This window comes from Esox lucius, chromosome 6 (assembly GCF_011004845.1).
Source record: "Esox lucius isolate fEsoLuc1 chromosome 6, fEsoLuc1.pri, whole genome shotgun sequence".
Classification (NCBI taxonomy): Eukaryota; Metazoa; Chordata; class Actinopteri; order Esociformes; family Esocidae; genus Esox; species Esox lucius.
This window is the reverse complement of record NC_047574.1, coordinates 7834816-8092278: the sequence shown is the minus strand read 5'-3', so window position 1 is coordinate 8092278 and position 257463 is coordinate 7834816. Positions and strand designations below refer to the sequence as shown.

Below are 257463 nucleotides of genomic sequence, written 5' to 3'. Positions count from 1 at the left end.
CTCTTTATAGGAGCCCCTGGGAGTTTCAGAGCGGCACTGGAACAGAGATCTCTTTCTCCGATATCATCTCTTTTTCCATCAGAAGACATCGCCATGAGTTTTGTTGCTCCTCTTGCGGTCCTGCTCCTCTCTCTGTCTGGTGAGAATTATTTTGCATTGACTAAAATGTGGTAACATCACTGACTGAAGATCAATTACTGTCACCACTGTTATTCACTGCACTCACTGGGATGCATACAGGCTTGTGTTGTGGGGGATGAAGATGATGATGATGATGATGTTGATAAGGATGATGATGGTGATGATGATGTACTTTTCTACAGGTCTGGAGGCTCTGATTCTGACCCAGGAAAAATCCCTCTCAGTGAACCTAGAAGATAATATAAAAATCCCATGTGTAGTCACTGATTCATCTACGACATGGGTTATTTCATGGTATCAACAAAAGGCTGGAGGTGGCCCAAGTTTTTTGCTTGCCGACTCATCTAGAGCAACTGGGCTTCCAACAAGATTCACTTATTCAGAATCTGGTTCTGGGTATACTGAGAATCTGCACATTAATGGAATCACGGCTGAAGATGAGGCTGTGTACATCTGTGCTTGTCATGGATGTGGTGATCTTCACAGTGATGCAGTTCAGTTGAGTGCTTGGACAAAATCCCACTGGGGCTTCTCACTGGATAATAACGCTGAATAAATGTGTCCATGTCATGGAATGCCACATTGTTTAACAGGGATTGCATTGGGGAACATGCTATGGCCTTTGAAGAAATGTTCACGGATTTCTACATGTTGAGAAATGGAGGCTTGACAGTGGGAAAAGCATAAAGAGAAGCAATCTTATATACAGAGGTTTTTGTATGGAGATGTATCACTGTGAGGTGTTCAACTATTTGGACAAGGAACTGAAGTCATCATTGGTGAGTAAAATCTATATAATCATGTGGTTTAAAAAACTATAAATATTTATATATATATGTATGTATATATATATATATATATATATAGCTACATTCTTACATAAAATGTGTTACCTCTATGATAATATATAGTTGCCTTATTTTCAAATCTACAGTGTGCTGATCAAAATGTACATAACCAAATATATATAAATGATAAATATTAATTAATGAATATTTAAAAAATTTGGGACCACTGCACCTTTTTCTTTCCTTTCCAAAATAAGTTGAAAGGGAAGGTTTTGAGTGAGGAACAGAAGGGTTAAAATTAAGAGACCACTGCAAATTGAACGCTTCAGTTCCTCACTCAAAACATTCCTTTTTAACTTTTTTGGAAAGGAAAGAAAAATGTGCAGTTGTCTGTAAATTCTTTCCGTAGCTGTGTAGTCAAGCTTTTAAATCTGGGACATTTCCAGATATGATCTGTGTAGTACATAAAAAAATTAAATGTGTACACTCATGTGAGAAAGAGGAACACAACTTGCTATTCAGGTCAGAAAAAAACTGCTAGAAGCTTTTCTTTGCATAATATTGATAATAATAATGACAAAATAAAACAATTCTGAATGTACGCTTTTTGCTGATTAATCACAAGTATTTAATATTACTTTATACATTTCTTTTTAACTGAAATGCAGTAAATGTATCTTGGTCCATCTCAAGCATTCTGTCTCTCCTGTTTTGTGTCCACTCAGCCAGGCCTCCAGTACCTCCTTCTCTGGTCCTGATGGCTCCAGCGCAGGCCCCTCTCCCCGGAGACAAGACCACCCTGGCGTGCCTGGCGCAAGGCTTCCGCCCTGACGGTGCCACCCTGTCTTGGTCTGACGACAGTGGCTCTCTGACTGGTGCAGAGATCCAGAAGGGCGAGTCTCGGCGCCAGTCTGACGGCACGTACGTCCTTACCAGCCTCCTACACCTGCCTTCCACACGCTGGAGATCTGGACAGGCCTTCACCTGTCACCTGAGCCATGCAGCACTGCCCAAACCACTGAGCAGGAGTGTGAGCAGCGAACAGTGTTCAGCATAGGGTGTAGACTTAGTGCCTAGACACTAATCCTCACAAAGGAAGAGAGAACCATTGTTGCTGTGTTTCACATGTGGTATTTTGGTAGATTGGCAGATCGCTTTAGAAGTTATTGTTATTGAAGTGTAACTTTTTTCACCAGGTCTTTTTGTTATTGCTTGTAACAAGGTTTGATCAAATGTTGCATATTAATGTTTTGAATAAAGCATGTCAATTTATAATGATCTCAATTTTTTTTTTATTATTTTAAAAACAAGTGCCCTAGTATTATAGCAGACATTTGCACTAACCATTAAATATTTGGAGCATAGTTATCCTTTATTATTATCATCTATCTTACAATTACATTTTTTATTACCGTTTTAAATTGTCTGCTATACTCCAACATTTTGGGGTGTTTATCAGTTCCTACTTCATACTAAACTCTTGCATGATTAACTCAGACACCACCCCTACTGATGCAAAAGAAGTGTCAAAAACGTTAGCCTTACAACTTTAAGAATAATGCTTGACTTAAAGAGTGTCTTTCCCATCACATTCTGCATTGGCATTTAAGTTATTTTTCCATTCTAAACAACAGTATCTCATTCTAATCTGGACATTGCAGATGGGACACCATTGCAGCTTAGACACTGCAGATGGGACACCATGCATGGTGATTTGACTGTTGTTGAAACAAGCTTGTTGGTAAAACCATATGTAACATTAGCTGTCATCTCAGTTATCCCATTTGGGATGTTTGCTTATTGTTTCATGTTTTAAAACATGCCAGCGACCATAAACGGGTTTCCTGTTTTACTCTTCATATGACAACACTTCATATAACTGGCATCTTTGAATGCAACATCAAGCGTGGTCGCACTCATTATAACCGTACACGCTACAGCTCGTCCGTTGCACCAGTTCAACCACCGCGGTTTAGTTTTGAGACCTGCTGGCTGGGAAGCCCCATGTGGGATGCAAATTGGCAGGATCGCCTGTAGAACGCAAAGCAGGTTTATTATACTGCTGCATGTCCTCCTCGCACCTACGGATTGTAGTTTGGAGTTGTGGAGCTGTAGCTGATAGTCTTACAATCATCATTACGTGAATCAATCTTCTTGTCGTTTTCCCCCCAACGAACTCAGATGATTTATGTCTAGATATATCTCTTCCGAAGTACATGCAATGCTTTTCTGGTTCTTGTCACGCTGACAATATTTTTTCAGTCAAAAACATTGAACCTCTAGTCAGATGCACTGCGGTACTCCCAACTCCACCAAATGTGTTGTGTTAAAGAACACAGTTTAATGTGTTAGGAGGATTATTGGAAACGGTCAGAAAATCTTTCATAACTCCAGCTTTTTTGGAACTATCAGTTACATGGTAGTATAGTGTTGCAAGATCCTCTGGGTTTAGATACATAAGAGGGTTGGACCAGAAATGTGCCCAGTATTGCAAAGTTCTCTGGATTTCCTTAAAAAAAGAGTTGTGGATCAGGAAATGGAATGCGGCAACATTCTTTTGTCTCTGAAACAGTGGGGCCCAGGGAAATTATTGTACGAGGCGTTTATCTTGGAATTCTCCTGAAAAGACTTTGACAATTTAGGTGAGTTGATGTATTGTCTTTCTATTTTCTGAGCTAAATACCAACATTTCTCTTTATTGAATACATCGACTAAAATAATTTGGTAACACTTCCTTTTGAGAGTCCCTAAACATTTTCTATCGTTACTCTACAGATGGTCTAATAACTACCAGTAACATTTTAACTATCTACTAATCCTAATCCTAACCTTAACCAATATTCTGACCCCACCCTTAACCCTTTCCCTAAATCTTATTCTAAACCTTATCCTAAGTTGCTTATCAGCAGATAGTTTGTTGAAAGTTTGTTGATAGAATTACTATCTATAGAACATCTACAGATGGAAATTGGGATCCCCAAAATATAGTGTTACCAATCATTTAAAATACAACAATATGGAACAGAGGTTATGTTTGTCCCTCCTTTCCAATTTTGCACAATATCCCAGAAATGCACCTTCTAATGACTAAAACTGTTTAAAAAATGATTATATACTACAATTCTAGTTCTACAATTGAGAGAATCTAGTTTGTCTTTTGGCTCAACTTATGTGATACTATGAGGCTACCGTGCTTCTTGCTTACTCCACATAGCCTACTCGATGTTAACTCTAGACGGTTTTTGAGGCGCAGCTACCCTGGGAGTTTGGAATTAATCATCTCCCCAGCCATGCTGCACAGACGATCCCATGCAAGAATAATGCAATGCAACATGTAATGTTGAAACGGTCTGCAAGACGACATCAATTCGGAGTAGAACACATTTACCAATCAGTTCAGTCAAAATAAATCTGATTATATAATGAGAGTTCTGTTTGTTTACTTGTTTACAGAGTATAAAGTGAATATGATATTGACTGTTGATTATTAGTATTAATTCATCAGCAGCTGGTGAATGTTTTTAAATGTTTTCCTTTCAGTATACAGAGTACAAGTTATCAGAAGATTCATTGGAAGGCAAACAGAATGATGGTATGTATTAAACCAAGTCATTAAGAAAATGCAAAGTATTTATACTGATGGGACATTTCCACACTTTTTTGTGTTACAAAATGAAATCCTAATTGATTTGATTAGGTGTTTTTGGCACAGATCAACACAAAAAAAAATCCATAATGTCAAAATGAAACTCTGTAACTAATGTGAATAAGTGACATTTTAACTAATGAACAGAGACTATACTGGATTTACATATCAACTGCTAACAGATCCATCTACCCTGTGGTGCAGTTCAGGTTGCTGCTGGTTCTACTGGTCCCCATGGTGGTACAGTCCTCCCTGAATCCAGTGGACTGCAATGACATCTACAAGACAGGTTTTGGACAGAACGGGGTCTACACCATCTACCCTGCTGGACCCACCTCACCTGTCCAGGTGTTCTGTGACATGTCCATGGAGGGTGGCGCATATCTGGGAAAGTGGACGGTCAGTATCCAACATCTGTACCAGTCTTTAAGAATACAAGCATTTTCTCTGGATTTCAGTACTAGTTATTCCTGGACCAAGATACATTGCTGTAGAAATGTTTTGTTACTATTGTTTATTAACACAATTTACAATTCAAACCAGTCAGTCAATGAAACACTCTGCCTCTAAAACAGGTGATTCAGAAAAGACAGGATGGATCAGTAAACTTCTACAGGAAGTGGGATGAGTACAAGAGGGGTTTTGGAAGTGCTGCTGGAGAGTACTGGCTGGGTAAGAACTGGTTTAAATAGTAACCTACAGAATGTTCTCTTCTTAGAACCTTGTTTCTCAAATGACTTTAACTTGTTTGTCTGGGTTCCTTTAAGGCCAATTCTCATTGTATTCAGACAATACAGAGTCTTTCTATGTTGGTAATGTTCTCCAGGACTGGAGACGATGCATCTCCTGACCAAGACTAGTAAGTATGAGTTGAGAGTGGACATGGAGGACTTTGAGGGGAAGAAGGTCTTTGCCCAGTACTCCACCTTCTCTGTTGGACCAGAGGCTGAAGGGTACAAACTAACATTAGGAGATTTCAAAGATGGAGGAGCAGGTGGGTGACAGCTGTTATTGTGCAAGACGTTGCTATTAGGTTACATGGAGTTCACGGAAATAATCCAAGTGTTGTCTACAAGGGTCAACACTTTCCAATTAACATGGTGCTTTTACTTTCTTCTCAGGAGATTCTCTAACTTATCAAAACGGTCAGAAATTTACAACGTTGGATAAAGACCAGGATGTTAACAGCGGCAACTGTGCCCAAATCTACTGGGGAGCCTTTTGGTACAAAGACTGCCATTACACTAACCCCAATGGGATATATGCATGGGGTGAATCCACCTTTGGTATTGGGATCAACTGGCAGACATGGAAAGGCCATACATATTCTCTGAAAACCATTACAATGAAAATCAGGCCAGTCACTGAACAGAAGTGAATCAGCTTAACTGCAAACAATCTCTATTTCAAACAGAGTTGTAACATCTGATTTTACAACATGATTATACAAACGTCCACAACAGGCAAACCATAATGTAGGACCGCTTTTTTGCTCTCTTTTTAAGTGGGGTTTGTATTTGTGGCTGTTCTGTCTCTCTTTCTGTCTGTCTGGCTGTCCCTCCACCCAACCAACCTGCTTTTTTTTAATGATAAACAACACTTTGAATAAAGATGTCTGCCATCAATGATGAATGCTCTCAGTTTATTATGCAATGTTTGTACCGAAAGAATAGTGCTATTTACTTTAAGCAGAAGGTGAAATAACATCATTTTGTTAAGTATGTAATTTTATGAAGGTCTCAGAGGACTGCCCACCCTGGTTTCTAAAACAATTTCTCAAGATGCTATCCACACCACTAGTGGTATTTATTGGTGTTCCTCAAGGTTTGATTCTTGGGTCGTCACTTTTCCTTGTATGAAGTGGGTATAGAAAATCACCACCTGCTTTCCAGATTTTCACCTTTTGTTACTTTAAATGATAACACATAAAATCAGACTTTTTTTGGCTTTATTTACACACAGTAATCCAATTTTTTTTTAAATATATTAACATTTGAACAGTAAAATACCCTTTTGGGTGAGGGTCAATGCAAAAGCTAAATTATGGATCAGCTTTTTTTTTTATATGAATCTCTTTCCTTATGTATTACTTTTTAATGTCTGTCAGAACTAAAGGGAGACAGGTGAGTAAAAGATATAGGGGTGTAGAGACGGTTATTGAACCCAAGTTTCCATCATGTGAGCCACATATGTCCAAGGAACCAGGAGTGTTCCCATTGGACCACAGCTCCATATAAACCAGGAGTGTTCCCATTGGACCACAGCTCCATATAAACCAGGAGTGTTCCCATTGGACCACAGCTCCATATAAACCAGGAGTGTTCCCATTGGACCTCAGCTTCATATAAACCAGGAGTGTCACCATTGGACCACAGCTCCATATAAACCAGGAGTGTCACCATTGGATCACAGCTCCATATAAACCAGGAGTGTTCCCATTGGACCACAGCTCCATATAAACCAGGAGGTCTGTGGTGGAAGTCTTGCATGCCAGAGGGAACTCGTTCTCCGGTCTTCATGCTTGATTCAGCTCACAGACACCGCAAGCTGCCACAAGACGTTGCTAGAGTGCAATCTCCCGAAATGGCTAACTGCAGATAACTTCTGCTGCTTCATTCAGGGCTCCCTAATTAAAGTAAGTAATGACAAGTAAAGCCAAAAAATATGTTATATATCCTAATATAAATTTACTTGCTGGTCAGATGTCTTGCCTACTTAGCAGCTGAATATCAATAAAAAGTAAGAAATAATAATAATTCTGGATATGCACAATGGTATTTTAATAGTAATATATAATGGTTATAATAATATTAATATATTTTTTTACAGTGTGAACCTCACCAAATCAGTGTGATCTAGTTGATGGTGTAGTTGTCATAACACTATGCTGTTGATTACATTACAGTGCTGTCAGTACTTCTGACCCACTAGAGGGCGATAAGGGTCCAATTGTCAGCACAATGAGCACATTCAAACTATGGATTGTTTCTCTAAACATCTGCATTCATGGATATGTTGTTGTTATTTCTGAAGTTCTGATATAAGTTCTAGTGTTAGCTTTTAATTTGTAAATATTTTTTAACTGAAATGCACTAAATGTATCTTGGTCCATCTCAAGTGTGAGCAGCGAACAGTGTTCAGCATAGGGTGTAGACTTAGTGCCTAGACACTGATCCTCACAAAGGAAGAGAGAACCATTGTTGCTGTGTTTCACATGTGGTATTTTGGTAGATTGGCAGATCGCTTTAGAAGTTATTGTTATTGAAGTGTAACTTTTTTCCCCAGGTCTTTTTGTTATTGCTTGTAACAAGATTTGATCAAATGTTGCATATTAATGTTTTGAATAAAGCATGTCAATTTATAATGATCTCTATATTTTATTATTTTAAAAACAAGTGCCCTAGTATTAAAGAAGACATTTGCACTAACCATTAGATATTTGGAGCATAGTTATCCTTCATTATTATCATCTATCTTACAATTACATTTTTTATTACCGTTTTAAATTGTCTGCTATACTCCAACATTTTGGGGTGTTAATCAATTCCTACTTTATACTAAACTCTTGCATGATTAACTCAGACACCACCCCTACTGATGCAAAAGAAGTGTCAAAAACGTTAGCCTTACAACTTTATAATGCTTGACTTAAAGAGTGTCTTTCCCATCACATTCTGCATTGGCATTTAAGTTATTTTCCCATTCTTACAGTATCTCATTCTAATCTGGACATTGGCTTAAACACTGCAGATGGGAAACCATGCATGGTGATTTGAATCCTGTTGTTGAAACAAGCTTGTTGGTAAAACCATATGTAACATTAACAGTCATCTCAGTTATCCCATTTGGGATGTTTGCTTATTGTTTCATGTTTTAAAACATGCCAGCGACCATAAACGGGATTCCTGTTTTACTCTTCATATGACAACACTTCATATAACTGGCATCTTTGAATGCAACATCAAGCGTCGTCGTACTCATTATAACCGTACACGCTACAGCTCGTCCGTTGCACCAGCTCAACCACCACGGTTTAGTTTTGAGACCTGCTGGCTGGGAAGCCCCATGTGGGATGCAAATTAGCAGGATCGCCTGTAGAACGCAATGTGTTGACAGCAGGGGTTTACTGGCCTCATCTCTAGTGGCTAAGGCACCTTGCTTTAACTCTTAAATCCGACTGCGGTTGTCGTTACGAGACAGAGTAGTCTTGAGTACAATTGGATATTACAAAATAAAAATAAAAACCAGGTAAGCCTAGTTCAGAAAGGTTTTTTTCCATCCTGAACAAATGCTAAGACATTATTCGAAAATACACCTGAAATAGTTACAATATAACAGTGAACATTTTAATTTTAGGCTTCCTATAACATAGCTACTGAAGTTTGTAGGCAGGTAAGGTTTTTGTCTATCCTGAACAAATCCCCCTTTGCCACTGCCCGTTTTAACAGCCAATTAGCCATTCCTGAATCACATTGATACAGTATCTATCAATACAGGTGACGCAAAAAAAAGACAAGAGAATCGCGTAGCCAGCGAAGTTTTTGTAGGTCCTGAACAAATCCTCAGGCATAATGTGTTGTGATTGTGACGGGAGTTAAACACAGGACCTGTTTTTCCATAGCCCGCGTCTCTAAACACTACACTATTTAACAGGGGTTAGTCAGTCAGACATTCAGTAACAAACATTCGCTCTTCTAGGCTGGCTCAGCTTACGCTGTCCGGCAAAAAGGACGGCGGCACCAAATGGAGCAGCAGCGCACTCATGTGGAGAAGAGTAAAAGTGTGGAGGCCTCAGCTTTGGCTGCCCATTGAGGGTGTTATGTGAGTGTACTTCTGAAAGACCTTAACATATTTTTTGGGGCCATCCAACCCCATCATGCAGGCCCGCTCTTTGGCCTCTCCATACTCCAACCCTACCCTACCCTGTGACCTGCTACTCTGCCTAGCAGCTCAGAATGTCATTACCTCTCCTCTTCCTGGGGTTTATCCCAGCAGCGCCCTGCTGTAACACCTCTCACCCTGCCAAGCCTGGGACTTGGTGCGATCCTCAGTTGACACACAAATACAGCATCACGTATCCAGTCAGTGGCATCGCACTATGCACTGTGCCCCACTCCAGCACCACTCTTCTTATGTAATGGGATTATTCTCTTGTCACAAACAGGACTGACTGACCGTGTGGATGTGCTGAGCAAAGAGCAATGGGGCCAGCGACGTTCTAGAATGCTGACAACATTCTAGAATGCCATTAGAAGTTTCGTAATGTTAATGACTTATTGAAATGGCATACGATCAAGAATGTTCAATTAACATAAATTATCATGAAAACAGCTGTTAAAATAAGCCAAAAGGGTAATAAAGGACATAGTACTACCTACATTAGTAGACTTTCATAAGACCATATATACTGACTTCATGACTTTCATAACACAGCATATACTTAGATCATGACTTAAGCTGTCCATGCTCCACACATAAACTAACCCCATGTCTGAACAGTACAACAGAATGTGTTATTTTACTGATTAAGGATTCAGCATTCAATGGCTATTTGTCAGAGCTAGTCTAGATCCAGTGGAGTAGAAGGGACCTAGTCTGGACAGAGACTCTGTCTTCTGTGTTAATATATACTCTGTCTTCTGTGGTAACGTAGACTCTGTCTTCTGTGTTAATACATATTGTCTTCTGTGGTAATATCCAGAAATGATAGCAATTTCATTGTGATTTTATAGCGACATTCAATCATCGAAAGCATACACTATTTCACAATTGCAAAAAGACAAGCTACCTGGTGAGCTCCCGAATCTATGTAAGAATGCCGCCCTCATTTTGAAAAGCCTCCCTTCGAGGATGGGAAGAGGAAACCCAGCAAAACATAGAGGCCAACATGATGGCAGCAGTTTTAGATCAGACAACAGGTTCAATCAACCAGTGAAAGCATCAGGTGAACTGTTCCTGCACGAAATAAAAAAATTACTGCGATGGGACATAATTGCATGAAACACCATCAATCACTCAAAACAATGTAGGGAGGTGAAAGAAATACCCCAAATGTTTTTTACCGCGTGTTTTCTCTTCAATATAGAGCCTGTCCTGTGTTCCTTAAGGCTATGCCCTGCGTATTAATTTAGATTCTGTCTTTTGTGTTAATATAGACTTTGCCTGTACTCTATGCTGGAAATGTTTGCGCCCAATCCCTTGTAGATACTGACAGAGTTACAGTGATAGCCAAAAATATAGGACATCTCTCAACAGTACTTCTTTAAATAGCCCCTGGTGATGTCTAGCATCCCAGATTAGAATGGACATTTTGGCACAGGTCTACAGCAGGAGTCCCATTTCTAACAGGGCTACTCTGTTAAAACTCTCTTGCCAATATAAATGTTACGCCAAACGCAGCAGCAGAAACTGTAGAGAGCAACTCAGGCTCTTTATATTCAGGGGCACTGAGAAGAATCCTGCCTCCAACGAGACTAAGTTAACAAGATTCTAATGTAAACGATGAAACAACTTGTGTCCTCCTCTCCTTCCTTACTGATTCAGACCAGAATCTTATTACCTAGTCCACATGGAAAATAAGCGGATTTAGGATGGGTGAAATAGTACTGCGAGTGTCTAAAGCAAGTATAAAGAGACAACCAGTCAGTGCAAATTGATAGACGGACCGGTGAGATTTCAATGGGGAATATCTCAGCTACTTTAAACAATTTAGTGGAAAACAATATTTGAAACAAACTTTCCCTGAAGATGTCTTCTGGTTATTCATCCTAGTGGTACAATATAAATCTTACAAAGGGCTCCTAAGAACAGAGGACTGGCAGCATCAATTAGATCGATAACTCAGACTTTAGTAAATATTACAAGCACAAAGCAAAAAAAACAAGCACAAAGCAAGTAAGTAAAATCCATCATTTATTCAACAATATTCCCTTTAAAAAATAAATAACTTAATAAAATAATAAACTTAATAAATAAAGAACATTAAGGATTATGACCGGCAAGATCAAAGGCCTTTGACAGCAGGCACCAAATGAACCAGCCACTTGGTTTACAGCAGCTAACCAGTTTAGCATATATCACCCAAGAATAAACAATCAAATGATAGATATATATATATATATATATATATATATATATATATATATATATATATATATATATATATACACACACATACATACATACATATATATATACACACACACACTATATATATATATACAGATACAGTATTTTACAAAAGTGAGTACACCCCTCACATTTTTGTAAATATTTGAGTGTATCTTTTCATGTGACAACACTGAAGAAATTACACTTTGCTACAAAGTAAAGTAGTGAGTGTACAGCTTGTATAACAGTGAACATTTGCTGTCCCTTCAAAATAACACAACAAACAGCCATTAAATTTCTAAACCGCTGGCAACAAAAGTGAATACACCCCTAAGTGAAAATGTCCAAATTGGGCCCAATTAGCCATTTTCCCTCCCTCGTTAGTGTTACAAGGTCTCAGGTGTGAATGGGGAGCAGGTGAGTTAAATTTGGTGTCATCGCTCTCACACTCCCTCATACAAAGAAGTTGAGTGCACATGCTCAGCGTCATATCCAGAGGTTGTCTATGGGAAATAAACGTATGAGTGCTGCCAGCATTGCTGCAGAGGTTGAATGGGTGGGGGGTCAGCCTGTCAGTGCTCAGACAATACGCCGCACACTGCCTCAAATTGGACTGCATGGCTGTCATCCCAGAAGGAAGCCTGTTCTGAAGATGAAGCACAAGAAAGCCTGCAAACGGTTTGCTGAAGACAAGCAGATTAAGGATATGGATTACTGGAACATGTCCTCTGGTCTGATGAGACCAAGATAAACTTATTTGGTTCAGGTGGTGTCAAGCGTGTGTGGCGGCAACCAGGTGAGGAGTACAAAGACAAGTGTGTCTTGCCTACAGTCAAGCATGGTGGTGGGAGTGTCATGGTCTGGGGCTGCATGAGTGCTGCCGGCACTGGGGAGCTACAGTTCATTGAGGGAAACATGAATGCCAACATGCACTGTGACATACTGAAGCAGAGCATGATCCCCTCCCTTCGTAGACTGGGCCGCAGGGCAGTATTCCAACATGATAACGACCCCAAACACACCTCCAAGACGACCACTGCCTTGATAAAGAAGCTGAGGATAAAGGTGATGGACTGGCAAGGCAGGTGCTCCAGACCTAAACCCTACTGAGCAACTATGGGGCATCCTCAAATGGAAGGTGGAGGAGCGCAAGGTCTCTAACATCCACCAGCTCTGTGATGTCGTCATGGAGGAGTGGATAGGGACTCCAGTGGCAAACTGTGAAGCTCTGGTGAACTCCATGCCCAAGAGAGCTAAGGGAGTGCTGGAAAATTATGGTGGCCACACAACATATTGACACATTTTCACTTAGGGGTGTACTCACTTTTGTTGCCAGCGGTTTAGACATTATTGGCTGTGTGTTGTGTTATTTTGAGGGGACAGCAAATTTACACTGTTATACAAGTTGTACACTCACTACTTTACATTGTAGCAAAATGTCATTTCTTCAGTGTTGTCACATGAAAAGATATACTGAAATATTGACAAAAATGTGAGGGGTTTACTCACTTTTGTGAGAGACTGTATATATATAGTGTGATAAACTAACTAGTTATTTATCGCTTTGGTTAACTAAAGAAACTCTAGTGTACTTCTGATTAATAAAAACACATTGATTTCAAGTATAGAGTTTCCCCTTTACCATCACTAGGTGGGTTAAAGGAACAATCAGGTGTTTAATACAGTAAACCATTACCAGTTAAACATACTGACACAAGGCTCCATTCAGTCAGGACTGCAGAGGTTCAGAGCCATCATGCAACTACAATTTAAAGAACTTCCCTCCGTCTGCGGAGACCGTGTTAAACGTAACGTCGGCTCAACCGGAATATAACTTTAAACGTTAACTGCGCTATACCTCTGAACTTCCGTCATTCGGATTTAAAATAAGACCTCAGTTTCTCCAGAAAATCACAATGTGTTCTCAAATTCTCTCTCTCTATCCCCTTCTCTATCTACCCTTCTCACATACAGCACGCCGTTCTCCTCATCGCACTCCTGCCCTACGCCCCAATCACACCTACAGCGTTGTACCACAAACCGCGTAAGCATCGTTATCTCGGATATGTGTGCAATAATATTCACCCAACTGGGTGTCTTGCATCTGCCTCTGCAAAACAATGGTGCCAGGCAAACACTGCGTCACTTTGTAGAAGGACGGCAGCTTAGTTGAATGCAATGACGCTGTAGGCGTGTCTGAAGCGTTATTTCACCGCGACTGAAAACCAAGTAATTTTTATTACCGTCACCAGTGTCATATTCACAGTGGAACGCTGTAGCACATCGTTCCAGGTTTCGTGACAATCTTGTGAGCACTGAACAAAGTTACAATCTATAGTATGTATTTAACCGCTACCACGACAACGGTTGTTATAGTAATATATGACAGTATAATAAGATGTGGTGGTTGTTGTTATTAGGTCCATGTCTAGGAAACCCTGAACTACTCCATAGTGCTGAAGCCCTTCAAGTTAGAATTAGAGACCTGTTAGAACCAGTACACAGTGATCAATACTGTGCTACAATAACGGAAAACCGTTAATAGAAAATTAATAAGAGTTAGTTAGTTAACACAGACAAGCTCTGTTTATCCCTGGAACTAGATTGGTATACCAGTGAGCACTAGATGTTAACCGTGTCTTTTCAACATCCTTTGCTCATAGGGTATTTTGCTTATAATTCCATGAAGGCCCATCTATGTTTCAGCAGATTAAGAATTATTATTGCATCGTTACAAATTCAAACCTAGATCATGGGATGGTGTTGTAGTGACTGCAGAACACATCAACAATCACAGTAAACTGTACATGCACAATGTTACATGACTAACAGCACACACTACGTTGACAGGTTCAACAGCGCTTGTCTTCACGGTCTACAATCTTATATGATAGCAGTATAGCTGATCGTGTTAGTTTAGCATTAAGTTAAGCACTGTGATGACTTATTTAAAACAGAGAAAGAGGGCAGAATCTGGACTGAATCCAAGAAACTTGACTCCCCATAGGCTCTAAGCCTGTTAGCTGAAGCTCCTAAACTCTGAACTATAATCCTCGGCTGTGAGGAGGACATACAAACAGAATAATAAACCTCACAAACAACAACTAATTGACCTCCAGACAGCCACTACAGAAAACAGCAGTTAAAGTAACCAGCCTAATCTCATGGCCCTGAATGTTCTGACACTGGTGTTGTGCTTCAAACCACGTGAAGGTTGATCATGTGGACCCAAACAAAAGGAGGACATTACGGTGCAACATCAAATGGATCCTCTGAGCCGTGGCATAGAATATAAATAACCTTGTGAAACGTCGACGCAGCATGTGGGGAGGCCTCTGTGGGGTGGGCGGGGGGATGGGGGGTGGGGCACAAGGCGGGAGACAGAGGCAAATCCCCGGGGAGGGTTCGGGGAAGGGCACGGCGACGCGTACAGCCACTCGGACCCTCGCCTCAGGCCACAGCGGGCGAGGTGCTCCAGAAGCACCAGCGTCGTCTGCTGTGGTGTTTGTTGAGAACCACGTCCTCCTTCTCCCTCTCCTTCCTCACGCGCTGGTAGTGGTCCTCCTCCTTCAGGTACCAAACCGGCGGCCAGCGGTGCTTCTCGAAATACTCATGGTTCTCTAGGAGGGGAGCACGACAAGAACAGATGCCTTAGACGGCGCGCGGGGCGATGTGGTATGGAACAGGGTCCAGCCTGGGGCCCTGGTCGGTGCAATGCGCTGTAACAGACTGGCTGGATGATTCCCCGACGTCTGAGGGACGACGGTTTCTAAGTTTGACAGGAGAGGGATTTAAAGGGGAATAACGAAAACTTGTTGATGATTTGTCTAAGTTCATAAATCAGTCAAAGTGATTTTTGGACTTTCCCTCCAGACTACGCACGAAACTCTCTCCCTCAGGGCGAGCACGGTCGAGCTAGCACGAGCACAGCATCTGTGCGTGATATCACTCCCCCGCACTAAAGACAGAAGTTTGTGACACAATAATTATCTATGTTAACAAGAAACCAGGCAAGCCTAGTTCAGCCGGACCGCAATAGAAAGTACTACCCTCTTGAGACTCGAACCCGGGTCGCCCATGTGAAAGCCTGCGTTGCTAACCACTACAACACAGAGCTTTACGTTTGTCAGTGTAGCCTTTTGCGTCCATGAACAAATCCTCTTTTTCCACTGGCCATTTTAACAGCTAATTGGCTATTCGTGAATTATATTGATACAGTTAAACTGACTAACGTTTCTTACTAAGTTTACCTCCATCACAAATAGCGCCTATGAACTGTTAGCTTTTGCCACTGGTCGTTTAAAAATTAATAATGCGCTTCGCCTGCGAGGAGATACGAACTCCGGACATAAGGGTTAGTCAGTCAGTAAGAGACATTCGCTCTTCTTAGTTGGCTTCGCAAATGCGGTCTGGCCCAAAAAAAATTTTTTGTTACAGTGAAAGCACAAAATGTATTAAGACCCATTAGTTGTGCTGCACACAATACATTTTACGTCATCAGTGGCAGCTGCCAGTTTTAAAGTTCCCTTTTCCAAACATGTTCCCCAAAGGCGTCCCGTTGGCTTGTGCGGTAAGCCCATGAAGGTAACTGCAAGGAGTTGGTGTTCAGCAGAGTCAAGGAGTGAGGCAACCGTTGTGAGTAAGTGTCCAGTAGAGTTTTGCAGGCAGACAAGTAATTGTTAGGAGTTGGTGTTCAGTAGAATAATGGAGGAGGAACTAAGGATTGTTTGCGTTGTTTGTTTTTTCTCGCTCTGGCCAACAATCCGTGTCACCTATGTTTTTCCTATTGACAAGTTCTGACGGGTATGTGCACGGACCAGAAGTAGCGGATGAGTAACTCACCTACAGATTTGGACTTGATCTCTTTGCGGTAGTTGGAACAGACAGTGTTGTAATGAGTGCATATGTGATGTAAGCACCAAGCTGCTAACTGGTTAGCATTGTGGAACTGGAGGCAAAACAAGAACAAAAAACAAAACACATTTAATCTGTAGAACAACCGTTCAATATATGTATTTCCAAATGAAGACACAAAACAGCAGCTGAACTGTCGTTGCTGTCTAGCTTAAGAAAACCGACCTGAGCCAGCTCCAGATAGGTGAGCACCTCTCCATCTATATCCTGTCCTTCTTTGGAAGCTCTAATCAGCTCGCTCACAGCGTATTGCTCTGTGGGCCAGACAGACAGAGGAGACAACTTCAGACCTCCTTCATGAATTAAGCACACAGAGTTTCATAATCTGACTGGAAAGCAATATCCCAGAAGTGGTACAAAACGCTAAGAAAGCACCCAAGATAAAACTGTTTTTTTTCTGTGTGATTGGTTTGCTTGTCATGTAGCAATGTGTATATTGATGATGACATTAAGACATTAGTACTGTAATACTGATGCATCAATACCATATATATAATGTAGTACGGTAATACTATTGTAGCAATATCATAAATGCAGTAAGTTAGTAGTACTGTAATAGCACTGTACCAACACCATAAGTCAATGATACATTAGTACTGTAATACTAGTGCCAATTGTACAATAATAACAGTGTACCAATATTGTAAATTCAATGAGACTGTAGTACTGTAATACTAGATCACTAATACCATGCAGTGCTATATTAGTAGTGTACAAATACCATAACTCTGTGCTCTATATAAACAGTGGAAACACTCATGTACAGACAGTACTAAATGTCCTAGCTGGTGCAAGAGCAAGGAGACAAAGGCCTACAGAGACAAAGATGTTTCTATATTAAGGCCTGTGTGCTTTGGCCAGTTACGCCCTGAAGGCCGACCTGTCCTCCACACTGAACCAAACGCAGCAAACAGCACAGGCGGAGGGTGCGTCCCCAAACGGACCCCTGTTCCCTTCAGAGTGCACTACCGGCTGCACTATTGTTGCCAGGACCAGCCGCGGGCTGAGCTGTTACACTGCAATTCTGCACATTTTGTCATGATGCAGACACTGTTATTGCTGCGACTTGGCAAAATGTTCAACATATTTTGTTGCGCGGAGTGTCGAGTATTATTACAGGGCCTGACAACAGACGCCACACTGTCCCCTCTGGAGCGGGGACTGAAAACGACAGGGCAGGAAGTGGCCAGCCTAGTCTCAGACGTCACGGACCGCCTTCTCCTCTGTCTGACCTGGGGTCCAACCAGCGCCCCCCTCTCTGCACTGCTGTCCTATGCAATGCCCAAACGGGCTGAGTCACACAAAAGGTGCCTCTCGAATGGCCCACATACGCAGCATTTCAAGCTAACTACAGAGTGAGCTCACTGAGCGCTCTAGAGACAGCCTGGTGCCCAGGAGGAGCAGACCTGTGAGGGCTGTGAGTCGAGGGAGACACAGCCGGTTGGCCAGGGCTGCCAGCTCCATCGGGTCCAGCTCTGCCATGGGACACAACTGATTGGTGTATAGATACTCCACCACTGCCTGCATACACACCCTGCTTGTGCCTGGGAACGAGACCTAAACACACACACAAACAGAGATAAACAACATCAACAACATCCAATGCATTTGCACAGTGTATGAACGTTTGTGTGTGTCACAGTGTGTTTCAGTGTGTGTTTGTGTCAGAGAGTTTGTGTCTCAGTGTGTTTCCTGTTGGACAGTTGGCGGTAAAATACAGTGAGCACAGATAATCAGATAATTATAGAGAAAGCATCCCTGATATTATGTGAGTATGGAGGCAGTGAGTATGGAGGCAGTGAGTATGGAGGCAGTGAGTATGGAGGCAGTGCTTGAGAGGTGAGGTCAATTTGGAATCAGCCAATTTAACTGACATCGTTATTTGGCAATCAGCCAAAGAAGTTTGAAGACCCACCCAGTTGACAACAGTAAAATGATGGAAGTCTTCAATTGCACTACCTATGATCAAATTGTCTTTTGACCATGATAGACCTTGATATCTGGCTTAGTCCGACTCTCAATGTCAAACTACTGAGTTGAAAATGACGGCCAAAGCTAGTAGATATTTCGGTTCAGAACAATACCATTCAGTGTTTAATTGCTTCCACAAATGACCTCAGATGTACTAAAATAAAGATAACTAAAACAAACCACTACAATACAGACTACTAAAACACAGAATACTAAGAAACAGATCAGCCCAACACCCAAGCTGTTTGTCTATCTACTGTACATGTTTGTGTAGTCTGAAGAAAATCCCCAGCTTTATCCCTCATCATTTCATCCAACTCTGATCAGTTTGTCTTTATAAAATCTCCTCTCTCTCATTGCTTCTTTCTGGTGTTAATCTCCCCATGGCTCTGTGGTGCTCTTAAGGGCCTTCTGCAAACAGGGCACTCAATAGGGAATATGTGGCCATTTGAGACTCAACTGTCTTATTGATCCTTCTAGTGCCAACCTACTAATGTCTCCAGCCCTCTCTCCAGCAGGAGTCCATCTAACATTGAATGTGACCTCCCAGGGCGGCCCCCCTTTGCTCTTCTCCTCTTACCCCCTTTTACACTCACTCTTATCCTCTTCTCTGACCTTGGACTCCACATCTGCATTGTAGTCGTTCTGTAGCAGGAGAGCAGCAGCTTTGGTGTCGTCTTTCCGGGCTGCGATGTGTAGTGCTGGGAGGCGGACCTTGCCCTTGGTGTCGTTCTCCAACAGCAGAGACACCACCTGGTCGTGGCCCTGCTGCAGGGCCACTGCCAGGGGGGTGAAGCCATCCTGAAACAGACATACCGTCACCGTATCACAATGCTGTCCCGTAGCGGCGCGGGCTTCCCAGACACTACCGCTGATGAGCGAGGCCCGTCGTCTTCAGACCTGGTGCTGTGCGCTGTCATAATCATATAACGTTACTGGTTTTGATTGGACGACACATCCCCAGATGTCAACCCAAATGAACGATGGGAAATTAGACTGCGCTCTCGACCACCATCATCATCAGGACACCGAATTGTGAAATATCTTTGGGTAAAATGGAAAATGGTTTTCCATCCCTCCAGTAGAGTTCCGGAGACCCCCAGAACTCATGCTAAGACACACTGAAGATGTTCTGGCTGCTCGTGGTGGCCCAAAACCTTACTGACACTTGTTATGTTGGTTTTTCCTCTAATTTGTCACCTATCTGTATATTTTATAACCGTTACTGACCTCAGTGGCGATGCTCTGTGTGGAGCCATTGTCCAGCAGGTATCTGACCACCTCCAGATGATTCTCCTGTGCTGCCATGTAGAGAGGAGTGAAGCCATTCTGGAGAAGTAATAACAAGAGACAACATCAGCCTAGTAGTTATTTTACACTCCAGTAATAATAACCAGAGACAACGTCAGCCTAGTCGTACAAACACAATCAATCTGGTGCACTTGTGGTGGTCTACACAACACAGTGACTTGGAGTTCAAAAGTAAAAGACAGTTCTAAGACACATCTACAGTAAGATATGTTAAAACAATAATCACACTTTTCAGCAAATATCTATGAAAGGTTTTGAACTATAAGCGTGTGTCTGTACATTACCATCAGTTTGGGGTGACTTAGAATCTTCCTAGTTTTTGAAAAAAAAAATTGATATCCATTGATACTAGTTCAGTATCTTCAGTATCAGCAATTGTGTATTCGATTACATGCTCAAATCGCCAGAAACAAAGAACTTTATTCTGAAACGCGTCAGTCTTTTATTGTTGTGAGAAATGAAGGCTATTCCTTGCGAAAAATGTCCAAGACATTGAATCAATGGACCTCGTACATCAGTGTGTACTACTCCCTTCACAAAACAGAGCAAACTGACTCTAACCAGAAAAGAAAGAGGAGTGGGAGGCCCCGGTGCACAACTGAGCAAGTGGACCAATACATTAGATTGTCTAGTTTGAGAAACAGACGCCTCACAGGTCCTCAACGGGAAGCTTCATTAAATAGTACCCGCAAAACACCAGCCTCAACGTCAACAGCGAAGAGGCGACTCAGGGACGCTGGCCTTCTTTCAAAAAACAAGGACATTTCTAACCGACCCCAAACCTTTGAATGGTTGTGTACATGTGTCTGTCTGCATGTGTTTGTGTGTGTCTGATAGAGCATACAGGGGACCCAACAACAGTGCGTGTGAAATAATGTGGGAGCAAAGGAACCGTTACTAGTGTTGGGGCACTTACCGAAAGGTTGCTAATTCAAAACCCCACAAAAACAGTGCGTGTGAAATAATGTGGGAGCAAAGGAACCGTTACTAGTGTTGGGGCACTTACCGAAAGGTTGCTAGCTCAAAACCCCACAACAACATGTGCGTGGGAAATAATGTCGGAGCACAGGTTACCATTACTAGTGTTGAGGCACTTACCAAAAGGTTGCTAGTTCAAAACCCCACAACAACAGTGCGCATGAAACATGATTATGTTGAGCGCACCGCCTAACTCTGTGATAAACTATCCGCCAAAAAGTGTAGTTCTAGACAAACCGATATAGGAATGGCAACAGAGAGAGTGAGACACAGAAACACACAGAGAGTTACGACTGAATACAGATTAATCGGTGTGCTACTGATTACCTTCAAACTATTTTATATTTAACACATAAGCATTTCTTTTGGAAGCCCTGGAGTGTCGAGACAGAAATCGGCCAGATAACAACAGTTTTAATGATTAGGGTGAACTGTGTTCTCCAGCTGCCCTAGAAGGAAAATAAGGCCACAGGAGTTATGATTAGGGGCTGACCTGGTTGCAGATGTTGATTTCGACCCCGGTTTTTAGGTAGTCCAGAGCCTTCTCCAGATTGCCGGCACGGGCTGCTCTCAGGTAACTGGCCTTGCTGTCAGACTGCAACCAAACAGGAACACATCACAGTTAGGTCAACAGTTATTTGGATATGGCCAGCATGTTGTGGGTCATAGGTCATTCAAAAACCTCCTCCAATGGGCTCGGTTATTGGCAACTTTCTCAGCCTCTTCAAAGGACAATCGTCATGTGTAGTGCATCTAAATACAAAGCAGTAACAACATCATCAGCGAAGAACAATGTGATTATTTGAAGAAAAACATGAAACCTAAGGACAGCATCTGAGAGTTAATGTCTCTTCACCAACAGAAAGCAGCGCTTTCTGAAGATATCCAACATGACAACTTTACAACTGACCAAATGATAGTGTGACAAAACGACATCTGACAGCTTCAAAACATGACAATATGACAACACGGCAACTAAAAAACCTTAAAACCTAACAACTTCACAATGTAACAATATGAAAACCTTACATGATTGCCTCACAACCAACTATCAACTTAACAACCCTCTGGCTTTGGGGGAAGACAATCCTATGGCCACGCAACGTGGAGCTGTAAGTGCCATGCTCTACCAACCAAACAGGCCAACTATTCCATTACGTAAACAAAACCCAGAACCTCTATTGAGGCTAGATTTGTAATAACACAAAGTAGTGGAAGAGAAACAGATCCTGTTTGGATAGAATAGAAATAGATAAAGAAAGACAATATGATGTGTATAAGATGATTCCTTAGGGTTATATACATACAGGAAAACAATAATGTATACAGTAAGACTCACTGTGGCTGTAGAGAAACAGGTAGACATAATAATGTATACAGAAGGACTCACTGTGGTTGTAGAGAAACAGCTAGACATAATAATGTATACAGTAAGACTCACTGTGGCTGTAGAGAAACAGCTAGTCATAATAATGTATAAAGTAAGACTCACTGTGGCTGTAGAGAAACAGGTAGACATAATAATGTATACAGAAGGACTTGTGGTTATAGAAGTACATGACGACATAGTGATGTATTCAGGAAGACTCCCTGTAGTCAGACTAGATTTCAGATGAGAACACTACACAGTCCGTATGTGAATGTGCTGGTGGTAGTGGAGACAGGGATGAGACAGGGATGAGACAGGTGAATACTGTGAGGTGGATAATGAGGTGGATAATGTGAGGTGAATACTGTGAGACGGATAATGAGGAGGATAATGTGAGGTGGATACTGTGAAGCGGATAATAAGGTGGATAATGTGAGGTGGCAAATGTTATGAGGAAATTGCAGAAGAATAATATTAAAGGTTGTTTGTGTTTTGTTATGTGGTTATGGCTCCTAGGAGGGGAGGATAACAAGGGGATGAGGTTGGATTGTTGTTTGTAGCTAATTGGGATTGTAATAGCTGTTGTACAAGCTGCTACTTCTTCAGTTAAAGTGTTGCTGTAATCACAATAAATTAACAGATTTATGACTGTAGACAACTTATTGAGATTGTACTGTGAGACCACTGTTGTAAAAATCAATACTAACTCAGTAGAAATGTGCTAAGTGCTAGTTTCATTTGTATGATGACGGCAGTTATAAATGCGTGTGCATCTACACTCAAAAAAGGTATTTGAAGAGCTGCAGTCTGCATTTACTATTGTCCAGGCTCATGGGTTTCTAAACCTTGCAAAGAAGGTCTTGCTGGGGTTTACATTTTTCTTTTTAATTGTGAGAGCAGCATTTTTGTGCATGTTTCATGCTTGTACTTATTATGGGAACATAGAACTACAACTAATACAGTATTATGGGCAATAATGGATGAAGAAGAAAAAAAGAAATACAGTACACAGTGTGGCTGGCCTGGGAACGCCTCGGTGTCCCCCCGGAAGAGCTAGAGGAAGTGTCTGGGGAGAGGGAAGTCTGGGCATCCCTGCTTAGACTGCTGCCCCCGCGACCCGGCCCCGGATAAGCGGAAGAAGATGATGACAGTACACAGTGTACAGTATACCCTCCAGAATTATTGGCACCCTATGTAAATATGAAATGTAATTGTTGCTTATCAGCTTGATCTTACACTAAAAAAAATTATATTAATGTAATTAAAAAAATCTATAAATACTGAGTTTACAACAAACGTATCCCACAATTATAAAAAGGCAAGAGAACAACCAAATTAAATGAATTGCAGACATTTTTTTCTCCAAATCTAGGTTTGTTTGCCACCACCATCCCATGAGTAATTTCTAAGCATTACCAATAGAAAGCCTCTGTTGTCTCCTAGTGTTTGCTGAATATCATTGGTACTTCAATTGGAACCAGGTGGTATAGTCTAATGAGACTAAAATGTACACTTCTGGCAACAAACACCAGGCGGTTTGAAGTAAAAAGTGCCATGATATGACACAGAAGCCTCTCTCCCCAGTCCAAGAACATTACGCTGATGTAACATCACTGTTTCCATGTCTGACTGTGGTATGACATCAGGGTTAAACCTGATGAGTAGCGGATACACAGATTAGAGGTTTTAGCTGTGAGCTGAGGTCAGATCCTGGTGGCTTGTTGTTTGGGGGGTGAACAGGGCTCAACTAACGTCCTGCTGGATGAATGGGGCTGAGATTATTATCTAGCTCCAACACCAGGCCACCAGTCACTCTGTCTCCCAGAACAGCGCCAGGGACACATTCCTTACTGGCCAGAATAATTAGCACCCAACGGCATCCTCACACAGCTACATTTGAAAGAATAATCAAATGAGCCACAGCAAACTGTGCTACCGGGTGAAAAAGCAATTCCCGACTGTTCCTAAAAGTATGATGTTTTAATGTTACATGATGCTTTACTGTTACATGATGTTTTACTGTGGACTCCTCAACAACAGGTGCTGTGGTGAATAGAGCTGAATGGATTGACATCCTGCTAGTTTGGCATTAGGTGTATAGAGCTGCCCTAACATCCTACAGGTTTAGCCTAGCGTAAAAAGAGCTGATCTAATGTCCTGCTGGTTTGGCTTTAGAATATATCTGATCTTATGTCCTTCTGGTTTGGCCTAAAGAGAAAACAGCTGAACTAACATCTTGATGGTTTGGTCTAAGGAGAATAGAGCTGACCTAATTAAATCCTGGTTCGGCCTAAGGTGAATGCAGCTAATCTAACATCCTACTGGATTGGCTCCAGGAGGATAGAGTTGATCTGACATCCTCCTGGTTTGGCCTAGTGTGAAAATCCCCTACTATGCGTTGTTTTTAATTGTTTCTGGTTTTTGGTAATGTGTGTTTACCTCTGGCATGTCTGATGGGGTATGTCTGTCAGAGCTAAGTGTGAGTAGATTGTATATGCCTCCGGGGATTTTCAATCCATAACCCTAACCTAATCCTAACTTTAACTACTACAACCACATCATACCCTAACCTAACTCCAAGCCTAAAAAAGCTATTTATATAAATGAGGACTGGCAAAATGTCCTCACAAAACAAGATTTCCCTTTAGTTTCTGTGTAACAGTTTCACATGACTGGTCATATTTATGGCATGGCAAAATCACAGGGGAAATTACACAATGGAATAGTTACTTTCAGGTTAATAGAAGATAACGCTAGCAAAATTTAAGTGATCACTAAGAAAGCTAATAAATAATCTAAAACTGAATCAAACAAGAAGTGATGGTGTCAGCGCCTTCTCCTCTTTCTACCAGGATATGCAGGTTATTTACACTGGCTCTAATTACGCATCAGTGGAGCTAAACCAACATCCTGTTGGTTTACCCTAGCGTGAACAGAGCTGAACATGTTGACCTCCTGTTTGTTTGGCCAATGTCCTGGATTGGCATAGGGTCAATAGTTAGCCTATGTCAAAAATCATTAATCATATCTTTACCTAACATGAAGTCCATAATAGCAAGTGGATGCATTTTTAATGGCACCTATGGTTTCCTTTGAGCAAATGACGTTGAAAAGACATATTTCGGGTTTCAGTTATTTTACTCAATGTGATAGAGTTCAGAAGAGCTTTGGCCAAAGCTATTTCTGAAGGAAAACCAAAGCTCTTTCTGAAGGACCCTCTTTTCTGAAGAGGGTCCAGAGGGTTAGAGTTAGAGGGTCCAGAGGGTTAGAGTTAGACGGTCCAGAGGGTTACAGTTAGAAGGTCCAGAGGGTTAGAGTTAGAGGGTGCAGAAGGTTTGAATTAGAGGGTCCAGAGGGTTAGAGTTAGAGGGTCCAGAGGGTTACAGTTAGAAGGTCCAAACGGTTAGAGTTAGAGGGTCCAGAGGGTTAGAGTTAGAGGGTCCAGAAGTTTTGAGTAAGAAGGTACATGGGAATAGAGTTTCTATTCTTTTTTGGGATCACAATTGATTTCGATAAAACATTCTATCCTTTCTAACCCATAACCCTAATGTTAACCCCATGACTAATAAGGCAATACAAACGTAACAGAGTACAGGCAAAATGTCCTCACAAGTCATGATTTGCCTTTAGTTTCTGTTTAACAGTTTCTTGTTGTAATGGTCATATGCATTGTGAGGCAAACAACATGAGGAAAACTACCCAACGAAATTCTTACTTGCAGCCTGCCATACACTATAATGCCAGCAATTATTAATAAATGTTTGGACAACATCATCCCACAGTGACCATATGCCTAGCGTAGCTTAATCAAATTCTCGATATCTCTACAATGTTTATATATCATCCAACATGCCAGCTGTACTGTACCTTGTTTATTTCTGGCATTCATATTGTCCTATGTTAATATTTTACAGACTTTACAATTGTCTTCACAGTATTCGACTGTCCCCAAGTTTCCCACTAACCACACATAACTTTCAGTCCTGAAGTCCCTACATAACCGCGTCCCTGTTGTCCACATTCCATACTGTCCAAAATTTGAAGTTCAATTTACAGTGGTCTCTTAATTTTAACCCTTCGGTTCCTCACGCAAAACCTTCCTTTTTTACTTTTTTGGAAAGGAAGGTAAAAGGTGCAGTGGTCTCATAATTTTTTCCAGAGCTCTATGTGCCCATAGTGTGCCAATGCACACTGTCCCCAGATTACCTACATGTCTCCACATTCCCTGCCGTACATATATTACATACATGATCCAACGTCCACGTCCCTACATGTCCCCACGTCTCCACATCCCCCATTGCTTCACTATGCCCAAATGTCTCGCATTTCCTCATAGTCTCAGTTTCTCTCTGTCACCACATGACAGCAGCAATGACAGCAGCAACAGTGGCCAAGGTCAAGTGCCTCCAATAAACACCCCTGTTATTGATCATGCCTACTAACTGTAAGTCACCCTGAAAGGAATGTCTACTAAACGACTAAAAGGTACTCTTGTCATCTTTAGTAAAACATCCTTTTCCCCTAATGAACCCACTAAGCTACAAAGAAAATTTCACTCAGATATGCAACAAAAAATTATATATGCACAGTATTTATGGTATTTATTATGTGTCAATTAGCACCACACACCTCTATTCAATTTAGCAGCTGTTTTTAGGAGAACAAACAAACTGCTAGTTCTTCACATGACACAGGGCAGGCAATAAGTCTCCACATACTTTTTCTAAATTACTTTTACTTTAAGGTTTATTTAGCACGAGAATCATAATACATTTTCTACATCCTTTAGCCACCTTCAAACATTCTGCATTAACAATTCAGAACTGTGCTGTTGGTGAGCACCACTGCAGAAAACCAGTTACATTTCTAAGCAGAAGATAAACAATCAAAATGTATGCATGATAGGTTTTCAGATCTCTGTTATTGTCCATAACTGTTGTGATTAAGTTTACCTCAGCAATTTAATTGTGCTACTAAATTTATTCCTGTGCACCTAAAATTTTCAACATAGGAGTGAATGCATATCACTAACATACAGCACCTTTTCCCTTTACACACTGAAACACATCACCCTTCTCCCTTCTTAACACATTAACATACAGCACACCCTTATCAACAAACTACCATACACCAGCCTTTCCCTTCATCTCTGAGAGTTGTCTGCATGTCAGTGGAGGTCTAAGCTCCAGTCAAACAATGCGTCAAAGTGCTGCAGAATGCTTCTCCTCTGTCCTGTCCCACGAACAACGAGACATCCATTATGCTGCGACTGGCCTGTCTTAGCAGGATCCACATTCCCACCACAACACCAGCCACTGACCCACCTCACAGGCCCTCGTAAAAAAAAATAGCAAGCAGCAATGCGGACAACTATGAGGTCTAAAGTAATTATAAATGAACACTTATTGGCTCTAGGAACTCTGCTCCCTCCTCCACTGCCATTTTTCCAGAAGTCGAGAGAAAAACCCAGGTTGACAATTAGCAGCATAGAGATTGGGCCAGACAGAGAGCCATCGTGTCAGTGCCAAGAAACACGGCAAAACAAGCAGAGTTCGGTGCCAAGTTATTCCTCTGACATGGCAGAGGAAATAGCTAGCGTGCTAAAGCTGGTCCTAGTCTGACACAACCTAGCCTCACGGCTCCTGACCAAAATCACTGGCGCCCTGGCCCCTAGCCTTCAACCAGCTGTCTCTGTAGACCGAGCCTGCACATCGCTGAGCGGAGGATCTCTGCCTCACTTACCATACTTGTCAGCACTAGTCACCCTGGGCAGTGTGTAATCATGATACGCATGGAGACCAAAATAGCAACGTAGTATCGGTGCGCTTTAGACAGTCCCTGCCGTGGCCTCCCTTTCTGTCACTGTAACCCTGTCTGGAATCTGTCCTGCGCAAGTTTTAATGTGACACTGCTTATCAGATATTTTCTCTACGGCTCAGCAACCAGCCAGTACAGTAAGTCAGCCATGTCAGGGAGTTGAACCCAGCTTAGGGGGGATTTGGGTGTATTTCCCCATGTATTAGTCGCGTGGTCTGGCCGCTTGGCTTGGTCTTCGCTACACTCCCCTGCAGGGCAGGGCTGTGTGGTGCTGGACTGGGCTGGACGGTTCTGATCTGGACCGAACATTAATCCCACTGACAGACACCATGAGACAGCATTCTCCTACCCGAACCGCTGACTGATAAAAAAGTGTCAAAAACGTAACATTACTAACACAAGAGTCACATTAATAACACAACAATCTAATGGCTTAAACCTGAAGGCCTAAACCTGACTGTATTCATTAGTTCCAAAAAAGTCTTCTCTACATTATCATAAATTATCTTTACAAAAGAGGTGTGGACCAGGATGTATTAAGTCTGGCAACAACTTATTGCTTTCTATAAAAAAGAGGTGGGGACTGGGGAAATATATAAAATACATGCTCATCTGAGTCAGGACAAACATCTGCTGAAGACATCTCTCATTCAGGTAAGTTCATGCATGTCTCTCACTATTCTAAAGAACCTGCTTTTCTCTTTCATGAATACATTGACACCAAATAATTTAAAACAAAACAATATGGAGGGGAGATTATGTGCATTCTTTACAGTGTTGCACACAATGCCGAGTTTAGCAGGTATACTGTATATATGTCTTCCAGGGTATTTGGATAAGTTCTCTGTTCAGGAGCCACTGATTGTGATACCAATGTACTTTTGTCTCTATCTACCATCTGATTGTGCTGCTCTTCTCTGCTCGCTCAATACAGTCAGTGCACAGTAAGCTACATGCTGCTGTTCCTTATGTTATTTTTAATGTCTTTCACTCAAATGTCTTTTTCATTCTTTCGCTTGTAACAGCTGGAAGCTAAACTACCTTTATTGTTTTAACATTCTGAGCTAAATTGCCTGTTTTTGCAGTTACCTTAATTTTGTTCGCATTTGCTACAGTTATTAGTCAACATTGTCAAATCTAAATATATTCTGTAGTTTTACTAAGTTAGCATTCCGGTGGTAAACACTTAACAGGATATTTTGCAGGTTTGTTTTGTGTGCATTCCTGTAATACTGTAAATCTCACCCAATACTAAGGTAATACTGTATATCTAACCCAATACTAAGGTAATACTGTATATCTCACCCAATACTAAGGTAATACTGTATATCTCACCTAATACTAAGGTATTACTGTATATCTCACCCAATACTAAGGTAATACTGTATATCTCACCTAATACTAAGGTATTACTGTATATCTCACCCAATACTAAGGTAATACTGTATATCTCACCTAATACTAAGGTATTACTGTATATCTCACCCAATACTAAGGTAATACTGTATATCTCACCTAATACTAAGGTATTACTGTATATCTCACCCAATACTAAGGTAATACATTATATCTCACCCAATACTAAGGTAATACATTATATCTCACTCAATACTAAAGTAATTCATTACATCTCACCCAATACTAAGGTAATACTGTATATCTCACCGAATACTAAGGTAATACATTGTATCCCTCCCAATCCTATGGTAATACTGTATATCTCACCCAATACTAAGGTAATACATTATATCTCACCCAATACTAAGGTAATACATTATATCTCACCCAATACTAAGGTAATATATTATATCCCTTCCAATCCTGTGGTAATACTATACATTCCGTCCAATCCTTCGGAGCACCAAACTTCTTTACCTTTTTAGTGCTAGAATATGAAAGATAATTTGGATGTAAAATTACACTGAATGAGAGGATCAAGTCTGATCCTCTCAATCTCATCAGCTCAGCTAATGTCCTTCTTACATTTTAAGTCTTTTAAGTTGCTAGCTTCAGTCAGTCTACTCATTGCTTAGAGCTTGCTCCAGCCTGTTCTGAGAAACCACTAGGTTGCACTGCATAATCTTGTCTCCCCACTCATGCTGCTCAGAAGTTGATCAGTACAAAAAAATAAGTCCTGCATAATACTCCATGAAATCAGCCAAAACAAGCTAATTAAATTAATGCATTTACACATTACTACTGTATGTCATCTGTATTGTAAATAGATCAATTTAGTTCATTTTGTTCAATTTAGTTCAACGATATTCAATTGAATGATTTGTATTAAATAAAATGTGTCACGTGCAAAATACATCAGGCGTAGAACTTGACATGCTTACCAGCCCAAACTCAATAATAAAGCATTTAAGTTAAACATGATGTTGTTTTGTAGTTATATTAGAATGAGGTCACAAGAGTAAATTAAACACAACGTTGTTTTGTAGTTATAATAGAACGAGGTCATAAGAGTAAATTAAACATGATGTTGTTTTGTAGTTATAATAGAACGAGGTCATAAGAGTAAATTAAACATGATGTTGTTTTGCAGTTATGTTAGAATGAGGTCACAAGAGTAAATTAAACACGACGTTGTTTTGTAGTTATAATAGAACGAGGTCATAAGAGTAAATTAAACATGATGTTGTTTTGTAGTTATAATAGAACGAGGTCATAAGAGTAAATTAAACATGACGTCGTTTTTTAGTTATGATAGAACAAGGTCATAAGTGTAAATTAAACATGATGTTGTTTTGTAGTTATATTAGAACAAGGTCATAAGAGTAAATTAAACATGATGTTGTTTTGTAGTTATAATAGAACAAGGTCATAAGAGTAAATTAAATATGACATCGTTTTTTAGTTATAATAAAACAAGGTCATAAGAGTAAATTAAACATGATGTTGTTTTGTAGTTATATTAGAGCATGGGAGTATCCTGTATTGAGATGGTATTACACATGATGATACTAATGGTATGCCCATTGTAACATTCACCAATCAGTTGTCATTTAACAAGTCTTGCTTGTTTACAGATTAAAATGGGAAATCGACAAAGTGCGGCTGAATTTGTGACTATAAGAATTGAACCATCAGCTTCTAGTGATATCAGTAAATTGTTAATTGTTAAATATATATTAAATTGTTCAATATATTCTCATTTTCTTACAGGAAATCAATTCAAATGTAAAAAAAAAAATTATTTAGAAGTTCCCTTGAAAGGCCAACAGAGATATATTCCCATAACGATGGTACGTATTAAATCACATCTTTAAGAGAATGTTCAGCAACCAACAATGAGAGATGCTATTGTGAATAAGTGACTTGTCTCTCTAACGAACAGACACTATACAGGATTTACATATCAACTGCTAACAGATCCATCTACCCTGTGGTGCAGTTCAGGTTGCTGCTGGTTCTACTGGTCCCCATGGTGGTACAGTCCTCCCTGAATCCAGTGGACTGTAATGACATCTACAAGTCAGGTTTTGGACAGAACGGGGTCTACACCATCTACCCTGCTGGACCCACCTCACCTGTCCAGGTGTTCTGTGACATGTCCATTTATAGCAATGCAAAGTGGACGGTCAGTATATATAATATATTTGCCAGTCTTTTAGAACATAGAAGCAATTACTGTGGTTTACTGTGGTTTTCAATACTAATTTATGGACCCTGATACCCAAAGGTACACATGGTTTATTTTGTTCTGATGTTTTTTTTTTACACATAAGCATTTTGCATGTAAAATGTACCATTAAAATAATTTCATCAATTTAATAATGTCCCTGTCTCTAAACCAGGTGATTCAGAAAAGACAGGATGGATCAGTAAACTTCTACAGGAAGTGGGATGAGTACAAGAGGGGTTTTGGAAGTGCAGCTGGAGAGTACTGGCTGGGTAAGAACCGGTTTAAATACTAACCTACAGAATGTTCTCTTCTTAAAACCTTGTTTCACAAATGACTTTAACCCGTTGGTCCAGGTTCATTGAAGGCAGTGTCTCATTATATTCAGACAATACAGAGTCTTTCTATGGTGGTACTATTCTCTAGGACTGGAGACGATGCATCTCCTGACCAAGACTAGGAAGTATGAGTTGAGAGTGAACATGGAGGACTTTGAGGGGAAGAAGGTCTTTGCCCAATATTCCACCTTCTCTGTTGGACCAGAGGCTGAAGGGTACAAACTAACATTAGGTGATTTCAAAGATGGAGGAGCAGGTGGGTGACAGCTGTTATTGTGCAAGAATATTTGCTCAACACGTTACTATTAGGTTACATGGAGTTCACGGAAATAATCCAAGTGTTGTCTACAAGGGTCAACACGTTCCCATTAACATGGTGCTTTTACTTTCTTCTCAGGAGATTCTCTAACTAATCAAAACGGTCAGAAATTTACAACGTTGGATAAAGACCAGGATTCTCACAGCGACAACTGTGCCCAAATCTTCTGGGGAGCATTTTGGTACAACCAGTGCCATTACACTAACCCCAATGGGATATATGCATGGGGTGAATCCACCTATGGTATTGGGATCAACTGGCTGACATGGAAAGGCTATACATATTCTCTGAAAACCATTACCATGAAAATCAGACCAGTCACTGAACAGAAGTGATTCAGCTTAACTGCAAAAAAACTCAATACTTACATCTCATCAATTCCAATGCTAAACGTGGCCAACTTATGCACACAAGTAGAAAAAAGCTTTATTTTTCTGTGTAACTTTTTTGCCATTTCAATCTGTCTATTTTTTGCCTTTTCAATCTGTCTATCAATTCAATAAAATGTCTACAGAATAGAATTCATTGCCATAAGAAGCATTTGTTAACATTACCAACATATTGGAAAGGATGACAAAGCTGTTCAGCAACAATGGAATTACATTAGTGGAATCTGAGCATTAATAATTACAATATGATTGTACGTTTCATTGGAAGTGAATGTGCCTAGATAATGAGAACAACAGAAACATCTCTGTTTAGATTATCTCTGTAAGTAGTAAATGTAGGGTATATTGTGTCCCTTTGGTGATTTATGACCCTTATGGGCGGGACATCAATCAATCAATCAATCAAATGTATTTATTAAGCCCTTTTTACATCAGCAGATGTCACAAAGTGCTTTTACAAAACACCTAGCCTTAAACCCCAAGGAGCAAACAACAGTAGTGTTAAATTTCAAATGCTAGGAAAAACTCCCTAAGAATGCCCTAAAATAGGAAGAAACCTAGAGGGGACCCAGGCTCAGAGAGGTGACCAGTCCTCTTCTGGCTGTGCCAGGTGACCATATTAAGATTACAATTAAATAATGAATAAATAGGTGTGGGCTGAGTCTAGAGTCTATTGTAACCTAGCCTAGGTCAGAAGCATGACCTGATGGACAAGGACAAGGACAACACAGGGGAGGGGGAGGTGTCAGCACAGTGACAGATGAAATTGTCAGGCATCGTCTCGATCTGCAACACAACCAGGAGGACTCTGGACAGGGACAGCAATGGGTCCACCAAGCCAGGTACTCCACAGATTTGGGCCAGGATCTCATGCCCTCCTAAGTTCAAAACGGGAAGAGACTGGGACAATTCATAAAATGCATTCCTCATATCAACAAGGATTTATAGTGGAGAAGGAGAACTTAGTGGAGAAGGAGAACTGACCCTACTCAGCCAGCACAATACAGGTGCTTGTCATAAAATTTGAATATCATCAAAAAGTTGATTTATTTCAGTAATTCCATTCAAAAAGTGAAACTTGTATATTATAGTCATTCTTTACACACAGACTGATATATTTCAAATGTTTATTTATTTTAATTGTGATGATTATAACCGACAACTAATGAAAATCCCAAATTCAGTATCTAAGGAAAATTAGAACATTACTTAAGACCAATACAAAACAATATATTTTTTGAAATGTTGGCCAACTGAAAAGTATGAACATGAAAAGTATGAGCATGTACAGCACTCAATACTTAGCTGGGGCTTCTTTTGCCTGAATTACTGCAGCAATGCGGCGTGGCATGGAGTCGATCAGTCTGTGGCACTGCTCAGGTGTAATGAGAGCCCAGGTTGCTCTGATAGTGGCCTTCAGCTCTTCTGCATTGTTGGGTCTGGCGTATCGCATCTTCCTCTTCACAGTATCCCATAGATTTTCTATAGGGTTAAGGTCAGGTGAGTTTGCTGGCCAATTAAGAAAACAGGGATACCATGGTCCTTAAACCAGGTACTGGTAGCTTTGGCACTGTGTGCAGGTGCCAAGTCCTGTTGGAAAATGAAATCTGCATCTCCATAAAGTTGGTCAGCAGCAGGAAGCATGAAGTGCTCTAAAACTTCCTGGTAGACTGCTACATTGACCTTGGACCTCAGAAAACACAGTGGACCAACACCAGCAGATGACATGGCACCCCAAACCATCACTGACTGTGGAAACTTTACACTAGACTTCAAGCAACGTGGATTCTGTGCCTCTCTGCTCTTCCTCCAGACTCTGGGACCTTGATTTCCAAAGGAAATGCTAAATTTACTTTCATCAGAGAACATAACTCAGCAGCAGTCCAGTCCTTTTGGTCTTTAGCCCAGGCGAGACACTTCTGACGCTGTGTCTTGTTCAAGAGTGGCTTGACACAAGGAATTCAACAGCTGAAATCCATGTCTTGCATACGTCCGTGCGTGGTGGTTCTTGAAGCACTGACTCCAGCTGCAATCCACTCTTTGTGAATCTCCCCCACATCTTTGAATGGGTTTTGTTTCACAATCCTCTCCAGGGTGTGGTTATCCCTATTGCTTGTACACTTTTTTCCACCACATCTTTTCCTTCCCTTTGCCTCTCTATTAATGTGCTTGGACACAGAGCTCTGTGAACAGCCAGCCTCTTTAACTATGACCTTTTGTGTCTTGTCCTCCTTGTGCAAGGTGTCAATGGTCGTCTTTTGGACAGCTGTCAAGTCAGCAGTCTTCCCCATGATTGTGTTGCCTACAGAACTAGACTGAGAAGACCATTTAAGGCCTTTGCAGGTGTTTTGGGTTAATTAGCTGATTAGAGTGTGGCACTAGGTGTCTTCAATATTGAACCTTTTCACAATATTCTAATTTTCTGAGATACTGAATTTGGGTTTTACATTAGTTGTCAGTTATTATCATCAACATTGAAAGAAATAAACACTTGAAATACTGTAACGAGGACGCGCGTGGAGGACGCGCGCCATCCCCCCCGACGTGGTATTCGGCGCGCGTCGTCGCCGGTCCTCTAGCCACGCCGCTCCTCCTCCCACGGCACTGTCCTGTCTTGTTATTGCACACACCTGGTGTCCATTCCCTCATTAGGTTGCCTATATTAGTTCCTGTGTTTCTGGGTGTCTTTGTGTGGTATTGTTCTATGTCTTTATATTGTGGAGAGAGGCACGTTCGTTTGAGCGTTTTATCGCCGTGTATAGCGTGCCTTTGTTGTATTATTATATTTTTGAGAATACAGTTTTGTTTATCGCCTCCCTGCGTTTGGCTCCAAGTTCTTGACACACTCCACTACACCCAGCCGTGACAGAATACCACACCACCATGGAGTCAGCGGGGAGTGACCTGCTCCACCACCATGGCAGCATGATTGCGTCCCTGGGGGAGGCCATGACCGAGATGGTCCAGGCTATGCGGCGGTTGGAGGCGAGGCTGCCACCTGAGCAGCAACCACCACCAACACTCAACCCGGCCGAAGTGCCCCTGCCATCGTCTCCACCGTCGCAGAGAAGGACCATTCAGCTGAGCCTTCCTCAGGGATTCAGCGGAGACGCAGCCCCGTGCTCTGGGTTTTTGCTCCAGTTGGAGCTATATTTCGCCTCCCTCAGCCCTCACCCGGGGGATAGGGAGAAGGTCTCGGCCCTTGTCTCCTGCCTGAGGGGCAAGGCGTTAGACTGGGCCAACTCCGTTTGGTCCACTAACGGGCCGGAGTTGGCCCATTACGGGGCGTTCGTCGGCCTCTTCCGGGCCGTGTTCGATCACCCGCCCGACGGCAGGGAGGTCGGCGAGCGTCTCGTGCACCTCAGGCAGGGGACAAGGAGCGTACAGGCCTTCGCCCTGGAGTTCAGGACCCTGGCGGCGGGGTCGGGCTGGAACGACAGGGCACTTATTGATCATTTCCGGTGCCACTTACAGTCCGACGTCCGTAGGGAGCTGGCTTGCCGGGACGCCATGTTGACCTTCGACCAGCTCGTCGACATGGCGATCCGGCTGGACAATCTGCTAGCCACCCGCGGACGCACCGGGAATGATCAGCCCCCTCCGGTACACCCCGTCGCCGGACCTGAACCCATGGAAGTGGGAGGCGCCGCACGAAGGGAGACGGTGCGGTCTAGGGAGTGTTCCTTTTGTGGGAGGAAGGGACACTCTGCCTCCCACTGTTTCCAGCGAGAGAGGGTCGAGCGGAGGAAGCCTGACACCACTACACCGAGTCAGGTGAGTAGACCACACACACTGTCAGGGCTCTCTGCGAAGCACATGACACTTTTGGTGGCCTTCCCTGATTTCCCTACTAACTCTCAGTGTAAGGCGCTCGTAGACTCAGGCGCAGCTGGGAATTTTATGGACAGCGGTTACGCACGGAAACTGCGCATTCCGCTGGTGCCATTGTCTCAACCTAGGTCCATTACGGGCTTAGACAGCAAACCACTAGGCACTGGTCTCGTTGAGCACGTCACAGTCCCTATCACGATGACCGTACAGCACGCCCATACCGAACAGATTGAGTTTCATGTTATTCACTCTCCTGCTTTCCCTGTGGTGCTGGGTCTTCCATGGTTGTCGGGACACAACCCAACTATTTCCTGGTCGCAGAGAGTGTTGACAGGGTGGTCTCAGGGGTGTCAGGAGAGGTGTCTAGGTGTTTCCGTTGGTGCGACCTCGGTGGAAAGTCCAGACAGTGTCTCCGCCGTGCACATTCCCCCGGAATATGCCGATTTAGCGCTGGTCTTTTCGAAGACCATGGCTAGTCGTTTGCCACCACATCGGTCCGGGGATTGTGCTATAGACCTAAAGGGAGATGCTGTGCCGCCTTATTGTCATGTGTATCCCCTGTCGCAGGCAGAAACCGCAGCGATGGAGACCTATGTGGCCGAATCCCTGCGGCAGGGGCAGATCCGCCGTTCCACCTCGCCCGCCTCCTCGAGTTTCTTTTTTGTGAGGAAGAAGGATGGGGGTTTGCGTCCGTGCATTGACTACAGGGCGTTAAACAAACTGACGATCCGGTACTCATATCCTATCCCCCTGATTTCCCAATATATTGAGTCAATGCATGGGGCGCGCTTCTTCACGAAACTGGACCTCCGGAGTGCGTACAATTTGGTGAGAATCCGAGAGGGAGACGAGTGGAAAACCGCCTTCAGCACCACCACGGGTCACTACGAATACCTGGTGATGCCGTATGGGTTGATGAATGCCCCGGCAGTGTTTCAGTCCTTTGTGAACGACGTGTTTAGGGACATGCTGGGGCGCGGAGTTGTGGTTTACATTGACGACATCCTCGTGTATTCCACTACGCGTGCTGAGCATGTGTCTCTCGTTCGCAGGGTGCTGAAGCGGCTGTTGGAGCATGGCCTGTACACTAAAGCAGAGAAGTGCGCGTTCTTCCAGCGAGCCGTCTCCTTCCTCGGGTTTCGGATTTCCGCCGGTGGGGTGGAAATGGAGGTCGATCGCGTGTCAGCCGTGCGTAATTGGCCCGTTCCCACCACGGTTAAGGCGGTGCAGCGATTTATTGGGTTTGCCAATTTCTACCGTAGGTTTATACGGGGCTTCGGCAAGGTGGCAGCTCCTATTACTTCCTTGTTGAAGGGTGGGCCGAGCCGGATCACCTGGACGACCGAGGCAGACGTCGCATTTCGCACCCTTAAGAGAATGTTCACCTCTGCCCCGGTTCTGGCTCACCCCGATCCGTCACTGCCGTTCATAGTGGAGGTGGATGCCTCTGAGGTTGGGATAGGTGCTGTGTTGTCCCAACTATCAGGTACCCCTCCTAAGCGTCGCCCCTGTGCTTTTTACTCGCGAAAGCTCAGTGAGGCAGAGCGCAACTATGGCGTCGGTGACAGGGAGCTGTTGGCTGTGTTTAACGCCTTGACTGTTTGGAGACATTGGCTCGAGGGAGCGAGACACCCGTTTGTAGTCTGGACCGACCACCGTAACCTGGAGTACATCCGGGCGGCGAGGAGACTGAACCCTCGCCAGGCCAGGTGGGCGTTGTTTTTTGCCCGGTTCGATTTCACTCTTTCATACGTTCCGGGTACAAAAAACGCCAAGGCAGACGCGCTGTCTCGGTTGTGCGACGCGGGTGAAAGGCGGGTACATGATACACCGATTCTGCCCGCCTCGTGCATTGTGGCGCCGGTTGTGTGGGACGTGGACGCGGACATTCAGCGAGCGTTGCGTGGCGATCCTGGGCCTCCTGGGTGTCCTGCGGGTCGTCAGTACGTCCCGCTGGACGTCCGTGACCGTCTCATTTACTGGGCCCACACGTCCCCTTCCACGGGTCACCCAGGCATAGACCGTACTGTGCGCTGCCTTACCGATAAGTACTGGTGGCCCGGTCTGGCTAAGGATGTGAGGGCGTACGTGTCCTCCTGTTCGGTGTGCGCTCAGTGTAAGGCACCTAGACACCTTCCGGCGGGTAAGTTACATCCTTTGCCCGTTCCACAACGACCATGGTCTCACTTGTCCATTGATTTTCTGACCGATCTTCCCCTCCCTGGTCTCCCTACGGCTCTGCAGACCGCAGAGGCTCTATTCACCCATGTCTTCCGGCACTACGGGGTGCCGGAGGACATTGTTTCTGACCGGGGCCCTCAGTTCACGTCCCGGGTCTGGAAGGCCTTTATGGGCCGGTTGGGGGTCTCGGTCAGCCTCACCTCCGGGTTCCACCCCGAAGCTAATGGGCAGGTGGAGCGTGTGAACCAAGACCTGGGGAGGTTCCTGCGGTCCTATTGCCAGGACCGGCCGGGGGAGTGGGCGGAGTTCCTGCCCTGGGCAGAGTATGCTCAGAATTCACTCCGCCACTCCTCCACGTCCTTGACTCCCTTTCAGTGTGTCCTGGGGTACCAGCCGGTCTTGGTACCCTGGCAGAGCCAGCCCGAGTCTGGGGTTCCGGCGGTGGATGACTGGTTCCGGCGCGCCGAGGACACCTGGTCCGTGGCACATTGACACATCCGGCGCGCCGGGGTTCGCCAGAAGTCCGCTGCTGACCGCCGGCGTAACGACACCCCGGTCTACGCTGTGGGCGACCGGGTCTGGCTCTCGACCCGGAACCTCCCTCTCCGCCTGCCCTGCCGGAAGCTGGGCCCGCGGTTTGTAGGGCCGTTCAAAGTCCTGGGGAGAGTGAACGAGGTAACTTATAAATTACAACTTCCCCCTGATTACAGGATTAATGCCTCGTTCCATGTGTCTCTCCTCAGGCCGGTGGTGGCTGGTCCCCTCCAGCAGTCTGAGGTGCGGGAGGTCCCTCCGCCCCCTCTGGACATCGAGGGGGGCCCGGCGTACTCTGTCCGTTCCATCATCGACTCGAGGCGCCGGGGGAGGGGCCTGCAGTACCTGGTGGAGTGGGAGGGGTACGGCCCGGAGGAGCGTTGCTGGGTGCCGGCGGTGGACATTCTTGATCCTGAGCTCCTCACTGACTTCCATCGTCGGCGCCCTGATCGTCCTGCGCGGCGTCCTCCGGGTCGGCCTCGGGGCCGGCGGGGGCGCGCTGCGGGAGCCGCGCGTCGAGGGGGGGGTACTGTAACGAGGACGCGCGTGGAGGACGCGCGCCATCCCCCCCGACGTGGTATTCGGCGCGCGTCGTCGCCGGTCCTCTAGCCACGCCGCTCCTCCTCCCACGGCACTGTCCTGTCTTGTTATTGCACACACCTGGTGTCCATTCCCTCATTAGGTTGCCTATATTAGTTCCTGTGTTTCTGGGTGTCTTTGTGTGGTATTGTTCTATGTCTTTATATTGTGGAGAGAGGCACGTTCGTTTGAGCGTTTTATCGCCGTGTATAGCATGCCTTTGTTGTATTATTATATTTTTGAGAATACAGTTTTGTTTATCGCCTCCCTGCGTTTGGCTCCAAGTTCTTGACACACTCCACTACACCCAGCCGTGACAAATACACTCACCTAAAGAATTATTAGGAACACCATACTAATACTGTGTTTGACCCCCTTTCGCCTTCAGAACTGCCTTAATTCTATGTGGCATTGATTCAACAAGGTGCTGAAAGCATTCTTTAGAAATGTTGGCCCATATTGATAGGATAGCATCTTGCAGTTGATGGAGATTTGTGGGATGCACATCCAGGGCACGAAGCTCCCGTTCCACCACATCCCAAAGATGCTCTATTGGGTTGAGATCTGGTGACTGTGGGGGCCATTTCAGTACAGTGAACTCATTGTCATGTTCAAGAAACCAATTTGAAATTATTCGAGCTTTGTGACATGGTGCATTATCCTGCTGGAAGTAACCATCAGAGGATGGGTACATGGTGGTCATAAAGGGATGGACATGGTCAGAAACAATGCTCAGGTAGGCCGTGGCATTTAAACGATGCCCAATTGGCACTAAGGGGCCTAAAGTGTACCAAGAAAACATCCCCCACACCATTAGACCACCACCACCAGCCTGCACAGTGGTAACAAAGCATGATGGATCCATGTTCTCATTCTGTTTACACCAAATTCTGACTCTACCATCTGAATGTCTCAACAGAAATCGAGACTCATCAGACCAGGCAACATTCTTCCAGTCTTCAACTGTCCAATTTTGGTGAGTTCGTGCAAATTGTAGCCTCTTTTTCCTATTTGTAGTGGAGATGAGTGGTACCCAGTGGGGTCTTCTGCTGTTGTAGCCCATCCGCCTCAAGGTTGTGCGTGTTGTGGCTTCACAAATGCTTTGCTGCATACCTCGGTTGTAACGAGTGGTTATTTCAGTCAAAGTTGTTCTTCTATCAGCTTGAATCAGTCGGCCCATTCTCCTCTGACCTCTAGCATCAACAAGGCATTTTCGCCCACAGGACTGCCGCATACTGGATGTTTTTCCCTTTTCACACCATTCTTTGTAAACCCTAGAAATGGTTGTGCGTGAAAATCCCAGTAACTGAGCAGATTGTGAAATACTCAGACCGGCCCATCTGGCACCAACAACCATGCCACGCTCAAAATTGCTTAAATCACCTTTCTTTCCCATTCTGACATTCAGTTTGGAGTTCAGGAGATTGTCTTGACCAGGACCACACCCTTAAATGCATTGAAGCAACTGCCATGTGATTGGTTGATTAGATAATTGCATTAATGAGAAATGTAACAATTGTTCCTAATAATCCTTTAGGTGAGTGTATGATAGTGCGGCTGTAATGAGTGGAAACTTCTGAGGGGTACAGACGCTAATGAAAGAGACATACCCACATGCCCAGGTTGTTCACTGCTATGCTCACCAGGTGAACCTGACCTTGCAGCAACTTTGTTCAGCAAGGATGAGCATCCTGAAGCAGTTTTTTGCAGATTTAACTGCTTTTGCCACCTTTTTCTCTGGCGCTCAAAAACATGTTGCGGCACTTGCTGAGGCAACACAGAGACGCATTCCAAGGCCACCGCGCTGCACTGCTCCTGTGTATGGAGGACATAGGCACACAACCAGGATGGGATGAGGCCACCATAAGTGAGGCATACGGCCTGTCAAAAAACTCTGGGACCAAGCCTTTCTGCGGCTGCTGGATTTTTTTTTCTTCCTTATGCCAGAAGTTTATGTTTTATACCACACTCTGCTTAAACGGAGCATCGATGCATCTGTGATTAGCAGTGCACTCACCCGTTTCAAGGAGAATTTCCAGAATATGCAAAAGCAAAATGGTGAATGGGCTGCAACCGTTCATGATGGAACAGACGAGCCAGGCCGACGAGTAACCTACACAGCGCCAGTGATGAAGGAGTCATGCGACACAGTCATCTCCCAGGTGGAGCAGAGGTTTTCACAGTGACCACCTGATTGCTGCCAAGCTGGTTGACAGCTCGCTCTTCCCACAATTTGTCCTGTCATTCCCTACATCTGAGCTTGACTGTGCGGTGAAACTATGGCCTCTAGGAAACTAGGAAAAGTTTAAGTCTGAGCTGACCACTCTGTACCGCCACACAGAGCTTCACACATGTAAGACGGCCCAGTCTCTGTTAAGATCCATCCATGATAACAGGCTTTTGCTGAGACCGTCACTCTGCTGAAAATTATCGTAACAACACCTATGACGAAATCCGAGTCAGAGAGGAACTTTTCCACCTTGAAAACGGTAAAAACCTACACTCACAATACCATGGGACAGCCGCGACTCAACGCATTGGCCATGTTGTCCATCATAAGCCAGTTGATTCAGCAGCTACATGACCTCATTCCCAAAGTCATTGAAAAGTTTGCCCAGAGGAAGAACCGCCGTGCTCCCTTTACCCCTCTACCCATACCCCTACCCCTCCAACCCTACCACTCCACCCATAACACCACCTCCACCCATACCCCTACCCCTCCAGCCCTACCACTCCACCCATAACACCACCTCCACCCATACCCCTACCCCTCCAACCCTACCACTCCACCCATAACACCACCTCCACCCATACCCCTACCCCTCCAGCCCTACCACTCCACCCATAACACCACCTCCACCCATACCCCTACCCCTCCAACCCTACCACTCCACCCATAACACCACCTCCACCCATACCCCTACCCCTCCAGCCCTACCACTCCACCCCTAACACCACCTCCACCCATACCCCTACCCCTCCAACCCTACCACTCCACCCATAACACCACCTCCACCCATACCCCTACCCCTCCAGCCCTACCACTCCACCCATAACACCACCTCCACCCATACCCCTACCCCTCCAACCCTACCACTCCACCCATACCCCTACCCCTCCAGCCCTACCACTCCACCCATAACACCACCTCCACCCATACCCCTACCCCTCCAACCCTACCACTCCACCCATAACACCACCTCCACCCATACCCCTACCCCTCCAGCCCTACCACTCCACCCCTAACACCACCTCCACCCATACCCCTACCCCTCCAACCCTACCACTCCACCCATAACACCACCTCCACCCATACCCCTACCCCTCCAGCCCTACCACTCCACCCATAACACCACCTCCACCCATACCCCTACCCCTCCAACCCTACCACTCCACCCATACCCCTACCCCTCCAGCCCTACCACTCCACCCATAACAACACCTCCACCCATACCCCTACCCCTCCACCCCTACCACTCCACCCATTACACCACCTCTACCCCTCCACCCCTACCCCTCCACCCACACCCCTCCACCCATACCCATACCCCTACCCCTCCACCCCTAACACCACCCATACCCATACCCCTACCACTCCACCCATAACACCACCTCCAACCATACCCCTACCCCTCCAGCCCTACCACTCCACCCATAACACCACCTCCAACCATACCCCTACCCCTCCAGCCCTACCACTCCACCCATAACACCACCTCCACCCATACCCCTACCCCTCCACCCATACCCCTACCCCTCCACTCCTACCCCTCCACCCCTAACACCACCTCTACCCCTCCACTCCTACTCCTCCGTCCCTGGTGAATAGTTTACGGTCGTTCTCAGTATTTTTCTTGTTCTGAAAGATGTCTAATAGTGATTGTGTTCTCGTCCAGGTGTCTGAGAATGCTGGCCTATTTTCAGTGCCAGAAGTGCGGGGGGATCTCCCCAGGACAGAGAAACTGAGACAAGATCTTAGCAATGATACGGAAGGAGAGGAACTGAAGCGTGTCTTCAAATCTCACATCGGCGCACAGACACATGCTTTGACACACATACGAGGTCAAACGTCTGGACACACATATAGTAGGAGGTCAAACATCTGGACACACATATAGTACGAGGTCAAACGTCTGGACACACATATAGTACGAGGTCAAACATCTGGACACACTGACCCATCCACTTGAATTTCCCCACATGCTTTACAAACGTTTTCACAAAGTTCTTTATCTTTTATCTCACAGCGCAGAGGATCTATTTATTGCACTGTAAGATCCTCCTTTTTCCTGGTTCCATGTGATCAACCTTCACCCAGTTTGAAGCAAAATATCTGTGTTAAAACAGTGGCATCAGATTATACTGGTTACATTAACTGCTGTTTCCAGTAGTGGCTGACTGGAGATTAATTTGCACTTTTATGTAAAGTTTATTCAGTTTTATGCGCTCCTCACTGCCGTGGATTGTAGCTTGGAGTTAAGGAGCTGTAGCTGACAGTCTTAGACTCATCATTAGGGGAATCCATTTTCTTGTAGTTTTTCTTCCCGACGAAATTGGATGATTTATGTTGAGATATATGTCTTCTGAAGGTTATGTATGTCCCTCCTTTCCAATTTTGCACAATATCCCAGAAATGCACCTTCTAATGACTAAAACTGTTTAAAAAATGATTTAATACTACAATTCTAGTTCTACAATTGAGAGAATCTAGTTTGTCTATCAGCTCAACTAACGTGATACTGTGAGGCTACCGTGCTTCTTGCTTACTCCACATAGCCTACCCGATGTTTGACGTTAACTCTAGACGGTTTTGAGGCGCAGCTACCCTGGGAGTTTGGAATGAATCATCTCCCCAGCCATGCTGCACAGACGATCCCATGCAAGAATAATGCAACATGTAATGTTGAAACTGTCTGCAAGACGACATCTATTCAGAGTAGAACACATTTACCAATCAGTTCAGTCAAAATAAATTGGATTATATAATGAGAGTTATGAATATGATATTGACTGTTGATTATTAGTATTAATCTGATAGGAAATGGGCATGAGAAACTTAACACAATACAGATGTGCTGACTAACTCTGAAAGAAGGACCATGGATAGGACATGATGCTTGTTACTGATGGGCCCCACACATCCTGTTCATACATTCTGTCCATACCTCTTGCTAGGAGTTGCCCATGTGACTGACATAGGCTATGTGGATAGGTCCATTGACCATAGGTTGGAACATACCATACAAGGGTCTGTTGTAGGATAAACCTTTCTTATTGGAGGATATTGGACTGTGTAATGGTTGGTTATGACCACTGGCCACCTCCTATGTATCCTGCCATAAAAGACTGTGTTGCCTCTGTAATTATGGAAGAGATAGAAATGAGAAATGGTCAACATCATAGACTCATGCTGAATTAAGATGGCTCTCCCCTGACTTCTGGTTGCATTTATTTTGTTCATGAATCAAACTTGGAAAGAATCTAACAAATTCATCAGCAGCTGGTGAATGTTTTTATGTTTTCCTTTCCTTACAGTATTCAGAGTACAAGTTATCAGAAGTTTCCTTGGAAGGCAAACAGACATCTATTTAATCAATGATGGTATGTATTAAACCAAGTCATTATGAGAATGCAAAGTATTTACACTGCTTGGACATTTCCACACTTCATTGTGTTACAATATAAAATCTAAATGGATTTAATTAGGTGTTTTTAGCACAGAACAACACAAAAAAAGTCCATAATGTCAAAATGAAACTCTGTAACTAATGTGAATAAGTGACATTTTAACTAATGAACAGAGACTATACTGGATTTACATATCAACTGCTAACAGATCCATCTACCCTGTGGTGCAGTTCAGGTTGCTGGTGGTTCTACTGGTCCCCATGGTGGTACAGTCCTCCCTGAATCCAGTGGACTGCAATGACATCTACAAGTCAGGTTTTGGACAGAACGGGGTCTACACCATCTACCCTGCTGGACCCACCTCACCTGTCCAGGTGTTCTGTGACATGTCCACAGAGGGTGGCGCATATCTGGGAAAGTGGACGGTCAGTATCCAACATCTGTTTTGTACCAGTCCTTAAGAACACAAGCGTTTACTCTGGATTTCAGTACTAGATACAATGCTGTAGATGCTTTCTGTTACTATTATTTGATAACACAATTTACCCTCTGAACCAGTCAATAAATAGAGGTTCAATGTTTCTAAACCAGGTGATTCAGAAAAGACAGGATGGGTCAGTAAACTTCTACAGGAAGTGGGATGAGTACAAGAGGGGTTTTGGAAGTGCAGCTGGAGAGTACTGGCTGGGTAAGAACCGGTTTAAATATTAACCTACAGAATGTTCTCTTCTTAGAACCTTGTATCTCAAATTACTTTAACCCATTGGTCCGGGTTCATTGAAGGCAGTGTCTCATTATATTCAGACAATACAGAGTTTTTCTATGTTGGTAATGTTATCCAGGACTGGAGACGATGCATCTCTTGACAAAGACTAGGAAGTATGAGTTGAGAGTGGACATGGAGGACTTTGAGGGGAAGAAGGTCTTTGCCCAGTACTCCTCATTCTCTGTTGGACCAGAGGCTGAAGGGTACAAACTAACATTAGGAGATTTCAAAGATGGAGGAGCAGGTGGGTGACAGCTGTTATTGTGCAAGAATATTTGCTCAACACGTTACTATTAGGTTACATGGAGTTCACGGAAATAATCCAAGTGTTGTCTACAAGGGTCAACACGTTCCCATTAACATGGTGCTTTTACTTTCTTCTCAGGAGATTCTCTAACTCATCAAAATGGTCAGAAATTTACAACGTTGGATAAAGACCAGGATGTTAACAGCGGCAACTGTGCCCAAATCTACTGGGGAGCATTTTGGTACAAAGACTGCCATTACACTAACCCCAATGGGATATATGCATGGGGTGAATCCACCTTTGGTATTGGGATCAACTGGCACACATGGAAAGGCTTTACATATTCTCTGAAAACCATTACAATGAAAATCAGACCAGTCACTGAACAGAAGTGAATCAGCTTAACTGCAAACAATCTCTATTTCAAACAGAGTTGTAACATCTGATTTTACAACATGATTATACAAACGTCCACAACAGGCAAACCATAAAGTAGGACCGCTTTTTCGCTCTCTTTTTAAGTGGGGTTTGTATTTGTGGCTGTTCTGTCTCTCTTTCTGTCTGTCTGGCTGTCCCTCCACCCAACCAACCTGCTCTTTTTATGATAAACAACACTTTGAATAAAGATGTCTGCCTTCAGTGATGAATGCTCTCTCAGTTTATCATGCAATGTTTGGACTGAAAAAATAGTGCTATTTACTTTAAGCAGAAGGTGAAATAACATAATTTTGTTAAGTATGTAATTTTATGAAGGTCTCAGAGGACTGCCCACCCTGGTTTCTAAAACAATTTCTCAAGATGCCATCCACACCACTAATGGTATTTATTGGTGTTCCTCAAGGTTTGATTCTTGGGTCATCACTTTTCCCTGTATAAAGTGGGTATAGAAAATCACCACCTGCTTTCCAGATTTTCACCTTTTGTTACTTTAAATGATAACACATAAAATCAGATGTTTTTCTGGCTTTATTTACACACAGTAATCCACAATATCCAGGTGAAAAAAATTAAAATATATTAACATTTGAACAGAAAAATACCCTTTTGGGTGAGGGCCAATGCAAAAGCTAAATTATAGTTCAACTTTTTTTTGAAAATCATTCCCTTTCCTCATGTATTACATTTTAATGTCAGTCAGAACCAAAGAGAGACAGGTGAGTAAAAGATATAGGGGTGTAGAGACGGTTATTGAACCCAAGTTTCCGTCATGTGAGCCACATATGTTCAAGGAACCAGGAGTGTTCCCATCGGACCACAGCTCCATATAAACCAGGAGTGTTCCCATTGGACCACAGCTCCATATAAACCAGGAGTGTTCCCATTGGAACTTCTGCTGCTTCATTAAAGGCTCCCTAATTAAAGTAAGTAATGAGAAGAAAAGCCAAAAAATATGTTATATATCCTAATATAAATTTACTTGCTGGTCAGATGTCTTGCCTACTTAGCAGCAGAATATCAAACAAAAGTAAAAAAAATAAATAATTTTGGATATGCACAATGGTATTTTAATAGTAATATATAATGGTTATAATAATATGAATATCTTTTTTTACTGTGTGAACCTCACCAAATCAGTGTGATCTAGTTTATGGTGTAGTTGTCATAACACTATGCCGTAGATTACATTACAGTGCTGTAAGTACTTCTGACCCACTAGAGGGCGATAAGGAAAAACACAATCTAATACAGACCAATTGTCAGCACAATGAGCACATTCAAACTATGGATTGTTTCTCTAAACATCTGCATTCATGGATATGTTGTTGTTATTTCTGAAGTTCTGATATAAGTTCTAGTGTTAGCTTTTAATTTGTAAATGTTTTTTAACTGAAATGCACTAAATGTATCTTGGTCCATCTCAAGCATTCTGTCTCTCCTGTTTTGTGCCCATTCAGCCAGGCCTCCAGTACCTCCTTCTCTGGTCCTGATGGTTCCAGCGCAGGCCCCTCTCCCCGGAGACAAGACCACCCTGACGGTGCCACCCTGTCTTGGTCTGACGACAGTGGCTCTCTGACTGGTGCAGAGATCCAGAAGGGCGAGTCTCGGCGCCAGTCTGACGGCACGTACGTCCTTACCATCCTCCTACACCTGCCTTCCACACGCTGGAGATCTGGACAGGCCTTCACCTGTCACCTGAGCCATGCAGGACTGCCCAAACCACTGAGCAGGAGTGTGAGCAGCGAACAGTGTTCAGCATAGGGTGTAGACTTAGTGCCTAGACACTGATCCTCACAAAGGAAGAGAGAACCATTGTTGCTGTGTTTCACATGTGGTATTTTGGTAGATTGGCAGATCGCTTTAGAAGTTATTGTTATTGAAGTGTAACTTTTGTCACCAGGTCTTTTTGTTATTGCTTGTAACAAGATTTGATCAAATGTTGCATATTAATGTTTTGAATAAAGCATGTCAATTTATAATGATCTCTATATTTTATTATTTGAAAAACAAGTGCCCTAGTATTATAGCAGACATTTGCACTAACCATTAAATATTTTTCGAGCATAGTTATCCTTTATTATTATCATCTATCTTACAATTAAATTTTTTATTACCGTTTTAAATTGTCTGCTATACTCCAACATTTTGGGGTGTTTATCAGTTCCTACTTCATACTAAACTCTTGCATGATTAACTCAGACACCACCCCTACTGATGCAAAAGAAGTGTCAAAAACGTTAGCCTTACAACTTTATAATGCTTGACTTAAAGAGTGTATTTCCCATCACATTCTGCATTGGCATTTAAGTTATTTTTCCATTATAAACAACAGTATATCATTCTAATCTGGACATTGGCTTAAACACTGCAGATGGGACACCATGCATGGTGATTTGAATCCTGTTGTTGAAACAAGCTTGTTGGTAAAACCATATGTAACATTAACAGTCATCTCAGTTATCCCATTTGGGATGTTTGCTTATTGTTTCATGTTTTAAAACATGCCAGCGACCATAAACGGGATTCCTGTTTTACTTGTCAAATGACAACACTTCATATAACTGGCATCTTTGAATGCAACATCAAGCGTGGTCGTACTCATTATAACCGTACACGCTACAGCTCGTTCGTTGCACCAGCTCAACCACCACGGTTTAGGTTTGAGCCCTGCTGGCTGGGAAGCCCCATGTGGGATGCAAATTAGCAGGATCGCCTGTAGAACGCAATGTGTTGACAGCAGGGGTTTACTGGCCTCATCTCTAGTGGCGGTTGTCGTGACGAGACAGAGTAGTCTTGATGTGACAAAATAAAAATAAAAACCAGGCAAGCTCAGGAAGGTTTTTGTCTATCCTGAACAAATCCCCTTTTGCCACTGCCCATTTTAACAGCTAATTAGCAGTTCGTGAATCACATTGATACAGTATATCAATACAGGTGACGCAAAAAAAACTGTCACGTGAAAAGGCAAGAGAATCGCGTAGCCAGCGAAGTTTTTGTAGGTCCTGAACAAATCCTCAGGCATAATGTGTTGTAATTGTGACGGGAGTCACAATTTTTCCATAGCCCGCGTCTCTAAACACTACACTATTTAACAGCGGGTAGTCAGTCAGACAGTCAGTAACAGACATTCGCTCTTCTAGGCTGGCTCAGCTTACGCTGTCCGGGAAAAAGGACGGCGGCACCAAATGGAGCAGCAGCGCACTCATGTGGAGAAGAGTAAAAGTGTGGAGGCCTCAGCTTTGGCTGCCCATTGAGGGTGTTATGTGCAGGGGCGTTGGACTGGGGGGAAAAGGGGTACTAAGTATATAGGGCCCTAATGTGTAGAGGGGCCCTCAAAAAATGTTTGAATCTTGAATAAAGTGGGGAGGGGCCCTCAGAGACCACCTATGTACAGGGCCCAGAATTTTGTGCTACATCCATGGTTATGTGAGTGTACTTCTGAAAGACCTTAACATATTTTTTGGGGCCATCCAACCCCATCATGCAGGCCCGCCCTTTGGCCTCTCCATACTCCAACCCTACCCTACCCTGTGACCTGCTCCTCTGCCCAGCAGCTCAGAATGTCATTACCTCTCCTCTTCCTGGGGTTTATCCCAGCAGCGTCCTGCTGTAACGCCTCTCACCCTGCCAAGCCTGGGACTTGGTGCGATCCTCAGTTGACACACAAATACAGCATCACGTATCCAGTCAGTGGCATCGCACTATGCACTGTGCCCCACTCCAGCACCACTCTTCTTATGTAATGGGATTATTCTCTTGTCACAAACAGGACTGACTGACAGCGTGGATGTGCTGAGCAAAGAGCAATGGGGCCAGCGACGTTCTAGAATGCTGACAACATTCTAGAATACCATTAGAAGTTTCGTAATGTTAATGACTTATTGAAATGGCATACGATCAAGAATGTTCAATTAACATAAATTATCATGAAAACAGCTGTTAAAATAAGCCAAAAGGGTAATAAAGGATCTTCTGTGTTAATATATACTCTGTCTTCTGTGTTAATGTAGACTCTGTCTTCTGTGTAAATACAGATTGTCTTCTGTGGTAATAGAACATCCAGAAATGATAGCTATTTCATTATGATTTCATAGCGACATTCAATCATCGAAAGCTTACACTATTTCACAATCGCAAAAAGACAAGCTACCTGGTGAGCTCCCGAATCTATGTAAGAGTGCCGCCCTCATTTTGAAAAGCCTCCCTTCGAGGATGGGAAGAGGAAAACCAGCAAAACATAGAGGCCAACATGATGGCAGCAGTTTTAGATCAGACAACAGGTTCAATCAACCAGTGAAAGCATCAGGTGAACTTTTCCTGCACAAACTAAAAAAATTACTGCGATGGGACATAATTGCATGAAACACCATCAATTACTCAAAACAATGTAGGGAGGTGAAAGAAATACCCCAAATGTTTTTTAAGGCGTATTTTCTCTTCAATATAGAGCCTGTCCTGTGTTCCTTAAGGCTATGCCCTGTGTATTAATTTAGATTCTGTCTTTTGTGTTAATATAGACGTTGCCTGTACTCTATACTGGAAATGTTTGCGCCAAATCCCTTGTAGATACTGACAGAGTTACAGTGATAGCCAAAAATATAGGACATCTCTCAACAGTACTTCTTTAAATAGCCCCTGGTGATGTCTAGCATCCCAGATTAGAATGGACATTTTGGCACAGGTCTACAGCAGGAGTCCCATTTCTAACAGGGCTACTCTGTTAAAACTCTCTTGGCAATATAAATGTTACGCCAAACGCAGCAGCATAAACTGTAGAGAGCAACTCAGGCTCTTTATATTCAGGGGCACAGAGAAGAATCCTGCCTCCAACGAGACTAAGTTAACAAGATTCTAATGTAAATGATGAAACAACTTGTGTCCTCCTCTACTTCCTTACTGATTCAGACCAGAATCTTATTACCTAGTCCACATGGAAAATAAGCGGATTTAGGATGGGTGAAATAGTACTGCGAGTGTCTAAAGCAAGTATAAAGAGACAACCAGTCAGTGCAAATTGATAGACGGACCGGTGAGATTTCAATGGGGAATATCTCAGCTACTTTAAACAATTTAGTGGAAAACAATATTTGAAACAAACTTTCCCTGAAGATGTCTTCTGGTTATTCATCCTAGTAGTACAATATACATCTTACAAAGGGCTCCTAAGAACAGAGGACTGGCAGCATCAATTAGATCAATAACTCAGACTTTAGTAAATATTACAAGCACAAAGCAAAAAAAACAAGCACAAAGCAAGTAAGTAAAATCCATCATTTATTCAACAATATTCCCTTTAAAAAATAAATAACTTAATAAAATAATAAACTTAATAAATAAAGAACATTAAGGATTATGACCGGCAAGATCAAAGGCCTTTGACAGCAGGCACCAAATGAACCAGCCACTTGGTTTACAGCAGCTAACCAGTTTAGCATATATCACCCAAGAATAAACAATCAAATGATAGAGAGATATATATATATATATATATATACACACACATACATACATACATATATATATATATATACACACACACACACACACACACTATATATATATATATATACAGATACAGTATTTTACAAAAGTGAGTACACCCCTCACATTTTTGTAAATATTTGAGTGTATCTTTTCATGTGACAACACTGAAGAAATTACACTTTGCTACAAAGTAAAGTAGTGAGTGTACAGCTTGTATAACAGTGAACATTTGCTGTCCCTTCAAAATAACACAACAAACAGCCATTAATTTCTAAACCGCTGGCAACAAAAGTGAATACACCCCTAAGTGAAAATGTCCAAATTGGGCCCAATTAGCCATTTTCCCTCCCTCGTTAGTATTACAAGGTCTCAGGTGTGAATGGGGAGCAGGTGAGTTAAATCCCTCATACAAAGAAGTTTAGTGCACATGCTCAGCGTCATATCCAGAGGTTGTCTTTGGGAAATAGACGTATGAGTGCTGCCAGCATTGCTGCAGAGGTTGAATGGGTGGGGGGTCAGCCTGTCAGTGCTCAGACAATACGACGCACACTGCATCAAATTGGACTGCATGGCTGTCATCCCAGAAGGAAGCCTGTTCTGAAGATGAAGCACAAGAAAGCCTGCAAACGGTTTGCTGAAGACAAGCAGATTAAGGACATGGATTACTGGAACATGTCCTCTGGTCTGATGAGACCAAGATAAACTTATTTGGTTCCGGTGGTGTCAAGCGTGTGTGGCGGCAACCAGGTGAGGAGTACAAAGACAAGTGTGTCTTGCCTACAGTCAAGCATGGTGGTGGGAGTGTCATGGTCTGGGGCTGCATGAGTGCTGCCGGCACTGGGGAGCTACAGTTCATTGAGGGAACCATGAATGCCAACATGCACTGTGACATACTGAAGCAGAGCATGATCCCCTCCCTTCGTAGACTGGGCCGCAGGGCAGTATTCCAACATGATAACGACCCCAAACACACCTCCAAGACGACCACTGCCTTGATAAAGAAGCTGAGGATAAAGGTGATGGACTGGCAAGCCATGTGCTCCAGACCTAAACCCTACTGAGCAACTATGGGGCATCCTCAAATGGAAGGTGGAGGAGCGCAAGGTCTCTAACATCCACCAGCTCTGTGATGTCGTCATGGAGGAGTGGATAGGGACTCCAGTGGCAAACTGTGAAGCTCTGGTGAACTCCATGCCCAAGAGAGCTAAGGGAGTGCTGGAAAATTATGGTGGCCACACAACATATTGACACATTTTCACTTAGGGGTGTACTCACTTTTGTTGCCAGCGGTTTAGACATTATTGGCTGTGTGTTGTGTTATTTTGAGGGGACAGCAAATTTACACTGTTATACAAGTTGTACACTCACTACTTTACATTGTAGCAAAATGTCATTTCTTCAGTGTTGTCACATGAAAAGATATACTGAAATATTGACAAAAATGTGAGGGGTTTACTCACTTTTGTGAGAGACTGTATATATATAGTGTGATAAACTAACTAGTTATTTATCGCTTTGGTTAACTAAAGAAACTCTAGTGTACTTCTGATTAATAAAAACACATTGATTTCAAGTATAGAGTTTCCCCTTTACCATCACTAGGTGGGTTAAAGGAACAATCAGGTGTTTAATACAGTAAACCATTACCAGTTAAACATACTGACACAAGGCTCCATTCAGTCAGGACTGCAGAGGTTCAGAGCCATCATGCAACTACAATTTAAAGAACTTCCCTCCGTCTGCGGAGACCGTGTTAAACGTAACGTCGGCTCAACCGGAATATAACTTTAAACGTTAACTGCGCTATACCTCTGAACTTCCGTCATTCGGATTTAAAATAAGACCTCAGTTTCTCCAGAAAATCACAATGTGTTCTCAAATTCTCTCTCTCTATCCCCTTCTCTATCTACCCTTCTCACATACAGCACGCCGTTCTCCTCATCGCACTCCTGCCCTACGCCCCAATCACACCTACAGCGTTGTACCACAAACCGCGTAAGCATCGTTATCTCGGATATGTGTGCAATAATATTCACCCAACTGGGTGTCTTGCATCTGCCTCTGCAAAACAATGGTGCCAGGCAAACACTGCGTTACTTTGTAGAAGGACGGCAGCTTAGTTGAATGCAATGACGCTGTAGGCGTGTCTGAAGCGTTATTTCACCGCGACTGAAAACCAAGTAATTTTTATTACCGTCACCAGTGTCATATTCACAGTGGAACGCTGTAGCACATCGTTCCAGGTTTCGTGACAATCTTGTGAGCACTGAACAAAGTTACAATCTATAGTATGTATTTAACCGCTACCACGACAACGGTTGTTATAGTAATATATGACAGTTTAATAAGATGTGATGGTTGTTGTTATTAGGTCCATGTCTAGGAAACCCTGAACTACTCCATAGTGCTGAAGCCCTTCAAGTTAGAATTAGAGACCTGTTAGAACCAGTACACAGTGATCAATACTGTGCTACAATAACGGAAAACCGTTAATAGAAAATTAATAAGAGTTAGTTAGTTAACACAGACAAGCTCTGTTTATCCCTGGAACTAGATTGGTATACCAGTGAGCACAAGATGTTAACCGTGTCTTTTCAACATCCTTTGCTCATAGGGTATTTTGCTTATAATTCCATGAAGGCCCACCTATGTTTCAGCAGATTAAGAATTATTATTGCATCGTTACAAATTCAAACCTAGATCATGGGATGGTGTTGTAGTGACTGCAGAACACATCAACAATCACAGTAAACTGTACATGCACAATGTTACATGACTAACAGCACACACTACGTTGACAGGTTCAACAGCGCTTGTCTTCACGGTCTACAATCTTATATGATAGCAGTATAGCTGATCGTGTTAGTTTAGCATTAAGTTAAGCACTGTGATGACTTATTTAAAACAGAGAAAGAGGGCAGAATCTGGACTGAATCCAAGAAACTTGACTCCCCATAGGCTCTAAGCCTGTTAGCTGAAGCTCCTAAACTCTGAACTATAATCCTCGGCTGTGAGGAGGACATACAAACAGAATAATAAACCTCACAAACAACAACTAATTGACCTCCAGACAGCCACTACAGAAAACAGCAGTTAAAGTAACCAGCCTAATCTCATGGCCCTGAATGTTCTGACACTGGTGTTGTGCTTCAAACCACGTGAAGGTTGATCATGTGGACCCAAGCAAAAGGAGGACATTACGGTGCAACATCAAATGGATCCTCTGAGCCGTGGCATAGAATATAAATAACCTTGTGAAACGTCGACGCAGCATGTGGGGGGGCCTCTGTGGGGCGGGCGGGGGGATGGGGGGTGGGGCACGAGGCGGGAGGCAGAGGCAAATCCCCGGGGAGGGTTCGGGGAAGGGCACGGCGACGCGTACAGCCACTCGGACCCTCGCCTCAGGCCACAGCGGGCGAGGTGCTCCAGAAGCACCAGCGTCGTCTGCTGTGGTGTTTGTTGAGAACCACGTCCTCCTTCTCCCTCTCCTTCCTCACGCGCTGGTAGTGGTCCTCCTCCTTCAGGTACCAAACCGGCGGCCAGCGGTGCTTCTCGAAATACTCCTGGTTCTCTAGGAGGGGAGTACGACAAGAACAGATGCCTTAGACGGCGTGCGGGGCGATGTGGTATGGAACAGGGTCCAGCCTGGGGCCCTGGTCGGTGCAATGCGCTGTAACAGACTGGCTGGATGATTCCCCGACGTCTGAGGGACGACGGTTTCTAAGTTTGACAGGAGAGGGATTTAAAGGGGAATAACGAAAACTTGTTGACGATTTGTCTAAGTTCATAAATCAGTCAAAGTGATTTTTGGACTTTCCCTCCCGACTACGCACGAAACTCTCTCGCTCAGGGCGAGCACGGTCGAGCTAGCACGAGCACAGCATCTGTGCGTGATATCACTCCCCCGCACTAAAGACAGAAGTTTGTGACACAATAATTATCTATGTTAACAAGAAACCAGGCAAGCCTAGTTCAGCCGGACCGCAATAGAAAGTATTACCCTCTTGAGACTCGAACCCGGGTCGCCCATGTGAAAGCCTGCGTTGCTAACCACTACAACACAGAGCTATACGTTTGTCAGTGTAGCCTTTTGTGTCCATGAACAAATCCTCTTTTTCCACTGGCCATTTTAACAGCTAATTGGCCATTCGTGAATTATATTGATACAGTTAAACTGACTAACGTTTCTTACTAAGTTTACCTCCATCACAAATAGCGCCTATGAACTGTTAGCTTTTGCCACTGGTCGTTTGAAAATTAATAATGCGCTTCGCTTCGCCTGCGAGGAGATACGAACTCCGGACATAAGGGTTAGTCAGTCAGTAAGAGACATTCGCTCTTCTTAGTTGGCTTCGCAAATGCGGTCTGGCCCAAAAAAAATTTTTTGTTACAGTGAAAGCACAAAATGTATTAAGACCCATTAGTTGTGCTGCACACAATACATTTTACGTCATCAGTGGCAGCTGCCAGTTTTAAAGTTCCCTTTTCCAAACATGTTCCCCAAAGGCGACCCGTTGGCTTGTGCGGTAAGCCCATGAAGGTAACTGCAAGGAGTTGGTGTTCAGCAGAGTCAAGGAGTGAGGCAACCGTTGTGAGTAAGTGTCCAGTAGAGTTTTGCAGGCAGACAAGTAATTGTTAGGAGTTGGTGTTCAGTAGAATAATGGAGGAGGAACTAAGGATTGTTTGCGTTGTTTGTTTTTTCTCGCTCTGGCCAACAATCCGTGTCACCAATGTTTTTCCTATTGACAAGTTCTGACGGGTATGTGCACGGACCAGAAGTAGCGGATGAGTAACTCACCTACAGATTTGGACTTGATCTCTTTGCGGTAGTTGGAACAGACAGTGTTGTAATGAGTGCATATGTGATGTAAGCACCAAGCTGCTAACTGGTTAGCATTGTGGAACTGGAGGCAAAACAAGAACAAAAAACAAAACACATTTAATCTGTAGAACAACCGTTCAATATATGTATTTCCAAATGAAGACACAAAACAGCAGCTAAACTGTTGTTGCTGTCTAGCTTAGAAAAACCGACCTGAGCCAGCTCCAGATAGGTGAGCACCTCTCCATCTATATCCTGTCCTTCTTTGGAAGCTCTAATCAGCTCGCTCACAGCGTATTGCTCTGTGGGCCAGACAGACAGAGGAGACAACTTCAGACCTCCTTCATGAATTAAGCACACAGAGTTTCATAATCTGACTGGAAAGCAATATCCCAGAAGTGGTACAAAACACTCAGAAAGCACCCAAGATAAAACTGTTTTTTTCTGTATGATTGGTTTGCTTGTCATGTAGCAATGTGTATATTGATGATGACATTAAGACATTAGTACTGTAATACTGATGCATCAATACCATATATACAGTATAATGTAGTATGGTAATACTATTGTAGCAATATCATAAATGCAATAAGATAGTAGTACTGTAATAGCACTGTACCAACACCATAAGTCAATGATACATTAGTGCTGTAATACTAGTGCCAATTGTACAATAATAACAGTGTACCAATATTGTAAATTCAATGAGACTGTAGTACTGTAATACTAGATCACTAATACCATGCAGTGCTATATTAGTAGTGTACAAATACCATAACTCTGTGCTCTATATGAACAGTGGAAACACTCATGTACAGACAGTACTAAATGTCCTAGCTGGTGCAAGAGCAAGGAGACAAAGGCCTACAGAGACAAAGATGTTTCTATATTAAGGCCTGTGTGCTTTGGCCAGTTACGCCCTGAAGGCCGACCTGTCCTCCACACTGAACCAAACGCAGCAAACAGCACAGGCGGAGGGTGTGTCCCCAAACGGACCCCTGTTCCCTTCAGAGTGCACTACCGGCTGCACTATTGCTGCCAGGACCAGCCGCGGGCTGAGCTGTTACACTGCAATTCTGCACATTTTGTCATGATGCAGACACTGTTATTGCTGCGACTTGGCAAAATGTTCAACATATTTTGTTGCGCGGAGTGTCGAGTATTATTACAGGGCCTGACAACAGACGCCACACTGTCCCCTCTGGAGCGGGGACTGAAAACGACAGGGCAGGAAGTGGCCAGCCTAGTCTCAGACGTCACGGACCGCCTTCTCCTCTGTCTGACCTGGGTTCCAACCAGCGCCCCCCTCTCTGCACTGCTGTCCTACGCAATGCCCAAACGGGCTGAGTCACACAAAAGGTGCCTCTCGAATGGCCCACATACGCAGCATTTCAAGCTAACTACAGAGTGAGCTCACTGAGCGCTCTAGAGACAGCCTGGTGCCCAGGAGGAGCAGACCTGTGAGGGCTGTGAGTCGAGGGAGACACAGCCGGTTGGCCAGGGCTGCCAGCTCCATCGGGTCCAGCTCTGCCATGGGACACAACTGATTGGTGTATAGATACTCCACCACTGCCTGCATACACACCCTGCTTGTGCCTGGGAACGAGACCTAAACACACACACAAACAGAGATAAACAACATCAACAACATCCAATGCATTTGCACAATGTATGAACGTTTGTGTGTGTCTCAGTGTGTTTCAGTGTGTGTTTGTGTCAGAGAGTTTGTGTCTCAGTGTGTTTCCTGTTGGACAGTTGGCGGTAAAATACAGTGAGCACAGATAATCAGATAATTATAGAGAAAGCATCCCTGATATTATGGAACCAGTGAGTATGGAGGCAGTGAGTATGGAGGCAGTGCTTGAGAGGTGAGGTCCATTTGGAATCAGCCAATTTAACTGACATCGTCATTTGGCAATCAGCCAAAGAAGTTTGAAGACCCACCCAGTTGACTACAGTAAAATGATGGAAGTCTTCAATTGCACTACCTACGATCAAATTGTCTTTTGACCATGATAGACCTTGATATCTGGCTTAGTCCGACTCTCAATGTCAAACTACTGAGTTGAAAATGACGGCCAAAGCTAGTAGATATTTCGGTTCAGATCAATACCATTCAGTGTTTAATTGCTTCCACAAATGACCTCAGATGTACTAAAATAAAGATAACTAAAACAAACCACTACAATACAGACTACTAAAACACAGAATACTAAGAAACAGATCAGCCCAACACCCAAGCTGTTTGTATATCTACTGTACATGTTTGTGTAATCTGAAGATAATCCCCAGCTTTATCCCTCATCATTTCATCCAACTCTGATCAGTTTGTCATTATAAAATCTCCTCTCTTTCATTGCTTCTTTCTGGTGTTAATCTCCCCATGGCTCTGTGGTGCTCTTAAGGGCCTTCTGCAAACAGGGCACTCAATAGGGAATATGTGGCCATTTGAGACTCAACTGTCTTATTGATCCTTCTAGTGCCAACCTACTAATGTCTCCAGCCCTCTCTCCAGCAGGAGTCCATCTAACATTGAATGTGACCTCCCAGGGCGGCCCCCCTTTGCTCTTCTCCTCTTACCCCCCTTTTACACTCACTCTTATCCTCTTCTCTGACCGCTGTACTCCTCTTCCTCTCTGAGCCCTGCCTCCTTTTCCTCCTCTCTGACCCACCTGCCTGTCAACAGTTTTTTCCCCTCAGGACATAAGGCTCCTCAAAAAGCAACACCGATCTATGACAATATTGATCACACATGAACATTCCAAATGCTCGGATGTCTTTTCATGTACATTGGATTCATAGGCATTTTACACTCATTATATTTATAATGTTTTTTGTTTATATTCCCCATTCTACACTCTTTAAAATTGCTACTAGTTTACATTGTTCTGTATATTATTGCTATATTTTTGCTTTATGTATATTTCTTAATTCTTACTATGTAGATGTCATGTGCCATGTCACAAAAATGTCATTGTTCTGAATGACGCTGTGTTAGTCGGCGCATTTAATAAATGCAACTTTGAACTATCTGTCGACCCATCCATTAATCTGTTAGTTGGTCTGAAAGTAAAACAGGACATGATTCTGTTTTATCTGTTATCAGATGGTGGTGGCCTCATTATTTCTCTGAATGACGTCTATTTTAATTCCTAATTAATCTGACAAAGCTGTCCTGCCCTCGTTCCCTTAATGCTACCTGGGCTTTAATCAAAGGAGACAAGATTACAGTCACTTACTCCAAAATATCACTCTATTCCCTGTGTGGTACCCTAGAAGGGAACGGAGTGCCATTCAGGACGCAACCCAGGTCACAATATCTTCTTTTGATCATGATCAGTTTCATCACTGAATAAACAGAGGAGTATCTGCCTGATTCTTATCCTGAATGCTTTAACTGAACGAACACAGAAGTAAAAAGAGGCTAGGTTGTTATTTCATGAAGTTATTTAGGTGTATTGCAGTGCGTGTCTGTGTTGTGTATGCTTCTCAAGTGCCTGTCTGTTTCAGCATGGTTGAACTTACACCATCTGGTCCAGCCTGGCAGCATTTCAACATGAACACGTCAAAGAGAGGTAATAACTCAAATCTGGCCAATGCTACTATTAAACCTGATATCCCCAAATGTTATTACACAACATGTTCTGTTATTAATTATACTAACTGAATGATAATAATTGATACTAATTTAATTATATTTGAAATTCAAATTAGATTATATTGATCTAATCATTTCAATAGGTAATTCTATCAATTGATAGCAACAGTCACACATTATTTCAAATGACTCAAGCAAAGACCCCTTCAAGGTATTCGGCTGTCAATAAAGTCATTATCGATGACATAGAATAGCTTGTTTCCATCTTAAATGATTGCATATTTATGTGACCATATAAAATTGCATTTTGTAACACAATTTATGTAAATATTACAATCTCTCAGGCTTTCGACATACACCACCCTAACCGAGACAGTGTGAAGACAGACCTCGTTGTTAGCACTCTCCATGAAGGAGCCTCCGAACACTGCAGCCATCCAGTCACAGGAGGCAATGAGAAGAGGTCTGTGGGCATTGAAGGTTCCATCCTCCAACCGGAACGTCACATCTGAGACACACAGAGAGACAACATTATAATAACCTGCCTAAAAACACCACAGACCGACGTCAAATAGTTCAAATGAAAGAGCTTCCTTGTCAATACAAAATAACTTATTTTATGAGGACCCTTCACATTGCACCAGCTTTACCTGTGAAGGTGTTCTTGTTCAGACACTCCTTGATGCGGTTGGCTTTCCTGACATGGAACGCCTTAGTGATCTCCTGGTTCATGAAGCCCTCGTGGTTCATAATATTCTCCACCATCATCCTCAGGTCAAACACCTCCAGGACCTCCGCGATCTGGGCTATTTTCATTAGATCCTTCAAATAAAAACATTCATCAGTGTTTATGTACAATACAATGACATGTCTGCTTGCAGATCAACACCTAACAATGCATGTTATCTTTTAGTCATTCAGCACACTCTCTCATTCAGAGCCACCTAGTCCTAGTTGCCTAGACATTTGCCATAAACACCAGAAAATGTGTTTGCGGCAATGTGGGGAAAAAAATATTGAATTAGAAAAGAAATAGGATAAAATTAAGCAGGACAATAAACACAAGGAAAGGCCTCAAACCTTCTCGTCTTCATCCAGTTCGCCAGTATAGAGAAACCTCAGCACGGCGCTGAATGGGCCCAGCTGGATGGAATAGTCCATTTTCACCACTGTCATGTGGGCTGGTGATCCAGTCACGGGATTGTTCACGCTCTCCTTGTGGATGCTGTAGAAAGCCTTGCTCCAGGAGGCCAGGGACAGCTTGGTGCGCCGGTGTTTCCCAGAAAAGCTCATCGTCTTCAGGGTGCCGTCGCTCTTTGAGGCCCTGAGGGAGCAGGGGGAGAGGTTGGGGAGCACCGTCACATCATCGTCAGTATCCAGACTCAGGGTCCTGAGGAGGGAGTCCCGGGTGTGGCGCTCCGTCACCACCAGGCACTGGGACTCATCGCTGAAGTCCATCTGGAAGTAAGTAATCTATCAGCTGTCACAAAGTGCTTTACCGACACCCAGCTCGACACCCCAAAGAGCCAGCAACGTAGACAAAAAAAAAAGCTAAGGTCAGAGCATAGGAAGAAACACGGGGGGGGAAATAACGAGGCTACCAAAAAGTACCTGGAAAAGGTCATAGAACTTGGAGGAGGACGTGGAGAGGTAGATCTTGTGGGCGAAGATGTGGATGCGGTCTTGGAGGATGAACATGACGTCAGCACACAGAGGACTGTCCAGCAGAAGACCAGGCCCCTCCCTGTTGTTGATGGCACCCTCTGGGATCTTGATGAGAGGGGGGGGGGCTTTAGGAGGCAGGAAGGGCGCCTGAAGGAGAGGCTTCTGCACCTTCCGGAGGTGGGACTTCCAGAACTGCAGGTGGCGCCTGGATATGAGAGCAGCTCGAATGGCGTTGTCAAAGACGTCCTTGATGCCAAACTGGTCGAACACGCTGGTCTCATAGTAGGGAATTCCCAGTTCCTTGGCCACCTCCCGGCCACTCTCTGGAGGAAGGATGTCACTAGGCTTTATAGGCCTGGTGGGGAGGAAATAAGAACTATTCTCAACACGTAAGAATACACAATCCCTCATTCACATGAAAAGAAAAAAAAGCATTATAAGTTGCATGAGCCGTGAGTGACGCTTAAACCAGTCGCAACAAATGTATAGTCATATACATACATTCAATCAACAATGCTGTTTATACTGCATACCTTGCTAGAGGCCTTCTGGCCCTGTTGACGGCCTCCAGGTCGGCGTAGCGCAGGTCCAGCTGGCAGCCCACCAGGATGACAGGGGTCCGGGGACAGAAGTGCTTGATCTCCATGTGCCACATGGTCTTGACGTGGTGCAGTGAGTTGGGGTTTGCGATGGAAAAACACAGCACAACCACATCTGACCTGGAAACGACCCGAGACACACATCAGACAGCGCTGGGTTACAGGACCAGTGCCCAAATGGTACTCTATTCCACACAGACCATTTGGGGAGAGTACAGAGAGCCCAAACCAACACCAAACACTAGGTTCGTCTACACCCGGAAACACTAGGGTAGTCTACACCAGGTAACATCAGCACCAGGGTAGTCTACAACAGGCAACATCAGCACCAGGGTAGTCTACAACAGGCAACATCAGCACCAGGGTAGTCTACAACAGGTAACATCAGCACCAGGGTAGTCTACACCAGGTAACATCAGCACCAGGGTAGTCAACACCAGGTAACATCAGCACCAGGGTAGTCAACACCAGGTAACATCAGCACCAGGGTAGTCTACAACAGCCACCGCCCAGACAACCCTAGTGTCTCACTGTGAGGTGTCAGTCCTAGTAGAATCAAGATGACCACAATGTCCAAGATCGAGCTTTGACCGTGCTGCTAACAATTCAGTGATCCCATTGCACATTTCCTGGTCGCACTGTGCTTGACACCTTGGCTTGGTCGATTGTTAGGCTGAGGTCGTCAGGTGAATGACACCATTATTCTTTTCATATACATTGAAAGCAGTAATCATTCACCATGTAGATAAAACGTTTCATGGCGGCTCTAGTGCCAAGAATATTTATTCAAATTAACGTCTGACGTTTTAGCATCTAATTCTATGTAGTGGACAGACATTACCTTTAAAAGGTTTCCTGAAAGGTGTTTTGGAGATAATAGGTTTAGCTCAGACAGCTATGATAAATACTCCATATTTGATAATGAATTGTCCCAACATTGAAGATATAAATATGCTGACCCATGTGGAGCCTGTTAGGTTTCCATTGACTGAGATGCACACTGAGGTTTGTACCGGAAACCTCTGTGCAGCAACAGACTATGACTGAAGTCTACACCAACGAGAGAACTTTTACCTGTTTCACACCCAATGTAGAGAGCAGAAGGGAAGTGAACAACGAGAACGAATACAGGTCGCCCCATTAAAACACGACATGCTTGTGTCTTGAAGTGCAGTATGCTAAGTCTTAAGACACAGCTAAGGTAATTAAGTGCTGACCTAGTCCCTTTCCTACTCTGACTGGGGCTCATCTACCAAAGAAGGGCTCATCGGTCACTCCCCTCCTGCGCGAGCTACATTAGCATCTGGTAGAAGCTCTCATTCCGCTACCAGACCATGGTGCTTGGCTATGATGCAGCAAAGGGAACTGCACCCCTATATCTGCCGGCTGTGCTTAAACCCTACAACCTCTACCCGTGCAGTCCGATCCGCCACTTCATGTCTTTTGGCCACCCAACTCTCACAGGGAGGCAGCTCCCGCTCAGCCAAGGCGAAACTCTTCTATGTCTTGGCACCTCAATTGTGGAACAAACTTCCCCTTGAAGCCAGGACAGCATAGTCCCCGCCAATCTTCCGAAATCCGACCTCTTATTATGAGTATCTTAATTAACTTGTGTATCCCCCCCCAGCCAGGAAAAAAAAGCACTTAACTTTGATTTCTCTGGCACTGACTTTGTCAACTAATGGCATTTGAAGGAAAATGTACTTTTTATGATTGTCAGATGTTGGTTTTCCAAGACGCCTTAAGAGGAATGTGCTTATTGTAAGTCACTCTGGATAAGAGCATCTGCTAAATGACTAAAATGTAAAATAATGTAGAATAATGATCAGACTATTACCAACAGACTTTGATTATACAGTGAGTAACCAATGTCGGGTATTGAGCAGTGGCTGTTTACCTGAGCTGAAATGGCAGCAGAACGTGGGTCTGAACTGGCCACTGAGTAAACAACACAGACACAGGCACCGGCCTGCAGTCTAGCCAACATCGATCCAAAATTACAGTTAAAAATGACATGCTAGTGGACAGTGATGGTGGCTTCACATTGATCAAACAAACAGTCAATAAAACCTCAGCCTGAGGTTCCAGTAATAGAGGCATCCTTTAAGGATCACAGGGTCAGATAACGAGAGAGAAAGCTCACTTATACTTGATCAAGTATTCTTGTGCTCAGATGATTATTTAATATGAATAAGTAATGTAGCTACTGTCAGCATTTCCCCAGCAAGCAGAAACGTATCGCTACAGTCAGCATTACACTAATAACCGGAAACATGAAGCTACTGTCAGCATTAACCTAACAACCAGAAACATGTAGCTACTGTCAGTATTACCCTAACAACCAGAAACATGAAGCTACTGTCAGCATTAACCTAACAACCAGAAACATGTAGCTACTGTCAGTATTACCCTAACAACCAGAAACATGTAGCTACTGTCAGTGTCACAGAGAACTGAATCATACAGTATATATTATTTTTTGGTTTTTTGGGGGGGAGTATATTGACACTTTATTGTGACAGTTATGAAATGACAGAAGGGATACAGATACTGCAGGCACATACAAGGGTTGAAGTGGGAATTGAATAGTATCTCTGGTGGAGATACTATTAGCCAGGTAGTGTACACTACATTACTATCCTACCAACCAGGGAGTTTACACTACATGACTGTTCTAATACCCAGGAAGTGTACACTATATCGCTATCCTACTAGCAAGGCAGAGTACACTATATCCTTATTCAGTTCATAAAAAGCAACACAATAATAACAGATATCATATTTTACATAACTAATCAAGGACAGTGAGCACAGCCTGTCTGAGTAGCTGCAGTTTAATAAGGCTCAAGTTGTATCTTGTTGACGCTTCTGTATGCTGACCAAAGCACTAAATCCGGTCAGGAGGAAATCTTACTGATTACATACTGAAACAAAGACATAGGAGAAGCTGACAGACCAACAGAGTCTTGCTACACAGCTCTCGGCAGTCTTCTTTTTTCACAAACTGCCCATCTAGATGTTCAGTCCTAAACTGCACTCTCCTTTAAACAGGCAGTCCCAAAGAGCAGTCTCTTTTAGATAGTCGGTCCCAAACTGCAGCCTCTTTTAGCCTGTGATTCTCAAGTACTGCTGGTTTTTATTGCAGCTCTCTTGTCAGGGACGGATTTAGAACTGGGACACCAGGTGCAATTAACTAGCAGGTAGAATCGAAAACTACTCCGGGGTCCCCAGACTCCCAGAGTAAAACCACTGCATTAGATCTGTCCGTCTCAATCTGCGGTCTCTTTCACCACATATTTTTGTGTTTGTTTACAAGAACAAAGCAAGGAGCACAGGCGTTTGCATCTGTGGTCTTTTGACTGGAAAACAGTGATCCGATACAGTATTGTCGAGCACTGTGACGGGCCAGGCCAGACATCATGTAGCATGAGATGAGATCACTCTGAATCTACATGGGATGAAGGGACTGAGGAGAACTGATTTATTCATGAAAAGAGGTATTCTCTGCTAAGAGTGCAGCTGTAGTGAATGACACAAACTGAAATGGAAGGACTCTGCATTAACATTTAGACATCCTGCAAATGCCTGATCAGAATAACAAGTGTCTTTTTTTTTCGCTGAGTGCATTTAATATCACACACACACACACACACACACACACACATAAATGTTACTTTATCATGACACAAATAAGGATTTCATGATAGAGAAGCTATCCACAAGCAGTATGAATCCCCTGTCCCTGAACCAGACACTTTACAAACCAGTCACATGTGTTAAAAATGAATTCCAGACTTTTTTGCCATTGCTGGTAAATGTTGGCGCTTTAAATCAAAAACTGGAAATTGTGCACCATGTCACTTGCCATGCCAATGTGTCTCATTGTCAAAACCACAAGCTTTTCAACCTGAATTTCATGACAAAAACCCAGGTATGATAGTTATTTCACTATCAACATTCAAAAATGTCTGGTTAGATGCTAACTGCATTTCGTTGTACGGTACTTGTTCAATGACAATAAAGTTGAATCGAAACCAATTTCATAAACCTGCCTTGGTCGCCGTTCTAGAACCGGCCCTTGCCTTAGTCCTAGTCCTTTCCCCTAGTCCTAGTCCTTTCCCCAGCCCCAGTTTCCGGCCCTATCCTATCCATTCCCACCCACCCCATAGAAGCCTCGTCTCAGCGTTAGGTCTTACCTTCCATAAGCAAAGCGTCTGTCTTTGTGGTGATCTCCAAAGGTGTCCCAGAGCCTGAGAGACACACTGACCTCATCGACCACATCTCTGGAGCGTTCTAGTACCTACAAAAGAACCCACACAGCAAAGCAAAGATATTAGAAAGCATCCAGTAGGTTAAAAGGCAGAGGTAGCTTACTACACGGCGGTACATGCCAACACACCTCTTGACAGACTCTGTACTGGTCAATGGCCCAAACCGTTGGCACGTGTGTGGCTAGAAGCTGGTACTGGTTCAGGGTGGTGTTACATGCCCGGGCACAGATCAGTCGTGTCTTCCCTACGGCATTGTCTCCCACCACGACACACTTAATAGTCTCTACGTTGGGCCTCTCGTAGTCCATACTACAGTTCAGATACCTGCTTGAGAAACAAACAAAGAAATGTATGTAACCTAAACAATGCATATGCAGTTGCATATGTTTAAGTGTGACGTTGTGTTTGCGTAAGCTTTTAGCGATGCTGGCAACTACAGATTCATCCCTCAGGCTACCAAGAAATTTGGTCCATTGACCTACGCTCACCTGAAGGATTATTAGGAACACCATACTAATACTGTGTTTGACCCCCTTTCGCCTTCAGAACTGCTTTAATTCTACGTGGCATTGATTCAACAAGGTGCTGAAAGCATTCTTTAGAAATGTTGGCCCATATTGATAGGATAGCATCTTGCAGTTGATGGAGATTTGTGGGATGCGCATCCAGGGCACGAAGCTCCCGTTCCACCACATCCCAAAGATGCTCTATTGGGTTGAGATCTGGCGACTGTGGGGGCCATTTCAGTACAGTGAACTCATTGTCATGTTCAAGAAACCAATTTGAAATGATTCGAGCTTTGTGACATGGTGCATTATCCTGCTGGAAGTAGCAATCAGAGGATGGGTACATGGTGGTCATAAAGGGATGGACATGGTCAGAAACAATGCTCAGGTAGGCTGTGGCATTTAAACCATGCCCAATTGGCACTAAGGGGCCTAAAGTGTGCCAAGAAAACATCCCCCACACCATTACACCACCACCACCAGCCTGCACAGTGGTAACAAGGCATGATGGATCCATGTTCTCATTCTGTTTACGCCAAATTCTGACTCTACCATCTGAATGTCTCAACAGAAATCGAGACTCATCAGACCAGGCAACATTCTTCCAGTCTTCAACTGGTGAGCAAAATTGTACAAATTGTAGTCTCTTTTTCCTATTTGTAGTGGAGATGAGTGGTACCCGGTGGGGTCTTCTGCTGTTGTAGCCCATCCGCCTCAAGGTTGTGCGTATTGTGGCTTCACAAATGCTTTGCTGCATACCTCGGTTGTAACGAGTGGTTATTTCAGTCAAAGTTGCTCTTCTATCAGCTTGAATAAGTCGGCCCATTCTCCTCTGACCTCTAGCATCAACAAGGCATTTTCGCCCACAGGACTGCCGCATACTGGATGTTTGTCACTTTTCACACCATTCTTTGTAAACCCTAGAAATGGTTGCGCGTGAAAATCCCAGTAACTGAGCAGATTGTGAAATACTCAGACCGGCCCATCTGGCACCAACAACCATGCCACGCTCAAAATTGCTTAAATCATCTTTCTTTCCCATTCTGACATTCAGTTTGGAGTTCAGGAGATTGTCTTGACCAGGACCACACCCCTAAATGCATTGAAGCAACTGCCATGTGATTGGTTGATTAGATAATTGCATTAATGAGAGATTGAACAGGTGTTCCTAATAATCCTTTAGGTGAGTGTCTATCGATGGACCACTAACTACTGGTAATGACTCTAAGTAAACAATTGAAATCACAGGCTGCTCCATCTTTACATGAATTTCATCAAGGCAACTCATAATGACTCAGTAGTGTGCCTGTATGGCATGTGCCTGTATGGCCCATGGGGGCCATACATGCCCGACAATGTTTGGGCATGCTCCTGATGAGACATTGGATGGTATCCTGGGGAATCTCCTCCCAGACCTGGATCAGGGTATCAGTGAGCTCCTGGACAGTCTATGGCGCTACTTTGCGGGGGTCAGAGGCACCAGTGCATAATGTCCTAGAGGTTCTCAATTGGATTGGAGACACAGCAAAACCTCTAGTGACGGCACGTCTGGATGTGCCATCCTGGAGGAGCTGGTCTACCTGTGCAACCTGAATGTGCTGCAGGTACCGCCTCATGCTACCAGTAGTGATAAGGACACTAGCAAAATGCAGTACTAAACAAGAATCAGTCAAGGAAGGATAAAGAGAAAGCAGTTGTCAGCAGACACAACATGCAAAACCATTCCCTTTTCGGGGGTTGTCTTGCTGTTGCCTCTCCAGTGCACCTGTGGTCACTTTCATTTGCACCAAAACAGGTGACATTGATTCACATTCGCTTATGCTTCCTAATTGTACAGACTGAGATCCCTGAAGTTTAATTGACTTGGTGTTAGGCTGAAGATGACGTGTTCCCTTAATTTTTTTGAGCATTGTATATGCTTTCCAGATATCTTAACTACTTTAACAACACAAATTAGATATTTTGTTTAATCTATTATAATATTATTAGTAGTAGCACTATTGCAACCCCTTAATAGTCATCATAATAATCATAATTATTACTATAATAATAAGGAAGAAGGTCACCCTTTCCCTTCAGAACATGTCTAATCCTTATTGGAATGCTGACATTCCAGGACTGTGTGTAATGGGATATTGCACACTTCACCAAGAAAAAAAGCCCCCAGTTCTTTGGGGAATAAAGGAGGTGGAAATCTACTTTGCAAACTGCGCTCCAGAACTTCAATGATCCTTTACCAGATCTGGTGGATGGGGAGAACATGGAAGGCCTTTGACATCTTTCTGGTGTTTATAAAAGCACTCTTGAATTTATTTGGCGTGTGTCTAGGGGAAATATAATCCTGGAATAAGGAAAAACTGTTTGCACCATAGGGTGCACATGGTCCTAGAAAACTGCCTCATATTCCTCGCCGGTTATGCAATTATGTAAAGTAATCATCTGACCCAATGACTCCCACGAGAAAGATGCCCATACCATTATGGATAGCAAAGTAATTACTGTCAGACCACTTTTACAGCTGACACACATGTACTGCTAATTGGCCATTGACAATGTGACCTCTGCAGCGGCGTTTGTAATTGTGACCACGTCGAGTTTTGATTATACAGTCCACCCCCTGTAGCACAAACAAACGGATTCCAGATTTCGGAAAAACCTTCACGGCAATGCATACTGCGTTGTGACAGAGAGAACCCAGTTCAATTTAGGTCCCACAGCAAAACCAATTAGGAGCCACCTCTCTAGAACTAAACTGCGCTCGAAACACACAAAGGTCAGAGATGAGAGGAGTGGAGGATGAATGGGAGGAGGATGACGGCTGAGAGGGAGGAGAGGAGTGGAGGATGAATGGGAGGAGGATGATGGCTGAGAGGGAGGAGAGGAGAGAGGGATGAAGGGAGGGAAAATAAAACATAAAACCTGCTCTAAGCTGCAGCCCTGCATCCAAAAGAAATCCTTTTAGTGCTTCAGCTGTGTAGACAGACACCCTGGCTGCCACGATTTGTTGGTGTCAGCATGACTCTACAGTGGAAGTCACACTTGTTGTGCAGTAGCCTATTGTCTGAGTTCAGCACGGGGGCCAACTTAAAAAGGGCACAATGTCACACAGGCTTGGGTATGACATTATTGTCTCAGTGCGTGACAAGGACGTTAACCCAGAAAAGAACATTTCAGTTAGAGGAGGGCACTGGCTTAGGCTACAAATGTCATGCAATTGCAATTAATTTACTGTCGTCATCATTTATTTGATGCCACATATATAAACGTCCTTCACAACCGTACAGTTCCTGAGAGCAGGCCTATCCCCAGGTTACCTTATCACAGGTGCAGCATGAGATTAATATGATGATGTCCTTTGTGACTAACACCAGCTGCCATGTTTTTTCTTTTTTTATATTTAGTGCTGTTGTTATGTTAGATGGCATGGTGGCTGGGCCAGCAACTGAACGGTAGCTTGTTTGAGACCTCAAACCAAAAGGGTGAAAAACACTCTGAAGATGCAGCCTTTAGCAAATTATTCAACCCTAAATGTTCTAAAGCTGAGTAAGCCTGGACATGCAACAACAACAAAAACATTTAAAAATCAGTATTCAGTAAAATAAGTATTAAAAAAAATAACAATATTTAACTATCATGAGTAATATAATAATGTCAAAAAATGTATATGACGACATCACAGTCATAGTGTGGATTGGAGAGTGCTTATCCAAATCACTATGTGATGTCATTCTGATTAAAAAACACTCCACCTGAACAACCTAGTTTTCTCCAAACTGACATCAACTTGGGACTTCAGAGGGGGAAACAATTGTTATGCAGCAATTATATATTTGTAATCCATGATTTAATTGCATGAAGTAATTGTATGCGCATTAAATTTGGTTCATTATCTCGACTCAACTAACGTTAAAATGTTAGTTGAGTCGAGATAGCTTTGTATAAACCACAGAGGGGAAAGACACCACCCGTCTTTGTTCTAGTTGGCCAAGACGCCAGGATGTCATAACAGAGGCACCTACCGTTCTACCCAGCGATTGAGTGTGATCTGGTCAAACAAAACTAGCCAGGAGTTCAGAGGGCGATTCAATGACTGAAGGTTGCTCGGTAGCTACCGTACAAAAAAAATATTGCTCGCCGCTAGCTAGGCAAATGCTGCGTGATCATTTCATAACCGGTATTACGTCCCAGCGTTTGCAAAGTTAATCCTTTTCCCCCTATTAATATAACAATAACCGCTACTATGTATCTAGCTTGGCCGTCCAGGGTGCCTTCAGAAGTACTCTGTTCTTCCCGATCTGAAAGCTCTTTGAGAAAATCATCTGCAGCCACACCGAAAGTAACGACGTGGATGCAGCTACCATTGTGACGTCAAGGCCCTGTCCATTCTATTTATAGCGCTAGCTACGGTTTCATTCAGGAAAAAAAGGTGGTGTAGTGAGAGAGCGAGCGAGCGAGAGAGAGAGAGAGAGAGAGAAGGAAAGAGACGGACTGACCAGCGTTAGTTGTCAGACATATCTGTGAATAGAGACGTATGATAGACATATAATAGACATCGAAAACGTAATATTTCCCTTGGATTAAGTTATACGGAAGTACTTTACCAATCAAATTGATTGATAAAATTCTCATTTACAGCAACGACCTGGGGCATATTTAAAGCGAGAGGAGAGGGGATAAAACTGCCACGCTGGGGATTATTAGAGGTAGCCAAGCCGGTATGAGAGCCAGATTGGAAATGTTGCCAATAGATGGAATTTTTAGTGTTCTCAGAGTTAGGACTCCAGGGCAAAGATTCAAAGTTCAATATTCCCACATAAATTTACCAGCTCCGATGTGCTGAGAATTCATTTTTGACGATTGAGGAATGCGGGCCAAGGTTAACGGACTATTTAGGGACCGTGGTAGAAGTACAATACTATTAGCTGCGAAATTTTATGACAATGTTTTTTGTCTATACTTTTTTTAAGCGCTAATGTACAGTATATTCTACATGACACAATATAACAGCCTCAATCATTATCATCACAGTTTCAGCTCAGATCCCTTCAGTGGTGTATCTAACGGCCCAACCGTTTTTGTCAAATAATTAATTTGTGAATTTTATTTTCTTCAAATCATGAGATAATTAATCTCAAATCTCTTCATTATATTCTACATAACACTCTACATGCATTGACTTTTGTTTTTCAACAAATATCATGAATTGAAATTAATGTAAATAAAACCCTTAGAATTTAGGCATATTACGAAGTCAAATTACAAGGATTTATGAGTAGAAGCAAGCAAAGGTGGAATAGCCCAACCTGTGTGAATTTGGACCCCACCCAATGCAAAACATTGGCAAAATAGGCTTAATCGTTTGTGCTTCGTTTGTGCTAGTTCGTGGTGTACATTTTTTTTTCTGCTGCTATCCTTTTGTAGAAAGATATATAAAAAAAGAAAATTACACATTCAGCAACACATTCACCCAAAATAATATTGTTTGTTTGTGCTCCATTTATGCCTGTTTGTGTCAATAAAACTTTCGTTTGTGCTGCTGTTTTGTATATATAAAAATATATATAAAAATTTTTTTTAGGCCATGACATCACCAGCCCTCAATATGCTCCAAAATGACTGAAAATAGGCTCAATCGTTTGTGGTCCATTTGTGCTGGTTTTGCTGAAATCTTCTTTTGTGCTGACTGCAATTATTATTTTAAAATATTAACTTCATGTTAGGTTCTCATTGTAATTACAAAAAATGTACAGTAATTCTGTCAAACACAGGGAATGACTATGCCCACCTATTAATGGAATTTTCCAAAAATAACAAACTGAAAACGGCGAAGGTGGGATTCAAACCAACAACTGATGGCACACAGCATTTTTTGAATTTTTTTTTTATTAAAAGGATACTTCATTTACAATATATACAGTTTAGTCATTGTTTTGATCAAACTCAATACAACCACAATGGTGATCAGATACATAATTAATCTTCTGTAATTGAACTGCACACATTCTCCTTAATCCAACATTCCATCCTTACACTATTCAAACATTTCTATAATTGTGTACCCCGCTTCACCAAAATTAGAAGGAAAAATTCATCCAAAAATTATAATGAAAAATTATAAGTGATTCCTCCACCTGCCAATCTCAATATTAATCCAATCCCTTCAACAAAAGCCTCATCAAAATTCCCCATTACAATTTTGCTCAATATATGTGTTTTTGAAACAATGACAAAAATTCTCAATACATCCACACACTTCCATTCAAAAAAAGCATAATTCCACCCAACCTGTCTGGAAATCGTGTACATAATTTTCCTTCTAGGAAAAGCAAGGGCATTCGTTTTTGGGTGCGTTTTGTGCAGGTGCCACTGCCGCGTCTGTCACCACACACTTGGTCGTTTGTGGTGCTCATTTCACTCCGGAGAGTTATAGACCTGGAGATTTGTTTGAGTCTCGGATGGAATTTCGGAGTATGAATTTGACCAGACTCCCTTATGTTAAGTCACTTCCGTACAGTGATAGATAGATGCGGAAGTTATTTTATAACAATTTTATCTCAAAATGTTGTTAATGGCGGTTATATATTCCTCCAGTTTTTGAAAATCTAGTTTTTGATCATTAATATACACTATGCTGTATACGGGTGTCCAACCTGCAAGTTGCTCTTTAACCACTCTCCCTTCCATTTCTTCAACAGCATGTCTTTTACTTTACAATAATACCCCTTTAATTCATCACATCCAACAAACATATGCATTAGTGTTTCAGGCACACATAACATTCTCTTGTTATATTGGGATCAGTTTTATGGAGCACTCTTTTAGAGTATATTGTATTGTGTCGTAATTTAAAATAATTATTTTCGCACTCCAATTTATTTCCAGGCAAATGTAAATTACCCCACAAATGTGCAGTGTTCAGCCCTGGAAAATCCTTCACCCACATCTTCTCAGCTGCCCGCTATATTTTGTGTCCCTTAAAAATCAACAGTATTGTTCAGAAAAGGTCTTGTGACGTTGGCTAGCTCTTCCTCACCAACATGATCAACAGGATAACCTAAATTCAGAGTAGATAATAATATAAAAAACACAGGGAATGACTTTGCCCAATTATTAATGGAAAGGGATTTTCCAAAACTAACTAAAAATGAACCCGGTGAAGGCGGGATTCAAAGTGACAAAAGCAGGAACTGGGGGCACATGTCTTGACCGACTGTACTACCCAGGGACTCTAGCAACCTGCGAAATATTTGGTGCCTTTATTGATTATATAGGGGACACAAAATATCGCCATATTTCTCGCAATATATCCCCGCCATATTTCGTGTCAAAAAGGCCTATAGTGAACAGAATACCATCCCCACTGTGAAGCATGGTGGTCGCTCACTGATGTTCGGGATGTGTGTGAGCTCTAAACGCACAGGGAATCTGGTGAGAATTGAGGGCAAGATGAATGCAGCATGTTATCAGAAAATACCAGCAGACAATTTGCATTCTTCTGCACTTATGCTCTTGGACATTTCAGCAAGACAATGACCCTAAGCACAAGGCCTAGTTGACCCTCCAGTGGTTACAGCAGAAAAACGTGAAGGTCCTGGAGTGGCCATCACAGTCTCCTGACTTTAATGTCATTGAGCCACTCTGGGGAGATCTTAAATGTGCTGTTCATGCTAGACGACCAAAGACTTTGCATTTGGCCAAGACGAATGAGTAGCTATACCACCCGCAATAATTCAAGGGCCACATAGACAACTATTACAAAAGACTGCACGCTGTCATTGATGCTAAAGGGGGCAATACACAGTATTAAGAATTAAGGGTATGCAGACTTTTGAACAGGGGTCAGTTTATTTTTTTCTTTGTTGCCATGTTTTATTTTATGATTGTACCATTCTGTTATGACCTACAGTTGAATGTGAATCCCATAAGAAACAAATGGTACATATATTACCAATTCTCCAAGGGTATGCAAACTTTTGAGCACAACTCTGTATATGTGTATCTATAGAATAGTGTAACAACTATTGTTTACATATCTGTACAGCACTAATCCATCAGGAATAAGACTAAATAGGTGATGATGAGATTCTGCTAGTGCTGACAGGATTGTAGATATTATTACAATGCACTTATGCACTTTACTGACTCAGGATCTCCAGTGTCTTTCAGAAAGGAACATGACCTAAATTCAAGGCTAGAGGAGAGTGAGTGCAGATGCATCGTGTGTCAGATAACAGGTCCATTACTCACTAACTTAACATTTAGCCGTGATTGTTCAGTATTTCAGGTAAATGACATTGTGACATTCACAATACAATTCCTTGTCCGGAGTGAATCAAGATAACTACTCTACTACTACTGCTCTCTGTAAAAACATCACAATAATATGTACTCAATAGACAAAAAATAACAACATGTTTAGCTAATTTTATCAGTGAGGGACAACCCAGGTGGTATGGCGGTCTAATGGATTGGGGGGTTAAGCCTCGTTTTGGAGGGTCTGGGCATACACGAAAATACATTTTCATCGTGTATTTTTAGAGTAACAACAGGGGTAAAATCTAAGGTTATTTTTGGTCAAGGTTAGGTAAAAGTATATCTGTCTCATAGTTTACGTTAGACACTTATCTAATAAGACTTAAATTCTATCCAAATAAAATAATTGAAAGTCCACTCTGTCCTCATCCATACGACACCAACAAAAGGCACAAAAACGGCTGTACTATGTAGCCAAAATACTTTTGTCAACTACAGTTTATAGTAAATCTACATACAGTACATATTCTGTTTCTAATTTAGATTTCCCTGAATCATTCTGAATAATTTCGAAACAGATTTAGTCATTAGCCCACTCATCTTGGAATGAAGTCATTAAAAAATAATCTTAATTTAAAAAAAAGCATTTAATAACCGCATCTCCCTTCCTCTGAACAGGATACGTTGCAATGCGTTACATTCAAACCCAAACAAACATGAATCTGTGAAACACGCAGTTTTGCCACTGTGTTCCGTTGAAACCGAAGAATTTAACATAACTAACCTCAAACCAATATTCGGCATATCCAACGGCAATTTCGAAAAACATTTTCTTGTCCCGGAGTAATCATTTGATCTAATCATCAATGTTTATGATGATTATTAGTGACATACAAATGTTAGCGAGCATGTCGTTAATGCGACCCCCCCCCCCAGTTGGTTAGTGACGTAGCTAAAAAAAAATACGGACCTATTATCGGACACCGCTTCCAATTATTGGCCACTTTACTATTTTGTTGAATTACATTAGAATTGCTTTTTATTTGTATTAAAAATGACAGATCTTACTCTTAGTCTACTATAAAGTTAGCGAGCTTTTTTTCCTTCCGGTAAAGAAAAAAAAAAGAGATCACTTTGATATTACATAACGTCCGGACAGTCGTGCAAGTCGAAAATCACGAACTGCAACTTGTCTAAACACTTTCTTGTCTAAACAATTTCTAAAGCCCCCCAAAAATACTTTACAGTACTAATAACAACGACTCCCAGCTAATGCACAATGATTTAATCAACTATTACACAGTTCTTTCGTCAACCATTCTGTGTCATTTATTCAGCCTCACACAGAATTCTCTCCCATTATGATGTCCAGCAGCACTTTGCACTCTCATGAAAACAGCCTCCTCTTCTGACTGTGCAGTTCACTTGAAATCAATGTGCAAGTACTGTATGTCACAGACACACATGTCAGAAAGAAACACATCACATCAGATTTGACACATCATATCCGAACAGATGGTCTAGTTCTCTTTTCTTATTCAAACCGTATTTTTCTGTCTGATTATAATCATTACTATTTACATGGCTCTGGTTTAGCAATAGAAGTGATTGCAAAGGGAGACACTAAACTCCTGGTGCTCTGCATAAGCTTTATAAAAAAATAAGCAGATGGCATCAGCTGGACTACCAGATAACCATGTTATGTAAGCCTGAATTGCAGATAGCCTGGTTATTGAATTGACCCATTTAACCAATTTGTTAGTGCATTGGGCCAAATAGCCTCGTGGTTAGTGCATTGAGCCAAATAACCTAGTGCATTGGGCCAAATAGCCTCGTGGTTAGTGCATTGAGCCAGATAACCTAGTGCATTGGGCCAAATAGCCTCGTGGTTAGTGCATTGAGCCAGATAACCTAGTGCATTGGGCCAAATAGCCTTGTGGTTAGTGCATTGAGCCAGATAACCTAGTGCATTGGGGCAAATAGCCTTGTGGTTAGTGCATTGGGCCTAATGAGTGGTGCATTAGTTGGATAACCTAGTTGTTATGACATGCTAAATAGTGTCTCTCCTGCCAAAAAAAAAACACAATGGGATTTTAGTATGTCTACTGCCCATTGCATTAGGCCAGATAACATAATTTACTGGAATGGAACACCTTTGTATCTATGAAAAAAGCCCACATAACCCTAACTGCTCCTCTTTGTTGCTCTGGATAAGAGCATCTGTCAATTATTTAAATTTTCATCAGTTTTGGGATAGTTTTCATAAATTGTCCTCGCATTTTATGTTTTCAAAAGTATTTGGACAGATTCCTATTATGTACAAATAGTTGTCATGTTTAGTACTTGCATGAAGTACCCTTTACATGCAATAACTAGCTGAAGTTGGTGATCCATAGATATCACCAGACACCAGGTTTCTTCCTTGATGATGCTCTGCCTGGCCTGTAATGCAGCCATGAAGTCACGCTAAATTGGATCCAACTGGATGAATGATCTTTCACTATTTGGGTCCGAACAAAATCCTTAGTAGCTATGGAAGTGTGTCTGGGGTCATTTTAGATGTGTTTGGGTGTATGTAAACAGACAAAGTGTTTCTGCCCTTTTCTGTGGGGGGGTCAAATTGCCTGCAATTGGGGGATCATGATCCATAACCCCCCTCCTAAAAGGTCTTCATAGTGTGACGGTTCAGGTGGAACGCTTGGTCCTTGGACACCCTCTCCTGGGAGGTAGGCCCAAGGACACCCGAGATACCTGATTAAATAATGGACGGGAGTGAACAGGTGTAACGAATTACCTTGATTATATTTCCCTAAATAGGAGGATGCAGTATTCACACGGAGAGCAGAGGGTCATGGGAGTTCTTCACCTACCACAAATCTGCGAAACTTGATACTTAAAACGTTTTGCCTGACCCCCCTTTGGGTGTTGGTTTTGATTCTGTTTTGAAAGGTTTTACTTTGATATTTTGTCAAGTGCACAACGCCTTGTAAAGGCTGCATGTCTTCTTTGTCCTGTCACCATATGGCGACCCTGAAGAGAAAATATACAACCACAGTTCACCTGTTACTTACCATCTGTGAGTCTAGTTTACACTGCCCTGCACTGCTGTCCTTGCTGCTATCTCTGCATTTCTGTTACACATGCTACCTTAATCCTTCAATTTGCCTCGATTGCAAATTCATAATGCCTTTGAGAATTGCCACAAATATTTATCTCACTTGTACATTCATTATACTTAATACCTGTTAGTTTTCTGTACATTTGTGAATTTTCCACAGCACATTTAGAATTGCCACATGTAATGCATTTGCACACTCATTCATTCCACTTGCATATACATATTCTTTTACATTTTTATATATACTTGTGCGTTTTTCTGCACTCTTCTATTTGCACATCTGGTTAGACGCAAACTGCATTTCGTTGTACTGTATTTGTACTGTTCATTGACACTAAAGTTGAATCTAATCTAATAAACATTTTGTACAGTGTAACTGGTCCTGCAAACTAGCGAACTGCCACAATGGACAGTCCTCATTGACACTGATCTAATTATCCTGCACTTATCTGTGACAGACAGACAGGTCAAGATCCAGGCTATGTTGCCTAATCCAAAAACTAGCCTGGACACAGGCTGTGTAATTAAGATTTAAGCCTCAACCAAGTGGAAGCACAAAAACACAGTTTCTCAGACTTCTGAAAAACGTATTGCCCTAAGACCATAACTCCTTCAACTGTAGATTCATTCATTCATTCATTCATCTTCTTCCGCTTCATCCGGGGTCGGGTCGCGAGGGCAGCAGTCTAAGCAGAGATGCCCAGACTTCCCTCTCCCCAGACACTTCCTCTAGCTCTTCCGGGGGGACACCGAGGGTGTTCCCAGGCCAGCCGGGAGATATAGTCCCTCCAGCGTGTCCTAGGTCTTCCCCGGGGTCTCCTCCCGGTGGGACGGGACCGGAACACCTTCCCAGGGAGGCGTTCCGGAGGCATCCGAAACAGATGCCCAAGCCACCTCAGCTGACCCCTCTCGATGTGGAGGAGCAGCGGCTCTACTCCGAGCTCCTCCCGGGTGACCGAGCTTCTCACCCTATCTCTAAGGGATCGCCCAGCTCATTTCGGCCGCCTGTATCCGGGATCTTGTCCTTTCGGTCATGACCCAAAGCTCATGACCATAGGTGAGAGTAGGAACGTAGATTGACCGGTAAATCGAGAGCTTCGCCTTGCGGCTCAGCTCTTTCTTCACCACGACAGACCGATACATCGACCGCATTACTGCAGAAGCTGCACCGATCCGTCTGTCAATCTCCCGTTCCATCCTTCCCTCACTCGTGAACAAGACCCCTAGATACTTAAACTCCTCCACTTGAGGCAAGCACTCTCCACCAACCTGAAGTGGGCAAGCCACCCTTTTCCGACTGAGGACCATGGCCTCGGATTTGGAGGTACTGATTCTCATCCCCACTGCTTCACACTCGGCTGCAAACCGTCCCAGTGCATGCTGAAGGTCCTGGTTTGAAGGGGCCAACACGACAACATCATCCGCAAAGAGCAGAGACGAAATCGTGTGGTCCCCAAACCTGACACCCTCCGGCCCCTGGCTGCACCTAGAAATTCTGTCCATAAAAATTACGAACAGAACCTGCGACAAAGGGCAGCCCTGCCGGAGTCCAACATGCACTGGGAACAAGTCTGATTTACTGCCGGCAATGCGGACCAAGCTCCTGCTTCGGTCGTACAGGGACCTGACAGCCCTTGGCAAAGGACCCAGGACCCTATATTCCCGAAGCACCCTCCACAGGATGCCGCGAGGGACACAGTCGAATGCCTTCTCCAAATCCACAAAACACATGTGGATTGGTTGGGCAAACTCCCATGAATCCTCCAACACCCCATAGAGGGTGTAGAGCTGGTCCAGTGTTCCACGGCTTGGACGAAAACCAACTGTAGATGATTAAATAAAAAATGTCTTATCATTAAAAGACAAACGTGTTTCATGTTTGTCCTTGTTTGTTAGTAAGTTCTTCATAATTGTAGTTTTCTTTTTTGTTGTTCCAGTGATGTTTGTATTCATACTGTGTTATATTTATAGTGAACATTTCCAGAAAATGATTTGAAGCACTCATTACATTTTTGTTACACATCAAAATAAAAGATATGAGCTGCTATCTGACTGCGTCTCCTGAATCCCCTACTATTGTCTGTACGTGTCCCACTGTATTTACAGTAATTTAAGGTATTTTTACATTATTTGTATTTGCTGTACTGTCTTATCTTACATTTAAGGGCCTTTGACCAGGTCGTCCTTGAAAATGAGAATTGCCTGACTTACCTGGTTAAATAAAAATCAAAACAATAGCTGCACTTTCACAAAGCCAGTAGAATATATTTAGGATTGTTCATTCACCATTTCACTAACAGTCTTCTCAGCTAATCATGTTCTGTTGGCTGTTTTAATGTCCCGTGCTCATCTCAAGACCTATTATCATCCGGTCATTCTCTCAAAGCCTAAAGGAGATTGTTTTCTCCTGTCCTGTTCTCAAAGTCACACCTGCAGAGAAGGAGGGATGGATATGAGGGGGATAGGGATATTCCATCGACCCAGGACCGCGGTACAGCATTCAGTTAGGGTCAGCTGCGACAAACCAGTGCACTGCTATGCTATTTATAGGGAACTTAAATTATTTACCATTCGTTGTTATCCCAGGTAGGTTTGCGCTTTCATGAAAGAAAGGATGACAGAGGGATGATAGATGGATTATGAAAGAGGGATGATAGTAGGACGACAGAAGGATGGTTGAAGAGGAGTGGAATTGAGGGATGTTTAAAGTATAATAGAAATTACAGAAGAGGGAATAAAATAGAGGGATGGTAGAATAGTAGGACGATAGAAGGATGGTAGAAGACAGGAATGACGGAGGGATGAGAGTAATGATAAAATAAAGGGATTGGGAAGGATAAGACAGATGATAAAAGAGAGGACTAATAAAAAGATGACAGAAGAGAAGGATGACAGAAGAGTGGGGTGACAGAATATAATTCCAACCAGAACTAACCACAAACGTATGTCATTAAAATGATAAATCTAGCGATCCTTCGTACAACATTGTTGCCTTACCAGTAAGTAAGCTGGAGCCAGGATATCATCTCAGTGGTAACAGAGACAGTGTTTCCCACGTCCTGAAGATAGCAACTCCCGGGTTTGGGCTGGAGGACAGTCCTCCTTGGGTCAAAAACTGATTGTAGACTGACTTCTTCATTTAGTCTGTGACTCACTCACTCCCTCACTGAGTACGTGCTGCACAACTAATGTACAAATACAACGCGTTTCACAAGTAAGGCCATTGTCAATTTAGCGTGTTTATACAATGGGTTTTGGCAGTGGCCCTTGTTGTTTAGTGAAACATACCGCCACCCAGTGGAGACATAATATCATAACATTCCTTTAGTCCAACACCATCCTTTAGAGATCAGAATGAAACATCCTTTCCGTGGGATTAGTGACAATCCACATTTCCCAAAAGACATTCTGATGAGATGTTGTAAAAAAAGAAAAGAAAATCACAGCCTTTACCGGTATTTAGCAACACCACACGCAAGGCACTGACTTGCAAAATAATTGGTGATTCCTATTGGAATACATGTTACGTTTTGAAGAGAGGATTTCATCTTACGTTTTGAAGATGGATTTCTGATTTAATTGTAGCAATTATTTCAGTAGTGATGCAAAATATTGTTTACTACATGATTGGATTACTTTAGAAAAATTTATTTGTTTCATGTTTGTTTAGCTAAGATGAATTGCTCAGTCAAAGTAGATGTAAAAAAAGTATAATAAACCAATTCAAAATATCAACCTGAAGCAGAGCATGCTGGGAATATTTTCATTTTGAGCTTAAATACATTTAGTATAAGTGAGTATGCCATTAACAGTTAAAATCATTAGGAACATTTCATTAATTTTGAGTTACGATTCATCTATACATTTGAGTAAAAAATACCTTAGAGTTTACAGTGCATCATATGGCCGTTGGCCTTGTTGTTTAGTGAACCGTACCAGTACTCTGCTGGTGGAGAGACCATGTCATCACATTCCTTCAGTCCAACACTATCCTTGAGAGATCAGAATGGAACTTCCTTTCCATTGGATTAGTGACAATCCACATTTCCCAATAGACATTCTGATGAGAAGTTGTAAACAGTGCTTGTTGTGAAATCCATCAAGTATTCCCACGAGATAGACAATGTAAACCTATTACACAGATACAGAACTTGAACAAAAGAGTATGAAAATATTATCTATTATGAGTTACTGCAAGACTCTGATAAAATTCTTTAATATAAACTGCTTTGCCAATTCATATACAATTGGACGTATACTAAACACTTTTAAAAAGCTGCATAATTCCACAGCAACCGAAAACGTTCAGTTGTGAGCATTGTTACTAAGAACGTGGCTACTATCTTGCTAAATGGCCCAATATAAAACCCTTCTCTTATGCTCCTTAGGTGTGACAGTGGAAGCGTTTTTAAGTTATTATAATCTCCCATCAAACTGAAGCCTTGTAATCGAAGCAGGTGACCGACAGACGGTATGCATTGAGAATGACCACGAGGAAGTTCTTGATCGAGAAGAAGATGAGCATCTGGTGGATGACATTGAAGTAGAGGATGACGATGAGGCGGACAAGCAAGAAGGGCCCGTCCTGGATGAAGACACACTCCACCATGCTCAAGATGTCGTTTCTGAGACGTACTAGCGGGGGGACGTTCTGAGCCTCATCCGAGGGGCCGGCTGACATAACGGTAGACGCTGGGGAAGGGAAGCAGTGGTCAACAGATTCAAATGATGTCTAATACAAACTGACCAGGCTTGTTCTACCTGGGGTATCATGGTGTTGTTGTTATCATAATGTATGAGAGAACGTGGTCAATAATGAGACTATTCTGAAGAGCCAACTAAGACCTCTACTTCACGGTTACCTGAGAGGTGGAGGGGAAACTGAACCAAACTCAGCGTCCACACTACCAGGATAATGTACACCATGTTAGGACTTTTGTTCCTGTTGGAGACACGATGGTTGGATGCTGTTACAGTGTGGACGGTTTAGCCAAAATATTTAGACTTTAGGTGTCCTTTGTAGTGGCAATTTTCTCCAAAAGAATTGAACCTAGTCAAAATATGCACATAGAATTAAATTAAGCACATCCGCACATGCTGTTAACCAGTCTGATTTTCATTAATGTTCTGTTGGTTCAAACGTTTGCAGCAAAGAAAGGCACAATGCTTTCTTGGGCACTACTCAGCAATGCACAAGACACCGTTTTCATCACAACTGTACTGATTAACAACACAAAGACAATGGGCTGCTTTAACAGGTTAAATATAGGCTAGTGACATACTGTAGGGATGAGAAGTGTTGCAAGTCCAATTACACTGTCATTCCATTCGTTAATTACTGAAAGGTCTAATCCTTGGTCAAAGCTGACTTAGAACAATTCAGCTGCCCTTTGATGCAGGGTTAGTGTGAGGTACTGACTTTTAGTTTGGTAGACTTTACGTTCTGATGAGGTACAGATGCAGGCCAGAGTCTCAGAAGAGCACTCCAATATTTCAGGTTATAGTTAAAAGGTGGTAAAAGTTTAGTTAAGGTTAGGATTATAAACTCACTTGACATCGGACAGTGTCTCAGAAGTGAACTCCAGGATGTCTGCAGCGGTGCCTACAAAGATGAGGAGGAGATGAGACAGCTCTTCCCGGGTCACGCCCCCGCCGAGAGGAAGCAGCCACTTCCCTATGATCAGCAAGATTAACAGGATCTGATGGAGGGCTAGTATCCAGTCATTAGCACACACTGACGATAGCAGAGACACTGAATCCTGTTGGAGCAATCATAGAGAATTATCATAATTAGACTAGTATAATGATTTAACAGGATCTAGTGCTGAGACAGAATCCTGTCATTAACATCAAAAATCCTGAATAAGCTGGATCTGGAGAGGGTTCAGTCAAACTCTTTACAGCAGTTGCAAATGTATTTGGACGTTAATAAGCACAGAAAAGTGACAACTGGGTTATTACAGGAAATGTGCGGTTATTACAGATAGGAGTCAGATGGTTATTACAGGTGAGAAATTGTGTTATTACAGGAGATATTTATAGTTATTACAGGTAGGACAGATATGGTGAGAACAGATGGAGATGTAATTACTAAAGGTAGGAGGGTTTTTGTTATGTTGATTTAGTTGGATCTGGTACTGACAAAGGATCCAAGGTATTAACATCAACATAAAGCCTATAGGGTGAGTAGTGTGTACATTTGACACCTTTTGTGTAAGGCAAAGACTTACAATGACAAGCATAAATATCCAATTTTGCTAAATGTGCAGTTTTCATAATACTGGTCCTTATGACTGTATCATCCAGAGAGCACATATGAGCAGTGTGATGAGGTATTGGTGAAAAAATGCTTTCATTGAGGGTGTGTTTATGAAAATTCAGCAGAAAGAGGGAAAACGGTCAGCGCACAACGGGAGTCTTTATGCATTGACAGTATCCGAGTCCACACAGACCATGGAAAAAACAGAAGAACCACTTCTTATTGGCTACCTGGAGTAAAGCCTTTGCCATTTGTCTACACATGCCTATGGGTATATCTTCACAACAGAAGATGTACTTACTACTAGCTACCTGAAATAGAGCCTCGCTGCCATTCGTCCTGTTACCTCTCCAGAGGTTTTTGAAGAGATTTATGTTTTCAGATGAAACCAGTTGCTTGCACTAAAAATGAATTTGTTTTATTGATATAGTATTGTTGTACAATGTTTCAAATTAAAAGGTGCAGTAGCTATATTCATCATGACTTACACAGCAAACTACAAAACATTTTCATAAACTTAAAAATTATACAAATACCTTTACACTAACATTAAAGAATTCATAAATTAATTGATTAATCATCTAAAATTGAAACATGCTTACATTGACCTCAGAAGCTTTGTTCTCTGAATGATGTAACTCTAATATCCATATTGAAGGAATAATACTGATGAGGAACAAAAAAATGGCAGGAGAAAACCTGGTTGGAGGTGGAAAGGGAAACAGAAAAGTAATTAAAATAATCAAGCCTATTCAACTTAAATAAAATGGGATTTTCCCGTTCTGCTATTTTCATACTTACCATTTATAATCCCGTCCTTTTCTACTCTTCAGGGTTAAGATCATCTCGAACACCAGTGGAAGGTATAAAATAGTTAGTAACCAATAGAGACCATTGTTCTTAACCCAGACCACTCTCCATATTCCTATCAGGGATATCAAGAGGAAAAGGGACCTCGTAACAACTGCACATATAAAATTTCCTATCATCTTTCTGCCTCGGTCCTCAAATTACTAAAAGAATAATAATAATAAAGAAGTTCTGCGAAATAATACAGCAGTCCAGTAGATACATTAATGGTATATGCATCTAGTCCGCTCTTACTGTGTCAGTGAGTTTTGCATGGACCCTAGTGGGTGGAGAGTTCCTTTAACCCTTTCCTGCTAAATAGCAGCATTTGTCAGGGCAATGCAACTATTTAAATCACCCCATGAAGAGTTTTTAGACCAATGAAACCTCTGCCCAGCAGGGAACCATACCATGAAAATCTACAGGGGGAGGTCAAAATAACAGAAAAAACACACATGAAAAAAACTGAAGCTACTTCTATTCTGGACAATAGATGATCCTAGTCTAAATGAAGGGTAAATATATTGCTCTCCTAAAGGGATGAGATTCCTGTTAACTTCTGCATTTGACCAAAATGGAACATATGATTCACCCAAAACATATATACTCAAGGGGAACAAAAGTCACATGATAATCAGTCTGAATTCATGTGATTGATGGTATATTCTCTGAATGGTATATTTTGGAGGATCTTGGTATTTGTATGTGGTGATCTTGTGATTTTTGTTACTACTGATGATTTTTATTCTTCTTTAAGAGTTTACCAACGCCATATTTTTCATCTGTTGAGCTCTTACCCAACTTACAATCGGCGATTCCATTACCCTCAGTATTAGACTAAAAAATCTGCCGGCGATCGTACACTGTTTACCGAGGGGCAGAGCCACCGACGTAGCCGCAAACCTGGGGCTGGTGCTAGCTAAGTCTAAAACTGGCAAGTATATAGAGTACAGAGATATAGTTATTCACGTTGGCACCAACGACGTTAGGATGAAACAGTCAGGTTACGAAGCAGAACATAGCATCAACGTGTAAACTAACTAGAAAGATGTGTCTGCATTGAGTAATTGTCTCTGGCCCCCTCCCAGCTAAGGGTAGTGACGAGGTCAACAGCAGACTTGCGCTACTCAATCCATACCATACCATCTTCTTCCGCTTCTTTGCGCAACTCAATCGTTGCTGAAAACGGAGTTCTGCCCGTCGCAGGAGGTACAGTTTGTAGATAACTGGCTCTCTTTTTGGGACTCTCCCAGAAATAGGGCCAGGCCTGATCTGCTGAGGAGCGACGGACTCCATCCCAGCTGGAGTGGTGCTCTTCTTTTATCTAGGAACATTGACAGGAGTCTCACTCATATAGCCTCACCATGAGATAGGGTGCAGGTCAGGCCGCAGGCTGTTAGCCAGCCTGCTAGCATAGTGGAATCTGTCGATAGCATAGCCAATAGTAGTTAGTACAGCTTTTCCTATTGCAACTGTGACTCGTTCCAGGCTGAGAAAAATTAAACAAGGTAGAGCTAACAAAAACAACCTTATTAAGATAAAGCCTTCCTCCACCTCGGTCACAAATAAAAATGACTGTATCACCTTGCATCTCAAAATGGGACTCATAAATGTTAGATCCCTTGCTCCAAAGGCAGTTGCAGTAAATTAATTAATCTCTGATCATAAACTAGATGTTATTGTTTTATGTGAAACGTGGCTAAACGTCTGATTAATTCATTGCATTAATGATCATATCCCTCGTGCATCCCGAAAATGAGGGGGTGTTGCTAATATTTATGACAGTAAATATAAATTTACTCTCAAACACATAATTGATTTTCATTCTTTTGAAGTTTTACTCATGAAAGTTAACCAGGCCGATAAATCGTTTTACATAGCTAGCTATAGTAGCTACTATGTATTGACCCCCCGGGCCATACACAATGTTCCTCAACGAGTTTCCAGAATTATTGTCTAACCTTAGTCATGGCAGATAGTATTCATATTTTTGGCGATTTCAATATTCATATGGAAAAGTCCAACGATCCTCTTCAAAATGCCTTTGAAGACAATTGACTCAATGGGTTTTATTCAACATGTCTCAGGTCCAACACATTGCCACACTCACACCCAAGCGTGCCGCACAAGCCCTGAAAAGTGAAGCCAAAACATCTCGATCGCCCCCTGGTGAGTGGTCCCAGTATAGGTCATAAACCCCGCCCTCCCCATGTTATTCAATGGGACGCGAGACCAACTAAACAATTAAATTACCCTTCAAATATCTTTTTTCCGAAGCTGGTTTCTGTCATTTACTGTAGTTTGTATCACGCTAATGTAAATTCAAGAGTTTGTTTTTAAAATAAGTTGGTTTTTAGTTAGTTATTTAATGCTCTAAAAACGGTGGTGTGACGTCGTGATTCACAGCTGTGATTGACAGCTATCTGAGCCGAGGAGCCACTGAAGCGACATCAGGCTTTTTTCGCGATCTTCGGAGGACTGAGGAGATTGGAGCTTTACATTTAATCTCTAAATTTATATAATTTATATAATTTCACACGGACATAATGGGTTGTTCTGCAGTACATTGTGCTAACCGATCTGGCATTTCCAATCGATCTTTGAATTTTTTTTGGTAAATTAAATTCATAAGCTATTTAATTAGTAAATAAATGTAATGGGCTAGCTAACGTTAGCTAAAAGACAACAAGCCTCGTTAATAGCCATGTTAATAGCTAGCAGGTGATCGTTAGCTAGAAGTTACCAATTATTTTTGTATTAGGCCTATTCTAAATTAAGGTTAAACATGATGTAAGTTAGGCTATAACATATCATCTAGGTTTAACAAGCAAAGGTTGTACTGTACTTGGACTTGCGATTGATTACGGTATGCACATTCTGCGAGGAAGAGTGAGGGCGGGGCACAGGGGTGGGGCCGTTGATTTCGCGGCTTTACGGCTTTACTTCCTGCTCGCTACTGCGCATAACTACTGCGCAGAACTGGTCCCCAGATCGCTATCTGCGCAGATGCAAGTCCAAGATGTCAGCGCCGTATCGGGACACTGGCAGCTTCAGTTTTCACCAATGGAAAAGAGCGAAAGGGCGTCGTCCATTTTTTTTACAGTCTATGCTCACACCTTAGATTTAATCCTGTCACGAGAAATAGATATATGTAGATCTATTAATTTCCCCCAAAATCCTGGATTATCGGATCACTGTCTTATTACATTTACCGTTAAAACAAGAAATCCACTTGCTCAGCAAACAATGATTTTCAAAAGCCGTACTATAAAATTCTCAAACTACAAATAAATTCCTTGATATTCTTACAAGTTCGCTCATTAACGACAGAGTAAATAAATCTGTAAACGATCAAATCGAAGATCTAAACTCAACACTGCGAAATACATTAGACGGTTGCACCACTAAAAACAAAAGAAATACACAACAAGAAACTTGCTTCCTGGTAGCAGACAATGCTAGGGCACTTAAGCAAGCCTCCAGAAAATTGGAGCGAAAGTGGCGCTCCACCAAGTTGGAAGTATTCTAGCCTGGATAGACATTACACTACAATACCGAAAATCACTCACGTCTGCTCGATCAGCTTATTTCTCCAACCTGATCGAGGTGAACAAAAACAATCCAAAATGTCTCTTTGATACAGTTGCAAAGTTAACAAAAAAGCAAAGCTCAACAAGTGAAGTGGGTCTTCACTTTAGTTTTAATGAATGCATGAACTACTTTGATGAAAAGATCACCACCATTAGAAAACAAATAACTGACTCCTTAAATAGTTATGGTCCTCAAAATCTCAGTTGTCCTAAAAATTTCCTGAACCTCCCTCACCAGGTTCCAATTTATCAACAGACATATACTGTATACTGCTCCCTTCAGGCAATCAATTGTTGCTCAAATAAATTAAATCTATAATTAGTAATCTCTTATTTTTGTAACATTGCATGGCAAGATTAAATAATACTGGCAGTGGCAACCATCAGTTTGGCTTATGACAGAGGTGAATGATGTATATTTATCACAGTAAACACTGCATACTATACTGTACAGACAAAACAATAATATGGAAGTTTAATAGAGAATATAACTGTAAGCAAACTGGGTAAGTCAATTCCAAAATCCCAAAACAGTCCAAAGATGATTTGGTTTCTAGTCCCATAACTGCCAGATCAACAGCTGAACCTAATAATAATTTATTTTCAACTATTTCCAATCGAAGTCTAGCAGTATACGATATTATCTTGAGTTAAAATCTTTGCCAGTAGTAAGCATAGCTTTGCAAAGTATCCCCGAAGTGTGGAGCCACACCGACATGCTTTGTAACATTCCAGTAACAATTATATTTTTCCTAGTTATAAGCATATTGCATCCTCTGTTTTCTCTAAATGGATGCTGCAGCTTGTTTGATGCAAATCTTTTGTTTATATTGTCTAATCTCTCTCTTTCTTGCCCTTTGGTATCACAAGAATCACATTGACTGAGTTGCTATATTGACTATACTGCTTGAGCTTTGGCGTCACAGACAGAACTAGAGAGTTACCTTCATTAATACATAACTGAGACTTGGTCATTTATTTTTTAAACAGGCCCGGTGCTAGAACAAATGCATTGGATGGGCATTTGATTTCCATGGGTGGGCACGTTTTTCCTGCTTACCAGTGTTGATTAGTAACTTCAGCACGAGGGATGGAAAGCAAAACATTTTAGCATGCAAGACTTACTAAGGCTATATAATAGCAAAATACACAACTGTCAATGTGCAGCAAAAGTCATGAAATTCACATAGTGCAGCCCTAACCCATAGACAACCAATTGATATGCATTCCCAGCACTAAATTGTAAACACTTTTGCTACAGCTTTATCAGAATTTGTGGCATAATCCATAATATATGAAGTACATCACTAACACTCTAATGGTGCGCCAATTCTGCTTAGTACATAGAAAAGAGTATGTTCCAGATGAGAAATGTTCTCACGGTCAAAACATATATTTGGGTGCCAGATGACTACACTTAACTGAATTTCCTTCTGTCCATCTGGGAAGTGACCTTTAAATACACTTCATCAGATCCAGATGTTTTGGGGTTTTTCCACTGAGTTTTTCTATCTAAAACTTGCACATCAGTTCCTTCAACCTTCTTTTTGAAATTTCTTCTAGCCTTCTCAGAATGTATCAATTTCCTTTTGGAAAACTCAAGAAACTTTATTTAATATTAAATAGTGTTTTAGGAGGACTGACTACTGGCCAGATAATAAGCCTTATTTAACCAATGTTCTGTAATACATTTTATTTCTGTAGACTGTGTACTGTACATATTAAACCGGTAGGCATTTTGAAACTGTTCTGGGATACTTCAAGTAGGGCATTCTTGACGTTCTTTGCCAGAGTACTAAGAAAATGTTTACAAATTAATTCAGAAAATGTTTTATTCTAGGGTAAGAACAGAAAACATTTGTATTTCATTTGTTTAAGTTCTGTCCCCAAACATCTTCCACATTCACTGGTTGTTTCTGGACAAATGCTTACCATTTTTATATAAAATGCTAATGATTTTCCTTTGATATTCTTCCCATGTCTTCCCAAGTATGATGTAAGTATAGATTGTTCCAACAAATTGCCTTACAGGTTTCATTTTGAATCTTCTCGTCCCTAATCAGACTCCCATTTACTTCTACTTGTTTTACAGAGTATTGTTGCGTCAAAAAAGCAATAGTATGTAATAGTCAGGATGTGAAAATTAGATCCTTTACAATTTTTTGAAAAATATTTTCGCAAAACTAATAACATGTACACATCATTTAAAATGTATCTAATGCTACAATGCTTTAACATTGTTTGGAGCTGCAACACAAGAAAATAACCACCTTTGAAAACGAGAATTACCCAAACCTTAACCCCAGTTCTGCGATACGTAACGTGCAACACGCGACCTTAAAGGGGACGGCCGGAAGCAGGAGCGAGCAAGTGGCACGGTGAGTGTATATGTTACCAAGGAAACGTAGTTAGCAACCTGCTAGTGGATTGTTCAACCTGTGCAACATGTCTGGAAGAGTGAAACAAAGCACTAGTAAGTCGGCGGATAAAAGTGCAAACGACACAAAGGACGAGGCAAAAGTAAGGCTACAACTACTTTAACTGTAATTTACATAATTAATGATATGTAATAAATGTTTTATTCGAATAATGCCTGCTGTTACTTTTATTTTTGCTAGAACAGTTGCTATAAAGTACAGTACTGCAATGTAACATTCTGGTAGACCAGTAACATTGAGTTCTGCAGGTTATAGCTATTTGTATTGCTAACTAAACTAACTAAACTCACATGTTATGAATCCCATTCATCAAGGACAATGATGCTGAAAGAGACAAACTGTATTGGAAAAAAATGTCCCATGATCAAATCAACACGCTGTTGGATTTGACCGTAGAACAGGTGCAGTTGTAAGTAGCTACAGTAGCTAGGTCGGATATGCCTGCTATAAAGGCTACTGTTCCTATAGCAATACAAGCTACACTATCTATCCATATAGCTACTATGTTATGGTATTCTAACAGACAGTTTGAAGAGATACTTGATTTTGGGAACCACCGTACGTGTCTAAAGGAGGCAGCCTTGTTGGACTACTTTGTACATGGCTTCTGGTGGGCGAAGGAAATGAACTTCACCTGTCAACAGATCTCATGCATCATGGCTGTACTGCAACTGTTACTGGACAATTTAAGCGGTAAGTCAAAGTAGGACCACTCGATAGCCGAAATACAGACATTGGTATTTTCTGCCGTTGAGAGCAAGCCACTTTTTTTTAAATCGATTTTCCACTGTTATCACATTTGAGCGAGGAGTTTAATTCAACACGGGATGCATATTAGGCCTACCATTCACCCCAACCGAATAATTAAGTACTCCTCCGCCCTCGACAATTACGTACTTTTTTATTTTATTTGAAATTGTATTTTAGAATTTAAACGAAAACATAAAAGTGACACAAATACGGTGTGTAGGTAAATGTGTTGGGGGGGGGGGGGGGGGGGGGGGGGGGGGGGGGTGCTATACATATATGGCTACCCTGCCAGTCTGGTTGGTTGAGAAGTATGTTGTTAACAAGCACTGGCAGAAAGGGCGGGAAATGCCAGGAGGCCTAGTCTGTTTCTCTGATGTTACTGTTCAGTGTATTTAAGTTTCAACATTTAGCCATTGCCAGTGATTGGTGCTAGTGCATATGGATGGGCTGACACATTAAAATGCTCACCAGAATAACAAGCCCTCCATTAGGTGCTTTGCTGCTTCTGGAATAAATCACTGCCGACTGGATGTGGCTCATGTCCGGTGTTCATATCTGTCCTTTATTTTCCAGAAAAGCAGATACCATTTGGGGATAACCTGAATGAGTTTGCCAAGTTTATAGCAAGAATGCGCCAGTCTCCTCCAGAGGTTGACCCCCTGTTTGATGTTGAGCAGGCCACTTCAATCGCTGACTACCTCACATTTAGGTAGCAAGAATCCTCCATGTCGAATGAAAAAAAAAAGAGTAGGGCCTACATCATTTATTTCTCATTGAAAGTATCCTTACCGTGTCATAATTCATTCAACTCACATAGCATCACTCTTGCTCACAATGTGTAGGTTGCTATATGTTGGTCACTAATTTCGCTTCTCTTTACCATAGTCTCTTTCAGAACTACCGACTCTACGAGTTTCTCTTCACTCAACCCAGAGAGGAACTGTTACTTGGAAAGGAGGTGTGTTTGTATGTGTGTGCCTGCGTGCAAGAAAATCGTTCCTGTCTTTGTCCCTAATTGTCCAACTGTCTGTCATTATCATCTCTAAATTGCGGCACACAAACCGTCCACGTACCCAGTAACGCTTTATAATGTATTTTCAAATAACGGATTACATCGATCCATGTCATAGGAGTTTCCATTACCAAGGATAATACACAATCCAAAGTGAACATTTCATAAGAGCTTTCGAAAGAGCTTAAGATTTAGTGAGCTAGTAATAACATGGTTTTTGGCATGCTGTATAAAGGATCTTGGTCAATTACTGTACTAATGGTCCCTGGATGTCATTTAGCTTTCCCAATGATGTTTTTACAGATTCTGTAGTAATACTATTTTTATTGTTTGATTAATTTCATTTAATTGGAATCGAGAGCTAACGTCCACATGTTTCTACTTTAAAATCGTGGTCGAGAACCCCCGGTCAAATGGTTCCTGCTTGACTGTGTTCCAGCGCACCATAGAGGTGTTGAGATCGACAGACCTGGTTGCTCCACTGGAAGAGGGTATGTCTACTGATGTGTACCTGCGCTACATGGCCCCGGTTGCCGTTGGGGAGCATGAAGAGGTACTGTCAGGGCTGTCACCTCCTCTCCCAAACAACTGGACAGGCACATGCACTAAATCAGACTGAGGGGGGCGTTGAGGGACATGAATGATGGATGTTTGAATTCTGGAAAGAAGATCACTGTGCATTGTTGCCTGATGATTTTCTGACCTGCCCAATACTCTGATTATCCATTTTAGCCTCTTTAAACCATACTTCCCTGAGTCAGAAATGCTTTCACGGTGAGGTCACGTGAAACGTTTGATATCGAAATGGGGTTGCGGGCCACTAAAGTTTGAGAACCCGTGGGGTATTATGTTAATGCTAACAGAGGATGTTTCAGTTCTCTATGAATATATTATCTGGATATTTAAGTTCATCTTACAAATTATTTTTGAAGTGGGCCTAATACATTAGTTCCAATTTCTATTCCATTACTGTTATTCTCCTTTAGACCACACGTGGGCACTGTCCCACTGTTTAAAAATCACACTGATTTCCCTTTGTCACTAAATAAGAGTAGAATATGTTAATCAATACCCTAAGGTTTAAGTTACCATTATACTATACATTAATCTGATTTTTATTGGTCAGACCATAAGAAACACACCTTGGCACAATGTGTATCTCTCTTCCGAAATACTGTACCTTTTAATAAACGAGCGGTCATCTGTGTTGCATTAAAAACCAGGGGTCATCTGTGTTGCATTAAAAACCAGGGGTCATCTGTGTTGCATTAAAAACCAGGGATCATCTGTGTTGTATTAAAAACCAGGGGTGATCTGTGTTGTATTAAAAACCAGGGGTGATCTGTGTTGTATTAAAAACCAGGGGTGATCTGTGTTGTATTAAAAACCAGGGGTGATCTGTGTTTTATTAATTAACCAGCGGTCACCTGTGTTGTTTTACTAATTCAGAGGAGCAGGCAGGAGGAAGAGCCAGAGGAAGATGTAGCAGGTAGGACAGAGAATCAGGAGAAGGAGCAGGCTGAATTTGAGGGATACACTGTAGAGGATGTCAAACTAGTGATGGAGGACCTTACCAAAGAGATGCTGGGAAACCTGCAGGTAAAGTGTAATATTGAATCTGATCCACATACAGTAATATGTTGTTGTAAAGTATAACTAGAAGTTATCTAACTTATTTCTGCTGCTGTATCGTTCTTTTGAACTGGACAACTGTGACAAAAAAATACCCTTTTTATATTTGGAAGTCAGTTTTCAGGCTCCAATTTGTAGTTGGTTTATTGACCTGGCCAAAGCTTTAAGATTAAGCAAATAATCTACCATCAACCTCAGGTTCTCATATAACTGCCTAGCTGGGTTTGAAAACCACATCTCTAACCTTGTACAATCTAAAGGCCTGCTGGCTAAATATCTGACTATTTCCTACTGGTACTGACTGGTGTTCTTTTATTAAACACATTATTTAGTGCTGTGTTTCCTCTTATCTTGGTGCTGATGAGTATCCTATTATAACACAATCTGTAGTATTGTGTGTTCCTCTGGTTTTAGTGGTGATGCGGCTACTGATTGGTACTGGAAGCTGTTCTGTTCTTAAATATTGTTAGTGGATATTAGGAGATATTAGGTTCATAATAGCATGCATCTCAAACGGCACCCTTTCACCATGTCGGGCTGTGTACCATTTTTTACTAGGTCCTTATTCTGGGCCTATTTGATAAACAGCTGAGCAACAGCTGCACTGACCAGTTGGTTGACTGACTGATTTTCTGCGATAGGGAGCAACCTCAGAAAAGGTTGACTCCCTGGTTTACTGACATGTCCAACTGACTGAGGTGATTGGCTGGCTGTCTGACTGACTGTTTAATTTATTTATTTAATACTATTTTGCCAGGTAAGTTGACTGAAAACACATTTTAATATTCTGGCCAGACGCTCTAACCTCTAGGCAACCTGCCAACCCAATTACTTTACATGACCAATTGACTGGTTGACTGGCTGGCTGACATAACTGACTAAGATGGCTGACATAACTGACTGACTAAAATGACTGACATAACTGACTGAGATGGCCCGACTGACATGACTGACTGACGACTGACTGACAGACAGGTTTCTACATCAGTGAGTGGCTCTGATGTAATGTGAAAGACGATTTACAGGCCACCATCGGCTCATGATCAATTAGGCAAAGGTTGCTCTATTGTAAACTGTCCCCAAGTACTACAAGTTTCAAAGCAAAAATGAGATCACACTGAGCATTTTATCTTCAAGAATCTGTCAGTCTCGCTGTACCAAGTGTAGAGATCCAATGTGTGCTAAATATTTCCAAGCCGACTTTATAGCTTCTGCTCTAGTTTTTGTGTCTGCTTAAACCTTGATGTGGATTGTCTCTGGAAGGCCAAATTGCAGCTCTCTGTTAAACGATATTTAATAACATCCCTTTTTTTCTCTCTGAAGGGGATATTTTTGGTGCAAATATTCCCAGGAGCTTGAACAGGCATGTGGGTCTCATCATACCGTATAGGGTAGAAATGTTGAAATTGGCTAATTTTGGATGACTGAGGGTGAATTCCATAAGTGGATTGGAACTGTTTTATACTCAAGTATGCGGGGGAGGGAAATAAATGAAGTAATCTTGTGGATATATTGGAAACTATTTTGTTATCATTGAAGAAGCTGGGCGCTGTATTTGAATAATTCAATACTGCTGGATGCTTCTCTGATAATGAACAAGTATCCAAATCCTTATCAACAACTTTCCTTTTGTGTCATTACAGGCTGAGTTCACAGAAAAACTGAGAATCCAGGAGACCTACAGTGCCAGACTAGAACAACTGAAACATAATGCCTCCAAGTAGCTGCAGTACATTATAGAACATATATGTAGTTACCTAGCTCCAAGTAGCTACATTATAGAAGATATGCATACAGTAACCTAGCTCCAAGTAGCTACAGTATAGAACATACCCATCACAGTAACCTAGCTCCAAGTAGCTACAGTATAGAACATACCCATCACAGTAACCTAGCTCCAAGTAGCTACATTATAGAAGATATGCATACAGTAACCTAGCTCCAAGTAGCTACAGTATAGAACATACCCATCACAGTAACCTAGCTCCAAGTAGCTACAGTATAGAACATACCCATCACAGTAACCTAGCTCCAAGTAGCTACAGTATAGAACATACCCATCACAGTAACCTAGCTCCAAGTAGCTACAGTATAGAACATACCCATCACAGTAACCTAGCTCCAAGTAGCTACAGTATGGAACATACCCATCACAGTAACCTAGCTCCAAGTAGCTACAGTATAGAACATACCCATCACAGTAACCTAGCTCCAAGTAGCTACAGTATAGAACATACACACAACAGTAACCTAGCTCCAAGTAGCTACATTATAGAACATACCCATCACAGTAACCTAGCTCCAAGTAGCTACAGTATGGAACATACCCATCACAGTAACCTAGCTCCAAGTAGCTACAGTATGGAACATACCCATCACAGTAACCTAGCTCCAAGTAGCTACATTATAGAAGATATGCATACGGTAACCTAGCTCCAAGTAGCTACAGTATGGAACATACCCATCACAGTAACCTAGCTCCAAGTAGCTACATTATAGAAGATATGCATACAGTAACCTAGCTCCAAGTAGCTACAGTATAGAACATACACATCACGGTAACCTAGCTCCAAGTAGCTACATTATAGAACATACCCATCACAGTAACCTAGCTCCAAGTAGCTACAGTATAGAACATACCCATCACAGTAACCTAGCTCCAAGTAGCTACAGTATAGAACATACCCATCACAGTAACCTAGCTCCAAGTAGCTACATTATAGAACATACACATCACAGTAACCTAGCTCCAAGTAGCTACAGTATAGAACATACCCATCACAGTAACCTAGCTCCAAGTAGCTACAGTATAGAACATACCCATCACAGTAACCTAGCTCCAAGTAGCTACAGTATAGAACATACCCATCACAGTAACCTAGCTCCAAGTAGCTACAGTATGGAACATACCCATCACAGTAACCTAGCTCCAAGTAGCTACAGTATAGAACATACCCATCACAGTAACCTAGCTCCAAGTAGCTACAGTATAGAACATACACACAACAGTAACCTAGCTCCAAGTAGCTACAGTATGGAACATACCCATCACAGTAACCTAGCTCCAAGTAGCTACAGTATGGAACATACCCATCACAGTAACCTAGCTCCAAGTAGCTACAGTATGGAACATACCCATCACAGTAACCTAGCTCCAAGTAGCTACATTATAGAAGATATGCATACGGTAACCTAGCTCCAAGTAGCTACAGTATGGAACATACCCATCACAGTAACCTAGCTCCAAGTAGCTACATTATAGAAGATATGCATACAGTAACCTAGCTCCAAGTAGCTACAGTATAGAACATACACATCACGGTAACCTAGCTCCAAGTAGCTACATTATAGAACATACCCATCACAGTAACCTAGCTCCAAGTAGCTACATTATAGAAGATATGCATACAGTAACCTAGCTCCAAGTAGCTACAGTATAGAACATACCCATCACAGTAACCTAGCTCCAAGTAGCTACATTATAGAACATACCCATCACAGTAACCTAGCTCCAAGTAGCTACATTATAGAACATACCCATCACAGTAACCTAGCTCCAAGTAGCTACATTATAGAACATACACATCACGGTAACCTAGCTATCCACTGTAGACACTCCCTTCTGATTTCTATTTGGGGTGTAACGGCTGTCAATATTATTGTGATGAATGTCCTGCCCAAAGGGTTTACTAAATATACAGAAAATAAACTGTCCTCAATTATTTGGTGTTTATTTCACTGAAACTTATGTCAAATAAAGTGGTTTTATTATTAATCCAAATGACAGTGGATTGTAATTCTTTAAAATGGTTTTGCTGTATTATATAAATAAAGTAATTAAATGGAAACGTCTCTTCAACAGTCGGCCTACATTGAGACGGTCAAGTATTTAATTAGGCAGGTTATATAATGTTTACTGGAAGCACTCTAGCACTATGGCAACTCTCTGTAACGCCAAGGCTAAAAAGCGAGTTTCCATATACAGGCATGTATTATTTAAGCTGAATGTTCAAACTCCCCTCGGCATTGAACGAGTCCACTTACTCACAGTGAAACTACATATCCTCACGGCCGTAGATCACGAAGAATGTTGATAAATAGTTTAGTTATTTTGTCTTGTCTTTTGTCTTGTCTTATTTTGTCTTCTGCGTTGGTCTGGTTCCCAGCAGATTGACTTCTCTCAGGGTCTCTGTCTCGCTTACTGTCTGTCTGCCTGGCTTGGTTTCTGAATCCCAAATGGCACCCTTTTGCCTTTTAAGTGCACTACATATAACCAGGCCCATAAGTTGACATTTAGGGCACACTTAAAGAAATCTGAATTTGCCTTATCTACTTTGTATTCTCAAGAAACAAATATTGAAATGTCTTTTTTCATTGTTTCATCTTGTCCACCATTTCATCTTATGTCACCATACATTGTGTCCCTGATCATAGTTTTCCGCAACTAAAATATCAACATTAGCTATTATTCACTGATCAATGACAGTGAATAAGCTGACCTTATTTTCCAGCTGAGCCACTCACATGTCAGCCTGTTTTGTCTTCTCAGTGTAGAACTGGCGAGAACTCCCTCTACTGGCCACAAGAGTATATGACATATTGGTAATTATTTCCTCATGCTTTGCAGTGCAGCCTCTATGTCTGAGTACAGTTTACTGTTTTTGCCCTTTAAACAGGAAATCAACTGCTTTGTTTGTGGTCAACATTTCTACTCCTGTATACACCTCCATTCTATTCTCACCGACAATACTCAGCCAGACTTCTCTGCGTCAGTTTCTTTATCATTCCAATACACTGGCAGCCTTCTCTGTGTAGAGTTCCTGTATCAGTCTATTTCTTTGAGGTTATTTTTATAAACTGAGAGAAGAATAAAATCTAACTTTTCATGTAGCACATTTCTTATTGTATTTTACATTCCGAGATGCTTTCAAAATACAAATAATTTTTTTTTTTGATAATCAAGATAGAAGCTTTATAAAATAGAAGAGGAATTAACACAAATACAAAAAAGTGATAAAACACTGATCAATGGCAAATGGATTATGTCCTCTAAAAATCTATATTTGATACAGTTAAACAATCAAGAAAAGAAAATACTTTAAATCAATATTTATTTTCTCCTGTTTTAATCAAAGTAAAGCATTGTAAAATATACTGTGGGTTTACTGCGCAGATGTCAAATTAACTTTTGGTTAAAGTGAGGATTCAGACAGATTCAAACTGCCAAGACTGAAGTGTTCTCCTGAGGCTGTATACTTCTGGAACACATTTATGGGCCTATGTCCTGAACGGTATCCTAGTTCATGGTGCACTACTTTAGACCAGGATCATAGGAAATAGGGTGCCATTAGGGACACTGTGTGAATATTAAAATCAGTCATGTCAGGTTGACTTCGTAGTTCTGGTTTAGGATTTAGTGGTTTGTTATTAGTCTCTCTCTCTCTCATGGGCCTCTTCCCTCACAACATGTTACTTCCTATTAGTGAGAGTCTTGATGGATAATACTGTGGTATTTATGGGCATGCCTCTGCTCTGTGCAAGCTAAGATCTGCTCTGGGAAAGCTAAGATCTGCTCTGTGAAAACTAAGATCTGCTCTGTGAAAGATAACCTGCATCTCAGGCCCTTCACTCTGACTGCCTCGTCAAATATAATTTGTGCCTCTGAAATAAAAACGCCATGGAATGACAATCCTTTTACTGGTAATGTGTGAGTAGACAACCATGTCAGCAGTTTACATACTTCAATGTGGATAAATCGTATTTTAAAGCAACAAACTGAAAGCGTCAGTTTGCCGAGTGCCATTGTTTAATTGAGTTGAGACATTCTGCGCTACAGGGACTTATTTCTTCCCATTGTGGCTTTGATTGAAGCACACCCTGACCATTCACAAGGCCAGATGGTGAACTCTCCTTTTAAGCTGGAAGTTATGAGGGTTTGGTGTTTAGGATGCCTGACTGCTTGCTTCTTGGCGCTCTCCACACATTCCGTAATTACCATGTAATTCTAGACCTTGTTTTCATTGCAAAATACTGGAATGCTGCATTCAATTCAGAGCGGTCACAGTTGTGTTATTGAAAACACTAAAAAAATAATCACATTGTTAAATAAAGTCCTTTTAGAATGGAGTCACCAACTGCAGTTTGTGCTGTGGACTGTATGTTGTCTGAAAAAAACATTGTAGCCTTAATATGGTCTAACTCAAAAGTAGGAAAACTTTCAAATGACAGGGCTTTGTTTAAACGAATATAAAGTAAGATACACACTGAGCTCGTATTCTTTCTCCACATGTACATAAGTAGAAGCCAGATAGCTTTAACCACTAACAATGTGTTTCCCCCTTGTGTGTCTCAACAAACCAGATTATATAGAAATACAGCCCCAGGTTCAGCTCATTACTATGCTGATAGTTCATTCATTTCTACTCTGCTTGGGCACCAGTACTGGTACTCACAGAATGACATTAATTCAGGCTGTCTGTAGGGCTAGTTGTATAAATCATTAATTCTCTCGCAACGCTGCAGTAAATCAACCTTCCGTTTCTTCCTTTTCATTTGTTTGACTCATTCTAATGGCTAGCTAAATGTTTTCAGACTAATCTTATCTGCAACTTTTTGTAGATATACTTGTTTATGCTCTACTTTAATGGAGGCAGTAGTGAGGAGGATATTATGGTGTTAAACAGAAACTGTGGCAAAGGTGCATTTTTATTGACTTACCAGAAGTACTTTGCAGTCGACATCAAAAGAATGCAGCGGATTAAAACATGGCTGTGAATACACAGAACATAAAATGGGTAATGCTGCAATCAGTTCATGTTTCTCTGTCTAGGTCAAATTATTGTACGGTCAGGGTCAGGACTGCATTGTGGCAATGTATTGTGGCTAGTAAGTAGACTGTTAGATGGTCACATGATAAAATACCATGGACTTCCCCTAAAATTCCCTAATTATAGTATTACACCAATCACTGTTACAGAGGTGGACATGTTTGACAATATGTCATGCTCATATATTCAAATTTTCTATAATATAGTATCCCCTTTATTGTGAAATCGGTATTTTTCAATGTGTGGTTGTTAAGTTGTTAATGTTGCAAGTTCAGGCTTCCCTTCTGCTATGGGATGAAATGATGTGTTTTCTCTGTTCAATGTTCACTATCTCATTAGGGCCGACAGGCAACGGTTGCAACATGATAGGTGTGTGTCATTTAATTGCGGCAGAAATGTAACCCTGGTTGAGTAATGACATCTGACAGTGTTACTGGTGCCCAGCCCTGTTCTCTCGCTGTTCTCTGAACTGCCTAATCCTTATTGAATATGATGATGGTAGCGTTTGTTTTTATTTTTATAATTAAACAGTAGTTCTCGGCCTCTCTGTGACAACAGAGAAGTGGGTTGTATAACCACCTCACTCTACATTTTTAATAACCACCCTTAGTGCACGGCTCCACTGTAATGAATGTAATTATTACAAGTCAAAGCATGAATATATTTATAGTTACTGTATAGTGTCAGGGGATTGTGAAGGGATAGAAAATGAAAATGAAGCCTGTAGCTGGAGTATTGACCTAGATACCATAAATCTGATTAGTGACCAAGCTACGGTATATCTGTATAAGTAATCTTACTACATTATATCTGGCATAACCTAGCTACAGTAAATCCGGAGTAGTAACCTAGCAACGTTATATCCGCCGTAACCTAGCTACAGTAAATCCGGAGTAGTAACCTAGCAACGTTATATCCGGCGTAAGCTAGCTACAGTAAATCCGGAGTAGTAACCTTGCAATGTTATATTCGGCGTCACCTAGCTACAGTAAATCCGGAGTAGTAACCTAGCTACAGTTAATCTGTAGTATTGACCTAGCTATTTTAGATCCAGAGTAGTATTCTAGTTACCGTATATCCGGATTAGAAATGTAGCTACCAAATATCAGGAGTAGGAACCTAGCTATCGTATATCCAGAATTGTAACCTAGCGATTGCTGTCCATGTTTCTAATCTACTCTACTAATATTCAAGTGATTGTACTGTTTGTGTCTGCAAAACTGTATGTACTGTAGGTGACAGTTGTTTGGAATAAGCAAGAAATAGAGACCAAATGCATACCTTGCAGTTGCCCAGAACTCACAGTACGTATATAACCTGACATCATCACAGGAGTGTTCCTCTGATCTTACTCACTGTCGTGAAACTCAAAACCGTTAGTAATAAATTATATTCATGAAAGGTCAATAGGTTGCTGCTGAGGGTCACCAACTGGTATTGTTTGTAGACCACTACTGGGATTACAACATGCTGCTTAGGTCCTAGTTTTTATGTTTCATGATGACCTGGACCGCTGCAAGAGGACCAGGCAATGAGTCAGAATAAAATATTGAACAGAAACTATATTCAAGGGAAATAATCAAATTACACTCTACAGCAACACAAAATATATAGATAGATGAAGTCAGTGCAGTTTGTGTCAGGTAACTGTGAATTCAAGAGTATTTTTGCGGAGCACTAGTCTCCCAGAGCACTAGTCACTGCTGAAATGGCAGATTTTACCAGGTAAGTATAACAGAGAACACAATCTCATTTTCAGCAACAACCTGGGAGCAATTATGGTTAACTGCCCTGCACAGGGACAGAACGACAGATTTTTCAACTTGCTGGCTCAGGGATTCGATTGAACAGCCTTTCAGTTAATGATCAGATGCTCAAGCCGCTAGGCTACCCTGCACCACAATGTTGAGAGGTGAGCTGAGGTAGAGGGATATGTGAGTCCAACTAATCACAGTTTCAAGTTCACATTGGCGAGTAACAAAGCAAATGGTGACAAAGTGGATGTTAATCTGACAAATTAGGAGGCATTAATTGAGGAATTTAGCAACAAGCCTGTAAACTAGATTGCCATAATCCGGAAATGGCAGGATGGTTATTCTTTCATGGGTATACTTGGCGTGGGTGAAAGATGCCGTATTACTGAACAAGAAACCAATTCTGTTTTTATTTTTACACTGAAGGTGGGGGATATGAGTATTGGATTAGAGTGAGAAATCCAACCACATAACAAGGCATTTCTAGGTGCTCACATGTTGTTAATATATGTCTTATTGTGGGATTATTTACTAGGAATAGAAAATACTGGTTCCTCCTTCCTCTCAGTACTTCCTCAACTTCAACTCTCTGAATGAAGGAACAATATATATCTTAAACAAGACAGAAATTTACAGTTTTTTCCTAGATGTGTTTTAATTGAATTATATTTTGGTGTATTTTGAAAAAAACTACATCCCTGTCTCCAAAAAAGTTGGGACGCTATGTAAAATATAAATAAAAACAGAATGCAATGATGAGTAAATTATTTAAACCCTATATTCAACAGGAAATTGTACAAAGACACATGAAATTTAGAAACTGAAAATGTTTATTGTCTACTGAAAAATATATGTCCACTTTGAATTTTGATGCCAACAACACATTTCAAAAAAGCTGGGACAACGAAGGCAACAAAAGACTGGAAAAGTTGTGTAATGCTAAACATGTAAAGTTGGTGGAATATCACACAACTAATCACCATTCTGTGAAAGACTATGTAGGCAAATAGTGCAACAATTTAAGAGTAACTTTTCTCAATGTAAAATTGCAAAGAGTTTGGAGTGCACCAGGCATGGGTGACTTGACATATTTCTCAGTTTCAACATTTGATAAGTTGCCTTTGTACTATTTTCAATTAAATAGATGGATAAATTATTTGCACATCATTGCATTCTGTTTTTATTGGCATTTTACGCAGCGTCCCCACTTTTCTGGAAACAGGGTTGTAATTGGATTACCTTAATCTATGAACGTGGGACATTTACCTTATAAAGATTCTAAATTGATTACTTGTTACATTTGCTTTTTTAAGTGTTTTTACATGGTGCCAAAAATACAGTACTTCAGTTTGAAGTTCCACCTGCCCTGAAGAATGAACTAAATTCTATTTACTGCAGTAAACTGACTGAACTATCCATCTCCACACAGAGATTACAGGAACCTCCTCTGACATCTCCCAGACTTAATAACAACAAGATAAACTATCCCTTGAAAGATTTCTGATCTCACCATCCATTTAATATTGCACTATTTTGTTTTCTTATCACATATGTTTACATATGACCGACTGAACGACTGCTCTTGTTTGAGTTTTTCATTTTCTTATTAGCTGGTTTCTGATGCTTTGCATTTAGGTCAGGTGTGGGTGGATGACGTGACATGACATTTTTGTGGTTCCGAGCATCAAACACAAATAAATACAATTAAAATGTGTCAAAAACGTTTTAATATTATTCAAAACATGTTTATTTATGTGATCATACTGAACAATCAGTGCAATTCATCATTGACTTTTTTCAACATTTTCAACCAAACATGAAAATCTCATATGGTGTGACTCGGGACGAGCATTTTTCACAAAGTTTAAACTTTAAAAATAATAAATTGAATAAATGCAATCCTCCTCAATAAAGTACAGAATGGTAACACTATTTGTGAGTCTGATATTTTCAAACTCCAGGTATAACATTTTGAGTCAGCTCTGATCAGAAATTAATATATTATGGTGTGACTTTATATTGTGATATTTAAACAGGCAATTGTTTGCAGACCCTTGGGGAGGAGGGGTCCTTGTTCAACCAGGAAGTGCTGTGCTGTGCAGAGCTGAAAACACTTCAGTAGGACATGGATGGGTTATAGTGTGAGTTGTCTCCTGTAATTTTTTCAATAAATCAAATATTTTTGGCACTTCCACTTCAGTACCCTGTCCCAGTGTCTTTTAGTGTGACACTTTTTACATTAAAAGGCCAAATATACATTACTTTATTTTGTCATTATTACTTTTAAATCTATGTTGCCTTGTTGCAGTGGCTGCTAGGATGCTAGCGCATTACCACAAGGCCCAAACTTGTGCCTGACACTATATCATATTTTGTGACAGGTTTTGCTCGTCACTTCTTCTGATCCATTCTTCACACCATATGATATGAACAGTATTTTCCTAAACATTATTAATTTGAGCTAACACTTTTTTCTTGCATTTTATAGCTAATTGCTAAGCTTAATGTATGTTTTTTCTTTTTAACACTTTTTTTTGTCTCATCACATGACAACAAGTGAACTAGGCTGAAGCCTATTTTTATAGCTGGGCCGGCCTTGAACGCCTTGCTAATCTGAGTGTATTCTTCTTTTAGCTGACTTCTCACAGTCAAAGTATCCGATTATTTTACATTAATGCCCATTGCAGAAGACTGTACCTACACCATTTGTCATTCTTACTCATTACTAACCTAACCTTGTTTATATGACTGATTTAATTAGGGGTAGTTATGAGTAATCAATACTTACCAGTAGTCAACCGTCTTAACTGTAAACACTTACTTATGATACAATTCTTTATTAGTGTCTTCCTCAATAGATATGGTTCTTGCCTAGTCCTGTGTCTGATAACCACATACTGTTTAGTGGCACAATGTTTCACACCTTTGTGTGATTGTTCTTAAACAGTTTTATTTGAATGTTAAATGCATATAATATCTTTATACATTGACAAATTGTAGTGTGAAACATCCTGTGGTATGACACCACATCATTTGGTGTGACATTCAGAACTGTTACCAAAAAAAGGCCTTGTTAGTGATAAATCATTAAAATCTCAATGGAACACATGTATGTATAATATCAGCAAGGGACACAAGCCTTTTGTTAGATTTATAATAGGGTTTGTCTGTTATAATTAATCTAAAATATATTGAAAGATTGAGAACAGATGTCTGACTTTGCGGGATGATTAAGAAAAATAATACAAAATGTAATGAATTTTCACAAGGAAATGCTGGGTCTCAGGATAGTAATGATAAACAATTATGACAAAGTTTTTCTTAAGAAAAGTATACCCCATTTAAATGTTTTATACCATACCTGTCATGTCACACCATATCACAATTTTAGACACTAATACATCGAATTGGTGAATAAATTCAGATTCTAATACAAAATCTTAAAGAACACAACTCAATAATTTTCATGCCTAATATTTGAAGTAAACTTTTTTGTGCTTATGTCAACCACTTGTGTGTCAAAGTTTTACATAACTTCTGTGATGTGAATTATAATAGCACAGACCATTAGAATATTAGTACATAACATCAAATTAGATTAACTAAAAGTTTTAGCTTATCAAATGATAACTGTTGTGTTATGAGTTTTAAAAAAAATAAACAGTTTAAGTTGCTAAACTCACTGTGTTAAATATCGCAATAGAGGAAATATGAGCATATCACATATATGAATTATAATTATAAAATTATAAAAATGTGTAATTGCAAAGATAATGAATTTTACATCACCGGTTCCTGTTTTCAGGAAATGTGTTCTCTCCGAGGCACTACTGAGAGAATCAAGGATAGAATAATATTAGAGGCATCGTGTCATGTGTTTTCCCACCACTAGTGGCAGTATGGAGTCATAATGACTTGTCATTAATTTATACATGATATCCCCACAGGAGGAAACTGCTGACATTGTTTTGTGCTCCGGCTCAGCGAGTTACGTCCAGTCAGGTGAACTAAACAGATTTTCAATGCCCACAGGAAAATACTCCGCTCTTACTCTGAATCAAGCTGTGAACCTTTGGAAGATTGAGTGGGATCATGTTGACTGCAAATCATAGCTTGACTGCTAGAAGTGAAATAGGAATAAAAGTGACGTGAATTTGAAAGCAAAAGGCTGCATGAAATAACAAGTTTATTGCTGTTGGTCACATAAATAAAAAACAAGATATTTGGATCTATCAAATCTTATAAAGCATGCAACTATATTTAAATATATATTTAGTGTCTGTCAGGAAGTATACATATGCGTGTGTATAAATGTGCCAGGTCACCTGATGCTTCTTGATCTGCCATCACTCTCCTTCTTGGTCAAATAGCCCATACACAGCCTGGAGGTGTGTTTTGGTTCATTTTCCTATTGGAAAAACAAATGACAGTCCTAAGCATTAACCGGATGTGATAGGCTATTGCTACAGAATGCTGTGGTAGGCATCCTGGTTGAGTGTGCCTTGAATTCTCAATAAATCACAAAAAGTGTCCCCAGCAAAGCACCTCCACACCATCACACCTCCTTTTCCATGCCTCACGGTGCTCCCCCAAAACAAGGGCCACCAGACTTCTTATTGGTGTCCTTTTTTGGGGGTTTATTTGCAGCAATTTGGCCATAGAGGCATTATTCACACATTTGCAAACAGTTGATGGGGAGATGTCTATTACCTGAACTCTGTGAAGTCTTTATCTGGGCTGCAATCAGAGTTGTATTTCTTTGCTGATTTCCGAGGCTGGTTGCACTAATGAACTCATCCTGTGCATGAGAAATGACTCTAGGCCTTCCTTACCTATGGCAGTTTTCATGAGAGACAGTTTCTTCATAGTGCTTGATGGTTTTTGCAACTGCACTTTCAAAGAAAGAAACTTTCAAAGTTCTTAAAATTTTCCAGATTGACTAACCTTTTTGTCTTAAAGTAATCATCGACTGTCGTTTCTCTTTGCTTATTTGAGCTATTCTTGCCCTAATAGGGACTAATGATGGTCTTCTGTATACCAACCCTAACAAACATGTTAAGAGAAAACAATGTGCTTTTATCATGGCGGCCCTGTTAATTGAAATGCATTCCAGGTGACTATTTCATGAAGCTGGTTGAGAGAATGCAAAGACTGCGTAAAGCTGTCATCAAGGCATATGTGTTATTTCGTCGTTTTGACGTCTTCACTATTATTCTACAATGTGGAAAATAGTTAAAATAAAGAAATACCCTTGAATGAGTAGATGTGTGTGTCCCCCCCTGCCCCCCCACCCCCCACACACACACACACAAACATACACACACCGTTCAATTATTCCCCCAGCCCTTAAACTGTGAATGTTTCTTGCAGCACAGAGGGAGCGGGAGGGAGATAGAGAACGATCGGACTATCAATCTGCCATAGTCCTTACCGTCAGCGACACCCAGACACATGCAGAGTAGCAGGTACTGAAACAGCCAGATCTGGCAGGCTAATTATTCTCTGCACCCTTAGTACCATTATTTATATTACTCTGCCATCTTCAGCCGTCACAAAGGACATCTGTACGCCGCATAAGACGCAATGTGTCTTTTACCAGCCTAGATCATGTTGAAAATGTAGTCTGTACAATGTGACAGCATGTTAGCACTACATCTAGTGTATATATAGTATGCAAGACATTAGTCTTGTATAAGAGCTGAACTGGCACACAGGCCATCTGTTATTATTAGTATCAACATCATTACTCTGTATTTCCACAGCCACGCTTTCAATTAAGTCTGTTATATTGGTGGTGTGAAGCATGTTTGTGCTCTATCCCATTTAAAATCCTGGCAATTAAGCAAGTTGCCTACACTGAAATTCCAGACAATGAACGCTTTCTTATGAGTAAACTGTGGAATTGGAGTTTGCCTTAAATACTGAATTTACTGGAATTGACCTCAACCCTGTTATGACACGAGGACTTGGTTTTAGCACTAACATATCTGATCTCCAGTATAGCCATCACACTGTACTGTAAGAACCGGCTTGTCATTCTGCTGTCAGTGTCTCCACATCGCTGGTCAGCGTGGAACTTCTATTACCTCTCCCTGTCTCATATTTACCCAATTTAATCAACCCATGAACAATGAACAGCATATACATATATACGCTATAAAGTAACATATTTTTTAATTATGCATCCAAATTCATATTCAAAACATGTGATAGGACATATTGTAATTATATATTTTTTTTAACTATTGTTTAACATCTTCAAATTAAATTCCGGGAACTAAAAATAATCAGTGTTTTTTTTGTCAGTAATGCTGTTAACGGAAGATGCAATTTAACAATTTCATGTAATTTCAGTAATTTTCCGTCATGCCTCCTTCGTTTGAGGTTTAGCCCCACCTACAACCGACATCCTAATATTGCCAGATTAATAAATGACAAACAGATCTATATTTTCATTATGTGTATTTGATGAATAGTCAGTGGAACAAAAGTGTCACTATCCTGTTGGGAAGATATCATTCTATTGTTCTTTCGTGTAGCATAAATGCTGCCCGATTACCCTCGTAAGTGTTATAAAACATTGCATTAGGCTGCCAATGAAATAGCTGACGATACAGCTTTTAATCACGTTAGCGATGAGACCCAATTTCACTTCAACAGCGTTATGGTTTAGTCGACCGCTACAAATGACTTGGGCACATTTATCAGAATCGCCCAGTCCGCTGCGTTTCTTTTACCCTCCTAAGGGTATCACTGAAATCTTGTTTTTGTTCTTTATCACACACTTCCTCGTGCTCTGCGTTAGATCATGCTACCATTCACCCCCCGAATAATGGAATTCTTAATAGTCTCTTCCATCGAATTGTTTGAATTCATGTCATCTTCAGCAAACCTTTTATAAGCGGTATGTTATTATATGAGGCTAGTAAACAAGTTTGTTTCTACCAGTGGCTGTGAAAAGCTACGTACTGTACTCTAGTATGATTAGCTGCAGATGATATAATCACTCTATTAACTAAATGGAGTGTAAATAGAAACGCAAAACCACCGGGCAGTAGCCTAGGATATACGTTCTAAATGCACCCGCGTGACCTGTCAACAACACTCAAGTTCATATTTGGCAGGATATAATCTCGAAGCTCAAAGCCACGTTATTGTAAACCTAAATATTTTATAACATCTTCCTGTTTTATAGCTGAGCATCAGATCGAATGTAGCTACAATACTAACTGAACAGAAACAATGTTACAAATAATGGGTAAACAATTTAACGACTCTGGAACAGCCCCATCTGTCTCCGTGAGCAAGCGAGATATCACAAGCGCGGAACAAGTGAGCAGAGGTTCTGCCGAAAGTAGATACAGTTGAGTTGATGAATTCTAGAACTAGGAGGGGGGAGTGAGAGCGCCCCTGAATCTCTGCAGGTCTGCAGGAAATGTTCTTTCTATTACACATACAAACGTCCTTGCCTCAGGTCCTGACAGCGACGTAACCATGTTATTAAACATATTGGAATATTATAGACTCAAATTGGTTTATATAAATATGTTTTGGGTCTGAGCAACAACGGAACTCGCAAAGGGTCCTGTCGGAAAAAGACGGTTAGGAAGCTAGATAATCAAGATGTTTAAATGGACGTGGAATGTTCAATAGTCTCTTGAAGTAGGCATGCACCCGTTCCTTTTAGAATTTAACACCACTTTTTAATTATGTAATTCAACAAGAAAAATATCACTTTTAAAGAAAGTACACTGAATAAATATTAGACGACATTTTCATACATTTTGAAGGAAATATATTTGTCATATTTAGATTTCATATTGATGCATGGCGCGATACTGCGTGCGCAAATATTGTTCCCTTCCAGGACCGTTAGCACTCCATTCAAGCCAACAAGTTTGGAGAGAATGTTGAGTTTAATCAATTCAGAACGTCGAGATGGAGCCCAATTCACTCATGGTATTATTATCTACTCTGCTTATGTTTTATCGCGTTTGATTCTGATGATGGAAGCCAAAGTTACGAATATTGTGTTGTATGGGATAATAATGCATGAATAGACTACAAGAAACTTTTTAAGACAACTTTTATATTTTACCAATCATTAGGCTATCATATTGTTCAACCATTTTTTACTAAGCAAACTGTGGCTTTCATCTCTTAGTAATATCGTAACAGGTTTTGTTTCTATTGAACTTCATGTTACTTTTGCCTTGTGATAGTTTCAAATGGCAGCAATGTGCGAAATTAACTTATCGCTGTTTCCGCAGTGGGTAGGCTCACCTTGCGGTTTGCACGGACCTTACATTTTCTACAAGGCTTTTAGGTTTCACCTTGAAACCAAGCCTCGGATCCTCTCCCTGGGAGACTTCTTCCTAGTGAGGTGTAAGCCCGGGGAGCCCCTCTGCATAGCGGAGCTACAGCTGTTATGGGAAGAAAGAACCAGCAAACAACTTTTATCCAGCTCCAAACTTTATTTTCTCCCTGAAGACACCCCCCAGGGAAGGACTGTCAGTCACGGAGAGGTGATTACAAATGCTCTGCCATATACTTTGTGTTTCATAGACTGCATTCTTCGGTATAATTTAAAGTAATGCTCGTATCGGTGCTATGACCTATATTGGGGCTGCAGCTATATCTCTGTCTATTCCGCTTTCTGTTTGACACAAAGACTGATAACACGTTGCATATTTCCTCTAATGTGAGACATCTGATCTGGTAATTCGTATCACATACTAATGGAGGCTGAAATTATGCTGTATGCACTCGCGCTCTACATGCGATTTTGTGGTTCTAGTGCTGACTTCACTAGTCATTTTGTGGTGGGTTATGTTAGTTTCGATGAAAAACATAACATGCCATCTGTGTGAAAGCGTCGATTGTGATATTTTAAAGTTGTCCCCGTTCAGTAGAACAGTGCGGATATATTACGCACAGCGCTCGATATCAAACGCTTTATGTTGGCAGTTACGGCAAGATGGTTTTAATGTAATTTAATGAATGCTTGAATTTTGGCGATATGATCAATTTGAATAGTTCACTGTAATGTGTGCTTTGAAATGCAAAAATAACACGTTCGGGGGTGAATAATCGTACATTATATCTGTGAATGTGATGTGTCAGGTATATTAGGCTGCTCCAAATCTTGAGCAATGTCTTTATAATGTAGACGTATATGCGGCTTTCCGGTAGTAGTACTACATCCATTGTAGCCTAAGCGGACATTTTCTCCGTACGCGCTCAAACGCTCTCCGGTCCGCAGGAATTGATTAATAATGGCAAGCAGATAAAGCACCCAGCTGGGATGCCTTAAAGGGGACGGGTGACATTTATGAAGGTTATTATGGCAAAGTGCTGCAGCTTCATTCTGTATCGCTGATAGGGCTTCTGCTATCGGGGCAATTTGTGAGAAAGAAATATACGTGCGTCCACGAAAACCCTTCAATGCTGCATGCATTATTCTCGTCTATATTTAAATAATGCAATACAATATGGGACAAAGCGATAGCGTGGAAACTGAAAGACAAGCTGCTCTGCGGCCATGTCGGTAATGGTAATGTAGCGCAGTGAAGGCTAAATGTGTTTCATCTTGTTCTGCTGCTGTAATCAGTCAGCCACATTACAAAGAAAACAACTCCTCTCTCCCTCTCTGAACTTTTATTGTACCCCCCCCCCCCCCATACACACACACACACACACACACACACCCTCCCCCAGGATCAGAGGATCACATTTCCTAATAAGCAACAGGTTTTATGTGTCTCTGCTGCACAGGAGAATGTCAAGGTCTCCTTGCAAAATGATGGGAAATATTACAAGAATATAAACTACATCTTGATGTTTACACAGTGTAACGAGATGGAATGGAGGGAAAACATTAGAGTTAACCTGCTGTTTACTCAGCTAACTAGACCCATATTCATATTCAGACTCTGCCCTTGTCTTAACTTGTCATCTGTTAATTGTACCCTCTGCCCCTCCCTCTGCTTCCTCCTACAAGCAATTTTAATTATTTGCTTTTTAAATATATTGAGTAGGCTTTCATATTATAGGTGTTTCAGAGACAGCAGTGTGGATATGATTACCAGCCAAGGACAAGGTTTCTTCAAAACATGTTAGCTATCATTGAAGAGAATGATAAACCTGTTGTATTGTACATTTTATCGATTCATATCAATCAGTGTCCAGACACTGTAAACTGATTATGTGTTGGAGTAAACTGCTCCAGCCATTGGCTCCTGGATGCTTTTAAGCTCTGTTGGAATATTAGTGACATTTGGGGGAATCTGACCAACAATGTGACTGAGTGTTAACCAGGCCACCTGCAGTAACGTGACACCTATAATGTCACCCACCGCTGCGCCATTCATCATGCGCTCAGCAATGTTTCCAATGAATAAGATTTGCATTCGTAAGGATGAGCCTACATGCCTATCTGTGGGTTAAATGAAATTTGGTTTAAGACTGAGAGGCGCATGATGTAAGATATTTGTTTTTAAAAGTAACCTCTGTGTTTTCCTTGCTCCAATTGTTTGCAAGTCAAGAAGTCTTTATCCTGCATTTTTGGCTTTATCCGATGATCTCTTTACACAAGCAACTTCCTGATAAAATATTATCTCATCTTAGATGAGCAGTTGAATAAATCTTGGGGTGTGTGCACGCATGTGTGTGTGTGGGTGTGTGTGCATGTGTGTGTTCGCACATGTGTGTATGCGTTTTTCCATGTAATATGTAGTTTTGACTGCTTGGATGAAAGAGACTAGCATGTTTCCAGATGCTTTGTTTGTGCAATTAACCCGCCCTGCTGATGTAATTTCCCCTAGGGCTGTAGTCATTCATCTGCAGTTAACTATAGTTATAGTATGTGTAGCTCATTCCATATGCAGTTAGCTATATTTGAGGTATCCATGTATCATTCCATATACATGTCGCCATAGATACTTAGGAGAATAGCCGTTAGCTATATTTGTATCAGAGGATTATATTTAGCAGTAGTTCTACATGAGATTAGTAATTAGGTGTAGTTACTTCAGAGGATAGCAGTTTTCTAAGGTTATATCAGAGGATAGCATTATTTCTAGTAGAGGATAGCAATTAGCTATAGTTGTAGTAGTGAATTGTGGTTAGCTGTAGTTATATCACAGGATAGCAGTTAGCTATAGTAATATACAAAGACATGTAGTATTTTTTTAGCCATGTTTCTGGTAGAAGATAGCAGTTAGTTCTAGTTATAAAAGAGCATAACAGTTCACTAGTTATTGAAGTTAGCTCTTGATATAAGAGGATTACAGCCCAGCAACTAGCTCTGGCAGCTAGTCTGGACACTGCATCGCTAGACCTAGAGAGGGCAAAATTCAACTGTCCTTTATACAGGCCCTTGTAAAGCAGTACTTTCAACCAGAGCCCGTAGGGTTTTGGTAAAGAGAGGTGTGCTGTATACAGAATTGGGTGCCATTTGGGATGCAACTATGGAAGGTTCTTATTTTGTTCAACTTACTTCAGATGTTGTTCTTGGGAAGATGTCTGCAAAAGCATTTTGATGGAATTAATCTGAAATATTGTTTTCTGACATTAACTGCTACTATTCAGTGTGTCTCCTGTTGTTAAAAATGTGTCTTCAGATTGATCTGTTGCTTTATGTCCTTTGGTTTAGAAATAATTTATCTTGTTGTTATAATGAGTGAGGTCATCAGTTGGTATTAAACCAAACACAAACCAGAAAGTAACAGGCCATGTCTCAAGTTGCATCCCAGTCCCTGTATAGGGCACTCTTAACCAATGATCATAGGGAAAGATGGCGGGTTATTGTCCAAAGAAGAACCCTACTGTATTTATGGGGAGCAGGGTAGTAATCTTGAGGCAACCCTGATAACTAAACCAAACTATAACATCCTCCTGGTGTCCATGGTAATTGGTGTCAGTTGTAGGACAGCTCAGTATTCTACACTGCAGTGGCAGCTCTGAGACTGTGGACACATTGGCAATCCGAGGAATAACATTATATGACAGTTTTGTGTATTATATAAATAGATCCTTATTTCATTCCATCTGCAGTTTTCGTATCTGTGTAATTCTTCATAGTTGAGCTGCTTTTAACTCGAATAGTCTGCATCAACAGAAAGCTCTATATCTGAGTTCTATATTCCCTAAGAAGGTCCACACTATTTCATCTGCCAAGAGGTTTGGTGGTAGTAATATCTGAGTTCTTCCTCTCTCTTTTCCCTCCCTCTTTCTTTCTGTCTCTCCTCCTCTCTGTGTTAGTTGTTCTGTGTTTCTGAACAGTCAGGCTGGGACTAGGGACAACATGGTGCAGCCATATTTGTGTTTGCATGCCTGGGAACATATTTAGAGATCAAATTAGATCATCAGCTCGTGTTTTGAAAGGTAATATTCCTCTGTATGAGACATTTACAGTACTAGTCAGAACAGGTTCCTGTCTTTAGGACTCTGGTATAACTGACATTCTTGTCTTTCTCATTGAGCTCATTTAATAAACTGGCTGTTTAGGGATGAGGGGAGGGTTAAAAGGTATTCAAAATAAATTCACAAATGTTCTATAGCTCAGAAATATGACTGTTGTTGATCCACTTATATTAGCAATTTAAAAAATATAGACTTATTATGAGAAAACTGTTGTTTACAGATGATGTGGTTATGTCATCTATCCAAATACAGATTATAGGTGTAATCCTGGAGTGTTTAGTTTCATCAAGGGTCTAAATAAAACAGGGTTATTTCCTAGTATAAAGAGTTTATTTTAACCCTGGTACTATGTTTCATATGACACCCTCAGGTAATTATGTCAGGCCTTAATCTAGCTCAATTATTGAAAGGGAAAATAGTTATTTAACTTTTAACTGCAGGCAAAGGTTTCCCTCAGTATCTGCTGAGCACATTGTTCATGTTAACAGGTCGATAACTCAATAGCCATGCAAGCAGGTGGACAAATCTGCAGTGACCTGGGGAATTCTTGGCCTGACCCCCTGAAGCAGTGGAGTGAAACATTCTCAGCATGACACTGTTTGTTAGTGGGCTCAGTGTTACTGCTCGGCTCAAAGCTCCAGAGCTCTCTCTTTCACTTTCTGGCCCCTGTCCCACACCCCACTCTCTGTTTCTCTGCCTCCACTCCCTCAATCTACCCCCCCCAAATCTAAAGCATGAAGACATTTAAAGCATCGCAATGATTCATTTGATTTGTTTTCAGAACGCGGTTCACGATCATAAAGTAAAGAAACTGAAGCCTCAGGAATGAGCTACCCTGTTGTACTCGTTGTAGATCCACCGGCCAATAGGAAGGTAGTTGCAGCCAGCTGGTTGGCTATTTCAAAGCAGCGGACTACAGCACATTGTCTCATGGTAAAGTTGCTGTGTCGCCATTAGAATTAACAGTGTTTGACCCACTTGGTTAGTAGCATTAAAACAGATGCTTCCATTCCCTCCTTCCACAATGGAATGGTTATTGTGCAGAGTTCAGGAGCAAGTCTCAGAGATGCTGTTACACTGGGCTATTCCTCTCTGCAGGGATTCTCATGGAATTGGCCGTATCGAGTTTTGAATATGCGCTTTCTTATTCCTGTTCGTCCTTTTCATGATGCAACCATTGCAGTACACAGATTCCCATTAACTCTGAGAATATGAAACATCAAATCAGTTTAATATAGTAATGCCACTGTGTGGAATGTATTGGCGCAGTTATAATTAAAGTTGTGCAAATTTTTTTTTAATGAGATGTGATGACTCCATCGTCCTCTGAATGCCACTATGAACGAAAACAAAAGAGTCATGTTTAATATTCTCAACATGAAAGGAAGTTAATTTTAAATGGTACGATCAGCAGAAATACTAGCTGATTATTCTGCCTACAGATGCAGAAGCTTACAGACTGAGAACAGGCAGGAAACTGTAGATGCTTTCTACCCGCTCAGAGTTGCTATTCTCTAGGATCTGTTTGCTTTTATTAGGTCACCTCGGGGAGATGTGGGGGAGATGCTCAGAGAGCATTTATCTGCGTTACCAGCCTTACAGCTCTGAGAAAGCACTGGAGTCAGTCATAATGCTTTGTTCCCATCCCGAACGGCACTCTATTCCCTACACAGCACACTAACTTTGACCAGGGCCCATAGCGGCTGTGCAGGGAGGAGTAGGGTGGTATTTGGGACTCGTATGTGATCAAGGCTCAGTTGTAGTGACACATCTGTTCTGCAGATCACCCGTTTCAAGCAGAACCAGAACCTCTCTGTCTGTGTTCATCTTCCAGATTATAAACCCCTCTTTATATCTTCTTAATTAACCCTCTACTTATCTGACAGATGCACATATTACTCGTGAAGCCTGCAGGTTGTTGGTGCATAAAATTTAATTAGGTTGTTCCTCAAAATTAAAGAATAAAAAAAAGATATGTATTTGGTTAACCTATTAGCTGCATGGGTTTGGAATGATGACAGTATCTCTCAAACTATGTGTAATGCTTTCTGATATTAAATGTATATCAAGTGACTGATAAGGCCCCACGTCTTTATCATGCTTCATTAGGGAGTCGGATAATTGTGTTTTGGAAATATTTAGCTCAGCTGGTAGAGCAAGGCGCTTGCAACGGCAGGGTCATGGGTTCAATTCTCATCGAAGGCCGGTATGTAAATGTTGTGACTGCGGCTAAGAGCATCTGCTTAAAGATGTATTCTGCCACTATTGCAATGGATGTGGAGTTTCTTGTTTATATGGGCAAAGTAGAGTCGATATCAAGTCTTGTGTGCCCTTGCCTCATATCTCAAGGTATATATGAGGATAGATAATATTCAATGTGGTGTAATTATATTGCAATGTACTCTGCAGGATGAGGTTGTGGCTGTGTCAGAGAAGGTGGTGGTGAAGTTAGAGGACCTGGTCAGATGGACGGTGCGGGATTCTTCAGACTGGAACAGAGGGCTGAAGGCCGTGCCTCTGAAGCCCAGCGATGTGCTTCGGGAGCTGGGGAAGAATGGACAGAGAGACACCCTCCACCGGTACAGAGAGTCTACACTTAATAGCGGCCTCAACTTCAAAGACGTCTTAAAGGAGAAGGCTGAAATAGGTAACCTTGTCAATTCCTTTTCTTCTCTTTCAAGTTATCTCTGCTATTACTCCTCAGCAGGTCCTATTGGTAATTCAGTACAACGTGCTCGGTTTAGCAGAGTGGAGAACTGAACACACCAGAGACCCTTTTATCAATCATTTTGATTATTTGATCACATACATATATTTGTGCCTTAATTTCCAGATTCACTTGTCCGTCTGTCAATGGACATCTCTGAGGCAGTTTGACGCCGTCCCTGAATAACTCAGTTCACCGTGTTTAGGGATATCTTTCCCTGTATAGTTGCTGCCGTGTTTACGGAATGAGATGGAGACTCCGGCTCGACAGAACAGATGTGAACTAGATCGTTGTGATGAAATTAATTAGCATATTAATACCATTTATTCAACTAATATTTGGACCAACTAGCCTTCCTGTCCACGTGAGTCCCTCAGAGCTGTCTGCAATGTGCTGTATCGTTCTAAATGCTGATAGACTAGAGCGCATGGAAACTGCCTGAATGAATGTCAAAGTGAAAGGTTATAATGTAGTACTAACTTTATAGTGTTGTAGGGTACAGTTTAAACCTATATGACATGCATTTATACATGTGTAACATGCCTCAGTTATCACAGTCTTTCAGTTCAGTGTAAAAGCTGTTCCGGAGGGTTTATAGTCATATAAACATGTCATTTTGGCTGCATTCCTTTTCAGCGGCAGATACAACCTGTTCAAGCTAGCGGGGAAACACAAGGCCCTACATGGAGAGAGATGGTCAATCTGCTTTTGCTTCGTTCCTAGCTGAATCATAACTGGAGAATTCCGTCTTAAATGCCACCCTACTCCCTTTGTAGTGCAGTCTTTTTGAGTTGGGGTGAGGGGGCGGCCCCTGTGTCAATAGGGAATAGGGTGCCGTTTGGGACACGCCTTAAGAGGCTGGGTCAGGGGGCAGCTTGGCGTTTTTTGGCGTTGACGTTGTGTTATTATTTAATTATATTGGACCTGCCTGCTGTGTTAGCTAAATGGGAATAGCTGTGTGATGAAGCGTGCTTAATAAGCACACTAGGTCTCTCAATATATTCCTTTAGTGGATGCAGCAGCTATAATTATGCTGCAATGGATCTTTTGACTTCCCCAGTTCCAACATTAGCATATGGCTCTGTCTCGGTGCAGGGAGACACATGTTAAATTGGCCTTGAATGGGCTGATGTATTAGATTCCTATGTAGAGATTAGCTAGAGGAATCAATAATGGAGGCTTTGTCACCACAGCTTACATGAAGCTACAGCTGTGGATAGGAATCAATAGCGGACTGGATAAAACTTGTGATTTATCTCCTCTGTCAGGCCCGCAAACCTTATTGTTTTTTCTGCATTGTGTGTCAAAATATTTATAATGTTAATGAGTTGCTTTTTAATGGCTATATTAGCTTGTTTGTGTTGTCAGGAAACTAAATGCAGTTAGTCAAAGTAGCTGTGGATACGCGGGCTAAGCAGAATATCCTGGCAGAGCTCCAAGTCTCTCTCTCTCACTCCCTCTCTCTCTTTGCTTCTGTGTCGTTGTCTCTGTCTCACTGCCTCTTTTGCTGCCTCTCTCTCTCTCTTTCTCTCTCTCTCTCTCTCTCGCTCATTTAAATTGTTCTTTGTTATTCTCAGAAAGCAAGGGATCATTCAGACCGACTGGCCACTCTGTAACAGAAAGCTGAAGAACAACCGATGGAAACTAACCATTTATTAATTAATAGCCGTATGAGTTGACTACATCAGCTCTGTTTTAAGATGTGGCCCGGCTCATTGTCCATTTCTCTCAGAGTCTATTTATTACAGTGATATATATAAAGGTAACTTTATGAAATTATAGAAATGAGAGATGCCAAGTATTCTGATAGCTGGTACTTCCACCCAGGAGGGGAAATATATATCATCATGCTTAGGGTCATGAATAAAAATGCAGGGGGGGTCCACTCTTTGCATTTTCTTGAAAGTCAGCTGGGGAGGGAGTTTGGGTGGGGGAGAGATTTGTTGTGAACCAGTGATAGTACTCTCGTAATTCAACTATTTTCCACATGGGTACAAATCCCATGTGTGGCACTGTTAATCAAATTGAACCCATGGGATATTCTGGAGGGGCTCCTGAGACCGCATTTTCACCACAATCATCAAAACAAAGCAAATTATTACATTTCTAGTTGAAGTAGTGTGGCACCCACACAGAACAGTTCAGGACATTTGTAGAATTTATGGCAAAGCTCCTGGAATTGGTGTTTGGCAGCAGATATTTGCCCTTTATTTTTAGATGATAAGTCCTGAAATTTAGATGTAAGTGGATGACTCGTCTTTTCTTTCCGCCCTCCTTTCGACTCAAACATCGGAACAGCATGTTCTTCCTCCTAATAGCACATCTTCTGTCCGTATTTGATAAGGAAATTGCTTCAATCAAGGGTGAAGTACCGGCGTGCGGCTGATTCTGATGTAACACCAAGTTACCGTAATTGAAACATCTGAATAAGAAAGGGATTGTTCACCTGAAGTGATGCGGCGTGTTAAAGAAGAGCTCTGCGTGATCTGCTTCTCCTTTCAGTGTACGTTTAAGAGAATAGGGCGCCGTTTAGCAAACACCAGCAAAGGCCAGCTGTTGGCTGCCAAGAAGCGACGTGTCGAGATTTAGCATAGATGGTCATAAAAACATTCTGTCATGTATGATTAAATAGCTCATTTTCTCTCACATTGTTTATGTTGTTTATCAAGTTCCAGCAGCTATTCCTCCTGCCAACGCCAGAAGCCTGGACAGACTTATATGTCTGTATTGTTAATCTTGCAGTGTGCTCCTAGAATTACATATAGAACATTCAATTATAGGATCTTAATGGGTATGCCCTTATTCTGATGGTTGGCCTCTGAAACGTAATGAGGTTTTAAATGGCCTACCTGCAGTTGTAGCAGCGTTCACAACCTGGCCCATTGGTGTTAAGGGGGATGAAAGGAGAGCAGAGGGAGGGAAATAGGCAGAGGGTTATATTTTAAGCTTTGTCTCAGGGGAGAGAGGACAGCTTGGATGATTCTTCTGTATTATACCTGGGTCACCATGCAAAGAAAAAAAAGGGGCCAAATAGCTTAAATACATACAAATTTACAATTTAAAATTGTAACTCGGATGTTGTTTTACACTGAAAGACATTTAGCAGGCCCCGTTTTCCAAAGTGAGTGCAACATTTTTGGTACTTTTAAAAATTGTCCCCCCCGTGGGAATCAGGCCTATAACCGAGTTGGAAGAGCACAGTGTCTCCATGCCCTTTCAACTGAGCTTCATGTTGTGAGATGTCCTAGTCCTTACATCATTGAATACGACCTTTAGATTACCGTTTGATCTGAAAAGGCTGTGAAACTGTTCGCCGGACAGTGTTTCACTATCCGACCCAAGTCCTCTCTGTGACTGGGAGCTGCAGAGAGCAGTTACACAAAACATCCATTCGAAGTCCATTTGTTTCACAATCACAGAATTGCAGTACATTGTTTTTTGTATCCTTGCTACAGTGTATAGGTAGGATGATACAAGGACATTTCTTTCAACAAATCCTTTTTGCAGGGATGTAGATTATAACCATATTTTGGTTGTTTTAAATTTCTGTGCTAACTCTGTGTATGGCCTGTGGATGTGAAGACCACACTCTAGCGCTTCTAAGAGGGGGAGCGGTGTAATGTAATACCAGATAAAAGTTTGTACAGCTCTCTGAGTGTTCACTTAAAGCTTAAAATAAACCGTATCCCAAAGATACCATAAAACTCTCCTTTGGCAAACCCTCGTTAAGAAAACCTTTTATTGTGCACCTGGAGGCTGGTGATATAATCACACTCTTACTGGCTCTGACTGGTTCCACACAGAATGTCAATGTGAATGCAATGCAGTGTTGAGCACTGTAGGCTACCTGACAAATAACCATTACAGCAGTAGTTTAATGTGATGTACTCTACTGGGCTACCTGAACAATAACAATTACAGCAGCGGTTTAATGTGAAGTAGTGTTGTACTGTATGCTACCTTAAAAGTCACCATTACAGCCGCAATTTAATGTGATGTAGTGTTGTACTGTATGCTATTTTAAAAGTCACTGTTACAGCAGCAGTTTAATGTGATGTAGTGTTGTACTGCAGGCTACTTTAAAAGTCACCATTACAGCAGCAGTTTAATGTGATGTAGTGTTGTACTGTAGGCTACCTTAAAAGTCACCATTACAACAGCAGTTTAATGTGATGTAGTGTTGTACTGTTGGCTACCTTAAAAGTCACCATTACAGCAGCAGTTTCATGTGATGTAGTGTTGTACTGCAGGCTACATTAAAAGTCACCATTACAACAGCAGTTTAATGTGATGTAGTGTTGTACTGCAGGCTACATTAAAAGTCACCATTACAACAGCAGTTAAATGTGATGTAGTGTTGTACTGTAGGCTACCTTAAAAGTCACTATTACAGCAGCAGTTTCATGTGATGTAGTGTTGTACTGTAGGCTACTTTAAAAGTCACCATTACAGCAGCAGTTTAATGTGATGTAGTGTTGTACTGTAGGCTACTTTAAAAGTCACCATTACAACAGCAGTTAAATGTGATGTAGTGTTGTACTGTAGGCTACCTTAAAAGTCACTATTACAGCAGCAGTTTCATGTGATGTAGTGTTGTACTGTAGGCTACCTTAAAAGTCACTATTACAGCAGCAGTTTCATGTGATGTAGTGTTGTACTGTAGGCTACTTTAAAAGTCACCATTACAGCAGCAGTTTCATGTGATGTAGTGTACTTGACAGTCAGCACCATTACCGCAGCAAACTATAGGAAGGCAACAGTAATCATGTCGTTCCTCACAAATGACGAACTGCCCCCCCCGTCTGAGATACTGCGTGGGTAATAGACTAAATTCCCTGAGCATGTGTGCCAATTTTCCTTACTCAAACAGATCCTATTTTGATTTATATAAGTATTTGCATCATGTGAACCAAATGCATTTTGCTGATTTATATGCATTTATGTAACAGTTCATTCCCACGTGTGAATGTTTCTGTCGGCATTCTTTCAGGCTTTGTTTTTAGGACTCATCTGAAAGATTTTGAATTGAGAATTAATTGTCCACAGATGGGGCATGTCAAATGTTATACAGGTAATTCAGTGGTAGAGGAGTAGGGTTTTAAAGTGTTTTCACTTACCTAAAATGTTAAACACTGACCTTAAATGTTGCTTTAAACAATGTTTTTCCTGTAAGGAGAGGGAACTACTAAATATCATAACTTTAGGTCAAATCAGATGACTTTGCAAAGTTAGAATTTTATAGCTCTGCCATTTTGCCAATCAGTGTATTTTCTTTTAAATACCAGCTCTCTGTGGCGAGACGTGTCCTTCACTTAAATTTTACTTACTGTCTGACATATCAAGCATGAAGCACATATATACAGCGGGGAGAACAAGTATTTGATACACTGCCGATTTTGCAGGTTTTCCCACTTACAAAGTATGTAGAAGTCTGTAATTTTTATCATAGGTACACTTCAACTGTGAGAGACGGAATCTAAAACAAAAATCCAGCAAATCACATTGTATGATTTTCTAATAATTAATTTAATTTTTATTGCATGACATAATTATTTGATCACCTACCAACCAGTAAGAATTCCAGCTCTCACAGACCTGTTACTTTTTCTTTAAGAAGCCCTCCTGTTCTCCACTCATTACCTGTTATAACTGCACCTGTTTGAACTCGTTGCCTGTATAAAAGACACCTGTCCACACACTCAATCAAACAGACTCCAACCTCTCCACAATGGCCAAGACCAGAGAGCTGTGTAAGGACATCAGGGATAAAATTGTACATGCTTTCCTACTTTCCTCTACATGCTTTGTAAGTAGGAAAACCTGCAAAATCAGCAGTGTATCAAATACTTGTTCTCCCCACTGTATGTACTACACGGTACAATCATCACTCTCAATTATAATCGTGGAGACAACAATAGTCCAACTAGCTTTATTAACTTGTTTTTAGGTGTCTTAGCCCTTTTGATTGTTATTGGTTGTCTTAACCAGCAGGTTGAGCAGCTTTGTTTAACATGGTATTAGATGCAGTGAAAAGCAGATGTTTTACACAATCAAATAAACAAGACAGTTTCACTCAATGTCAGCATGTTTGGCTTTGGCAGTATATTGGATGATTTAAAAAAAAAAAAAAACATTTCCTACAGAGAGATGAAGACAGATACAGAGATGTGATAGATTAGAGGATTTTTTTTTCCATTTTCTTTGCATGTCTTCTCTATACAAAATAATTTCTCTAACTAAAACAGGGGCGTTGCTCTTTTATGACAAGAGTTGTTTAAAGTCAAACTACGCTGCAGGATGGTGCTTTAGGAAAGTAGATTCTGTCTTGTTCTACATGAGGAAGCCATAACAAAGAGTGTTGTTATGTGAGCATTTCTGCTGCGACTATATTTCTATAGCAGCTAAATCATTATTTATTAACTGCTGCTTGGCCTCATAGCAGCCTGCTCCAACTGGCACGGCTCACTGTCTTCAGCAGGCACTGGCCCAGCAGTGCTTAAAGAGGCCTCCTCCCCAATTCCCCGTGCACGGCACTACTGCCCCATGGCCCTGGTGCAAGAAAGTGCGCTAAAGTGGAAATAGGGTGCCATTTGGAAGTTGCCTGGAGAGATTGGGAGCAGTAATGACTCTGTGAGAGAAAATATTAACTTGAATGATATACTGTGCTGATCTCAAACACATTACTGAGGCCCAAACATTCCTCCACTAATTAAATTGATGTTTTATTTAGACTAACTATTCCTCCTTTTGTTTGTGTCTCAAATGGCAACCTATTCCCTTTTTAGTGCACCACGTTTGACCAAAGTTGGGGAAAAAGGTAGTTGTAGCTGGTCAGAAGTACACTGGAAAGGACGTGGGCTCTGGTTTAATGCAGTGCCCTAGGAAGGGAACAGGGTGCCCTTTGGGACACACACCATGATTTCTTTGTTCTCTCTGAGCTGTTTTACAGGCATCGTGTTCTGATTATTGGCACCAGGGCTGTTCAGCCTGTTTCAAAGTTTACTGGTCTTATTGTCCATTAAGGCAGTCCTTTCTGCTCTGCTCATAGCGTTACTGCCCATATGACTCAACATGGACATGGGCCAACACAGCTAAACATGGCAGCCAAGGGCATTGTGTGGAGCAGGAGTGGAAAAGAAAAAAAAAACTCTGTTGTTTTTTTTTTTCATCTAATAACGGTGGAACAGTTTTGTTCATGGATCGAGGGAAAAAATGAAAAGAAAAAAATGGGGATAATCAGCATTGGGTTTCAAGTCAGAACGCATTTGTTTTGGTTACTTTATTTCTGTTTCCTTTCTGTTCCATGCGCTCACTCAATGTAAAGGGGCTGTGGGACCATGAACTCTGCATACTGTCTAACAGTGGACGGTTTGTTGCTCTCTGATCCTTGCTGGCTGACCTTAGAGGATGTTAATGCTTTTGTTGTCTGTGCCTTAGTGCTCTGAGACAACACAACACGTTTACTAACGTGACTCTGCTCTTTGCATCCGTTTTTTCTATTAGTGTTTCATTATTGGCCGAACCTATGTCTATGTGAAAGGTGAATTCAGTCAAATGGGAACGTTTTGAAGCAGTACCCGCCACCACCACCACCACCACGCTGAGAGTGGAGTTGTTAATTGTGTCCTGAGGGCTCTCACTGTGTTTTTCACCAAATAATACAATGTCTCTTTATATGGCAAGTGTAGCCAAGCCCCGCCCCCCATGGCAGCCAGGATGTAAACTCCTGTCCCTTACCAATCAGAACGTCAAGCTCCCCCACTTCTTGTCAGGATGATGACTAATGTGTTATCGCCAGCAAATCATGTCACTCCAAGTTGGCTTTCAGCCATGCATTTTCACTGCGAATGGGCCTAAAGCCACTCATACCATTGCAGGCTGGAGGTTGTTGCAAAACATCCTTAAAAATGTAACCTCTTGGAAGACTCACAGTAACCACTATGAGGCAGATTAGTCCTTGGTTTGGCGTTCACCCGTTAACGGCAGACAATGTGCAAATTGTAATTCATCAGATTGAGTCATTGGAAAGGAAATGCAAACGGGATCATTTCTGTGCGGTGTGAGTGTTTCATGATTAACGTGTTGCGTTCCGTCTGGTTGGACTGAAGAGTACTTGAAAGCAGTAGTCACAGTGACCTTCACAGTGTCCTTCACAGTGTCCTTCACAGTGACCTTCACAGTGTCCTTCACAGTGACCTTCACAGTGACCTTCACAGTGACCTTCACAGTGTCCTTCACAGTGTCCTTCACAGTGTCCTTCACAGTGACCTTCACAGTGTCCTTCACAGTGACCTTCACAGTGTCCTTCACAGTGACCTTCACAGTGTCCTTCACAGTGTCCTTCACAGTGTCCTTCACAGTGACCCCGACAAAACTACTCTGTGATCACTCTCCAGCACGGTGCAGCAACGCCACGCCGTGTACGGCTCCAGACAACACAGAACCGGAACCATCAAACGCACGGGCCGCGTCATATTTTCATTCTGCAACATCAAAGTGTTCCCTGACTGTGTCACGGAGTGTTCCCTGACTGTGTCACAGAGTGTTCCCTGACTGTGTCACAGAGTGTTCCCTGACTGTGTCACAGAGTGTTCCCTGACTGTGTCACAGAGTGTTCCCTGACTGTGTCACAAAGTGTTCCCTGACTGTGTCACAGAGTGTTTTCTGACTGTGAAACAGTGTGTTCCCTGACTGTGAAACAGTGTGTTCCCTGACTGTGTCACAGAGTGATCCCTGACTGTGTCACAGTGTTCCCTGACTGTGTCACAGTGTTCCCTGACCATGACAGAGTGTTCCCTGACTGTGTCACAAAGTGATCCCTGACTGTGTCACAGTGTTCCCTGACTGTGTCACAGTGTTCCCTGACTGTGTCACAGTGTTCCCTGACTGTGTCACAAAGTGATCCCTGACTGTGTCACAGTGTTCCCTGACCATCACAGAGTGTAACCTGACTGTGTCACAGAGTGTTCCCTGACTGTGTCACAGTGTGCATTGGAATAGAAAGGTCCAGCACCATGTGGCCACGCTCCAAACACCGCCCCACGGACCCTGGCCAAAGTTAGTGTGCCGCTAAGGAAATAGGGTGCTCTTTGGGACACAGAAGATAAAACTGCACACTGTCCATCTGACAGGCCGCTGTGGCAATGAATGGCCAGTAAAAAATGACTGGAAGTGGCCGACGAGAACAAAGAGATGAGAGCAAGAGTGTATAGCTGATAAAAACATGGCATGTTAATAGCCTTGATGACATTGGTAATATTGATCGTATTGATGTCCTTGATATTATTGTTTTCAAGTATAGTATTGATGACATTAATAATATTGCCCACTTTGATGATATTGACAATATTTATAATATTGATAAAAAGTGCCAGCTATGATAGACTTGATAACATAGCATCCTATTATCTCACCAGTCATCTAATCTCTGCTTTGTGTCAAGACTCCATACAGTCTGTAATTGGTTTCATTGAGTAATGCTATTTTTCTCCTCTTGTCCGACGTTTTTCTTTCTGCTCCTCCCCCTTCCTCTCTGCTCTGGGTTCTAAGTGGAAAGTGTAATCATTTCACCCATTCCTGTTGCTATAAACGACAGCCACTATTGTTTCAAGAGGCTTGTCGGGAATCTGATTTCCATTTTAACCAACAAGCTCAAGTTAATCGCTCCAGTGCGTCAGCCTGGCGTTATTTGTCTTTGCCATTTGTTTGACACCTGAGTCGCAGTTAATACATATTTAAATTGCTCATTAAATATAGGAAAAATTAAAAGAAATATGTGTTTTAGGTTAGGGCGTGGAATACTGTGACTGGATGAGATGAGAAGATAAGAGATTTGTTCGGTGGACGGGATTCCATTTTACCTTGGTCTCGTTTCAGCCCAGATTTGTGTTGGGTCCTTACTGAAGAACACACATTAAAGTTTGATATAAAACCCTTTATTACATCCCAGCAATTAGGACAAGGACAATGTGATCTCTGTCTTGAGAAAGAAGCCATAGTGCCTCAATGCTTTAACACCGGCTGCTGCGATGATGAATTCCAGCTAGCTGGTAGTATAATATCGCAGAGCCTAATTGCGTGTTCTGTTTTGCATGCTTTGAATATATTTTGCATGTGTTGAATATATTTTGCATACGTTGACTAAAAGCTTCTCCTCTGATGCTGTGTCTCTGCAGAGTTGACATACCCTATGGGTGATCATCTGATGGATACATTTTCCTCAGGGATATAGTTTGTTCCGCAAAAATAGAAACATCTTTGTTGGTTTTATGGAGAAGCGATGTTAAATGTAATAAGGTTTTAAACTATTCATGAGAGCTTGTAGCGTGAGTGGTAGACTTCAATATAGTATGAAGCCCTAACGCTCTTTTATCCGGCTTTATGCTTTAGAATACGTGGGCTTATTGTGTCTCTTCAAAGATACATCACTCCTGTTTAATTCCATATTTAAACTCAGAAGAACAGAGTTGTATCTACAGTAATGTAAACTGACTAACCATATTGTCAGTCTTTAACTGTAGATGAACAGCTTCAACCCCGTTTCAGCTGTAGAACGAACATATCATCACTATTTCCACTTTAGAATAACCGTATTACTGCCATTTCACTTGTAGACTGACCACATTACCACTCTTTCAGCTTTAGAACAACCGTATTACTGCCATTTCACTTGTAGACTGACCATATTACCACTCTTTCAGCTTTAGAACAACCGTATTACTGCCATTTCACTTGTAGACTGACCACATTACCACTCTTTCAGCTTTAGAACAACCGTATTACTGCCATTTCACTTGTAGACTGACCATATTACCACTCTTTCAGCTTTAGAACAACCGTATTACTGCCATTTCACTTGTAGACTGACCATATTACCACTCTTTCAGCTTTAGAACAACCATATTACTGCCATTTCACTTGTAGACTGACCATATTACCACTCTTTCAGCTTTAGAACAACCGTATTACTGCCATTTCACTTGTAGACTGACCATATTACCACTCTTTCAGCTTTAGAACAACCGTTTTACTGACGTTTTTGTGGTAGACTACTCGTATTATCACTCTTTCAGCTGTAGACTAACCATATCACTACTGGGTGAGCTGTTGATGTAACATATTACTGCTGGTCATGTCAGAAATAGTTGCTCAATGGAGGAAGCTAACAAATATAAATGCATTTCATCCTGATAACTGACAATAACTGTCAAGAGCTGTTTGTACAGTCAACTCATCTGCCTGGCTGTTGTACTCTGTCTCATTGACTCAACGACATTAATGATTTTCATTTAAACATAACAATCAACAAAACCCCCAGCTCGTAGACTCAGCTGTGCTCTCATAATATCATTTTGCCGGTACTATCATCATGGGACATCTTAAGATCGCTGAGACAACCGCATGTTAGTGCTAGTTGAATAAGATGTGGGGTTGCTCAGGTGGCACAGCATTCTTATGTACTCTTTTGTAGTACCTGGCTGTAAACTATAATCTAGGAACAAGCCTTGATTTTGCTGCTGGTTGATGTGTGGCACATTGGGCCGATGCATATTAGTCAAGCATTCGTCCTGGGTATGATTTGGCATCGCCAGCAGAGATTTGGTTGTGCACCTGAAAAAAACGAACCTCAAACGTGCAGTGTGGGGAGAAGAAAAGTGAATTGGCAGAATAAAATCTCCTGAGGCCATTTTTTTTATGGTCGTGGGTACAGTTGGATGTCACGAACTGGTGAATAAAAAGGGTGAAGTCAGGGAAATAATATTCTAAAATAAGACAAATACAAATAGAAGTTTGTGCCAGTAGAAGGTTGAACTTAAATCTTCCTAGAATATAAATAATCGTCAGTTTCATAACATAATCTTACATTGTAATTACAGGAGATATTAAAGGTAAACTCTGCAATCAGCCAATCAATTTCAGAGAGATGTCATATCTAATACACAGCAACTAATGGCACTCTGTTAGAAACACGCCTATAGGGAATTAGATCCCATTCAGGACCCCATAACTTGACCCCTGTGACTTTATTGAATGCAAGGTTATAAAGCATTACAATGTTTCATATAGCATTACGCTAACATTACTTACGAGAAGAGACTTTTACATTGACCTCGTTTTATATTCTGGAGTGATTGATGATTGAACTAATCAGAGGGTAGGATGGGGTATGAGGAGAGCTGAAGTATGAACACATCAAAAAAGAATTATTATATTTATGGTTTAATGGTGGTGCAGTCTTGAAATATTATTAAATCCCCTGAAAAAGTTTGAATTTTGTAACATATTTGGACATACGGATGTCTGAGCAAAATTCCAACCGCATTTATTGATTGATTGAAAATAACTCAATTGTACAAATCACATCAGGGTGAACCAAAATAGGTTCAAATAATTAGGAAATCACTAGTATGTAACTTGGGAGTGTTCAGCCTTCCAGAAGGTAGAGTTCAAATCCGTTTCAATGCAAAAGGAAGTACATCACTCCAACATCTGAAGACTCTTTTCTAAAAAAGAATGAAGTGGGCCATGCATTCAACAAAGCCCTTAAACATGGCACAGTTGAAGCAGTAGTGTAAAAAAGAGTGGGCGCAAATTCCTCCCAGTTGCTGTAAGAGACTCATAGTCAGTTTCAACAATGGCTACATTTGAGTTTTTTCAGCCGAAGTGGCTAAAACCAGCTTTTGAAGCTGTGGGTGTACTGGTTTCATCCACACTACAACAGCACATTTCTGTAGATTGTCTTTATTAATAATTGATTGCCAAGTTGGATCTTTCAGTGACATTTCCAGCGGGTGTCCTTACTTTTTCACGCGTTGATATATTATCGTGTTAAATACGTTGTAATCTCTCCGCACGGGATTATTGGCCGGTCAAAGAAAAGAAGACAGGCTTGACGTGAGGACAGAATCGTACCCATACTCCTTTTCCAGCTGCACTGTGTCAGCGGTACGTTACCCTGTGGGTTCAGTAAAAATATCATGTTCTTTAATGTTTTTAATGTCGTGTAAAAGAGCGCCTCAGAGGCGGTAGGTGGTGCAGAGACAGATGCTGGTCTAAAGGAAGTCTTCTCGCGTGGTGGCATCCCAAATCACTTCCTGTCAACTACCTACAGCAGTGCACTGGTTTTGACCGGGGCCAATTCGGCTCCATATTGGGAGCAGGGAGCCGTTTGGGATGGAGCCAAGGTGTGGTGGAGCTTATTAAACACATTTAAATATGAAAAGCTTTATGAGACAGTAATGTGAGCTGGTGGCTGGAGAGAAATGGGACATCTTTTTTATATTCCCTTCACATATTAGTCTGTCAGGAAGCACGCGCCTCCTTCTGAAATACCTACTAACAGTTTGAGATGATCCTTCCTACTTCAAACTGGGATTGCCTCCCAAATTAAACACTTCTTCCCTGCATAGTGCTCAACTTTTGACCGGGGGCCAATTGCACGCTATGTAGTATAAATAGGGTTTAATTTGGAAGAGTGTCATCTATTCTGCGGCTGTTGCAAAGCAACTGAGCTGAGCTGATCCTGAAAAAACTATTAGCTAGACTTACTTGGGCTTGTAGCAGTTAGATTGTCTGAAGCTTGCCGGCCCAAGTAGAAACTGTCATCTCTGGCTCAATTCAATCAAACATAGCTCTCTTTCCGGTGACTGGTTTTGGGTCCTGCAGAAAACCTGCATTCACTAGCGGGGTAAACCCCCTAACAGTTACGCTTTCACTTCTCAGCAGTAGAAGTGAGCGAGCGCCCGGATGACTCTTGTAAATAATGACTGCGTAAACACACGGCTCCAGCAGTTTGAATGAATCTAAGCTAAAATCAATACATGTAAAGCAGGAAACGACGGCGGCCACACCATGTCATGGTATTATTAGTGCCTGTAGTGAGACTGTTAGTTGGTGTATTCTCCGAAGCTGGCCCTGCCTAAGTGGAAACTGTCATTTAATCAATATGCATAAAACAGGAAATGGCAATAAACCCGCAGCGCGGCTTTGTTAATGCCTGGAGCCCTTTGTCATTGTTTTACTACACACATCTGTCTGTCTGTCGGGGTATTCCAGCGATGTACATTTGCGTTACCCAGATTGCACCGAGGGAAGTGGACGTGCATACACACGACACGTTGACACATTCTCATTTACTGCAGCGGCCTGGGGAGTGGTTAGCGGGGAGGAGGGGGTGGGACGAATTAATATCTAGATGTGTTTACCAGGTCTGAGTTATAAATGTTTGGCTGATTTGTCAAACCCGAGTGGATGGTGACATCAGAGCTCTCAGTACCCCCTGGACCCGGGCCTCGGCAGCGGAGCTCTCACTTTAATCACAACTCAATGGATAAAGTTGGAGGAGTGCAGTTCTTCAATATCATGTGAGCCAACCTAATCTCTCCGCTAGACCTCAGGAAGCCTTGTGCTGAGTCCCAAATGGCACCCAATTCCCTATTTCATGCACTACAGTAGCCAGAAAAACACTGAGTTAATCGTGTTTTCAGGACTTTGTACAGTAACCAGAAACACTGGATTAATGTCTCTTGTTTTACCAGGAGGCTGTTTTACCTCTAAACTTATATAGACAGGTAGTGAAGCAATTAAAGGTGTGTTTGTCAAGATTGACTCACTGATGGACCAACAGCACAATGGATTGGCTCAGCATTTGGCTGATGACTGTTTCAGTGGTTGGAACTGAAGGAATGTGCTTCAGCAGCACAGCTCTGCATCTTCGAGGGAATTTACTCAGTATTTTGGCTTTGAAGGTTATACATGTTGTAACACAAGGCTGTGGTATTGTACATTAGAGAACACAGTTATAAATAACATACCATGCATTAGAAAACACAGCTGGAGCATATCATATACCAGAGAATACATAACATTTATTATAGAGCACAGTTATACATAAAATACATTTTAGAACGCAGTTATACATAACATACATTTTAGGACACATTTAAACATAACATACATTTTACAACACAGTTTTACATAACATACATTTTAGAACACAGTTAAACATAACATGCATTTTACAACACAGTTTTACATAACATACATTTTAGAACACAGTTAAACATAACATACATTTTACAACACAGTTTTACATAACATACATTTTAGAAAACATTTAAACATAACATGCATTTTAGAACACCGTTATACACAGCAAAGAGAACACAGACATCTATTTGATGCCCAGTGACATTGTTTTGACAGAGATGCAAAGCTGATATGGAACAGTATCTGCTGATCCTCAGGTTACTTTCTGGTTTCCACATCAACACTATCAGTGCAGCTTTGGAGCCCAGCTAAACTACTCTTATCTAGAAGGAAATGTGTTTTAAAAAAGCTGCACATGTAAATGTTTTAATCCTGGCATGTGATAAAGAAAATGGCTTATGTAAGTAATGATCATAAAAGGACTGTGTCTGCGTAAAGGACATTCCTCTATTAGTATGTAAAAACATAGTTAACATTTCTTTGGTCCCTGTTATTTTGTCTCACGTTTTAATTTGAAGCAGTTCAAATTCCCAAATTACTGGTTTAGCAAACGAGCTGTGTGGGTTATAATTAGGCTAGCATTTTCGCTTTTTTCCCCAAGTCATCCTCCTCTCCTTCAGCCCTCATCCCTTCAGCCCTCATCCCATTATTGCTCAGCCCTTTACCACTCATACCTTCAACCCTCAACTCTTTAGCCGTCATCCCTTCACCTGCTCATCCCTTCACCATCTCATGCATTTACCCCTTATCCCTTCACCCCCTTATTGCTTTACCCCTCACCCTTTTACCCCTCACCCCTTTACCCCTCACCCCTTTACCCCTCACCCCTTTACCCCTCACCCCTTTGACCACTCATCACTTCGATCTCAGAAGTCTGGTGAATAATGGATTCCAGTGGACCCAAAATACCTACCTACATTGTCAAACCAGCTGGTTGATTGATGGTTTGAATCCTTTGCTCAACTGTAGATTTGTATCATATAACAGCTGAATAACACAGATATGAATAATTCATTTCCCAGAGACATTTTCCAGTTGGTCTCTCCTTGTATTTAATTGGGCCACTTTGTGAAAGCACGTATGACTTGAGAGAAGTGTTATGTAAATATGTTCCTACAGAGCTGAGAGAGGACTGTGTCTGTTTCAGGCTGGTTGACATTTAGCTTCCGAGCTCCTTGAGCTGTGTGGCTTGTATCCCCAGCGGTTCCCTACACCCTGCGCAGGGAATGAAGTAGGATGCCATTTGGGATGAATGAACTCCGGGAGAGAGAGGAGTTTCACTGTGATCTGATAAGACATACAGGCTTAGGCAGACTGATTTCAGGGCTGATGTTGCAACCAATCAGTGCCTACCTGTTCTTTCCTGTCTTCACAAAGGCTGCTTGTCTCGGCTATTAAAGGGAAATTGCATAATGTGATTCCAAAGCTCTAATAATAATGCTGCCCCAACCAATTCAGTGACACAGATAAAAAAATCCTTTCTTCAGATAAAGGTTAGATTGTATTAAGAGTTTAATGATGCAGCACGGTGAGTTGTACTTAGTTATTCTGCACATAGTGTAATGTAATCAAGACAAACAGACATGTCTGTGTAGAATTCCAATGAAACAGCTCACCTTTTGGCTTCTAGGAGCTAAACTGAACAATGAGGACAGAAGAGTGTGCAGAGTTGGGAAGGATTAACTTATTTTGTTTTCATCATTAAGTTTTTATGGGATGATGGGTTTAGAGTGTGTCTTTGGGTGTTGAGTTAGAATGGGACTTTGAGCTTTGGGTCAGGGGGGCAACGTTGAGTTAGAATGGGATGTCGGATGTTGGGTTAGAATGGGACGTTGGTTATGCTTAAGGACCCGGGTTCTGATTAATGTTGCCAAAATGTCCCGGGTTCTGTTTGGTTTTGCTAATGGATCCAGCTTCTAATTGGTGTTGCAAAAGGGCTAAGGTTTTGATTGGTGTTGCTGGTGGACTGAGATTCAGATTGGTGTTGTTAAAATGACTCAGGTTTTGATTGGTGCAGCTGATGGACTGAGATTCTGATTGGTGTTTCCTGAAGGACCCGGATTGTATTGAGGGCAACATAATACCAGCTATAAAAGCCCTGATTAAAGAGACACGCGCCGCTAATCAAAGGCTTCATTGGTGCCGTCTCCAGCTGTCTGATTCACTGACGACTGATGACTTATTCAGCTAAACTCGAAAGGACTAGCCTAGGGTATTTAGCCTACAGCCGTAATGAACAAAACATAGAATTGCAGACTTTAGCCCAAGCGTTCACATTTAAACCCCAAGTCCCTCGTAGAAATAACGAGCTAATTGGACGGATCATATAGGAATGCGGCTGAGGCTATGTGCGCGTTACCGCAATACAATAGCCAACCAAGACGAAATTGGTAAACCCATTTCCATCACTCTCCCTGACGATTTCACATTGAGTTCATGTAGCGAACAACGATCGACAGAGCAAAGGAATTTAATTCAGAAAGGCGTCAGGCGACGCCATCTCGGAGATCGCCGAGTGCGGGGAGTTAGCGCTCATGAGTTAACGTCCCTCTGCCTGTGTCAAGTGGATAATATTCAAGTGGGTCTATGTTATGACTCCCCGGTTGACTATGGTTTATTACAGGCCGAGCTACAGCGCCACAGCCTGATATCTCAGAGGGGAGGCTCTGTGATCAGGTTGCACAGTGCCGTTATGGGATCCCACTTCCTGATAGAACAGATCCCGGGTTGTGCTGGTAAAGATTGGAGCAGAAGGACCGCCGTCTGCCTTAGTCACTCAGAGTGAGATGTATCAGTGTTGAATGACATGGCTCTCTGCCCAGAACACTTTATATCAGAACATTTTATATCAGAACACTTTAGATCAGAACACTTTATATCCGTTTATGTGAGCCATCCTGCCTAAGATGTTGACTGAGAGGTGTCGCATTAAAACAGCAGTTTGATTCTGTGGTAAAGCCTCATAAATCTCACATCCCAGAGATACTCATTTTATTAGCATTGTAGAGTTTTTAATGTTGTCTGTATCACAGCCTGAATAATCTCTCTTAGACAGACTATGTAAATATAAAGGGTACTGTAGATCTATCACACAACAAGCAGACTTAGTAATTGTGCTTTGGACAAATCCAGATTTTGTAGTTGTTGTCATCTTTTGAATTGATGCAAAGGACTCGTTGCTCATAGTCTTGCTCGTAAATTTTTAAAATAGAGGAGTTGTGCCCTTCATTCCAGTTCCGATCTTTTTCTTTAACACATATGGACCCACAACTTAATTGAGCATTTCACCAATTAGCCATGCCAGATTTGGTTCTGGTTTAACCATGATTACAGCCTAAGTGGAACATTGTAATTGTCCTGATTTGTCTTGGTACTGTGATGCATGTTTTTCAAAACATGACTGAGAAGCAACATAGTCCATGTTTATATTTTCCATCATGTTCCTACAGGACATCCTTCAGCCTTTTCGTCTCCATTTTGTTAAAGGGCATGTCTCCTTCCTTTACCCTCAGGTGATGATGCAGACCAGAAGCGTGTGCTGGTGCTTTCCTACCCACAGTACTGTCGCTACCGCTCAGTGTTGGCACGGCTGAGAGAAAGACCTGCCTCCCTACTCACATCACAGGTGGTTCTGGCCCTTGGAGGTGTGGCCTCTCTCACAGAACACACCCACATTCTGTACTGCAGGGACACCTTCGAACACCCCACCCTTATCGACAACGACAGCATCTGTGATGGGTTTGGTGAGTGCCTATAATGTTACCACTGTACTGAAATACTCTGGAACTGAAATGTCTCTATACTCAAATACACTGCCACTGAAAAAAAAAACATTGTGAAATACCTGGGGACTGAAATATCCCTTTACTGAAATACCCTCATACTGAAAAAAGCATACCGAAAACTCTGTTATTTAACTACCGTCATATTGAAACTACTGTCGGAAATACGAAAATAATGCCTACTGAACTACCCAGGCACTAAAAATATATTTATTGAAATAGTCTTGTATTAAAAAAACATACTGCCTTGATACTGACATATCCCTGTAGTGACATGCCTTTGTTCTAAAAAGGAACACATGGAATTGCCCCTGTACTGAAACACTGTGGTACTTTAATACCCTTGCACTGAGAAATTCAATATCCTGAAATTCCCTCATACTGAAAAAAAAACATACTTAAGCACCTGGTACTGCTATACCGCTTTCCTTGTAATGTGAAAATACATACTGAAATACACGGTTTCTAAAATATCTCTGTGATGAAAAACCCTTGTATGGAAAATAATATATTATAATAATAATAATAATACCCTGTACTGAAATATCCTTGTACCAAAATACCCCCAGTCTGAAATACCCCAGAATTGAGAAATCCTGTAATAAAAGAAACAGTAATGAAAAAAGGATGAGAAGAGAGGGCTGATGACTCTGCCTCCTCTGTAGTCAGTCAGCAGTACACGGGGACAGGAATGGGGGTTTACCACCCCTCTAGGTCTAATCAGCACAGCCTGCCTGGTCTCATTCAGTTCCCGTGTCCTCAACATTCTATAATTAACACTGTACAACTATAACAGTCAAACGGCCTTTGGGATGGTTACAGAAACAGTCTTTAAACGGTGGTAGTTATTTCAACATAAAGGACGTGTTTGTGTGTCGTGGTTTTACAGTATTATTGGATCTTCCACCCGTTAGGTAAGATGGGCTAAATGTTTAATTAATGTTGAAACAACAGCTGCTACCGCCTACAGATGGCTACCTATAGCTGGCTAGTCCTCAGATCCCAGCGGACCCCTATTGGATCAGATAAACAAAGATACAAGTTTACAGCGATTATAATGGAACTGTGTTTCATAGGAGTTCCAGCATGAAGGAACATTTCTGGGCAGAGTTCTTGTTCTGGATGGACCATGTTCTTTATGATTTAGTTTTTGTCTTAAACTTCGTCTTAAACCTACTTAGTTCTGGAACTTCTTTGGTAAGGAATGTTTTTGTTTGTTTATGTCTGACTTGGAGCATGGATTCAGTTCTAGTAGGATTTAGTTCTGAACGGAGCAATTATTTTGGCAGTGTAACCATGTAGTTTTGGTGTTGGAGGGAGGTGTTAACATGGTCTGCATATGAAGCTGATTGCCATACTCCTGGATCAGAAGTAGTGTTTTACAACATCTATGGAATTGGGCACATGGTGGGGGTCAAGTTAAATGAGAGGCAGTTCAGGATGTTAACTACAAATCAATTTATTTTCAATGACTTCTCAATAAACTTCAGAGGGAAATTATTTCAAACAAGTGTTTATCCACAAACAAATGTTTTCCACTTTTTTTGTTTTAATAAAATTCTCTTCACAAATTGACAAACTTCAATTTTAATTTACCCCAACCCTGGTAGAAGTCCATGTCCAGAGCCTTGACCAGGGGTAACAGGACTTTAGTCTCCTTGGCCAGGGGTAACACCAATTTAGCCAGGGGTAACAGCACCTTGGCCAGGGGTAACATGACTTTTGCCAGGGGTAACAGCACCTTGGCCAGGGTAACAGAACCTTGGCCAGGGTAACAGAACCTTGGCCAGGGTAACAGAACCTTGCCTAATAGTAATACAATCCAAAGCCTTGAACAACAGTGTTGAACTAAAGTCCCTGCTGAATGGTATTTATTACAGTCTGTTCTCAGCAGTATGAAGTCATTGTTCATGTTACTGAACTACACCGCAGACTGGAGTTATTACAATGGAACACATTTAATTCTGGAAGCTCGGAAACATCAGAGACATGAGAATATCAGAGAAAATCTTCAAGCGCTTTGTATGCTTGGAATGATGGTTACTTGGCTGAAAATCTGCTGCATTTAGAGTAGCCATTAACTTCAGCTACAGTAACAGTGTATGTGGCCCAAATGGCGCCATATTCCCAACTTAGAGCAATGCTTCTCATAGAGCTCTGGTCAAAAGTACTGCACTACAGGGGATAGTGTGCTACTTGGGATGCAGGCACAAGGATTCTAAAGCCCTTTGGGAACACAGGAACAATGTCAGTTTTTAGGGAGAACCTGAAGAGAATAAACTATTTATGGAAATATCCTCCTAAACATGCAGGCTTTGCAGTCTCACACTCTTCTGATCCAAGTCTTAAGATGGTTATTTGAACGTAGTGTGCTGAGGTGGGAGCCCTGAACATTTGTACAGCAATGGATTGATGCCTGTGAAGCCGTGGGGGCAGTGTTGTCGGCTGCTAATCTATAGTTCAGGCAATGAAACAAACAGCACTATAGCTTTATTACAATACACCCCGAAATTTATTCGTTTGAAATTTGCCTTTCCAGGCTATTTTCAAAATAGCCCTAAACCAGTTTTTTTCTTTTCTAAACACATTCATGCAGCACATCAAACTCGGATATTGTAGTTTACACCAACTGGTATATATGAATTATTTGTTAAGGCTAGCAAAAGGCGTGCTGTGTTATGCTAGGGGAGATGGCTAATTCTTGCTTTCTCAACTTGTGACAATGTCACATAATTTCTTTCAAACCTTAAATATACATACATATACACATACTGTACACATACACATACACACATATACATTGCACACATATTGTCTTCATGATAATGGAGTTGTAAATGTACTGAAGATCAAATTAGCTGAAGTTGGCACTGAGGAGGCAAATTTTCAGAGAAAATTGTCTCAACAGTAAATTACTGAACAGTATATGTTGATGCAACCTTCTGTTCTGGCTGAGTCGTTGGTTCTGCTCCTGAATCATTTACTGCCTACGTAAACCCGAGCTATTTCAGGGAACTATGATTATGAGAACCAGACCATACTTACTGATAGCCCTATGAAATATTTGCATTTCTCTGGAGTTCAAACTGCACTCATAAAAAACCTTTGTGTATTAGAGATATTCAAAGCAGCACTCTACCCTGTCAGGTTGGAGACAGGTATTATATTACATTGTAGTTCAGCCAGATGTTCACTGCTCAGTATTCAAATATTGTCGTTGTGGTTCAGTTAGGATGCTTTTATCTCTCTATGCTGCGCTGTGCTCTGGCCTTGGGAGGTATTTTCATGCGAGTTAAGGATATGCAAAAATAATTATAAACACAAACCACTCCAATTAACATGACTCAGGTTTTTTTTATGTTCTACAAACGAATAACATTATATTACATTTCATCCAAAGCTGGTCAGTCTGTTTGTCAATCCAGGGCTAGCCGTCGCCTTTTGGGTCCCTAGGCAACACACGGTTAAAGGAACCCCCCACATTGCCGAAAAAAATCATTTTAGTGGCCCACCTCTTTTTCCAGGGGTTTCAGTTTTTGGTTTATTTCCCCCGATTTTACTTAAAAGACATGGGTTATTTTCTTTAGAAATAAATAAATAATGAAAGTCCTTTTGTTTTTACTGATTAAATTCTAACTTCCATTGGGCCTTTATGTATCCTAGTTACATTTTTGAAGCGCATGGCCTGAAGGAGAAATCCTAGTCCCTTAATTTCAGTGTCACCAAATGTTTGCATAATGGTAGAGTAATTTCCCAGGGGATCTCATAGCATCCGAATAGATGTGTTTTTTTAGACAACGGTTTTACAGCAGACTGATTCAGGATATTGTTGCACAAATGTGATGCTGGTATTCACCACTGCTGGTATCAACCTGCATTCGAGCTGACATTTGCATTGCCCTAAGGCATTCACTGAAAAAGCATGACCAGGCAGCTAGCTATTTAGCTATTATTGTTAGCATTATTTAAGGTTTACGCCAGTCTGTTACCAGGTTATTGACTTCCACTCTGAATATGATATTCTTGAGTCATCTATTTTCAAAGGAGTGGCTATAAACCCCCAAGCATGGAGCGGTAATAAACCTACGCCCGATTCTGTGGAAACCTACGCCCCTTGCTTGAAGGCAACCATGATTGTGGCCGCCCGCTATGAAGGCCTGCCCCAAAGACGTTGGAATTGTTTTCCAGTGCATTGGGTTTTTTTCCCTCCTTTTGTCTCTGCCCAACCCAACAAACCTTAAACTTAGATTCTGTGAGACTTTGAGACAGGGCCAGCACTTCTAGGCACCTGGCAGCTTCCTGAGGCGAACTCGGATTTTGCAGACAGTAAAATACTGATGTTATAGTAAAGAAAACATGTGGGTTCATATTGTGAATCAACGTGGACAGCAGCACCGCCTCCATAAATCTGCTGAGAAATAGACGTCGAGTGAGGAAGCTGCCGTCTGTGCTGACTAGCCAGAAAGTGTGTTGAGTGACAGGAGGCCGTAGGGCGGGCAGTGGTGTGTAGGAGTCAGAGAAAGGGGCTGAAGCTGTGTAAAGAAGAAGCTTTTGTTACACATTATCTATATATTCTGTATACAGTACCAAAAGTTTGGACACACCTATTTACTTGAATGGATAAGTGTGTCCAAACATTTGTCTGGTACCATATCACACATACGTTCATTACTATTCCAAAGTTTGGGGTCACTAAGAAATGTCCTTGTTTTCAAATGAAAAGCTACTGTGTTTCGGATCAAATTGATCCGAAATACAATGTAGACGTTGATGTTGTAAAAAACTGTTGTAGTTCAAAATGGCTAATTTGTAATGGGATATCTACATAGACATACAGAGGCCCATTATCAGCAACCATCAGTCCTGTGTTCCAATGGCATGTTGTGTTTGCTAATCCAGGAGTGGGAGGCCCCGTTGCACAACTGAAAAAGAGGACAAAATGGATTTTATTAGATTAAACTTTATTGACATTGAACAGTACAAGTACAGTACAACAAAATGCTGTTTGTGTCTAATTCATTAGTGTGTCTAGTTTGAGAAACAGACGCCTCACAGGTCCTCAACTGGCAGCTTCATTAATTAGTACTCGCAAAACGTCAGGGCCTAATATTGTAGAAGAAAAGCTGCATCTGCACTAACACAAATTCAGCTTGTGTATTCTATTGCTTAGTGTCAGTAGTAAGTTCCACCAGAAAATATCTTTTATTGTTATTATTTTAATGACAGGACACTAGGAAAGAGATGCTGGGGACACAGGTGGAGACCGAAAGGAATTGCACAAGACAGCTGGCTCGAGCCTCTGTCACTAGGGGGCATGTGTGGTCAGGGATTCAGAAGCTTAGACCCCCACATCCGACTCTGGCACAACCAATTCTGTCAGGTGTATTTATACTGAGATGGACAGGAAAGGCTAAAAAGACAGAGGAGAAAGTTAAAAACAAAGGCACAGGGGTCACGACGGTTGTCCGGATTGGCTTCTCTGTCTGTCTCTCTGCTTGCCTGTTTGATTGCTTGTCCATCCGTCTGCTTGTCCGGTTGTCTGTCTCTCTACTTGTCTGTATGTCTGTCTGTCTGTGTGTGGCAAGAGAGTTACTGTAGTGTGACTGGTACAGAATGATTTGTTGTGTATTAATAGTAGTGTTTTGTAATGGATGAGGGGTGGGGGCAATTGTTCTGCAGCATTAAGAGGCCCTCGGTTAAAGCTGTTATCATTAAGTGTCAATCATAAGCACTTAATAAATGAATAGCGTTATTTCCATTTCCAAATTCTACATTCCCAAAAGAAAGCGGATTTATTTCTGATCACAGTAGTCAGTTTATCATATCCTATGCGAAAAATGTATGTAACAGGGGTCAGGTGTAACAGGGGTCAAGCCTAACAGGGATCAGGTCTAACAGGGATCAAGTGTTACAGGGATCTGGTGTTACAGGGGTCAGGTCTAACAGGGATCATGTCTAACAGGGATCATGTCTAACAGGGATCAGGTGTTACAGGGATCATGTCTAACAGGGATCATGTGTTACAGGGATCATGTCTAACAGGGATCATGTGTTACAGGGATCAGGTGTTACAGGGGTCAGGTCTAACAGGGATCAGGTCTAACAGGGATCAGGTCTAACAGGGATCAGGTCTAACAGGGGTCATATCTAACAGGGATCAGGTCTAACAGGGATCAAATCTAACAGGGATCAGGTTTAACAGGAGTCAGGTCTAACAGGGATCCGGTCTAACATAGATCAGGTGTTACAGGGATCAGGTCTAACAGGAGTCCTGTCAAACAGGGATCCGGTCTAAAAGGGATCAGGTGTTACAGGGATCAGGTCTAACAAGGATCCGGTCTAACAGGGATCAGGTGTTACAGGGATCGGGTGAAACAGGGGCCTTAGGACCATGGTCACAATAAATGCTTGACAGGGGAAAGATTTTTTTGGATAATTCAAGTCATCTGTATATTTCATGGGTGTCAAGCATTTTCAGTCCCTTCATGGGCTTAGCTGTGATCAATTAGCGATATGTATTATTGTATTATTAGTATTGTTTAGTTCCCGTTCCTGCACTATTCACTTGGTCAGTGGCTGAATATAGCAGCCTACCTGTAGCCCCACACTGTAGCTGTATTCGTCACCGTACATATAGTTACAGAGCTATAAAAACGGGTCATTTATTTACTGCCCATGAAAAGTGTCTCTCTGTGTTACTGCAGTGGTCCTTCTCAGTGTTTCCACTGCTCTCTTAAATTTATTCACAGGACAGCAGGCAATCAGTTAGCTAGTCATCCAGCCAGAGTGAAAGAATTCACTGACATTATATCAGGATTTCCAAAAAAGCATCAGAAGTTGATGAGTGTGTTATATTCTCAGACTCTGGAAGGCCTTCCGAGCACTGAGTAAAGGGAGCGCATGAGACTAATGGAACATTTGAATAATTCGATCCTGGGAAGACATTCATCACACAGCCATAGCAAAACGAAGTGACATCATACAGACGTAGCAACAACAGTAACTGGTTCTGATATTGTGAAACATGGACAAGGAAGGAAGCCACTCCTTTATTCCAAAAATACCATGAAACAGATAGATGAAGTATCTCTCTCTCTTTTCCTATATGTCCCAAATCACATTTGCTATACTGTATGAAGTAAACAGCTTCTCACCAGCAGCCATAGTGAACAATAAAGGGATTAGGGTGTGATTTGGGATCCACATAGCCCCTGGGCATTCTTCTTAAACTGCCAAATAATTTCAAAATGTATTTATGTTTTAAGGGGGTTTTCAGTATAACGGTGTGTTTCAGTACTACAATGTATTTCAGTAAGTCAGTGTATTTCTGTATCACAGTTTGTTTTAGCATTTAAGGGGGTTTCAGAACTAAGCTATATTTCACTGTTGCCTTTTCACTACTTGTTATACCAGCAGTGTGTTTAGTTTAAACCAACAGGGCTGTTTGGCTTTCTTCTCTTAATAACAGAAAGCCTTTACTAAAGTGGGAACATTTCTCAAATTCCAAGGGAGAATTTTTTCTTTCTTATATTTTGCTTTGGTGGATTTGATGCAGGTTATTAATGGTGAACAGATGCCCCCATAGATCTCACTCACTCTTGCTGCTGCGGAGGAACCTTACACACACAAAGACACACACACAGACACAGACACACACACACAGACACACACAGACACACAGACACACGCACAGAGACACACAGACAGACACACAGGCACACACACAGACACACACACACACACACAGCATCTGATCTAACTGTAATCCGTTAATTCCGCCTACTGAGTGTGATATTGCTAAGCGGTTAAGTCGACGTAATGTATGATGATTGTTTTACGGTATTGCTCAGCGTGTAATTAGCTTCTCATAGAAGGGTTGGTTAGCTCACCGACAGTGATAGTTAGTATTGTATGTTGCACAAAAACACAACTTTACTGTATTATGAAACACACTGGCGTATATAACACCTAGTAGGAATTCATATTGGTTTCTGTCTCTCTTTCTCTTTGTTTCTCTCCCTTTCTCCCTCTTTTTCTATCTGTCTCTCTTCCTTTCTCTCTCTCTGTCTTTGTCTCTGTAGTCCAGAGCTCATACTGTGTTGTTTCGTCAACTGTTTTCTGCATTAGGTTTGACGATTCATGTTTTTTCCTGCTCTCATTTCATTTCACAATCTGTGTTGAATAACTGAAGGTCATGAATGTTTTAATAGCCCATATGTCTCGTCCATGTGTCTGATTAAACATTCAAGGAGAAACTGACTGAAAGCATGAATTTCCCTTTTTTTTGGGGGGGGGTGGGGGTGGGGGGGGGGTTCATTTCAAAGTTGACTACATTCAACAGAACTGATTTCCATATAGTGTTTTCATTCACAGCGCCCCTTCTTAAAAAAGAGAATACAACAGAATGAGAATGCCTTTTAAAGCATGAGAACATTTTACCTCAACGGGAATTTGCATAATTGCCTGGTGAGGTACAATATTCCCCTATTTCCTAATGAGTCCCAGCCAGCCAGATGTGGACTTCCAGAGGATTACATTGCTGCAAGTAAGACCCTGGAGAAACAGCACTGAGTGGGTTAAAAGCTGAGGGGGGGGGGCAGTCATGTAAAAAAGCCATACTCATGTAATTTGTGGTTTAGTCCGTGACTGCAGGGTCACTATTTTATCAGTTCAATTCAGTTCCACAATACCAAGCTCAAATATCCTGCATGCCAGATCATTCCCTATATTCATGTTGTCATGTAATGACTGCCAGTCTCTCGCAGGAGTTTATGACTTGTGATTTTCCAAGACTTTCTAGGAGTTTCCAGACAACCCCCATTTTTGAATGGCATTGATGGAGATTTTGCTTGAAAGAAAGACTACGTTCTAAATGTTAACTTATTCCCTACTGTATATATATATATATGTGGTATTCAGGTTGACCAGAGCTTGGTCTCAAGTAGTACACTAGGTAGGGTGTAATTTGGGGCCACTGTAAACTGTCTGTCTAGAAAACCAGAGAGTGGAAGACATGCATACTTTTTCATGGAGTGCAGATCTGGAATAGGACAGATCTGAGATTGAATGTGTAATAGAAAACCTCTTGAGATCAGTTGTATAGTAGCGCACCTCTGAGATCAGATGTATAATACCACTGCTCTGAGATCAGATGTATAATACCAATGCTCTGATCAGATGTATATTGGCACTGCTCTGAGATCAGATGTATAGTAATAATATTGCTCTGTGATCATATGTATAGTAGCCCTGCTCTGTGATCAGATGTATAGTAGCACTGCTCTGAGATAAGATGTATAACAGGACTGCTCTGAGATCAGATGTATAGTAATAATATTGCTCTGTGATCAGATGTATAGTAGCCCTGCTCTGAGATCAGATGTATAGTAGCACTGCTCTGAGATCAGATGTATAGTAATAATATTGCTTTGTGATCAGATGTGTAATAATAATATTGCTTTGTGATCAGATGTATAGTTGCACTGCTCTGAGATCAGATGTATAATAGGACTGCTCTGAGATCAGATGTATAGTAGCACTGCTCTGAGATCAGATGTATCATAGGACTGCTCTGAGATCAGATGTATAGTAGGACTGCTCTGAGATCAGATGTATAGTAGCACTGCTCTGAGATCAGATGTATAGTAGCACTGCTCTGAGATCAGATGTATAGTAGCACTGCTCTGAGATCAGATGTACCACCACAGGCCTGTACAGTCATAACAGCCGTTATGTGATATCAAAGCCTCTCAGATTCCCTGTGGTTATTGAGGGACCACCACTCTGGGGTCACAATGAAAGGCTGTGAAAGTAAATCTATCTGGGCTGATCCTTTGGCCCTGTCAATCCCTGTAGAGCTGGAGGAGTTCTGAGAGGATGTGTGGCAGTTGTTTTTCCATACAGACTGCCTTTAAAAACTACATTTATGAACTGCACATGAAACGGGCAGCCTCCTGTAGCTCTGTGGAACAGAAACTGTTTGCAATGCATTATGTGGAATTCAAACATGATGACATCATTCCCTTTTTAATGCTCCCAGGGGGCACTGGGGCCCTGTATTATGACAGCTGGAAGGGGAGCAACATGTACTATACTACAAAGGTTCTGATTATACAGTAGAATTTTTTTTATTATGAAATACTTTAATAATGTTCTGACTGCAAGATGACTGTTTAGTATCTGCTCCAACTCATACATTGGCCTTGTTTAGTTTTAAAGAGGCTACGTGTAGAATTTTTTGCATTGTAGTATCAGATAATGTCCCAAATATGTATTGCAGTAAATAGTGGAACGATAGTGTTTCACAACATTTACTCACCAGAAATGATGTGGGTGTATACAAAAGGACATTCCAAAATGCTGAATTTCTTTTTACCATCAGAAGGCACATTGGCTTCTGCTGGAGAATTGAAAAGCAGCAACCTCCCTCTCTCTCATCAGCTTAACAAAGCCACATGATTATTTTCCCTCAAACAAGCAGTAGCAAGCAAAATCACTCAGTAATTGTCTTGTTGCAAAAAATTCTACAGAGTTCACTCAATTTCTGTTCAAGTGAGTAAACAAGCAGTTAATAGTGTAGGGAATCACTGTCATCTAAATTACATGTTATATTACAAAAATATCCCAAAATAAAGATTTTACAGCTTTTGTTAGCTGATCGACCAAAAGTGGGCAAAACGGTGTGCGTTTAGGGGATCCCAATTCCCTCACGCATTTCATGGTTGCTAAAATTCCACAAAGCTCTCTCCATTTCTGTTCAAGTTGAAAAACAAGTACTGAGTAGTGTAGGGAGTCATTGCAATGTAAATCCCTTTTATGCATTTTTAAAATATCCCTAAATATTTCTAAAGCTTTTCTAAACTGGTCGACCAAAAGTGACAGCATGTTTTTATGTAATCAGTTATCTGTGTAATTCAGCTAACGTCTGAAAGGTGGGAGCAAACTAGGAATATAGCCTTACTATAATATATTATTAGTAATACAATATTGCGTTCATCCTAAATACCAGCCATGTTAGGTTCATCAAGTATCTAAAATATTTCTTATGGTCAACCAGTGCTATTTGGCTGAACCAGCTGTGTTATCTGCTGCTTAAATAACCCAGGACTACTTGTCTTTCATAGCATTTGGTCTGCTAGCAGGGACAGAGTGGGGTTGGTTGATATTTTTAGTGTTCCCCTGAGTCTCTGGATCTCCTGTGTGATTTGGACTAATTACTCTGTTGGATCTCTCCAGCTTACACATCAGCTCATTGTTGGCTTGGCAGTGAGTCCTCAGAGATGGAGAGATCACAAAAGTACAGTTTAGAGTCGACATTTGAATTGGACGGTTCTCCGCTTCACATTTTTATAACGTAACTTTGGAGATGTCGCAATGATGACGGCCACTGATGTGCAATGTTGATTTCTGCAGGAAGAGCACTGAATCCTGACCCGAGGAGTATGATAGCATATTGTTGTGTTCCCAGAGGACTATATTTACAGGCAGGCAAGAGAAGACTGCAGGAGGAGAAACTGAACCTGTCCTTACAGAGAAACACTGCAGGAGTAAAAATGGAACCTATCCTCTCAGAGTTGTTCATTCCATGGCCGGGTGTTTTTTTTCTCATCTGCTGGTAATAAAAATGTCTGCTTTATAGAGTGCAGTCTGAAATAAAATGTCACTTAAAGGCTGATCCAGTATTTAATTATTATTCCTCAGATCTCATCTGGATGCCCTGGTTTCCCCGGGATGGGCTAGCGGTGGAGGCTGAATGTGGGTTGTGTCCCAAATGGCTCCATAATACATAGGGCTTTGGTCAGAAATTGTGTATTACAGAATATAGGGAAATGGGTGCAATTTGGGGCACAGTTGGCTTCCTTGGCTCTCCTGATTTATTCACTCGCTGACATCTCGGCCTCTCTCCTCATAAACATTTAATGAGTCTGACTACACAGATCTGAATGAAACAACCAAAATAATATCTTCCGATAATAGCTTTAAAGCAAATAGTGTTACAAGGACGTTATGTCTTTGGGAGTCGTTTGGAAAGAAATTACATTCTCATTACTGACTCAAGGTCTTTGTTGGCATTGTGCTTAGGTTTTATAACCCCACACCCATATTTGCCCGCTGTAACTTTTTATTAAGATAGCGTAACTTGTTATTATAAGATGGTGTCATTTTTTAAAGATAGTGTAACAGATTATGGAGATGGTGTATTCACTGGATAATGTCTTGGGCAGTTATGAGACTCACTCTCCTACTGCATTCTCTGGATGATATATTTGTGTTTTCAAACTGGACTGTATCTAATAAATTATATCATGAACTTCTTTTCTCTGCAAAACTACGTTGGTCCGAATAGAAAGCCTGCAGCTATTATCTGTCTATTTTATCTTTGTTATTTTCAGCCTGGCATATTCAAATAATTGCCTGGCCCTTTAAGTAAACCCAGCCAAACTGATTCTGACCAGGGCCTGTTCAGATTCACTAGAGTTGTTACCACTGCTGGTCTCTTAAATCACCACATATTTGTATTACTTGTGTGTGCGTGCGTGTGTCTGTGTGTCTGTGTGTGTGTGTGTGTGAATGTGTGTGAATGTGTGTGAATGTGTGTGAATGTGTGTGAATGTGTGTGTATGTGTGTGTATGTGTGTGTATGTGTGTGTGTGTCTGTGTGTGTCTGTGTGTGTGTCTGTGTGTGTCTGTGTGTGTATGTGTACGTGCGTGTGTGTCTGTGTGTGTCTGTGTGTGTGTGTGTGTGTGTGTGTGTGTGTGTGTGTGTGTTCATACGTCATTACAGTTCCCTCAAATATTCAGTCAAATGGAAACTTGAGTATGTGTAGTCCAAAATGTTCTCAGAAGCTTTATGACGTTGACTGAGATTCAATGATAAAAAGTCAAATAGGAAGCGATGAATGCTCTACAGTGGCATTTCAAGAGTCGGTTAGAGAAACAATTTTTTTTTAAAATTGTTTTCCTATGAACCTATGATTAATCTGACTGTGAAAGGCAGAGACAGAGATTGCTGTCGTAACATCACATCCCAACATTATGAACGCTGGGATGTTAGCATCATTTCCTGTCATGCCTGTGCTGTGCAGAGTTTTAATGCCACATCAAGGCCTCTACTTACGCTGGCCTTGTTCTTACAGGAGAACAATCCATAAAAGGGGATTTATATCCTTCTTTCCAAAAGTAGCTAATAAACATTGTTGCTGTGTGTTCACAAAGCAGCTTTTCAGGGCGACTTCAATGACGTGTTTACAGATCAGATAACACAGTATACATTTATTTAGATCCAGACGACTGATTCCTCACTGTTTTCCCCACATAACAGCTATGGCATTATGGTGTAATAGTATTACTGCCTAGCTTTTATGGCCTGGAGGGTAGATGTGAAGAGAAGGAGGTGGGCTTAGTGGGCCTGTATGTCTGGGCTTACAGTATATCAGCTGGTAAGACAGGGGAGGCAGTGAGCCAGGGAGGGGGTGACGCTTGGAGGTGAAGGAGTATATAGTTGGTCTGGATGTAGGCTTAATTGTGTTACCTACTACCACCTTATCTTTCAGTAGACATTCCTACAAATTATCATTTAGTAGCAGTACTACTACATTATCATTCAGTGGGCCTTCTATCACATCCTCCTTCAGTAGGTGTACAGCCACATTACTCTTCAGTAGGCATACTACTACATCTTCATTCAATAGGGATACTACCACATTATCCTTCAGCAGGCCTACTACCACATTAGCCTTCAATGGTTATATGATCACATTATCATTCAGTAGGCCTACTATCACAATATCGTTCAGTAGGCCAACTACCACATTATCCTTCAGCAGGCATACTACCACATTATCCTTCAGTAGGCCTACTGCCACATTAGCCTTCAGCAGGCCTACTACCACATTATCCTTCAGCAGGCCTACTACCACACAATATAGGCTAGGCCACATGGCTGCTGGAGTTGTTCGAATGTGAAAATCTGCTTGGTAAAGCCTTTATTTGCTTTTATCAGAGGTTTGTGGTGTCCTTATACTTCCTGTGCTGCCATAGTGTCTTACGCTGTAAGAACAAAATACTTTCAAAAAGGTTGGAAATGGTTCTGCATGTGGGTTCTTCCTGGGGTTCTCTGCACAAGGAGAACTGAAGAATCCTTTGAGGTTCTAGGTGGAACCTTTTCTGTTTCTCTGTCAACCCTGTGGACTGCTCTAGCCAGTTTTGTGTTCCACTGTAATTAACTGTCATTACACCGACTTTTTCAAGCTGCCAGGAAATTAAAAAGCGTCCAGCTCCAAAAAACACCATAATCACTCTGTTTGGTTTCAAAACAGCCTCTTGTTTGTCTCACTGTGTTCGTTTTACATTTGTGATGATGACATTATGGAGGAACCACAGGGAGAGTGGTGATACATAGCACACAGCCAGTCGTGTAGACATAATGCACCACCATTTGGAAGAATGGCACATTGCTGCTGTCTTAACGGCCCTTCAGACACTGAAACAATTCGTCCCTGCACGGCGCCTCTTGTCCCCAGCCAGTTCATGTGCTGAATGGCACCCTATTCCCTTTACAGTGCAGCCCTCCTGGGCCAAAGGCCTGTGGACTCTGGTCTGAAGTAGTGCACAAGAGAACTGGGCCCTGGGGACGTGGTGGAAGTCGACACTAGACTGTCTCCACTCATTCTGTGCACTGCGAAAGCAGACTTATGCTCTGTAAATCGCCATGGTCATTGGGAAGCGTGTTGTAATAACTAGAACATACCGCAGCAAAACCTCACCGGATTGATGTCCCCCTGCTCACGAATGGCAGAGGCACTGTTGGTGGAAGGGTTGTGTCTGACCATTTACCGGTGGGTCTGTGTCAGTTGTTATCACTGTGTCATTGTGCAGCTGTCCCTCTACTGGGGTGGTTTCATAAGGTGGTACTGCTGACCCATTTTGTTTCAGTCAGGTGATCTGGCTACCTCTTGGGTGAATCTCAATTAGAACCAGATTCCCTGTACAGTGCTTCCATAGACCTGGGTCCACAAGGTTTGGGTATAAAATGGTGCCCAACAAAGGGAAAAGGCAGCCATCATGGTAACACTATCAGTGCAATCTGGTAACACTGTTTACAGCTCTGCTTTATTCTGTGCTGGGGTCAAAGGTCAACTGGGAGACTGTGTGACATTTTCTCTCTGCTGAGGTTGAAGGTCAATTTGGAGGCAGTGTGACATGCTCTCTACCCAGGTCAAAGGTCAGCTAGGAAATGGCGTGGCATATTCTCTGCTGGGTTTAAAGTTCGCCTAGTAAACCTTGTGACAACATGTAATCAAGGCTCTGACAGAATATTCCACAGAACAGAGCAGCCTGAAGGTTTACTAGAAGAGAATATTACTACGTTACACACTGGGACTACATTACCCACTATGCAAAGTGAACATCAATGCTGTTTGATCTTTTGTCCATCCAATCATTGACCAGCTTAACGCACAGATACATTTCCCCTCCAAGACAGGGTTAGACGTGTGGCCGTCTTGAGACCATTTAGTACGAAAGGATGCATTCCAAAATGCACCATTGTTCACGTGGATTCCCCGACTTTACACCAAAGCCCCCTGGAAGCGCACTCCAAAGGAACCACAGTGTCTCGGTTTGGGATGCAGCCATTGGCCCTAGTTCACAGTTCTGCTGGGACTAACAGTGGAGTGAGTGGTTCGCGGGGCTTTTGACGAAACAAGGAAAAACCATTCCACCTCTCAATCCTCTTGTGAAATGCCCCATTGCAACCCCCACTGAAACCACAGCTTTCGCAACGCATTCAGCTGAATTATTATTTAGATTTCCTTCTAATGAGTATTGCTGATGTCATGATCAAGAACACTGAACAACGAGTATATTGACTTCTCTGTGTACGACAGTATATTAGTTCAGTAACTGAATTGTTCAACAATGCCCTGCTGGAGTTGTTTTTCTCCTGCAGTTGTTAAATGAATGAACTGAATGGGAACAATAAAACAATCTGTCTCTTTCAGTGGTTTAACTAGCTCTTCCTGGAGCTGGAAGTGTTTCTGGCTCACAGTACAGCGTGTCTTTATCTCTCTATCTCTTGTTCTCTCATATTAAATTACTTAATCTTTCTATCTTTATTTTCAACATAAGGGTCTAAATCTGTATTTTTGCTCTCAATCCCAGTCTGTTTTAATCATAAACCAATCAATCATTTATTTTATACATCCCTTGTCATATCAGCTGTTGTCACAAAGAGACGGATACCCAGCCTGAATCCTAAATCTTGCAGTAACATATTTCATAATTTTGTTCTTGGCAAGGTGTTTCCTAGACTGTGTCTATATGAAGCAAGCTGTAGCTTCATTGATGCCGTTAGCTGCTGTTTATCAAGTGCACTTGACTTTATTACGGCCAATCGTTTTACAGTGTTACTCAATTTTGTACCTGAAAGTTGATTGGCCCACTTTGATGTCATGTTTACATTCTGTTGCCAAAACTCCCACTTCATCAAACACTATTACTGACCTTTAAACACGTTAGTTACTAAACCCAGTCTCAGTGAATCGTATCTCTGGATATTCCTTTGTGCTCTACTGGGTTAGAGAAATCTGCTTTACGTTTTTGTCCACCTTTATGTGGAATGTTCTCGATGTTATTATGATTAAGGTTTTGGTGCCTCTGGGGCAATTAAGAAAGCTAGTTGAGGATGTTATTAATGATTCATGTTTATATAAACATCACCATCTTTCTACTTGCATTTCTATGTGTATTTCTGTAAAAGCGAATGGTCCAACATGTATTTATGTCTCTATATATCTGTCTCAATTCAAAAGGGTATTACTTGCATTGTAAGTGTTAGCACATTGACAAAACAAGTACATATAGACACATATCCAATCAATGACATTATTGTAGAAATGTAATAACACAATTAAATAATACTATTCAATGGGTAGTAAAAATTAACAGGACAATACATTAATAAATGAATTAGGACAGTAATTAAATAGGGAGAATTGTAATGTTATTGTCTTTATTGGTTGTTCCACTGATGGTTGTTGTTCTATAGGTGTGTCAGGAAGCTACATATTTTATAGCTATTATGACACAAAGGGCTTTTTCACACAAAACATATTGGATTATCACTTTCATTTGGGGAAATAACATTTCCTGTAGGTTTTCTTAGTTCTAGGAACAAAGCAATATCCTGACAAAAAGGACAAACACCAAGTTGAAATCCAAGATAGAGCCATAAGATTTTACAATGATTAAAAACATGTCACTCCTATTACAAAACCCTCCAAAGCTAAGAGGTGACAAGTACATTTGTTGGGGATTTACAATGTCCTGTGATATTATTAGTACAGTGAAAAATAATTTAAACACAGGTTTGGATTTGAAATTAAACGTTAACTGTGAGTTTAAAGTACAGATTCTTCGTTTTATTTTAGGGTGGTTGCATACATATTGGTTTCAACATTTAGAAATTACATGAAAGTGCCACAATGTCATTTTCTTGCTGTTTGATGAAACTCTGTCCAATTAGCATTTCGTTCTATGGAAAATGTTTTCAGAAAATAGTACTTTTTTGACCATCCTGTTTTATACTCTAACTGGTGTTTTTGTACCTTGCAGTGTAGCCTCTATAAATCCCCTGGGGAAATTGTGAGACTGAATATATTTTTTCATTGTTTTAAATGTTTTGCTCCACAAAGTGTTAACACTCTCTTAAGATCTCTGTTACTCTTCCTGATTGGATAGCCAGGAGATTGAATATAAATGTCTTTGTACCATGAGCGTAGTGAGCCATCAAGGGAGAGTTAAGTGGTTGGTTTAGGCCATGATAGGCTACCATCATTTAGCATTGTCATTTACTGAGAACTATTTTAACCTCATGTTGACGCCAAGAGGACACTCCAAATGCAAATGCAAAACCTAGATTCAAGATTAGACTGACAGCTCTCTTATGCCTGCACAAATAATGTAACAAACCAGACTAACACGAAACACCTGTCAAGCCAAAACTTTTGGGGCCCTAAAATAAAGTAACATTGTTAGTTATGTTTTAAAGTCCTGTCATGAATACACATATTGTAACATGTAGCATGTTTGAGGCCGGATGTGACACATCTTCAAACTAAAGCTGAGAATCTAAACTTTAACACCATAGTAATTGTTTGATTTGTAATCCAAACCTTTGAATAAAATAAAGAATAATTTATTAATAATTTTAATACTTACGGTGGGTATCTTCCTCTTTCTCTCCCTGTCTCTCTTGCTAAGAAGGTCTACATCTCTTTAACTCTACACATATGAAGAAATTAAGGAAGGCCAGTTCAAACAGAAAAACATAGAAAAACCCACTCATATGCATATGTAATACTTTTAATACCCACCTGACTTTGATAGTCATCATTACACAACAATGATCTCCTTCAAATGAAATAATGACAGTAAAATTGTATGGTGCCAAGCATAACCCTTTTTCTTAATGTCAGGTCAAACACATATTACAATACCTGATTCAGAGATATATCAACAAAGGAAGAATTATGCATATTTCCTGCATGCCTGTTGGCTAATGGTCAGGATCCATCCCTTTGCATATGCTCTGATGCCACAGTATTCTAGTCTGCCATGACCAATAAAAAATCAGCAGTTTGCTCCTAATTGGATATCCTGTAGCTCTATATGGAGACTGCCAAGTAACTGTAGCTTTAGTCACCAGCTCTAGTAAAGTAACAGTGACCATCACTGTTACGTTACTGTAACTCTATGGATGTGGTCTGGTTGCTGTAACTCTATGTATGTGTGCAAGTTACTGTAACTCTATGGATGTGGTCTGGTTACTGTAACTCTATGTATGTGTGCAAGTTACTGTAGCTCTATGGACGTGGTCTGGTTACTGTAACTCTATGGACGTGGTCAGGTTATTGTACCTCTATGGAAGTGGTCAGGTTATTGTATCTCTATGGATGTGGTCAGGTTATTGTATCTCTATGGATGTGGTCAGGTTATTGTATCTCTATGGATGTGGTCAGGTTATTGTACCTCTATGGATGTGGTCAGGTTATTGTACCTCTATGGATGTGGTCAGGTTATTGAAGCTCTTTGGATGTGGTCAGGTTATTGTACCTCTATTGATGTGGTCAGGTTATTGTACCTCTATGGATGTGCTCAGGTTATTGTACCTCTATGGATGTGGTCAGGCGACAGAGGGAGGGAGAATGGTCAAGACGGAGGGCGAGAGAGGGATAGGGAGGGAAAGAGAGAAGGAGATGTGAAGAGGAAGAGGGAGTGGGGAAAATGAAGGTATGTCAGCTTTCTCAGTCAGTTTTTTAGTCTATATTTCGTGTGTTTTCTTTGATGAATTGAAGCTGACCAGGGCCTTTCGGGTTTACAGTGGAACCATATTCCTTAAATAGTGTACCAGGGACTAAATGTTGTGCCCTAACAAATGGAATATTGTTCTGTATTGTTCTGTAAAATTGCAATAATAATTAAATTACATGAAAAAGTGTAAATAGTAATGATATCTTAAACCAGGCAGGCTGTATGCGAATCCTGTAGATTTTCCTGTCAGGGATGGTGTTACAGAAGCTGTATCCTCTAGATGATATGTCAATGTTAAAACTCACAAGGCTTTTATCACGTCTAACAAATGCCAAAAAACATCAGAGAGAAAAAGAAACATTCAAAGACAGACGGAAATAAAGAAAGACAATCCACAACGGGGATTTAAAACACCAGATCAAACAGGCGCCAGAGATACAGTATGAGGTTAGCAAGCTTATTATTTCTAAGACACACTGTCCTAGATATTCTGCCTAGATATTATTTCCCCATTCTTTGCTGTTGGCTATCACTCTGTGTTCATCTTCTCCTCTCCATATTTCTAAGACCTTTTTAATAGGGAGTTAATATTCCGTGGCTGGCTGCATGTATTTGTGTAATGAATAGTATGAAAATCCCCTGTGCCGAGTCCTCGCTCTCTCACCTATGGTGCTGGGCTAGCAGGGGGCCGCTGACTTCAAAGTTCTATTACGTTTCTAGTAAATATCCATGTGCCCCTGGTAGCCCGTTGTCATGGGGACCATGAGGCGGCGGCATCCCCAATGCCACCCTATTCCCTAAATAGTGCGCCACAAAATCGACCACAGCCCCTCGGGCTCTGCAATAACATGACCCTATGAGCCCTGGGCAGAACCAGTGCACTGCTCAGGGAGCAGGGTGCCGTTTGTGGAACCGTGTGTAGAACAGTGATTAGAGACAGTGGCGGGGCCCAGGGCCACGGAGCCAGGAACACAGTGCCAGATAACAACACAGAGACTCAGCCTGTTACACTCTAACTAGCTCACTCTCCCACACTGGCTTTGATGTCCTCCCCGGGTTAGAGTTTAGGATTAGGATTAGTCTGGAGATCAAGTTCCTATGGAGTGCTCTCTATAGAGATGGACGCTACATATGCATGAGCACTTGGGAGCCTCACATCCATGTGCTGAATGTATGTTATTGTATGATTCCGTAGTGGCGGCGCGGGGCAACCTGCTGATATCCGGGGGCATATTCTATTAAGAGACCAGAGGAGCTATGATGACAACCCTATTAGGTGCTTCACTATAATGAGAGAGATTATGATCAGGCCTTTAGTGTTGGCTGGCCAGGATTGAGGAAACCTGCTGTGCTGTGGAATTACATTCAGCTCCAATGAAAGATCTGGAGCCAGCTAGCAAGCCAGTTAACCAGCCAGTCAGTCAGTTGGTCAGTCAGTAAGTCAGCCAGTCAGTATAACTACAACACAGACTGACACAACAGGGTCCATGGTACCATTACAAACAGACTGACAACACAGTGTCCATGGTACCACTGCAACACAGATTGACAGAACAGTGTCCATGGTACCACTACAACACTGACTGACAGAACAGGGTCCATGGTACCATTACAAACAGACTGACAACACAGTGTCCATGGTACCACTACAACACAGACTGACAAAACAGGGTCCATGGTACTATTACAACACAGACTGACAAAACAGGGTCCATGGTACCACTACAACACAGACTGACAGAACAGGGTCCATGGTACTATTACAAACAGACTGACAACACAGTGTCCATGGTACCACTGCAACACAGATTGACAGAAAAGTGTCCATGGTACCACTACAACACAGACTGACAGAACAGGGTCCATGGTACTATTACAAACAGACTGACAACACAGTGTCCATGGTACCACTGCAACACAGATTGACAGAACAGTGTCCATGGTACCACTACAACACAGACTGACAGAACAGGGTCCATGGTACCATTACAAACAGACTGACAACACAGTGTCCATGGTACCACTACAACACAGACTGACAGAACAGGGTCCATGGTACCATTACAAACAGACTGACAGAACAGGGTCCATGGTACTATTACAAACAGACTGACAACACAGTGTCCATGGTACCACTGCAACACAGATTGACAGAACAGGGTCCATGGTAACACTACAACACAGACTGATAGAACAGGGTCCCATGGTACCACTGCAACACAGACTGAGAGAACAGGGTTGGGGTCATGCCCAGTACATCTCAACTAGTTGTCAGGCCCAATACCTAACTAGCCGGGTCAGGTCCAGTACACAAACTAGTTATTTCAGTTTTCTCAGTCCTGGTGGATCAGTAGTCAATGGGCCAGTTTCACAGACAAACGGGATTGAGCCTAGTCTAGGACTAAAAACTCAAGTTCAATGGAAAACTCAACTGAGCTTGTTTTTTTAGTCCTAGACCAGGCTTAATCTTGGTCTGCGAGGCCGCCTGTAGTGTTCACTAGGCTCCTCCTCTTCACTTCTTACCCTTCCTCTTTTTATTCACAGAATAGGTTAGTATGCTCGGAAGCTATTCTTATTTCCAGCGGCCTGGGAGAAACTAGGGTTTACTGCTGAGTAGTCTTGCAAGGCCACACCTCCAATCTCATCTGGCCTCACGACAATCAAGGCCTGGTTGAGGGTCAGAACTGCGGGGTTTTTCACCTTTTGTTTACCGGTCCCATGCTCTTGTCTACTAGGCTACCCTGCCCTCCCCTCACCTCCTCTCCCCCTCCTCTCATCCTTCTCCTCCCCCTCTCCTCTTCTCCTCCCCCCCTTCTCCTCCCCCTCTCCATAAGGTGGATTACTCTAACACTATGCTAGAGTTAATGTAGTTACATCAGCTATTCTCATGTAAATCCTCCACCATGTTTCTTTCCTCCCAAAGGATATCATGCCATTTATTTTGATAGATTTACCACACTATGGCTTGATTATTCCTGCACAGATTATTGCAGTCATTTTAATATTGGAGGACACTTTTAAATATTCATGGGGATTAACAGCATAGCTTCTATATTGGACAATGTTGTTTATGAGCATCCAAATGCATGTTTATTGGTTTGTTTGCTGGTGTATTTATTTATGGCATTTAATCAGTCATATGGAAAATATGAATCCGTATATTAAAAACATTGGCATCTACTGCAGATACATTTTTGTGTGTGGCTGGAACGCAAACAGCCGCGGGTGTCATTCATATCTGTAGCAGTGGAAGTGTTAATACCCCTTTGTTAATATAACTGTTAGCTTCACTGACTGTCCAACACATGAAGCATCAACAGAGACGGCAGGATCTTTGGCCAGCTGTAGCGCTGTATCAGAACGACCACTCAGCTGTAAAATCACTGCCACAGAGAAAACTGGCCTTCTGTATTTGAGGGTTGGGAGTTCAATAAATCAATCAATCAAATGTATTTATAAAGCCCTTTTTACATCAGCAGTTGTCACAAAGTGCTTTTACAAAACACCCGGCCTTAAACCCCAAGGAGCAAACAACAGTAGTGTTGAATTTCAGTGGCTAGGAAAAACTCCCTAAGAAGTTCGATATTTAGGAAGAAACCTAGAGAGGACCCAGGCTAGGGTGAACAAAGGGTGACTAGTCCTCTTCTGGCTGTGCCAGGTGAACATATTAAGAGTACAAATTGTAAAAATTAATAAATGCATGTGGGCTGAGTCCAGAGTCTATTTAAACTCGGAATCCTGACCATATGGACAAGGACAGGGACAACAAAATTTAGAAAATGCATTATCCTTATATCTACAAGGATTTATAGTGGAGAAGGAGAACTGACCCTACTCCCCCAGCGCAATAATATAGCAGTGTAAGACCTTGGGACTGAGGCAGGGGGTTCCGGTGACACTGTGGTCCTATTTGGGGGAGGCCCCGGACAGGGCCCAACAGGCAGGAAATCAATCCACCCACATTGCCAGGCATCAACCAAAGGGACACCCACCAACCGCCACCACCCTGAATGAGGGCAGAGTATTGCCAGCAGAGTACAGCCCAATTGCACAAGTGCACAACAGAGCGATGACAACAACAGATGTGGCTCCACCCACTGGCTTTTGGCTCCACCTCCAAGCTCAGTGACATTCTAAATTAGCATAAAGATCTACTGGCCGTATTATGGGATATATACCAAATAGACCCCATTGATCAGATTACACTGCATCTGTTGTTAACTGACGACAGTTCATTTGTCTGGGGATTTGTCCTAAATCCTACTAGGGTCCCCTTCCATGGATCTGTTCCAGAGCTCCTGCTGGTGCCATCGCCCCATCCAAATGAACCCCGTCTGTTTCCCAAATACTGCCCTATTTCCTTAGTAGTGTCCTACCGTTCACGCACGTGTATGCGTTCTTGCGGGTGCACGTGTGTGCGTGTGTGTGAAGTAGACACTTGTTAATGCCTCATGATAAATCATATACAAATCCTAAAGATAATTAAATAAATGACATATATCTGTGTACCACTTACAGCTGACTGAATTAATATATAGGGCAGACTGGTTTATTATACCATTTATACCTGTCTGAATTAATATATGTGCTAGAGCAGACTGGTTTATTATATCATTTATACCTGTCTGAATTAATATATGTGCTAGAGCAGACTGGTTTATTATACAATTTATACCTGTCTGAATTAATATATGTGCCAGAGCAGACTGGTTTATTATACCATTTATACCTGTCTGAATTAATATATGTGCTAGAGCAGACTGGTTTATTATACCATTTATACCTGTCTGAATTAATATATGTGCCAGAGCAGACTGGTTTATTATACCATTTATACCTGTCTGAATTAATATATGTGCTAGAGCAGACTGGTTTATTATATCATTTATACCTGTCTGAATTAATATGTGCTAGAGCAGACAGATTTTTTTAATACCATTTACAGCTGACTGAATTGATATACCACTTATAGCTGATTAAATTTGTGTAACACTTATAGCTGACTGAATTTCTATACCACTAATAGCTGACTGAGTTACTATACCATTTATAGCTGACTGAATTACTATACCATTTATAGCTGACTGAATTACTATACCACTTATAGCTGACTGAATTATATTACATGTAATAGCTGTTTACAGGGTTGGGGAGCAGATCTGTTCCATACATAATGACTTTTCATGTTGATTTCTGAAGTTTTGGAAACACAGTATGACTAGCATGACATTTTACAGACAGTAATACAGTGTTTTATGTCACAGCTGGACAATACATCTTAGATTACTCATATAGGAAAGGCAGGCTGATTGCACCTGTGGGTGGAATCCACATTATAAATACTGGTATTCTCATCTGTGGCAATACAACAATACAATGCAAATTGCTTTAGAGCGGAGTGTCGAAGCAGAGTGAAATATGGGTTTGAATCCTCCAGAGCAGTTGCCAATTGGTGCAGACTATGGGATCTTGTTCTGTTCTGATGATCTTTTACCGGAAGAAGATAATTGCTCTCCAAAGGTAGTTTTTCATTAAAGTGGGAATTTGTTTTAGTGTGAATTGCATGTTTATATGAGGTCATCACAGTCTTGCAGAGACTGAAGAGCATGGTAAAACAGCCTCTGAGTACCATATAACCTTACGGAGCACGGCTATTCAAGGCTGGGCCACCAGAGGGCGTACATCTGTCGGAGCGACACGTCCCTCCACTGCATGTACTGTAGCTATAAATAATTCAATACATTCCTCCAGCAAGCCAGCATTTATTCACGTCCTTATCTTTTAAATAACAGCATTCTACTAACAAGTGTTACATTACAGAATGAAATGTCGTTTTTATACTTTACAGAGAATAGAGGACTAGGGTGGGCACGGGAGTGTGGCAGAAGTGAAATAGAGCGAGAAGAGAAGTGGAATGAGAGAGAGCCAGAGAGAATGACAGGGAGAGAGAGAGAGGCATGTATTTCCGTTAGGTAATGATCAAATGGCAGTTATTCATGAGTTAATAATACGGGATGACTGTAATAATCTGTCCATGGAGTGCCGGGCCAATATGGAACGGGAACAGAGGACAGGAGAATTAGATCAGTCAGTCGTTTTGTTGCTCCCTCAGTAGAACCTGGTGCCGCCCCGACACTTACGAGTTGTTGTTGACCTGCCGTTTTTACACTGTGTTGCTTCTCTTCATAATGATCACTAGTTGGATTCCGTGCAAAACATTATGATGTTAGGATACAATTAAGGACTAGACACATGGGAGTGTGGGGTATGGCCAATAAACCATGGCTAATGGCTTAGTCACGACGCAACACAGAGTGCCTGGGTGCAGCTATTATTAACTAATCATTAAATAGACATTAGACACAGCTTCATGTAAACTGAGCAGAAGTAGATGGAAAAAGGCCTCCCTGACATATGGTATTTATGGTATTTTATCTGACTAGTGACAACAGCCATTGTCTCTGTCCATATATCTCAGGTGAATATTATAGCAGGCAGAGGTCCCTGTGTCAAATATACGTTGGATTGATGTTAAATATAAAGGTATAGATATGAATAAGTCATGTGATGAATTCCAGGAAGAGCGGACTGCCATAGCAAAGCTGTGTGAGTTACGGCTGACTCTGCGTTCAGCAGAAATGCACAGTGGGCACATAGAAACACACACACACACAACACAATGGGACATAAACACTCAAAGAGAGCCCAAACAACGCGCACAGAACTCACATGGAACACACACACACACACAGAGGGCCCACAGACCAGGACACACCAATGTAACAAAAGCAGGCGCTGTACACAACTTCCTCACGCACGCACGCGCATGTGTGTGTGTGTGTCTTAACTACTGCCTGCACTGCTGCAGAGCGACTGTACTAAATTAGCATGACCTTGAGCTCCACGTCAGCGCCACATTACTGCTGCTGCATCAACCCTAGTAGGACACTCTGGAGGACTCCCAAACGCCACCCTCTTCCCTAAGTAGGGCCCTCCAGTAGTCAACTGTACCAGGAGTAGGGTGTGAAACCGCTACTGTGGGCGTCACTGGCTGGTTGTTCAAGCGATCTGTTCGTATTGTGAAACTGAAACGTTACCGGGTCGCAAGGAATCCTGACGATGTTTCGTACATTGTCGTGAGTTGGCCCTGCGATCTGAGATGAAGAGATGGAACAGTTGCTGTTTCGGATCAGATGGGGGTTAGTTTAGTAGCACGCAGCATTATTTAGCCAGGACCATATCATTTATTCATGCTGTATGTTCTCCTCCTTCTGCGCCTCGATACGCCATCTGGTCTATAGTAGAACTATATTAAATCACAGCGAGGGTGAGAAAGAGGGAGGGAGTTAGAGAGGGATTGTGAGAGTGAGGTGGAGAAAGTGATCTAGGGAAAATACATAGGGAAGGAGAGAGGAGTGGAGAGTGGAGACAGAGCGTGATGAGCAGAGAGGAACGGAAAGAGAGGGAAGGAGGAGGAGGGAGAGAGGAAAGGAGAAAGAGAGGGAAGGAGGAGGAGGGAGAGAGGAATGGAGAAAGAGAGGGACAGAGAGGGAGGGAGAGAGGAATGGAGAAAGAGAGGGACAGAGAGGGAGGGAGAGAGGAATGGAGAAAGAGAGGGACAGAGAGGGAGGGAGAGAGGAATGGAGAAAGAGAGGGAAGGAGGAGGAGGGAGAGAGGAATGGAGAAAGAGAGGGACAGAGAGGGAGGGAGACGGGCTGGAGGACAGATCTGTAGTGACACATCCTCTCTCTCTCTCTGCTGTAACTCATTGATAGGATATTCCTGTCACATTGATGGATTCACATGATCCACCTCAGCTCTAGATTGTCCCTATCTTGTGCCAGGGCTCCACGAGCTGCAGCCGGGATAAGGATGTAGGCTGATGGTCTGGAGATACTCTGTAGAGAGGGCTATGAGTCTTGGGGGCTTCCCTGGGGGTCCCATGGTGCTCTGGTGTACAGTACTGTACTGTATATGGAATAGGCTGCTGTAGGCTGTGGTGTAAAGTAGTGTTCTATATATGGAATAGGGTACTAGGGAATGTGCTGAGTGTGTCAGATGGCCAGGTGGTATGACCTTTGGCTGGAGGTCATCTGATGTAGAGATGCCCATATATTTCTTGTTGGCGAAATCAGTATATTAACATCATGTCTGCTGGTGCTGGTTTGTCATTCACTGGAGCGTAGGTCCATCCAACGTATTGGGTTGCTACATCATCAAACCCAATCATGAAATCAATGGCAAATCTGGAAGCCAATGCTTTTCATTTACTATGGACGGAATAGAGATGTTATATCTGAATGCCGTTCAAGCGCCCAGTGGGGAGCGGCTGGTTGTAATTAATTGGTCGGCTGAATAATGTGGACAAGAGGCTGTTAATGAAACAGGATGGTTAGATGAAACATTGTCTGACATTAGAGAAATGTTTCTGCATTATAAATGAAGTCTTCAGAAGAGTAGAGGGCTGCATTGATCAGGGCTGGGAGACATTGGTATGCTGGTTATCACACTGCTGGAGTCCTACCACTGGAAATCAAATAGTGAAGCCGAGTATGCAGACAATACAGCAAAACATACGGATGGAAATATGTAACCTGTGTCTACTTCAGATGTACTTACGCTTGAGTTGTTCATTAACTTAAGCTGCACCACTTGAAATACAAAATACGTGGATAAGAAATGCAATTTGTGCTAAATCAATTGCTCAGCTCTCGGGCACATTAATCATTATAGTTATTTTGAGAGACACAAATGGGATGGATTCTGTTAAGAGATACAGGATACGATTAAGTATTTCCACATAGAGCACTACATACAGTAGACGAAAGAGGAGAACAGGAATTGTGATAGGAGGAGGGAAGAAATGAATGGAGAGGAGTTACGTAGGAAAGGAGAAAGAGGAAAAGAGATAAGAGCAGAGAATAGAAGAGAGAAAAACAGCCGAAAGAGAAAATGCATAGAGAGAATGAGAGAGGGAGAACAGAGAAGGCCGTTTTGAAGCTACTCATTTCATTTTGTCTACTGAGACGTATTGAGATTCTGTGATACAAAATAACATTCTGGGAATCACAAGATAAGGAGAGGAAAATCTAAACAACTGTTGGAAAGAAAAGATTGTAATGCCTTGGTGGTTAACAGTGGGCTCTGCTAAGCATGTTACCTGAAACCAGGAGGGAGACAGCGAGAGAACAGAAAGAAGAGGCAGAGGTGGATGTTAGGGTGGTTTCAGCCATTTCAGAGCTGCCTTTTTTTTATCTATTCAGAGCTCTGTTTTTTTTCTTCTTTGTTCTCCTGTTCAGCTATACTAAAATACTGTGTTCTGTGTGGCCACATTTACATTTGAGTTATTTTAGCTCTCACCTGCTTCTCTGGGCTCCTCAAAACAGACAGTTAAAGAGAGGGAGAGAAGTGAGGACAAGGAGAAGGGGGGAGGAGATGGGAGAGAAAGAGCAGATTAAAAGGTGGAGAAGTAATAGAGGGGGGAGATGAAGAGAAGGGACGGCAACACAGCGAGAGAGGGGGAGCGAGAGGAGAGAGAGAATGAGAGAAATTGAGGAAGGGAGAGAGGGGAATAGAGGGAACAGTAGAGAGAGAGAGAACATTTGTTGGAAAGGCCCTCTGGTACATTTTTTCTTGGTTGCTAAGATACTTTTAATGAAACTGGGGTCCAGTTGATCCCCATTATAATTTAATGAGCAGAGCAGCATTGTTCCTCTTTGCAATACACTTACTCATTTCTCAAAGCTTTTGCAACACAATCCAAATGCTAAGCCCCAACTCACTACAAAAGACGCAAAACTCAAGTTGAGTGAGTAAAACAAAATTAAAACATTTGGTCACAAACAATAAAAACCACTCCTTTGTTTATTTTTTTTCAGTGATTTGTTAAATTGATGTGTTTTTGTTTTCTGAGTGTGTACAGCGTCACTGAATTTCTGAAGGACAACATTGAACATTTTCAAATAAAGCCTTCTGTATATTCATGCTCTTCAGTGACATTCTTTCTTTGGTAAAATCATTATAGAGATTGTGGTCTTGTCGTAGTAGTGTAGTGTTGTAGTGATTTAGTTTTGTTGTAGTAGTGGTATAGTGTTGTTTTGTACTGTAGAGTTGTAGTGGCACCAAGTTGTTGTGTTTGTGTTGTACTGTAGTAGTATTTGTGTAGTAGTGTAGTGTTGTAGTGTAGTTGTATAGCAATATAATGTTATAAGGTGTTAGAGTGTAGTGGAGTAGTGTTATAGTGTTGTAGTGTAGTGTTGTAGTACTAAAGTGTTGTAGAGTAATGCTGTAGTAGTGTAGTGTTGTAGTGTAGTGGTGTAGTAGGATTGTTTAGTGGAGTAACTAGGTAGTAGGCTTGGTGTTAGCTTGATTGTTATTGTACTGCCAGGTCTATGCATGTCAATCTGCAGTTCCCTGTTTGTACTTGTGAGTAAAAAAAAGGCCTGTAGAATCAGTGACCAAAGAGTCTTCTTACTATAGTTAACCAGGCCATTATCACACTGCACTGACTAGTGACTCTCTCACAGCAGGTCAAAGTTCAAATATGTCTGTTTATATTTGTTCAATGGAGTGAATGGAAATGTTCATATCCCATCTCCCCCTGAGACACTCTCTGTCAGTCTTTTTTTGTCTCACTCACTGATTTCACAGTCTGATTTGATATGGTTGCAGCACACTGACAGATGTTTGGTCCATAGCTGTGACTGGTTTGATCGTTTTCCCTGCAGAACCTTTTTTAATATCTGGCTAGATTGTAAACATCATATTAAAATGGATCCGGTCTCTTTGAAATGTGTCTGTTTAAAGAATGGAGAGAATGTTCTCACACAAAAGACACTCTCAAAGCAAAACAAGCGTGGAGAATCGAGCTTCTAATGTACTTCAGTAATCATGAGTAATTCATTACACATCACTCTGGAATTCAAATCATTGTCCTCTGCCGTGTGGCGCAGCGTATGTACAGTATATAATAACCTTGTGATATTTCCATAACAGGGGAACTGTGAAACAACATTAATCTCCCAGACAAAGACAAACTGATATTTGAGAGAGCGGCTTTTCTTCTTCCCAGAACAGCCCTGACTAAGTCCAAATTGGTGCCCCACTCCCTATTCATTGCACTGCTTTTACAACCAGCCCAGGTCAGGACTAGTGCTGGTTAAAGAATAGGGTCTGATTTAGGGCTCAGCCCTGGTTCCCTTTCTCAGGTCTCTATAGGCTGGTTATAACGTATTTGTCACCGAGGCTCAGAGTAAAAAAAAAAGGTTGCTGTTGCCACGGCGACTAAATGCTTTACATAAACATATTTTTCGGTGCAAAAGACGGCGATTTAATTTGGTTGTTCACTTATTTCTCCTGCAGTTGTGGAAGCCCGTGAAAAAAAAGGTCACTGGGTATTTTAATGCAGTATATTGACCTGTGCAGTGTCAGTTAATCCCGTACGTTCAGCTCCATGGTTCTGTTTGTTGAGTCATCCGGCAACAGAACGAGCAGGAAGGTGTTACCCTTGGGCTCCTTCTAACCTTCACATGATTTAATCATCACTACCAGGAATGCTGCCGTCTCACCTCATTGAACCCCGTTCAACCACCTGGCTCCGCAGGAAACCTCACTGATAGGCCCGTCTAAAGCTTCTGTTACGACTCTGGTTCTGGGTCAAAGGCCCTGGCAGATCTTCATTGGCCACTTGTTTGAACAGATGCTCGCTGCTGTCAATCTGACTTGAGTTTGTAGATGGTTTAATGTCAGACAAAGAGTCCCTGTGGGAGGTGATGGGTTATGGATAGGCTGGGGGGGGGGGGGGGGATGCGTGTGAAACATGATCCTCTGTTGATTCCCCCATCCTCTCCTGCACTTAGGAATTGAACATTATTAATAAATGGCCAAGATGCTATCAGGCCAAATGAGTAGATATAGAGAAAGACACACACCGAAAGAGAGAGGAAAAAAGTAGAGGCAGACAGAGGCAGAGAGAGAATGAGAGAAATAGAGAGTGACCGAGAGTGAGACAGACAGACAGACAGAGAGAAATACAGTGAGAGTAACAGAGAGAGGGTAAAATGACCAAGAAGGTAAAAGAAAAGTTTGTTTTAACATGATTCACAGTCACTCCTGTGAAATGATAAAATATGGCCTACATCAAATTGACCTTGAATGGTGAACCTTTTTCCATTTTCGCTAACCATAACACTTTTCCTTGCATTAACATAATTCTCCCAACATGCCGCGTTAATACTGTTAACCTGCTGAAAAAACCCTCCTAACCTGCTACCAAAAGACGTTTCTAGACGAATGTTGCGTACTTTCTAGACAACAGCCTGGCATGAATGTGTGTTTAGGCCCTTAGATAAGTTGCTGGTCACGCATCACGTCATTGGTTTCCCTGCGGGGTGGTGATAATGTATGATAATGTATGACAACAACCATGCATCAGCAGAACAGCCTGAATGTGACGCTTCTTATGCAACATTCTCCAGGACCCAATAACTCATGAGTTGTGTTCCTCAGATTATGTATATTGGATGCTGCCCTATCAGACTTGGATTGTGTAATTAAATTTGAGGAAAACATGTTTGTTTCAGATCACATTATAATGATGTATCTGCTGTATGAATTACCTCTAGCATTGATCCAATGTTCAAAACAATTTGACAACAACAAAAACGTAATTGCTGTTTATTCAATTAGGTAAATTTTATATTCCCTATATTTCACCATGTTGTTTGTCAGCAGCCTCTCTGTTTCTGTAGCTGACACCAGGGTGTCTGTCCCGCCCTGTCCTCCTACTTAGAAAATGCTTTAAGTCTCTGTCCTCGCCTCTGGATTTATAAATGTTTGTCTTTGTTTGTTGGTTGACACCCCACAATCCCCCTGTGTGTGTGTGTGCGTGTGTGTGTGTGAGACTACACTGTGGATTTTCTCTCTCAGTGTGTTAACACCAGAGTGTTGTCTCTGTGTTAACACTTGTATGTTGTCTCTGCGTGTGTTAACATTAGTGTGTTGTATCTCAGTGTGTTCTCACATGTCTTTTTACTCTGTGTTAACACCTTTGTGTTTTCCCAGTTAACACCAGTATGTTGTCTTTTTGTGTTTTAACCAGTGTTTGTCTTTCCTCTAGCTCCCAACTTGAAGGGCCGGCCAAGGAAGAAGAAGCTGTCCATCTCACAGCGCAGGGACTCACAGAATGCACCAGCAGGCAAGGAGACATGCAGCACAGAGGCCAAGTCCCCTGTCAAGGTACAGCAGTCACTGGTGCTAGCCTCGTCATTAGCGTGTTCTGCTACCCTCAGCTACCCAGCCCTTTTATGCTACTCAGTGTTGTTTCAGATATGTTGTATACTTTTTTGTTGCCTGTTTGAGTTACCTGGGGTGGCAGAGGTACCCTATGTGGACGTGGCCCAATTCAGTATGCTGTGCCTCAGCCTCTTGACTTGGGATCTGTGAAAGGTCTTGTATTGTGTGCTATTGATGGGCGTCTGAGCTGTGTGGTAATTATTTGGACAGGCAATCCGATACCTTTGCCACATCAAGACCTCTTACAAAACCAGTAGTGAAGCACTCTACTGAGAGCCAGGAAAGGCAGCCAAATAACTATTGCAAGCTGTAAAAAAGAAAAAAAAGTTTCAGCAACTTGCTTAGCAGCTGAATTATCTAGAGGTGCAACACAGATACATACAGACAGTAGAAAAAAAAGGCAAGGACGTCACACAGCGTGACTGAAACTGATGAGGGAAACCAAAGAGGGCATGTCTGGTATAATTATATGACTTGTTATTTATCATCTCTTCTGATTATAGAGTAGTTGTCACTACATTAAGAGGTTATAAGCCCAGTAGCTAACGCTAGCGTTGACTAAGAGATTCCAAACTTTTAACTGGAATTATGAATTTACAGCTAGACTTACTCATTGTTTGAGGGGAATTACAAATATTTTTATGACAAAAAATTGCACAAAAATTCAAAACGAAACATTTTGCTGTTACCTAGGAAACATTTTGGACCAACACCAATTATAAAATGTTGGGATATTTTATAGTTTGTGTTGTTGTATTTATTTATAATTTTTGGAAATGTAAATGTGAGTTAGCAATTTGACAGACTGGTTTAATCTGAAAACTGAAAAAACACAACTTCTTTGGACATTTTCACTTAGGGGTGTACTCACTTTTGTTGCCAGCAGTTTAGACATTAATGGCTGTGTGTTGTGTTATTTTGAGGGGACAGCAAATCTACACTGTTATACAAGCTGTACACTCATTGCTTTACATTGTAGCAAAGTGTCATTTCCTCATTGTTGTCACATGAACGGATATAATCAAATATTTACAAAAATGTGAGGGGTGTACTCACTTTTGTGAGATACTGTCCATATTTCAAGACAGCTGGAAGGCCAGACTCCTTGACTGATGACATGCAGTACAGGCACTAGAATGGAAGCTGGAGACACAGAAGATCAGCCTACTAGAACGGAGAGTTAGTGTCCTTCTTTAAGTCCTCTAGTCTCTACCAAGTATCCCAGCTTGGTAGAGGACTGTAAATACATGTCCAGGCTGCTTCTCTGATAGAATATAGGCTGTGGTCAAAAGTAGTACACCATAAAGTAAATATTTGTGGCTCGTTACTCATATTACTTGGGCGACTTCAACCTCCTAACGTCTGCTTTAATTTATTTCCACCTATTTCTTTCTTTCCTCTCCTTTCCTCCCCAACCTTTCCCGGTCCGCTCACACTCATAGGGCAACGGCCTTCATCGTATCTTCACAGGAGGCCGTCCGTCGACTAGTCAACTTATAGCTAATCATTGCCGATAGCTACAGTACTTCATTGGGTCAATTGTACTGGGTTGTGCGGTTGGCCCACCTAGCCATCTTAAGATTAATTAAAGCATGGTTTTAGTTGCTAATTAACGCATGGTTTTATGTAACCTTCCGCACCCAAGCCTATAGGCTATTGGCTGATCCAGGTGGTTGTTGAGGCGGGACCAGAGTGGGAGGAATTTGGGTTCACAGGTGCACATTAGTTATATTCCATCTGTAATTATGTCTTTAGTATGCTGTCCATTGGACAACTACGGTACCAGAATATCATTTCACCTCACTAATAAAGCGCTCTGTTCTAAATGATAATCAGATGAAGGTCTGCGTGCGTAGGGATACTTTAGGGAGTCCACAGTTACGCTAAAGAACTTGTTCATGGCAGAACAAAGTGGCTCTGTTTATTTAATTGAAAGTGAAACCGTATTTCCACCGTTATTTTGTTTGCATTCATCATATCCTCCTGGCCTTGATAGCTCTTCATAGAAAATTGAGTTGTTGATGATCTATAGCAGATGGTAAACAGATGTGTGTGGGCCAGGTTGTGTGTATGTGTGTGTGTTTGTGTGTGTGTGTGTGTGTGTATGTGTGTATAGCACCAGGTTTATGAGTTAGTGACGTCAGACCATTTTACAAAGGTTGTCAACTTGTTACCAACATTTCCTGAGACAAGACAATATGAACCAGCTACTTTTGGTGTGATCTGTAGAATAAGTTCCCTACTGACTGAGCAGATTGAAACTATTGCAACAAGGTGCTGTTCTCCAGCTGTCATTGTATAGTTATTCAGTATAGATGACTTTGTGTTATATGTTCTTAAGTAATTGTAGAGATCATACTGTAGATGTTCTCTATGTCATTCTAAAGTATTGTTGTTCTATATGTCATTCTAAAGTATTGTTGTTCTATATATCATTCTAAAGTATTGTTGTTCTATATGTCATTCTAAAGTATTGTTGTTCTAAATGTCATACTAAATATTGTTGTTCTATATGTCATTCTAAAGTATTGTTGTTCTATATATCATTCTAAAGTATTGTTGTTCTATATGTCATTCTAAAGTATTGTTGTTCTAAATGTCATACTAAATATTGTTGTTCTATATGTCATTCTAAATATTGTTGTTCTATATGTCATTCTAAATATTTTTGTTCTATATGTCATTCTAAATATTTTTGTTCTATATGTCATTCTAAAAAATTGTTCTTCCTGTTTTGCAGGTGAAGCCTGAGTCCAAAGCTGCGGTGTCCAAAGGACCTAAAGGCAGTACTAGCACCAGTAACTGTAAGAGGGTCTCCTCCTCGTCCTCGTCCTCCTCATTAGAGGAGAACACTCAAGGAGGGCCAGGCGATGGAGGCGAGGAGTGTCGGGCAGATGAACAGGCCTTCCTAGTATCTTTGTATCAGTACATGAAGGAGAGAAAGACACCAATAGAGAGGATCCCCTACCTTGGCTTCAAACAGAGTACGTTGACATCAGGATCCTTCACTGACCTTTGTGCCGTTCTCCCTTAAACTAGCCGCTCTGCGACGTTCAGGGATCATTTGCTGTGCGGAGCGTGGAGACATCTACTGGTGTGGCGTGTGTGCCTCAGAGATCATAAAACACACCATCTTTAATCTCCTCCAGTCTCTGCTGGTTCCCCCAGGCCATGACTCTCTCTGTTCCACAAACAGAACAATAACACAATGCCCATAAACACTGCTGTCTGCTCCTCCTGACTGAAGGGAGAGCAGAGCCTGGCGCCATTCAGTCTCCTTGTGTGAGGCTCCAGTAGGACTGACATGGAGGCTCCGGGGAAGGAACACGTACATGAAAAATAAACAGTGAAAGATATAGGGAGAGGAGATAGAATGGACAGAGTGAGAGGAGAATGGAGAGAGGGCAGGGCAAGAGGAGGTTGAGAGGAGCATAGGAGTAAGAAGAGGAGAAGCTACATTGTACCCTAATTCAATTCAGATTGATCAGCCTACCTCGAGTCCCCATAGATGTTTAGATGCCTTTCCGAGAATACAATACGCTTACTTTCGTTAACCAACGGTGTGGAGCTACTTTCTGCATCCCATTATAACGAAGATATGTTATTGTACATTCTGAAAATGTACACACGTCCTAAATGGCAGATCTCATGTTAAAGAAATGCTGTATATGTTAACAATGGATTGTTAGGTTTTCCCATGTGTACATTAATGTTGCAAATACAGCCGATATATGAACCTCTGACATTTGTAATAACAAATTATTGACCTTGTTTTCTGTGTGTGATATAGTACATACTATAGTACAGTATGTACTATATCATACTGTAGACTGTATATCCGTGTTTATGTGTTATTGATCTCACTGTTGTTGTCCCTCTAACAGTAAACCTTTGGACTATGTTTCAAGCAGCTGAGAAACTAGGAGGCTATGAGCTGGTAAGACTCCCTAAAGGGTTAATAAAATATTTCTGTGCCTTACTGAAGATTCAGACCTTTAGCGTGGTCCTGAGTGTTTCCCATGGTTATAGGAGAGTCATGAGAAACGAGACCGAATGCTGTTTTGGAACCCCCACCACCACCACGGCTTGCAGCGTTCACTGGCCAGGTCTTGGCTTGGTCCTCACGCTCCACACCCAACCGGGGCGATGTGGTGGAAAACACGCGTAACCTGTAACACAGCGCCCACACTGGGACTGTTAAAGGACCTCTCCTGAATGAGATGGTGCCACGGGCCAGAGGCGCAGCAAAGGGATTCTACTTGGCCTTCATCTGACAGGCTGTTCAGTTAGTACTAAAATAGGAACTATTAGGGAATCCCTCGTTATCAGGCCTCGTTATTCAGATATCCTAAACGATGGCACTTTACGGACGACAGCGTTGGAGGGAGGGACATGAACTTAGTGGTACGAGCAGAACAGGAAAGTATTCATGTGAACTTGTGACTGCTGAGGAGTGGTTTATTTATGAGGTTAACAGGATGTATAGTGGTTTGACTACGTCCATGGCCCAAATGCCACGCTATTCCCTAATTAGACACCCTGTTCCCTGGTGCAAACGAATACACTCTATGTTTGTCAAGTAAATATGTAAAAAGGTGTTGCAAAGAACTCAAAGAGCTCATTTACGCAACGTTAACATAGAATTTTATACAATGGGTGATGAACGTATATGATATTGGTACATGGGCGAACTGTATGTATATAAACATAAACATACACAGATTTACAGTCCCAGTATGTGAATCTATCTAGAAGCATGGAGATGAGTAAGAATTTCAGTTAACAGTTTGGAGGTGCTTGATGGCGTGATCATGGGCTCGACTGTATTTATGGGTCATAATAGTGCCATTTGGAGGCACGCTAAGTTCTAAAAGATTGTACCCACACTACCAGCTAAGAGGCACATCACTCCAGTGAGGTTATTATGGCCAGTCCAATTTGCCTCACATCTGTAATACCACTATTTTTCAGAGGAAGTTAATGTCATTGGAAACATTTCCATTCCCCATCATGTTCACATTAGGCTATTGTCCGAGTCCAAAACGGCAGACTACATCCCACACAGTGCACTGCTTCTCCACAGGGCTGTGGTTCAATGTAGTGAACTGTGGGGGGGATAGGGTGCCACTTGGGAGGCCGCCTGATGCTGCGAGGCTGATGCTGAGCCGAGCCGGACAGGCCTGCAGTGTCTTTAAACAATCTCAGCCACTCTCTACCTCTCTCTTTCCACCTTCTCTCGCTCTGCCTCTGTCTTTCTCTCTATCTCTCAATTTCATACCAGAAGTGAAATCAGGGAGGAATCAGGTTATGTGACTGGTGTATTTTATGTGGACGCAACAGAAGGAAAGAAAAAGAATGTGCTGCAGGAATACATGGAACACTGTGGTTGCCTTACATGCAGTGGAGCATACTGAATGTAAATGGAGCTTTGTAGTATTTACACATGCAGGAGGGTATACAAATGTAGCGGTGTAATCTTTACACACAGCAGAGCGTATGTCAGTGTGACCCTGTAGTCTTGGCACGTGGAGGGTAGGTAGTGAAAGTGTAATCTTTACACACGACAGAGAACATGTTTATGCCAACGTGTAGTCATTACGCATATAGATTAGCATTTCAGTGTGCCTTTGTAGTTTTTACACAGAGGAGGATATGGTCCGTTTGGAATGGAGCTGTGTCATGTTTACATTTAAAGGAGAACATGGTCCAGTCAAGGCCAAATGGAACCACTTTTTGCTGTTCCCTGGGTCAGTGAATAATTGGATTAATCATCTCTAAGGGTTTTGCTCTTAATTTACGATACATGCTAAGCTAACATGTAGATTCAAACTGAAACAAAGGCGTTAATCTGAAGGAAGTTTTTTATGATTTGTATTTTCTGTATTTTAGAAAGTGGCGGAATGTCACAGGCTAAAATCAGTAGAACCGTTTTGTTCCTACAATCTTTACTTACTAGTTTCTGGCTTAAAGTGTTAATTAGGGCTAACCATAAACCACCAACAGCATGGTACATTTTGTCTTTCCAGATCCTCTTATTCTGATATAACTCTACCTTTCTCAGCCCCCTTATGTAATCAATACATTCATGTTTTATGATGGTATCTGTGTCCGGTCGTCACTTTAAAATGGATGTCTGTACCAAAAACTCACACTGAGATATTCCTAACAGAATGTAATGAATCACACAGCCTCTGAAACCCCTTTGTTTCTGCTGTCCAACAGATCAACCAGAATAACCTGCGATTTTACAAACTGTTTTGTTTTCTTTGACATCATTGCAAGTCCTGAATGTTGGTTCTGACTGTTTTTTAACAGCCTCTATCCCTCGTGTCCTCAGATTACAGCACGCCGACAGTGGAAAAATGTATATGACGAGTTAGGAGGAAACCCAGGGAGTACCAGTGCTGCTACATGCACAAGGCGGCACTATGAAAGGTAAAGTCACCAGAACATATTTACAGATGCCGTTACACCTGAAAATATAGACCTGGACACGTGCAGTGGTCACGTGGTCACGTGCATTGGTTGTAGTGGATGTGCATGAGAAGGCTTTCACGCATAACTGATCAAGGCTGTGGTCTGTGCTCCATACAGCGCTAGTTCATACAGTTTGTTGAGAGCAGGAGAGCTAGTACATGTCTTCTGTTCGACTCACTGATGTTTTGATCTGGGGGACTTATTTATTTGGTAAATAGGGCTGTTTAATAGTAGCTCTGTTGTCAGAGCTTGCATCACTACAGTCGTGTAGTGTTCAATTGTCGGAACGTACCTCACATCACAATTGTACATCACAGCTGCCTTTGTAGTATTGTGTTGTCAGAAGTGTGCTTACATCACGACAGCTGTGTGGTAATCTACAGTTAGAACTTTGCTTACATCACAACAGCTAAAGTCCCTACGTGAGTGTTTATGGTATTCTTTCGGAATGAGATGACAGGTTGCACTAGGCTGAGTTGCATCAACACATCATGTTGACTAGAGGACATTTACATGAAGATGAAGATTACCATGCCAATATTGGAAAAAGTGTGTGTGTGTGTGTGTGTGTGTGGCATATGTGTATGCACACGTGCGTATGTGTGTGTGAATGTGTGGATACATGTGCCAACCTGATCTCAGGGGACTACATAGATTATTTTACATAAATCCATGGCATCCAATTACGTATGATATGTTACGTTATGTTACATTACAATGCGCTTACCAAAACATACACTGAACAAAATTATAAATGCAACACTTTTGTTTTTTCCCCCATTTATCATGAGCTGAACTCAAAGATCTAAGACTTTCTCTATGTACACAAAAGGCCTATTTCTCTCAAATATTGTTTGAGAGAAAACAAAAACAAAAGTGTTGTGTTTATAATTTTTTTCAGTGTATAATACATTGCGAAATAGCTAAAACGTAACATATGTTACGAACGCAATTTAAACGTATAATATGTTACAAACATCAGATAAACGTATCATATGTTACAAACGGTACGAAATGCATCTTACATTACGGGCATCATACACACTGCTACACACAGGGATTGTGGATTTGTGGGGACGAGTAATGGCTTTACCAAGGTCGCTACAATATGTAATAAATGCATTTTAATGTTACAGTTAGGTTAACGTTAGGTTTCACAGCACAGGGGTTAAGGTTAGGGTTAAGGTTGGATATCACAGCACTGGGGTTAAGGTTAGGGTTAAGGTTGGATATCGCAGCACTGGGGTTAAGGTTAGGGTTAAGGTTGGATATCACAGCACTGGGGTTAAGGTTAGGGTTAAGGTTGGATATCACAGCACTGGGGTTAAGGTTAGGGTTAAGGTTGGATATCACAGCACTGGGGTTAAGGTTAGGGTTAAGGTTGGATATCACAGCACTGGGGTTAAGGTTAGGGTTAAGGTTTGGGGTAAGGTTAGAAAACAAAAAAGGTTGGGTTAAGGTTTGTTTAGGGTTAGAAACAAAATCACTTGTAACATATAGATGTTGTAACACCACTACTCGCTTTGCCAATATCATGAAGTTCCTATTTGGAGCAGTGGGTAAAGCTCCTGTCTGAGGAGTGGAAGGACCCTGGTTTGAAGCATATCCTTTCACTTATTTTTCTGGATTATTACTCTAACATTACTTTACCTAATGTAATATATCTAAGATTTACGTAAAATATTCTACGTAGTCCCCTGAGGTCAGGTTGGTGTGGCGTATGTGTGTGTCTGTGTGTGTGCGTGTGTGCGTGTGATTATGTGTGTTTGTGGTTGTTTGTCTACCTCTATATTTGAGTGGTAATGTCTGACGATGCATTACATTATATAGTGCTTTGGACACGGATCAGAACATACACTAAAAGCTCCTGTGGCAAAAGAAAGAAAAGCATTTTTGTTGTTGTTTGAAAATGAAAACGAAATGAATTGACCTTTTAAGGTTTTATCATCAGCCATGTTTTCGCCCGAAACACAGTAGGGGGTTGGACAGGCCATCTGTTTGGTCTTATTTTAGTTAGATGATTGTCGATAGACTTGACTGAAACTATATGTATATCGAAGGTGTGCCTTTACATAAAGCACCTATACCATTGCATTTCGTGTCAAACTGAAAATGTAAAAAAGCAAAGACACACGTTCAATTAAAAGATGTTTTTGACACAAAATCTAAACATGTCAGTTTATCACTTTCATGTGGCTGTTTTAATGACAGTTTCAGATACTTAGGACATAGGTCTTGAATCTAAGTTTTGCATTCATGTTATGATATTCGACAACTAAAGAAATTAAGAGTTTCGACCACTAACCCCATTAGCTAACCCCAAACTCCAGTCTGAACTGCCTAGTCTGCTTTCACAAGCGTTCACAGAAGCCTTCCGATGAAGCCCCTCTGGGTTTAAAACCTCTGTTGCACTGGGATTGTCAAAAGCGATAGCTAACTGGAGTAAATTATGTAATTCCTCTTCCCTACGGCCAATGTAGTACATTCTTTTTCTCTGTGGATGGAGCGTCATTTGGGAAACACCCTCAGTTTGGTTGTGGAAACTGTTTTCAGTAAAAACAGGCAACAACTTCCAAACCCCCTGACCACAGACAGGCATTAACAGGGCCTGTTGTGTTTTTACAAGGTCCTCCATTCTGTGAATCAACCTCTACAAGCCTTGATCTGTGTTCCAGTCTTTTTTTTCCTGTCCGCTGAAAGACAAAACCAAAGCCCTTAACTGTTCCGGTGGGTGTGTTGTATGCTCTTTGAAGGAGGCCATTTTCAAAATGTTCCTAATTGGGTTTTATTTGGAATCAGTTTTATTTACTTGCTGTCTTTAAATGGCTGAAACCTGAACAGATAATAAGTGGTTTAAAGGTACTTCTAGAAAGAGCTTTGCGACAACAATGATAAAATGGCGGAAACATAAGGAGGTAATTGTTAGTTACGTGATCAGGACTCAGACCGCCCCATTAATAAAAAATAAATCAATATTTAACATCTGTTTTAAATTATAAAATCACATTCTTAACAGCCTAACATTCTGTTTATACAACTGGACTCGTAGATTAGATATCAACTACAAATGAAACATAGATTACAAATTCGCTCATAAAAATGACATCAATGACCTTGAGAGTTTGCCACAGGCTTTTGTCTCTCCCTTCTTTTCTTGCTCCCCCTTTCTTTCTCTGTCCTCCTCTCCCTCCTTTTCTCCCTCCCTCCATTCCTTCTCCCTCTGTTTCGCAGTCCCTTCGAAATAGAGCTTACGTCTTCCGTTCCAGTAGTTATTTGACAGTGGTCAGTGATTTGGACACTGAATCTGTTGTACAATGTAGAAAATCTCAACAATTACTCAGGAACAATAACAGTGAATTTATCAAAATTATATTTCAAATTTTTTTGTCTCATTATGGTTTCGAGTTTTGTGCCCCAGGAAAAAGAATACAATGCCAGGTAATACTATTAACACCCAGTCCCCGGCAGAGAGCAAGGAAATGCAATAGGATTGTCTTAGGCTATATTTCTTGTTACATATTATGTAAGTTATACCATAGAAAGGCTAGTGAACCCAACAGTCCACACCGTTAGAAGGTAAAATCCACTTTGTGGTAAGATAATGTTGCCTAAGAAAACACAACAGCATGCATTAAGCTACGTGTACCTTCTGGAAGAGACGACGAGGCTGTCAACTAGAAACTACTAATGCAGCATCTGTACTGAGAGGAGACACTACGTTTTATTGATTCTCCTTTCCCTCTGAGGAATTCATGTGTGCTCTAAATTCAAACAACACGCTTCACTGGGCCTATCCTTGAACCGGGAGACTTTGTGACAGGTAATGCAGACACTTTAAGTAGGTTTTAATGATCTAGCTTCATAGAAGTACCTCTCGGTGTCTGAGAACCAAATAACACGCCTGTTCACTGCGTAGCGCACTACTTTGGACCAAGGCCTGTATACAGCATAGGGAGTAGTGTGTCACTGAGGACACACGTTACCTCTCCGGGGAGCAGTGCGTCAGCTGTTCCTGTCTCCAGAGAGATGAGGCCTTGAATAACTGTCAGCAGTAAACACTGTGGAAAAACACAAGCAGTTACCAGTTGTGCTTTAAAACTGAGACAGGTACTATCACACACTATAGCCTAGTTATCACAGCGGAAGCCTCCATTTAGATGTAATTCTGTTGATACATTGTCAGTTTATCATCTTCGGTTGTTAAACGGTTGATGTACAGTAATCAGAGAATGATGGTTATTGGAATTATTTTGATGTTTAATCATGTTCATATTTAGTTTCCTTGGGATTCTGTGAGCAGAGAGAAAGACGTCTTTACAGTGTCAGGTTGGCCATTTAGGGTAGCTGGTGTCATTTTCTAGAATTGTTCTTGTCATAAAAACTGATGATGCAACCTCATTAATGTATCTACAAACATATGCTTAGGTGAGTTAGACTTTGTAGAGTCTCTAGGACAAGAAAGTGTTAGTGCTTTTGCTGTGCAATGTAGACACACTTCCTGTTCTGCCATGTTGCGTAAAATTGTGTTTCTATGTCCGGTAGCAGTAAATGCAAATTTCACAGTAATATTAAATTTTTTCAATTTTTGTATTCCATACCTACATAGGTCCAATTGCTAAAGAATACACAGTATTAACATATTTAAATAATTACATATGTTAACTTAGTGTAATTCTTAAATTAAGGAAATGTAAATAACTTGAGTGAGTTCGGCTTAGTAATCGTAGTATATCGTACAATGAATTTCATACAGACTTTGAAGCGACAGTGTGGTGCAGCAGTTACTGCCCTCGCATTACAACCGTGTTATAGCGGCTCAGAGTTTGAATCCAGGTCCTGGCTTACAGACAGCCTCGATGGAACGCATATTGTTGGGGCTGGCCTTCGTCATGCTTTTGAGTCTTGTTTTTGTAGGTCAGGTGCACGCACACTCAGTCATGGTTGTTGGCCTGGGAACGTCTTCTCCAAGCTCTTATGTTCTGGGCTTTACTTCTTGAGCATGTGATAAGAAGCAGAATGGCTTGAGAAGATATTATTTGGAAGAGGACATGTCACGATCTTAGACTCTCCGTCCTGCTGGGAGTTGCTGCATGAGGCAAGGGCATGAGTGTTACTGGACTTCACAAGCCTCTCCTGTTTTTCCTATGTCACATTCTTGATTGTGCCTTCAGTGTGGCTTTCAGAATACATGCGGCTTGGGGCTTTGCACCGGCCCTTTCATCTGAGTGGTCGAGGGGTGAGGACTGGGGGAGAGTAGTTTTCTGTTATGTTTGCATTTCCTTTTTAATGGACTGTCAATAGTGTCGTTCTCCAGTTATTTAATGCTTTATTTGCCATGGAGATTTTGAAATACAGAGTGCGTGCCAAGTTGGTTTTAAACATTGACCTCTACGAGAGACACCTTATTTTCAAACGTAGGTACAATATACTTCCTTTTTGCTACTTCAGAGGCGATGCAGAAGATGGTGTCAGTGGTTAAGAAGTAACAGACTTCAACACAAGATTTAATCCTGTTGAGTTTAGACAAATTCCCACTCACTTCATATATTACACTATGCCTTTTTGTGAGAATGAATTTGTTTTATTTAGCATATCTTGTTGGTAGAAAACAAAGTATAATTTATAAACATTGTGTTTGCAGTGTTGAACAGTAACTTAACAGGAATGGCAGTTATGCTAATAAGTGGTCGAAAAGTACAGTCTTAAAGGCAGAACTCCAGGTATGCCACACCTGCAAGCAGATTATCTGACACCTCTGAAACATATTATTATTAATATCAATTATTATATTCATTTTATATTCCTGCAATATGGATGTCGTTTTTTTATTCCTGCAGTGTGGATGTAGTTTTAAATTCCAACAGTATGGATGTAGTTTTATATTCCTGCAGTGTGGATGTAGTTTTATATTCCTGCAGTGTGGATTTAGTTTTAAATTCCAACAGTGTGGATGTAGTTTTATATTCCTGCAGTGTGGATGTAGTTTTAAATTCAAACTGTATGGATGTTGTTTTATATTCCTGCAGTGTGGATGTACTGTAGTTTTAAATTCCAACAGTATGGATGTAGTTTTATATTCCTGCAGTATGGATGTTGTTTTATATTCCTGCAGTGTGGATGTAGTTTTATATTCCTGCAGTGTGGATTTAGTTTTAAATTCCAACAGTGTGGATGTAGTTTTATATTCCTGCAGTGTGGATGTAGTTTTAAATTCAAACTGTATGGATGTTGTTTTATATTCCTGCAGTGTGGATGTAGTTTTAAATTCCAACAGTATGGATGTAGTTTTATATTCCTGCAGTATGGATGTTGTTTTATATTCCTGCAGTGTGGATGTAGTTTTAAATTCCAGCAGTATGGATGTTGTTTTACATTCCTGCAGTGTGGATGTAGTTTTAAATTCCAACAGTGTGGATGTAGTTTTATATTACTGCAGTATGGATGTGGTTTTATATTCCTGCAGTGTGGATGTTGTTTTAAATTCCAACAGTATGGATGTTGTTTTGTATTCCTGCAGTGTGGATGTAGTTTTAAATTCCAGCAGTATGGATGTTGTTTTACATTCCTGCAGTGTGGATGTAGTTTTAAATTCCAACAGTGTGGATGTAGTTTTATATTACTGCAGTATGGATGTGGTTTTATATTCCTGCAGTGTGGATGTCGTTTTAAATTCCAACAGTATGGATGTTGTTTTGTATTCCTGCAGTGTGGATGTAGTTTTAAATTCCAGCAGTATGGATGTTGTTTTACATTCCTGCAGTGTGGATGTAGTTTTAAATTCCAACAGTGTGGATGTAGATTAATATTCCTACAGTATAGGTGTAGTTTTATATTAATGCAGCATGGATGTTGTTTAATATTCCAGCAGTGTGAATGTTGTTTTATATTACTGCAGTGTGGATGTAGTTTTTGTATTCCTGCCAAATGGGTGTAGATCTATATTCCTGCAGTATGGGTGTAGTTTTATATTCATATTTCCCACAGGGCTTGTTGTTGCTTTTGTAACTCCCAGCTATCCTCAGAGAGAATGATGTCTGTGATTGTAGATGGATCTGTGATACAGAGGAAAAAAGAAGCTGGCATGACGCAGCGTCCTCTAATTTATAGTCTTTAAAGTCATTACACAGGAATTTGTCCTTAATTTACTGCGAATTAGATAGTGAATTCCTCAAATAAATTGTGTGTAGAAAGAGAGAGAGACTTCGCAGCACTTCATACTTAGCACAAGAACATAGAACTAATTGCAGATATACTTTTACCGAGTTGGCTATTGCTTGTTAATGAATGTGGTCCCTGGGGTTACAGAGTTGGTTTCTGGGTGTTGTAGTGTACTTCCTTAATGGCACCCAATGGGCCCTAGAAGTAGTGCACTAAATAAGGAAAAGTGTATCCACCCTCTCTCCCTCCCACTTTCTATCTTTCCACCATTTCCCTTGATCCCATTCCATTCCTCTTTGTTAATTCATCGTGTAATTAATCGTTGAGGGAATGCAGATTTTTAAGCGGGCTGAATTGTTTCAGTAACAAGCACAAGAGTTAAATCTGATCTTGAGTGATAATTTAAGCTAAATCTGATCTTCAGGGATAATTAATAATTAAGAGGGACCTTAATGTACACCATCCTACACTATAAACCACAGTAATGTCATTGGCAGCTATTAGTTAGTCATCATAAGGTACATACAGTAACCTGATGTGGGGTTAAACATAGCACATTGTGCAGATATTCTCAGTCCACTATGCCCCAGGGGTCAGAGATGTCTGAGCTGTGCAGCCAGTTGGATTTACATCCCTTTCCATTCCTCAGCACTGTGGTGTTAGGAGTCTTACCTACTCAAACATGTGCTGTATGGAGATCTGCCTTGAAGGCAGAAATAAATGTGATGGGTTGACTCAGTGGATAGGTTGAATCTTAAAATAAGAGGATTCAACTCTGAATTACTCAATTTAACTTATATTCTAAAATGGTTAGGGTAAGGGTTAGATTTAGGGTTTTGGGTACAGAGAACCGTGGTCAAAAGTCTACTTAGGGTATCTAGCCAGTTTCATGTTGTTTTATTGTCTTGACTGAGAATTGATTTGGAGGACAGACACAATTGACGTAATAGCATACAGTACCTACAGTACAGTACCTGTTGGCTTGCTCCAATTTCCTATACTTGCATAAGCTTACTTGAATTAGATTAGAGGAGATAAAATATCACAAATGAAGCTGTGGGTCTCTGGGCCTGAGAAGAATAAAAGCATTTTATATAACTGTGTTGTAGGAGGAGAGTTAAATGGAACAAAAATGTATGAAAAACATTTGACTAAAATGTTATGATTTTCTGTTGACTAAATCTTTACTAAGACTAGCTTACTAAATATTCATCAACTATAAGTAGCCTCAAAATTACTTTGAATTAAAATTAATTCTTATCAAATGACTTAGTTTATGACTTAATCTCAAATATCTGCCAGAACTTTCACTGAATCCCAATCCACTTAAAAAGTCTGGTTATTTGCTCTGAAACTCAGTTCACCCAGTTCAAATTACTTCACGTGACTTCCTTAACATTTCCCTGAGCAGTAAATGTCACTGAAGGTTCTAAATAATACTAAATGTTGAAAAACAACAACAATGGCGTCAAATGAAGACGATTTCACCCCACGGTGCCTTTTATGTGAATGCATATGGGGCGAAGAGATGAATAGGCTAAAAATAGCTTTTATAAAGAGCTGTTTCTAATTGTTATGACATGTTTACTTCCTGTTCTAAGAAGCCAGTGTGGTGGGCGTTATGCCATCTAGTGGCCAAGTAGCAGAAGTTCACTTACAGCAACATCACATTGATGAACAACAGTGTTGTGACTAAATCCTCTTTGATTGGAATATTGTAGCTTTTTAAGGTGGTAATGTGAAGAAAAAAATGTACTTGGCAATAGTTCTAAGGCAACTCTGTGGTTATTAAAATAGTATTGTTTTTTAACGTCAGGGAGATTATGGATATGCCGTGATCTCTTGTGTTCTTGAACAGGTTATTGTGTATTGTGTTGGTGGTGTTAGTGCTGTGTGATGTATAGTGGTTACCGTAGCAACTGTCAAGTGAGTAAATATTATTCCTCAAATGAAAGCTTATCAGCTTATGTAATTCTATGAACATTCACATTGGATATTTATAGTCAATTTCTGGGACAAATATGAGCATAACAAGACACACAGACCATGGAAACATTTTATGAAAGCAACGGAATTGAAAACATCTTGTCAAGTCTTGAAGTGTCAGTTGCCTTTTGTGTTGTCCTCAACCCAGAGGAAGCACTACATGCAATCTACTGGCGCACGCTTTTCACCACACAAACAGAGAAACAAAGTATCACCTTCCTGATGTTACTCAGGAATAGTAGGCCTATGATAAAATCACAAGGAGAAATGCAGAACAATAACAGCCACTGAGCTCTGCTCTAAATTTAAACCAAAAATAGAAGTAGCCCACAGGTACAAAATTGTGTGTATACCCCTTTATAGTTGCAGGTCTGACAGATGCCTGTGGGCGGAGAGGTTGTACTAAGTAGCCTACTTGACCTGGTGCCAACCAGACATTTGTTTCTTGCTCATGCAGTTCTTTCTTCTGATCAGAGGAACCAATTGATACTGGACATCTGAAATGACTCTCAGTGACTCTTGGCGTAATGCAACTGTTTGACTGCCGAGAGAGTGGCTATGGTTCGCAAATCCAAATGATTTGATCAAATGTTGGAGTGTTAAGCAAACAGACTGGCTGTAGTGTTTCGATTCAGTAAAAAAACAGTTATTATCAATAGCATTCAACAATCAACACGTTGCTAAAAATCAACAATTTGTATTAGTTATTGCATCATGTGATTAAAGACAGATTTTTCCCAATGCAGGCACAGTGATTCTATCTAGCAAACTGTTCTGGTCAAATATACTAAATGCTAGTCCACCCATTTAATGAAAATGTCTGTGTACACTCCAGAGGGACTTCACATTCAAGCCAGCATGTCATTATCACTTCAGTTTTCAGTGAATGCAGCCTTTTCCTGGCAATCAAAAAGCTAATATTTATTTATTTGTTTATTTTGGGAGGATGTATGTTAGCTCAGCTAGCTGTTGCTCTTTTCTGAACACTCACTCCCACTCCTTTTTTTATATTATTCTGGTTCTTCTACTTACATTTTCCCTTCCTTATATTTAATTGCAGCTATCCCTTTTCTTGGCTCCAACTCCAACCAGCTGTGGCTGTAATCCTATATTACTTACATTAGCATTAGTTCTATCAGACAGATGTTTAGCTCAATCTAACCCCTCAGACCTCATTTAAATGAGAATTCCACTAATTTATAACTTGATCTGAGATTGTTCCTCACATACTTAATATAATTTAGTCTGTGGGCCAAGAGAAACTGTAATCCATGTTTTTCTTTTAACAGCCATTACATTTAAACTTATTTTAGCTGCCACTAACAACAAATCTTTGGAATCCCTGGGGGGCGATTGAACAAATCTTCTCCAGGGTTGTTTTGATGTTACTTAAAGTTGAATTCAGCCATTGAAAAATAAACAAGCCTGATCCACATTACTTCCATACATTTTTACTAGTGTGTTTAAAGTAAGCTGAGGCTTGAAATGGGTCTTCTGAAAAAAAAACTAACCCATGTACTACTTTTTATATTCATTTCTCTTGGCAAAAACAGACTGCTTCCAAGGTGAGGACATCAGGTTTATCAAAACTGATTAAAAGCCCTTAAATGCATGCAGGAAAATATGCCACAATGAACCAATTTGTAAAGCAACAATTAGATTTATTTTTCTGCCATGAGGTTTTTTTTCCCTTCGAGGCTAAAGAGGAAAGTAGTTGGCTGTTTTGTCCATACATGGAAATAGATGGGAATGCATGGGAATGTGGAAAGAATGAGAAATGGTTTTACTTATAAATGATGTGTTCTCAGATTCCTCACCTCGTCAGACAGGAGATCTTATTATAGCAGAACACACAATAACACTGAACCGAGCACCACACTGGGTATCTGTCTGCAACATCTGAGGCCAATTATCCTGTTTTACTGAACAGTGTGTGTCATAACCCCGGCCTGCCTGCCAGCCACAGACCGGCACATCTAGACAATTATCTCTGAACAAGATAAGTCATTGTGTGCTTTAATATACCTCCATTATATAAACACCAAGTGAAACATTACAGTAGGGATCAGGTATTTGGCAGCTGCAGACGTTATTATGATTTGACGGGGAAGAGTGAGTGGAGTGAGAGAGAGAACGGTGGTTTTCCAGTTTTAGCAGCTGTAACATGTTTTAACTCTTTTGGTAATGGGATCTGAAGATGAATGTTCCCTCCGGGCTTCTGCTTAGCTTCGCCGCTGGCCCAGTGCCAAGACAATACTCAGTCCCAGCCGGCAGAGAGAGAGAGCGAGTGAGAGAGAGGGGGGAGAGAGAGAGAGGGGGGGGAGAGAGAGAGAGAGAGAGAGAGGGGGGGGAGAGAGAGAGAGAGAGAGAGAGAGAGGGGGGGGGGAGAGAGAGAGAGAGAGAGGGGGGAGAGAGAGAGAGAGAGAGAGAGAGAGAGAGGGGAGAGAGGGGGGGGGGGTAGAGAGAGAGAGGTAGAGAGAGAGCTTTACATAACGCAGAGAGAGAAAGAAAATGAGTAGAGAGAGCGGGGAGAAAGACACAGGGAGAGAATCCAGATTGTGTGGCTCTGTATGCCAGCGGCTCAACATTATGACAGTGAAATAAATAACTGACACCTTAACATAGAGCCGCAGTCAGTTTTATATTGGGTACCTAACAACACGCTGGCCCTAAACGTCTCAAAAACTGAACATTGTGTTTATGACAAATCACTAGCTCCACCCTAAACATCCTCCAGGTCTATAATTGAATAATACATTGAAAGAGCAAATAGAGGAGACTGAAGTGCTTGGCTATTGCTCTAGACAGTAAGCTTATATGGTCAAAACACATACTGAGGATTCCGTGGTTGCTTAGATGGGAAGAGGAATGGCCATGACAAGGCATTGCTCTGCTCTCTTGACTAACAGTCCTACTCTCCCGTGTCCAGTATTGTGGTCTGGTGAGGCACAGAAGGACAAGAAGGACAGGTAAATGGAAGTAGATCTGGAACAGAGCATGATGATTAGCGCTCGTATGCACACGGAGCGGGTGGATGTCAGTCGTATGTGTGTCGGCCTCCTCTGGCTGTGAGTGGAGAGGTCGAATGCTGCACTGTCGGTCTTTGTGCTGGATGTTATTGTGTTGAAGGTAACTGTTCAAGACGTTGGCACACAGTTTGGACAGTAATAAGTGCCTCACATCCAATGACTCTTAAACAGTCACGGAGGCCAGCTGCATCTAATCGAGATCCTAATAAATACACAGTACTAAAAAGATATTAGAGCGAAGGGGGGTGGGTGAAGGGGGGAGCAAGAGGCAGGAGTGAAGGAGGGGGGGGGATAAAAGAGAGAAGGGAGGGAAAGAGAAAAATATAGCTTTGCTTTGGCAACACTGACCTTGTTATTCATGCTATAAAAGCATAATGCACTTTTTAATTTAGTTAGAAAAAGAGGGGGGAAGAGATGAGAGAGAGGAGGACAAGAGGAGAGAGGAGAAACAGAGGAGAGAGAGGAGAAACAGAGGAGAGAGAGGAGAAACAGAGGAAAGAGAGGTGGTCTCTTTGTTGAGTAAACACATAGTCATGGGAAAATAGCATACGTTGATCGTCTCTTGGTGTCCTTCTTATGTCAGTGGGACAAATGGGAGGAGAGAGTAGGGATGAGGAGATACTGGGATGAGGGGACGGGAGGGATGTGGAGATACTGGGATGAGGGGACGGGAGGGATGTGGAGATACTGGGATGAGGGGATGGGAGGGATGAGGAGATACTGGGATGAGGGGATGGGAGGGATGAGGAGATACTGGGATGAGGGGACCTGAGAGATGAGGAGATACTGGGATGAGGGGACGGGAAGGAGGAGGAGATACTGGGATTAGGGGACCGGAGGGATGAGGATATACTGGGATGAGGGGACGGGTGGGATGAGGAGACGGGAGGGATGACGAGATACTGGGATGAGGAGACAGGAGAGATGAGGAGATACTGGGATCAGGGGATGAGAGGGATGAGGAGATACTAGGATGAGGATATTCTGGGATGAGGAGATGGGAGAAATGGGGAGATACTAAGATGGGGAGACGGGAGGGATGAGGAGATACTTGGATGAGGAAACGGGAGGGAGGGATGAGGAGATACTGGGATGATGAGACGGGAGGGATGAGGAGATACTGGGTATGATGAGACAGGAGGGATGAGGGGATACTGGAAGGAAGAGATGGGAGGGATGAGGAGATACTGGGATGAGGGGACGGGAGGGATGTGGAGATACTGGGATGAGGGGATGGGAGGGATGAGGAGATACTGGGATGAGGGGACGGGAAGGAGGAGGAGATACTGGGATTAGGGGACCGGAGGGATGAGGATATACTGGGATGAGGGGACGGGTGGGATGAGGAGACGGGAGGGATGACGAGATACTGGGATGAGGAGACAGGAGAGATGAGGAGATACTGGGATCAGGGGATGAGAGGGATGAGGAGATACTAGGATGAGGATATTCTGGGATGAGGAGACGGGAGAAATGGGGAGATACTAAGATGGGGAGACAGGAGGGATGAGGAGATACTTGGATGAGGAAACGGGAGGGATGAGGAGATACTGGGTATGATGAGACGGGAGGGATGAGGAGATACTGGGATGAGGAGACAGGAGGGATGAGGGGATACTGGAAGGAAGAGATGGGAGGGATGAGGAGATACTGGGATGAGGGGACCTGAGAGATGAGGAGATACTGGGATGAGGGGACAGGAAGGAGGAGGAGATACTGGGATTAGGGGACCGGAGGGATGAGGATATACTGGGATGAGGGGACGGGTGGGATGAGGAAACGGGAGGGATGACGAGATACTGGGATGAGGAGACAGGAGAGATGAGGAGATACTGGGATCAGGGGATGAGAGGGATGAGGAGATACTAGGATGAGGATATTCTGGGATGAGGAGATGGGAGAAATGGGGAGATACTAAGATGGGGAGACGGGAGGGATGAGGAGATACTTGGATGAGGAAACGGGAGGGAGGGATGAGGAGATACTGGGATGATGAGACAGGAGGGATGAGGGGATACTGGAAGGAAGAGATGGGAGGGTTCAGAGGACAGGATGACGTGTAGTATCTGTGTGTCATATGTTTGTCATGGCAACACAATGCTCCCTGTGATGTTGCGTGTCCTGTGTTCTCATTCCAGCATCGTCATGTGAAATGTGAAGTGTGTTTTGAGTGCATCTGCCGCTGCAGTGCGTATTTATAATTCTGCTGCATGCCTCATGCTCTACCTTCCCGGAGTGGGTCATTAATCACACGCAACACAATAGAAAAACTTCAAAGCAATGCAGTGGAAAGTCTGATCACAGAGGCAGAGATCATCTACAACCTTTTCGTCTTCTAACCCTAAATGTTAAAAGACAAAATTCACACCTGATCATTTAGTCTCAAGTCAGGCCTTCCAGTTGTAACATCTGGGTTGGGGGGTTGGGGGGGACAACTTCTGTTAAGTCATCAGCTGTTAGAAATTAAGACAAAGAGCATTATCCCCATTGGTGCCACATGGCGCACTGACACACAGGCAGTGGATGTGTGTGTGTGTGTGTGCATGTGTGTATTTGTGTGTGTGTGTGTGTTCAAATCACATCTATGTGTCAGTTGACCTGAAAGTCCCCACAAAGATAGTAAGACCTAAAACATTGGTCTTTTGAGAGGTCCCTACTAGGGAAAATGCAATTATTGGCTTAGGGGTTAGGTTTAGAGAAAATGTACAGTTGGCCAGTTTTAAGCCAGTTAAGCTTAGGGTCAGGTGTTAAAGCTAGGTTTAGTTTAGGCATAAAAGTTAGGTTATTGAGGATAGGGTAAGGTTTGGGAGAAAGGTTAGGTTTAGAGCTAGGGAATATAAGGTACATGGATTTCTGGGTTAGGGCCCCACAAGGATAGAAAAACAAATGTGTGTTTGCGTCTTTCACCAGGTTAAATCCCCTTCACCTGGCGCGTTGCCACTCAGCTCTTCAGGGGCCAGACCGGGCTACCAGTAATAACTGTTGATGTACTGTGAATAATGAATGAATTAATCAATTCATTCATTGATTCCTTCCTCAGGCTAATCCTGCCCTATGAAAGGTTCACTAAAGGTGAAGAAGATAAGCCCCTACCTCCAGCTAAACCTCGAAAGGACTCCCCTTCCCAGGATGGGGTCCCCAAGACCAAGGTTTCCCCGGTGAAGCAACGCCCCAAAGAGGAACAGCCCGTCCAACCGCCTCAGACAGAACAGGACCCTTCCACTCCAGGCCTGGACCACCCAGCGGTCAGTCAAACTCTCATGTTCACCTTCCAGGCATCACTCTGATAGTAGCCAATGTGCTCCGGTCAGAAGCCATTTTGGGACAAAACCGAGTCATCTTAGATTATGTTAATATTGTTGGTTCTGGTTCTGTAGAAAATGTTTTATTGTAAACACACTTGAGATGAAAACCATTCCTCGTCTTGTGAGCCTGCCCATCATGCAGGGACGGTTCCCACATGAAACAAAGTGGCCAGAGGGCTGTCTTATGGAGGAACAGTAGGTCTGCTGTAGAGAACTACAGGCCCGTGTCCATTCTCAACAATATATCCAAGGTCTTTCTGGTCTGGTCAACCATCTGGAGGGAGGTAGTGTGTGTGGCAGTGTCTTTCTGACAATGCTTTGTCCTAAAGATCAGAGTAAATCAGACTAAAAGTCTGAATCCATGAATGCTGAAGAAGCATGATAGGACATATGAAATTGTGTCTACAAGATCTGTCACGTACCTCTGCATAACTTTACATCAATCACCCTCAGGGGAATCTGAGTGTCTGAAGTTAAATCCAATATCTGTAGTACAGGTGGACTCAAATGTCTGTATCGCGCGACAAGGTAGCATCAAACAAAAAGCTAAAACAGTCGCAGTGTCATTGTTATTAGCCTGTTTGGCGCATACCCCCGAGAACACGTTTGAGTAATTGCATTTTAAGCATTCGGCATGTTGCCAGTAAACCTCATAGTGGAAAAGCTGACGCTTAGCCACATGTATAACATCATTAGAGGCAGCGCTTGGTAATATTAAGTATCAGAGATAGCTGCGGTTTGTACTCAAAGCCAATGTAATGTTAGCAGCTGGGAGGTGCGTACTGGAGGAGCACATATCTTCTTCAGTAGTGCTTTGTTGTGGAATTGCCTCCCACTACTAAAAAGCTCCCAGTCTGAAATGGTCTTGAAAGGTCAGGTCAGAGGTCGTCTTTGGAGCAAGCTCATTAGTACTTTGCAGCATTCGTATGCAGTTTTCTCCCTCCTACATCAGAATGTTTAGGTGGATGCAGTGATATGTCTGATTGCATTTATTTGTTTGATAACATGACATCTTTTGTTTTTTAATGTGTCATTTTTTCTATGGGTTGTACTATTGGGCATCTTCTTTCCCAATAAATAGTTACATCAATCAGACCACAATAGCAGACTGTTTGCAGAATACCGTGATGACCGATTGGATCTAGAATACCGTGATAACGGATTGTATCTAAAATACCGTGATGACCAATTGGATATAGAATACCATGATGACCGATTGGATCTATAATACCATAATGACCGATTGGATCTAGAATCCATGATGACCGATTGGATCTAGAATACCATGATGACCGATTGGATCTAGAATACCATAATGACCGATTGGACCTAGAATACCATGATGACGAATTGGATCTAGAATACTATGATGACCGATTGGTATAGAACCAATGCCATCACTGCCATCATTATAGTATAATGATGGCAGAGCTGTTCTAGAATAGCATGACGTGAGTGGATCTAGAATACCATGATGACCGAGGGGTTCTATAGTATAATGATGGCAGAGCTGTTCTTGAATACCGTGACGTGAGTGGATCTAGAATACCTTGATGACTGAGGGGTTCTATAGTATAATGATGGCAGAGCTGTTCTTGAATACCGTGACGTGAGTGGATCTAGAATACCTTGATGACCGAGGGGTTCTATAGTATAATGATGGCAGAGCTGTTCTTGAATACCGTGACGTGAGTGGATCTAGAATACCTTGATGACCGAGGGGTTCTATAGTATAATGATGGCAGAGCTGTTCTAGAATACCGTGACTTCAGAATGGATCTAGAATACCTTGATGACCGAGGGGTTCTATAGTATAATGATGGCAGAGCTGTTCTAGAATACCGTGACGTGAGTGGATCTAGAATACCTTGATGACCGAGGGGTTCTATAGTATAATGATGGCAGAGCTGTTCTAGAATACCGTGACTTCAGAATGGATCTAGAATACCTTGATGCCAGACTTGTTTTTCCCCACAGAAATACATTATTCTCAGTAGAAGAGAACAAACTGTCAGTTAGTTGGTTTGTTTGGAAATGCCTTGAATCAAATGTGATTAGCCGTTCTGTGAGGGGAGAGGGAATTTATGCCATATTTTGTTCTTATATAAACCACTGGTTTATTTTTATCCGTGAAAGCCAATAAATCCACAGTGATTTGCAAATGTCTCTCCACTGTAGAGTGAATATGGCCCGCGCTGTGCTGCAAAGGCATGAGATGCTGATGCAGTTATTATTTTCACATGAATAACCAAATTATTACAGAGCAGATGAAAGAGCTGTTTGAATTTTCTCTTCAAGTGTCAATTTTAGAGACATTTCATTACTGCTACATGAGCAGAAGGAGAATGATAGGCTTCTACTCTGGTGTGGTGCGTGTGTGTGTGGCAGTGGGATGGGGGGGTAAAGAGAAGCTTGTAAAGCATGACTGGTTTTTCAGTGGCTGGCATAACCTGCTCATATGTGTGGAATGCTCAATAATTTTGAAGGCCCCCTCTTGGTAATTGATTGTACGTTGTTACAGAAATCGAATGAATTCTCTCTGTCAGAGATTGGGTGTGTTGCTGCAGGTGGTGGCAGGTTACGTCTTTGTTATTTAAAAAATCAGGACATCATACCATTGTTAGATCAGTTAATTCACTCATTGCTCAGAAGAAAGCCGACCATAGAGGCATTTAGGCCCACCTCCTCCCCAGAACTACAGAGCTGGTAGTCACAGCTTGTTAGAGACAGTAGCCCAGCCTTTATTAACAGTGTGCATAGTATGATCATTTTGCTTTGTTATTGCACTGATGCCCATCTGTGCATTCTTCTCTATGAATTCTCAATGGGCAGATATCATATGAATTCCATTAAGGTGGCATCGATACAAGATGGCAGATTTGTAGGAAAACGTTTTTTGGAGCTGTTGTTGTTGTAGGGCTGTGTTTAGATGCTGTACAGTCTTAGCCAGCTTTCTAGAAATAGAGCTAGCATTAACAAACCACATCTATGAAATAGAGCTAGCGTTAAGAAACCACATCTATGAAATAGAGCTAGCATTAACAAACCACATCTATGAAATAGAGTTAGTATTAACAAACCACATCTATGAAATAGAGCTAGCGTTAAGAAACCACATCTATGAAATAGAGCTGGCATTAACAAACCACAGCTATGAAATAGAGTTAGCATTAACAAACCACATCTATGAAATAGAGCTAGCATTAACAGCAATTTTTTTTTACAAATTTTGCTAGTTAATGGCAGCAGTGCCATCTGTCTAAATTACTTCTTTAGAGTAATGTAGACAAAACCAATCATTAACCCCTATTCAGAATGTCTGTGCACCATTTGACTGGTGTTCACTTAAGTTACCAGGTAGGTTTTACTGGCACACTGGTGTGTTTGACTGGGAGACTGGTGTGTTTAACTGGTAGACTGGTGTGTTTGACTGGTAGACTAGTGGGTTTGACTGGTAGACTAGTGGGTTTGACTGGTCATGTGAATTTCGCACTATTTTACTTCCTTATTGACCTCCTTCCCAACTCCATCTGTCCGTCAGTTTAAGTGTCTGTTCATAACTGAGTTTTTGTTGTGTTGCAGGAGTGTGAGGAGAAAGAGAGGAGCCCAGCGAAAAAAGAGGTTCAGTTGAAACAGGATGCACAGCCTCCACAGTTTTTAACCCTGCTGGCCGGGGAGCCTGTAAAGAAGAGGACCTTTAGCAATGAGGAGGAGGAGCTAACAGTAAAGGAGGAGGCAGTGTCTTCCTGTGGACCGGAAAGAGCGGCACTCCTTGGTCATTCATTGGAGAAAAATGAAAATCAACCTCTAGACACGGCGACGCCCCCCGAAGCGGCGGACGTGTTCCTTAGAGACACGCCCACACCACCAGACCACGCCCCCCCGCAGGACAAATGGCAGGAGGAGCTGCTGCCCTACATCGACCCATGTCCCCCTGGGCTGGCGGAGATGCCCCAGGGCCCTAACCGTAATGCTGGCGCGGTCGGCACGGTCGGCACGGTGCTGCCCATGCTGCAGCAGAGGCCTCTGCAGTCCCCCAGGATCCCGGAGACCCTCAAAGACAGAGCGGATCTCCCAGGGCCAGACGACTCCGGTTCCAGCTACCCTCCTCCGGGCTACCCAGGGAAAACACACCCTGGGCCAGGCACCAACCCAGGCACCAACCACCCTGGGGTCATGAACCCTGGCATAATGTCTCCCCTCGCCAAGAAGAAGCTGCTCTCTCAGGTCAGTGGGACCGTGCCCTCCCTGCCCAATCACTATGCCTTCGGACCCCCACCGCCGCTTGTCAACACCGGACAGCACAGTGGCGGCCTGGAGGAGTTGGCCGGCCAGCCGGCGGCAGGCTGCCGGGGTTCCGCCTCAGACGCGGCTGTGGTCAAACGTCCGTCTGTGATTCAACACGCCCAGAGCTTCAAGCCGCCGTCCCAAGGGCCAGGGGACAGGGAGAGAGAGAGGGAGGGCTTGGCCAGAGATCTGTGTAGACCAGGGGAGCCCTACACACCCTGTGACCCCACTCAACGCCAGACCATACACCACCCCCAGGCACAGCACCCGCACCCCTACCCTAACTGTGCGGGTGACACCTACCTTTTGAGGCCTGATCCCCACCCCCACCAGGCGCCCCGTCCTGGCCACGCCCCCAGCTTCCTGTCTGACTACTATTCCTCCCCCCACCTCCACAGTCTGTACCGTCACCCAGAGATCGGCCTCGGCCAGGAGCCGCTCAGCCAGTATCTGGATGGCAGGGAGAGGGAGACGGCTTTCCCCAGGGACTGTGAGGCTGTGCCTGGGTCGGGGGGGCCAGGCTTCTCCCCATCCAGACACCCAGAGACAATGGGCTTGGGGAGCTACTGCAGCCACGTGACCAGCTTGACACCAAGCATGACCTCTCACAGTCACACTCACAGAGACATGTCACCCGGCCGGAGGGCCTCGGATGACCAGCCCACGGACTTGAGCCTCCCCAAGCCGTCTCCCCACAAACCCCTGCCCTCCCTGCACGGCCCCCCCCACCCCTCTCCACCCGCAGGACACAGGGAGGTTCTGTAGAGTCCCCCCCAGGACCATGTCCTCTTCCAGCCCCAAGCAGCCCGCCGAGTCCCAGCCCAGCCCCCGGGAGAAGGCTCTGACTTGCAGGGTTGGAGGGGAGGAGGCCGGGCTGGGTGGGGGCTACAAGATGGAAGAGCTAAGCAGACCCATCCTGGGCACCAAGAGCACGTCCAGCCCCCAGAACGTGTGCACGGCACGGCCCCTAAAGCGTAGCCTCCAGGAGCTGGAGAACAGCCACCCGGAGAGAAAGATCAGAGCGGTGACCCCGATGCACTCCACCTCCTCCTCTTCATCCTCCGCCTGCACCGTCAGGGACCGAGACTGGGAGAGGGAAGCCAACGCAGGTAGGAAGGTCCGGACGCCAGATCTGGAGGGCGAAGTCATGAAGGCGGCGGAGCCCCAGCGGAACCCTGCCCAAACACTCCACCAGCACGTCAATACCTTCATGGAGGGACACAAGGTTCCCCTCCACTCCTCGTCCTTGTTCCCCGCGGGCCTCTACCCAGGGGCCTTGGTCTCTCAGATCCAGGAAGTTTGCGAGGCCCCGCCGGGCTACCACTCCTACCCTTTGCAGTACTTGAAGAACCCCGCCGTCCTGTCGCCGCTGGTACCGCCCTTTGCCATACACTCCTTGATGATGCAGAGGCAGCTGTTGGCCCAGGCGCCCCACAGCCCCGCCCACATGTACCGACACCCAATGGGAGCGTCGTATGCGGAGCTGCTGCATCACGGCCTGTACCCCATGTCGGCCATGTCCGCCCTAAACGCACAGCAGCACCCAGCCTTCGGCCCCTCACAGCTGTCCTCCATCCACCCGAGTACCAAACTATCATGACTTGTGCTGTAAATGTCCTGACCCCTTCACCACCCCACTCCTGTACATACCTATTCAGAGTTAACCATTCCCCCTCACAAGCAGGTGTCACAGCTGATACCGTTAGATAAGATACCGTGACGCGTGCCCCCCCCCCCACCCACCCCCCCCCACCCCCACCCCTCACGGCAACACTGTCGCGCACGTGGACAGTTTCTTGGACCTGGGAACAATTTACTTCTTTATTGCCACTTCTGTTCGCCATTTGCACATATTTTGAACATGGGCCAAGTGGACTTGCTGTGTGTCGTGTTCTCACGGCGGCATAGTGATCCTGGTGCAGTTTGGCCTCAGTACTGTAGCTAGCAGCTAGTGGTCTGGTCTGACCGGAACCAGTGAGACACAGTGGTAGCGTGTAGCTGTGGATGAAGGCGGGGACGTGCTCCCGCGGCTGGATGACCCAAGGATCCAGCTGGTTGCGGGATGGACCGGCGCAACGTGAACAACAGTGCAATTTGGATTCGTGCGCGTCTCGTTATGGAAACACTAGGGTGGAAACACTCCGCTTAGAATCTCCAGGGTTAGAGGACACAATGTCAGTACCACGTTGAATGAAGCTGTTTATTAAAAGCATATGACCTGTATTGTTATTTTATTGCAGCGTTCTAATCTATAGTTACATGTAAATAAGAAGAACTGACTGCATTTCTAATTAAAGGAATCTACACATCTAGTGGGAAAATGTGAAGTACGTTTCACAGCTCTTCTCAGTCTGTCCCTCTGACATTTCTCTTTCTCTCTCTATCACTCGATGTGTGCGTCTCTCTGTCTCTCTCTGTCTCTTTCTGTCTCTTTCTGTCTCTCTCTGTCTCTCTCTGTCTCTCTCTCACAATGTCTCTACAGCAGTGGGGCAGAGTTAGGGTTAATGTTGACTTCTGACCTCCGTGAGCTCCTCTCCACAGCCACGAAGTGGATGGCCTGTTGGGGTTAAGTCTTGCTTACCAATGCAGTGTGGAATGTGTTGTATAACAGGTACTTGTACATAAACGAAAAGGACTATTAAGGATTATGGCAACACTTTGAATCATATTGACTGCTTACTGTAACCTCTGACTGGGTGTTGGAGAGGGGAGCAGGTAGAGATGCTGAAGGAAGAGGATATGTAATGTCAAGGACTACTTTCAGAGTCAGAAACTGACTTTTATCTGCAGGTGTTTCATTCTGATCCATGTAAACTCAGAGGACATATTTCAGGAGCAACAAAGACTCTGACTCAGCCGGAAAACATTAACATTTGAGGAGCACTTAGCTAAGCACACAATCCAAGTTCTGACTGACTGAACCTGAATAACTGTTTCGGCCAGAGGAGTCGACGCCTGGCTGGTAAGACTGCGATGACAGCAATCAGTTGAAACAGTTTTTCTATGATGCTACATTTGAGAGAGTAAATGTCTGTCAGCAGAATAATGTTTATATATATATATATATATATATATATATATATATATATATATATATATATATGCTCAAAGGATTCAGAAAAAAACACAGGTGCTTTATTTAATCGAAGCTTGTAACTGGATTTCCATAAGTCAAAACAACACTTTTGAAATCAACAACACACAGTGTTTACGTCGTAAAAGGACAATTAATGATGTGGTTTTAGACTTTTCCTGGTAATCTGATCACGAGTTCTGATTGAATAGTTACCTAGCAACACACTCTTACCAAGGGTAGTCCTTGTTCCAGTGTGGAAACAAAATGTTAGTTTGGGATTATATGTATAGTATATTTTCTCCAGCAATGTTTGGAGTTACACTCAAGGTTGCTATGTAAAGGTTTTTTAATTGAGTAATAAACTGTTTTATAACGTAACAAAAGTCTGCAGTCGTTATATTAAGTACGATTATTCAAAAATAAAATCAGATTTTAATTTCCAAATTTAGCCATAAAAGAACTGTCAGTGTGTGTAGGAAATGGTACCCTATTTTGATAGTGTGGAAGCGGCCTTTAAATAGAGAGGACCTGTATGTCTGACCCTGTTGGTCTTGTTCCCTGTTCTGTGTCTTTTAATGCTGTTAAAAAAACCAAAACAGTTATTCCATACCATGATACTGGAGTTCTCACAGGTATTATGGATACACAGACACATTCTGGTCATTTACTGTACGTAGGATATATTTAAACTGTCTGCAAAATATATGTTACATTAGGAGGGCTTGGAGTTAAACCATGGTTCTGTGTTCCAAGCCGTGTGGAGTTACAGTCTGGCCACGTGAGGAGTGGTTTCTGGCCGCATCCCTCTTCACTATACAGGGCACTGCCTTTGACCAGGGCGTATAGGGTTCTGGTCCAATGTAGAGCACCACAGGAATAGGTTGCCATTTGGGACTCCAACCATGCCACATCTGGTCCGGTTGACCATGTTCATTAGAAGTGTAATGATCTTGGAGAATGGCGCGCCCGCCCAGGACCGTAATTACAATGTTAGTAAGGACTCGAGAGCACTTAAAGAACCTCTTTCAGAGGAACGCTGGCACGGGCAGCTGCATGGGGTCAGAGTTCAGCGTGGTCCGCTCAGGCGTTCGACACAGAGACCTTGTTCTGGGTCGGTTACACAGTGTGCTTGTGAGGTCTTGTCTTAAATTCGTACAAAGAACAATTAACTTTGTTGAGGTTTGAAGAAGTTGGTCCTTCTTTGTTTGAAATGATATGATCAGTAAATATAAACTCTCTTTATGTTCCAGCTCTCTCTGTAACTTTGTGTTTCATTATACCACTTCAAGAGCTTGGAAAAACATCGACTGACCTGGGAATCAACCTTAATTGACAAAAGAGAAGGAAAGAAAAAAAAGGAACAGAGAGAAAGAGGTAGAGGCTGACAGAGAGAGGGGGAGAGGTGGAGAATATAACGTCAGAAGTAACTTAATTCACATCCCAATCAGTGTCTGTCTAAAAAGACTTTATAATTCCATGCCTCACAGTTAGCTGCACCGTAGTGAGACCACGGTTTGAATCCTGCAGGGGTGGTGGGGTTGGCCCGCGCTGTCCGGATTTCGAGGTTAGTTGCTGCCTCGTCACTGGACCTAAATGAAGGAAAACCTTGGACAGACTATGGACAGATTCAGTGAAACATGAAAGTGGAGCCGTGCCTCCTAAACTCCAAAATGAATGAACACGTTAGAGACACATATTGCACACAAGAACCAGAGATGATTTGAAGGTAAATCAAACAGAATAACTCCTGCACCTGTTAAATAATGCCATGTGCGATCAGAGCAGCCAGATTTGTGACCTGTTGCCCTGAGAAAAGGGCAACCAGTGAGGCATCATGAACAAAACCAATCCTGACTCATCCATTTCACCTTGCTCTTCCTATAGGACGTCATTAGAATGTAGATATTGTAGATATAATGTAACATTTGAAATGCCTGTCGCGTCTGTAATGTTTACTTTCAGACTGTTTATTTTACTTTTGTTCATCTCTTTATCTTCCCACTTGCTCTGGCGATGTAAACATATCCTTCCCGTGCCAACAAAGCCCCTTTGGATTTGAATTGAAAGAGGGAGAAAGAAAGAGAGAAGGACAGATAGAGAGAGAGAAACAGAGAGAGAAACAGACAGAGAGAGAGAGAGAGAGAGACACACACAGAGAGACATAGAAAGACAGAGATAGAGGGGGAAACAACCTTGAGCTGTTCTGATTCTGTCCTCTGTTTCAGAATAACTCAGTAATTGTTGTGCTTCTATCAGCCCAGTTAGCTCTGCACTGTGACATTACTCTGTTTAGCTGAACCACTACAGGGGAAATTAGGTATTTTTAAACTGGGGCACATCTGAGCAGTGCAGCAGCAAAAGCAGCAGTATCCTGGTTTCTCCTTTGAAGGCAGATGAGCCATGCATACACAGATCCCCTCCCCTCCACAGCCGCTCTCCTTAACCCCCCCCCCCCCCCCCCCCCCTCCACTTGCTGTTTAAAAAATGAAAGCCAAGCAAGCGCATAGAACCGAAGCGGGGAGTTTTGTATGAATGGAATGTTAAACCAACAGAATAATCACCCTGAGAGAGCTGCAATCCCCACGGCTTAGGGGAGATGGAGCCCCCTGCTGGCTGTCCTGAAGTAGGCGAGTGGGGAAGACGGCATAGGGCCGGAGCAGGACTCCCCCTGGTGGATCTGCCTGGTTACTACCATTACAGTAATAAAACGATTTAGATCCTGGCAGAGATCAATGAATAACGAAGCCTCCGGCTGGGATTTAATACAAGTGGGACTAAAGTGAAGTAAACGAAGCGCAGTCATGTGCAGGAACATCATCACACTTAAAGCTCTTTTAAACATGGTGTTTGTGCTATATACTTCTGGGTTGCTCCGTGAGATGCGCGCGATAGATTATCTTTACACGGGTGTCACGTTGAATGGAAATAACAGAGAGAAGTGTTCTATGATTTATTTGACTGGAATGTACTAATGGATTGGAGGCTATGGATTCTCACCACAGAACTCACACTTCCCACTTCCCAAACTGCACCATATTCCCAATGTAGTGCACAACCTTAGACCAGGGACCAGGAAGTCCAGGGAGTTAGGGCAAGTCTGCATTTTTTTCCCTCCAAAATGTCCGCTATTGAAATCTATTTGTTTGGTCGATGCGACATCGGATCTTTACTCTGCTTCTCTCCGTTGACATGTGTTGTTACTAATGAGCTGTGTGATTCATTTTCTGCCTACGTTGCCCTTTTCCAAAGTCGCACAGCCAGGGCATTCTCCTCTTCTCTCCTCTTCTTCACTGAAAGTAAACATTTTCTCCTTTCCCCCTCCTCTACTTTTCCTCTCCACTTTTCTTAATCTCTGCAGCTACACTGTAATAGCAAACTGACATGCAGAATAAATACCCGGATTGCTATTCATTTGGTCGGCCCACCACAGAACAGTTTCCCCATGCATTCTGTAGTTATTTCATCAGATTTATATAGCACAATCAATGTACAGCAGTGCTGGTGTATAGTTACTGTATGTAAAGACCTCTGGATGGCATGACTATATTCATGTGGTTAACCCCAGAGCTGAGTCCCAAACTGCACCCCCACACCCCATTTCTACGGTATGCAGTACACTACATTTGACCAAAGGGCTAGGGCGTAGGGTGTTGTTTGGGACACGATCCTCTTCTGCCCTTTACCAATTATATCCATGCGGGCTGAAAGCTGAAAGCGTGGCATGTTTTCTAATGGCCCGGCTGTTATGTGATGAAGGCATTCTCTAAGTATTAACTATGGCCTACCACAGGAAAGCCACCATCCAGGAAAAACAAGGCCAACACTCGGAGCTGCCCGGCAGATGGGTCATTCACAGAACAAGAAATACCACTAGCTCAAATAACTCATTCATTCCGTACAGGAGAATAAATCAAAGAAATACAAAATGGTTTAAAAAATGTTTTCATTGAAAAAGTTGTGTTTTTGAAACATTTGCTGCGCTTGTTCTTACATTGTGGTTCCATTCTAAATGGATCCATATTCCACTTATTAACAGACCACTTTTTCTGACCAGGGTTATTTTGGACACACCCGGTTCCTCTTTGTAAAGTAAGTTCACTTTCTAAGAAGAAACCTGCTGAAACATGACATTATGTCACAATAGTGTTTTGTTTCCAGGAAATGCTCAGGAATGTTTGGCTGAGGGAGTTATTCTAAACCACAGAATAATATGTTGAGGCCTGCAGGCCATGTGGGCTGACGCTGGGGCTTTGTTACTTCAAGCCTCGGAAAAGGATTTCTTTAATTACATGTATATTGTGTGTGAATAAATGCATCTCTTTGGACGCCCCCCCCAGCCCACCCTGTTTTTCAGGCCCAACCCAATCCCTTGCTTCTCATGAATAAGGGAGTTGTAACTACATTTTAGGAAGTCTTAATAAGGTTCAGCCAATACTTGACTGGTCACATTTTGAGCAATTGATATACTCCAGTGCAATATATTTTATCTAGGACGGCTGAACTATGACACATTATGACAACTCTCTTGAGGAACATGGAGAACCTCCAAATTAGTGGTGATCCTGAGGACCTCTTTAAACTCCATTATATTATAAATAAGTGTTTAATGTTTTTGCTGTGATTTGCCTTTATTTAGACAGGAAAGATGTTAAGAAAACCTTTTTTTTCCTCCAATAACAAGCTTCACACAGAACACATAACAAAAAACAGTTTAGTAAATATAGCAGTACTTCGGAAAACATTTTACAAAGCAAACAAACACATAATCACGCATCAAGCAACACCAGCAGAAACTGCGAGCAAAATCTCCAGCAGTGCTCTAAATTCGAATGTATACATTAAAGGTGGCTATACCAAGTTCGGAAGCTATCCAGGGTTTATCAATTACTAACCACTCCTGTGTTGTCAAACTGTGATTCGTACTGTAATTCAAACGGAACTTTTGATCAAAGTGATATTAGATGTGCAAAATGTTTCTGCCCTAAACACAAGAGAATAATTTTCTTGTTTTACATAAGGCCCATCCAGCTTTTGATGCAACATGCAATTAGTCCTTAAACTGTCCCCACTTATATACAGTAAATTTGAACAGAAAAATGTAGTACCTCTTTTACCATATTTATATCTTCAAAGATCTATAAATTACTAGAGATAATGAAGAACTCTGTAAACTTCCTCCTATCAGTACAGATAATGAAGACCCCTTTAAACTTCAAAATATTTGTAGATATAATTTAGACCCGGCATTATATAAGCTGTCATAATGAGGAACTGAAGCAAAATCAGTAAATGATTTAAAGTCAACCAGGATCAAGATTGACAGATGTGCTTTACCAGTGTGTTAGATGTTGGAGCCAGCAGCCGTGTCTTTCTCCCGAGTCCTGAATGAGCGTTGCTTTTGAAATATTTATCCCATTTGAATTGGGCACAGCATCGCTATGACAAACCTGCTCCCTTTGACCTTGGACAGCTCAAAGTACACAGTCCCACTCACTCTCTCCATCTGTCAGGTGGATGTCTGTTGTAGAGGGGACTGTTTGTTGCAGGGGAGAGGGGTCTGTCTCCAATAGGCAGTTTGTACTGTCTTTGTTGTTGAAGGCACAGGGGTCTTTCTGTGAGAGTTTCTGAGTGTGTGTGTTTGAATCGGAAACAGTTTACTAATGGGGACTTTCTTCGTATCTTTTCCTGTATTTACTTGATAGATATAGGCTACTTATTGCCATGATTTAGATATTCAGGTGCAGTATTATCTTGATTCAGATATAGGCTACCTATTGCCTTGATTCAGGTTTCCTCGAGGCTGTAGTGGAAATATACACGAATGAAATCCCAAGCACAATCTGAGCCATGTGGGGCTGCTCACTTCAATTAAATACAGAGATGTGTGGTTTCTGCTTTTCTGACTTAATGAAAGCACAAACCAGTGAGCTGCGGACCATCTGAGTGTAGCACAGGGCAGGGCCTCATTACCCCATCCCGAATGGCAGCCTGCGTGCTTCACTTTTACGTGAGCCCTTGTCAAAGGCAGTGCACTGAATATGGGACAGTGTGGGATTGGGGACACGGGCACAGGTCCTGTTTCCATTACACTTCCACCCAGTGTCCGTGACCGGCTGACGCCGGGTCCAATAGAGTGGCCTTTCCCCATCAGGCTACGATAACTTTCTTCAGGCCTATCTCGGGATCTCGGCTTGACAAACGCGTTAAGTGGAAGGTTTTCCAGTGTACGTGCCACCAAACAGCAGAGACACATGGGCTCAAATACAGGCCGGCCTGATGGATGCCTCGCAGCCACTGACTGCAGTTCCTATGTAATAAAGGCATTAAGCTGTATTATGTGTTCGGGGGAGCTATGAGACACCGCTGTGCGTGAGGCTTGAAATGAATCACCGTTCTCCCCAGCAGCGGTATGTGTTCGCAACCCTACCCTCCCCAGGAAGGGAATGCTGTCCTTTTATTGGCTTTCACTGTCTTGGCAGCTTTATGTTAATACCATAACGGCTTTATGTTAATAAATGTAATATCATATTAATCCATACATTGTACTATACATATATATATATATACAGCTCTCGAAAAAATTAAGAGACCACTCCTCTACATGTATGGCAGTCATTTCATTCCAGTGTCTGTTAAATTCCAACACAGGCACACCTCATTTTACTTAAGGAGGTACTGATTAGGTGATTACCTGAACCAAATCTAATTTAACGAGGAAAAGTATAAAAACCACTGCTGTGGTCATCACTATCCTCTTGCAATAGGACCAGCTGGATGGCAAAAACTGTGCAAGTAGTACCTCAAAGGTAATTTGAATAAAAAGAGTTGAAAAGAAAAGCTTTGAGTGAGAAAAAGAAGGGTTCAATTCTGTCTTTACTGGCAGAGGGAAACACTGAGCGTCAGCTTGCTTCCATACTGAAAATGTCAAAGACGGCGGATCATAAGAACAAGGTCAAGCAACAGACATTGGGGACAACAATGCTACAGACTGGCAGAGGGAAACGACTGTCCACTGATCGATATGACCGTCAACTCATTCGAATGTCACTCAACAACCGTAGGATGACATCAAGTGACCTACAAAAAGAATGGCAAACAGCAGCTGGGGTGAAGTGCATGGCGAGCACGGTTCGAAACAGGCTCGTAGTGACAGGGCTGAAGTCGTGCAAAGCTAGAAAAAAGCCTGTCATCAATAAGAAGCAAAGAAGAGCCAGGCTGAAGTTTGCAAAAGACCATAAGGACCGGAGAGGAATAAGGAGTAAGGTCATCTCTGACGAGTCAAATTTTCAGCTTTGCCCAACACCTGGTAATCTATTGGTTAGACGGAGACCTGGAGAGGCCTAGAAGCCACAGTGTCTCCCACCCAGTGTGAAATTTGGGGGAGGATCAGTGATCATGTGGGGATGCTTCAGCAAGGCGGGAATCAGGCAGATTTGTCTGAAGGACGCATGAATCAAGCCAAGTACAAGGTTATCCTGGAAGAACACCTGCTTCCTTCTTCTCTGACAATGTTCCCCAACCCAATTTTTTCCAGCAGGACAATGCTCCATGCCACACAGCCAGGTCAATCAAGTTGTGGATGGAGGACCACCAGATCAAGACCCTGTCATGGCCAGCCCAATCTCCAGGCCTGAACCCCATTGAAAACCTCTGGAATTTGATCAAGAGGAAGATGGATGGTCACAAGCAAACAAACAAAGCCGAGCTACTTGAATTTTTGTGCCAGGAGTGGCATAAAGTCATCCAACAACAATATGACAGACTGGTGGATAGCATGCCAAGATGCATGAAAGCTGTGATCAAACATCAGGGTAATTCCACCAAATATTGATTTCTGAACTCATACATTAGTATTTTGTTGTTGAAAAGTTAATATGAATTTGTTTTCTTTACATTATTTGAGGTCTGAAAACAATGCACCTTTTTTGGTTATTTTGACCAGTTGGTATTTTCTACAAATAAATACTCTAATTGACACATAGGCCAGTATTGCAGCCATCATTGGTTCAAAGACATGTTCAATTCGATTTCAACTTGGCTCGACACTCAACTCATTAGCCCTGAAAACCTAAATAGTTCATCATTATCACTTCTGTAATTTAGCAGACACACATTAGACTTTATGTTTTGTGTAATTGCCCTGTATGGCCCATGATGATTTATGATAAAGTGATATCCAATGAGTTTGGAGACATTCACTTGCATAATTACCAGAGACTTTAGAATTCACTTTAGAATTCACTTTAGAATTCACTTTAGAATTCACTTTAGAATTAATTCTGTTCTGGCTGTCAGCAGTCACCACATTAAAGTAGACTAGCAAGAAAGTTCCAGTGGGCAGCCATACATGTCAAAGCTATAACACAACCATAACACCACCATAACACCAACCATAACACCACCATAACACCACCATAACACCAACCATAACACCAACCATAACACCACCATAACACCAACCATAACACCACCATAACACCAACCATAACACCACCATAACACCACCATAACACCAACCATAACACCAACCTTAACACCACCATAACACCAACCAAAACACCAATCATAACACCAACCATAACACCACCATAACACCACCATAACACCAACCATAACACCAACCATAACACCACCATAACACCAACCATAACACCACCATAACACCAACCCTAACACCACCATAACACCAGCCATAACACCAGCCATAACATTGCAATACTTCAAAGATTAGACAGTGTGTTTTTAGATCTCGGGTAGTTCTTTTTCCACCACACTTTTCACTTGCCATTACTCTGGCACAGGTAAATGGGAGTCCTTTTTCCAGAACAACGCAGGCTATTTTAGGTACTTTCTGGGCCATCCTGTTTTTGATGCTAATTTGAGTTTCTTCACCTTCCCTTGTAGCCTGTTTGGTCCTCATGATAACAGACACCAGTTGCAAACTCCATTGGCAAATGCTAAGCATGGAATCAAAACTAGGCACCTCTGTCTGCAGATGGGATGTAACGAAAATCTCCTGAATAACCAGAAACACCTGTCAAGTTTGTTTTCTCAACACTTTTGTTGCTGTAAAATGGAAGGACCGTGAATGAAAGTATACTCATTTCTGAAGTGTGAAACCAGTTTGCACACAACTACCCTCAGACAAAATTCTAAATAATCTATTTTTAAACATCTAAACTTTAGGAGCCAAAAGAAGAAAATATGCTTCATTGTCCCCATACTACATAACAGATTGGAAAGGATTACTATGGACACCAACCATACCAACCAATTGCAAGCAGACATTTTGCTGATAGTATATTTCTTTAAAATGTGTCACCTAAAATAGAGAAATGTGAACTTTGAAAGGAAGTAAGTTTATTAATATTAAATAACTTCAATAATGTGGGTAGATGTTTACTAATACAGCTAATAATAGTATTGTGTTAACTAATATTAAATAACTTCACTAAAGTAGTTATTTGTTAATGGGGCCTGATGGCTACAAACATCAAACCAAAAGAATAATATTAACTGTGCTGCACATTAACGTTTCAAATGTACCATTATTTATTAACTGTCATCACATTAGTTCAGGTCATTTCTTGTGATATCGATTCTAATATGACATCATCAAATTCTGGAACAATGAAGCCAAATGCCACCACTGTCTGGTGTGGTTTGTTTTGGTCTCAAACCACCAGATGGCGATGGTTACTGGTCATATAAACAACTACCTACTGGTGATCCCATGTCTGGATGTAGCAGTGTTTATGAAAACATGCATATTTTATAAAGCCCTTCTTTACACATTTCCTCCTATAGTTTTCACACATCCCTTTTATTTAACACAGCCTAGGTCCTAATGAGCATGTGATGCAGAAGTGAAATAACAGTATTTAGAATGAAAATAGTGTCTCAGTAAGACCAACATAATGTACTTATAAACTCCTACCGATGGGGAATCAGACTAAAAACCTGGACCTGTGGACTACAACAATACAGTTCTCCCCACTCCTCCTTATGACATATAGCAGGCATAACAGTATGTTTAATTTCACGCCCTGACAAGCTCCCACCCTTTGATAGCACTCACCTGTATTGTCTTGTCTCACACCCACCAGGTGTTTCCCATCCCCTCGTTATCTCTGCCTACTTAACCTCTCTTTGTTTTCCCCCAGTTGCCAGTTTGTCTTGTGGTTTTGAGGTTAGTGATGATCATAAAAGCTTAATAACCTGTCTATGCAACACATTTTTGTTTATAGCCATCTCTTTATTTAAACAGCAAGTCCTATTATTTGTAAAAAAAAAAATCAATGCATTATCTTGTACTTTGTTTGACTAGGTTATTTTTTATTTACATATAAACATTTGGCATTATGGCTCGTTTAGCCTGTTCTTCAGACAGGCAGCAACGTGCCCAAGTTCAGGTTTCTTTGTGCTTTTTGTTCCGAGTGAACAGGTTTGCATTTCTTTTAATTATTATTCTTGCACATCTCGTTGCCTGGGAAAGACGTGGGTTAATTTAGGAACTTGTCCAACAATTTTTTTCAATCTCTATGGATTTGGGCACAGTCAAGGAAAGAGGTTGTTGCGAAGCAGAAGATCACTGACACACCCTGTGTGGCTGCAGCTATTGTAGGAAACTATTAGTCGGTTTCATGAGGTAGGAATACTTTATCATTTTTACTGCGTCATCACACATTTCGGATGAGGATGGTGTTGCTTATTTCTTTTAAACACAAAGGGGTCAAATGGAAATATTTTTGGTCAGGGAAGGTGGTGCTTTTTTTGCATTGATAACTGCAGTGCCAATACAAATGATTGCCACCCCCTCTCTCCCGATAAATATGTTTGCATACATCTCTGTTTATGTATTCACATGTTTATGATCGTGTGCATGTGTGTGTGTGTGCGTGCGTATGTGTGTGTGTGCGTGTAATCTGTACTCATGCATATTGGTGCATTCACATGCAGGTGGACCGAGCAGTGACTTGTTTTGTGTGTGTGTGTGTGTGTGTGTTTGTGCGTTATGTGAACAGAGGCAGTTCCAAGTCAAGTATGTCACTGACTCAGTCAGTCCTGCAGGTTCAGAAGGAGAACACAAGTTCCTCCATAGTCTGGGACAATGATAGCAGTGCCAAACATTAATATTACCGAGCTGATGTGAAGGTAAATCACTGTGTGTGTTGCTCTTTTTCTTCCCTTCTTTATTTCTCTCCTCTCTCTGTCTCTTTCCATAGCTACTTTATTTCTCAAAGCTGTGAATGTTGGAGGGGGACGTTCACTTTCAAAGACCTAATTGGTGCACCCTCAGTTGGGCCAGTTTGCTCTGGCCCCTTCTGGAATATGAAATCTCCTGTGTGACATCAGTTATTGTGTTGTGAACGATGTGGACACTAGCCGATGGTGAAACAGGCTCTTGTCTGCAACAGGAACAGCATTGAGCCGGGCTGGCTGGAGAAGCCATGACATTAATGACAGCACTTGTTATTTGTACTCTTTCATATAGTCAAGGCCTGGCAGCACTTCACAGGGCTCCGCTAGGGCCTGAACATCTGAGACTCCTTTCTCTCTCGTTTCTCCCTCTCTTTCTTTCCCTCTCTCGCTCTTTTTCTCCATCTTCCTCCCCTCTTCTCTCTCTCTCTCTCTCTCTCTCTCTTACCAGCTTTCAGCTGACTTCTTACAAATGGGTCTTGCATTGAGGGCTCTCTCGGCTTCATCCGCCTCCCCACATCTCCTCTCTTTCTGGACTCTTTCTACCCCGCTGTACATTGTCTCATTGTTAATTGTTTCTATGGAAGTTATGACAACTCGTAATATTTCAGCTGATAGCGGCTGGTCGGCTGCGTAGCGTGAGATGTGTGGGAAAGTTCATGCTCAGAGAGAGAGAGAGATTCCAAATGCCACTCCACATAGTGCTCAACTTTTTACCATCTCAAGTAGGCTGCAAATGATGACAGAGAGGATCCATAATCTGTATGGGAGGAAATGCCTCTGGAAGCCCAAAGCGGCTCTCTGAGCCAGAGGGAGGAGAATCCTAAGCCACCTGGCAGAAGCACATGCAGGCTTGTACTAAGGGTCAATGTTAGTGTGGTTGTACTAAGGGTCGGTGTTAGTGTGGTTCTACTAAGGGTCGGTGTTAGTGTGGTTCTACTAAGGGTCGGTGTTAGTGTGGTTGTACTAAGGGTCGGTGTTAGTGTGGTTCTACTAAGGGTCGGTGTTAGTGTGGTTCTACTAAGGGTCGGTGTTAGTGTGGTTGTACTAAGGGTCAATGTTAGTGTGGTTGTACTAAGGGTCAATGTTAGTGTGGTTCTTCTAAGGGTCGGTGTTAGTGTGGTTGTACTAAGGGTCGGTGTTAGTGTGGTTGTACTAAGGGTCAGTGTTAGTGTGGTTGTACTAAGGGTCGGTGTTAGTGTGGTTGTACTAAGGGTTGGTGTTAGTGTGGTTGTACTAAGGGTCAATGTTAGTGTGGTTGTACTAAGGGTCAATGTTAGTGTGGTTGTACTAAGGGTCGGTGTTAGTGTGGTTGTACTAAGGGTCGGTGTTAGTGTGGTTGTACTAAGGGTTGGTGTTAGTGTGGTTGTACTAAGAGTCGGTGTTAGTGTGGTTGTACTAAGGGTCGGTGTTAGTGTGGTTGCACTAAGGGTCGGTGTTAGTGTGGTTGTACTAAGGGTTGGTGTTAGTGTGGTTTTACTAAGGGTCGGTGTTAGTGTGGTTGTACTAAGGGTCGGTGTTAGTGTGGTTGTACTAAGAGTCGGTGTTAGTGTGGTTGTACTAAGTGTTGGTGTTAGTGTGGTTGTAATAAGGTTTATTGATCTCTTCTGTTGGTTCTCTACTGACACCACCACAGTTCTATCTCCTCTGATTCTCGACTGACCTCCATACTGTTCTTTCTCCTCTGGTGGTTCTCTGCTGACATCACTACTGTTCTTTCTCCTCTGGTGGTTTTCTGCTGACATCACTACTGTTCTATCTCCTCTCACTGAAGGATCTATTGAAGCGTGCTTTTCTTTGTCTGGACTGCCTTATTAGAATCCACTTCATATCTGAAGAGCTCTTTATTTCCTATGAGACTATGATGTCATAATTTCCGGTATGAACATCACGTTCGTAGTTCGACATCATCTCTTTGTTCTCTAATGGCCGTGACATTTGAATGAATGGAGAAGCTATCCACTGTGCTCCCATTGGCTTAGTTTTAACATCAACATGCTGTTACCATTAATTTCCACAGGGTGTCACTCATGAGATGCACAATGTGTGAGCGCAGAATTAAAAACGGGGAGTCAGTCAAATCCAAACTCTGGATTAACTGTTTAGGGTCATCATATGAACCAATAGTCTGCTGTGTAGTAGGGTCTTGTATCATCAAAAGCTCTTTCAGCAAAATCTCTTTCTTTCACCACTTCCTTTCCAATAAAGCATAAAAAGCCTGAAAATATATATCTAAAAATATAATAAGAGTATGGATTATTAATACATGATGTTGACTAGAGCAGAGCAAGGCATTGGGGCTTACAGTGCTGCATTTGGAGAAAGTATGACCACAATGTTTTAGTTTTTCATTGACAACCTATCATTTTGTTTTGTCAGCGATAAAGAAGGCATCTGATTGGTCTGTATGAACAGATTATTTATTTTTTTGTTTCTTTGAGGGTTTGTTGCCTTGGAGTCCAATTCGTCATCATTGGATGATCCCAAGGTAACTCACGACCAGCATGTCCTGAGATCATTCAACGTTTATTGAATGTTGTCCAGAGTGGCGGGCTACATTCTGTAATCCCTGATTCTATGCAGTTCTATCTATCAATATAAATCAACCACTCATCTCATCTCCCTTCTGCACGTTGTAGCTCAGACACCTAGCGGAAGTACCCTACTTGTCCCCAAACAATGTGAAAGGACATACAGATGGTCTTTTCAGTTTGATATTGTGAGCTATTGAGCAAGATATTTATTAATTATAAGACTCTTTCTTCTGTACTGGGACTCCCATTAGCTGGAACCATGACAACTCGTCCACTGGTACTGAGAAGGGATGAGAAAAGGTTGTCATGTGACTAAATAAAGACAGTCATCCTACCTTCAATACACTGACAAACATTGTCATCCTACCCTGATGAACGCTGTCATCCTACCTTCACTATACTGACAAACACTGTCATCCTACTCTGACAAACACTGTCATCCTACCCTGACAAACACTGTCATCCTACCTTCAATACACTGATAAATACTGTTGTCTTACCCTGATGAACACTGTCATCCTACCCTGACAAACACTGTCATCCTACCTTCAATACACTGATAAATACTGTTGTCCTACCCTGATGAACACTGTCATCCTACTCTGACAAACACTGTCATCCTACCCTGACAAACACTGTCATCCTACCTTCAATACACTGATAAATACTGTTGTCTTACCCTGATGAACACTGTCACCCTACCTTTACTATACTGGCAAACACTGTCATCCTACCTTCACTACACTGACAAACACTGTCATCCTACCTTCACTACACTCACAAACACTGTCATCCTACCTTCACTGCACTGACAAACACTGTCATCCTACCTTCACTGCACTGACAAACACTCTCATCCTACTTTCACTAGCCTGATGTCATGGCATTGTTAGCTAGTTCAGCCCATAATAAAAGCATGTCACTGAGTCTAATGGTTGTGTTGTGCTGAACTGCTCATGTGAAGGCCATCATCACTAAAAGGCCCTTCTCCTTCCATAGACTTTATTTTTACAAAAAGTTAAACTTTGTCACCTTCATATGGTTGTAGTAATGTCTGTTTCAGTTAATCAGAAATTGGCTTAATCTAGTTTTAGCACACTCTCTTAGATTTAGACAAAAATAACTGAGAATTTCCTGCCTGTAGTTAATACTGTGGCTGAAATGGGTTTTCTCAGAAGGGTGGCTGGCTTCTCCCTTAAAGATAGGGTGAGAAGCTCAGTTATCCGTGAGGAACTCGGAGTAGAGCCACTGCTCCTTTGCGTCGAAAGGAGCCAGTTGAGGTGGTTCGGGCATCTGGTAAGGATGCCCCCAGGACATCTCCCTAGGGAGGTGTTCCAGGCACGTCCAGCTGGGAGGAGACCTCGGGGTAGGCCCAGGAATAGGTGGAGAGATTATATTTCATCACTGGCCTGGGAACGCCTCAGGATCCCCCAGTCACAGCTGGCAAATGTGGCTCGGGAAAGGGTAGTTTGGGGTCCCCTGCAGGAGTTGCTGCCCCCGCGACCCGATACCGGAGAAAAGCGGATGGAGATGAGATGAGATGAGAGATGAGAGATGAGATAGTTGATACTGCAGGGGTCTAAACATATCACAGCACAATAACAGAACAAATCTAGTTTGTACAAAAAGTACACACATCAAATACTTTAATACATGTTTAACACGGTGAAAACGCCTGCACCATTTAATACTTGGGCTACACATTAACAATATACAATGGAATTACTTGCACTGTGAAGTATGACACTTTATCATGTAGAAAAATTTATAGGTTGATCCCTCCCAATGTCACCATTTGTGTTCGGTGAGTCCACACCAATTGACAACCTTAAATGATGTTAGCCCTCAATGGCTGTTTCAGAATAGGTTAAATCTAAGTTTAGGCCCTCTGTCTATTTTCATGGACTAACTCTACTGTTTGGAACTTCCGGTTGAGGCTGTGGCTTGGTGTGGTCCTGGCATGCCTTTAAAGGACATTTTCTTTATTCAAAATCTTGGAAACCATCCAGCTCAAAGTACAGAATAAAGGCGAGACTGCCCGGCGCAGGTAGCCAGCCCAACAGTTCACAGGTCATATGACTGAGAAGTGGGTACTCTGAGAACTTTTCATTGACTCTTAAAAGTCCTCACAACATGTCCGTATGAAGTCCATAGCAACTCCAATGCAAGTCCATCCAGCTGTAACAGAGTTCAGCCACATGGGGGCATCACCAGATAACTCTACCCCACTACCACAGGAATGAGAGGAGCTTATGAATAGCACTTGTGTGAAGCGAACTTGGTTTTTGAGAAGTTTTGTGTGTGACCTTGTGTGTATCCAGTTCATCTGTCATGACCAACCTGTGAGTCAGAATTCTTTTTTAACTTTTTCTGCAGTAGTTTGGCAGTAGTTCTGTTAAAAATAAATACATTCTGAAGTTTTCCGTAGTTAATTAGTAAACTTTAAGCAAAAATAAGATACAAGAAGAGGTAAAGAAAATATGTGTGAAGTAGGCAACCATTTACATAATTTTTTTTAGGATCAGACCTGCCTGATTATCATTTAGGACAGATGTAGTGTTTAACAGACAAAACAACCAATTCTGTGAGGATAATGTTCTGTGGTGCCTCCCAGGGGGTGCAGCTTGTCCCCAAAAATCGAGGAGGAACTGTATGATGCTGCCGCTTTAACAAGCTACTAAAACTGTATTCTTTTAAAAGTCACACCCTTCATCCTATTAAAAACAAATAGCCACCATCACAAAACAAAGTAAATACAATAACAAAACTGGTCTCCTAGGTGGCGCAACGATCTAGTGCTATTTCATAGCACCAAGCAGGCCACCACAGTCTAGGTTCAAACCTCAAGTGTAGTGCTAACTGACATGTCTCTGCTATGCCCCATGAATGATGGAATTTCATGGGAGGCCCTGTCTGCAGTGATGTCCGGATGTCTTTGTAGTCTACTGACTTGCTCGGGGGGCCTGCAGAGCAAGTTAGGGTGACTAGGTGTGCCATCACGTGTTCAGCCACTCCTATAAGGGGTAAATGCAGTGTGCCTGTGTATGGAGCTCAACAGGCCCTGACCTTTGTAAATGTTTCCCATGAATAGAGAACAGAGTAAATAGTGTTGCCTGTATAGGGGACGGGTTTGGGTACGTCAAAATTAAGAATGACTGATGCAGCGTGACGTCCCAGCATGCACCGGCACACAAACGCGTGTGCTAAATCAGCCAAGGATATTTGTACTGCAACAACATTCAGTTAACACGTTGCAAACAACACACCACACACAGAACGCAGGGAGCGTCAACACAGAACGCAGGGAGCGTCAACACAGAACGCAGGGAGCGTCAACACAGAACGCAGGGAGCGTCAACACAGAACGCAGGGAGCGTCAACACAGAACGCAGGGAGCGTCAACACAGAACGCAGGGAGCGTCAACACAGAACGCAAGGAGCGTCAACACAGAACGCAGGGAGCGTCAACACAGAATGCAAGGAGCGTCAACACAGAACGCAAGGAGCGTCAACACAGAACGCAGGGAGCGTCAACACAGAACGCAGGGAGCGTCAACACAGAACGCAGGGAGCGTCAACACAGAACGCAGGGAGCGTCAACACAGAACGCAGGGAGCGTCAACACAGAACGCAGGGAGCGTCACAGCGTTGGTGTCTGGATCCGTTGGACCTACTGTGACGTGTTACGGTGAAGTCATTTAGCAGACCCTCTTAACCGGGGCGACTTACGGTAGCTTACGGTAGCGAGGGCTTTCATGTTCGTATCGGATCCCTGTCCGAACCGACCTCACGAACCCGGGGTCACAATCCTCCCACTCCACCGGGTGAGCTACACGTGAGGATAGTGTGTGTGTGACTGCTTTGTGGAGGGTGACGTTTACTGTTGGCGCTGTGGAAGCTAGCTTCTCCCTGAACTCATTCCTGGCCTCTCCTCCCTGGTTTGGCGCCATGAGGGTCTTTTTCAAACCCGCACCTAAATACCCAGTGTCCCCGCCCCCGCCACTCGGTTCTCTCTCACCGGCCTCTACCGCCCACCCCAACGTCCGACCCTCACAAGATGCTGTTGGTCCCATCCGGACAGGAAGCATGCGCGCGTGCCACCTCGTCCTTGTCTCGCTGAAGAGCCGTTCTGCTGATAACTGGTCGTTGTCGGCTGTTGAGATCTGAGGGAAGTCAGACATAAAACCTCCCGTCAGTGGGTTGAAGATCGGCTGAGTGCCGCTGGCTGGATATCCCTGACAGTGGGACTCAGACCAGCACTTCATAGCACCGTGCTAATGTATCAGATGGCATTTTGTTCTGTTGGGGATCTGTCTATTCAGATGCGTCTCAGTCTGGGTTGGATCTTGAACAGAAGGGCTTGTGCTGACTGTACCGTGTCTGGCCAGAAGAGGACGATGAGAGGTAGTGTTTTTTTGGAGGAACAGCAGTGTTAAACCAGGGTACACAGCCGTGTATGACATGTTTCAAAGCAGCCTGGCCACTTCACTGCATCTCTGCTCTCAGAATGCTTTCAGATTAGGTCAAAACTGAAGTTCAACAGGAAAACAACGCAAGGTTGTCAGTGGGTGGTGGAAAGGTCAAGGCTGGCCTCGCTACCCTCCGAAGGTAGTGGTCTGCAGTGGTCTTTTGTTCTAGACCAATTTTTCCGGGGAACCGGAACAATGGACTGTGAAACACTGTGACATCTATATGAACAATCATGTTTGAAAAATACAAGACTCTACTATCCATTCAACGTAGTAATGTGTTATAAAATTGTTTCAAAAGGTATTGAATTTTATAGACATTATTGAAATTGATATTTATTGCCATGGTTTTTATTACATCCTCACTGGATCTTATAAAAAAGACTGATACTACATTCACTTTTCATGGTTCAGACATCTTCCCTGCCTTACTGTTCCTCCTACCTTGCTGTGGCTCCCATGCCCTGCTGCTCCCCTGCTCTGCTGCTCCCCTGCCCTGCTCCTCCCTGCTCCTCCCTTGCCCTGCTGCTCTGCTGCTCCCCTGCCCTACTCCACTGGCCTGCTGCTCCCCTGCTCTTCTGCTCCACCACTATGCCGCTTCAATGCTCTGTTACTGTCCTGCTCTGTTACTCTCCTGCTCCGTTACTCTCCTGCTCTGTTACTGTCCTGCTCTGTTACTCTCCTGCTCTGTTACTCTCCTGCTCTGTTACTCTCCTGCTCTGTTACTCTCCTGCTCTGTTACTCTCCTGCTCTGTTACTGTCCTGCTCTGTTACTCTCCTGCTCTGTTACTCTCCTGCTCTGTTACTGTCTTGCTCTGTTACTCTCCTGCTCTGTTATTCTCCTGCTCTGTTACTCTCCAGCTCCAACAGTTTAACTTCTCTTGCTGCCTGTATTCATGTTGGCTCTGCTGTTCCCTAAGGTACGTCTAATCCTCAAGCCCTGAACAAAATATATTTCCTTTAGGGAATACTGTCAAATTTGGTTGGCAGACATGGTCCAAATGTCTGTTATCCATTCACAACTCTGTACCATTCAGAATAACCCTCCCCAGCAATCCAACCACTATGGTTATACAAGGTTTTTGCTACAAAATCATATGATTGTTTGTTATATATGTAATATGACTCTGGATATATATGGATTTTACCCTAAAATTCACCCATTCAATATGCAATGGAAAAGATCACTTAAAAATGGAAAGTTGTGAAAAGTCTCGGGGAAAATAAGTGAGTGTAATGTGTGTCTGTGGCATGTAGATCAGACGTGGGCTACTCAACTCTGGAAATGACATCACATTATGTTTTAGCAGATAGTCATAAAAAACTACAGAGTCTATATGATTCAGGTTACAGATGTTACTCAGTTTATATGATACAGGTTACAGATGTTGCTGAGTTTATATGATACAGGTTACAGATGTTGCTGAGTTTATATGATACAGTTACAGATGTTACTCAGTTTATATGATACAGGTTACAGATGTTACACAGTTTATATGATACAGGTTACAGATGTTGCTGAGTTTATATGATGCAGGTTACAGATGTTGCTGAGTTTATATGATGCAGGTTACAGGTGTTACTCAGTTTATATGATATAGGTTACAGATGTTGCTCAGTTTATATGATACAGGTTACAGATGTTGCTCAGTTTATATGATTCAGGTTACAGATGTTGCTCAGTTTATATGATACAGGTTACAGATGTTGCTCAGTTTATATGATACAGGTTACAGATGTTGCTCAGTTTATATGATACAGGTTACAGATGTTGCTCAGTTTATATGATGCGGGTTACAGATGTTGCTCAGTTTATATGATACGGGTTACAGATGTTATTGAGTCCAGTTGTAGAGCATCCTCCTCATCTGTCTCTTCTCTGTATTCGTCTCTAGGGTGCAGTTTGGAATTCACTGCAACCTCCTCCCCCTCCCAGGCGGAAATAATATTTTCATGACTCTCACCATTAACTGTAAACAAATGTGTAGACCCTCCTCCCTCCCAAAGTTAACAACAAAACAACAGTGATTGTGGCAACAATTGTCGTATATACGTGGATATCGACTTTTCCACTTCAGAATGGTCCAATATAGGGTTGTCTAAATCTCTAGAGGACAAGCTTATTTTTTGGTTCTAGGGATAACCGTTTTTAGTTCCTATCAGGGCTCAGTGGTTAGAGTCACACGCAGACACAGGGGAATCGATTCAACACAATGTATTATGGGAAAAGGCAGGGGTAGGTCAGAGAGAGGCAAAGGTTCGATACACAGTCGTTAAGGCTGGATGGACTGGCAGGCAAGAAGCAGGCTCGTCGTGGTGGTTAGGCTGGGGTTCGACACACAGGGAATCTAGAGTTAACACTGTGAGCACAGCAACAAACAAGGAAACACGAGGACCCTTGGTAAAAGACAGAAGACGAACTGGCACAGGAACAAGGGAAGTTTAAATACAGATGAAAAACTCAAGGGAAAATGGGGAGATGAGAGACACCTGGTGGGGTTGCACCACAAAGACCACAAAGATGGAAGGAATCAGGAAGTGACAGTTTCAGGTAAAGTAATAAAATACTGAAAAATACTCAAAAGCAACACACACAAAATATAAACACTAGATATCAAAAGTGTCCACATCCTTATTGAATATGCCACTTTTGCGGATTTAATGACTTAAATTATTAAAAGTCCCAAAAGTATTTCTGGAGATGAAGTGACGATTCTCCATCAGTAATAGTTTAGCGATCTACTAACCCAAACTCTTAGCCAAACCTTTACCTCAATCCTCCCCCCAACCTCAACCATTAGCCTTAACTTCATTCAAAAACGTAACCCTAATCTTTAGCAATTGCTTATTGTTTGCTGAATTTTTTTTTTTTTACAGTAGTACTACCTATAGAACATCTACAGATAAAAATTGGTACTCTCAAAATAAACATCAACCAAAGACTCCTTAAATAAAGACAAATTGTGTCAAGTGTCTTTTTAACCTGTAATAATATCTTGTTGCCAAAACTATTTAGGTGAAAAACAAATTAATTTCTCCACACCCCTGTAATGGGGTTGTAAATGTGTTTAAATTTAACCAATCACATGTCAAATAATGTATAAAGGTAATTTGCTGTCACCTGATACCAAGTGACCTGATTCTAGTTAGCCGTTAATATAATCAGCAGTTTCTGTAGAATTTTCATGTTGGGGAAAGAATATAAAAGAAGACATGACATAAAATATATGGAACCCTATAAAGACCATCATTTAAAAATCTTGTTAAGATTGCAACACCATTGTAAAGATCAGGACGTCCATCCAACATTTTTGGCAGTGCCGGCAGAAAGCTTATTGGGAGGGCTGCCAAGAAGCCAGTAGCAAAATCAAAGGGCCTGTCTGGAATTTCTGGTAAGAACTTACAACAATTATTCAAATTCAGAGCTGTGGGGTAGAGCGGCAAGACTGAAGCTATTTCTTGCAACAAGAAAAAACATCCAAGCCTATATACCCTTTGCACGAAGACATAATCAGTCTCCCAAAACCATATTCGAATATGTGTTACAGTCCAATAAGAACTATTTAATCTTACTTCCAAAAGACTTGATTGTGAAAAAAGTAAATACATCACCCAAAGTACACAGTAGATACTGTCAAACATGGTGGCGGCACCATCATGCTATGGGGCTGCTTTTCTTCAGCTGGCAAAGGGGTCGTGGTCAGGATAGAGGGGACAATGAATATCACTAAATATCAACATAGTTTGCCGCAAACCCTTCAGTCCTGTGCTGTCACCTGCCAGAAAGCTGACATGAAAAATATGTTCACTTGTCAACATGACAACAATCCGAAGAACACAGCTAAATCAATCGAAATATGACTTGCAGAAAAGATGCCCCTGGAATAAATAATGCTCTCCATGATTTCAAGGTATTTTTCGGGTAAACAGTGCTTCCTTCAAAAACAAAATATGTATTATTTTAAAATTAATTCAAATATAGCAACTGGAGCAATGCACTGTTCATGTCTGGTTTCAAACCACCATAATAATTCCAGTTCCCAGAAAATGGGAACCTGCTGTATATTGCTAGCAGAGCCAACAGCTCTGCGGATGATACAATCGACATGGGCCTCCACAACGTACGTCCGCCAACATCTTTCCCACCCCCAAGGTGTACATGCATGGATACCGTTTGTGGACTCTATGTTCAAAACTGTCTGAGAAAGAAAAACTCTCCTTCCTGAATCTGTCCAGTGGTGTCCGTCAGGGAATCACTGACTTCCTTACAAACAGGATGCATTCTGGTCTCTTTACCACTTCGTACTGGATCACCGCAAGGATCTATGCACTCAGCCCTCCTGTCATCACTCCACACAACACAGCTGATCTCTAGCCATGCCACTCTGGTAGGTCTCATCACCGATGGCAATCGATGTACGGGGAAAAGGTGTGGACACCCGATGTGGTCAAAATAACTTGGAACTCAACACAGACAAAACCACAGAGATGGACGCAGTCTTCAAGGATCCTCCCAAGCTCTTTGCCTTGAGATTGAGTTGAGCTGTTAGTTTGGCTAAATCTTTCAAATTCCTAGGCATCATTATCTCCCACAATCACAGTCCTGTCCCATCGTAAAACCATACGTGAAGCCTCTCTCAACTCCCTCAACCACATTACACAGATAGCCAAAAGTTGATATCTGCATATGTACTGCTGGCCACAGTTATCAGTCTATAATTTAAATGGTAGGTGTATTTGAATAGTGAGAGACAGAATAACAACAAAAACAACTGAAAAACGCATGTCAAAAATGTTATAAATTGATTTGTATTTTAATGAGTGAAATAAGTATTCGACACCTCTGCAAAACATGACTTAGTACTTGGTGGCAACACCCTTGTGGGCAATCACAGAGGTCAAACGTTTCTTGTAGTTGGCCATCAGGTTTCCAAACATCTCAGGAGGCATTTTGTCCCGCTCCTCTTTGCAGATCTTCTCCAAGTCATTAAGGTTTCGAGGTTGACGTTTGGCAACTCGAACCTTCAGCTCCCTCCATAGATTTTCTATGGGATTAAGGTCTGGAGACTGGCTAGGCCACTCTGGGACCTTAATGTGCTTCTTCTTAAACCTCTCCTTTGTTGCCTTGGCCACATGTTTTGGGTCATTGTCATGCTGGAATATCTATCCACGACCCATTTTCAATGCCTTGGCTGAGGGAAGGAGGTTCTCACCCTGTCCATCGTCCCTTTGATGCAGTGAAGTTATCCTGTCCCCTTAGCAGAAAGACACCCCCAAAGCATAATGTTTTTCACCTCCATATTTGATGGTGGGGATGGTGTTCTTGAGTTCATAGGCAGCATTCCTCCTCCTCCAAACACGGCGAGTTGAGTTGATGACAAGGAGCTCGATTCTGGTCTCATCTGACCACAACACTTTCACAGTTCTCCTCTGAATCATTCAGATGTTCATTGGCAAACTTCAGACAGGCATTACGGGCGCTGCAGAATTTCTGTCCTTCACGGCGTAGTGTGATACCAATTGTTTCTTGGTGACTATGGTCCCAGCTGCATTGAGATCATTGATAAGATGTAGTTCTGGGCTGATTCCTCACCGTTCTCATGATCATTGCAACTCCACGAGGTGAGATCTTGCATGGAGCCCCAGACCGAGGAAGATTGACAGTTCTTTTGTGTTTCTTCCATTTGCGAATAATCGCACCAACTGTTGTCACCTTCTCACCAAGCTGCTTGGCGATGGTCTTGGCCATGGTGGAGAGTTAGGAATCTGATTGATTGTTTGATTACTTCTGTGGACAAGTGTCTTTTATATAGGTAGCAAGCTGAGATTAGAACCACTCCCTTTAAGAGTGTGCTCCTAATCTCAGCTCGTTACCTGTATAAAAGACACCTGGTAATGATCCCCTCTGATTGAGAGGGGATCAAATACTTATTTCACTCATTAAAATGCAAAACAATTTATAACATTTTTGACAAGCATTTCTTTCTGGACTTTTTTGTTGTTATTCTGTCTCTCACTGTTCAAATAAACCTACCATTAAAAGTATAGACATAATTTCTTTGTCAGTGGGCAAACGTACAAAATCAGCGGGGGATAAAAAAATGTTTTCCCTCACTGTATGTTGTTCAGCCAACAAAAAAAAACTGATTCATACCTTGTGGAATTAAGATCCTCTGTTGTTCAGCCACCATAAAAAAAGTTGTGATTCCTGCATATACCCTGTGGACTGACTGGACTGAACTGGACTGAACTGGACTGGAGGCTCAACAGTTACTGCTGTAACTACCGAAACATTCTGTAGCCCTGACAATGAATGCAAATTGGAATGAATCTAGGCCTGTTAATTCTGGTCAAGCTGAAATCCAAGGTCTACATTATATGAGTTCAATGGGGGTCTACATTACAGTAGTTAAATGAGGTCTACATTACTGTAGTTAAATGGGGGTCTACATTACAATGGTGTGGAACTTTTACTGTGGGTATTTTTGAAAGGCTATTCAAGTGATGGAAAATATCTGCATTACAGTACTGAAGAGAAAGTCTACATTGCAGTAGTTAAATGCATGTCTAATTTAGGGGGCTAAGTCTATATTACAGCCTTTAAAGATGCTTGAAAAATTCAGCTATCAATGATCTCAGGCTTATAACCGGGGTCTTGTGAACACGAACATTCTAGTGGATAATGATCTATGTAGTTCTTTGATCTTCTGGCCTCAAGGAAGTCTGTGGGGAGCAACACTGCAACATACATCTGAGTAACCCTTCCTTTAGGGGGAGGATCAAAACACTCCGTCACGGAAAATAAAATCGGGGGGGCCCTCTCCACGCCACCCCCACACAACACCTGCCCCCTGTTTAAAGTGACTCCCTTCTGGACTGAGCAGCAGATGAATTGGGCCACTTTCACTGCAATGGCGTCTGTGGTGGAATGATCACTCATAAGAGAGAGAAACAGAAGATGGACCAGTCTAATGCCTCGAGAGGGGAGCGGAGGAAAGAGAGGGGGGGGGGGGGGTGTGGGGGGGGGGGCACGAGGGGATAGAGGGTAAGAGACAGAGTGGGGAGGAGTGGGAGAAAGGGAGAGACCGTGTGTGAGATGAATGGGACTTCCAACCACACAGCCCATTGGTTTCCACCTCACTGAGTCTCGGTCGGGTTGGTCCTCCGAATCGATACCACATGGCTGAGAGGTTTCACATCTAGCGAAGGAAGGGAAACCAACGCAGTCCGTCCTTGACATATTCATTCCAGGGATCCCAAAAGGCAAATTGCTGTGGATTGCTGCTCAAAGGAAGTCATGACTCAACTGAAATGCATTTTATACAGGCTTTACATCAGCAGCTGTCCAAATGGGCTTGTAAAAATATACAGCCTAAAACCCAAAATATCAAGTAATTAGAAGTTGATACAGAGTGGCTAGGGAAGGCTTCCTAGAACTGTCAAAACATAGAAAGAAACCTAAAGAGGAACAGTGATCTGAGGGGTGGGTAGTATCGTCTGGCTGTGCCGGGTAGATATTTTAAGAGAACATGACCTTTTAAGGACAGATTTTTCAGCAATATATTTGCATATTCAAATGTCCAGTGGGTCAGTAAAAAAAGTCATGAGGTTACCATAGCATTTGGTGTTACAAAACATCCTGTCATCATTCCCTATTTTTAGTGGTTTTGCTCATTATTCTATTTGTACTCACAGAAGGGACATATTTAACTCCACGATCAGTGATAACCAACGCCTTGGCCAGCCTCTGACCTCATGAGTAGCACAACAATATGGTTTCACATCCCTGTTTGATATTGTGCCTGCATTCCTCTGTTATGTCATACCAACACCCCCTCCCACCTAGAAGGGTCTCTTTCAGAAAGAGGGTCGGCTGCTGTGTGCCTGACAACCCCGGCTGAATCCTTTAGCGTGTGCGTGCTTATACAGTTCAGGCCGAGACTGCCGTGGTTGAAGTCTGGTTGTGGCAACGTCCACACGTGGGGGCAGGGCATTGGGCAAAGAGGCGTGGTCTAGTGATGACACCCCAGGCACAGGTCACATATAACACGTCCCACTGGTGACAAGGTTTCCGTTCCAGTGTGCCCCCTTTCCCAGTGTTTCACATCTAATTCCGTGGTTACCCCTCTGATCTGCTCGCCAACACAGAAAAACACAGAGACGTCTTAGAAATGTGGTCATCGCTGAGAGTATGACGTGGAGACTGTAGACATTCAGTAAGAATTTTGCCATTTATCTGAGAACTAGGGGAAGTTGTCAATATCACATTGACTTCTGGAGCCTGACTGTTCTTAGAATCAACAACTGTGCTACTGAAAGAATTGAGAGAGGTTGATTAAAAGAACTGACAGACTTCTGTGAAACTCACACAGCTGGAGAAAGATCACTGTCGGTTTTGTTCCCCGATTCCTCAGCTTACATAAGACGAACACATTTGCTGTACACAAGAAGTAGACTTTTATTTTCATATTCAAATCCGGATTGAACAATTTCAGGTCATTATGTATAAACAAAAATTCACTGGAAGCAAGAGAGGGGATTTTGTAATGTTCCATAATATTTCTTCATCAATCGTATTGCGTCATCATCATAGTGTGTGAAGCGTTGTCTAGCCTGGACATGCATTAGCAGAACTGGTTACGTGGACCATTGCCCAATATTATGCATCAGTAACAAAGAGCAGTAACTCCAAAAATAAATAAAGGAACAGTATGACCAAATGAAACCCATGACGATGCCCTCAGGAGTTATCACCTCGGGTTTTGATATCAGTGAAACATTGTGACATAGCGTTTAACGTAATCACAACACATAACACATCGAAAGAAATGCAGGATAATTGATACCTATGTATTTAAGAGGTACACTGTTGCCTACAGTCCAGTCATTCAGCAGGCACTCTTATCCAGAGTGACTTATATTTAATGCATGCATTTTGAGAAGCTAGGCGGTGCCCACAACTGAATAATGGCACGTACACACCGCTCAATAAGTAGTGTTGGGAAGAAGGCCATACCAAAGATGTACGTTAAATGCAGCCATTTTAGTTTGCTAACTTACGTAGACTCCGCTACCCCAGCCTTAATGGGGAAGCTGGTTCCACCACTGGGTTACCACGGCAGAGAAAGGTTTTCGGCGGAGCTGCCTTCCCGTAGGGTTGGGATGGCCAGACAACGAGAGGTGACAGAACGAAAAACATGTGCAGGGCTGCGGGGCTCAGTACTGCCTGAAGGCGGGGAAGGGAAAGTGACCTTTTCGGGTAGGCACCATGTGGATACGAGTTTCAACTGGAAGCCAGCGGAGTGAGTGGAGGAGCGCAGTGACATGGGAGAACGTGGGAAGGTTGAACATTGTGTGGGGGGGTGCGGCATTCCGGGTGAGTTGAAGGGGTCTGATGGTATCACTGGCAGCCCCGCCCACAGGGATTTGTTGGAATCAAGGCGTGAAGTGGCAAGTGCCTGGATTGCATGTTGCATATTTAATTAAAATGATGCCTTGGATGTAAATCAGCATGTTGGCTTTCATTCTTCTTGTTCGCATTGCATTGGGTTCTCTCTTATTGCAGTAGGATATGTACAGGTACGGATATACAAGACCGGTCAAGATCAGTGTTGAAACACACCTTTCCTGAGAAATGTAGATTTCAGGGCCTATAACCCCTCAAACCAAACACGCACACACATACACACGTATCAAAACACAAGAACACACCAACTGCTTAGTGTTACGTCGTTTAGCCGTGACTGACAGAATGACAGACAGACAGCTGATAAGCCACTCTAGAACCCAGAGGTCCTTCAGCCTGTTCCAAGCGGCTCACGCCTGGACTTCGCACGACAGAGCCGTGAGTGGGATGTGCCGGTTCTGAGCACAGCGCCACTGTGATGGGAATATGTCAGGAATGCTTCCGGATGACAGAGAGGCCTCAGAGGTTGTCACTGCCCCGCTTCCCAGACTGACAGGCCGACAGGGTCCCGCCACTAGCCCGTCCCAGGGTGCAAGGCTGTCGTCGCCACAGTGAGGCCCACCAGACGCTACCCGCCGGGGGGATGAGGTGGTCTCATACGAGGGGGCACCTCCATCTTGGTCGGTGACAATAACAGTGAGACAGGACAAGGCCATCCGTCTCCATTACAGGGACAGGGTTTTCTCCCACATCAACCAGTCTGTCGTGTTCTCCTCGGGGTCCTAAGGAGACGCTGTCTCATACATCATGTTGCCTCTAAAGGTTGAAAGCCCCCTGATGGGGAGAGAGGCTTCTTCCTGCCCTCGAGCCCTCCCCTGGCCCTGCCCCCTAAGCCCTCCGGTCATGGCTGGCTCCCACCCCCCCCCCCCCCCCCCCCCCCCCCCACCCCCCCGCACTCCTCACCACCCCTCTACTCCCCCCTCCCAATGCTGTCCACCTTGACAGGAGCAGCTCTCTGCTACAAGGGGGAATTAGCATACCAATGGGTCCCTTTACTGTAACTGACCAGTCTCGTCACTCTCCACCACCTTCCCTCCCTCTTTTTCTCTTCCTCTTTTTTCCCCCTCAAACTCTTCCTCTGTCCCGGTCTGTACCTCCACTGGAAACTTTTCAGTCTCTTCGCTTCCTCTATCTCCACTGCCTTCTCTCTCTCCCTCTCTCTCTCTCCCTCTCTCTCTCTCCCTCTCTCTCTCTCTCTCCCTCTCTCTCTTTCCACTCCCTACTCTCTTTCTCTCCTTCAGTCTCTCCATCTTTCCCTTCCCCTCGCCCTCTCTCTCTTTCTCCATCTTTCCCCCACCCTCTTTACACCTTCTCTTTCACCCTCGCTTACCAGCCGGACTGTTAGTGCCCTCCAATCGACAGCACGGTTCATAGCAAATACAATGTGTGACAGTGTCCCAAATCATTCTCTATATCCTACATAGGGCACTACTTTAAACCAGCGCCATATGGTTAGTAATAGTAGTGCAATAGTTTGAGAATAGGGTGCAGTTTGGATCAGACCTGTAATCAGTGCTTTAAGGAACCAGGTCTAATGTGTTGTTGAGTGGAGAACTTAAGTGATTGGATGTGTTGGTCATTTAACAGATGTTGTGGGTTGAAATGCTGGTTTTCCTCTGGCTCCTAAAAATACTGTAGGATGTCAGACAATGATTGAATCAACAACAAAGAACAAAGATAATCTGAACAAATGCATATTTACAATAGAAATTACATTATCCACTAATTACCAAGTACGGTCCTTGTCCATTTGCCAACAAGCCTCTGTTTTTCAGTGAGCCATTTACATTTTAAAAGACATTTTATTTGAGTTGATTTCCCCTAGATTTTTTCAAAAGAAATAGTAAATCAATGTTTTTTATAAAGCCCTTTTGCATTAGAAATCGTCACAAAGTGCTTTTACAGAGCCGAAGGCCATGGAGAAGGATAAAACTGACCCTGACCCTGGGAAACTTGTCAAACCCTGGGAAACTTGTCAAACCCTGGGATATTTGTCAAACTCTGGGATATTTGTCAAAGCCTGGGATATTTGTCAAACCCTGGGATATTTGTTGAACCCTGGGATACCTGTGGAACCCTAGTGATACCTGTCTAACACTTTATGTAATTAACATTTTCTGTGAAACAATTGCACAGCAATTTCTGACAGCAGAATGACTTATCAAGCGGTGTTGGGTTTTCCAGAATGGTCCAGTCTGGATTTAAAAAATCTCAGATACGGCTTGATTATTTATTGATGACTCCCAAACAAATTTCCTGAGCTAGGTTGTTTTTCTGTTTTTGGCCTAACCATGTGAATCCCTTTGAATTACCAGTGTGTAGTTGGGCAAATTTCCTAGTTTAATTTCCTGCATTTAAATAATTTTAAGTCTGCAGAATGTGAACCCGGGTCTGACGGCGTAAATTATGTACAGCCCTGTATGTTAACATAAACTGTCGTCTGATTGTATACACAGGATGCGGTGACTCAGAGACGTCATGTCGGAGTAAAATACGTAGTCCTATTCACTGCGAGGGAATACATTACCACGCCATAACAATGGAGGAGCCCTTTATGATAAATGAATGCAGCTGCTAAATGGCCGAGAAACGCATTACATACTATGTGTCCCATTCAGCATGTCTGCCTGTTATGATAACCTCATATACATGAGGGACGCAACTTGCTAACACGGCGCACATTCCAACGCAGTCTTCAAGCTCGCACAGTATATGACGGTAAATGCCATATGATACCACATGGCATACCAGCAGCGGAGTATATCAACAACAGGGATGATATTATTCTCTAATCTGCAGCCGCGGTGGTGATGTACGATGTGGTTCTGCTCCATTGTCTAACTCTTGGCTTTCCGTGTCTGTCCGACCCAGAATGAATGGCATCCATCGGCTCTGGGGACAGGGCATTTACCTCGGACCAGGTCTCCTGTCCGCTGGCTGATGTTCTGAGGGTAAACACAGAAGTTGTTCTGTTTTCCTTGAGGCTCGGAGATTCAGTCTGTCATCTGTCCTAATCCCAGGAGCTACACTGCTCCGTTCAGGTTCAGAGGCCAAGCATGAAAGACAGTGTCCGCCTGCCAAACAGCACACTCTTCACTTCATTGTGCACTACTTTGGAAAAAAGGGCCACGGCCACTGTACATGGAATAGGGTGTCATTGGAGTGCATCAGTGTGACGGTGTGGTCTTTGTGTTCCCTGTGATAGATGGGATATCAACACTGCAGGATTTGTGGATCCAAACCCGCTGGACCCGCAGCTTTACACAACCTAATCTAGACATTATAATCCCACAGTTTTACACAATTTAATTTAGACACCATAATCCCACATCTTTACACCACTTAATTAAGACATCCTAATCCCACATCTTCACATCATTTAATTTAAACATCATAATCCCACATCTTTACAGAATTTAATTTGGACATCATATTCCCACAGCTTTACAGACCTTAATTTAGATATAATAATCCCACAGCCTCCAACAACTTAAATTAGACATTATCTTCCCACAGCCTCACATAATTTAATTTAGACATTGTAATCCCACAGTCTCAAAAAACTTAATTTAGACTTTATAATCCCAAAGCTTTACACAATTTAATTTAGACATTATCTTCGCACAGCCTAACACAACTTAATTTAGACCTTATAACCTCACAGTCTTGCACAACTTAATTCAGACATTATCAACATAGAGCCTCACAGCTGCATTTCAATATTATCATACCAATGTGACAACTCAGTTTAGATGCTATGAGAACAATAGACATCTTAATTTACACATTAAGAGACCAAAAGGCAACCCTAATTAAATGGTATAAGACCAATGGGCAGCTTAATGCAGACGTTATCAGACCAACAGACATATTGACTTAGATGTTATCAGACTAAAGGACAACTTCATTTAGACATTAACAAACCAATTGACAACTAAATTTAGACTGTGTCAGACTAATAGACAACTTAATGAAGACAGGTCGATCCTCTCCCAGCCTTTCATGCACATTAGTCACATCAATATGGCAGCCCAAATGACACCCTATTACCCATAGTGCATCACTGCTGATCAGAGGCTCATGGACCCTGGTTGAAAGTAGTGTACCACATAGGGAATAGGGTGACTGGGTGGACGCAGGCCATTTGTAGACCTTTTGACTGGGATGGAACTGTTCTGCAGATTCTGGAATCTAATGTTGAAGGAATCAGAGAACGGTGTCCCCTGCAACATTGCTGTGTGGTGGAAGTTGTTGAAGCAATTCTCTAATTACAGACCTGATTGGCTCGGTTTGATATATATATATATATATATATATATATATATATATATATATTTTTTTTTTTTTTTTTTTTTTTTTTTTTTTTCTTTACTTATGTGTGAATTATCGTAAGGTGACATTGTTTCTATGTTGGGAAATATTTGTGAAAAAAATGAAAAACTGAAATAAAGCACTGAGTTTTGAGGGACAGCTTTTTCTTGGGGGTGCCTGGGTGAGGTGGTGTGGCCTTTAACCCTTTGTCTAATATATGCATTTTTATTACTTTATCACTAACCTCTATAGAATGCTCTTTGATTCAAAGTCTGACCAATTATCTTTTTTATGCCAAAAATGCGACTGCAACTTCAATGGTTACATTTCCTTCATCTGTATAAAATGTCTCCACAGCATGAGGGTTCGATTCTTATTGCGACACACGTTTTTTCTTACAGATATTTTCCCACATAAAACCAATGTCACCATACAATGATGCATTTTGAGTATCAGTGTTTCAAAATAAAATATTAAAAATAACGACATTTCGGTTTTACTGTTTGATGATAAGTAACAAAAGTTCATAAGTAACAAAAGTTCACAAGTAACAAAAGTTCATACATCCTCCGTTAGAATCACAGAGGGGACCTTTCAATGGCACCACACCTTTGCAATGTAAAGAACAAACATTTGCATTGCATCTGGTTCTGAAGTTATGCAGACATTTATCCAGCCGGCGGATGACTTATGCATTTTCATTATTTCCAGAAATTTTTCAGATGCTTCTGACAACAGAGCTGTCTTTGGTTAGGTTGGTGAATCAAATGATCCTCACTGGCTGGGGCCATGCTGAAAGGGGTCAGGGTGGAGGGGTCAGGATGGAAAGTAGCATGCAAATAATAACAATGATCAGAACAAAACAGGCAGCATATTGAAGACGACAAAGGGAACGTTGACCGGAGGATCCATGAGAAGTTAGATTGTCGTATTGTCCGATATGCTGATTCCAGGAGACAGAAGAGTCCCTCTGCTCCGTCAGGATTCTTGGCCAGGACTCTGAGAAAAGTATGAAAGGCTCTCTGCTTGACTTCTGTGCTATGTTAGTCATGCACATTTTAAACAGCCACAACATAATGTTGTCTTTCTTCCTGTTTAGAACAGATGACTTCTTCTGAAATAAAGGACAGTAATGGTGGAAAACTTGTATTTTAAAGGGGTGTACTGTAGAGTAGCGCGTGTGCTTTTCTAGTATCCCACACGATCCTTCTTTTCAGCAGCGCCTGCATAATTAGGTGAGCCTGTTAAAGTCAAATTAAAGTTGGTCTCATGGTACCGTCAGAAATCAAGACAAGTCTTTAATCCATCCGAAATACTGTACAACTCATATGATATGAATCTACGGCTAAACCATTCCAGACCATAATAGACTTGTGTTTAATCAACGAAGGCAGCAAAAAGCCGTCTTATCACTGTTTATGGACCGTAAACACTGCGTTGGCAGTGAGGGGCGTCTCTAAGCAACTGTATTTCCATATGGACCGCTGAAAATTAGAAAAACAGGAAGTATTGTACATTTAGGCCCAGTCCCAAATGGCTGCTTACTCCCCATAGGTCATAGGTCAAAAGTAGTGCAGTGTATAAGGGAACAGGGTGTCATTTGGGACAATAAGCTGGCCTCATTATTTCTCAAAAGGATATTCTTTCCTTTGTGCCACTCTTTCACGCATGCACAAAGCTACATAGACAAATAAAGCCAGCCCAGTAGTTTAATATCCCGTCTTTCTATGCCCACCATACACACTTTCACCTATTCTAAGATAATCACTAGGATTCGAGTCATAGTTAAATCCATCTAAAGGGAGGAAACGTACTCAGACTTTTCAGCAAATTCTTACTAAACGATACTAATAGGCAGTGGGGTATAATTCATGCTTCTGTATTCCAATAGCAGTTGGAAATATGTTAGAACTATTGGAGAAATGAAAAACATTAAAAAATTCAGTCTGATCAGACACCACTTCAGCACAACAAATTGTGTGTGTGTGTGTCGGATGCTGCTTAATATCTGAGTTTACCATTAGTTCTACAGATGACATGAAACCTGGATTTTGGAGTATTCACTCTACAAATAGTGGTTATATAGCGAGTCTATGTCCGAACACACTAGACGTTCAGCTGTACCGCAGAACTAGTTCTCCTAAAAGCTTAACGTGTTGCCAAATAAAGTGAGAAAAAAGTCCAGACTCATCCCCAGAGGGGCAGATGGGGGATCGACTGGGGGAGGGGAGTGGGTTGAATGGCCTGTCTGGCCTTCCCCTCATTCCCTCTCCGGAAGCCCAACATGCTGTGGGAATTGTAGTGCTATTATCATTGAGAGCATCTGTTTTATCACCTGCAATGGGAATCTAGGCTCAAAGAATATATTTTTTTCCCGTGCACAAATGATTTTCGTTGTAAGAACTGGATAATTGTATACGTTTGTATTGTTTGCGTATTTACATAAATATTTTCCGACACTGGAAGTAAACTTCAACATCCAAAGTGCCATAGTTCTGTCAACGCAGGCGCTGTCACTGCGGACGTGTGGTTCCGAGAGGGTGGGAAATGATTCACGGGCTGTGAATATTCTCAAGAAGGAAAACATATTTTATTACCATGGAATACGTTACAATATACGTTTAGACGCGCTTTTCTCTGTTTGAAGGTGGTCGGTTGCGATCGTGTGTAATATTCGCGGAAATATAAGCGTTTCCTACCCGCTGCGGTTCTGTTGGGCTGCTGAAGCTGAGCTGCGTCTTAACAAAACCAGTAGCGTACTGATTTACGGTTAGTGTCTGTCCGTCTAAAAAATGCCACGGGATAATAAGACTTCTCTCATTCAGAAAATAGCCAGGCAAGCCAGTCTTACATTTACGGATCTAAGTCAGTCCAACATTGGGGACAACAAAGACCTTATCACGTTGCTGACCGAAGTCAGGGCAGCTGACCTGAAAATCGCGCCGCGAAAACCGAACGGGTCCAAGTCCAACCATAAACCACCCGTCACGTACATGCACATATGCGAGACTCAGTCTTTTAGTATGGGCGTGTTTCTACTGGACAGTGGAGCCACTATCCCGCTCCATGACCACCCGGGGATGAACGGGATGCTCAAGGTGCTCTATGGAAAGGTCCGCATCAGGTGTTTTGACAAGTTGGGTAAATCTCCGGACCAAGCGGAGAGTCAGACCCAGTTCGTTCCCCCTCTGCAACCGTTCCAGAAGGACTCAATCTGGCGGGCTGTGCTCCGGGCCACCGTGTGGTACTCCGAGGACAGTGGTCCGTGTCTCTTAACCCCGCAGAGGGAGAACCTACACCAGATTGACGCGGTGGAAGGACCAGCAGCCTTCCTTGACATACTGGCACCTCCCTACGACCCTGAAGACGGGAGGGACTGCCATTATTATAAAGTGCTACAGACTGTTCCCGACGCGGTCAGGAAGGCAGAGCAGCAAGAGGAGGAGTCATGGTTACTAGAGATACCACAACCTGATGACTTCTGGTGCGGGGGTGAACCGTACCCGGGGCCCAAGGTCTCCTTTTAATATCTGTAAAGGAAGGATACTCGTGAACATATAAAAGCCACCACGTTACTTTCAAAAGACGTTCAATCACTATGAGTTGAACACAAGTTGAATGAAAGGCGCACGTATTTATGTGCTTCAAATAGCCTTTTACTCATCTTATTAGTAACACTAGAAATGTCTCCTATAAGCTCTTAACACCATTGTCCTTAACTTTACATTGTATCTTCCTTATATTAGTAAAATAATAATAATAATGTATACTTGTTTGAACACATTTATCCTACTTTGTTACAAAATGCACACCATATGCTTTTATCTTGTGCTTTAATTTATTAAAATATATATACATGTATTCAACCTGTTATTATTGCTTTCTTTATACTTTAATTAACTCCCCAGTATTTACAGGCTTCCTGAAATATGACCTATAATTACTGACAATTTGAGTGAAATTATATCCAAAACATTTTAATTGTGTTAAAATGCATTTTTCATCGTAGGAATTATGTAGGTGTTACAACAGAATGGTGCTTGTGTACCCATCATACAAGTTGATGCAAATAGACTGTGATTAGCAGGCACATCCATCTCTAATCCGCTGATTGTCCTGCTCACCCACTTCCACTATGTTGATTGGTCGCTCATTCTCAGGACTACTGCGTCAACTCCATCCTCTTCGAATTAGTGGTGAGTGGAGGAACCCTGGAGATACCCGAGGAACCCTGGAGATCCTCAAGGAACTACTGGAGATCTTCACAGAACAATTGCTACTCAGTGCCTGATATTTGCACCCTAAGTTGGTAAACGGGTTACTTAAGGTGTGTTTGAAGACGCTTTCCATGAAGCTCGCCAAATTCGAATGTTATGTTACAAAGGTTGAACCCCGATTGTTTTGTTGCTTCAATGAGGCTTATAGATTTTGATTATGTGTTCCCACCGATTTTGCATCTGTTTTCCTGTTGCCCATAAAGATCATTTTCATTTCTCTGAAGTGTCTTTGCAGGTGGAAGTTGCTGATATTTGTCCCTTGTGAGACGCCATATCATGAGACATACATATCAGCACCTCTTCAAAATATAAACTCATGAAATCTTTAACTTAAAATAGAAATTTAGCATCAAACCAAATGGTGTTGAAAAAAAAAAAAAAAGCTGTTTATCATATGCTACTAAGCTAATGGAAATGGTCAATATCAAAAAGGAAACACTGCATACATTTCAACCCATATTCGGTCACAAGTCTCTCAAAACTCAAGTTTGGTAGAGACTGACCAAATGACCAAAATGATACTGTTCACCCTTTGTAGTAAATTTCGATATTAGAATATTTCTTATTCAATGCCCTGTTTTCATGAAGATGTTTGAATCTTTTATGCTTTAATGTTACCTAACGGTGTATGTATGTTATGTATATACCCACACATAATATAAACAGCTGTAAAAAAAGTAAGAGACCACTGCAAAATTATCAGTTTCACTGGTTTTACTATTCATATGTATGTGTTTGAGTAAAATGAACAGTTTTTTTTTAAATTATATAAACTACTGACAACATTACTCCCACATTCTAAATAAAAATATTGTCATTTAGAGTATAAAACCAATTCATATTCATTTTTCAACTACAGAATAATAATGTTTTAATTTAGCAAGAATTCAGAAATCAATATTTGGTGGAATAAACCTGATTTTTAATCACAGCTTACATGCCTCTTGGCATGCTCTCCACCAGTCTGTCACATTGCTGTTGGGTGACTTTATGCCACTCTGGACACAAAAATTCAAGTAGCTCAGCTTTTTTTTTTTTATGGCTTGTGACCATCCATCTTGCTTTTGATCAAAGGTTCCAGAGGTTTTCAATGGGGTTCAGGTCTGGAGATTGGGCTGGTCATGACAGGGTCTTCATCTGGTGGTCCTCCATCCACACCTTGATTGACCTGGCTGTCTGGTATGGAGCATTGTCCTGCTGGAAAAACAAATTCTCAGAGTTGGGGAACATTATCAGAGGAGAAGGAAGCAGGTGTTCTTCCAGGATAACTTTGTACTTGGCTCAATTCATGCGTCCTTCACAAAGACAAATCTACCCAATTCCAGCCTTGCTGAAGCATCCCCACATGATCACTGATCCTCCCCCAAATTTCACACTGGGTAGGAGACACTGTGGCTTCTAGGCCTCTCCAGGTCTCCGTCTAACCATTAGATGACCAGGTGTTGGGCAAAGCTGAAAATTTGACTTGTCAGAGACGACCTTACTCCTTATTCCTCCACGGTCCAATCCTTATGGTCTTTTGCAAACTTCAGCCTGGCTCTTCTTTGCTTCTTATTGATGACAGGCTTTTTTCTAGCTTTGCACGACTTCAGCCCTGCCCGTAGGAGCCTGTTTCGAACCGTGCTCGCCATGCACTTCACCCCAGCTGCTGTTTGCCATTCTTTTCGTAGGTCACTTGATGTCATCCTACGGTTGTTGAGTGACATTGGAATGAGTTGACGGTCATATCAATCAGTGGACAGTCGTTTCCCTCTGCCAGTCTGTAGCTTTGTTGTCCCCAATGTCTGTTGCTTGAGCTTGTTCTTATGAACCGCTGTCTTTGAAATATATATATACATATATATATATATATATATATATATATATATATATATATATATATAAGGGTGACAAATTAAAGGGAAAACCTGAATAAATGAGAGGCGTTGTTATGTTGTGTGGTCCACTTGTCCACTTAGAGGGAAGGGTCACTGCATATCATTACAGAGTCATTATTCTATGGTGAAAATGTTTTATCCTGATGGGAGTGGTCTCTTCCAGGGTGGCAACGCCCCCTTTCACAGGACACACACGGTAACATGTGTTGGTTTAAAGAATATGGAAATGAATGGGATTCTTGTGCCATGACCTTCACAGTCACCAGATCCCAATGCAATTGAACACCAATGGGAGATCTTGGACCAACGTTCAAAACAGCGCTCTCTACCACCCTCATCAAAACAAAATGAGGGATTATCATCTTGGAGAATGGTGCTCCATCCCTCCAGTAGAGCTCCAGATACTCAAAGAGTCTATGTGCATTGAAGCTGTTCTGGCTGTTCACTGTGCCCCAACACCTTACTGAGACACTTCATGTAGATTTTGTATTTAATTTAGGCGTATTTGCATCCTGTTGGAGCTGCCTTCTTCTGCTGAAGGGGTCTCAACACTTGTTTGCCCCTGGAATACCCCTGAAATACCCACAAATCCACTGAACCCTTGTTTTACCCACAGTAACCTTGATCTCCTGGAATATCCCTAATGCCCCTGAACCCCCTGGAATACCTATAATACCCAACACCCCCCCCCCCCCCCCCCCCTGAATACCCACAATATCCCGAAACCTCTCTTGAATACTGGCAATGACCGTGGATGGTGTGGCGCCACTCAGGCCATCACCATGTTGAGGTATTAACTGTGAGGGTCGTGGACTGGGGGTCGTGGGCCTCCAATATCAGTCTGGGTCTCATTTTACGGTTAAGGGTCAGTAAATGACATTACACACCATGCTGTTTCTAAAACCGAAATAGCATCAGCAGGTTCAAGGTTGGCAAAGTGGCCTTATAGGTTGGACAGCCTTGTGGCACGTTGTGTATCCCTGAGGTGAATGCAGTGTGCTCAGGATCATCATAATGCATCTTAACACCCCTCCCACAGGACACTCTTACACATCCTCTCTCGTCATAGCATAAGCCAGTGTGAATTTGACTGACCCTGGGGAAGGGCAAAGTTGACATCTAGCTAATCGAAGTTGAATCTCTAACTAGACAGTGGTGAACTGTGGAGGACTGAGGCTTGTACGTCTCAAGCTCCGCAAAATCAGTTGTGGCCTTGTTTCACCCTAGCTGAGAGATTATCTTCCATTCAGTGTAATTACAGACAATTATCTGTCCAGAGCTGTCTGTCCTGTCAGTAGATGCAGTAGATGTCTATCCATCTTGTGGCACCACAAGAACAAGGGTTATTCTGTCAGCTAGCTGTAAGTATTGGAGAAATGTAAGAATTGATACGTTTTCTGTTTTTCCTATTAAAGAGTCCTTACTTTACAAACGCCACTATCTCAGATCTACTCTATTTCAGTAATCACATAGGTACTGTTGGCCCAAAATATTTGGAGATATTTCAAGACTTAGTGCATAACCTATTAAATATAATGAGTACATCGATTGTAGTGTTTCTTCAATCAATTTGGTTCTATTTGCTTAAGTATGTTGTTATTTTTCACAACTCCTAATATAAAAAAACACAACATATCATCAAAAGAGTATGTTTTTCAAAGCTTAAATCACTTTTTACATTGATTAAACAATCAGTATTTAACCTATAAATTAAGATTCATGATGTATATACTGTATAAAGTACTAGCACGATATTCGATGGAATTGTATTCTCCAGTGTTTGAATACCTTTAACTATCACCAGTCTCTTTGCTCTTAATTCATCATCACTTAACCATTTGGTTGATATACACGTACATGTTTTGCCCAATACATTCAGATTGAAAAGTACAGAATGACAGCTCCAAAGCACCACATTTCCAGGAGTGGGTGGTGGTAGAAGTGGTGAGGACACGTCGTGACTTTTGACATATACAGTGGATATGGAGAGTCAATACCCCCTTTCAAAATGTTCACCTTTTGTTGCCTTACAGCCTAAAAGAAGAACACATAATCATGTGTGTGTATGTGTGTGTGTGTTCAGTACACGCTCTTAGCTTCAGCAGTAGCCTTTGTAATTACAAATATTTTCTGTAACCACTTTCTTTTTCAGAGGGTTTCTCCCCTTCTTCTCACACTCAAAACAACTGACTTCCAGTTTTAGCTTGTATCCACGGCAAGGCCATGGTTTCCGGCTAATGGAACCTCAGGTCATATAACGCCGCACACCCCATCAAGTTCCTCAGTGGCACTTCACCGGTCGGTGAATGTGAAAGGGTCACCTAGGTCATTGTTCGGGACAGTGTTGGGTCCTACCAAGCAGAGGTGGATCGGAAATCGTTTTGGGCCACTGCCCCGATTCCTCACCCAGTAACCGGCTCCATACTCTTCTTTCCTCAACACTACTGAATAATTACTTTCGGCGCGGAGGTGTAAAGACTATGACTGCCACCCCCATGAGCCTGCCGTCACCCTTCAGGCCGTGGATTCACCATGCCAACATTTTTCTCTGAAGTGTATGAAAGATGGAGATAAAGTATTCATTGTGACGACAAGAAAGTTAAATCACCAAGTGCGGAACACAGATTTCAAGCGAATTAGTGTATTGTGTGCCAAATATTTGTTTCATGACGTTTGTTTCCTTTTTTTTTTCTTACATTATTTGCTACATTTGATTTGACATGTTGCAATAAAAGTGTGTTTTTTGGGTCGATGATTGTGGTAGATGTCTTAATGGATCACACTTGGTTGTGGGATAGAAATTAAGGAAATTATTTCAGTCTGTTGTGATGGGTAGTAACAGTGTAAATAACTTGGAAGATTACCTTCAGCACTTTAAATAGTCATTTTGTTTGTTTTTGGATTAACTGGTTCTAATAAAGAACAAATTGATAGGATTGCATTATGTTATGGTTTAATGGCTTAGTCAGTGTCCAATATATTTTATTAAGCACTTGGTGGTTGAATCAATGATATTGTGGTGAGAAGTGTTTACAAACCAAATGAAAGTACAATCCATTATTTTGAATATAGGATTAGTTGCCTAACAAGTGTGATCAGGTTAGAGTTTTGTAATAAGAGTTTGGAAAAATCCTCACATCCCCACACACTACAAAATTTAACAAAACCGATTAAAAAAACGATTGTAGACTCCTGTATGTAGTTTCAATCTGGTATTTAAATGAAGCAGAAATATGATGTTTTGTTACAAATTACTCTTTAAACTTTTTCTGTTCATTGTTATTTATTGAATTGTTCTTTACAGTGTCACCGTGTAACAAAAACGATTCAGTGTTTAACTGTTCATAGGTTCTGAATTTCCCAAATTCGAAAATCACTACAATTCTATAGTTTCATGGAAAATGTTTGTAAATACAGAATGTAATTTGCTGGTCAGATATTTTTAGTTTTAATGTTTGTGTAGCTGTAGTGTTTGTGTAGCATAACAGCATATCATCATCAGATCACATACGGTGAGTGGGAGCATAAACAGCCTTGTGAAGCATGACTCATCAAACTGACATTACACGGGAATTACCCTCCTATCCACCCACGTGCTCCACTTTCCAATAATAACATTATATTCAAGTTGTTCTGAGTTTTACTTTATTTGTTTTTTAGTTCACAAGAAATAACCAAGCCTTTCCTAAAGGCCATTAACAGCTTTTTATCACCAATAACATGTAATATGAGTCTGAAACATTCACATAAAACAAACGTCAACTCGGTATTATTCAGTCTCAGTTATTTACATCCCTCGTTTTTGACGTAAACCACAACACCTGTATAGTTACACAGCACAACGTGTACAAAAATATATATATATATATTCAAATTTTGATATTAAATGTCAAAATGTACAATTTCATTAAAGCGTCCTTGCATCTTACATGTAGCCTACAAAGGAGCATGTAGAACAAGGCACAACAGGAGGAAATACAATCAACAGACATGTTATAATGGACACATTTTTTTCTAGTAAATAATTTAAAACATTTTGCCTTTAAAATTATTGCAAATATTTACTTTTCATGCAGCCTAGTTACCATGAAGCATACTGGCGCTTCATCAGTTTAAACGTGCATGGTATTAATCTAGAACATTTTTGATAATAGGCTGTCATGAGTTAATGTATCTATTGTTAATTGTAATAATTCAGTAGGCGATGCAAACAAAGTAAGTTTCTCTCAGGCACCAAATTGAGATGGCCAGTAGTGAAAACTGTTTCAGTCCAATGTTTGATGCGCATTTACGCATGAAGTAGAAGGATTTTCAATAAATTTAAAGTTATTTTCTGTGTTTAGAACTCGCCGTTTCCCCATAATTCAACCTGTCACTACAGTCTTTAGTTTACCAGAGTAAAGGATTCCATAAACGTGTTGTCTACGTGTGTTATACCGTCCGCGAGGTGCATCCGGCAAGCTGGCCTGTGCTGGAAGAGCAGACTCCGGTTGACGTGCTGATAGGACCGGTACTGGGGCGATCAGAGTTCGTGTTGTTTGATGATGTCATGGACGATTTTCTCTCTTTTTGTCTGAGATGAATCTTTGTGTGTCTTTTGCGCTCATCACTCCTCGCAAATTTGCGGCCACAGAAATCACAGGCGAACGGCTTCTCCCCTGTGTGCGTGCGAATATGTGTGGTGAGGTGGTCGCTGCGGCTGAAGTTCCTCATGCAGATCCGACACTGGAACGGTTTGTGTCCCGTGTGGATCCGGATGTGTCTGGTTAGCTCGTCAGACCGAGAGAACCGACGGTCACATCCCTCTGCCGGACAGGGGTATGGGCGCTCATGGACCGGGGTCTTGCTCGGGCGGTTGGGGTACTTTCGAGGGCGCAGAATAGGTCTCAGGGGAAGGTTTTGGGGACTGTACGCCGTTGGGAGTCTGGGTCCATCAGTAGCCGGCCCACCTAATGTAAAGTTCCTAATAGTGTTTAGCGGAGTCAGAGGCGGTGGTACCCTGAATGAATCCAGTGGGCAGGTGAACGGCTTGCGGTCAGGCATCGCCTGCATGTCCCGCTGACAAGTCGGCTGGAAGAATCCCGCATAGTCCGGGATGATGGGAAAGAGGCCCGAGTCTGTGGTGGGTTTGGGGGAAGAGTAGGACGGAGGCGGGTAGGAGATACCGGGGCAGGTGGAGGTTGAGAGAAAGGCTGATGGGTCCTGGTAGACATCTCCGCAGCCGGAGTAGGGAGGCGGGGGAGAGTAGATGTGGTGCTCCATCTCGGCCTGGTTCTGCTGGGCCATGGTGCAGCTGAGTGTGGAGGAGAAATGTCCGGGAGAGCCGGAGGACGCGGGGGAGGAAGAGGCAGAGGAGGGCTGGGTCATGCCCAGGATCCCCGCGCTCACTATGTTGATGACGCCCTCGGGGTTCCAGTTACCGGGATACTGGGAGTCGATTGAGAACTTTCCCATGTATGTAAAAGTCTGGTTCCGGTGGTTTGGCGGCTGGGAGAAGCTGGAGTAAGATAAGTCCAGAGAGCGTTTATCTGAGCTCATATCGCCACTCATCAATCCATCTGCAAGATAAACAAAGACCTCTTCAGTAAAGAATATCAAAAAAACAATGAAACAAACACATCGAAAAGTTTCGATCCGAAGCTGCAAGTTGGTTTTCGCGCACACCGTGTTTGGTAAAATGGTGCGTGCTGCCTCTTTAAGCACTGTACTGGCCATTCTTCATTCAAGAGATGCGGGTTTACTTTTATAAACAAACTTAATGGCAGGTCCGTAACACAAGCCACGTGATTATTACAACATATTACACACTAGAAATATTTCTACATAGCCTATCTATGCCTCCCAGACATCAACGTAAATAGAAATATAAAATGTTGTGGGGAGTATTTGGTTCCAGTTAAAATAATTTAATTGTCAACTCCGCTTTCCAATAACCAGACCGCACACAGTGCTTTCCAGGCGTAGCTTTCTAACCCAACACCATATAGTCAGTACAAGGTTTCACCCTTACCTGGTGCTCCATGATGGTCCTGATAATGGCCTCCTAAATCGGCGTTGGGAAAGATAGCCACCCCGGGCGGCAGACTTTCATGATCCACAGAGTAGATATTCTCAGAGAGAGGGTGCACAAACCCCCCTAGAGACACCGGGACCTTCTCTAAAGTTTTAGCGGTCATCATTTAATTGACTTCTCCACGCGGTTTCCAGATTAAACTGTGTTTAAACCGGGTGCGTTGAGTGTCTTTTACAGTCCTAACTGACCCTGAAACATCTGATGCCTGTTGGTAGAAGTTGCCAAAATCTGTTGCGCCTAAATATATCACTTTACTTACTCTTTCCGGAACATCAGGCTGTTTAGTGAATGACAGATCAGAGCAGTACGACGAGCGGTAGTATGTATTTATCAGGGTGCTTTGAATGCGCCAACTACGTCACTGCCCATACAAGGACTGGGTGAGAAGGCGCTGGGAGATCCAATTGGCCCCGGGCACCGTGACGACATCAGAGAACACTTCTCAATGGAGAAACCACTAGATAAGGCTTCTAATAAAATGTTTTTCCATGCAGTTTCCATTACCACAAAAATGATAAAATAATACAAATCTATTGGAATGGCAAAATTGCAACATTTCATTGAATCACTTTTGTCCGAAAACAAATGTTAACGTTATATGTTCTATTCGTTTTGAAAATGTTCTGTATTTAGAGAGGAATTCCGGTTAATTTCTGAACCCCATACATGGTTTCATCCGGTGTGTTTGGCAACACCCCTGCGTACATATAAGGGTTCTATTCCGGAATATGAGCTTCGGAAACTGACGAACCTTGCCGAGCACGGAGAAGAGGCTGAACTACCATCGCTAACCACAATCAAATGAGAGCCACAATCACGGAATTTTCTCCTTCGCTGCATTAGACTCGGAAACTTTGTCAGGCTCATTTGAATATGCTTTAGGAAAGAATAGCAGCCTAGTTATGCGCTATTTATATCAATGGAAGGGGAATTTGTGTGTCTTGAAATAATTGTATACGCTAGAATTGTCTCATATGGCAAGATGAATGTACTTTGACATCCTAAAATCTATTGGGTAGCCATGTGGTATTTGAAGCGTTTTATAGGTGTAGGCATTGCCATGAAGGACTTGGGCTACTGAGTGGGCATTACTTTTTTGGTACATTTTATTGTTAGGAATTATCATTAAATCGCTTTAGGCTTATGCGTATGATGATTATAAGGATTATGATTATCATTGTTATATTGGTTTGTTGTTATTATCATTTTTTGTTGTTGTTGCTGGTCCTTAATACTTGGCCTATTGCCCTCCAGCGGTGTTTTGTGGAACTGAGAAGTCCATTAATCTGTCCGTCTGGTCAACTAGACGACTGTCTTCTTTTTCAAAGACACCCAGCCGTAACCGCGGGAACCCCACGCGCATTTTAGAATGCGCGAGACACAGTTTACCAAAACATTTCCGTTTTAGATATTCGATAAGTCGCCGCATTAAATAATGGAATGGGCATTACTCTGTTTATTGGTAAAGTCCCCACGTGGGTGGAGAAACCTGACAGTTAAACATAGATGGGCGTGTAAGCGGGTCGGGGACATAAGTGGAAGCCTATTTCCAAATGTGGCTTTGCCAAGTGTGTGGGAGAAAAACAACATCTAAATTTAAACGTTAGACTGCAATAAAAAGTAAAAAGCCTAGTAGCAGCCTAGCACCTTTTTTTATTTAGGCTATAGGAAGGTCTGTCAACATATAATGTTGGCATTGTTTGGCTTATAATACATTTATTTTAATTATGATATTAGTTATTCACTCCTTAGTAATAAATACACAATAACAATATTTGGCTAAACAACAACCGATATATAGACTTCAATTCATCTTTTGTATTAGCTCTGATACCTTAATCTACTGTGAATGGGTCGGACTCGGCTAGTTTGTTGGCGAGGTTTTAGGTTAGAAAACGCACGGAGCATCATGATCACACACTCCTCTCATTCATCAAGCTGGAGTCAATAAAACCTGTCAATGAGAACTCAATTAATTTAACACACGCCATGTAGCTGCGTGAGACTTCCCTGGCCCGTCACTTAAGAGTCATCATTAGCCGTATGGGAACTGACTGTGAATAAAACGCATTATATTAAACCGATGCTCAATTAAATGTTTGTAATCCATAGATGCCAAAAGAAAATGTATTCATTGTTAAGGATGTAAAATATGATGAAAAATTAAGTTTTGTTATCATAAACCACAGACCTACAGTTGCCACCCTACATTTTTACAGTTCCTCAAGGAGCCTGCGGTTAGGTTGCCCACAGAAGAAGAGGAGGTGTTTAGATGTGGAGCTGTGTGGTAGAAATAACATGAGTGAGCAACTTCGCGAGACGAAACGTTTACATCGCTTTGTGTTACCGCTTTGTGTTGCATGCTACCGAAAACTGTCATGAAATAGGCCTATTTCGAATGTTAGCGTTCGATTCATACGTTGTCTACTGTGAGATTTATTTAATTCCATATTGATTCTGCAAACATCATATGAGGGCGCGCAGTTTAGTTTAGGATGGTAGCAGAGATATCCAGGATCTCAATATGTCTGTTTTGGAACAGAATAGCTCATCAGGATCTATCCTGTGTGTTGGCAGACGGACAATGAAGCCTGGCAGCATGTTGCATTACTTGGCTATAGGAAGGCAGTGCAGGTCTAGGCCCTCTCTTGAATATGTGCTGCTTAATCCCATAAGCACAAAAAAAACAATGACAAACATCTATAATCCTCACAAAATGTTCCTGGTGAGAAAAGAATAGTGAATAATAGGGAAAATGTACCCTCTAAAGGAACAAAGCCTCCCAGAACAAAAATATTGTATTATTATAGGCAGCAGGAGTAGAATCACATTTAGTCTGCTAGTAACCTAGTTGGAGAGCTACACGTATATTGCTCTCAGTGCAGAAGGTTTGAGAGTACACAGAGTAATATCCCTAAACTGGTTCTTAAATGTCCTTCTATTCAACTGTATATGTAGCCTTTCAATATTTTAGTCACACATTTTTCTTAGAGTGAGCATTGGCATTTATGATACTTTGTGTGTGTGTGTGTGCGTGTGTGGGTGCGTGTGTACAGTGTGTTTTTGTTTGTGTGTGTGTGCGTGTGTGAGAGAGAGAGATTGAGAGAGAGAGAGAGAGAGAGAGAGCCTGCATTTGTACAGTATGTGTCTCAATGAGTGGGTGGATTGCTCACGCACACCCCCAGGGAGTTTCTTTTTGAGCCAGTCTTTCCAAATGGTACACAGATTACAGTCACCTGTCTGTGGTTCTGGGTCACTACCCCGCTGATTTCTACTCAGGTCACTGCTTTAACAATGACAGCTCTCCGACACCACAAATGTTTCCTTTGTGCTTCACAAACTACAAATTTCATTGACAGATTCTGTGTAACATGAAAAGCATTGAACCATCCTGGGAGGAACTTCTTACCGACACCTACCACTTACGAGAACCTTTAACTAAAAAGACCATTGATCTATTAAGACCATCCACCTACTCTGACCATACATTTATTAGACCATCCACCAAGTATGACCATCCATTTATTAGACCATCCACCGACTATGACCATCCATTTATTAGACCATCCACCTACTATGACCATCCATTTATTAGACCATCCACTAACTCTAGGCACTTACATGACCATCCACCTAAACATCCACCTATCTGGACCATGTGCCTATTAAGACAATTCACTTATAAGACCATCCACCTATGGACACTATCCGCAGACAATCCACCTATTAAGACTAGCTACTTATGTGATCATCCACTTATAAAGAACATCCACCTGTTAAAACCATCCACCTATGGAGACCATCTGCAGACAATCCACCTATTAAGACTAGCCACTTACATGATCATCCACTTATAAAGAACATCCACCTTTTAAGACAATCCACCTGTAAAGATCATCCACCCACTAAGACCATCCACCTGTTAAGTTAAGACCATCCACCTGATAAGACCATCCATCTACCAAGAACGTGCATGAGCTGTGCTATGTCGCAGTGCTGCTACGTTATCATGCGTACTTATAATATCAGTTGAAATGTTTTTACCACCAAGTGGGAAACAAAACCATAGCCCCCCTTAAGCGTCTCCCACCTAGTCACCTCATAACACAAGAAAACGCCCCTGTATCATTCCACGGAGAGCTGTCATAGCCGCACTACTAAAAATACTTCCTCCACCTCCTTTCATCTGCATGTGTCAGACCTTGACAAACCACATGGCGCATTAGATGTCACAAAGTCTCCATGTTTCATTGGTCCAATAGAATTCATAAAATGTGTTGTTGAGGGTGTAAGTGAAATACTTAGTTCCTAAAAAAAAAAAAACAACAACAGAATATTCAGACGGTTAAATAACTCCACACCCGTAAGAAAATAAGCCAGAATTTAAAAAAGCAATGTGATCAGTGATCACAATGTACACGAGACAGCAGGGGTACACCGAGGGTGTGTGTGTGTCCAAACAGGGCTCTACAGTGCCGATCAGGACCAAGGGCAGGTGATCTACACTAGGTTCTCGACTGAGCATTTTTAAGAGGTTTTGAGTGATCCCTGGGACGCAGTGTCAGTGGTGGGACCGTGGCTGATGCTTGGGCCCATGGGACCAGGAAATCCTCCCGCCCTCTGTTCTGCCTCCAGCTGGGATTCCGTCTCACGTCTCGTCATCATGGCAGACCGGGCCAACCACGGCCATGTCCTCGGTCACGCCATGACGGTTACACTGAGGTTGTGCATGGCCATGAAGCCACGGACGACCAGGGGCTTTAATGCGGGGCTGAACTGGTTCCATCGGAGCTGATGTTGCCTCACCTCTCCACCTGGGGTCGGCCTGTGAAGAAGTCAGACCAAGCTGTGCCACAGATCTCCCGGCGTGCTGATGTGCTTTAAGGGCGTTTGGCGTTGAAAGCTGATCTGTTGTTGGTGAACAGCGTTCTTACATAGGTATCATCCCCAGCTCAGCTGGACAGGGTGTACAAACTGCCAGGGGGGCGACGAAGGGGATGTGGCTCTTCGCCTGCCTCTCAAAGCACTTTGTGATGGTGGGAGTAAAAGCTACTTGGTGGTAGTCAGTTAGCTCAGTCACCTTGGCGTGTTAACGGGGAACGTTCTGAAGCAGACTACTATCCGGGGAAGAGCGAGGTTGAATGTTGGCGTAAATCTGTTCAGCTGATCTCCACACATGCTCTGAGGACGCAGCTTGGAATGCATCCCCGCCAGGGACCACAGAAAAAATACCATTTATATAATCAAAAATCACCCATTACTGTAGTTCACTGCAAAGTAGAGCTTCTACTAAATTTGAAGTGATTGGTGATAGGGACCACTGTGACTTTGGGTGATGGAGACCACTGTATAGGAGATTGAGACCACTGTGATTCTGGGAGATGGAGACCCCTGTAGACTTTTGGAAATGGAGACCACTGTCTGGGAGATTGAGACCACTGTGATTCTGGGAGATGGAGACCCCTGTAGACTTTTGGAAATGGAGACCACTGTCTGGGAGATTGAGACCCACTGTGACTGTGGGAATAGAGACCACTGTGACTCTGGGAGATAGAGACCACTGAGACTATGGGAGATTGAGACCACTGTGACTCTGGGAGATAGAGACCACTGTGACTCTGGAGAGGGAGACCACTGTTGGGAGACCAGAAACAGCTGTGATTCTGGGAGATAGTGACCTCGGTGACTCTGGGAAATGCAGAACACTGTGACTCTGGGATATACAGAACACTGTGACTCTGGCAGAGTAGAGACCCACCACTCTCTCTGTCTGTCTAAAATCCTCCACTGAACTGTCTTGGTCCTTTCCCTCAGTCTGCTAGTCAAGCTTGGCCACTGTCACCCAGACAAGCCATACATTAAGCGTCATGTTCCATATGCGTCTGTAACCATAACAACACCTCAGTGTTCCGTACGCGCCGTTTGCTGTAACAGCGTCTTAGCGAATATCGACCACAGCGTATGTCTGTGAATCACAGCGGCCGTTCAATACCAACGACCGGGGACGGCCAGACAAGACATTTACATTGTACTGTCTGGGCTGGCTGCCGGGATGTCTGAGGACATTCCTCCTCTTAATGTCTCTGGGCTGAATATATAAGCTGGTGACTGATCTGCCAGGCCCAGTTAATACCGTGTTAAGGCCAGACAACAAAACGGTTCCCTTTTCTTTTCATAGTGCACTGCATTGGAGTCGGAATGGAGTTGCCATTTGGGACACACCATATCAGAGCTTTAAAAATTGTCTCCAAGACTGAACATCCGTAAGGGGATCAACAAGGAAGCTTCCCTGTTTTACACTCCGTGTTAGTTGTCTCCCTGTCTACCATCTGATGATTTGCCAAACAATGGCTTTGCATTTTTAAGTTAAGAAACAGAATTTAATTGGTGTGATCTGAATACAGGTATCTGTCCTAGGAAGTAAGCCTTTTAACGCAGTGGCATTTTGCTGTGTATTTGAAGTGTTACCATAAGACCTTGCATTTAAAGGATTTTAACAATGATATAACTGGAAACAACCATGAAGAGGTCATTCATTTTCATACTGTTGGACCGCCTGTGCCTGGAGTTTACTGCTAAATTAAAGCTGTGATTGTATATTATTGGCAGCCCATTGAAAGCATCTCAGTCCGGCAACAAAAGGTCTGCAGTCTGTCTTAGAACACTGCAAAGCTATGTGTTGTTAACCCCATTTAAATGTTTCACATTTTCAGGAATTCTCCTATCCTCCTCCACAAATGAAATGAGGAAACTGTTTGAAATGCTCTTGTTTTCTGTGTCTCGCCCACACACTCAGCAATTTCAGCCCACTGGGCCATGTGGTCTGTCTCTCGGCAGCGGGGCCAGGCCAGCTGTGTGCTTGGTGGACAGTGGGACCACAGGGCCTCTGGGGCCAATGGCTGGTCTTGCTGGGGGGACCAAGGGCCCTGAGCATGACGCCTCACCCACACCCCGATCACTGCTGAACACAAAAGGTTATTTTTCTGCGTGTGCTGAATCTCACCCAGGGCCAAACAATCCCAGTGTAGCTTTGAGGATTTACAAGTCACTTGAATCCTTTGCATGTTTTTTGCATGTTTTTTCAATCATAAGCAACATATAATATCTATAGGTTTTGGTGTTTTGAGGTACAGTAGGTGTTATCAGGTAGAATATGTGTTTTTAGGTACATAAGGTTTTGTCAGGTAGAATAGGTGTGAGGTAGAATACAGTGGATATAAAAAGTCTACACACCCCTGTTAAAATGCTAGGGTTTTGTGATGTAAAAGAATGAGACAAAGATAAATCATGTCAGAACTTTTTCCACTTTTAATTTGACCTATAATGTGAACAATTCAATTGCGAAAACAAACTGAAATCTTTGAGGGGGAAAAATGAAAAATAAAAACCTTACAAAAACCTGGTTGCATAAGTGTGCACACCCTCTTATAACTAGGGTTGTGGCTGTGTTCAGAATCAACCAAAAATTCTAACTCATGTTATATTGAAGTCATTACACACCTGCCATCATTTAAAGTGATTAATCACAAATAAAGTTAAACAGTTCTAGTAGGATTTTCCTGACATTTTCTTAGTTGGATCTCAGAGCAAAAGCCATTGTCCACAGAGAGCTTCCAAAGCATCAGAGGTATCTTGTTGTGGAAAGATATCAGTCAAGAGAAGGGTACAAAATATCTTTCAAAGCATTAGATATACCATGGAACACAGTGAAGACAGTCATCATCAAGTGGAGAAAATATGGCACAACAGAGACATTACCAAGAACTGGACTTCCTTCCAAAATTTATGAAAAGTCGAGAAAATTGGTAAGGGATGCTTCCAAGAGGCATACAGCAACATTAAAGGAGCTGCAGGAATTTCTGGCAAGTACTGGCTGTGTGACAACAATCTCCCGTATTCTTCATAAGAATGGGCTATGGGGTAGGGTGGCGAGACAGAAGCCTTTTCTTACAAATAAAAAATTACAAGCCCGGCTTATGTTTGGAAAAACAAACATCAAGTCTCCCAAAAGCATGTGGGAAAATGTGTTATGGTCTGATGGTTGAACTTTTTGGCCATAATTCCAAAAGGTATGTTTTGCGCAAAAACAACACTGCATATTACCCAAAGAACACCATACCCTCAGTGAAGCATGGTGGTGGCAGCATCATGCTTTGGGGTTGCTTTTCTTCAGTTGGAACCGGGGGCCTTAGTCAGGGTGGAGGGAATTATGAACAGTTTCAAATACCAGGCAATTTTGGCACAAAACCTTCAGGCGTCCGTTAGAAAGCTGAAGATAAAGAGGAAGTTCACCTTTCAGCATGACAACAACCCAAAGCACACATCCAAATCCACAAAAGCATGGCTTCACCAGAAGAAAATCAACGTTTTGGAATGGCCCAGCCATAGCCCAGACCTGAATCCAATTGAACATCTGTGGGGTGATCTGAAGAGGGCTATGCACAGGAGATGTCCTCGCAATCTGACAGATTGAGTGGGCAAATATTGTCTCGTCAAGATGTGCCATGCTATTAGAATCTTACCCCAAAGAGTGCTGTAATAAAATCAAATGATGCATCAACAAGTTTTCAGATGAATTGTTCACGTTATAGGTCACATTAAAGGTGGGAAAAGTTCTGACATGATTTATCTTTGTCTCATTCTTTTAAATCACAAGAACCTGGCATTTTAACAGGGGTGTGTAGACTTTTTATATCCACTGTAGGTGTTGTTAGGTAGATGAGGTGTTGTCAAGAAGAATTGGTATCAGGTAGAACTGGTGTTGTTAGGTTGATTTGGTGTAGTCAGGTAGGTGTCTGGTGTAATACATTAGGTGGAAGGTAGCATATGTGTAGTAAGGTAGAATTACTGATGGTTAGGATGGGTCATATGGCTTTGTTTGTTTTCATCAGTTTTTTTTTAAAGCATGATATTTAAATAAAAATGGGTCCGTGTATCAAATTCTTGCTGGATTATATACCATATTACCAATTAATGTCAGTCTGCCCCTTGAGCAAGAGAGTTAACACTAATGTCTCCAGGGTTACCGTCAGGCCCGGCGCCAGGACAAAGTGACTGAGGGGGCAGTTAAAAATGGCGAGGGGGCTAATCTTTTTTGGGACTATTTTTCTATAGGGTATTTAAACTTAAATTGGGGGCCAGAAATTCAACTGAGGGGGCAAAGCCCCCTCTTGCCCCGTTGTGGCGCAGAGTCTGGTTACCGTCAGTACAGGCCGATGCCCTGGCTACGACCACACTCTTCTAGTGTGCCTCAGATAGAGTGGGATGTGCAGAGAAACACATTTCCAGTTCATACATTTAATAGACTGTATGTCTAAACTCTGTGAAAATCAAACAAAACCAATATCAATACAGTTGAAAGATGTTACTATGTATATATTTCAGGTCAGACTTAATTGCAATTAGCTCTTAGATATTTACGAAGATGTCGGAATAAGAATGACAAGACCATGACTTGACAAAATGCCACCTCCGGCAAAAATGGAGGGAAAGTGAAATGGGAAAGAAATGCTTAGCGTTGCATCTTAAATGCCTTTTATATATGTTCAGGCCCATAGTGGCCCTCCTCTGGTTAGCTTTAGAACCTCTAGGACTGAGAAGCATAAAGGCACCTGTCACCCTCCACCCACTACACCCTCCACCCACTACACTGCCTCAGATGAGCCCTGTCACAGGGCAGAGTGCAGAGAATGGAGGGACAACAACCTGCTAAGGTCCCGGCTGAGTTTTCCAGACAATATGTGGGAGATGCTACCCCGGGCACAATTCTTTCTTTTCACATGTGTGGGAGGCTGTTTTCCTTGATAATTTTGAGTAGGTGTTTTTGTTTCTGTTGATGTGGACTGTCAAAGCTCAGTTTATTTTGTGGAGGGGATACGTGAGAAATACCTATGGCTTTAAGACTGTTATCTCCTTGCTGCTGTGGCATTAAAATAATCAGCTTTTGTTTTTTTCAGATGTGGTAAACAATATTTTTGTGATTTGTTTCAGCATGTTTTGGATTACATTTAGTTACATTACATTTATTTTCTTTATTTTCTTTAAAATATTTAACAAATCAGTAACAGTTTTATATGATTTTGTTTCATTGTAAAATATATTTTATCTTCTCAGATTAAACTGTTTTGAATGAGTTCAACTATCATTAATGTATATAATCGTTATATATAAATAGTAATGTATATTCAACCTTCAGTGTATATATATTTAGATGAATGAACATTAATGTACACAGTTGAACTAACATTAATTTATATAGTTGAGAACAATCATTCATGTATATATGTATAGATGCTCTAACATGAGTGTATATAATTAAAAAAACATCCATGTAAATATTTGAACCAAGATCAATGTGTATAATGTTCGAAAACAGGTTCTTAAATTTCCCATTACTTAATAATTGTGAGCAAAAACCGTTGGCACAGGGAAAAAGAGATACTCAAAAAGCCAAATAATACCAGAACTTTTTAAGTTTAATTACTTCAAACCCCCCCATACACACACACACACACACACACACACACACACACACAAGCCCATTTAAGAGCCCCTCTTGGCAGCAACAGTAAAATGTCCCCTGACATTACAGCTCACTGTTGCCACCCTCACCTTTGTTTCACTCTAAAAGCCCCAATACCAGAAACTAGTCCATTAACACAACAAGGCCTGGGCTGTGCGAAGCAGTGTGTGTGTCGGTGTGTTGCGTTGTATGTGTGTGTGTGTGTGTGTGTCGGTGTGTGTATTTCAGCTTGCTGTACTCACATTATCGCGGTGACAGAGAAGAAGTGTCTCTGAGAGCTCCGTGGCGTCATGTGAGTGGTCAGAGAACCCAGCAGAACCCAGCGCAGCTCCCGCGGCAGCCAGCCGTACCGCTCCACAGCCAGATGAGGAGACACTCCAGGGATGGCTGTCAGCACCATCTGATCTAATAGCCCTCCACAATGATAATCTATATGCTGGAGTTGCTTTCTGAAGAGGGGGATGCGTGCAGGAGTAGGGAGGTTTTCAGGGTGTAGGTGTTTGTGTGTGTGTGTGTGTGGTGGGGGTGGTTGGATACAATAGAGGTGCACTTCCTTCTGACGCTGGTCATTTTGACATTGGTCTGGACATGGTGATCAGTGGGACTGAAGGAGGGTGGAAGACGCGCGTGTGTGTGTGTGTGTGTATGTGCGTGTTTGGTTTCGTGTGTGTGCGTGTGTTTGTGTGTATTAGAGAGGACTTTTCTAGAGCCAACACATACATAATACATACCTAATACAAAAAAATGCACACCTATATTCACATTATACACATATACTTATATAATACACACCAATACTCATATAATACATATCCATACAATACATACACATATTCACATTATACACACCCCTACTTGTATAACAGTCGCCTATACTCATATAATGCACACCCATAGTCAAATCTGTCTACAGTACATGTCTACTAATGCTCATAAAACCTCACCTGTCTACTAACACTGATGAAATCACACCTGTCCACTAACACTTATGAAATCACACCTGTCTACTTACACTGATGAAATCACACCTGTCAACTTACACTGATGAAATCACACCTGTCTACTAACACTGATGAAATCACACCGGTCTACTAACACTGACAAAATTACAACTTCCTACTAACACTGATGAAATCACACCTGTCTTCTGATGATACCTCTCTCTTGTCTTTGAACACAATTTTTCTAACATCGGTGATACGGCACCTCAGTGGGGGGGGGGGGGAACTGTTACACCATCTGAATGATTGACAACTTTCATCAGCTCCACCCCCACTCCCACTCTGCTCCGTGTCTGGGGCCGCTCAGCCACGTGGGGGGGGTGGCCGTCCGTCCGCAGTGGAGCAGTAGGTCAAAACTGATAGCTCTTCTCTCATTAGAGCCAACCTGCTCCATCATTGACATTTGACTCCTCCAGTGTCATCATTACATGGCTCTGCAGGACATTAGCAGTAATGGCTGCAGGAGAGACGCAACCCCCTTCTGGATGTCTCCGTAATTATTAGGGCCTCGTTAATAACCATTTAACCAAAGTATGGTGGATTTGATGTGAACTGAGCTGGGTTGGAAATAGGATGAGGATGTGTGGGTGTGTGTGCGTGTGTGTGTGTGTGAGTGTGATATCCAGCAATATTCTCAATTGTTGTGTGGCTAGCAATCCTAATTATTAATCAGGAAGTTATAAAGACATGCGGAAAACACAACAAGAGTCCATGAAAATGCCACTGTTTGTTTCCCATGCAGACGTTCAGACGATCATGAGGCCTCCAGGCAAGAGACAAATCTCAGTAGAGTTGGCAGAAAGCATCCGAAGAGAGAGAATAATGCACGTTGACGCGGGTTTGGAAAAACAGATTTATGTGGAAGAACATTAAGCAAATGGGTTCATCATTAAAGTGTTTAATCTCCACCTGAGCAGTGAGGGTTATGGAGCATCAATGTCTCTGTCTCCCAGGACGTCTTCCTGCGCAGCGAGGTGTCAGGCCCGGCTAACTAATGACTGACCTTAATCACTCTTTCCTTTTTCGTACCAGCCTTTCAGAAACGCGAGCTGTTGTTAAAGTCTTTGCCACGCCACCGCCTCAGTCAAAGTTTACCCATTAAGCCGTGAATCAATCATCTGGTGTGTTGGTTTGGTAATGAATGGTGTCTATCAGGACCATTAGGTCTTCACTGAAACCAACGCAGGAGATATTACGCCCTGACATTAGATTCCCTCTCAACCTTAATGTCCGCATGGTGTGATGAGGCGGAACCACTGTGTCGAAAATCTGCGTCGTGTTTGGGTCTCGGGGACTAATATATTCTTGCATTTCTTTGCCAGGCCAAACCCAGCACAGGGACTAATGAAGGAACATTCAGAGGATTTTAGTGAATTTGAGAGGCAGATTAGATTTTTTATTGGATACGTTTCTTATATATTGGAAGGCAATTTGTAGCTGTGTAGCCGTGTGGCCGTGTGGCCGTGTAGCCATGTGGCCGTGTAGCTGTGTAGCCATCTTAGGGAGCGTTGACTGCTAACTCAGCCTTCGCTAAATGAGGAAGATTTTGTTTCCATTTCCATTGG

The 257463-nt window shown here is 42.2% G+C and overlaps 12 protein-coding genes across 20 annotated transcripts; 8 read left to right on the top strand and 4 right to left on the bottom strand.

The window, feature by feature from the left end:
- The first annotated feature begins 25 nt into the window (after positions 1-25).
- Positions 26-2207, top strand: LOC106024326 (Ig heavy chain Mem5). Its single transcript, XM_029120258.2, has 4 exons — positions 26-139; positions 324-614; positions 882-920; positions 1655-2207. The coding sequence occupies exons 1-4, from the start codon at positions 94-96 to the stop codon at positions 1984-1986; spliced, it is 708 nt and encodes a 235-aa protein (XP_028976091.1). The 5' UTR covers positions 26-93; the 3' UTR covers positions 1987-2207.
- A 1232-nt stretch (positions 2208-3439) lies between these two features.
- LOC106024329 (microfibril-associated glycoprotein 4) lies at positions 3440-6035 on the top strand. The gene is made up of 6 exons (XM_029120257.2): positions 3440-3571; positions 4470-4521; positions 4780-4974; positions 5151-5247; positions 5402-5569; positions 5697-6035. Exons 2-6 carry the CDS (start codon positions 4516-4518, stop codon positions 5951-5953), a joined length of 723 nt encoding a protein of 240 aa, XP_028976090.1. The 5' UTR covers positions 3440-3571; positions 4470-4515; the 3' UTR covers positions 5954-6035.
- Positions 6036-13904: 7869 nt separating this feature from the next.
- Positions 13905-28079, bottom strand: LOC114839410 (rho-related BTB domain-containing protein 1-like). 2 transcript variants are annotated; one of them, XM_029120251.2, is made up of 8 exons: positions 27971-28079; positions 21353-21454; positions 19801-19899; positions 19186-19371; positions 18006-18156; positions 16765-16853; positions 16528-16633; positions 13905-15305 (listed from the first exon to the last, which is right to left on the bottom strand). In XM_029120251.2, the coding sequence occupies exons 1-8, from the start codon at positions 27971-27973 to the stop codon at positions 15136-15138; spliced, it is 906 nt and encodes a 301-aa protein (XP_028976084.2). In that variant the 5' UTR covers positions 27974-28079; the 3' UTR covers positions 13905-15135. The 2 variants fall into 2 exon arrangements, with proteins under 2 accessions (XP_028976084.2, XP_028976083.2); XM_029120250.2 differs by lacking the exon at positions 27971-28079 and adding an exon at positions 27635-27964.
- Positions 28080-31187: 3108 nt separating this feature from the next.
- LOC117592774 (microfibril-associated glycoprotein 4-like) lies at positions 31188-32848 on the top strand. Its single transcript, XM_034292954.1, has 5 exons — positions 31188-31293; positions 31443-31628; positions 31846-31942; positions 32097-32264; positions 32406-32848. Exons 1-5 carry the CDS (start codon positions 31291-31293, stop codon positions 32660-32662), a joined length of 711 nt encoding a protein of 236 aa, XP_034148845.1. The 5' UTR covers positions 31188-31290; the 3' UTR covers positions 32663-32848.
- Positions 32849-45228: 12380 nt separating this feature from the next.
- Positions 45229-46975, top strand: LOC114839411 (microfibril-associated glycoprotein 4-like). Its single transcript, XM_029120253.2, has 5 exons — positions 45229-45442; positions 45700-45894; positions 46061-46157; positions 46312-46479; positions 46621-46975. The coding sequence occupies exons 1-5, from the start codon at positions 45437-45439 to the stop codon at positions 46875-46877; spliced, it is 723 nt and encodes a 240-aa protein (XP_028976086.2). The 5' UTR covers positions 45229-45436; the 3' UTR covers positions 46878-46975.
- A 7599-nt stretch (positions 46976-54574) lies between these two features.
- Positions 54575-76967, bottom strand: rhobtb1 (Rho related BTB domain containing 1). 5 transcript variants are annotated; one of them, XM_029120587.2, is made up of 12 exons: positions 76903-76967; positions 67488-67683; positions 67285-67388; positions 63023-63208; positions 62436-62865; positions 61905-62282; positions 61475-61646; positions 61214-61332; positions 58685-58835; positions 57440-57528; positions 57203-57308; positions 55806-55975 (listed from the first exon to the last, which is right to left on the bottom strand). In XM_029120587.2, the coding sequence occupies exons 1-12, from the start codon at positions 76920-76922 to the stop codon at positions 55806-55808; spliced, it is 2121 nt and encodes a 706-aa protein (XP_028976420.1). In that variant the 5' UTR covers positions 76923-76967. The 5 variants fall into 5 exon arrangements, with proteins under 5 accessions (XP_034148771.1, XP_028976420.1, XP_028976423.1 ...); XM_029120590.2 differs by lacking the exon at positions 76903-76967 and adding an exon at positions 71885-72232 and having other exon boundaries at positions 67488-67686; XM_029120589.2 differs by lacking the exon at positions 76903-76967 and adding an exon at positions 71885-72232.
- Positions 76968-82911: 5944 nt separating this feature from the next.
- On the bottom strand, positions 82912-87213 carry tmem26b (transmembrane protein 26b). Its single transcript, XM_034292606.1, has 6 exons — positions 86297-87213; positions 86098-86194; positions 85807-85896; positions 84787-84995; positions 84099-84178; positions 82912-83928 (listed from the first exon to the last, which is right to left on the bottom strand). Exons 1-6 carry the CDS (start codon positions 86482-86484, stop codon positions 83666-83668), a joined length of 927 nt encoding a protein of 308 aa, XP_034148497.1. The 5' UTR covers positions 86485-87213; the 3' UTR covers positions 82912-83665.
- Positions 87214-92322: 5109 nt separating this feature from the next.
- On the top strand, positions 92323-99488 carry cabcoco1 (ciliary associated calcium binding coiled-coil 1). Of its 2 annotated transcripts, none has more exons than XM_013134122.4 (8): positions 92323-92454; positions 92687-92781; positions 92896-93065; positions 93696-93831; positions 94008-94080; positions 94574-94687; positions 95584-95733; positions 97410-99488. In XM_013134122.4, exons 1-8 carry the CDS (start codon positions 92380-92382, stop codon positions 97488-97490), a joined length of 894 nt encoding a protein of 297 aa, XP_012989576.2. In that variant the 5' UTR covers positions 92323-92379; the 3' UTR covers positions 97491-99488. The 2 variants fall into 2 exon arrangements, with proteins under 2 accessions (XP_012989576.2, XP_019902666.2); XM_020047107.3 differs by having other exon boundaries at positions 94535-94687.
- A 12755-nt stretch (positions 99489-112243) lies between these two features.
- Positions 112244-197867, top strand: LOC105026305 (AT-rich interactive domain-containing protein 5B). Of its 3 annotated transcripts, XM_010897671.3 has the most exons (10): positions 112244-112306; positions 112618-112872; positions 119180-119417; positions 137978-138208; positions 170676-170794; positions 173592-173835; positions 174736-174788; positions 177189-177286; positions 192542-192746; positions 196389-197867. In XM_010897671.3, exons 1-10 carry the CDS (start codon positions 112286-112288, stop codon positions 197856-197858), a joined length of 2934 nt encoding a protein of 977 aa, XP_010895973.2. In that variant the 5' UTR covers positions 112244-112285; the 3' UTR covers positions 197859-197867. The 3 variants fall into 3 exon arrangements, with proteins under 3 accessions (XP_010895973.2, XP_019903156.2, XP_012989623.2); XM_020047597.2 differs by lacking the exon at positions 112244-112306 and having other exon boundaries at positions 112327-112872; XM_013134169.4 differs by lacking the exons at positions 112244-112306; positions 112618-112872; positions 119180-119417 and adding an exon at positions 136621-136855.
- On the top strand, positions 197785-198840 carry LOC117594578 (AT-rich interactive domain-containing protein 5B-like). Its single transcript, XM_034292678.1, has one exon. It carries the CDS (start codon positions 197875-197877, stop codon positions 198691-198693), a length of 819 nt encoding a protein of 272 aa, XP_034148569.1. The 5' UTR covers positions 197785-197874; the 3' UTR covers positions 198694-198840.
- A 35836-nt stretch (positions 198841-234676) lies between these two features.
- On the top strand, positions 234677-236007 carry adoa (2-aminoethanethiol (cysteamine) dioxygenase a). Its single transcript, NM_001305639.1, is given in 1 exon segment — positions 234677-236007. A coding segment is annotated over 1 exon segment (735 nt). The 5' UTR covers positions 234677-234940; the 3' UTR covers positions 235676-236007.
- Positions 236008-241633: 5626 nt separating this feature from the next.
- Positions 241634-244660, bottom strand: egr2b (early growth response 2b). Its single transcript, XM_010897673.3, has 2 exons — positions 244313-244660; positions 241634-243860 (listed from the first exon to the last, which is right to left on the bottom strand). The coding sequence occupies exons 1-2, from the start codon at positions 244479-244481 to the stop codon at positions 242734-242736; spliced, it is 1296 nt and encodes a 431-aa protein (XP_010895975.1). The 5' UTR covers positions 244482-244660; the 3' UTR covers positions 241634-242733.
- Positions 244661-257463: the final 12803 nt, after the last annotated feature.

Coding starts and splice junctions, on each gene's coding strand:
- LOC106024326 (XM_029120258.2), top strand. CDS start 94: ATGAGTTTTGTTGCTCCTCTTGCGGTCCTGCTCCTCTCTCTGTCTG. Junction 140..323: donor CCTGCTCCTCTCTCTGTCTG/GTGAGAATTATT, acceptor ACTTTTCTACAG/GTCTGGAGGCTCTGATTCTG. Junction 615..881: donor CTGTGCTTGTCATGGATGTG/GTGATCTTCACA, acceptor TATCACTGTGAG/GTGTTCAACTATTTGGACAA.
- LOC106024329 (XM_029120257.2), top strand. Junction 4,975..5,150: donor CATATCTGGGAAAGTGGACG/GTCAGTATCCAA, acceptor CCTCTAAAACAG/GTGATTCAGAAAAGACAGGA. Junction 5,570..5,696: donor TTTCAAAGATGGAGGAGCAG/GTGGGTGACAGC, acceptor CTTTCTTCTCAG/GAGATTCTCTAACTTATCAA.
- LOC114839410 (XM_029120250.2), bottom strand. CDS start 27,670: ATGGCAGTGGAGGAGGGAGCAGAGTTCCTAGAGCCA. Junction 16,634..16,764: donor CCTATCTGGAGCTGGCTCAG/GTCGGTTTTCTT, acceptor TTTTGCCTCCAG/TTCCACAATGCTAACCAGTT. Junction 15,306..16,527: donor GATCAAGTCCAAATCTGTAG/GTGAGTTACTCA, acceptor CTCCCCTCCTAG/AGAACCATGAGTATTTCGAG.
- LOC117592774 (XM_034292954.1), top strand. Junction 31,629..31,845: donor ATAGCAATGCAAAGTGGACG/GTCAGTATATAT, acceptor TCTCTAAACCAG/GTGATTCAGAAAAGACAGGA. Junction 32,265..32,405: donor TTTCAAAGATGGAGGAGCAG/GTGGGTGACAGC, acceptor CTTTCTTCTCAG/GAGATTCTCTAACTAATCAA.
- LOC114839411 (XM_029120253.2), top strand. Junction 46,158..46,311: donor AGCTGGAGAGTACTGGCTGG/GTAAGAACCGGT, acceptor AATGTTATCCAG/GACTGGAGACGATGCATCTC. Junction 46,480..46,620: donor TTTCAAAGATGGAGGAGCAG/GTGGGTGACAGC, acceptor CTTTCTTCTCAG/GAGATTCTCTAACTCATCAA.
- rhobtb1 (XM_029120587.2), bottom strand. CDS start 76,922: ATGCCGAATATTGGTTTGAG. Junction 61,333..61,474: donor GAACAAGAACACCTTCACAG/GTAAAGCTGGTG, acceptor TGTGTGTCTCAG/ATGTGACGTTCCGGTTGGAG. Junction 58,836..61,213: donor TGGAGAGTGCTAACAACGAG/GTCTGTCTTCAC, acceptor GTGTGTGTTTAG/GTCTCGTTCCCAGGCACAAG.
- tmem26b (XM_034292606.1), bottom strand. CDS start 86,484: ATGATAGGAAATTTTATATGTGCAGTTGTTACGAGGTCCCTTTTCCTC. Junction 85,897..86,097: donor ACAAAGCTTCTGAGGTCAAT/GTAAGCATGTTT, acceptor ATTCATTTTTAG/TGCAAGCAACTGGTTTCATC. Junction 83,929..84,098: donor GTTTCCCCTCCACCTCTCAG/GTAACCGTGAAG, acceptor TCCCTTCCCCAG/CGTCTACCGTTATGTCAGCC.
- cabcoco1 (XM_020047107.3), top strand. CDS start 92,380: ATGTCTGGAAGAGTGAAACAAAGCACTAGTAAGTCGGCGGATAAAAGT. Junction 93,066..93,695: donor GTTACTGGACAATTTAAGCG/GTAAGTCAAAGT, acceptor TTTATTTTCCAG/AAAAGCAGATACCATTTGGG. Junction 93,832..94,007: donor GCTGACTACCTCACATTTAG/GTAGCAAGAATC, acceptor TCTTTACCATAG/TCTCTTTCAGAACTACCGAC.
- LOC105026305 (XM_020047597.2), top strand. CDS start 112,576: ATGGCAGCAATGTGCGAAATTAACTTATCGCTGTTTCCGCAGTGGGTA. Junction 173,836..174,735: donor CTACCTTGGCTTCAAACAGA/GTACGTTGACAT, acceptor TCCCTCTAACAG/TAAACCTTTGGACTATGTTT. Junction 192,747..196,388: donor CAGGCCTGGACCACCCAGCG/GTCAGTCAAACT, acceptor GTTGTGTTGCAG/GAGTGTGAGGAGAAAGAGAG.
- LOC117594578 (XM_034292678.1), top strand. CDS start 197,875: ATGTCCTCTTCCAGCCCCAAGCAGCCCGCCGAGTCCCAGCCCAGCCCC.
- egr2b (XM_010897673.3), bottom strand. CDS start 244,481: ATGATGACCGCTAAAACTTTAGAGAAGGTCCCGGTGTCTCTAGGGGGG. Junction 243,861..244,312: donor GGACCATCATGGAGCACCAG/GTAAGGGTGAAA, acceptor TTTATCTTGCAG/ATGGATTGATGAGTGGCGAT.